This window comes from Triturus cristatus, chromosome 3_2 (genome assembly GCF_964204655.1).
Source record: "Triturus cristatus chromosome 3_2, aTriCri1.1, whole genome shotgun sequence".
Lineage (NCBI taxonomy): Eukaryota > Metazoa > Chordata > Amphibia > Caudata > Salamandridae > Triturus > Triturus cristatus.
Genome location: NC_140584.1, coordinates 582,916,975 through 583,205,332, shown reverse-complemented (window position 1 = coordinate 583,205,332; position 288,358 = coordinate 582,916,975). Strand labels below are relative to the sequence as shown.

At 46.9% G+C, this 288,358-nt stretch overlaps 1 protein-coding gene across 1 annotated transcript; it reads left to right on the top strand.

The window, feature by feature from the left end:
- Positions 1-104,671: 104,671 nt before the first annotated feature.
- LOC146857749 (antizyme inhibitor 2-like) lies at positions 104,672-255,560 on the top strand. Its single transcript, XM_085647072.1, has 10 exons — positions 104,672-104,829; positions 132,771-132,864; positions 134,767-134,940; positions 142,477-142,649; positions 205,243-205,377; positions 206,249-206,414; positions 234,213-234,360; positions 235,329-235,441; positions 236,177-236,391; positions 255,221-255,560. Exons 1-10 carry the CDS (start codon positions 104,672-104,674, stop codon positions 255,258-255,260), a joined length of 1,416 nt encoding a protein of 471 aa, XP_085503198.1. The 3' UTR covers positions 255,261-255,560.
- Positions 255,561-288,358: the final 32,798 nt, after the last annotated feature.

Here is a 288,358-nt window from a genome sequence, read left to right as displayed (position 1 = left end):
GACGTGAGGATTATTTCAGAGAGGCCAAAATGTTACAAACCAAATTGGGGATGAGAGGCTACCCGTATAGACTTGTCAAACGCTCCCTTAAAAGAGCCTGGTACTATGATCGGGAGGCACTTTTACAGAGTAAGGAGGATCAGGTATCCACACAGGAAACTATCACTTGTGTTACAACATTTGGAACTGAATCCAATTCTATCAAGAAGATAGTGACAAAAAATTGGCACTTGATCCAGAAAGCAGAACCACAGTTTATAACACCTCGGTTTGCATTTAAGAGGGCTAGGAATTTAAGGGACTCCCTTGTCAAGGCATACAAAGAACCAGTCCCCAGTACACTAACAAATTTATGGGGGCTGACACCCATAATTGGCCATTACCCATGTGGACATTGCGTAGCTTGCCCTACAACATTGGTGGTAAAGTCCTGCGTACTTAATGGAAAGGAATGGACATTGCGACAACATACAAATTGCCTCACTAAAAATGTAATTTATTGCATAGAATGCCCGTGTGGTCTGTATTATATAGGCAAAACAACGCAGGAAATCAAAAAACGAATAATCCAACACCAGTCGCGCATTAGATGCAAAATCACTACTGCACCCATGGTTGAACATTACTTGGAAAAAGAACACACCCCTACAGCTATGAAATGGTTTGTGTTGGAGACAGTTAAAAACACAAAACGAAGACAAAATGTGGAGCGTCTACTGACACTGAAGGAAAACAGGTGGATTTGGTCAGCCAAAACAGTAGAGATGGGATTGAACTCCTTTATTGAATGGCAAACTTTGGCGACATTATGAACTATATAGCCTCCTTGTGTTTGATTACGATGATCGTTTTATGTCCATATAGGGGTTGTGTTTATGGAATTCTATGAGCCCTTACTTGAGTTACATTATTGTTGATTTAATCAGTAAGATAGCAGATTTTCAGGCTATGTTTTACATAGAGACCTCTTTTGGACTGTTGAATATATTGCAATTTGATTGGTATGTAAATGAAGCCGATTTGTTGCGAATATGACCGACATTTTTTGCTATTGGTCACAGGACCTTATATAAGACTTTTTAGAATGAATTGTGGTGCATATTAAATATTTTCTCACATAGTTTTGTGTTTAAGACATGAGAATTTCTCTGTCTTTTTATGATGTTAAAATGGCCGACACATTTGCTATTTGTCATAGGTCTATATATAAGACTTCTCACAAGTAGTTTGAGTTAATATGAAAATCTACACCACTGAATTCAATATTACGTAGGGTGACTTTTCAATGTCTACTGTATTAATATGTCCCCTTTAGGCTTGTATGTTATGGCTTCTCCATTTTTTCGATACCGATTTAACATTTATTAATATTGATGCATGTATGCCAGATATGATTAGTTTTTAACATTGGATGTTACCTGGAGAGTGACGATATATTAGAGTCTAGATTGGGTTATTTTTTAGCAGATTATTGGCATTAAACGCCAACATCGCGGTTAAGACGGCTACATTTAAAGATGGCCGACTCATTTGCCATGAATACACGGTGCTAGACATCACGTTACCTTTTAAATAACTCCCGCCTCTGTCCGACGTTACTGCTCGGATTATTTGGCGAGTTGTGCAGGGTTAGTTGAGTCACTAAAGTAAGAAGTAAGTTCCACATCATATGGCGGTCCTATTCCCTTAGGTAAGATAAGGGGACGAGTCTTTTATTGACTGGGTTTGTGTTCTAGGTTTTGTTACAGATTGCAGATTCAAGAAGTGCAGACGATAGTTGCCGTTCTTTTGTAAGTAAGGTCTGGGAGCATAACCCTTTGAGGATTTTGCTCCGCCCGTGGACATAGTGATGTTTTTTAGGATTCTTGATGATTATTGCTGAAAATTATGTTTTGTTGGATTTTTGATCTAGTGCCTCTGCGGTAGAAGACCATTAAAAAGTGAAAATAAGAGATTGAAAGGTTTCGTACTAAGGAGGGAGTAAGTGTACATTCATTTATTTTTCCCCAGAGGAGATACGTTCACAGAGTGATGTTTCTTTGAGGCTCACTAGTTTTGGTGATGTGGTATCTATCGGGTAGTTTGAACTGACATGCTGCACGGACTTTGTTGGTGGCTATATAGTTATTGGGTATTGGGCACTGATACATTATATCGGGTGGTTAGAATAGGGATACACCTGTCTTCCTTCAGTGTATAGACAATACAAATGTTCAGAACTTAGATTGTGGTATGTGCGAAATGTGTGTTAGTTAATGTATATATTTTTCTATATATTAGATACATGGTGCAACTTTGGTCCTGAGGATGGTCTCGGTGATTAACCTTTCAGATAGGAGACCGAAACGTCGACGCTGTGACACTTCTTTGTTGCAAACAATTTTCATTTGATGTCTTCAGATATTATAATTGTTTAAACGAAGTGCTTTTGATATATGACCAATTGTGGATGGTGCATATTTGCGTAAAAGTGTCATTAACTACTGCTGATTTGTCTTGAAGCGAGACAGTAGTTTTATGTTGCCATTGTTAAAATGAAAACTGTATATTCCTTTATTGTATATAAAAAAAGATTTTCTTGTGTATCAAATTATTGAAATGTATCGAAACAATCAAAAATAATACAAAAGATGAATTGTGGTTGTCATGTAGATTTTTTCCTTTTCTAAGTTCTTTGAAATGAAGATCACTACGGTGGCTATTTGATTGATGAATATAAGTTGAATAATTCCTCAAGGTTTACTATTGTTGAGACATATTATACCCAATCCCTTGGGGTTAAGTGGATTGCCCTATTGTTGCATATGCTTACCCATACTTTAGGCAGTGCCTGTTGGCATGGCACACAAGGCAGTGTGCCATGCCAATATTGTGTTTTTATGCACCCAAGCTTGCAGGCTGCAGTAGCTGTTTGCATGGCCTGGGTGAGGGGTCTCTAGGGTGGCACAACTGGTGCTGTAGCCTTAGGGTACCCTACTCAGTCCCAGTGCAGTAGGTACCAAGGTTACCATTTACTAGGGACTTACATGGATAGCTGAAGTGGTGCCAAGCAAGGGGCAGTTTTATGGAAAGAACACAGGTGCTGGGGACCTGATTAGCAGGAACTCAACACACTTTCAGTCGAAGTTGCAACAGATGCCAGAGGGGTACTGCAACAGAACACCATTTTCTCACAAATACAAGGTACAAACTAACAACACATACACCACAAGAATACCAGCATTTCAAATTTCCTTTTTGAGAAGCAGAAAGCAAGACTGGTTGCTTGTGCAAACTTGGTAATCACAAACACAGGGCACTGCTGTGATTGTCACAGGCTCTACAGTCCACCAAATGCATTTCTTCTTGCATCCACAGCGTGCAAAGACCACGCAAATCAGTGTGCAGGACACAAAACGACCTGAGGCAATAGACTAAAACGCTACTGATGCAATAGAACAGCTGTCTCTTTGGTTACCGGCCGACTATGAGTAAGGCCGGCTCTAGGGCGGTGCGATTGGTGCCACCGCACCGGGCTTTGACTTGGGTTGGGGGCACCCTGTTTGAAAATATATTATGGCTTGAAGACCACCAGCTGCTGCATTCCTTGCCTCCAGCTATTTTCAGACATCAATAAAAATGTCAAGATAACTCCGGTGATTAATGTTCTTCCTGGAGAAGAGAGATGGATTTTTGTTTACTGGAAGTTTGACTCCTCTTAAGTTAGCTCAGAGGGTTAATATGCCTGGTGCTAAGAACGTGTGCCATGCAGATCACAAAGTGCATGTAATGTTAATAGGTCAATGGGTTACTGCTTTTGTCAGAGAGATCTTTTTTTACTTGCAGTTTATAAGTTAAAATCCTAATATAGAACAATGAGCTATTAACTGTCATGAAAGAGCTGCATGCAAACTGCAAGGTGCATATTATACCTACATGATTTTTTGCCCAGTCGTTCCTTAACCTAATCTTGCAAAAAGGGTTCATTTGGGTAGAATTTTTTTTTTTTTAAAGAGAACCCCTAACAATGAGTGTTATGTTTTAAATTCTGAATTTGTGTTTTTCCAGACCAAAGACTCTTAAACTATACTGCCTACCAGTATGAATGACATGTGACTCCTACATCTTGTAATCCTCTGTCTTATGTAACATTTCCTATACACTGATTTACACGTGTTATTGCCTCTGTTAAATGTGTGTATGATGTAAAGTGCTCTTATACCTCACACTGGTATGAGTGGCGCTATACAACTAAATGAATCTGAGAGACTGGTTAGGGAGACTTAAGGGGCACTGTTAACTGGTGGTAGTGAGGGAATCTGTGGCAACAGTGGTCATTGGGGGGCGCCAACAAACATTGTCGCACAGGGAGCCATCAGTTCCAAGGCCGGCCCTGACTATGAGTCATAGAAGCAAGTAAATACTCTTCCCTTCACCGCGCTCCAGTGAGTGTCTCTAGAGCGGTATAAAATCTTAGCCTCTGCCAAACAATCCACCAGGCAAGCTCTTCACCCACCTTCACCCATGGTCCACGTCTCTGGGCAAAGCTCCTGCAGCTGCCTGTGCATTGCAGGTCTGCTCAAGCGTAATATCGTGACAGCAATGCCCGCCTCACTCAAGCAAGCCGTGGCCAGCTCAGCGGCAAAGCAGACGACCCTTGACGAGCGGCATCTCTGCCATTCTGCCCAGACTCAAACTTAACCTTGTCAGTAAAAATGACAGCTCTCCAACTCCAATCAAACGTGCATCCACACAACCCTTTTCTGAACCCGACAATAAGGTAAAACCCTATAAGGGACATGTGGGGTCTGGAAGTTGTGGAGCTGGTCCGAGTCCTGTCCTTTCCGCATGAACTGGCTGAGAGAGTGGTCCTGGGCCAGCACTGGCCACGAGCGTCTGTTTACTTATCACCCAGAGTCTTGTTCTGTCTCTGCTGCTCATCAGTACTGGTGACCAATCGGATATCTGGAGCTCCAAAATAAGGAATGGGAAGAACACGCAACTGCGCCATTTTTACAGCTGAGTGTCAGAACTGGGGGCCCTGAACACATGCGCACTCTCGCTTTCGTATTGGAGCCTCACGCGATGGCCCAGCTCTCCGATTCGGTGTCAGCTGCTGATAGGTCCCCGTGATGAAACTGTAGAACCTTTCCTGATCCAGATTGCTTTGGTTGGACGTCACAGCTCTCTTCCTCGAAAGGAGGTCCCACCTTCTTCCATATTAAGCTTCTCATAGGGCTAGTGCTGAGGATAATGCGGGCAAATTTCCAATGGTTACCCTTAGAGTAAGTGAAGTGGGGTCAGTTCCCTCCCCAACCTTCTGCGTCACTACCGCTCATCTGACCATGGATCATGCAGCAGTGTAGGGTCCAAGAGACAGCCGCTCTCAAGAATCCTACAATAATGGGACAGGGCTTCAGCAGCATTACCCGTTCTGTCATCTTGGGTAATCCTCCTCAGGGAAGGAAATTGACAACCCCCACCCCCTAGCACTACAAGGCTGTCACACCAACGGAGGGGGCCAAAATGGCACCTGTGCAGCAGCTTTTAGCACGTGGAGACGCCAATTTCTGTAGCTACTGACCCCGACATTGACCGCCTTACTCAAACTGCCGCGTCTCCACAGGCACACAGGTTTTCCTCTCCTCCCAGCTCTTCCAAGTGCTGCTGACTTAGCCTCTGCTCACTTAGGGACAGTGGCAACTAGCAGGAGTTTCAGTCCTGGATCTCAGTTGTTCTTGTGGGCTCTGGAGTGCAGACCCTTTTTGTTTAGATGAGAAAACTGCATACATAGTACAGGGCAGTTTACCGGGCACTAATGCTTCCTTGGTACCAAGGTCAGAATAATCCAGATCTTTGCAGCATTCAAACTAAAGCGACTTCTTCCCTTCTAGAGGTGTATGCCCCTGGCATGAGCACCTGGTGCTGGGATCATGGAGCACTAAACTGCTCTCCTGGGCTGATTCTGATTAGTCCCGGTGGACTAGGCATTAATATCTGACAGAAGCCAGATTCTTAAAGAATGCAGCTCAGGCCAAGAAGAGGGGGCAGGGTCATTCCACAAACATGTGTAAGAGTCTCCCATACATGTCACATGCAGCATAGAAGCAAAAGATCCCAGCTAGGGAGCACTGCACACATTTCACATGTGAGAAACCAGTAGGGCATTCCATCTCAGGGATGCAAATAAAATGGCCTGTACCTGGACTACAGATATTGCTACCATCACAGTCAGTCTCTCACAGCCAGGGTAGAGGGGGCAATATAATGTGGGTGAATTAACTTACCCAGAACACAACATTGGTACAATTTTCCTTCAGTAAGCAATTATAAGGGACTCCACTGGCCAACCCGCACTCAGGATGAAACATATTGATTGTGCCATAGTGGTCAAGGTCCTGCTCACCAAAGCTCAGATCGCTTGTAAAGGCCGTGCCCAGGTAGAGGTTTTGGAAAAAATCTCAAGGTGGTCCTCTCCCAGTTTCTAAGTCCACGCAATCTTCCTCTTTGCCACATTTATCGGTGGAACAAAACTGTCTCAGGGCATCTTCTTGCTGCTGAATGCCTACTGCCGTCACATCCAGCACCCCCAGATCATCCACATAGAGCAGAGTTCAGCGAGAAATAAAAAGAAAAGCTGGGGTGGGTTCAAACCTCAGAGTGTAGATCCCATCACTCAGCAGGCGCAACAATCAGGTAGGATTCTAGTAAATTTATGTATTTGGTGTTTTCTAACCCAATGTCCTATGTCAGGGGAGACGCCAATTATTTAGGGTCAGCGCCCATTGTGAATCCTCTTCGGGTATACCAGATGTTAGAAGTCAGGCTTCATGTACAATAGTGAGACTACATCTCCCAGAAGGCCTAGCGGGAGATGTGGGTGGTGCACTCTCCCATACTGCTGTGGGACTGGTCAGGTGATCGGGAGGTTTTAAGCCTTCAGCTGCTGTGCCTCAGTGCTTGGCTTTCCTAATTTGGTATCCTGTCCTGCTCCCTGGTTGGATTGTTTCATCTCGGATTCCTGTTCCTGTTAGACTTTTGCGAGCTGCCAGAGCTACTATTCGACGTATTGGACTTCCTGTTATCTAGCTTCTCGCAGCGCAAAGGCGCGCTGCTACCCCCAACAGAGATACTTCCCCTGTGTTTAATTAGGCATCCACTGTGCTGTTTGCTTAGTGCATTATTCACGCTGAGACTCCCTACAAATCGTTCTCATAATTGTGGACGAGCTGCTTTCCTTTTTTGTAACCAAGTGCATACCTTTTTAGGTCTCGCCTGAGCCAGCGCCTTAGCGCTGCTCTGGCGAGAGCTTTAGAAAGCGGGATTTCGAAGTGCAAACTAGTGCTTTTCAGGCCTCCAACTACAGTGCATGTGCGCCGGGCGCGCGCACCATTTGTCAGCCTGCTGATCACTTTTGCGGCCGCTTTGATGTTCTCAGGGAGACGCGCGGCCACTGAGAACATCAAAGCGGCCGCGAAAGTGCTCACCATATGCCAGCCTTCCCTTTGTTGCTCTAGCACTCACCCCCCCCTTCCATGTTACCCGTGTGGCTCACTTTCTCTTTCATGGCCGCGCGGCGTTAATTTCACGGCCGCGCGGCCAATGCTTGCTTTTTTTTTTACCGGAGCGTCGCACTATAACTTGGTAATTAATACACTCCGTTCTCACCCTCCATCCCCCGATGCACGGATGCCCGCAAGGCGGGCACTGTCTTAATTAGAGAAATCTGGTCTCATTTACATACTTAATAATGGCAGACACGCGCAGCTCACCCAACTCATTTTTTTTTATTTACATGCTTAATAATGGCAGCTGCTCATATTGTTGAGCGCGACTCAACCAACTCTTTTTTTTTTTATTTACATATATTTTATTTTACTCCTGTCTGCATCCAACAATCTCCCTCCTCAGGGCTCTTAGTTACAGTGCAGCAGCCAACCACCGGCAGCGTCTCCTGCAGCCAATCACCTAGACTGGGGAGCCCCATATTCAGCTCTAGAGTTAGCCCTCTGCTGACATAAATTATGCGTGTCTCCAAGCCAGGATAACTTTTATCAGACCTGCTTCAAGTGTGTCCTTTTTATGACATGCCTTTTTATTAGGCATGTACCGAGTAGCTACATGTGAGGTTCTAGAATTCAGAAGGCCAGTGACTTAATGTTTACAACACATTTGTTAAGGTACTGTCTTCCATTGTTTGAGGTGTACAACATTTCCTCATTTTACACTTACAATAGTTAGTGTGACCCTGGAAAGCGTGTTAATGTCATGGTACCTTATTTGCACGAAGCATTTATATTATGGGCGCTGTGGTGCTCCTCATTCTGTTTCCCCCATTTTGACATAACCAGCTGTGTTTGTGCAGCAGCCATGTTGAGCAATAATGGGAGAAAGTGATAGCAGATACAACAAGCATTTGCAATGTAATAGGTCTCACATTTGCGAATGTTTGAGCTATTGGCTTTGTAAACGACAATGCCTTTTATTTATGTGTTGGTTTTTAAAACAGATGAATAAAAGGCATTGTCATTTACAATGCCAACAGCTTAAACACTAGCAAATGCGAGACCTATTGCATTGCAAATGCTTGTTTCTTTTGCCGTCACTGCCGCCTCTGATTCCTAACTTAGAACCGTTTCTTGCAACAACGCGAGTATGCGTTGATTCCTCACACGCAGCTGTCTGCGGGCGACGCCCCGCCCTTCGAATTGGCTCAGAATACAGGCGTGATTCATGCCTTTTTGTTTCCGCCCAGAGTACGGGCGCTGTTTATTTTCTAAGGAGGCTGTCATTAGAAGACGCGCGCTACCTTCTAATTTCGCTAGCGTGTTTCCCGAGCCCTGCTTTAAAGTTTACGAGCCTGTTTAATTTATCCTGAATAACTTCAAAAGCGATATAAGCACTGGACCGCTTCAGATTTTAAAAAGTCGGACACTGTGTGACCCCAATCCCTGGAGTGTCAGAAAGTTTCTTCCTGAATTATAATTGGATATAGAGCAGACGTATGCTCTATGGATTTTGTTCCTTATTTCAACACTGGATGACAAGAAAGTTACTCTTCGGCCTTTTGCTTATTTTCAAGAGACCATCTTGTTAGAGACCTACAAGCTCTTAAATCAAGAAGGTGTGGAGGAGTGCACAATTTATATTGCTTGTTTAAGCACTGAGTGTATAGTGTTTGTTCAGATATAATTTGTTGTCATCACTGATATTTGTTTTTGTTGTTACTTCCACTATAGAAATTCCATGTCTTATTGGACTTGACCTTCTCCCTCTTGGCTGTGTTGGGACTTCTCTGGTGGTCCTTCTTGGTCCCTTCATTTTTTGGGGATATTAGCTTCCTCTAGTGTGTTCTGCTTTAGCACTGGGAAGGCTGTATCTCTGGGAAAGGAGGGGGCACTCTCTTCGCTCCCAGGGAACGGGCACTTCTGCTGGAAGATCCTGTTTCAGGCCGACACCAGATTTTCAGGGCCAGTATCTTGAAAATAGCCATCACATCAGTATTTTCCTATGGTGGGTGATCAGACAGACCAGGGCCACTGATTTGATCCGAGGACTTTACATGTCCCTAACAGGAACTGGGAGCTACGGTTAGGGTCGAACCGTGACTTCAAATTACAATATTTCCATATCCACACAGGCTAAAAGGAAAAGTCAAACACTGCTTGAAAGAGGATGGCCAGCCACATCTTATGGGACACATTCCAAAGGCAGAGCTGAAAAAGAAATTCCTAACGCTTTGGTGTTGGCACTATAAGTCTAGTTGGCTGGTTGGGGATGATGCAGGTCCATCACAGAAATACAATAATTGTTATCTGACAGCTTTATATCAATTGAAGTGCCATCTGATGTTTAGGTACATATTGTGTTGTATGCTTAAGTAAAGTACTTTTCTTTTTAAGTAAATACACTGGCTGGACCTCGTATTCATTTATTGCTGTTAGATAATTTATATAATTCGAAGTCTCTCACCCCAGACCACCTCCCTGAGTTAGTCTTGGACTGCTCAACTTCACTATCTTGAGGGTCAAGTGCTAAAGGTGCATACTTGTTTCTCGGTTTTTGACTCAATAGTAGGGTAAAGCCCAAAGGTGCCAGTGGTAAAAAATCTTTGATTGTTACAATGTGGGCGCCGAAACCCCTGTTTGTCTTGGGACTCCCAAAAAGTTCCCACAGTGATAAATACAGGTCCCACAAGCCAACAACACCTAGGTCAGGGAAATCCTTTAGGCAGGGACCCCCAATGGAATTCGCTCCCTCCAACACTCTCCTCTTCCTCACAGGGCACACTGTTCTCGACCAGAATGCAGCACACATAGAAAAAGGAAAAAACAAGGAGAAATAAAGGTGTTTTTGCTCGTTGCACCACATTTACGCCTCCCCTGGGGAGGCGTTAGAATCTGACGCATTCCCGGATTTATGAAACCTTGTAAATCGGGAAATGCATCAGAATCCGTTGGTGTTTCCTGGGAACACCCACAGCAACACCCATACTACTCCCCTTTCACGCAGAGTAATGCGTGAAAGGGGGCCATATTTGCAAGGCCAGGAAAAGCCATGCAGGGTGACTTTGCGTGGCCTTGTAAATATGGACAAGCATACTGCGTCACCGAAGTGTGAAAATAAGCAGCTTGAAAATATGCCCCTGGTCTCCAGCTGTGTCACAAGGATATGTCCAACTATCACCCATGAGGAGATGTAACATGTTTTGAAACTACTACTGTAATAAAATAGTTATTTCTTGCACAAAATTTATTAACTGCATTCTATTGGTTGCCTCTGGAGTCACAGCCTCATGTAAAAATTATTTACCTCCCTCGTTCCAGCTAAGTACCTCTTGGGCAGGCTATGGGTTTAGTCTCTGTCAAACCCTCCAGCAGGCTTACCCTTCATCCCTTACCCAGATTGTCATGTGTTCTTTACAGGGCCTATTTTAGTTTTCCCTTTTTTAGCCTAACTGTGCATGACATTGGCCGCATTAGCTTTGAACACATTACTATATAAACACCTTGCTTCTTTGCCACATTATATTTTCACACAGAACCTGAAGTTGTTTTCTAGTTCTCTTCTTTCCTGGGATTTAGTCTAAACAGCAAACAAGGTCAAATAACAATGTCCCTACTATTTTGTTCGGGTCAGGCACTCACACCTAGACACAACACAGAAATGCAGCTGTTGTTTCTGAACATGTGAACCTTGTCATATAGGTACGCACAGCGATGTAACACACAGAGAGAAACAGATTTGACCTGAAAGAAGATCACAGCAGTATCTGAGATGTAGAACGTCCGTCTGTGTATGCTAAGGTACGCGACCCGCTGCTAATCCTAGAGATCTTCGCTGTTTAGTCAGTTTGCTTCTGTATATGGGGAGGGGTATTAGGCTATTCTGTATTATAACATGACAGGGCTTTTCATAACATGTTGGCAGTTGTTTTCGTATTGTGGTACGCATATTGCATTCTAGACAGCAATAGTTTAAATAAACATTTCAAACTTCCTTCGTGTCTCTTTCATATCTTATTGTGGACGAGTGTGTGAGTAAAAGGGAGTATCTGGTCATCACGATCCGTGTGCAGGTCGGGAGTTTTTTGGGGTGTCAATTCACTTGTTCCTCTGGTTATGAGTAGGAGGGCAAGTGAGACACTATTGCTAGTCAGACTCCGGCTCATGGTACTGACGTGGTATGGTGACTTATTCCCTTTGTACTAATGGTCTACGGTCCCTAGCATAATTCTGTTCCTGAGCAGAATCCCTGCAAAAAAAATCTCTGGACGAAACTCATGTAACTGCCTTTGTGCACAAGAATGACAGTCAAGTGTGCTGAGGAGAAGTGATAGAAAGTAGCTCTAGGGGTAACTCGAGGCGCGAGCTCACGCTCTCACAGCCAATAATCACTCAGATGAGCACTTGGGCCAACCAAAGTCCAGCTTTATTTAAAAGTTCAAATCGTCCTCCACTCACGTGGCAGTGCGTCTTCTTCGTCTCAGTGTTTGTGGACTGCCTCTAGCAGGAATAACAGGTTGCACTAGTCACAACTGGTGCAGCCTGAGAGCTCGTGTTGCCAGACGACAGCCACTAACAGTGGAAATAGGGTGGAGCGGAAAGTGATTAACTGTACTTAGACAAAAACTATTCCACCAATGGAAAGGGCGAAGAATAACCTGCCACCCACCATGTAATTCCAGCTTGACGGAGACGGGTCATGACCATGGGAACAGACAAGGTGTCACATCCACTGACAAAGGATAGCCTCAGGAGGACAGCCATCTTGCCATGCACGTCATCTGAATAGACACCTGCGATCCTTGTTAAACCCACCTATTGCACACACAAGGTTAGGCCTCAGTTATGGGGGGCAGTCCAACAACAATTTTGCAGGGGGAAGCCAGCTGGTAGGTTCTGTGCAATGGATGCAGGTAAAACAGCCTGTGCCCCTGAACCATAATCCCCTGCCACCACAGCCAGTCACCTCACAGGAGAACATCAGCGGTTTTGCACATTGTTGAGTCCGCCGAAGGATAAACACTTGGGGGCAGATTTACAAGCCCCTTGCGCCACTTTTGTGTCATTTTTCCCATGTTAAAAATGATGCAAAAGTAGCGCAAGGGCCTTGTAAATCTGCCCCTTGGAACGCTAGACAAATGAACATGGCGGGCCAGCCCATCATTACAAAGCCATGTAGAGCATGTCTGACCCAACATCAGCACATCAGAATGTACGGTCAGTCCAGGGTCGGATTGGGATAAAAAAGAAATCGGCCAGGAACCCCAAAAATAGTGGCCCACATTTGCGGATCGCAGCGGTTCGATAAACACTGCTTGATTAATATCAAGGGGCTCAGTTTTGCAAATATATGTGGTAAATGAAGCATTTGAAGCTCATACGGGGGGCTATAACATTGGTCAAGACTGGAAACAGTGAATCATTAACAGCTGAATACATACTTGCAGTCTCAGTGCCACCTATACAGTGAGACACCCTGTCTCAGCCAACTATGTCCCTGTCTGATTATATTAGAAATCTAGCCCAAAGACAAGAGTGAAGGGTTTAGGTCAGCCTGCACTGGTCAGTCCTCCGGGGACGGGAGTGGGATTGAAAGGTGAATTTGATTGTCTTCTGGATTTGGTGCCCTGGGGTCCTCCTGGCTTGGCAGAGTTACGGAAAACAAAGGGTTAGGTGGGCCTGAGTGGTTTTGGATGAGAGAGTGGTGGCCTGCCTTCTGTGGGGCCTCAGGAACTGGAGTGGGCCACTTAAGGTCTTGGTTGAGGTCAGGATTCCTTCCTCATAGGCAGGAGTTGACTGGACATATGGAGTTGAAGAAGTGGCCTGAAACACCGTTTGTTGAAGCAGGGCCCCCTGGTTATCTTTTTGCTTGTCCTTCTGCTGCAACCTTTTGTTCGCCCCTGCTGGTAGTGGACACTGTAGAAACCGGATGCTTTTATCGCTCTTGTCTGGCACACGTTTTTCATTATCCCTCAACTTCCCTGCAGAAACTCCACCTTGCTGGCTGGATGATAAAGAGTGGGGGCAGAGCTTGGAGGCATAAACCCCACACAGATCTCATGTTTGCAGTGCCATCTTAAAGGTTACTGGGTCCCCCGGCTGGACCAATTTTGGGGCACTTGTTCAAAAGAGTTGTGATTTTTTCATCCATTTTCAGTAATGTAAGCCCTCATCATGCCAAACAACACTAAATGATATGCTAACCCTTCAGAAATGGGGCACACAAAAACAGCCGAAAGCTGGAGCTGCCCAGCGTCTGCCAGCCACAGAGTACCAACAATAAAGCTTGAACGAGCATTAATAAAAACATTTCTTTTTTCAGTTGGGTCTAAATATTTTGTCATGCAAAAACAATATTTTAAGAAGAAATCAGTGTCTAATCAGTTCCTCCCATTCCATAAAAGACACATTAAGGGTGACACCTGGTCCTTGGATGCTTAGTCGACCACTGCATAATATTAAAACATATGCACATTGTGCTTCAAATTGTAGCTTTGATTGATAAATATCTATAATCTTCAATAAAGCGCATCACCACTGGCTCTCTTCTGCAGTAGTTAAAATCATAGCAGTACTCTGAGGATTTTCACTGTTATATTGGGTGAAATAAATACTGTTCTGCTTCATTTTCTTCCCATGCCTTGTCCCTCCTTTCTTTCTCCGGCTGGATAGTGAGCCCCTCCTCTGCTGAGTAAGCAACATCGAAAGGACAGAGAGGTAATGGGAATGACACAGTGAGATGTAGATGGAGAAGGGAGGTGGAGACAGAGATGATGTAGAGAGATGGGCGAGATAAAGACACCCTGTAGGAAGAGAATGATAAGGAGGCCAGAAAAAAAGATATGGAGAGGTAGAAAAGAAAAGGGATGTAGAGTGACAAATAAGATTTTGAAGTGAGGTAGATACATATAGAGGGAGCTAAGAATAATGAAATGTAAATAGAAGAGTGGGGTGCACAGAGGGGTGAAGTAGAGGATAGGGTAATGTAGGAAGAGGGTAGCTGTAGAGGTAAGCAGGCAAAAAGATGGGGTAGATATATACGGAAATGCAAGATAGAGAGGGGCATAGAGAGAGACAGAATAACAATTAAGGTAAGAAATATTGATTAGGTAAAGTGAGCCGTGAGACAGAAAAAGGTAGATTGAAAGGAGTGAACATTAGCACAAGAGATTTGTAAAGAAAAGAGATGAAGTAGAGACAGAGGTGAGGTGGAGAAAAAGAGCGGAAATTTAGAGAAAGTGTGAAGAAGAGCCAGAGAGGTGAAGTAGATGGATGTAAAAAGAAAGAGGCCGAGATGTGAAGCAGAGAAGGTGTTTTAAATGTGGTCCAGAGAGGAAGAGAGATGGAAGACAGAGAGAAAAGCAACTGTGGTTTAAGAAGAGGGCTAGAGATGGAGAAAGAATTTGTAATAAATGAGTAAGGTTGTGAGAGAAGTGACACTGAGGGAATAGAGCTAGAAAGAAGTGGAGAGGTAAGAGAATGGTCAAATGATAGAGGATATTGGGATGTTGTGTAGGGTGAGAGAGGTAGGACACATGGCAAAAGCACAACCGAGCGGAAAAATAAAGCATTTCTCCTCATTTTGCCAAGTTAAGACCAGGTTTTCCCTGGTCTTAATTTTGGCGCTGCCTCCGATTTACACTGTCCTTGTAAATGGGAAGCAGTGTCAAAATCAATGGGTGTTGTGGTGGAACGTCCCCGAAACACCCACTGCCCACCCCTTTCACGCTAAGCATATCGTGAAAGGGGGCCTTATTTACAAGGCAGCGTTAAGCCACATTAAGTGGCTTAACGTGGCTTAACGCTGCCTTGTAAATAAGGCAAATCCCCTATCGCCACTAAAAGTGACATTTGCCTGGTGATAGGGGCTTGTACATATGCACCAGAGTGGGGGATAGAAAGGTAGAGACAGGTGGGATTCAGAGAGGACAACTGGAATGGAGAGGTGTGGTGGACAGAAATATGGGAGAAAGGGCTAAATAGAGATTATAGATAGGTACATAAAGTCTAGATTCCAGTGGAGTGAGAAGGAAAGAAAATAATTGAGGTAGAAGAGCAATGGAAGAGAAAGATAGGTGAGGCTGAGAAAGAGAGATGGAGAGTAATAAAAGGGTGACGGGGTAGTCTGAGACAGTAGGAGATTTTTATTAGGATTTTAGTGACTGGTGAGGTGGGAAGATATGAGGCACAAACAGATACGTAGTAAAAGAGAAAGTAGCAAAATGTAAAGTACTAAGAGAAGGAAGAGGTAGAGAGAGGAGAGTTAAATAGAGAGAGTTGAGGTGAATCGTGAGAGGGAGGTAGACAAAAACAGTAGAGAGCTCGGTACAGAAGGATGGTGGCAGAAAGTGAGAAATGCTAGAGCAAGTGATTGGTGAGAAGAGAAAGAGAGGCAGAAATCTAGCAAGTGGTGAGAAATGGATAGGAACAGAGATGCTACTGGAGTCAGACATAGGGAGAGAGAGGTTGTTATAACAAGTCAAAGGTGTGAAAAAAAGAGAGCAAGAGATCATTTTATCAGTAGGGTCTTGGGAGGTGTGAGCCTTTGCAATTGTGCACAATGTAGATTCCTTACAACATCAGTTGCTGTTTTCTCGCTCTGGCAGGCTGCAGAGTGAAGGAAGGTGCCCAGCCATAGGGAGGAGAGTGAGGAAAGAGCCCAGCCATAGGGAGGTGAGGTGGGAAGCTTGAATGTCCCTTACTGCTGACATTTCTAGGAACCTTATTAGAAGTTCAGGAATTGTCTTGTTGAAGTATTACCGGTGTGTTTAGAGGTGCTATTGCTGCCCTATTACAAACCTTTAAAGTGGCACCTGCTTAAATGTGTCATTACCCAGTGAATGTGCAGAGCGTGTTATCAATGAGTATACTTAGCTTGGTTGAAATGAAATTAAATGAAATAGGGTATTTGTTAGGGCGCACAGCTACTCAGGCTAAAGTGCCCTGGCACCTAGCCAGCGGAAGGAAGAAGTGAGAAAGCCCCAGCCTAGTGATTAAACAGCCAAGTTTAAAAACATTTCCTGAAGGAGAGAAGGTCGGAATTAAGCCTCAATGGCGCCGGGAGGCTCTTCCACAATTTCGCGGCAAGGAAATCAAAGGATCTGCCCCCGGTATGGGCCAGATGTATTTTAGGCACACTGGCCACGTTGGTATTGGAGGAGCATAGCGGCCTCAAAGTAGTGTGATGATTAAACCGTTCCATTAAGTAGCCGGCTCCTACATTGTGGAATGCTTTAATGAAGATGGTCAGGACTTTAAAGTCTTTCCGGTCTTTGATGCGGAGCCTGTGTAATGATGTAAGAGTCGGAGTTATGTTAAATCTGAGTTTAGGTTTACAAATGTCTCTGGCTGTCGAGTTTTGAACCACTTGTAGTCGCTGGATCAAAGATGTGGTCAGACCGAGGTACAGGCTGTTGACGTAGTCCAGCTTTGAAGACACCATGGCCTGCACTACGATCTTCCTACTTTTGAGCGGAAGTAGTGGCAGGAAGATTTTTTAGCATTCGTAAGATGCCGAAACATGGCCTGTAAGATTTTGAATCTGGGGCCGCATGGAGAGAGTTCTGTCTATCATGATTCCTAAGTTTTTGGCTTTCTCCGTTTCTGCGGGTGGCGGTGGCAAATCCGCAGGCCACCCAGAGCGCCAATCAGAAGTTACCGGATTTCCAAAGAAAACCACTTCTGTTTTGTCTGGATTGCACTTTAGCTGTTTAATCTTAAACCAGTTGAACACCTTTGTGAGACAGGCCACGATCCTAACCCCATGAAGGTCGGAGCCTTAATCACAGGTAAAGATCATCTGAGTGTCATCAGCATAAGAAATAATTTTTGCGCCCTCATCCTCTACCATGGATGCAAGAGGGGATAGATAAATATTGAAGAGGATAGGACTGAGAACGGAGCCCTGGGGGACATCCACATCAGAGGCAGGCACCGGAGATGCTAATGGAGGGAGCCAGATATCCTGAGATCTGTTTTCCAAAAAAGAGGACACCCAAGTTAGGGCAGTCCCACATAGGCTGATGTCTTTGAGCCTAGTTAAAAGCTTTTATGTGGAACCACATCAAAGGCGGCTGACAGATCAAGCAGTATCAGAACGGCCTTTCCTCCCTGGTCCAGTATCCCCCTGATGAAGTCTGTCACTTCCAGCAGGACGGACTCCATGCTGAAATTTGCCCTAAATCCGGATTGGGATTCATGGAGAAGCCCCCTCTCTTCAATATGTTTATGCAAGGATTTATTTACATGCTTCTCCAATGCCTTTGAGAGAGCCGGAAGCAGAGAGATTGGCCTATAATTCGCTGGGTCCGTTGGGTTAGCGTTTGCCTTTTTTATCAGAGGAAGAATCTTTGCGTGCTTCCATAATTGTGGCATAATGCCTGTGGATAGGGAGGTATTAAAAAGCTGATGAACTGAAGAGTGAATAGTGGGAGCCAGTAAGGTCAAGATGTTAGCTGGACAAGGATCGGATGGAGAGCCCGACTTAATGCTATGGAGAAGGGCCATAGACTCGTCCGGCTGGAGCATGTAAGGATGGAGGATCCAAATTGGGGAATTTACTGTTGACATTATGAGCTATAGGACATAAGCAGCAGTGAGTGTAGAGGCCTTTTGAAGAGACCAGCAAAGGTGCCAGAGGTATGGTGGCTGTTGTTACTAGTAATGCATCTGTTGAGGTGAGCTGGTCAAGTGTTCTAATAAAGCAAAAATAAACTTCATCCTCCTAAGGTAGGAATATTGAGTCATTTTAAATTGGGTAAAAGTGACTCTTGTCTGGACAGTGCTTAGTAACATGGAAAGAGAAGGCGCTCAATGAAAGGACTGTGCCACCCTCTGCAAACATGCACTGCAGATTAGCAGGTGGGCATATCATGTCTACACAGCGCTTGCATCACAGAAAATGAATGCACAACACTCGCATACCCCCAATAAGCGCCGCCAGGGAGGCCTGGCCTCCCTCCTCTTTCTCTGATCTCTCACTCACCCTTTTTATGCACACACACACACACACAGAATTCTCTACCTCTCAAACCTTTGATCTCCCCACTTCTCATCCTACTCTTTCACTGTCTCTAATCTTTCAATCTCTCTTCCACTCACTTCTGTAACTTTCTCTCCCCCCTCCTGTACCACAGCTATCCGATCTCCCCACACAGCACTTTCGCTTTCTAATGTTCAGTCCCCCTGCCTTTCTTTGACACTCCTAGTCTTTCCATAGCTCTGTCTCGTCCCCATCTTATCCCCATCGATTCCATAGCTCAAACCCTCTACCTGTCTCTCTCTTCCCCTTCAATGTTTCCTCTCCTCTTTCTTTGCCCCATCACTCGTCAACTTCTCCCTCCTCCCGTCCTCCTCCAGGGAGTCCCAATGTTCATGGGCTTGCAGGGAAAAATAACTCTGCAGCCCCCATGAAAGTGCAAAGAACCACATAGGGCAGGGATCAGGGCAATATGAAGCCAGTTCCCTACGGGAAAGTGAGGATATGAAACGGCCCACCTCACCCAGGCTCCAATGAGGCTGCTCAGAACAGCCCCCTGCTCCACCCTGGGAGGGGATGTGGTCCCGTCGGCTAGACCGACTTTGGTGCTGGAAACCAGAGTTCGAGCCTCGGGGTCGCGTCCACATCCTGTTATTCTGGGCAATAGTGCCAATATCGGCAACATTCCCCATCCCTCCCACAGCAATATCTTAGAGAAATAATCAGACAAGACACATTCTTAGTGGAGAAAATTGCTGCAGGTTTATTTGCATAACAAATATGCCAACATGGTGGGTTATCTTATGGGCGATCCCAGGGATGGCAGCCCCTCGCCGCCTGCCCACCTGATGAGCCAAAATTCACCGTGGCCCTAGCCAACCGGTGTTTGTTAGATTTGGGGGAGGGGATAGGCCCTCCCACCGGTGGACCACCAGTCCACACCCTTACTCACACCCCCCCACCTAAGAGGGGCGGAGCGTTGAGGCAACCCCCGGTTGCTCAGGTCCACAACCGCCCATAGGACTAACGGGGCGCCGTCGCTCCTCCAGGGTCCAACGCGAGGACCTCCCTGGGGATATTTGGCTTTAGCACCCTTACTGTGCTGCTGCAGAGGGTACTCTTCTGTAGCGTACAGCCTCTGGATGGCCCTGTAACTCCACCACAGCACTGGGTGTGGCCACCGTCACCCCAGGGCCCCCCACCAAGGTAGGCATCTTTACCTATATCCTCCTGATTCACAGGCCTCTTCCCGGTACAGGGCCCTGTTCACTCTGGACAGGTGAACCCCTCATAATCAAAACGCCCTGTGTACTTGGCCTGCTAAAACCCCTGCCTGATGAAGCTAAACCACCTTTGTTCAGTGAATTTTACGCCTGGCACTGTTAACTTTCCTGCACAAGGATTCCTGTCCTTCCCTGGCTGGGTTCCTTGCCATACAAAACAAGGGGTTATCCCTGACCCCTATAACTCATACGCTCCCCAATTAGCTGCTCATCTTACGCATGGAGGGCTTCAAATCTTACCGCAGTGCCTTCCTTCCCAGGAAAGTCAACTCATGCCTCCCCTAGTGTATGACCAAAAAGATGGGAGGGGAGAACATCCCCCCCAGTAATTCCGAGGTGGAAAACCCATGCCTCTATTTATTGGATTCCGCCCGTCACGCCACACTCAGGACCCATGGACGGCCCTAGCCCAGACCGTGGATCCTGGCAAAATAAAGATATGCTCAGTTGCTAGCCCCTTTAATGAGCGATGCACACCATATTATACAACTACTCGAGCTTTCACCTAGTTGCACAAAACACCGCACCCCGTCACCACAGGTGCCTCACAGGGTACCTTCGGACAACTTAAAGTTCGCCTGTACATAATACACTTAACCTCTCAATCCGGCCACTCCCCAGGGTGGCCACTAGCAGCTGTACCTATAAAACCTTGGGATTCACCATCATCCCACCTGCATGGTGCGCTCTGCTGCCAAGCCCGCCCAGAACGCTGTGTCTGCTGCCCCTGCTAAAGGAATGACTGCAAAAGCACCCATCAGGACCCGCCTTGCCTGCCATAATAATAATGCCCTTGTCTACCGCAAGCAGGACTATGGACTCAAGGAGTCACATCAGGAGTCAAAAGCCACTACGCCGGAAGCGGACGTGCCCACCCAACCTACTGATGCTCAAACTGGTTGCTTAACGCTCACCTTGATCAAATAAATGCAAAGTGCCATTGGAGTCCCCTCACAGTTCTATCTAGCACATACCCAAGCTGAAGGTATCGAGGCCCCTTACCTGAGCACCTGTCACGTTATCCCAAGATTTACGCCTGGCTCTGAGCAACTGGTTCCGGACTGATTTGACATATACAGTGCCAGGTGTGACCGCCTCTCAATTAAAATTGACTGACACACAACAACAGGCCCTTCCTGTGAACAATTGCAACACTGGGTTGCTGATTTGATGCATGGTGTTACCCAAGAATGTCTCTAAATGTTATTTCCTCCTGTTTAGCAGTTGTGTAAATTCTTAACAAACAGCAATGAATGAATCGCTCATCAAAGTCAGAGGACATATCAAGCCGCTTAGGTCTACCTCGCTGAGAAGGATGGAACCATGCCCATTATCGGTATTAGTAAATGAAGACATTATTCATTCATGCCCCCAAAGAGAGAAACACTGCCCCCAAGTGGCCTACCCACTTTATGGCACCCTGGCAGTACAAATTGATTTAACGCCCAATCGTCAACCCCAAACTGATATACTGTTTTGCCCCACCCAGGGCACCCTGTCCGGTTACCGCCCAGGCAGATGCACCACAAGGCCAACTGAAGGAAGAGTAAAACAGCTCTGACCTAAAACTGTTCGCGGCGACACATACATAGAGACATCAATGTTGCGCGAAACTGGGTTCAGCCTACGCCCACGCTGCAAACAGCAAGGGGTGGATCCCCCTGGCCTTCTTGCCTGCATACCCATCCGCCCCCAACTATTGCCTCAGAGAAGTAAGGGCATTCCAACAGCCCCAGAGAATATTGCAAAGTTCCTTTAACTTTCCATCCGGACTGAATGTAAATATGTTCCCTCCATGGTAACTTGGCGCAGAGTACTGTAGCCACCCAACTGAATGGCACTTGAATTGTTGACTTCTGAAGGATGAGTTGCTGAGTGTACCTACGAGGTTCTGAACCTGCTACCAGGATCCCCCTCCAGGATCAGATATGCTCGACTTATATGTGCATATACCCTTCACTCGTGGGATGTGGCCTAAGTCGTACATAAACTGGGGAATGCAACGCAAACCAATAGTGAAGAAGGGTAACAGGCATATCTTCCCTATTCGCAACAATCAGCGTTAGAAAGCACACCGCAGAAAAGCAGGTCCCTTGCAATCAAGATGGTACCCCTGTCCCACCGTGCTGTATGCCTTGTGCACATTACTGACTGTTAGAGTTGGGCCCCAACTAATAAAGATTTCATAGAATTGACTGTGTATTCCACCGCTTCAGTTAAATATGCCCTGTCGCACAGCCATGTAGGGGGTATGAGAAACCATTCCCGACCTGCTTACGAGGTTATGTAGTGCACTACCCCATATCTACCCCTGATCGGTCTTAGTGACTGAAAACAATATTCATTCATGTTCAGCCAAAGCGAGAAACACTGCCCCCAGGTTGCCTTCACACTTATGTGCCTAGCAGTACAAAAAGTTTTGCAACCTTACTCCCACAAACTGATGGGCACCCAGTCCTGTTCCAGCCAAGGCGGACGCACCGCCACGCAAACTGAAGGCAGTGCAATACACAAGTTCACAGTGACCCCAACCCAAAAACGTCCAATGTTGCGCAAAATCAGAATCAGCATTCGCCAGGGCTACACCACACATGAGACACGCGCCAACCGGATCGGCAATCCCAACACAAAGACGTCACACATGTCACTGTTCGTTCTCCTCCCTTGATCTGTGCACCATGACCAAGGCAAGGCAATCCTGGAGCCCCCCCTCCTGCTGTCAAAAGCGATCCAAGAAAAACACCTGTGCCTGGCCACTGGATGGCACGGAATCAAGCTGCTTGCAAACCTGAGGGCAGCACCAGCCGAGGGGACGCGCAACACTCAGTGGTCAATTTGTAAAACTACAAGTGCCAGCGCTCTCATCAAGCGGACAAGGCAGCGTGCACCATCCATTGACCCCCACGAGCACCGCCAATGACAGCAACAACATAACTACTAACCATCGTACTCCTACAAGCGTGACAATTCATACCATACCAGACACCAAAGCCACGAAATTGGCTTGGGTGGCATGCACTAGTGGTCGTCAATATATATTAAACCAATAAACAGCTGTTGTTATGCTCATGTCCAAACCTGGCAGACAGGGCCACAACGCGGCAGACCGTCACAGGCACCGGGGCCAAGAATTAAGTACTGGCGCCAAGCACCGGAAAACCACCGGCCCACACCAGGCACTGGATGCACACCCCCTCTGTTCCCGTCACCAAGCGCCTCACAATCATTTCTCTTAAAAGTTTATGGACCCAAAACAGGCCTGACGTATCCCCACTGGAAACAGAGCACACTGTGTAACAAAGCCCCTCCGACACGAGTTCGGGGTACAGGCCTAGATTCAGAAAGGAAACGTGCTGAGAGGCAGTCTCCGCAAGGCAGTATGACATTCCAAACCAGAGATGCCCTCAAGACGTCTGACTTTTCGACTCAGTGCACAACAGTCCATTAGCAAGGAAGAGGCTAGGAAGAGGCTGGACATAACACACTACTCTGTAATCTTTTCCTTTTTCGAATTATCCCCATGGCCGCCTAAGACCACTGTGGTCACCATTAGACAAACATATCAAGGCAGTTCTGAGATTCGAACTAGAAGTTGTGTGTACTGGAGCCTCCCGACTGTGTACTGGAAGCAAACTGTGGCTAAAAGTTCAATAGAATGTTGATAATTCACTTGAAACAGATCACAACGCATGTGCATGGAACTTCTTGTAAAGCACGCTTTTTCTATAAGAATCCCAAAAACCTCAACACCAATTATCTGCTATCCATTTACATTCACCACAATAGGCAACCTGCGATGACAACGGCTTGTGTCCGAAGAAACTCTGTGTGTATCGTGACCTCGCATGACATCAACTGTATCTGCAAACCAGGGTTCTCACTTTTCAAAATGACAAATACCTCCCCATGGTCAGAAGGCTTGTGTGACGGCAAGAGCGACTAGCAGATCCCCCACAACAGGCACATTCACCCAAAAGGGCATCGAGGCGCCAAAGCCAAACGGCTCGTTGCAAAATACAATCCGGCTCCCGACAACATTACCAACGAAGGAGAGGAGAACCAACAGAACAAAACAAATTCAACCATACCATATCCCGCCGTATCCTCGCTTTAGCTGTAACTTCCAAGACTCGTCACTCGTATATCTATTCGTCTGTACCCTCCGGATGCAGCACTGACTCACGCTTCGCTCAGGGTACGCCCTGCACGTGAGCCGCTGCCAGGCACCAGCTCCAAGTCAGCTCTGCCAGAAGCCACACCGCATGAGGCAGAAGACCGGACCAGCCAAGTCATTGCATTCAGTCACTGACCATGAAATCTAGCAAGACGGGGGAAAGGTGCCTTTCTTCTGAATGGGTAAAGTAATCCGTCACTGCAGATACCGCATCGGCCTCGCACGGCCTAAGGCCCACATGGGGCAATGCACTAGGATGATGCCACGGAGCATGAAATAAAGCCATTTTGTTAAGCAGGGCATGTATACTGACCGAAACCTTACATGAAAAAAGCAAGGAACTAAACCCCGACACATCCCATTTTGGGGCCAGGCACAGTGAGAAAGCCCCACGCCCCCCAGAAAAACGGAGGCCCGGCACCAGTGGTGGGGCCCCTGCCCAAGCGGGCCACCGCCGTGCTGCTCATTTGCCCCGATCACTAAAGAACGGCCGGACAGGAGGTAGATATAAGAAGCTCCAAAGAGAGCTTTTAGAGCTGTAAGATTACCAATGCGAGCAGTAAGACAGTGCTAACTTAACGCACCCACTGGCGACCAAAACTAGCAGCCGACTGCAATAGAAACACATTCCAGAGACGATCACCTAATTTGTGAACAAATGGACAGATCATCCGCTTACAACCCATAATACAGTGGCACAGGAAGACTGAGCCCGGGAGAAGAGCCGAGAAGACGGTGATCAGCCTAGCTGATGGGCACACCCAATGAGCCGAGGATCTGACCTGATGTGCGATCCCACCAAGCGAGAGTGAACAGCGCGGCCTCAAAGCCTCCCCCCATGCGACCCTTGCCCACATGGGCCGAGGCCCCGTCTCAGGCCGCTAAAAGCGCACGGTAGACCCCCTGCCGCGATCATGCCTCCCCAGGAACAGCAGTGGAGGGAGCCTTGCAGCGCTCGCTAGTCCTTCCCCCCCAACCAAGGCCCCGCCTAAGCCCAGCCAAGCTCACCCAAGTCGTGCTCCCACCGTGACCCCACATGAGGCGAAGGAAGCATGTCTGAGGAAAGCTGCCCAGTCCTGGTTGATGACCCTGAATAGGGGGGGGAAGGACGCACTCGCCGCGATACAGGAAAACTAAGAATCTCCCGGGACCCGTCTGGACGGCGCGAAGGATTGCAAAACGGTGTCAAGGGCAGCTGCATGGTTCCTGCCATGACGAGGAGGGCCCACACATACTTGTGGCATCCTCCCTGCACCCCGTGACCGACTAATGAGGCAAGGAGCCCCCGTCCGCTGGCCCCGTGATCCCGCTCACTGGCCCCTTGCGACCGACAAAGAGACCTCCGGCGGCCACAACCCATGGCCCGCAACATCTGCCCCTCAAATCTGGACCCGTAACACCCGCTTTGCCGTGGCATGGCGTTTTGAATTGCAGTTATGCACTACGGCTCATGCACGCCCCCCGGGGCGAGCGGCACTCTGTGATGGGGGGAAACTGCCCTAATGATCAAGTCGACCAGTAAAACATAGTCTAAAGGGTACCAGTAGCTTCACCTAGACAGGCCACCCCCCGAAAAATGCCCAGGAGCCGTAGCCCTCGCAACACACCACCAGGCAACCCAAATCACCCTGAACAACCGAGGATGAAAGCCATTCTGTCCCGGAAGGGACACATAACGCGTGACCCTGGTAAAGGCCCCTCCGGGTCTCGCACCAACACTCGGCGCTACTCTCGCTCCCCCACTGCCCACCCCCCGAGCCACGCCAGGAGGCCGTCCCGGCTGCTCCCACAACGCAGCACCCAGCCAAGCCAGGGAGGATCGGGGACATCAGACTGCATCAGGGTCCCGTAACCCCGCCGAGCAAGACCCAGTTGAGACACTCACCGGCTCAAGAAAACCCGAAGCCAGACCAGGATAAACCAAACGGCGACAAGGGCAGCGATGAACCAAACGGCGTCCAGGCAGAATAAAAAAGAGGGCGACCAGTGGGCGGGAGAGGTATATGTACCTCTCCCTCCCACCCCCTCCTGCCCGGAAGTGACGTGGGCATGGGGGACCCACGAGGGTCCCAAACACTGGGAGGATGACTCGTCGTGTGCCATCCTGTGGCACTAAGGGGGGCCGCCCTCTTAGGAGGGCCCCCTGCGTGAGCCCGGGGCAGCCCTGCAATCACTTAATCTCCCAGTGTCTGAATGTGGAATGTTAATACGGTGCTCGTGTAAAGCGCTCCAATACCTTCGGATCGAGTTCGCGCTATATAAATATGCAAAACAAAATGCCCTTCATGTGGCGCTCAGTATGGGAAGGGTCAGATGTAGGGCACTGCCTGCCCGGCTCCTACAGAGAGTTGAGGGGTGATAATTGCTCTTCACACCTGTGCTCCAGCGGGGCTGCTCTTCCTCTGTACCCTTCCCTCACATGAAGCAATCTGCACTCATTGAGTGGCCGTAGCAGGCCCAGACTGGCCCCATATATTAAAAGGCTGTCCCAGCAAAGGGCTCGGGTAGGACAACACCAGCCCCCACAGTGAGAGAGGAGGAGACTGTCTGTCCAAGCTGCAGGGTTTCAGATAGGGTGCTTAGCCCCCCTAGAGCCACTACCACAGCAATGCCGGACAACTCAGTTTATCCCAAAATCGATCAAAATGGGCATCATTGTAGCAATAAAGAAAAGTGGGTCTCAGCCACAGGCCCACCGCCCCGTGCCTGAATGCCTGGTCTTCTCCCAGGCAATGGCCTGAACGTCCTGACAATGTCGGTACTGGCAGCCCCTCCTGGTATACGAGATTGGCGTGGTACTTTACGAATCAAGCACAAGCTCCTCCGGGGCAATCGCCCACACTACAGTGACACTCGCTGGCATAAGGTGTCACCTTAACGAGGCGGTACAGGCATGGCACTTCCTACAGGCGCTTAATGCATGGCTCAGTCCGCAGCAGCCCTCTTATGGCACACGGGGTGGGGGTGCTGGCAATCCTGCACACGAGCAACCACCTGATCGGTGCACAGTCATTTCCTCACACCTAGCTCAGATAGTCCTCTAGACAGGGCCCCCCAATGGACTTAGCTCCCGCCAACACCCCCCCCCCTTCCTGGCAGGGCACACTGGTCCCGACAAGCAGGCAGGCGTTTGTGCTCCAGGCTCCTGGGCAGGTGATCATGAATTCCCTGGGTGATGTCCCCTCACCCAGCAGGGAGACTAACATGCCTTGGCCCCCAGTCCTACTCACAGGCAGAAGACTTGCAGAGCTTCCCCTTCTCACACAGCCATCTGGATCCTTGGCAGATGGCACATTTGTGGTCTCAACCTCCCTGACTTATAGTCCATTTTCAGACACCAAATGTGATTTAGGGTCTGAGTCCTTGAATTTTTGTTTCTGTTAGGTTTCTGCTTCTTTTGAAGTTTACACTTTTCTTTCACTTCCTTCTTCTTGAAAGGCTGTCTGTCCCAGCAGGAAAGACTCCAAAGCTGATTATCCCACAACAACACAGGCCGTAGGAGAGACTGGATTTCACACCTGGATGTAAGCCAGTGATGTGTGCGTCAAATGGTTAATGACAGGCTCCCGGCCCAACTCTTTAGGATTCCCTTATCAGCCCCATCTCCTTCTTGAGATGGGTCCAGGCCCCTTCCTTGTGATCTATCACTATTATTAAAGAACAACCTTTTGAAGTGTTAAGAAGGAGCCTTTCTCCCTTCCTCCAGTGTGTCTCCCACCCAACTCACAGGAATGGAGCAATACACAAATCTGTCTAGGGGATTTCTCAGGAGTCTTTCTCCCTTCCTCCAGTGTGTCTCCCACCCCACTCACAGGAATAGAGCAATACACAAATCTGTCTAGGGGATTTCTCTACTCCTTATATCTTCAACAGGCCTGGGCATCCAAAAATGGAACCCATGGTCTTCCATGTAATGAACCATTGCACTTGTGCCTATACTAAATCTTGGTGAAGGCAGTAGCGTTCCACCACTATGAGGGTAGCGCGTTGGGCGCCCCTCCTGACCGCAATCCGTGAGGCAGGCCTATCTCATGGCCCACAAGCATGATCCGTGTTTGCCCATGACTACGAAAATCAGCATTAGTGATCCAGACAACAATACAATTGGGCACTCAAGGAAGGGGTACACATATTTTACCGTGTAGAGGACTTTTCCATTCCAACATTAACCTTTTTCTTTCTATGGGACAACCTCTATGGTAGAGATACATTTCTGCAGAGGCCAACCCGGAAAAGGTCCCTGAACAATACCTACACTTACCTCTTTTATCAGCTTGGCCTGCACCACTTCAGGTAACTGAACCTAAAACCAAAAGAACACCCATCCCACAACATTTTTGCCTCTTCTCTTTTGCCGCACCTCTGCAACAAAACCTGCAACCTCTCCATTTTAGTTGGTGTAGGCAATTTTTCTCCTGCAGAAGTGGGCCTCTCTGTTCCCCCTGGCACACCCCATCTGCGCTAAAGCTGCAACTGACCCTCCTCAACCTGTTGGTGAGGGCCAGTGGGTAGTCCACAGTGGGTAACTGGGTGCCTACCATTACAAAGTCAATATTAGAGTCCAAAATGGCAGTATTCATGCATGCAATATCAATTGTTAAAGTTCCAGCACACAACTAGGGCACCTGCTGCTCCTACCGCTCTAGTAGTGGTACCCACCTATTGGAGGGTGGGGAGCCCTTGAATGGGCCGATACATCAGTGGCAATCTGCTTGCCATGTCCGGCCTACTTCGGGCCATTGTATGGTGCCAAAGATCATTATCTAACTCCACTCATTCTTCTTCTTTATCTACTGACAACTGTGCCCAAAACTCTTTGTCGTAGCGCACCCTTGCCAGTCCTCCAAATGTTATTTTAGCCATTCTTATTACGTCCAGGTGCCTAAAGAGAACAATACAATGCTCTGGGTATTTTTCACAGCACATGCTGGCGTAAATTAAAAAGGCTGCCGTCCAGTTCTCTAGAGTCACTGGTACCCTTGTCCACCATTCCAGCTCGTATTCCTCCTCCTTCGACCCCTCCTTCGCTCGTGCCTCTCTGAGCAAGTTTGAAAACCTCAATTGACTCTTCTTTCCATATCCTTTCTTTTGTTACTACCATCAGGTGTGCTCCCAATAGTTTTGTAATGGTCATATATGGCAGCTTCTTATGTGTCACCGTTTTACTCTCCAACTTATCCTCTTCCAATTCTTTTCTATCCCTTCTTGCCACCTTCCTTACCTTTCTCCTCTGCCCCTTTTTCTTCTCCTCCATCTTACCTGCTAATCCCACATACATTTTTGTCTACCTTGACATCCCCCATGCCCATCCCTTGATCTGCCTTGAGCTTCCCTTTCCACAGATACACTGCTCCATGCTCCCATTCCACACGCCCACAGAGCGCATGGCCCTATGCCCCATCTCACCTTTCCCTTACCTGAGCGCAGGATCAGGGCCAGCTCCGAAGCCGTCTGCCCCGCCATGGTTTGATTTGCCACATACAACGCTCTCTTCCACTTTACGCCTTTTGCCTGCAAAACACAAATTCTCTCCTTGTTAATACCTCCCTACCTCGTTTTTTCCCCCCTAAGTTGTCAGCCCACTATTGACACTCTTGGTCCTTTGAATGCTCATGGATCTCACAGTCTATGATTTCGCCTTCCTTCAGCTCCTCCTCGCAGTCCAATTCCTTACTATCCCACGGCCCTGTTCCAACCCGAGAAGCGCATGTGTTCAGCCTCTCACCGTCTTCAACGCCACCATCACCCCAATGATTAAAGTCGTGGTTGTTCAGATCCACAGGCTTGCGCAAGGAGCAGCCTTGTCATTGGACATTCTGCCAGCCTGCAAAACCACGAAATTCACTGTCAAAGTGCCTCACTGAAAACAAACCATTCCTTAGGCTTAAATACATATCTGCCCTTTGCTAGGAGACCGCACACGCCCTGCAAAGCTCTTCTGGCCAGCGTGGACACACCTAAAGAGGACCCCGCTCTAACAGCCTAAAGCATTTGACCTCCTAAGCCCGCCCCTCTGTTCAGCAAGCCCCCGGCCGCACCGGTCATCCGAAGACCCTGTGTGTGTGTGGGGGGGGGGGGGCAAAGGCTCTTAATCTCCTGTCCCCTATGCACTACTGGAGATCAGACCTGGTTGCACTGCACTATAGACTATGCTTCCTTCTCCATTTTAGTGAGCCAGCCTCTGGATTAAAACAGATGGATGACCACTTTGGACCACTTTCGATCCATGCATGTAGACCTTTCCATAGGCGAGAGATCTGCCAACTCCTCTGTCCAGGAAGGAACGTCTATGAGCAGTTGCAGTTTTTGGTTTTCAAGATCTGTTCAGCCACATATCTGAATATGTACGTTTCTGGTTTTCCCTGAACTGCATCCAAAACGTTTTTAAAACAAAAGAAAACAAACATTGAAAATGCAATAGGTCTGTCCTTTGATCAAGTTAAAGCCATTTGATTTGCTAATGGTATTGTATAGCAAATCTAATGGCTTTAACTTAATGAAAGGCGAGACCTTTTGCATTTTCAATGCTTGTTATGTTATGTATGGCCCCTCAAAGTCATCGGACCTTGTTTTTAACTGATCCTCCAGGACAGAGGAATAATAGGGTGAGCCATACATGGCCTCCACCCTGAGCTAAATGTAAAAAACAAACCCGGCCTCTTGCTACCCTCCCTTACCCCACTTTGTGCCCCTCCTCCTCTCCCTAAGCTCTGCTCTGTGGAGTAATCAGGTCACTTTGTTTCTCACTGTTGCTACGTCACAGCAGTGAATAACCAGATTTCAAATACACTCTTCCTGATGCTGGCCCTGAGATCTGTGCTTAACTAGGACGTGAATATAACGCATATTTAAAAACATAAAAGGGCACCAACTTACCAGCGAGTATGCTGTTGTCTTTAAAGTTTATTTTCAAAGGACAGTGCACCAAATACACTCTTCGGTTTGTGAACTCTGTGAAAAGAGCGCGGGCTGTTGCGCTGTTTGTCATCCATACGTCATGTGACCGCCTGACACACCTGCAATATTAATCGAGTATTCACCAGCCCAGTGAATGTCCCGAGGGCACGGGAGACACAAAGCGCGCCTTCTGCAAACTCTGTTGATAGCTCAGGGGGTGAACGCACTGCTATAGGAACTCTTAGAGCCTAGTAGTGTCACATTCCAGTAGTGAAAAATCAGTGCAGCACTTAGCGCTTTGAAGAGGAAATCAACCTGCTAGTGCCTGGGTGGTGAATTGCATCAGCTATGATGGCCACTGCTTTGAAGCCATAGACCGCCACAGTAAGCGCTATATTAAAAGTAGGCAATAATACTCACTTTAACAACTTTAACAAAGCCATCAAACAACATATAATATTACAGCATTTTAATGTGTGGGTTTATTTAATATGAGACAGGGCCTTTCTGCAAATCCCTACAAGTCAAGCGCTTACAATATTCGAAGATCTAAGAAGTGAATGGTTCCCACTCCCGGTTCAGTGGGACATCGGTGAACTTTCTATAAAATGTTAAAATGTGAGACCAATAATAGCTCCTTACAGCGCTCCCGGGCTGTCCCAGCGCCACCCCACTATGTGGTATTTTTGTCTTTTTAGTACTAGCGCCGCAACTATCAGCCCCGGCAGAAGACACCTGGACTGGATGTACTGGTCACACTGACAGAGGCCAGCCTGATGCTGCTGTTAACTAAAGATATGTTCTTCCTTTCATCGACTTCATGAGGATGAAATGAGAACGCCGTCACGGGCACTGATCTTCAGGATGCACACAGAGCGGAAGCAAGTGCCTAAACCCACTGAGGTACATTACCAGCTGGGTGGGGGCTGATTTTGTGCCCCTGGTGGCCGTTTTTGTTACAGGGTCGTTTTTGCAGCACAGGGTCGGTTTTGGTTCCCAGTCCGGCCCTGCACCTCACCCATGAGATACAGAGGTACCCACGCGGCGTGGGCATGTTAGCAAGACTTCTCCCTCAATCTTTTTCAACCAGCTCTCTTTTCATTTTTACACTTACAACCCTTTTCAATTCACAGCCTCCCATGCACCAAATTCTTCAAATAATTCTTATTTTTAAATGTTTGTCGAGGCACACTTTTTAAAATGTGTCTTCAAAACAAAGAAGTAATTGCATTGAGACAAAGTTTAAGTGTCTTCTGGATACGGAAATGTTAGAATCGGGGGTCTCTGGTTGGCACAGGTAGAAACTTGTGACGAGCAGGGACCCTCTCCTCTAGTCAGGGTAAGGGGTTACACTCCCAACACAACCCCTGCTCACCCTCTAGGTAGCTTGGCACGAGCAGACAAGGCTTGTCTCAGGGCGTTACAGATTAAGCATTTGTGACCACATACTGTACTCAGTGACACCCCCACAAATGGACTCCACACTGGGATTATCAAAATTAAGTATTTTATATATAAAGACTTAGCACAAGACCAAATAACGACAAAAAGGCCCACAATACTATTGGCAATCAGCAGTTCTTGTTTCAAGCGTAATTTCAAAGTTCTGTGCGGTTCGTTCCTCTTTGTACGGTTTGTACGGGGATGAGAGATGCTTAAGGACGGGTCTCACAAATGCTGCAAACGCTCCGGTGCGAAGCTCTTTGGGGGCCTCAGTCGCGTTGTTCGAGGGGACGGTGCTTAGGTACGGTGCTCTTGATGTTCGTTGCGGCGTACAAGCCGTACCTTGAGAGCGGCGCCTTTTCCTTAAGCGCGGTGCGAAGCAGGCAGTACGATCCGATTGTGAGCGACGTACCCAGCCACTCTACGCGCTGCAGCCTGCCCACAACAGGGGTAGGGGGGCACGCTTGAGTAGTACGATGCGAAGAGGGGAAATCAAAGTGCGGCACGAAGTCCTTCCTTCACGGTGCAAGCTACTGCTCGTAGGAGGGGCCTTAGTCATGTTGTTCGGGCCGGACAGCTTCGCACAGGCTTTCCAGTGTACGCGCCGATCTACGAGAGGCACACTTCTCTTGGCTTCGGTGCTACGGGGAGAACGGCGGTTCTCAGAGGCGTTTCTCAAGGTGGTGAAGTCCACTGGTCCTGGGACTTCGTTCAGGGGGCAAGCTCAGTCACAAGCCCTTGGAGATCTTAAAAACACAAGTTGAAATAAAGTTTCTTAGCAATCTTTCTCCTCTCCTTCAGCAGCAAGGCAACCACTGCAGGCCAATCCCCCAGGTCAGGGACAGTACTCCTCCTACAGCTTTCCCGGTTCCTTCTCCTCAGGCAGAGGTTCGTCTTGTCAGCAGGATCTAATTTCTTGGGAGCAGGGTGCCAATATTTATAGTGCAATTCTTTTGTTCTTGCAGGCCAGGGGGCCCTTGCCTAGTTCGGTCCGGTTTCTGAGCACTTTGTTGACATGATGCAGGCTTCTGCTTTCAGTGTGCAGGGCAGAGACATCAGACGCTCCACAGGAGGAGGAGCCAGCATTGTGGTGGCAGAGCACAGCCCTATTCTGAGTCTAGGTGTACTCCTCCCACCCATGCTGGTGTAATCTTCCTATTCACCACCTGGCTGCCCAGACTGTCTCCTGGAATTCCCCAGCCCTGTCACTCACACAAACCAGAAAGCAGATACACATCAGTGCAGAGGCGGGCTGAAATGGTTAGGCAAGCAAATGCCAACTTTCTAAAAGTGGCATTTGCAAACACAGAACATTAAAATAAACTTTGCTAAAAGATGTATTTTATTTTTCTGAGTTCAGGCATACTAAACTCGAATTTCTACCATGTTCCCTGGGTCTGTTAGGATCATAGAATGTAACAATTCTGACAGCCCATTCTGGCCTATGAGAACAGGTAGCCTTGCAATAGTGAAAAACGAGAATGGCTGTAATTCACTATTAGGACATGCCACACACATCAGGGCGTGTCCTACCTTATGCTTACAACGCGCCCTGCCCTTGGGCCTACCATAGGGGTGACTCACATGAAGTAAAGGGAAGGTTTAGGGACTGGCAAGTGGGTGCACTTGCCCAGTCAGCATGACAGTCCCAGACTGCACGCAGGTTCTGCAATGGCAGACCTTAGACACATTTTACTAGGCCGCTTCTGTGGGTGGCACAACCAGTGCTGCAAGCCAACCAGCAGCATTTGTATTTACAAGCCCTGGGAACTCCTGGTGCACTTTACTGGGATCTGACAGTAAACCAAATAAGCCAATCATGGAATCCAACCAACATATACATTTTATTTAGGGAGCACTTGCACTGTGGCACTGGTTCGCAGTGGCACAGTGCTCTGAGCAGCCAACACCAGCAAAACACATGAGGCACAGCAACAAAAAAGTGGAAGGGAGACTCACGCCAAGGTGCCAGGTCTAACAGGAAAAAAAGGGAATTTCGCCTCCAGCTTCCTAGATCGTAAATTCACCCAGAAGCTCTCTGTAAAGCCACAGGGAAAACACTTAAAATAAGAAAGGCAATGTTTATAAAAAATAACAGAAGAGAGGAAACGGCACAATAAACAAGCATTGAAAATGCAATAGGTCTCGCCTTTGATTAAGTTAAAGCCATTTGCTTTGCTAATGGTATTGTATAGCAAAGCAAATGGCTTTAACTTAATAAAAGGCGAGACCTATTGCATTTTTAATGCTTGTTTTTTTAGGGGTTCGGGACATAAACAACGAGATGATGGAGGTTGTGAAAAGGTACCTGAATTACAACACTAGCAGCAGACAGAGACTAGTGGAGAATCAAAAGATGACAGATTCTGAAGGGAGACTGAGGTGGTGCTGAGTGATGCTGAGATGGTGGTGTACTGGGGCAGAGGTGATGCTGAGTGATACTGAGGTGGTGCTGAGTTATGCTATGGTGCTGAGTCAAGCTGAGATGGTGCTTGGTGGTGCTGAGCTGGTGCTCAGAAGGTGCTGAGTCATGATGAGGTTGTGCTGTGCTGATGCTGTAGTGGTGCTGCATTGGTGCTGAACTTCTGCTGAGGTGGTGATGCACTAATGCGGAGGTGGTGCTGTGCAGGTGCTATGCTGGTCCTACATTAGTGCTGCGCTGGTGCTGAGGTGGTGCTGCACTAGCGGTGATGCACCGATGAGGAGGTTGTACTGTGCAGGTGCTATGCTGGTCCTACATTAGTGCTGCGCTGGTGCTGAGGTGGTGCTGCACTGGTGCTGTGCTGATGTTGAGATGATGCTGTGATGGTGCGGTGCTAATGCTGAAGGCGGAGCTGAGCGATGGTGAGGTGGTGGTGCTGTGCTGGTGGTCAGGTGGTGCTGAGTAATATCAAGTTGGTGCTGAGCTGGTGCTGCACTAATGCTGAATTGGTGCTGCGCTGTTGGTGGTGCATTGATGAGGAGGTGGTACTGTGCTGATGCTGAGATGGTACTGTGCTGATGCCAAGGTGGTGCTGAGTGATGCTGCTGTGGTGCTGAGTTGATGCAGTGCTGATGCACTAATGTTGAAGTGGTGCTTTTCCGTCTTTCTCTTCCTCCCTCTTTCCTTCTGTTGCTCTCAGGAAAAGTCTGATGAGGAGAATAAAGTGCCAGTGCCCCCCCCTGGCTCAAATTAACCACTGGAAGCATGTAGTAGTGGTCAGTGCTTGAAGATGCACTGGTGGACAGTGTAAGAAGCCTCTACTAGTGACCAGCACTTAGAGCTACACTAGTGGACAGTGCAAGAAAATGGCATTAGTGAGCAGTGCGAAATGTAAACAGTGTGAGAATGGCACTAGCCGACGAATTACTTGGTACTGGGGGGGGGGGGGGCAGGCTTGAAGCATACATGATTAAATAAATAATCTGAGTCGTCAGATTATGAGAACCTAACCAAAGGGTGTGAGGAAAGCACTTGTTTCCTGAAAAACCCAGGCAAAAGAAAGAAAGGGCAATTCCTTTCTTTAGTCCCCTCACTCACCAGGGTTTCCCCACGGTGACATGCTTCATCATTGGGGTCCTCTCAGTCCTCTACGGGCTGAGGCGTGCTGCGACTTGCGGATTTACGTAGGAGCACTGAACAAGACTATGTGTGGTGCAAGTGTTGTGGTGTGGAGTGGTTTAAAGTGAGTTAAAATAATTAACTAGTGGGCCAATCTAATTTTATTGTTGCTCCTAGCTAATTAATTAAAAAAGTGGGTAATGTGCTAGAGATAACTACTATAATGGGTAAGTGTACCTAGCATCCGTTGTCGACTAGTTTCAAGCTTCCCAAGCTCTTCATCAGGACTACACTGGGACCAGCCCAGTGTGAATACCACTCCTAGAAGACCTAAATTGGTGCATGAAATAAGTGAAAAAAACGAAAAACGCTGTGCAAATTTAGCATGCGTTACTCAAAATACATACGTAATGTACGTCTCATGGAATTCTGTAGGATGGAAAACAGACATTAAGGGAGAAAAGGCAGATTATGCATTATTGTCTTAGGATAAAAAAGTGAAAAACACTATGCACCAGTGTCGCAATGCTCATTATTCACAAATTATAATTGTGCCACTGTATAGTACTCCCGACAGTACATCTTTCATGCTGGCGTCTAGCTATATTGTGAATAAAGGTGATAGTGAATGCACGAAGTGCACATTTAATAACACACACAAAGTCAAGAAAACATGCGTCTGACAACATAAATTACACACAAGACAGACAAAATTACGAAAATACATACATTTTAAAAGGCAAAACTGTGCCTCATGGTCGACTGAGGGGGGGTTGGACACTCGTACACCTAGGATAAAGGTATAAGCCATAAAGAAACAAAGTACTTCGAGCGCTGTCCTGTTAGGAATTCCAGCGCAGAATGAAGAGAGTAAGAATGAAGAACCATTTAGATTACGAAGGGGCAAAGGCAACCCCCTGCTGCGTGGTTACTCACTTGTACTCGTCAGGCCACCCGCCGGAAACACCTACTAGTGCACTGCCTCGCCGACCGCATACTGACTGGATGCGAGCCGGGTGCCTAGATATCTACCTGGTGGGGGGTGTGTGAAGAGGAAGAAAGGACTCGCCGGTTGCGGTCGTGTTCCATAGCCGCCATCTTGGAACTGGCAAAAATATCGTAAACATAAGGATTAGGAATAATTCAAAAAAGAAGTTAATTGTTAACAGGAATGCAAGGGATTAGCCATCCGCTGTGTGTTTCTAAGAAAACGGATGAGGAAACATTCGCTGGTTGTGGTTCCCCTCGAACGCCGCCATCTTAGAGCAGGCACCAGTTGTCAAAGTTACTAAGACATAAAAAATTAATTTTAGGCATTGTCATAAGGGTTAAGTTCATCTGCTCCGTTCAGTGCATAAAAAACGGAGAAGGCTAAAGAGCCTTAGGGTGTCAAATCTCGTAACTTAAATTGGTTCGGCCATCTTAGGTAGGGGAGAACGAGTAGACGAAACTGTCACTATTAAACCAGCCGACAAGGGGGGAGCCATAGTCCTCCAAGAGACATCGGATTACCAAACTGAATGTCTCAGACTGCTGGACGACAGAAGAAACTACCTAGCCATACCAACCAACCCAACTGAGCGGCTGAGGATTGAGATTGCGAACTTGGTTGAAGAATCCCTTATCAATGACTGGATTAGTAGAAAAGAGGCGGAATTTCTTGAAAACAAGCAACCAGTCATCCCCTACTTTTACACTATCCCTAAGATACACAAGTCTATGGTGAAACCACCTGGCAGGCCTATAGTTTCAGGAATTGGTTCTATTCTGGAACCCCTGTCAAAATTCGCCGACGCTTTTCTGAGACCACTAGTCCAAGCGACCGACACGTATCTACAAGACACTAAAGCTGTTCTGTGTCTAATTCAAAATCTAGATTTCAATCCTACAACCAGCATCTTAATCAGCCTCGATGTGGAAAGCTTGTACACCAGTTTACCACACAAGGATACACTGGACATCCTTGAGGAAGTACTCTTCGAAAATGATTGGGCTTACCACACACCCAGGCATGTGGTGTTGGAATGCTGTCGACTAGCTCTCACAGAAAATTTCTTTCAATTTAATGATTCTTTGTTCAAACAGACCCACGGTACGAGCATGGGAAGCACCTTTGCGCCGAGCCTGGCTGGGCTCTACGTTCACCATTTGGAACGACACAAGATCCTCCATAACAATAACCCACACATCAACAATATCAAGTTATGGAAGAGATACATCGACGATGTGTTCCTCATCTGGGAGGGTAACGAGACGGATTTTGAATCCTTTTTTTTCTGGCTTAACCAACAAGATCCATTTCTAAAGTTCACCTTCACCATGAGCAGATCAGATTTGGTCTTTCTTGACCTTAACATATCGGCGCGCGATGGCCGCCTGATCACGACCACACATTTTAAACCCACGGCAAGAAACTGCCTTTTGGTATATGAGAGTTTCCACCCGAGAAGTCTCAAAGATAATTTACCCTTCGGGCAATTCTTACGTCTAAGACGCAACTGCACCACGAGAGAGGACTACAAAAGGCAAGCTCAAGATCTATCCAAAAAATTGATGCAACGACATTACCCACCACATCTTGTTTCCAAAGCACAAAAACGAGCATCCAACAACAACCGTGATGCGCTTCTGGAACCTAAACCTGAAAAAACATCGGATAAGAATGTGAAACGACAAATCTGCATCACAACTTTCAACACCGCATCAGATCAGGTGACCAAGATCATTAAAAGACATTGGCGAATCCTCAACAGTGGGGGTCTTAATCTGCAACTACCAATGTTTAGCCATAAAAAAGCAAAAAACATCAAGAACTACTTGGTACACACCAGACCTAATTCAACAAGGACGGTTGGTCCAGTACGCCTACTACACCCACTCCCAGAGGGACATTACCCCTGTGCCAACTGCAGTGTATGTCACCTAACCACAGCAACCAAGACTGTCACCTGCAACAATGGCATGACGTGGAATCTGCGATCCTTTACGAATTGCAACACTACCGGGGTAGTATACCTCATTACATGCGTATGTAATCTTCACTACGTGGGAATGACCACAAGAAAAGTGAGCACGAGAATGGTCGAACACCGCAGTAACTTCAGATGCAAACATAATAACACCAAAATGACGACGCATTTCTTGGAAAAACAACATACACCAAATGACTTCAGCTGGGTCATTCTTGAACATGTCAGTAACTATCCCAACAGTGAGAAGAATCTGCACGAAAAAGAACAACGTTGGGTGTTTAAACTACGTTCAGACGACCACGGCCTTAATGATGATATACCATGGGGCCATTTCACTACAAACTGAGTTATCTGTCAGCAACCTCTTGCTATCCAACCACTTTGATTTTAGCACCCTAAATATATCAGCCTAAAAAATTATATTTGGCAATTCGAGCTCGCCATTGCGTTTTATTGGGTCTAATAACACGAGATATATAACTATCCTCTAGAATCTGAGGTATCTTACAAGTGGTCCTTACAATCACGATTACAACTGAGGTAACTATCTTTTCATTTCACCCATGAGAGGTGTTAATGGGTTTGTGTAGAACCTAGCATGGAGGTTTGTTCAAAACCTATCATGGAGGAACTAATGGGACAACTACTTTCCCATTCTATGGGCTTTGAACTCATTGACTTCCAAAGAATTAGTGTGGCATTGTTTGGTAACCCTTGTTTTACTCGTTCTCCCCTACCTAAGATGGCCGAACCAATTTAAGTTACGAGATTTGACACCCTAAGGCTCTTTAGCCTTCTCCGTTTTTTATGCACTGAACGGAGCAGATGAACTTAACCCTTATGACAATGCCTAAAATTAATTTTTTATGTCTTAGTAACTTTGACAACTAGTGCCTGCTCTAAGATGGCGGCGTTCGAGGGGAACCACAACCAGCGAATGTTTCCTCATCCGTTTTCTTAGAAACACACAGCGGATGGCTAATCCCTTGCATTCCTGTTAACAATTAACTTCTTTTTTGAATTATTCCTAATCCTTATGTTTACGATATTTTTGCCAGTTCCAAGATGGCGGCTATGGAACACGACCGCAACCGGCGAGTCCTTTCTTCCTCTTCACACACCCCCCACCAGGTAGATATCTAGGCACCCGGCTCGCATCCAGTCAGTATGCGGTCGGCGAGGCAGTGCACTAGTAGGTGTTTCCGGCGGGTGGCCTGACGAGTACAAGTGAGTAACCACGCAGCAGGGGGTTGCCTTTGCCCCTTCGTAATCTAAATGGTTCTTCATTCTTACTCTCTTCATTCTGCGCTGGAATTCCTAACAGGACAGCGCTCGAAGTACTTTGTTTCTTTATGGCTTATACCTTTATCCTAGGTGTACGAGTGTCCAACCCCCCCTCAGTCGACCATGAGGCACAGTTTTGCCTTTTAAAATGTATGTATTTTCGTAATTTTGTCTGTCTTGTGTGTAATTTATGTTGTCAGACGCATGTTTTCTTGACTTTGTGTGTGTTATTAAATGTGCACTTCGTGCATTCACTATCACCTTTATTCACAATATAGCTAGACGCCAGCATGAAAGATGTACTGTCGGGAGTACTATACAGTGGCACAATTATAATTTGTGAATAATGAGCATTGCGACACTGGTGCATAGTGTTTTTCAATTTTTTATCCTAAAACAATAATGCATAATCTGCCTTTTCTCCCTTAATGTCTGTTTTCCATCCTACAGAATTCCATGAGACGTACATTACGTATGTATTTTGAGTAACGCATGCTAAATTTGCACAGCGTTTTTCGTTTTTTTCACTTATTTCATGCACCAATTTAGGTCTTCTAGGAGTGGTATTCACACTGGGCTGGTCCCAGTGTAGTCCTGATGAAGAGCTTGGGAAGCTTGAAACTAGTCGACAACGGATGCTAGGTACACTTACCCATTATAGTAGTTATCTCTAGCACATTACCCACTTTTTTAATTAATTAGCTAGGAGCAACAATAAAATTAGATTGGCCCACTAGTTAATTATTTTAACTCACTTTAAACCACTCCACACCACAACACTTGCACCACACATAGTCTTGTTCAGTGCTCCTACGTAAATCCGCAAGTCGCAGCACGCCTCAGCCCGTAGAGGACTGAGAGGACCCCAATGATGAAGCATGTCACCGTGGGGAAACCCTGGTGAGTGAGGGGACTAAAGAAAGGAATTGCCCTTTCTTTCTTTTGCCTGGGTTTTTCAGGAAACAAGTGCTTTCCTCACACCCTTTGGTTAGGTTCTCATAATCTGACGACTCAGATTATTTATTTAATTATACATACAATGGGAGGGTGAACCTAACCGTTAAAAACCTCTCTTTCCCCCTTCTTTTTGATATACTTGAAGCATACATGCCCAGTGTTCTAAATAAAGCACTCGTAGGCGTATTAGGTATACCCCTAATCCTTCATAGCGCCTAGCTGCGATTCTGTTACTGTGGGCGCTACAGAAGGACACCAGATTACTCACAGGGATCCATCCAGGTATCACCTTGCTCCTCGAGAAGCCACAGATCACTGCTGAGCACTAGGGGCTTGGTTGTTAGGAGAGTGTAGAGAGCTCGGAAACGAATGGGGAGCTTCTCAGCTTCTGTTTATAGAGCACGGTGGAGAGCGGGTGAGCCATGGGCAGGCCTCGGAGATTAATTACAACTGCGAGCCCTGCTTACCCGGACCCCCAGCCCCTCTAGGCAGGCAGACACAAGAGCTACAAACACCTTGCAGGACGGCTTCTCCAGATGAGGCATCCTGGGGGTGGGGCTAAGAGGGCGCCCCCTGCTTTCTGTGCCCCTTCAGAGAACCCACAATGGGAAAAATCATTTGCAGTGAGAAGAATTTTTTTTTAACTGAACTACTTTTTTTACATTTCCAAAATAAAAAAAAGACCATTTGCAACGCCAATAGCTCCAATTTTCACTAATGCGAGACCTATTGCATTGCAAATGATTGTTAATGTTTGGGCAACGCGAGGTCACAGTGCGACTTGCCGTAGCAGCTGCATTGAAATTTCTGTTTTTCGTTGCTGGATTCAACCAAAGGCAGAAGCAGCTTTTGAAAGGTTTTCACTGTTTGTTCCCTGGAGTGTAGGATGGGATGGGAGCCTGCTTTGACGTGTGATCCCTCAAGAAGGTGCAGAAGAGGATCTTAAAGCAGGTGATTCTCGGAGAGCTCAGTCTATGGCACCTGCATTCAGGGACTCACATCAAGTATTTGTTTGTTGTTCTTTTAAATAGAGCAGAGCTCGAGCCCAGGCAGAGGACGCTCCGTGCAGCAATGGTGGCAAGCAGCGCTCCATTTCGTGTCCGCAACTTAAGACTCAAGCGAGTGGGAGGAGGTAGGTACGAACAAGAATCTGCAACAGGTAAATTAAGAGGCAGGAAGTGTAGGGTGGTTGGAGAAAGAGGTGTGGCTTAAGGGATAGAGGATACGCAGCGTTAACATTCGACAACTCTGGAATTCAGCTCCTAGGTCCCTTTTAATAATCCTGCAAGCTTAAAGTCCCACCAGAACCACTGCCTTTGTCAATGGTTATCAGCTCTTTACCATCATCACTGAAAACAATCATGTTTTGGTAAATTATGCACTTGGGAGATGCGTACTTCCGTCCCACGTTTTCGGAAATCCACCGTCGGAGGAAGTTCCTTCACCTTCCTGGCAGCGAAGACATGGAACTCCCTCCCCACCCACCTCCGGCTGACCCGGGACCATCTCTCCTTCAGGAAACAACTCAAGACCTGGCTGTTCGAGTAGCGCGCTTTATAAATTTCACTGATTTGATTTGATTTGATACTTGTGCACTTGTCAGTGTGACTCAACATCCCGGAGGGCTGTGAAAGGGGCAGTGGCTTTATAGTGTCACAATCACTCCATGTGCAACATATGCGCCTTTTTCTTTCTATATATCCCCCTTCCGCATACCCTTCTTTTCGCTTTCTCCTGAATGCTATTTATTTATTTTTATTTTCCTATTTCCTTCACTCTCTGAAATACGCTCCGCACCCACAAACTCCTCCCTCCCATACATTTGTACGAAAACCCCATTGCAGGTGGAATACATCACCGCTGCTCCCCGTAGAGGAGGTGCTGGCTAACCCCGCACCCCAGCACCTTTTGAGCCACTGGTAGCTCAGTACGGAGTCCTTCCTGTCATCTGCATTAGCCCCGAAGCTCTTAATAGTGGCAAATTAGTGACATTTGAGGCTACTGATTCCAAACTGTGCACCATGAACCAGTGCTGTAGACATGGACATTACCAGATATAACCCAGGGATTCTGCAAGCACTGCAGGAGATACAAGATGAAATAAAGCATGTTTATTATATTTACGAACAACACATATTAACCTACAATCAATCCTGTCGTCACTACTTGGCCTGTAGTGTCATCCCGTGCCCCCACCTTAGTTACCCAAGCCTACTTTGGTTTGTAATCCCAAAATAGGGCACTTTGAGATCTGTGAGTTCGGAATGTGCACTGCGCAATCCAAATTGTACCGCACAACCGTCATCCCGGCACATACAACCATCATCCTGGCCCCACACAACCATCTTCATTGCCCCACACAACCATCATCCCAGCCCCACCCAACCATCATCCCGACCCCACCCAACTATAATCCCGGCCCATACAACCATCATCCTGGCCCCACACAACCATCTTCATTGCCCCACACAACCATCATCCCGGCCCATACAACCATCATCCTGGCCCCACACAACCATCTTCATTGCCCCACACAACCATCATCCCGGCCCCACACAACCATCATCCCGGCCCCACACAACCATCATCCCGGCCCCGCACAACCATCATCCCGGCCCATTCAACTATCATCCTGGCCCCATACAACCATCTTCATTGCCCCACACAACCATCATCCCAGCCCACACCACCATCATCCTGGCCCCACCCAACCATCATCCCGACCCCACCCAACCATCATCCCGACCCCACCCAACCATCATCCCGGCCTCACCCAACCATCTTCCCGGCCCCACACATCCATCATCCCAGCCCCACACAACCAGCATCCCGGCCCCACACAACCAGCATCCCGGCCCCACACAACCTTAAATCCCTGAAAAGGTTTTACAGCCCACCGTAGCAGCGCTATATAGCAGTGGTATAACCTCTCACGCGCAGCAGGCAGCATGGGACACCTCTGTAAATCCCCCTACCAGAGGAACTGGGCACCCACGTGCATTACCCCTTACAACATGAGCACCAGGGCATTCATTGGGCCAGGCCCTGCCGGTGCTCAGTTCTAAAAAGCAGATGCCGAGTTGGGTCTCTTTCTACCGGGCTCGCTATTGCTTCCCTCACCCGCAGGGAGAAAAAAAAATAGTCTTAACTCTACAGCAGTGCCACCCTTCACTGCCTTTGATGCAACTTTAAAGAGACTCGGTATAGTATTTACACAGTCTCAATATTTCAGAATGGATGCATTTTCAATACTGTATACAACGAAGCCACAGTTGTTACTAATTTATCTTATGGAACTAACAACCATTGGCAAAGCTAATAGTCCTGGCTTGTTGTAGGTGTAATGTTCGTATTTATTTGATTTGCTTCTAATCCTTGATACCCCCGTGGCTGGTAAATAATACTGTTTTCCTCTTCGTAGCCCCTGGATGCCTCCAGCTATTCTCTTTGTACTTGCTCCGCCTCCGTTGGCCGCACGGACGGACTGCTGAAAGTCACAAAACAAGCATTTGCAATGCAATAGGTCTCGCATTTGCGGGAGTTTGCGCTATTGGCATTGTAAATGACATTGCCTTTTATTTATGTGTTTTGAAAACCTGCAAGCAGTGCGTAAACACGCACTTTGTACTTCTAGTCCTTGCTTACGAGAAGCAAGGCTGGCAGTAAAAGAGGTGCAGTTACTGTAAGCCTTGCTTCTCGTAAGCAAGGACTAGAAGTACAAAGTGCGTGTTTACGCACCGCTTGCAGGATTTCAAAACACATAAATAAAAGGCATTGTCATTTACAATGCCAATAGCTCAAACTCTCACAAATGCGAGACCTATTGCATTGCAAATGCTTCTTTTTAAAGGTTCATTTCACAGTTCGGATGCAAATGGCAAACCGCATGAGAACTTCTTGTTCTTTCGCTGCAGGCATTTTTGAGCTGCTCCTTTGTGGCAGCCAGAGGCCACAGCCTGCCAGACATGTGGTGTGAATTATCATCTCCTTTATTGACTAAGCTCTTTTTTTCATATTTAGTAAATTATGTAAAATACGTGCCTATCAGGCCGTCGGGCTTTTAATAAAATACCTGATTTCTAAAGGCAAGATAGAGAAGAACCCAGCAGTGCCGCTTCCTCCAAAATCGAAAGAGATTATTAAACTTTAAAAAATGCAACCTAAAAAGTGGTGCGACAGAAAGGCGAGCGATGCTGGGGAGGCACAGTGGAGCATTCCACAGCTCAACCATGTCTTTCAGAGGCTCCTTATCTTGGTGATATGTACCCATTTCCAGACAGTACAGTCTGTTTCTGTTTTTATTCATTTGTATCTTTTGAGAAATTAGAAGTATGGCCAACACATTCAAGGAGCAGCAGACCACTTTATAGAAAACATGTTAATTGAAGCAGCATCATTTCAATCCAAGGGAGATGTACTGAGTGGGGAAAGGGGTCTTCTTAAAAACGGATTACCGAAGCCAGGATGTGAGAAGGGACGTTTTATGCCTCCTTGTTCTGGGCGGGGGTGCCAGTCTATGCAGCTCCAGAGCAGTTGCCCAAGGGATCAGGTGCCAGCGTGTGCAGGTAGTTCTAAAGGCAGGGGCAGGGTACAGGTTCTGTGACCTGCCTCTGCTCCTGTGCATTAGGTGGTTAATCCCTGCTCACTACTACATACATGCCAATAGACCCCATTCAGGTGAGAGACTCCCGGCTGTTTAAGCCAAAAATGGATTCATTTTGGATTGTCTCCCGTCTGAAACTGCCTCTGCTTCAATTAAAGTCAATGGGGGAAAATACATTCTTTAGGGTGACCAACCGTCCATAAATTTCACGGACCGTCCTTAATTTGGACCCCACGTCCGTAGTCCGCGAGGATCACTTTTACGGACGCCTTTTGTCCGTAATTTTGGGCATTCCAGGGAACAGCACTGTTCCGCTGCATGAAGCCACAACTCCCTGATGGGGCCGCCTCGCACTCCTCCTCGCAGCACAAGAGCAGCCCCATCCTGCCCTTTGTCACTCTGTATGTAGCTGATTGCCACATACAGAAGGACAATGGCCCAGTCTGGGCTGTTAAAGCGTGTGTTGGGCTTCCCCAGCCTCTGTCTAGGGCAGGGCATTCTGTCAGATGGAAGAAATGTGCAAAAAGGCCAATGCTGCTAGATGAGAATCCAGTTCAAGAACAGAAGCAGGTGAAAGTAGTTAAAAAGAAGGGGCTAAAGTTCTTTCACAGTCCCTTTCACAGTCTCGTCATTTTAGAACTGATGCATTTTCAATATTATATTCAATGAAGCCATGATTGCTGCTTTTTTATTGTATGCAACTAACAACCATTGACAAAGCCAATAGTTCTGGCTTGTTGCAGGTGTAACGTTACTTGTTGTATCATATATCTGGATACAATGACAGAAGAGGCAAAATACCAGTCGTGCTGTACACTATACTAAGCACAGGTTTTTAGCTTAGGTGTTTTAAGCCACGCCCTTTATTACCTCGAACACCCCCTTTGGAGAGACCACCCCAGTTTTTTCATCCCACTTAAAGCCCTGGAACCAACAACATGTCACTGTCACCTCATGGCCTGGCACTGTGCATCATGCATGGCTCATGACTTCCGCTTTTTCAGATAGCCTATGTGCAGGGGCATAGAGAAACCTACCCCCACCCCTTGCTTTAGGAACTACAGCAAGGGTTAAATTCTCAATGGGCCTCTTCTGTCTGCAACTCTGCCGATAAAGGCTCAGCTCATAATTTATATGAAAAGGTGGGCGAGTGAGTAAGTAAAGGGCTGGCTAGATGGCTGGATAGATTGGTGAAAGGGTGAATAAATGGATAATGAGAAAGCTTAGATGGATGAGTGAGTGGAAGGATGGATGAGAGAAAAGTTAAATAGATATATGGGCAGAAGGGTAGATGGATGGGTAAAAGGATGGCTGGATGAGTAGATGGATGGATGAGTGAATGGGTGGATGGATGAGTGAAATGATGGATGGATTGATGAATGGATAAGTGAAAGGGTGAGTGCATGGACAGAAGAGTGAAAGGGTGGATGTAAGGATGGATGAATGAGTGAAAGGGAGGGAAGATGGAGAAAAGGATGGATAGATGAGTGAAGGAGTGAAAGGGTGGATGGATGAGAGAAAGGATGGCTGAGTGATAGGATCAATGGATGGATTCATGAGTGGATGTGTAGATGGATGGGTGGAAGGAAGGATGGCTAAGTGAAAGGGTCGATTGAGAGAGAAAGGGAGGATGGATGGATGACTGAAAGGGTGAATGGGTGGAAGGATGAGTAACTGGGTGGATAGAAGAGTAAATGAACGGATGGCTGGATGGTTGAAAGGCTAAAAAACTGGATGGATGAGTGAATGGATGGATGGGTAGAAGAGTGGATGGATGAGTGTACTGATGGATAGGGTGAAAGGATGGAATGGATAATGGATGGATGAGTGAAAGGGTGGATGGAGGGATGGATGAGTGAAATGATGGCTGGAAGGATACATGATACATAGGTTTGCAAATGGTTGAATATGTTTGGATATGGATGGGCTTAATTATAAACTATTGCGTGACCTCCTCTGATGTGTCTGTAAAACGTACCTTTTGTCCTGAAGTTTTGTCCTGAATTTTGACCTCCTGTCCTGAATTTTGACCCTTTCTCCTGAATTTGTACACTCACCCTCCTGAATTTGCACCCATGCCAGTTGGTCACCCTAACATTCTTCCAACTATTTTATTTTTTAAATCTCCCACTTTCCTCTTCTAAAATGTTTGCATGGCTAAGATGGCGGTCGGATGAGACGTATTTCTGTGTCTCTCCGACTCTGCCGACATAAGCCTGTACTCTAGCTGCCTCCCCACCGCATTGTACCAGTGGAGACTCCTGCGGACCCAATGCACAACTCAACGGGGAGTAGAAGGGAGCAGCTGAGCACCGTCGAATCCGTGAAACCGAGCCCCTCCGTGGATCGACCAGAGGTGGAGTGCCGGAGCTGGCGTACTGTGAGCTGCGGTGTCCAACCTGGCCTCAGGACGTGTGACAAATCAGAGGCGAGATCCGACCTGCGTCGGAGACCCGCGGTCAGCACCTGGAGTCCCGGGCGGCCGAGTGACTCCCTCCGCCTATTAAGAGCACCCTTGGTTCTCCCTCCTGCTGGAAGAGCGAGAGATCGGATTCACTGATCGGGCCGGGCCTGGAGAGATCGCTGCAGCCTGGCGGCCCACAAGGCGATATCTTGAAGCAAAAGCGTGTGCCTGCACTGAGGGGGCGTGCTGCGCTGACCCCGAGGTAGAAGCAGCGAACACCCGTCTGCCACCGCTACCAGAGAAAGAGGGGCCCATGCAACAGGTGGAGCTGGCGCATGGGGCTGGTGGCGGGGGAGGAGAGGCCCACGAATGACTAGCGTAGGCTGCAAGGTAGATGCAACTGGGGGTGGAGCGCACTAAAGAGCCCGTCCTGGCTCCTGGAAGCAGGCCCATTCACAGCACCAGTGGACGGCCACCAGCACCTTGGGGTGTGGATTGAGAGTGTGTGAATGCCCGGACATTGCATAAGGGACTCCACTGATTCGGCCCGTAGTAGGAGCTATCCCCGAATGAGTAGCCCGACGGAGGGGAACTGGGCGTCACCGCTGGCGTGGCCGGGCACTCTCCCAGTAAACGGGCGCAGTGCTCTGGTCCCAAGGATTTGCCTGGGGTGGGCCTGTACGTTACGCCTCTGGGCTGCAGCAAAATAGGAACTGCATACCGGCCACAGTTATAGCACACTTTGGAGGTCCTGGGGGGACCGTGCGGCTACGCAACCTGCCAGGTGTATTTCAGACCACCCACTGAGCCAAAGGAAGTACAGTAGCCGGCCCTGCAGCATAGCGCGCACTGACAGCAATGGAGGATCAGACTCTCGAGGGGGGCATACAAATACCTAGAGTCATTCCTACGCAGGGCCAGCCTTGGCCCAACCCGTAAACAGACCAGGCTGGACTCGACTGCATCCGCCGTGCCATAGCTGACACGTGAAGCCCTACATAGCCTTCCACGGCGCGCAACCGGCAATATAGCAAAAGCTCGAACTAACAAGGAAGCTAGATGCGTGCATGTCTCTTAGACAAGCGCACGGTGGGAGCGTGTGAGCGCGCGGTGTAGCGTGTGAGTGCGGAGAGGAGACGCCATGCGCATGCACATCGCCTGTCCGTGCACACACATGGTTTGTTTCCCTCCGCGCACCAAACCCACAACAATAGTCTCGCCAAGGCGAAGTAGCGCATGCTCTGCGTTCACTAGGCTAGACCTAAACATCAAAGAGGCGCTTTGTTAGCAACTGAAAGGAGCAGGAAAGTGGTAGGACAGGACAGTGGGTTGAGGGGGTCTGCGGGAAGGGGTTGCTGCATTTCTGAACCATAGAGGGAGGGGGGTACGACATACATTTAGGGCCAGACTTTAGGTATAAGGATCGAGCGCCTAGAGCTCAGACTATACCTTCGTGGCACCATGGATGCAGAATAAAAATAAACAGCATGGACAGCATAGCGCAAAGTCAAAATATATTAAATAGCAGTGATAAAATAACATAAAAACAGCGCCTAGAGCTCAGAAGAAATGAAAGCAAAGTAAAGAAATATAGAAACGTGGGAACAACACAGAGCGGGGTATACAACGAAGCCATAGTTGTTGCTAATTTATCTTATGAAACTAACAACCATTGGCAAAGTTAATTGTCCTGGTTTGTTGTAGGTGTAATGTTCGTATTTATTTGATTTACTTCTAATCCTTGATACCCCCGTGGCTGGTAAATAATACTGTTTTCCTCTTCGTAGCCCCTGAACGCCCCCAGCTATCTTCTTTGTACTTGCTCCTCCTCCGTTGGCCGCACGGATGGACTTCTGAAAGCGCTGAAAGTCACAAAAACATCAAAGAGGCGCTTTGTTAGCAACTGAAAGGAGCAGGAAAGTGATAGGACAGGACAGTGGGATGTGTGGGTTCACGGCGCGGGAAGGGGTGCTGCATTTTCGAACCATCGAGGGAGGGGGGTACGACATATGTCTAGGGCCAGACTTTAGGTATAAGGATCGAGCACCTAGAGCTCAGACTATACCCTTGTGGCATCACGGATGCAGAATAAAAATAAACAGCGCGGACACCATAGCGCCAAGTCAAAATATATTAAATAGCAGTGATAAAGTAACATAAAAACAGCGCCCAGAGCTCAGAAGAAATGAAAGCAAAGTAAAGAAATACAGAAACGTGGGAACAACACAGAGCAGGGTGAACGAGGCATGCTAGGGAGAGACTCACATGCTCAAGCTGTCGCCAGTGTCCAATGCGGACGGCGCTGACAATACAAGCAGCTGTGTCTCTGAGAGAGACAGAGGGAAGGGCAAACAAAAAGTGCTTACTGAGTAATTAAAGGCCACAGTATCATGCCATGGTAAGAGATTCAATCCCGCTAGGCGTGGCTAAAAGGAGACAGGGTGGCAACAATCGGCAAGTGACATGCCTTCAGTGCAATCATTGCACTGCCGTTGGCAAAATTTGTGACGCCAAACGACGTGCACAAATCAAAAGTTATCGATTCCAAAAAGCCTCTGCATGGCAGAGCAGCGCATGCGCTGCTTTCTCCAGGCCGAGACCTAAAAAGACACATGCTCATGCACTGCATAGTGAGAGACACTTCGATGAGCACCCCAGAGCATGGTGAGTAATTACTATGCTGGGACACCGGACAAACGGCTTTTGAAAAAGCTCCCCCTCCCCCAAGAAAAAAACACAATAACAGTATAAAATGGTGTAACACCGAAACAAACTCTAAACTCAAAAAGTAAAATTTCTAATTGTAATGTTAAAACAGATCACGGACCACCTTTTAAATATATATAAATAAACATTTTGATTCAAAATATAAAGCTTCCAGTGCGTATCTTGAAATGAAAAATGTGCTTCTTTGAAGGGAAAATGCGCATTTTCAAAACCCTGAATTGTATTTTGAAACAATGCGTACGCATTCTCCTATGGAAAAAAGCTCATTTTAAAGAGAAAAGGGCATTTTTACAGTAGAAAGATGTGCTTTTGTGCGATGCTTGCAGTGCAAGGATGAAAGGTGTGTTTTGGGCGATGCTTGCACTGCAAGGATGAAAGTTGTGTTTTTGGGCCATGCTTGCACTGCAAGGATAAAAAGTGTGTTTTTGGGCGATGCTTGCACTGCAAGGATGAAATGTGTGTTTTCAAAGGTGGAACTCGTCATTTCAAGGCAGAAGTGCCTCCTTTGTAAGGAGAAGTGCGCGTCTCTTCTGCACAATAAAGATCAATAAATAGTCAAAATGCGGATTTAATGTCCACTTCCCTGGTTTGTTTTCCTAAGCAGCGTCCGCCACTAAGGCGCACAAAGACACAAGGTGATCCCGTGGATCTGGTCTGGCGGCCTGCTGCCAGAGAGATCCTCTGGTCTGGACAGGGAGGAGCTCGCAAGAGAGTGCTTAGCTCCTTCTGTAGGGCAGGAAGGCTAGGAAAGGGAGGGGAGCTGGTCGCCCCTCCCTATCACCCCCATTTACCTCACAGAGCCAGGGCAGCTTTAAGATTAAACCCAAGGTGCGCCAGTGATGCTGGTGGATACAGGTGCAGTGGACCTTGGAGGGGAAAGGGGTAGAGTGGGCGCTTTGGGGTCCACACTGCCCGCTTCCCCCATAAGAGGGCATTTTATGGGTAAAGTTGTGGGGACACACTCTTCCTCACCTCATAATATTCCCACGGAATATAAAAACACACATTATAAAAATAACAACGATCTATTCCTACCCACTCAATGTGGTGTTTGAACCCAGTGGTCCTGGAAGTGCTGCTGACCGCGGCCCCCGCAGGGGGCCACTAGAGCGGTCGGCGCCCTAATGTCGCCGGGGTACCGGTCACCCCTCCCCGCCCCCTCCTCTTTCTCACCCGGAAGTGACGCGACGGGCGTCACTTCTGGGGCTCCTCTGGGCGTGGGGGGAGGCTATATTGCCCTCCCCCACCATGCCGGCGACCTCTTGGTGCCTCACAAGCCTCATGAGAGGTCGTGCGGGTCCGTTCTGCGGTTGGGTCACCGTCCTGGTCTGCGACGCGAAGGAGGTTAGTGGTAGTCACCCCGCCCAACCACAAGGCCATGGCCTGGGGGTTGATCACCGATTCCCCCGCCCCCACCCTCCCTGATGGCTATTTGTGGGGTGTGCCGTGGCGGCTCCCGGGGGGATAAACTCCATGGCCCGTTGGCCTGACCGCCGAACGATGGTCGAGTTTGTCCGGGCGATGTTGGCGCAAGAGTTTAATTTGGCTGGTGGTGAAGTCCAGCTTCATTCCCGGCTGCACCACCGGCAGGGACCAAGCTAGTGGGAAATAATGTATTCTGAGTATAAATGCCGTGATCGGACAGCGTGTTCTGTCGGGAACTGCTAGCTGCCGTGGGTCCGTGCAGTGCGCGCCCTGCTCCTCACGCCTCTGGTACTGCTGTGCAGCCGGCCAGCACAGGACTCCTGTTGGGCCTGGCAGTTTGTATGGGTCGGGGTTGCGGGAGGTACTGCGTAGGATGCCACCCCCCCACCCCCTGCAACCACGCAGGCTGTGAGTGTTTCGGACGCCCTGTGGGTGCTTGGGGTTATAGTTGCAGGGGCGCATCGGTGCCCTGCGGTTTCCCGCACCTGAGCCCATACCGGGTTTACCTGTTCCGCAGTGAGGGCGGGGGTGTAGTTCCCCGGCCACGCTTCAGTGGCCCGAGAGAATTGGTTTTCTGCCGACCCCCCAAGGGGGGGGGGGGGAGTGGGCCCGCCGGCTGATGTTTGGAGCATAGGTCGCCTCTGGTTGTTTGTCTCATGGGGCTCCGCTGTTAGGGGGCTCCTCGGCCCGATTTGCCACCACCTTACGACCTCCACCAGGAAGTACATCCTCTGGTGAGGTGGCCTCTGCCAGTAACTTAATATGGCGGCCCGCCCATGGAGTCTTCATGGGGCACATGGCTGGGGTTTGAGGTCCCCTCATATTGTCGGCGAACTCTGGGCTGAAATGGCGCAGTTGGCTACAGACCAAAGGAAATCGAACACCATCTCCCCTTATCACACTATTGCGGGGAGAGGGTGCAGCCTCTCGGCCAGAGCGGCCGACCTTGGCACAGAGGAACCGGGTCCGAGCCTCGGCGATCTCAGCATGCTCTGTTTCTGGGTACAACTCGCCCTCCCCATGCCCTGCGCTTTCCCGGGAGATGATACACAACCCCAAAGGACGTCTGTTAAAGGTAGACCGCATGCTTTCACACCCCACCTGCCCTCGATCGTACCATGCAGCATTGCTGACTGTTGTGGTGGCTCTGTGCTACACAGGGCACGGGGCACAGGGCTTGGTGTGAGGCCCTGGGTTCATCCCCCGGTATCCTGATGCAACTTCAGGCTTTTTGTGGGGCCTAAGGAGGGGACGGGACGACCCTCGTGCTCAACTCTTCCCCCACTTACTTTAGTGGGCGGAGCGCCCTGTTTATTAACCATTAACCCAGAGACTCCAGGTTTAGGGCCAATTCCGGTGGGGGAGGGGGGGGCTCACGACTTCCGCCCAACTTTGTGAAGCGGTGACCAGCTGCACTCACCAGGAGGTGTTCTTTCTGGCAGCCCCCCTCATCGGATTTTGCGGCATTGTGCTGTCTGTTGTGGTGGTGCACTCGTATGCAAGCGCAACTTTGGTGCAGGAAACCAGAGTTAGAGCCTCGAGGTCGCGTCCTGCGATTTTGGGAAAACCACTTAATCTCCCCGTGCCGGAATATGTAATGTAAATACTGTCCTCATGTACAGCCGCAGATTCTAGTGCAGGAAAGCTGGGTTAGAGCCTCGAGGTCGCGTCCTGTGATTCCGGGCAAATCACTTATCTCGCCGTGCCTGCATATGTAATATAAATACGGTACTCATATGCAGCCGTCGACTCGGGTGTAGGAAACCAGGTCGCGTCCTGTGATCATGGGCAAATCACTTAATCTCCCCGTGCCTGAATAGGTAATGTAAATACGGTGCTCAATGTGCAGCTGCTCACTTTGGTGCAGGAAACCAGGGTTCGAGCCTCGAGGTCGCGTCCTGTGATTCTGGGCAAATCACTTAATCTCCCCCCGTGCCCGAATAGGGAATGTAAAGGTGAGTCCACGCTAGATCAAAGATGCAACATTCCCGGCAGCAGTTGGGCGAGTGACCGGAGAAGAGAGGCATTTTGCCACGTGATTGCAACGGTGCCTGATCTTGAGCGCCACCTGCGGCCTGATTCAATACTTTATAAGAGGGAGTTTGTGATGCACATTTAAGGATGCCTTGTTGACTGAATATCTAATCTAGAAGATGTTGCTTCTAGTACATAGACAGTCACTAGTTCTAGGCTTGCCCATGTTGCAATGGTACGCCACCGGTTGGCACTGTGGCTATGTTGTACCATCACTAAGCCTGAAAGAAGTGGAAATATGGAGGAGATAGGAGGGAATTAATTTCCGTTGTCGTGTGCTGCACTGTTTGACCAATATTAGGCCATAGATGAGCATGTCTATTTAACAACAGTCCCACAGTATCGATGTCGGCACAGTTTACTGCACGTGTTTGAGCAGACGCCTTCACACATGCACTCAATTTGTTACAATTCGTTATAGGACCACTCAATGCAAATACAGTTAGGGGTACAGACCGAGGGGGAGTTCTTTCCAATTATGGGGTTGACTGTTGGAGCCATCGAGAGAATTCGAACTATACCGGCAGATTGCTCACAGGTCCCGCTTCCCGAACCTTTTTCTGAAATGTGCATGGGTAGGCTGTTATTGTTATTGTTTTCTTGACATCCAAACACCCATTGCTTAACCCCTTCGGTGCTCATGACGGAACGGTTCCGTCATGAGCGTCGGTTGAGCTGTGCTCATGACGGAACCGTTCCGTCATGAGCCCGCCCGCGCAAGAAACGGTCAGCACCGCGGCGGAATTTGCGCCGCATGGAAGGGGTTAAGGCCCCACGCTCCCAATTGCATTAGTCCTTGGGCAGGGCGGACCATAGTGGGGATAGTCCTAAGGTAGAACGGTCATGGGGCCATGTTAGGAAACGGCCAAACATGGAACGCTGCCCACAGTCCAAAAGAGGTTCGCTATAAGGCCACAACTCTGCCCCTCCAATGTGTGTATGTTGGCCCTTATCTGAGCACGGAGTTAAGATGGGATTGGCACGGGAAGGAGCAATTTACAGCTGTTTTGTCCTTTTGTGTGTGGCTCATGGGGGGTGTCCATGAATCCGGGGTGTGGCAAGTGGTGCAGTCTGTGGGGCTACTGCTAGACAGGCCTATCAGTAACGGTCACCATTGTTCAACTAGTCAGAGCTACGAATTGTATGGCCCATAGACTACCGTACACGGGCATGTTTGTGTAATTACTGATATCAATAGGTCTTCTTCATCTGCATGGTTTGGTTTTGCTCGCAAGAAAGTGCCAGCCATAGGCCTCTCACTGTCACTCACAGTTGCACAGATATGGTGAAAATCACACATAGCAAACTGAAACCTAGCCACCCAGTGGGTGGCTAGCTCTTGGAGGGCAATGCAACCGAGCTAGAGTGGTGGTTTATTATCTAATGCAAATAGAAGCATTGATTAAGCCGAAAGATGGGTGTAGCTTTGTGCCCCAATTGCTTTGAATACAGGGAGGCATTGACATAGCGGCAAAAGACTAAGTGGCCACTACATAGCGCCCACTAAGGCAGAAATCACAGCACAAAGTTTACCGGGGGGATTTGACCAAGTGGTTGCTGGTGTGCCACACGCGAGCGACTTCCAAACTGGCGCTGGGGACAGTCTGCCACGAGTGGGTGCTGTCTGTCTATTGTAGAGATGACCCAACAGGCATGGACCAATGCATTTTGCATTAAAACCACTGTTGCCAGCTGAACAAGCCATTCGTATAGTTTTGGAGGGCTTGGAATTGGCGCAAGTATCATGCCTGCACGAGTATCAGGGTTGGTTGTGTTACTATGATGTACTATGATGCACGGCAGGAGCAAGGTGTGGTGCGATAGGAAGTGGCAGCCTGCCATGAGCCTGGCATGTAGTCACACAATTGTCAGCTGTTCAGTAGAACTGCCTTGCCGTAAGGAAGCGCACGCGTATGCCAATTCCCAGTTTGGCGCAATTGGGGTACATTTGCCGTAAATAGCTCTCGGTCGGAGATTGCGTGTACTCTGCCTACAGTTGGCATTGCGGTACGTCTGCCTGGGTGGCAACCGGACAGGGTATTTGTCTTTGACTTTGAGGAGGGATTCATTCAATGCTTTTCTTCATAGAACTATCCTCACCAATGTTATTTCAGTGTTTTGGAGGGTACCCCTGTCTCCAACCCACCAATAGTTCATTGTTAATCAGATGACTTGCTGTCCACCGGTCCTTGTTCAAGACCGCCTCATGACGCCCGAGTTAAATCATGGACCATGTAGGTTTCAATTGTTTAATACCTGTTCTGTCTGGGCAATCTGTTATGATTGCCAGTCACGTTCCACAGGAGCATCAGGAACCTGGAGAAGAGTCCTCAATCTTCCCCTACAGCCTTCCGACTCTATCAGACTCTAGAGTAGCGGATGACACATCAGGGGAAAACAGGGAAACAAAACAAAGATAGCCGGGGAGAAAAGCAGGTTGTGATGATGGACCACGTCAGGAATAATGGCGGGAATACCCAGCTGCAAAACAAAAGAATGTATTATACTCTATCTTTATCATAGAACCCCAGTGTAGGTACAACACCCCTCTATGGCACCTACCACGGCTATTGGTCACAGCTAGTAGGATAGGAGGGTGGCGGATTTGTATCCCTCCCTATAGTCCCCTACGATAAAAGAATAAAGGTTAGGTAAGTATCTCAACCCTTTAGGCAAAACATTCGCTAAAATTACACTTGGCTCACCCCGTAGTTCTCCAGGAGGACTAGGTGTAATGCAGGATTGTAACCCTCATATTGTTTCACAAAACGAGAGGAGCGTGCTTGTTCTTCTAGAGGTTATGGGAATCTTCTGCCAAGGAATTCAGTCACACTAATTATATCCAAATAATAGGTAAACAACAATATATATATAATAAGTCAGCGCGATGCGCTGTTACCGTGATTCTGATGATAAAGCGCCGTCACATGAATGCTGCACAGTGGTCCACGCTAGTACCCCAAATCATAATAAAAGAACAGGGTAATTTTAAGGAAGACGAAAGAAACTTCTCCCGTTACTGTGTAAGGATTGGTAGCAGTACCCGGCCAAGAACCGGGAACGAATATGGCCGATTAAGCTGAGCAATCGATCAGGGCATACAAAAAGGAGCCTCAGCGCTCGGCCACAGTAAGGGGAATAAACTGGCCTCAAGGCGGATCACAAGTTCAGGGAATACCACCGGAGAAATCAAATCAGGGGAGAACGGGCTCAGGGGAACGTAAACCCTGGAACAAGGTACACAAGAAGAAAAAGATAGCTGCTTTTCCCAACGAATGGAACCGAGGCGAAGGTATGCCAAACAGGGAACACCGCAGCTTACAGCTCCCGACGACTACGGGACAGACGTCAGCGGAAACCGGAACTTCTGAAGCGGAAGTCAGGCAATAGCAACAAAGACGGAAAAGGGGCTCAGAGCAAGAACGCTAAGCAGCGTTCGAGGAAACCTAAGTGTCTTAAATACTAGAAACGTCTTGGGGGCAGGGCCGCAGGGCATGACACAATCAACCCGATCGGGTCGCAAGTGATCACTCAGTTGGTTATTGTTTTCCAGAACACCCGCCCCTGCATCTGAGCAGGTCCGTGTGAACAAGATGGGCCTCCAGATAGGTACACCTCCTCTTTAGTTGTGTGGGTTCCAAAGAAGGCAGGGACTGTACATCTCCCAGCAGGGGGCCTTAAACCATGGCGGGTTCTCCTTGGATGTCGCACGGCGGTGTCCGGCTTGCGTGGGCAAATAATTTGGCTATAGCCTCGTCATCATAAGAGGGCCCCCATTCCCACACTTGGTAGTGTAAGCGGAATCGACCGAACACTAGATTAACTGGGAATCCAAGTATCACTGCATGCAAAAAGGGGTCTCGCGGTGAGGGGCAGTGGGCACTGCGTGACTAACTTCTGTCTAGGATGCGGCCTGGAATTTTAGAAGGCACAACATTGCACAGTGTAGGCTGTTCGCACAACGCTCTGTGGGGCGTCAGGCAGAGAACAGTAACATGGTACTACCTACATGCCACGTTTTCAGTATAACGTCGGTTGCATGGCGACGCAGTGCCCGCTGCACAAGCCATGGGCAAGCTTGCTATTCAGCGAAAGGAGACACTTAAGGCTTATTCAATACAGAAAGGTGACAGTCCCACCATTTCAGAACGGAAGCATTTTCGAAATGCTACGCAGCGATGCCAGAATTGTGGCTCCGGTCATCTTCTACAACTAACAAGCCTTGTTGAGCCATTGGTACTGGGGGTTGTAGGTGTAGTGTGGTCTTGTAATATACGTTTGGAGGCCATGTAAGAAGTCACAAAACACCTGCCGGCAGCCCACTGAGCTTAGCACCAAACCAAGGGTTAGGCCTCTATGAGGAACATCTGCTGGCACCATATAGAAACAGGTCAGATGTACACTGGGGGGGCATTCCCCTGCAACCAAAGGCAGGTTTAGTTTCGGGTTGCTTCAGATAAGACCTATCCACCCGCGCTTTGGCCAGGGCGGCATGTGGGTGGTGTAGCTGTCATATAACAAGTGTGCGGTGTTAAAAAGTTTGGTAAACACTACGTTAGAGCCTCATGGCAACAGGGCATTATTGACCTTCAGCATTCGCAACATTCAGGATAGGGCCGGTATTTGCACTGCAGGTTCCCGCTGGTTCCCACAGACTTGCCTGCCCCCAGGGTTATCCTCCTATGGGTTAGAACCTGAGACCTGTAGGGGCATCTCCTGCTCCGGTGTCCCAAATATGTCGAGAGTCCACGCTGGGGTGGAGGTACCATGATGGTCCTGACTACTACCGGGTTTCCCCCAGGCGAGGGGATCAATCTAGGTGGGACCACGAAGTCTACAGTGCTTGGGAAGCATCCAGCAGTAGGACGGTTAGCGAGAGATAAGTATCAGCGGGTGGGTAACAGACACCAGCTCTCAAGCAACACCGTGCCCTGGGAGCATGCGCGCTGCACAAACTCAGAGCTCCAACCATAAGGGGGCCGAGTAGCAAAAAACAAGTAAATAGGTTTAATAGGCGGGCCCCTGGCCTTACAGCTGTGTGAAATCACTATCATTCAGAGGTAGGCCCAGGTGAGAATGGGGCTTTCCTTAATGTCCAGATGACCTTTGCGGTTTGTGGTATCTCCCAGCGGAGCCACTGGTTGTGTACTGCAGCTGCAGGAAACTGGGAACCTGGTATACAGACACTTTTACCTCGCTTGGGGGGATGCGGTCAGCCAACATATTGTGCTGCCGTCCCAGCAACTGGGGTATCTGCGGGTCAAACACAAGGGGACATTATGTCAATAGAACATTGGCACGCCCAGGTGGAACTTCAACGGAGCAGGTAATTTGTCACCGCTTGGGATGCCCTGGGTGGGCCCCCCCTCCCCCCTCCTTGGACACCCGCCTAGCGGGGGGCATTCCAGTACGGGTAAAGTAGGACTTAGCCAATCCGTAATGCTTAGGCCATGCCGCAGGCAATGCGCCGGCTGGAATCAGACAGATTAGATACGCCAGTATGCTCGGGGTTTTTTTTCACCACGGAAGGAGCTGAACGGGCACAATTCCCATAAGGAATAAGGGATACATGGTAGGGCATGAGGGTCCCTTGCCCAGGGCCACCCCCTTTCAGTCATAAACACTCCTGAACGCCACAGGATGTATCAAACAAAGTGACCGACAAAGGTTAAACAGAATCCCTCTCGCCAGAATAAGCAGAGCAGACAGGCAGGTGGGGGAGTGGTCAACTAGCGAGCGGGCTGCTGTCCCATAGTTGGGCACGCAGGAGAATGACAGCTAGGGGAGATCAGCACATAGACGGGGCCTTGCGAGCCTGGGGGTCGGCGGCCACCCCGCCCAGAGCTGGCTCGGGGCTGAGGCAAGTAAAGCGGGAAGAGGTGTGGCGCCGCGGCCAGGGCCACTGGCCCCAGAACATGGGGATCAAGGTCCGCGTCCCTGCACCTGCAGCAGATTTGCTTAGCACCAAGCGACTCTGGGCAATAGCTTGCTTAATCTTTCCGGCGGGCCCCAGCGCCCACAGACCCTTACGGGTGATTGTTTGCGCTTTACAAATGTGGATTATTCTCAGTGGAACTTTCACGCATGGGGGTGAAGTGCCCTTGGCACAACTCCCCAGGCCGGACAGGCCTCTTGTTTCAGCAGACACTATCTGACCCAGGATAGCTTCAAGGGCTTGGGATGTAGATGGGGCCACCTATAACCATAACCAGCAGGGACGGTTCTCTTTTGTCTGGACTGCAGGAAGCCCCCAGACAGGAGAGGTGGCAGGTGAGACTATAGCTGCTTGGGTGGGTGCTCCGGCGGCGACGGTACCGCCTCCGGAGCTGTGGCGGAGTTACAGGGCGATCTGGAAGCAGGCCGGTACCAAGGGTACCTCTGCGCGGCACCATAGGGGGTGCCAGAGCCAAATCCGAGGAGCCTCATGGGAGGGTCCCGGAAGCCGTGTCGGCGCCCCGCTAGGCCTTCGGGCGGTTGTGGGCCTGAACAACCGGGGGTTTGCTATGCTACGCTCTGCCCCGGGAAGGGGCGTGAGTAGAAGTTACCAACGGTCACGTGATCCTGGAAGAGAATCACTTGGACGGCAGCATAGGCGGGGTTCGCCCCAGTGCTGCCCGGCTCATCAGGCGGGCAAGCGGCCCAGTTGGTTGCCTGCCCTTGGATCGCCCGTAAGATAACCCACCTATTACATAACGGTGTATGTAATAAACCTGCAGCATTTTGTACCCAATCAAACAGTCTGAGTGTGTGTTATTATTGGGTAATGTATTTTGTATGAGAGGGGACTGAGGGGTGCCAATGGCGATACTATTTCACTGAAACGCTGACAATAAATCACAGCCTCCTGTCCCGGGGAGGGAGGAAGGGAACCACCGAGGGGGTTGGGGATGCAGAGCCCTGTGGTGAGTTACTGGAGAGCGCCTTGAGTGCTGCGCCCAGCTCAGCAGTGTCAATGCCGCCCTGCCACTTTATCCGGGGCTAATCTCAGCATTTCTATAAGGCACCCCATGTGCCACAGGGCAGGCCCGGCCCCCCCACACACACACAGTACTGGCCGGTGTTTAACCACACTGTGCCCTCACTCCAGTAATGTCATGGGCAGAGCACACAATAATATTATTCACACAAATGCACTCAGCCGGGGGTGGAGAGCAGCAGCCAGGGCTGGCTCTCCCTGAAACGTGTGTGTGTGGGGGGGTGGCAGCCCCCCACTCATCAAGGCTGGTGCCTCAGACTCTCACTACAGTAAGACCAGGAGAAGAGCTCACAATATCAATACCTGTGTACACACCGGGGCTCTCTGTCTGCCTGGGGTGAAAGGTCGCGGCAGCGTAGTAAATCTTCCTGAAAGAGAACTTCATGCAGACACCCCCCAACCCTCCCCCTCATGCACACAACACTCTGTGCCCTGCAGTCCCTAGAACTCTCAGTACGGCAACACCAGTGACAGGACAAACACTATTAATGCACCTACACACATCCGGGGCTTTATCCTGCCCGGGGGAATTGCCCCAGCCAGGGCCGACTCTCTCTGAAAGGGAGGGGCAGCTTGAAAGGCATAATGCCCCTGTAATGTCCTCCGGCGGGGTAGCGTTGCAGTCTACCCGCACCCAGAGGTGACGTGTGGGCGCTGGCGCGTGATGCCAGGCGCAGGTTATAAATAAAGAGGCGTGGCCCGGATCCGGTAGTTAGAACCACGCAGTTAACTACATAAGAGTGTCCGGCTCTGATTATGGCCACCGCGCTAATTACTCACTCGCGCGCGGCGCCCTTCACACTGGCGACGAGGCGGTAACGAGCCCTAATTACTGCCTTTGAACTGCTGGGCGCCGTGAGTGGCCTGAGCCATCAATCCAGGCCCTGCAGCCACGTGAAGAGCCTGCTGGACTGTGCAAGCCTGCTGCCTCCTGTGAAGGCCCTGCAGCCCCTGGGAGCACCTACGTTCAGGATATCACCAACTGCCCGTACACCCGGACTCTCGATATATCACTACATTCTCTACACATGTCGGCCTCAGGAGATACCGGCGCCTCAACTTCGGGATCTCGAGATTATTCCAGAACACCATCCGTGAAGTTCTCAGCGGACTCCCTGGAGTTTTGAACGTAAGTGACGACCTGTTGGTATATGCCTCGTCAATGGAAGATCATCACCGTCGACTTCACAATGTTCTCCAAAGGGTCAAAGAGTCCGGACTTACCCTGCACAAAGAAAAGTGCCAGTTCTTGAAGAACAAAATCAGTTTCTTTGGCTACACGTTCTCCGACAAAGGAGTGGCCCCAGACCCTGACAAAGTGCGAGATGTTCAGGAAGCCCCAGCACCCTCCAACATCTCAGAAGTACGGAGTTTCCTAGGGATGGTAAACTTCTGTGGGCGTTTCGTCACGGATTTATCCAACCTCACAAAGCCCCTCAGGGAGCTGACGAAGTCCACCACCACATGGCAGTGGGGCCCTGAACAGGAACAAGCTTTCAAAGACACCAAGGCAGCCCTTGCGGCAGACACCACGCTGTCTTACTGCGACCCGGCCCACCAATGTCGCCGTTAACGCCAGTCCCTACGGGCTAGGGGCAGTGCTCACGCAGCTAAAATGCAATGGTGAATGGGCCCTGTTGGAAACGGCCCTTTTTGCAGGGTTATCCCCAAACTTTTTGCTTCTTCCTCCTTTATTTTTTCTGACCTGTGGTTGTTGGCGATAGGACTCTGAGCACTTTACCACTGCTGATCAGTGCTAAAGTGCATATGCTCTCTGTATAAATTGTTATATTGATTGGTTATCCATGATTGGTATATTTGTTTCACCTGTTAGCCCCTAGTAAAGTGCACTAAGTGTGACAGGGCTGTTGATTCAAATGCTACTAGTGGGCTGCAGCACTGATTGTGCCACCCACAGGAGTAGCGCTAAAATGATGTCTTAGGCCTGCTTGCAGTGCCTATGTGCAGTCCAGGACTGCCATGTCGACCTGGCCAGTGCACCCACTGACCAGGCCTTATCCGTCCCTTTCTGTACATGTCAGGCATCCCTATGGGGGCCCTAGGTATCCCCCTGGGCTGGGTGCAGTGTATCTGAAAGATAGGGCATGTACTGAGGTGTGTAACATGCCCTGGGAGTGAATTACAGCCATTTTTATTTTTCACTGCTGAGAGGCTATCTTGCCCATAGGATAGAATGGGGAAGGCTGTTTACATGCCTATCTTCCCATAAGGGCAAGATAGAAAATCCAAGTTTGGTATCTTTGTGTTCAGAATTTAATTATACATCTTTTTAGTAAGATGGTTTTTAAATTCACTGTGTGAGAATAGCACTTTTTAGAAAGTAGCTATTCTCCTGTTTAACCTTCCTGTGTGCCTGTGTGCTGGTTGGCTGACTGGTGTCATGTGATGGGCTAGGTGGCTCCAGGAGCCTGGATGAGTCAGCAGCAGGGTGAATAGGGAGATCTGTTTTAGATGGGTGGGAGGAGTAGTCCCTGGGTTTGAATAGGGCTGCCCCTGCCAGCACAAAGCTGGCTCCACCCCCTGCTGGCCAGGCTGAGGACACTGCCTCTGCTGGCACAAAGAAGGCTCCACCTCCTGCTGAGCGTCTAACGACCCTGCCCCTCACTCTGAAAGGAACCAGGTGCTCCAGGGCAGAGCACACCCAGGAACCGGTTTGAGCAGGGGAATCCCCCCACTGAAACACAGAGAGACAAAGACTTGGAGGGGTATAAGAAGAGGACCCCAGACACCTAAACTTTAGATCACTGTGGAACTAAGAAGAAACCACTGCCAAGGAGAAAGCTGAAAAGGACTGAAGAGGAGAAGACTGCCTGCTTGCTGTTTTGCTTTGCTGCCAAGGAGAGGGGAAGGACTTTGCTGTGTCTCCTTCTTTTGATTCTGATCTCCAAGGGCCTGAGAAGAGCTGGCTCCCTGTTAAGAAGTCCCAGGAACAAAAGGACTTCACCACCAGCTCCCCTGGAACTCTGCTGAAGGAGTTCTAACCTGCCTTGGAGTGCTTGCCCAGTCCTGGGGCCTCAGGAGGTTGATTTGCTGTGTTTTGGGAGCTGGGAAGCAGAAGCGTGAAAAAGAGTAACTGGTACCCAACGCATCATCCGATTGCGTGTCGCAAGAACGAGAGTGCGAGGAGAATTTCATCGCGGCGTCATCGCAGCTCCCGGAGTCCCCGCATCGCCGAGTGCGTCGAGCATCGTCCCGGTGCGAGAAGATTCCTGACGCTGCGAGGGTCGTCGCAGAACCAGTTTGCGGGCCGCACCACTGCCGGTGCGTGAAAGTATCCAGTCGCTGCGTGCGTCGACGCAGAGTCCCGTTCCGTGGCGCATCGAGAGTTGCGGCGCCGGAAGTCAACGCTGCGCCGCGCATCGTGCCACATCGAAGAGTGTCGCATCGAACCTGTGCGTGAAGCTTCCCCCTAAGAAACCTATGCAACGAAAGCCAAAGTCATCGCATCCTCCCCCTACAGATCAGAGCCGGCGCATCCACCTCTGCTGCGTGAAGCAGGGCTGCTGCAAAGCCTCCCCAATATCTCAGGAGTATCGCATCGCTTTTGCCATCTTCCTTGTTATAGCTTTTGGGAACCTTATCGCAACTACAGGTACTGTTGGGCACGAGAGTGTCGCATTTTGTGCATTGTGCAGGACACTGACTTTTACATCCTGGAGTACTTTCTGCAAACTCTTGAACTATCTTTAAAGTAACCTTTTTGAATTATATGTTGGTTTGTCTGTAGTATTTGGTCTTGTGAAGTTTTTAGTAAAGATACATTATTTTTCTAAAACTGGTGTGGAGTAAATCTGTGGTGTTTTCACTGTGTTACTGTGAGTGTTGGTACAAATACTTTACACATTGCCTTTGATAGCCTAGACTGCTCAGGCCAAGCTACCTAGAGGGTGAGCAGGGGTTATCTTAACAGTGTATCCCCCTTTCCCTGACTAGAAGCAAGGGTCCCTACTTGGACAGTGGTACCTGCCCTGCCAACTAGAGACCCCCAGATCTAACAGGCCCCGATTGCATATGCAAGCCGCTACCTAACGGATACAGAACGAAACAGCGCTACTCTCAGATAGAGAGTGAAGCAATCGCTATCCACTGGGCCTGTCGGCATTTCCATGTCTACGTGTATGGCCATCCATTCACGGTTTCCACCGACCACAAGCCCCTCATCCCCCTGTTTCAAGGGTCAGCATCCAAGCCTCCCCCGAGGATTGAAAAATGGATCCTTCAACAGCAGGGGTATGATTACCGAGTGGAATACAAGCCAGGCTCATCGAACCCTGCGGACTACCTATCAAGACATCCGAGGGCCGCAACTAAAGCAGAGGAGGAGGATGCCGAGGACACTGAGGAATATGTCTGATTCATAGCAGTAAGGTCCCAACCACTTCCGATGAGCCTTGAAGCTATAATGGAGGCCACCCGGAATGATGAATGCCTGCAACTGGCCATTGTCGCAGTTCAGGCGAACAACTGGTGCCCCATTAAGTCCACAATGACCCGACGGACGCCCCAAGCGAAGACCATCCTAGAATCAATCATGCGGCTCAAGGACAAACTTTCTGTGACAGCAGTGGTTGCCTACTCAGAGGTCCGCAACTGGTGATCCCATCAAGCCTTGCTCAACAAGCCGTGGACCTCACGCACAGAGGGCACCATGGAATGGTAAAAACAAAGAGTCGGCTAAGAGCAAAGGTGTGGTTCCCGGGGATGGACACGATGGTCGAGCAGACAGTCAGAACGTGCTCATGGTGCGAGGTATCGGGCCAACCGGATCGTCCTTACCCCGTCATTACTGAAGACAACCCCCGACGACCGTGGAAGTGCATTAGTATTGACTTTGGGCATCTTCCGGATGGGCGCTACGCCCTCGTGGTTATCGACGATTACACAAAGTACCCAGAAATTGAAATCGTGGGAAGTCAAACAGCCACGGAGGTGATCACCAAAATGGAGAAAACCATTGCAACTCACGGCATCTTTGAGATGGTGAAGACGAATAATGGTCCACCTTTCCAGGGGCAAGAATTTGCCGATTATCTCAAATCTTGGGGCATTCAACATCGGAAAGTGACCCCGCGCTGGCCCCAAGCAAACGGGGAAGTAGAGAGATTCATGCGCACTCTCAACAAGGTGATTCGCATTGCGCATGCCGAAGGAGCGCCCCTGGAGAGAGCCATCTACAGTTTCCTGAGAGAATACAGATTGACACCTCATCTCACGACAGAGACAGCCCTGGGACTAGCAAGCATGGGTCCAGTGGTGCGAGACACCATCCCTCATCACCCAAACTGGACCCTGTCTCAGATTGACACCGCAAAGGTCCTAGCCAAAAGGACCAGTAGCAACGACCAAGCCAGCGTTGACCGACAAGCAAAAGCGTCGACCACTCACGTAAGGGACAGGATCTATGTCAAAGACAGGTACCCAGGGAGCAAATTCCGTCTTCCCTTTGAACAGCGCCCATGGACAGTGATCCGCCGAACTGGCACGATGGTAACAGCCCAGAGAGGGACCGAAGAACTCACACGCAATATATCCTTCTTCAAAAAGGTCCACGTTGGAACTCCTGACCGGTCGATATCGGACAGTATGGAAGCAAGGCCAAGTCAACAGTCAGTGGATGAAGAGCTGGATGGTGGCCAAGGGACGATCCCCATGGATGATCCGGACAGATCTGACCGAGGCACACCATCGCCGCTCGGAACTCCAGAGGACTGTCAGGCTCCCCGGCGAGATCCCCTGAGGGCTGGGTATTGCAGGAAGTGGCCCCATCCCTACCGTCCTCACGAGGAGAGCATTCCATATATGGCCTGAGGAGCAATCCAGCTCTCTCCTCCTGCCTGGCAGGGTTCATGGTGTGATGAAACAAGGACTCGCAGCGGACTGTGACTGGTAACGGATCTACATGTTGATGTTTTGTTTATTGTTTAATAAAGGTTGGAAGGAATGTAATGTCCTCCGGCGGGGTAGCATTGCAGTCTACCCGCGCCCGGGGGTGATGTGTGTGCGCTGGCGTGTGACGCCAGGCGGTGGTTATAAATAAAGAGGCGTGGCCCGGCTCTGGTAGTCGGAACCACACAGTTAACTACATAATAGTGTCAGACTCTGATTACGGCCGCCGCGCTAATTATTCACCCACGCGCGGCGCCCTTCACAGCCCCCACTCGACCTGCTCCCGCAAACTCTGCGAACTGGGAGGACAGAACGTAGCTTTCACCTGCAAGCGCAGATAGGTGGGAACAGGAAAACAAACTAGGAGATCGTCTTCTCCAAATGCTGAAGAATGTAAACCCCCCCCCGCACCTTACTTCGTTCTTTATCGACTAAGTGATGAAAGAGGCTTATCAAGATGGCGTCTTCTGTGCAAATGGCCCTTGTAAATGTAAATCCAGTACTTGTATTGCGCACAAATCACCCCCGAAGGGGTATCTCGGCGCTGGGGGCCATTGGGAAGATTAAGCGAGCTATTGCCCAGAGTCGCATGGTGCTGGGCAGACTCCTGCCGCTGGAGCCAGGGATCGGACCGTGATCCCCAGCGTCCAGCGTCAGTCGCCCTGGCCGCGGCGCCACACCTCTTCCCTTGTGCTTCTTTTGGCGCTTTGAACGCAAACATTCACTAGAAACATCTTAGAAATAATAAATGTTTTGCAGGCAGCAAGCTCTAAACACAGGACAGTTACTGCCTCTTTGTGTTTCCGAGCTCTGCTGTCACTGGATCATGTCTGTCCTGGGTCATAACGAGGAAGAACTAAATAAATAACAAAATTGAGCTCTGCTGTCAGGAAAAAAAACATGCATTAATACAGAGATATTTCGAGTTAGTGCACGCGCTCAACACTAGTGGCACGCTAGTTTCTATACACATTTTACGTTGTGCTGCTCTGTCCCCCATAAGTCGGTGCTTTTCTTGGCCTGGCAGAGTGTATCACCCGGACGCAGCCAGCCAGAATACAACTTCCTCCTTCACGCAATGTGTTCCTGGACTTTGCAGAAGAGGAGGCTGTATATTTCTCTTTGTATTGGTGCTCTGTACACGTTATGCCAGTTAACAAATATTTGCATAGCGCTGCGCAGTAAGTCCTCGCGGCGCTGTGGGGTTCGGTGCCTTGGCGCCCTGGTCTCGAGAATTCTGTCACAGGCTGGAGACAGATTTCGCTTCCCGTTTGCTCATCAGCGGTGTGGGGTCAAGAGTCCCCCCACTCTTTCATTCAATGCCTGGACAGGTCGTGATAAAACATGGTGTAGCATAATAAACCTGGCATGAGTCACTAGCAGCCAGGTGCTGGTGACCTGTGCTAATCCCCCGACTGAAACCTGTGTCCCTAAAAGCGTGCGCAGTATGACCGTCCGGCCAGCCGCTCTGCGGCATTTGTGACCTGTCGTTCCCTGACTTACATCCCTTTTTTAATGGCAAATACCTGAGTGAATTCCTCATGAGTAGAGCGCCGCGAGTGGTGAAGAGGAGCATGTGTGTCGCAGACTCTCGCCTCACCAGACCGCCCCCTTTCTCTAATGCTGCAGTGCGTTTCAAACAGAAACTGAAAAAAGCACGGTCCCAAAAGTGAAAGTGATCCGGGATCTCTTGTCTTTATGGGGCCATGTGTTTCTAACACATGGCTCCATAAAGATAAGAAACTGCTTTGCGACAGCAGCAAAGCAGGCCACCGAGTCCGGCTCGGAGGCCAAAGGGCGTCCACCAAAAACCCTCATTTCCAATGGCAGGCCACCCTTTAGCATAAACGGTGACGCCAGCCAATGGAAAAGAGGGGCCGGGCTTAAAGCCCCCTTCTGAAATCTCCTTCATCACAGGAGTCTCACAGAGCGTTGCTGTGCAACGCTACGCGAGACCTAAAAAGGAGCTACTGAAAAACAAGCAATGAAGGTATTAAATTAAAAAAGACAATTCTCCATAGGAGACAGGCATCAGATTGACAAACTGAGTCACAAATACGAAGCAGGTAGAGGAGAGGGACAAAGAAAGCCAACCGATGGTAAGCAATGGGGAGGCTCTAAGCCCCAGTAAGCTCTTGATGTGGGTAAAGACTGTTGCAGGTCATTGACAATGACAAACCAATTTAAATCATGGAAGAGGCATCGATCCCTGGTAGGTGATCGGTAAAAAAGCCTGGACTAACCTAGCAATCTGTTGCTGCCATCACTGTCAAACCATCTTGCTGAGTTGAGCTGCGTCATTGGGAAAGTACAGGGATGCATCGTATTTACAACAATGCGATGCATCCCTGTGCTTTCCTCTGCGCTGGCGCCCAATAGGCTGCAATAGCCCCAAAGAAGGCACCTTTGCACCATGGTGCAAGGGCGCTCGCATTGCAGGGATGATTATGTTTGTGCAGGAAGGGACACCTTCCTGCACAAAAACAATCATTGATGGTGCTTTCCTCCTTCTATGTGTGCTAATGCAGCACACACAGAAAAAAAAGAAACGAGGAGCAATAAAGGTATTTTTCGTAGCTGTGCCACTTTTATGCCTCCACTGGGGAAGCGTTAAAATCTAACACATTCCCAGGTTTATGAAACCTTGTAAATCTGGGAACGCATCAGAATCCATGGACGTTACATGGGAACACCCACTGTAACACCCATGGAACGCCCCTGATTCGTGAAAGGGAACATATTTACAAGGCCATGAAAAGCCACGCAGGGTCACTTTGCATGGCCTTGTAAATATGGAGAAGCACACTGCACCACTGGAGTGTCAAAAAAAGTGACACTCCGGTGGCTCAAGGGGCTTATAAATATGCCCCAGGGTCTCCAGCTGGGTCACAAGGTTATGTCCTACCAGCACCCATGAGGAGATGCAACATGTTTCAAAACTACTACTGTAATACAATAGAAGTTTTTGCACAAAAATCTAATCTATTAACTGCATTCTACTGGTTGCCTTTGGAGATACAGCCACAAGTAAAAATGCTTCCCCTCCCTCGTTCCAGCTAAGTACCTCTCGGGCCGGCTACGGTTAAGCCTCTGTCAAACACTCCACCAGGTTTAACCTTCATCCCTGACCCAGATCCCTGGACAAAACTCATGTAACTGCCTTTGCGCACATGAATGATGGTCAGGTGTGCTGAGGAGAAGCGATAAAGTTAGCCCTATGGGGAACTTGAGGTGGGAGCTCACGCTCTCAGAGCCTACAATTACTCAGACGAGCTCCTGGACCAACCAAAGTCCAGCTTTATTTTAAAGTTGAAATCTTCCTCCACTCACGTGGCAGTGCGTCTTCTTTGTCTCAGTGATGGTGGACTGCCTCTAGCAGGAATAACAGGTTACACTGGTCACACTGATTCAGCCTGAGAGCTCCTGTTGCCAGACGACAGCCACTAACAGTGGAAAAAGGGGGAGCCGAAAGTGATTAATTGGGCCAAAAAGGGGGAGCAGCACAGACCACAAAAACACGCTCAAATATGTGTGAAAAAGGCCGCTTTAATAAAGACACGTGCACCTCACAAACATTACCCTTGGCCTTTGCCTTACAAAACTAGACCTGCTATACATTTATTCACCTACCCCTAAGGTTTCCCCTTTTCCTTTCCTTGTAACTATTTAAAAACTCCTACTCAGGCATTTGAACTTTAAGCCTGTAACCTCTTAACTACTTCTCAAAACATCTACCTAATTAAGCATCTCCTATCTTAACTTCCCGTTATTGCCTGCTACCGGATTAACTTGTTCCCAACCATACATTTAACCTGTAAACATGTAAAAAACTAGCTACCAAACGCCACCGTCTATGACTTTTCTGACCCCCCCACCCCACTCTAGGACGCTTTAGGATACCCCCTAATATCCTATCTAGGACCTTCTTTATCTGTATCAGATATAGCTCTATCCGGAAGTGTGACAAATGTACACCATTAACCCTGAATAAATAAACCGCCGCATACTTTAGCTCAGGATGCTCTACTTTCCCCGACACCCTCTTTTTCACAAAAGATTCTCATATCCCCATTGATTTTCATCCTGGCCTTGTCAATTGCAACAGGTTTTTCAACCCCCCCCTCTAATGTTTCCTAAGAATGAACTCCGTCCAAATGATAAAAACATCCGGACCATTGCTGCTTAATCTCTAAAAGGTCCCCTTTCTTTTGTCTGAGTAATGCTAACCCTTTACAAACCACCAGGTCATTCTTCCCAAAACATCAGGGCAAATGTAACTTCTAATTAATTTGTTCAAAAAGGGAATGAGCTTGAGCCATCACACGCCACCCTTCCTGTGTCAGGAAACATTAAATAATGACGTATCCAAACCAAGGTTCAAACCTTTCCCCTTTTTGATTTCATGACGTTCAGCCCATTTAACAAAGGAATGATAACTATCCAAATGGGCAGCACCGCCGTAGCTGGTCCAGCCAATGCACGTGAAAAGACACATGGGTAAGTACTTGGCAAACTATGCATGACAATATCCTAACTCCCGTAACTTAATATGCTTTTGAAAACAATTAGAAGTCCACAGCCCCAAGCACATGATCCTGTCCTCCCCCCAACCCTGCTTTGCTGCATCTGTCTCTACCCCGATCCAAAAGGAGTGGGTACCATATTCACCCAGGGCTTCCCCCGAAAGCAACAATGCTCTCTGCATCACCCATAGCAGCTGCGCCGCAGTGACCACTCGGCCTGAAACCCTGCGAAACCCCACTCCAGAGCCTGGCGCATCTAACCCTCGCAATGTACACACTCATCTCACCGGGCATGCCGCTGTGTCACTTGTGGCTCTCATCACTACCCACTTACCTGTTCCCCTTTGGTCTGTCTTCGATTGTTTGAGCTTCACCTCAACCACCCCTTCCTGTATGCCCACTTCGCCCCATTGTAGACCTGGAACGCGTTTTCTTCCCACCAGCTCCAAAACCTGAAAGGTCCCAAAATACGTCCATGACATTAATGTAGAGAATAATGTTTTCTCCTCCCTATTCCTGCAAATCCTGCAAATCCTCTGTATTAACTTTAACAAACAGGACAACAATGTTTTAGACACTGGCCTTCTAACTTGTGGAATAGCCCCTTTTCTTTAGCCCATCCTTCTAGTATACACCGGCCTAGCTCACTTGCCGAATGGGCATACCCCCACCACAGCTTCGACATGAAAGCGATCCCTGCTAGCTTGCCTGTAATAGTGACTCTAGACAGGCCTCTGTTCATCATTGACAAAATAAACTGTACAACATCTTCTTGCCCACATATCCAACCCTCCTTTGAGCCCCCCCCCCCATGAACTCAAGCCAAGCCTGTCTATACACCCTCCTAGTGGAGACAGCCAACGACCCTACCACCAATTGAAGCATTCTTTGTCCTATGGACCACATCCCACCGGCATTGGTGTCTTGCAGTTGTCCGCCTCCATGGCCAGACCATGGAACCTCTCCCACTGTGAACGAGATAAAGCATCCACAATGTCATTGTCCACCCCTGGCACATGTCTGGCTTGAAACAAGATATCATGTTTCCAACAACTAAGGACGAACACTCTCATCAGCTTGAGTACTAGTGCATCCCTAGCAGATTGCCTATTAACCACTTGCACTACCGCCATGTTGTCCACCCTGAAAACGACCTTCCTGTCTGCCAAATCCTGTGCCCACTCTGTTGTCACTACCACTAGGGGGAATACATCATAAAAAGCCATGCTCCTGCCCCGATCTTCCAATGTTCTTCTGTGCATCATCTTCCCTGCTAGTACAGTCCCAAACCACTAGCTCCTGCCAAGTCAGAATATATGTGAACATTCCATTCTCACTCCTTGGGTGTCACCATTGGGAATGCTATTGAAATAAATTTTTCCACATGCGTAAGTCATACTTCGTCCCTGCGGACAAGCGCATGTGATGATGTGGCAGCGTGAGGCCTGCCAATGACCTGCTCAAGCTCCTACAAAAAGTAATTCCTGTGCACTCTACTCTGCATGCAAATTAAGATGTCCTAGCAGCACTGTACCTCCCTGACTGTCACTTTTTATCTGGCCAGCATGTTGTCTATCAGCATCAGCAACTTTTTGTCCATCGGTAGGCGTGTCACCTCGCCACCGAGTCCAACTCAATGCCCAGAAATGACAACACCGTACTTGGACCTTGTGTCTTCTCAGGTGCCAAGGGCACCCCAAGTACACCCATGAGCTCTTGGAACCATATCAGCTGTTGTTGACAGTCCGTCACACCGGGTTGGCCAACCAGGAAGAAGTTGTCAAGGTAGTGTGTCATAGTCTCCTTGCCTGTCTGCCACGAGAACACCCATTGCAAGAAGGAGCTGAAACGCTCAAACAAGGCACAGGGGATGGAACAGCCCATAGGCAATGCTTTATCCACACAGATTTGCCCTTAAACTGTATACCTAACAACTGGAAATCATCAGGGTGTACCGGCAGTAACCGGAAGGCAGACTTTATGTCACATTTTGCTATCTCAGCATCTTTGCCTGCCTTCTCCACCAATGCCCTGGCTACATCCACTGACGAATATGACACAGATGTCAAGTACTCCGATATAAAATCATTATTCGAAGACTCTTCTGGCCAAAAGAGGTGCTGTGTCAATCTAAAATGTCCCGGTTCCTTCTTGGGCACCACCCCAATTGGTGAGATTATCAAATTTCTGATAGGCAAATTTGTGAATGAGCCCTCCATACGCCCCTTCTCAACTTCCTTAAACAATTTTTCCAGCACTGCTGCCTTGTGTAAATTTACTGATCTCAAGTTCTCCACCCACCTGGAGGACCGTGGCCTTTCATACCCCAGCCTAAACCTATCCTTAAAACCGTGGCTCAGGAATGTGGCATCTTCCCGGCAGGGATAGTGTGCCAGCCAATGGTCTAAGCATTCTTGTTTAATGGGTGTGCGAGCCTTTTCCCATGGAACCTCGTGCTACTCTTCCCTCCCCTGCCCCCTGCCATCTGTTGTCTCTGTTGCCCATGAAACGAGCCATTGTGCTGGAACCTCTGGCTAGGCTGTTGCCCTTGCCCATTGTATCCTGCCCCAACAAATTGTACCAATGAGTGCCGCCCTGCACACTTGGAGCACTCATGTCTAAATCTGCAGTATTCTCTCGCACAGGATCCTTTATTTAAATCCCAGCAGGCTCCTTGCATGCCCATTAATTCTTTGCTCTATATCCCACCCCCCTCGGGTGGGGCGGCTCTGAAAGGGGCAGTAGACTAATGGAAGCCCGCTGGCTGTATACGTGGTTTTTCCAAACTTAACTGCCTCCATCGTCTGTTGGTAATGGTCTGCGTCGATCTCCCTCCATTTGGCCTCTGAGTCCCCTGCCAGTCTGGCCCTACCCTCATTGTAGTGAGATCAAGTGTAGCCCCCATAGGTCCCCTGAGCCCTCCTGATCACATCCATGTATTTAAAAAGAGAGACAGACCTCCTTAGGGATTTTTCACAATAAACGCTTGCAAATATCAGAAAATCTGCCGTCCAATTCTCAATTGTCATGGACACTGTAGGCCTCTTACACAACTCCAGCTCTTCCACTTTCAAACCCTCTGTATCCCTCAGCTCCCTGTTTAGCAGCTTCAGCATTTCAATTCTCTCCCTTTTCCAAATAATTTGTTTAGCTGTCAGTATGAGATGGACTCCCAGTTGCTTCGTCACCCCCCCTTGTATGGCAGCTTCTTGATTTTTATCTCATGGCTCTCGTTTGCCACTGCTCCTTGAGCCCTTTCGCTGTCTTTACCCCCCACTGGTGCCTCGTCCTTGCCTGTCACTGTCTCTCGTCCTTCGTCCTGTCACCCTTCCGCTAATCCCCCTTTTGTCGTCTCCCCCTCCAATTTCTGAGCTTCTGTGCCTACCCCTGTATCCTTTACATACAACCCCTTTTGCAGTACTTCCCCTTCTGCTTCACATCTGTGTGCATCAGTCCCCACTGAAACCCTGACCTTGGGGGCTATCAACGGGCTACACCCTTTCACGCCCTTACCTAGCATCAAGGTCAGCGTCGGCACTGGATCCAGCTGCCTAACCAGTGATGCAGGGGGTCGAACCATGCTGTCCCTGTCCGGGAGACCTTCTCCTTTTTTGTGAACCGGCAACAGATTAGGCACATCGTTACTATGCCCCCCTAATCCTTCCTGGGCTCCCTCTGCATCCTCAACTATTTCCTCTTCCTCAATGCTATTTTCATCACTATTCAATTGTATAGCCTCTATCTCTATGCCCTCATCACTTACCCTCCTGTTAACCCGTGCTTCAGCACTTTCCCGCCTACTGTGGATTAGCTCCTCTAGATCCACCGCCGGGTTTCCCTGGGCTGCAAATCGCCCTTCTGCCCATCATATGCTCTTGCCCTGTCTCTCTCATCACTTCCCCAGAGGCTGCATTGACCCAACTGGGTTATTGCACAGCCGCAGTCACCTCTGACCGTCGTTTGGCAGTGTCTTGACCGTTCGACAATGCACTCCGGCTGGCCGCCTTTGCCCGTGCCTTCTCTTCTCCTCTGTAGTGCGGAGTCGCATGGGAATCACCCAAGTCTGTTATATCCTGTGCCTACTGATCCTGCAAGGAAAAAGTAAGTTCCAGCAAGCTGGGGTTAGTGTCCCTGTCTCCTCTTGCTCCCCCTGGACCCAGACACCACTGCCAATAACCCCTCTCACCTTGCCCAGCCTATGGGTTATCCCAACCTGCCCCCATCTAAATCTGGCTGTCTCGCTTGTTTTTATTCCTCACCCCCGCTGAATGCCCTCCCTGTCGTGCTGGAGCCCCCCCAGTCCTGCCCCTGGCATGTTTATACCCTGGCCGGTGGTATGGTCTCTGCCACATGTCCCTCCTCGAGACCCCCATCCCGCTCCTCCCCCTCACTCTACTGTAGCATGGCCAACACTATGGTCGATGCTGGGCTCTCTTCCCGTCCCCCTTCTTGCCCTCCGTGCCACCCCTTTGCCCCCTGCCTCCCTAGGGCCTGCGGCTGTACCTACCTTATCCAGCCCTCTTCTTCCGATCAATGTGATCTGAGCTCCCAGGGGGTCCTATCCAGCCAACCTCCCAGCTCTAATGATGCTGGTGGTCCCCACTGTGGCACCGCCCAATCCCCTCTTTTGGCAGACCTCCCACCCATATCAACTCCCCCTTGCTTGCCCCATTCAAACCCCTGCTGTCCTCCTTGCTTTTATCCCCAAGTATGCCCTCCCCCTCCTTACCCCTTGGCTAAACAATCCACCATCCCCTTTCTCCCTTTTCAGCTTCTCCTTTTATAGATGGCTCACGGCTGGTCTCCCTGCCCCGGAACCCAGACCATCTCCCATGCCCCCCTCTTCTGTAGCCCCCCTCCCCCAACCACCGCCGGACCTAGCACACTTCTTATCCCCCCCCCATCCTAATGGGATTCAGTTGTCAGAGAGAAGCAGAAACAGGCTTTGCTCAGACAGCCTAACTCATTGTAATCCCCTCCCCCAGGCCCTGCACCTGACCCTGTTCCAACTTCATGGGTACTGGTACTAACCTTTTCCAAGAAAATGTGCTGGTACTGAAAGGGAGGAAACTGAGAAGTTGGCACTAGCGAGTACCGTCCCATATAAAGCACTCCTGGGATAGAAAAACGCAGGCAGTGGTTCGCCTTGACAAAGATGTTGTGACGAGCTCACACACACACTGTAGATACACGTGAGTACCAGGATAGGAAGACATGTACACTTGCATGTGAAATGTGAACAAGCAAGCGGGGTGGAGCTTGCCGAACCTAAGATGGCCGCCTAAATTGAGTGCTCCGTCGAGCCATTAATATATCCATTAAAAATTATGCATGTGAACGAACTCTGCTGTTGAAAGCTTACAGCCCCGTGCATTGGAACGTGTGCTGTACTGTTGGACTCCCATCTACGACAGCGGAGACGCCCTGTGGCCGAAGATATGCCGGGTGGACCCGGAGGTGGAAACTGCGTGACAAGGCCTAGCGGGACGGAGGCGGACAATTGGGAGGGCCGGAACGGTGCACCACTGCGTTGGCCCGGGCTATTGCAGATGCGATGACGCAATTAGAACTGCATGATGTTTGGCGACAGCAGAACCCGCATGGGCGCGGGTATACCCATTACTCTGCATTCCACGACTTGCACACTAGGTTAGATTACTGGCTAGCCTCACAGGATATTTATACACGAACACGCGACTGTAAGGTACTACCTCGCACCTACTCGGACTACTCCCCTTTACTTTTAGTGGTAGACACTGCACAGAAGCATATACCTCCTTTCACCTGGCGTTTCCCACCATATTCACTGTGAGATACGGCCTTTAAGTCGGAAATAGCCGAGGCTATAGACACCTTCTTCAATTATAATGTTGGCTCGGTGGACTCATTTGCAACTATCTGGGAAACATTTAAGGTTTATGTCCGGGGGATTGCAATGTCTAAACACTCAGGGGTGCTTCGGTCGCTCTGAAAGAAACTGTCTGATTTGGAGGATTCACTTAAAGCGCTAGAACACCAGCGGTTAGACAGAGCAAATTAAACTATCGCAACAACGTTTAAAACGCTATTAGAAAAATATCATGATACAGCGGATACTGAGCTTAAGAATTTAGGTAAATGTGAAACAGCACGTACGTATGGGGAAGGTGAGCGCCCGCGGGTGGTCCGGACCACTCTCATGAAAAAGCACTGAGAGGCTACAGTGGTGTCAGAGATCAGGGGCACTGAGGGGAAGGTCATAACAGAAGATACTGAGATAGCTGCGCAGCTTTAACAGTATTACTCAACATTATATGACTCACAAAATGCATGTGTGGAGACTAAAACGCTAGACTATCTGACTCATGTTAAGTTGCCATGGCTAACCAATGAACATCGTGAGTATTTAATGCGCCCGCTGGAGAAGGAGGAAATAGTCGCTGAATTAGCGGGGATGAAATCATGCAGTGCCCCCAGGGTAGATGGCCTTACGGTCAACTTTTATAAAGAATGTAAGGACTTGCTAGTTCCGCACCTGGCTACGCTGTTTTAGGAGATGGTTGTAGATGGCGTCATGCCACCTTCGATGAGAGAGGCGTTCATTGTGGCTATATTGAAGCTGGACAAGCCCCCATCTGACTGCTCCTCATACCGAACTCTGTCGCTTTTAAATGTTGACACCAAGCTTTACGCCAAGATACTGGAGACTCGACTGGCACCACTGATTCCGTTTCTAGTGGCTCCAGAGCAGGCAGGATTCTTACCCTGCAGGAACCTGACTTATAACCTGAGAACAGTATTTAGGGCAATACAGCTCACAAGACAGGATGTACAGGCAGTAGCGGTATTCCTGGACATGGAGAAGGACTTCAATTCGTTTAATTGGCTATTCATGAGGCACGTTTTGATAAGGATGGGGCTGGGAGAGATATTCTTACAAATGATGGGGGCATTGTATAACTCCCCATCTACCAGGATAAAAATTGGCAATTTAGTCACTGACCCAATACGTATTACCAGGGGCACGCAGCAAGTATACCGCTTATCTCCGATTTTATATGCGCTTGTGGGAGAGCCATTGACCTGTGCATTGCGGGAATATCATAGTCGAATGGGTATAAGATTCCCAGGGTACGATCTGACAGTCTCCACGTACGCTGACGATACGTTGCTTTATGTTAGAGATCCAGAAACTAATCTGTCTCCTATACTAAGGGAAATAGTGAAATACTGCATGATTTCGGGACACAGGGTGAATTGGTCGAAATCGATAATTTTCCCCCTTACTCCTGCTACTGCGCCCTTTTCACCGGATTACCTACTGCAGTGGACAACAGACCCGGTGAGATACCTGGGACTCAAGATTCATACTGATTCAGATGTAGTATTCCGTAAGAACTATGGAGTAGCTATCAGTAAGTTGGAGGATGAGATAGAGAGATGGATCCAACTGCCGCTGTCACTGTTGGGTCATTTTTCAATCATGAAAATGGTAGTACTCCCGCGTTTCCTATTCCTGTTCTCTAATATTCCCATGGTCCTCCCGAAATCTTTCTTTTTGCACACTTACGATGCTTCTGATAAAATTAGCTTGGGCGGGGAAACAAGCCAGGCTCAGGTGAGATGTCCTTACACTCCCTTACCATCTAGGGGGACTGGGAGCTCTGGACCGTGACCTGTATTATAGGGCAGCACAAAGTGCCCATGCCTACCAATGGATGCACGGCTCACCAGGTATCCCACATATTCAGATAGAGCAGGTGGCGACCTCGTTGTGCTCGCCACCAGCTATGTTGTTTACACCGCCAGACCGCAGGACAGGGTTTTTTTCAGACTCCATAAACGCGACTATGCATGCATGGCATCAACTGTGAAGCTCCAAGCTGGGGCAATATTATACTACCCGCTTGCTCCCTTGGAATGGTGCCAGTGGTTGCCTCCGTGCCATGATAAGGGTCTACCGAAGGCGCTCGGCTCTTTGGGCGTGGCGAAGATTGCTGACATGTTCCTTGAGGGTAGGGTGCAGACATGGGAAGAATGTGAGAAGCCCGACCTTGGGACAACCTTGTTACAAAGATTTCAATTTCATGGAACGCGACATGCACTTGTGGACATCTTAGGCAGTGAGTTGGACGAGCCACCGAACGTAGCACCCCACACAGGCACAATAAAGGCAGACACACCAACCCACATTGTGTCCAAAATCTATAAATCAGCACTAGGGTACAGAGAAAATTTTTACACCAAGGCGAAAATACAAAGCGGATCTCGTTAAATGGGAGGTATAGGATCATCTTTTTAAATCCTTAAATAGGGTGTACTACACTCCGGAAAGGTTATGTAGAAATGGTCTGCGGGACACGTCTAAGTGTGACCGCTGTGAAGAAAGAACGGCGGAATTTTTACACTTAGCGTGGTTGGGTCCGGGGATAAATACCTTTTGGGCCCTGGTGTTTAGAGAGTTAGGAGTCATTATGGATGTGCAACTTACGCCTGACCCCCTGCTCGCTTTGTTGGGATACTCAAAGCCACTCCCTAAAGCAGTTCGTAAATTGGTTGATGTGAGTACGCTCATTGCTAGGCGCAGAGTGGCGCTATGCTGGTTGAAAGGCCCAGTTCCCATGAATGCGGACCGGTCCAGGGACATGGTGTATTGCAGTGCGCAAACAGAGCTATATAGTGAGATACTCCTGCCGCGTAGTCGTCCTAAAATCTTTTGGGCGTTGTATAAGACATATTTGCTGACAAAGGATACTGAGACTGTAAGGGCAATAATGCGGAGGCCTAGGCGTACTGACACTGAAAAGACATTGAAGAAGATCTGTGGGGTTGCGCTCTCAAGATGTTGGGCACTGCTGAGCCATCAGATGGGGAGAACTTCTGAGAAGCCCGGCGTTACGGGGACCTGCTCTGTGCCTTAGATTGAGATACTGTTGCTGGATCTGGCGAACTTTGCTGACAAAGTATATGGTAAAATAACAACTGATAAGACTGACTGTGAGACGATCTGCTGTGATTGTTATTTCTTTGTACATTTCTGCCATTAAGATGTATGGTTTCATGTCTCGCTATTACTCAGAAAATGTTAATAAAGTAAAAAAAAAAATGTGAACAAGCAAAGTGGGAGGTAGAAATAATGGCACAAGAACACAAAGAGTCAGGAATGCAAACACTGCAATAAAGAAACTCGGACACTGGTGCGGGAAAACATGGACCCTGGAGTAGGAAGACACATCTGCCGTGGCAGAGTCAGAGACTGGGTGACAGTCATGAGACACATACACTGGGGCTTGGAGGCATGAACTCTGGGCCTGGGTGACAGGAAGGCATGTGAACTGAGATAGAGGGGCACAGAGGAGGCACTAGGACAGACACTGGCACCAGAGAGGGGAAACAGCATAGCAGCGAGCCATGGGCACTGGGACAGGAACACTTGAGCCTGGGTTGCGCTCTCCTCCACCTATCCCCATTGGGCGCAGAACACTGCTATGTTGAGACAGCTAACACCACCTTGTAACACTAGGCATTCTTCATAATAGCACGTGGCATAGAGGTCACCTGTAATGTTGCATTGGACTTTGGACTGTGAAGCTCACCCGCATGTTAAATGTGTTTTGAAGGTGTCTGTAAGGTAAAAACCGTGTAATACCCGGAGAGGACTAGCGGGGCTAGGTGGGCAGCTGACCAGAGGGAGGTCTGCCCCTTGGGCAGATTGAGAGGGTGGTGCAGTCCAGCGACTGCCATTTTGTACTGGACTTCGTTTATAGCCCAAACATAGCCCAACATATATTTAGGGGATCAAGTTGCGCTACCAGACACCATTTCAGGTTCAGGTAATCTGGTGACTGGTAGCAGGGAGATTAGCTTTTGTGAAATTTCCCCTCCCACCCGTCCCATTAGATAGGGCTTCCTGGGGTGCAATTTTGGGGTCTTCAGATAGGGGCTCCATTGCTGAGACAGGTGCGCAGGGGCATGATTGTGTACGTTGTCGCTTGGTACAGCTACTCCATGGGCATGAAAAGTTTACCAGAAGCTGGTAGAAGTTGATTGGTGTTGCCGGTTGGGAACCATGTGCAACGGGAGGGTAGGCAGGAAGTTCAAGGTTCAGTTTGGGACATTTAGTTACTTGCAGATTCATACAGTCATAGGATGTAGGGGAAGTAGAAAGTTGGAAATAATAAAATGCAATACAGTTAAATGAGTTAGCTGCAGGGTGGGAATGCTGGGGGGGCTGTAGGGATGGTGTAGGGACTGGTTCGCTAGATGTATAGGGAGGTTTTAGTTTTGTAAGTCAGTTTGCCAGGAAACTTTGTGATGTGCACCTGTCTCAATAAAGCAGTCGTTTTCACACACAAAGTGGTCAGTTTTCTGTACTGCACCCCTCCCTCCCAATCATACAGGGGAAGAAAGGCTGGAAGCTGAGATGTCAGTGGCTATAAATAGCCCTCCCGGTGCTTTCTGCTGGTCCTCGCATGCCACAAGCACTTGCTCTTGTCTGTCCCTCTGTGAATGCTTCATGCAAAGCCGGTCCGTGGTGTAACTGGACACAAAGCGGAGGGCAGCAACGACAGACCCTGCTGTTGCATGGAGGACTTTAGTGGATTGTGACAACCCGGAGCAGGTTGGTATTGGGATACAGGGCTTCATTGTGGGCAAGGGCGCAGCAGTGGTGTCACTGAGAGCGCAGGAATGAGAAACTGCTCCAATCCAGGGCTTTTCTTTCTGAAATCGTTGTTTTCAGGTGTGTTACTTAATCAACTGAACCGGCTTAAACAAACTAGGACTACAACTCCAAGAAGGCTTTAGGTTGTTAAATGAAACCCCAGTTCTAGAGCACTGCATTCTTGGTGACGTGGAGCCTCTAGTAACTCCAAGAGCTGTGAATGTATCACAAGTGTCCCTGGTGGTTTGGGCCCCAGTGCCTAGGCGCTGTGTATGTGAGAACTTTGGGGGCAGCCGGGATTTCAGAAGGCAGCGGTGAGTAGCTTGGCGTATAATGAAATGTAGGAAGTGCCACTTGGTGCTGAGGACGGGATACCAGGCTACTTAGGGCTCTTGTCCAGTGCTGGAGCCATGGACATTGGAAAATAGCTGCCACATTTTGTAGGTCTGTACATAACTAGTTAGTCTCTTGCCAAGTTTTCTTAGAATTATTTAACCAGGTATAAAACCAGGACTGCAAGTCCCAGAATTTCCAGTAAACAAAAATCAAACTGACCACATTAATCATCACTGAATATAGTAGTATCAACATTCTACATTTTGTTTGTACCATTTGTTCAGAGGCAATCTGCACATATGTTAAGTATTAAAGGTATCTTTTTGTACATGCTAGGGCAAAAAAGAATACTCCAATGATAACAGAAATGTCACCAAGAAAATCTGGATCCCATTAAATGTTTGCCATCTAGCTCTGCCCCCAAGCCACACCCTCTGGCCCACCCCCTAGACCACAGCCTAACTTGGTGAGTACCTGCACTTATGTTTTTTTCTCCATTTTAAGCAATGAACATAAAAGGAATGTGACCTAGAGGTCACCTGCAATGTTGTATTAAACTATGAACAGTGAAACTCACCCTCGTGTTGAATGTGTTTTAGGGGTGTCCGTAAGCTTACCAGGGGAAGCAAGGCTGGACTGGCCGTACCAAACATCGGGCATTTCCCCAGGAGGCTAGGAGGGTGAGGTACCGGTTTTGTTACTGGAGGCCGTTTTTGTAGCAGTGCAGCAGTTTTAAAAGCCCCTGCTGCAGAGTTCCTTGTATACACAGTAGTTTTCAGGCAACAATAAAAGTGTCAAGATAACTCTGATGATTAATGTACCTGCTGGAGAGAGATTGGAGTATTGTCTAGTGGCAGTTTTGACTCATCTGTAGTATCTTCCCAGCCTGAGTAATCTCCAATGACTGCACCACATACGGAGCTTAGTATTACATGTCTTTATTCTACTGCGTGTAACTTCAAAGTCAACATTCTAAATCAGGCTTCATTTTATTCCGTTCTCTCACTTTTTACGTCACAACTCTACGAAGTCCATCAGAAGCCAAAATACTTCCGTCATTGCTAACTTGAAAGACACTACATCTCCCATTCTGTTGAATGAAAAAAGCTAATTTCTTACAATATGCGAATGGAGGGAAAGAATTGATAATAGTTTAGGATTTGGGGCATCATATACACCCACTGAAGGGTAAATCACTGTAAGGAATACTCATACCAGCATGCTTTGCACTATGAAAAAAAAAACACCAGAGGGAAATAAAAGGTTGCATTTGTGAAAAGTTTGAGTGGCCTGCAGTAATTAGATGCTGTAAACCAGCCCGTGAACCAGGCCATTGGCTGGCCGAAATGCGTAGGGCGAGAGGAATTGTGGACGTAATTGCCGGTTTTGCCAACATATTATAAATCTGTTGTGGAGTGCGGCTTCGTGGAAGGGCAAATGATGGAAACATATATATTAAAAGACACTGACAAGCCGACAAACCTTTTTCACATCAAACAGCATTTGAAAAAGTCAACCTCGACGAAACGCGTCATGCGAAGTGAATTAAAGGCTTGCAGACCCAGAGTGATCCTTGTATGTTCCTTGAAGTAGGGGCAATTTGTCGGTTCATTTTACACGTGCATGCTACCTGCACGAAGGAGGCACCCGTCACGGAAGGAGTTCAGCAGCATAGGTGGCATTTGGTGATAATATATATATATATATATATATATATATATATAATAGCATCGATGTCCTTTCACTGAATATGTAAAGGAATACCAGCCACTCCACACAGGCTAGTTTTTTAGGTAATTTTAGGTTTATTCTGCAAGTAAAACAAAAAGGATGCGTTTCGACCTCAATCGGTCTTGATCGCATGACCTTGAAACCATCTCGTCATCTTTTATGCAAATGGCTGTCAGGCAAGACAGATAGACATAGAGGAAATAGATACAAGCAAAGTTACAGTCACTTTCTTCAGTATTCAAAATCAAACAAGCATTGGCATAGCCAATAGGTCTCGCTTTTGGGACCTATAAGTATTTAGTTATGCAGCACAATATCCTTGGTGCAACAACATCAACCGTTCCATGGCTAAACACTTATAAGGTCCCCAAGGCAAGACCTATTGGCTATGCCAATGCTTGTTACTTTTTCTTCTTGGGGGAAACCGGGCTTAAATGCCTGGTTTGTTTTAGTTTCTAAAACAAATAAAAGGCATTGTCATTTACAATGCCAACAGCTTAAACTCATGTAAATGCGAGACCTATTGCATTGCAAATGCTTGTTTAGTACTTGTGCCCTGAGTAAGTCTAAAAGCACAGTGCAGGCCGCAGCGCCACCTGAAGCCTAGTTGAGTAGAGAAGTGCATTGGCAGACCTGCTTAACAGGTGAGTCCTAACTCAAGGCCAAAGCACGACAGGAAGGAGTCAGAGACCTTGTGCAGACTCCATGTGGCTGCACCACCACAGCAAGGCTGCCAGCGATAGTGTGAGCAGAGGGCAGCTCACAGCTCAGTCAAACAGAGTGCCGGGCTTAACTCTGTAATGTATGTCGGCAAGCCAGTGGGCCCACTGAGAAAGAGCCCTAGAAATCAGGTGCAGCGGCACTGATGCCCAGGAACCTGCGGGGCAGAGGAAGAACTGATTAATGCTGTATATTATACCCCGTCCATGAGTTAGTAGGCTCAGTTTCTTAATTTGCTCTAGGGCCCTTATTTTTGCACACTATGGTAAAGTAATTTAAAGAGGCACAGTACTTGTTACAACATGGAACGTATGTCACATTAAACCAAACCCGCCCCACAGTAGCCTGTTAGGCATACTGCTTGCTTACGCCCTGCTCCAGCCTGTGGTTGTATCTTATTTGAGAAGAAATAATATTCGAAAGCCTATTTATATATTACAGTCAAGATCTCTGCGAACCTCCACAGCAGCGCAACAGCAACAGCAGCGGCGAACAGAGGTAAACAGACCCCGATAGCGATGGCAGGTAGAATTTTACTGTCCTACTCCGTGGCGCGATTCGAGCACAGCCGTGCCCTTGTTCACACACTAAGAGCCATTCCGTCATAACATTTTTAAACTGCTGGGTGTACACCTTCCCGTGTCACATGACCATAGACATAGAAGAAACCTTCCTCAATGTTGTAACATTATTCAAATGTAGAAATAGAAAATATTTGTTTTAACGTGCAAGCAGGCAAATGTAAACATTGTGTTATGAAGAGACTAAAAGTATGATAAAATGACATCTCATGAACGAATGATAAAATGCTTTGGGTTAAAAACGACACCTGTAATTTTATCACTAAAAGATACATTAATAAACATATATCTCTATTCTGTGCAAGATATACATATGCTAGAATTTCATAGACTAAAATATGTATAAAATATATACATAGACTAAAATATGTATAAAATATATATTTTTTAAAATATACATATTGAGATAAAACAGCGTGCACAAACTAATGATACTGTTGCTCTAATAAGTCATAACGCATATTGGTGTAACGCTACAAAATCCTTTCAAATTCCATTCTTAGTGACATAATCCGAGATGTTGCCCCACTGCCCAAATGCATATGCTTAGGACATTGCTATATCAGCCTAAATGCTGCCTTTGTGTATCTTACCTCTTAGTTTCAAAAAACGACTTTCCTATGTTATCAGACAAGTCGAGTGCCTTGCTTGAAAGTATATCTCCCTCTGCAGAATAAACTTGATGTACAAATGTTCAAAGTGCTTTGGCGCTTAACAAATTGCAGTCCATGTTCAATATATAAAGTGCTGTATGTGACAGAAAGTGCAATATATCTAGTGCTAGTGCTAACTACAACAAAAGGTACTGAGACCTAAAAAACACCCCCTAAAATTAACTTACCACTGAAGTGTCTAAAGTGAGATGTGGCTAAAATCCCCTATAAAACTCATAAAAAAGGTGAATAAAACATTGTTATCTCCATAAAAAGTGGTATAATGTAAAACGTATTCTATTAGTTAAAAACACCTGGAACAGTAGTTATAATCTAAAAAGGGAGCACCTGACCTGAAATTTATAGAAAATTATGCATGTCTTCCATTGTGTTTAGTCCATATGGGACCTTGCTGTCTTAACATACGTCCATATGGGACCAAGTTGTCTTAACAGTTTTTCCCTGTTGCCTCCTCTTCTAAGAGGTGAAATTGCATTAATCACAAAGTACGTGAGGCAACTCAGGTCATTGTCATGTGTGCTTTTAAAATGTCTCGCTACCAGGTAGGACGTATCGTTGTTAACTATAGCCCTGATATGCTGCAATATCCTGACGTGCACCTGCAGCTTGGTACTACCCACATAACGCAAACCGCAGGTGCACGTCAGGACATATACAGCATATTCTGTCCCACAATTGTAATTACCTTTAATGACAATGTCCTCATTTGAAAATGGAGTTGTGTACTTGGTAGTATTAATACCAAACTTACAAGCACGGCAGAAACAACATTTAAAAAACCTTGCCTTGGTTTGAGCCATGTGCCTGAAGTATCTAACTCTGGACTATTCTTTACCAATTGGCTCCGCATGGACTTAGCCTTTCTGTAAGTGATGGTCGGAAGATTGGGAAGACGGGGTCCCAACACCCCATCTGTTAATACAATAGGCCAATTCTTTCTTATGATGGATTTGAATCTCCTTTCTTGCCTACTATATGTTGTGATTAGTCTGGGGCTATTTTCCATCTCGACTTCCCTTCCCACTTTTTCTTTGCTTTTCAAAAGCATCTCTCTTGGTCTGCCCTGTGATTTGTTAAGGGCTTGTGTCAGCATCTTGTCATTGTAACCTCTTTCCTTCAACGTCTGCATGGTATTCTGAGTGCATTTTTCAAATTCATCAGTGGTGCTGCAAATACGTTTGATCCTGAGTGTTTCCCCATACGGAATACTATCTATCAGGTGTTTTGGGTGGCTGCTGCTGGCATGCAGAGTGCTGTTCCCTGCTGTGGACTTTCTAAACAATGTTGTCTCTAATTTGTTATTCTCCACCATGATTCTCACGTCTAGAAATTCTATTGTTGTACTGCTATTCTGGGAGGTAAAATTCAAATTCATAGAATTATTGTTTAGGGTAGCAATGAACTTTCTAGCATTATCCTCATCTCCCTTCCAAACAATGAAAAGGTCGTCAATATAACGTAACCAGTACATCACATGCTGATCGTAGAAACCTTGGTGGGTTTTCTTTAGGACCTGTTCCTCCCACCAGCCAACATGCAAGCATGCATAGCTGGGGGAGAAACAGGATCCCATGGCCACGCCCCTTAATTGCTTCAGGGTATCTTTCCCGAAGAGAAAGAAATTGTTGTACAGACACCATGAAACCAAATTTAAAAGCATTTTGTTATGTTCATAAAACTCATAAGATCTGGTGTCGAGAAAATGTTTCACTGCATTCCGTCCTACCATATCAATACTGGTATAAAGTGACTCTATATCCAAAGAAATTAGTAAAAAGCCCTCTTTGCAGGTGATATCTCTGATCTTGTTTAGAAAGTCTCCCGTGTCTCTCACGTAACTTGGTAATTTCCTTACAAAGTCTTGTAACAAAAAGTCAACATATTGAGAGATATGTTCGCTGACACTGTAAATAGCCGAGATAATAGGTCTCCCTGGTACTGGCCGGATATTTTTATGAACTTTAGGAATCAGGTACATAATCGGCATCACAGGCAAATCAATATTCATGAATTTATACTCATTTGGTGAGATTAGTCCTTCCCTTTTGTATTGCAGCAGTGTTGTTTTAGACCTTCTTTAGCTTTATTATATTCCTTGATGTTTGTTTTCATATAGCTATCTTTATTGTCCAGCTGTCTCTTGGCTTCTGTAATATACTAATTTCTCGGCCATATCACTATATTTCCACCCTTGTCTGATATGTTGACAATTATTTCATGATTTTCTCCCAGTTTCTTCATGAGTTGAGCATATTGTTGGTCCATGAATTTTTTCTTTGGTTTGTTTTTCTTCACTTGAGCATACATTTTTTTGATATCTTCAATTACCCGTTCATGAAAAATATCCACTGAATCTTTGGGCATCATAGGAAGAAAGGTACTCTCAGGTTTAAATTGACTGACACCTGTGCCGGTCGCCAGTAGGTAGTTATAGTTAGGACCTATTATCCATAGGAAATCCGCAACATTCTATTTAGAATAACTTTGGCGCCGGTTGACGAATCTTTGTGAAACTTTCAAACGGCAAAATGCACGCCGGCAAAATGCACAGTCCGGTTACCGCAGCCCTTGAAATACACATAATCACACGCCCCCTGCCCTGCCGCCAAGAAAGCACCACCCCATTAATCAAGGGGGCCACGGAGGTTGGAATCTTCCAGCCTCGCTATGTGGGGCACCGACATTGGATTTAAGAGGCGCCCGCCTGCTAAGGCTCTACTATGGGCTTATATACGGACCAACAGTACATTGCATGCACTTAAGAATGGAATTCAATTCCTGCCGGAACTACTGCTCTCACAACACAGTGCGCAGTCTCATATAGAGCCACCCATCAGGGGGCGCGTGATTATGTGTATTTCAAGGGCTGCGGTGACCGGACTGTGCATTTACTTTCACACTACCAGCCTTTGAGAAAGAAAGATTTTCTTTGAAACGCATCAGGCAGAAGTGGTGTTTTAGCTGTGAAAGGGGGTCAGCGAGCTGACGACCTCTATACCATTAAAGGGCTTGAAGCTCATGCTGGCGTTAGAGTGCTTCTTACCGGATGGGCACTTTGGGAGCAGAAAATATATATACATATATATATATGTCGCCAGTAGATAGTTATAGTTAGGACCGAGTTTCCATAGGAAATCTGAAAATTCTATTTTGAATAACTTTGGTGCCGGTTGACGAATCCTCGCAACATTTTCAAAACTAATGGGGCGCTCCGTTCAGCTCCTACCCTGAAAGTCTCGGGGTGATTTGTCAAGCGGGGGCCGTGAAAAAAAGGGGGGGCCCAAAACACGTTTTCCCCATGCATTTTTCCATAGGACCTTTAGTCGAAGGTACAGCCCGAACGGCTGAACAGAATTACTTGAAATTTGGCAGAGAGGTAGTCCTCAGGTCAGGGAAGTGCCTTTTGCAGGTCTGGTGTCAATCTGTTCAGTAGTTCCTGAGAAAATAGCATTTAAAAGCATATAAATATCTATAAGCGTGCACCGTGCGCGCACCGTGCGAGCACCCTAACGTGCGCGAGCGTAATTCTGGTTGGTGGTTACATGTTAGTCAACGTTCGAATCGGTCGAAATCAGGAAGTGTTGGCCGCCATTTTGTTTGTTTTCAGTGCGAGAGTGAAAAAGGAAGGTGGTGAACGTGAAAAGGGGGCAGGGTAGAGAGTTCCTGACCCCCTAGCCTTTGTCAGGGGGTCCCTGAAGGACCCCGAAGGCAGAATTTTTTTAAACCAAAAAAAAATAAAAAATTTAAGAAGTCGTTTATTGTAAAATAAATATATAAAAAAAATAATAATGCATAAATAAATTAGCATTTAAAAACCCGTACAAATTCACTGAAAAAACCATAGGTTTCACACACGTTATAGTTAGGAATTAGCATTTAAAAAACCTTGCAAATTCACTTAAAAAACCATAGTTTTCACACATGTTATAGTTAGGTGGATAATTTACTCGTAAAAAACCAATGAAATTCCCCCGATATAGTTAGTTCAGATGACTATAACTCGCGCGACCGCCACTCTATCACAAGGATGATGTCATCAGTGATGTCATGAGTGATGCCACTGACCATGTTTTGAGTGATGTAATATGTGACGTCATGAGCAGTGGATTGCGGGCGCACGAGTTATAGTTATCTGAACTAACTATAACGAGGGAATTTCATTGGTTTTTTACGAGTGAAATATCCACCTAACTATAACATGTGTGAAACCTATGGTTTTTTAAGTGAATTTGCAAGGTTTTGAGTTATAGTTGCCTGCACTAACTATGCCCACAGCGCGCGCACGGTGCGCGAAGCGCACCCCGCGCGCACCCTGCGCGCACGGTGAAAAACCTGAAAAAAATATATATTAATAAATACATAACTTAGCATTTAAAAAACCGTACAAATTCACTTAAAAAACCATAGGTTTCACACACGTTATAGTTAGGAATTAGCATTTAAAAAACCTTGCAAATTCACTTAAAAAACCATAGGTTTCACACATGTTATAGTTAGCTGGACATTTCCCTCGTAAAAAAACAATGAAATTCCCCCGTTATAGTTAGTGCAGGCAACTATAACTCACGCGACCGCAATCCTCTGCTGATGACGTCAGATATTACATCACTGATTACATATGTGTCTTTCTGAAAAATAAATATTTGTAATATATGTATAGCTAAAGATTAATGGAAGAAGACATGGGTAAATAGGTGTCTAAATACAGTGATGTAATATCTGACGTGAATGTGGACTTTGATAAATACGGCCGACCCGGCCGGAGGATGCACCGCCGCGGACTTTGGCGGTTCTGCTGCTGGTCTTTGATCGGCGCTGTGGAACTTTCTGGCGTAATTTGGAAAGGGGGAGTAACAGAAGGGTACACCCGTGATGTAACTTTATTTTCCGGATGTCTGCCATCAGCCCACTAGGGTAGTATTTTGCACAGACTACCAGTCCCATAATTCTTTGCTGATTTGCTACTCACCTGAGAGTTATCGAGTTGAATAAAAAGGGAAATAAGACTGGTATCTGTTTGCTGGCATTTCATTCTGGAGCAGATAAGCCTTTGAAAAAGGGAGGATTCCTGAAACGCGTCAGGCTCTGCTGATGCTGGTGGCACCTTGGTTCTCCCCTGAAATTTGAACGCGCTGATCGTGAGTGCTCCCCGCACCTTGGGTGAATGTGAAAAACCTGAAAAAAAAATATATTAATAAATACATAACTTAGCATTTAAAAAACCGTACAAATTCACTTAAAAAACCATAGGTTTCACACACGTTATAGTTAGGAATTAGCATTTAAAAAACCTTGCAAATTCACTTAAAAAACCATAGGTTTCACACATGTTATAGTTAGCTGGACATTTCCCTCGTAAAAAACCAATGAAATTCCCCCGTTATAGTTAGTGCAGGCAACTATAACTCACGCGACCGCAATCCTCTGCTGATGACGTCAGATATTACATCACTGATTACATATGTGTCTTTCTGAAAAATAAATATTTGTAATATATGTATAGCTAAAGATTAATGGAAGAAGACATGGGTAAATAGGTGTCTAAATACAGTGATGTAATATCTGACGTCATCAGCAGAGGATTGCGGTCGCGTGAGTTATAGTTGCCTGCACTAACTATAACGGGGGAATTTCATTGTTTTTTTACGAGGGAAATGTCCAGCTAACTATAACATGTGTGAAACCTATGGTTTTTTAAGTGAATATATATATATATATATATATATATATATATATATATATATATATATATATATATATATATATATATATATATATATATATATAAATATATATATATATATATATATATATATATATAATTCAACAAAAACATCCCCAGTTGAAGACGCACTCGAACAGCAGATGAATTCCACTGAGTCTTTAATAAAAAGGATACTGGAGCATTTTTATTCAGATGCATATCTTGCCTTATGCGTTTCAGAGCACAGCTCCTTGGTCACAGGCTTCATGATACTGCACTGAAATGGCGAAAAGGCACTCCCCTCTGCATGTCCATTTAGTTGGCCATCAGTGGGCCTTACAGGTGAGTTCAACTAAGTGTTGCATGCTGGGAACAGAAGTGCACTTTCAAAATTCCTTTACCTTTAGTGGGTTTCTGTGCTGTAGCAAAATGTTCATTTAATTTAAAAGCCCTCCAGTGGGCCTCCGAGATGAAAATGTCCTGTTTATTTATTTATTTATTCCTGCTGTTCCACTAAGGAAGACTCGGAGTAGTTCCATGTCCTCGTGGCCCCCTAACCTGGATGTAGATCCATCTAAAAACCGAACTGCTGAACGGACTTACACCAAATTTGGCAGAGAGGTAGATGTAGTGCCTTTTTACTATTTGGTGTGTATCTGTTCAGTAGTTTTAGAGAAATCTAGCCAAAAAGGACAGTGATATCTCTGGTCGCAGATATTTTGCGATGGTTTCGTGATTAATCGTGAATGCATGCGCCAACAGGAATGCTCTGATTGGCTGAACGCAACCTGTACAGAAAGTTGCGGCTGCCGTTTTATTGATCGGTAACAGTTCCCAGGGCTGAAAATTTCTGAAAAAGCTAATATAAGAGATCAGAGTGGAAGTACTCTGACCCCATGTTTGAGGAATGGGGGTGTTAGTGACACAAGTTATGTCCACAATTGATATTTTTAATTGCACGCGATATTCACAACGACAACGTGACCCCCAGCGCGGCCCCCGTGTACCATCACGGGGACATCACGACTACCGATGTCGTCACAAATATTGGTGGAAATATAAAAAAAAGATATATTTGTACACACTAGCTGGTGACTGTCCCACACCTATGTGCCTACTCACATATTCACTCAGACACTTATACACCTATACACATGCCCACTCACACACTTATATATCCAGTCACATACCCACTCAGATACTGATGTAGCCACTATCATACCCATGCACGTACTCATGCAAGCATTTACAGACTCACTTGGAGAGTGACGCACTCATGTACAGACCCACTCAGACACTCATACACCCAATTCCAGACCCAATGTCAGACTTTTGCTTCCACTGACACACCCACTGATAGTGAGACCCACTCAGACACTTAGGCACCAACTCATAGATCTAGTTACAGGCTCATGAACCCATTAGCACACGTATTCTTAGCCTTATACACACACTCACAGACCAATTCAGACGCTCATGTGCCCACTCAGACACTCACACACCCAGTCAGAGACTCACTCAGACATTCATGCATCGACTCACAGTCCCACTGTGAGACTTATAATTCCACTCACACACCCACTGAGACAATTGATTGACTCAGTCACAGATCAAGTCTGACAATCACGTACTGAGTCACAGAGCCACTAAGAGACTTATACTTCCACTCATACATTCACTAATAGAGACATGCGCTCAGAGACTTATGCAGCCAGTGACACACTTACTGAAAGACTCATGAGTCTACTCTGATATCCTCTCATAGACTTATATATGCAGTGATAGACCCACTCACTTATGCATGTGCTCACATAACCAGGTGAATCATTAATACAAAATGTTATAGAGATATTGATAAATGTTTTTACAGAGTTAATTAGATATTGATTTATCTAGTGTGATGGTTAGAATTAGTAAGATAGTTAAAATTGTTGAATGTGGTGGTGGCAATTGAATTCTCATTTGCATTTTCACGATGTACTCGTGGGGATCGCAATTACCGACATCATCGCGATCTCCGGCGTCACCACAAACACAGAAAATATATTTTAGACATGGTTTTATAGAAAATCTCTAGAAAAACATGATTTTAGAAAAAAGACTGTAAGAAACCCCTAGTGTGTAAAATACTGTAATATGTGTGGATATATGTGTTTTAGACTTTACGGGAAAAGCGTGATCGTCGTGGTTAACGACATCATCGCAACGTCCCAAATAACCGCGTAAACAGAAAATAGGTCTGAAAGATGGTTTTTAAAGAAACTTAGTACAAAAATATGAGTTTAATCAAGGTTTGAAAGAAGTATGTATATAGTAATATATGTAGTGCAATGTTCAGAATGGATATTTTAATATATTATTTTTGGATTTGTAGGTGGCCATTGAATGTCTGCTTTTGTTTTCTGTTTTCATGACGTCACTACGGGTATCGTGATGTCGTCATGAATATAAACAAATGTAAAGAAGAAAACCCAACGCTTACTGATCCACTGAAGAAAATACAAGCTTATAAAAATACACCTTTTAGAGCTATTTTAGATAGAGAATACAATTTAAAAACCTTAAAAATGTAATAATAAATCATAGGTTACATTAATTTTATAATTGGGAAATAGAATTTGAAAACCTTAGAAAATCACTGACAAAACCAAAGGTTACAGGGATGTTATATTTAGAAATAAGCATTTAAAAATCCTTAGAAATTCACTGAAAAAAGCAAAGGTTACAGGGATTTTATAGTTAGGAAATGGAAATAAAGAAGCGTTAGAAATTCACTGAAAAAAACAAAGGTGACAGAGACGTCATAGTTAGGCTCAAGTTTCACTCGTACAAAACCAAAGAAATTCAGCAGTTATTGTTAGCTGAGCTAACTATAACTCGCGCCCCAGCAATGCACTGCATATGACCTCACATATTACATCACTCATGGAATAGTCAGTGACATCACAAATCACATACCTGATGACACCATCCACAGAATCTATAACGCACCCACTCACACCCCATATAACCTTTCATCCACCCACTTCAACATACACATTAGCAGTCTCAAAACCATTGACAAACGCCAAAAGTGAGAATGGTCTCTAGTAGTAGACTTCCCAGGGCGTTGGGCAGTCACCATGTGTCCCTTGGTAGGCACCACTTGAAAAGGTTCTGCATCAAATGGAGCATCAGATTTTGTTTTGAACATTTGGCGTGCGAGTACTCGATCTCTCGTCTTTTGTTAGTATGCGCTTTCATCTTTTGTTTATGAAACAAGTCCTTCTCACAAGTTGAGTTATCATCTTTCTCTCTCTGATCAGTCCACTGAGGTATCTTGGTTGTCATTGCTCTCTCGAACATCAATGTTGCAGGACGTTCATCTGTGGTCGAGTGAGGTGTTTAGCATTAAGCTCTTAAGGTAGAATTTAACACAGTTTTTAAATTGAGCTTTTCAAAATTAGCACGTTGCGCTGTTTTCTTTAGCATACTCATAACGCGCTCAAAAAGTCTATTGGCCTGCGGCCACAGAGGTGTGCACTTCTGATGCTTTTATATTCAGTTCGCTCTAAGAAATCTTTGAACTCGTGACTGCTAAGGAGCGGGCCATTGTCAGATTTCAATATGGCTGCAAAACCCCATGTCGCAAAGATGACTCATATGTTCAGATCAAGGAATGCCAAGTGGCTTGCACTCGAGGTGCTTGTGAATTTCAGGTATTACTGAGCATGCACGAGAGACTAGTGTGCAAACCGCGAGCATGAGCAGCAACATCACAAAGGGGTAGTCTTTCCACCCTTACTATTCCCACAGGTGCTCATCATTACCTTGTTAACCATAGTATAAAAAGCCCACACGCCGACAGGCTCATTCTACCGGAGGACGACGGCGGGACAACAGGTACAAGGCAGGCACTGACCAGAAAGTCTGTGAGTATGACAAACCTGACAAGCCTCCAAACAACAAACTGGGTAAGCGCTTCTTTCCTCACAGGTCCCTAACCCCTACAGCCTATCTCTTTTTCTCCCATAGGGTCATCCCCTTACCGCTTCCCTCCAGGAAGCCTTGGCTAATAACCCAAAGCGTAAGAACAATTTTCTTGCGCCCTGCCACACTAAGTCAACTCCTTTCAGTGTGATTTCCGTGTTTTAGCCACACCACGCTCCTAATTAGTCGCGTATTTTCACTCTGATGGCACCACCAGTACCATCACACCTAGCCGACTAGTGTCCTCTCACCTTGCACTATAGATCCGGCCACCTAAGCATTGTTGACCATATGTCTAAATTGACTACTGACTCTCTCTGTAAATGTTTTGTCCTTGTTCTTAATGTTTGTTTGTACAGATATGCATGAGAAGGGAATCCCCCTCTCACATATAGAAAAACGCCTTAGTGAGTGTATCACATAGTCTGTACCACAACACTAAGTCTGTTTTATTTCACCACACCTTTTTTAAAAAAACGGTCCTGAGGAAAGCCAGAACACTCTAAGGCACTGGCTGAAACATGTCGACCATCTGAAGGACGCAGGGGGCAGTAACTCGCCACCCTCACGCGTCCTGTAGCCTTACTTTTAACCGCTGGTGACGGCCCAGTTATTAAAATTTAATTTACCCTCGGGTACTGGGACCACCACCAAGCCGTTTTAAATCACAACTCACCCAACCTCACTGCACTCTCAGCAATATACCAGCTCCGCTGTAATCAGGCGTCGTAGCACACCTGGGACATACTAGGTGTCACTGGGTGGGCCCGATGATGAAGCATGCCACCAACTAGGTTGGTGGGTGAGGGCTTCATGAATACACCAACAAGGTGCCCGTGACAGAACTAATTTGAGTACTGTAACACTTTGGTCAACTTAAGCTAGTCCTCTTTGTTTAATCACATATAAACCCTCAGGGACTCGGACTAGCTAACTAGTCCTCTCTCTCCCTCTTGTTACACGCGTCCTCATTAATATGCAGCTTTACTTTCATATTCTTAAACTTTTATAAACCATGCAACAATGAATGGGATTGACTTGCTATTTCATGGTGAGCATTCATGTTGAAACTTACGGAAATCAGTAACATAACAGCAGCTGTGCAGAGTAGACAGTACATTGCAGCACATTGATGGGTGCTTGCACCTTCATTTTCTAGTGTTTCATTGTTGCCACAAATGAATCTTGCCTTTTCAAGGGCGTCGATGCAGCCCATGCATACACCTTGGTTTTTAATGGCGTGAGTTGCAGTAATGGAGGAGAATTATATTTCTCCACAGGCATAATGCTTGTCAAAGATGAAAGGTATCGAACAACATTTTACTTTCAGTGTAATCTTCGGACAATGTTTGAATGACTTTGGTGCTTCAGCATATCGACTTTTCTTTGACATATTTTTCTTCACATGCGGCTAGTCCAACATGCCCATGCTTTCCTGAGGTAAACATCTACATGATACAATCATATTCTTCACTATCACTTGATAGAACTTGTAGAACTGTTTGAGGATGATATAGATGACAATCAACTTAATTCAGGGTTGATTTCTCTTAACTGATGTTGCTGCTTGGCATTGTTGATGCGCGTTTACATTGCTTCAGGAATGTTCCGTGGCCATTTTGCCTTTTTGCCGTAACGCACTTGCTTTTTCCTTAGCTTTGCAAAATTGTTACAAAATGGTTCATCTTTCCACATTCTTTACATATCTGTCAAATGTCAGGATATTTACCTTTGTGTGGAAACAAATATCCACATCTAAAACCCAATTTCTTTTTACGTGTAGAGCTCACCTTGTGTCCTTCAGTCTGGCTTACTTTTCACACTCATGACTGATTCATTCTGTCCACTTCTGGCCTCCATGTCAGCAGTTTGTCTATCAGCACACTCTTCAGCCCTGGCAGCCATTAACACTCGCTCCAGACTAATGGCCTGATTTAGATCTTGGGAGACGGGTTAATCCGTCACAACAGTGACGAATATCCCACCTGCCAAAATATAAATTCCATAGGATACATTGGGATTTATATTTCGGTGTATGGGATTTATATTTCGGTGGATAGGATATTCATCACCGTTGTGACAGAGTAGCTCATTTGCCAATATCTAAATGAGACCTGAAGACTTTCTCTCAGCATTCGCCATCTAAATGAATCGGAAAGCCTCCATCAATAACTCTAAGACATACAGCTACTTTCTCATTGAGTTAATTTAACTAACAGTGTTCGATGAGTGTGTCGAGTCTCTCCACAAATTCATTGATGGATTCACCAACCTTCTGTTGTTCTTGACTGATAATGTATCTTTTGTAATCTACATTGGGCATTGAATGGAACTTGAGATTCAAAGTTTCTTTCATCTGTCGGGATGTGAATTTCTTTGTCAGTTTGCGGCATCAATGAAATCTTCAGATGACTCTATCCACAAAATCCATCTATAGCCAATATTTTGCTTTTTGGTGGTATCGAAAGGTGGTTGTGGTTTCAAAACCGCAACAGCGTTGTAGACCAGTGCAGGACTTAATGACACTGCTGGTGGATTACTGTGACTTGATTTAGGAAACTCATCTGTAAGACCTTGCAACATGCTGGCCACTGGATCATCCTTAATGATAGCTGGAGACGTGACTTTCTTTGCTGCCATCTGAAAAATGTCACTGTTAGGCTGTTTAAGAAGCAGTTAAAACCCCTTCAGTCTACTTCATACTGGCTTCCGCGCTGGGACACATCAGAGTATCCGTGCGCGTTATAAATCTATAATAACATAACATAACTACTCCAAGAGTTGCTTTTGGCTCTTTATTCTTCAAAGACATGTGAGGCTGTTCTGAGCCCCACTCAGCAGCTTTGGTGGCAGGCCACTTCCAGTATGGATGTCTCGGTAAGCACAACCTTGGGCACCTCTCTTTGAGCCACTTCACTGAGTGCAGCGGTACAATGACTCTCTTTAATGATTTCTGCAAGTTATTTATTTCTTCATTTCTTACTGTCAAGTTGCACTTTCTAACTCCTGGTTTATCTTCACCTTGCAGGGCTTCTGCTCGTAGCGTAATTTTGTAATTTTTTTGATTATCAATGACTGCTCTTTCAAAACCTGGTTGTATCTCCCTTCAGCATTAACACTCCGTATAATATATAACTTTATATAACTTTATCTTGCATGGCAGCACAATATCTTTATGTATGGCCTGACCTGCAGGTTCTTGGCTAACAATGTGTAGATTCTCTGCAATGCTTTAGTTGTCTTCAACTGCTTTACAGCAGCTGGAGCTGTGCTTTGACTCCACATACATTAAGCGTTGATTCCGTACTTTGACGATGGCACACGTGGCATGCATGAGCAGTTTGCTTGGACCATGGCTAACTCTTTGGGAGAGCACTGTTGATCTTTGGGTTACTTATCCCCTATCTCATCACCATTTGTAGTGTCTTCCCAGGATGGGTACCCACCAATGACTATACCACACACAGAGTTTAGTATTACACGTCTTTATTCTTCTGCATGTAACTCCGAACTCAACACTCTAAATTAGGCTTCATTGCATTCTGCTTTTACATTTATGTCACAGCTCTACAGAGTTCATCAGCAGCCAAAAGGGTTCCATCATTGGTAACTCGCAAGATACTACATCATCTAAGGCAGCACAGAGGATTAATATGCCTGCTGCAAAGGATGTGTACCATTTAGATCACAGAACAGTATTATAGGTGCATAGCATAGTGGGTTACTGCTTTTGTCACAGAGACCCTTTTGTTGCTGTGCAGTTCATAAATTACAATCATAATCTACCACAGTGAGCTATGAAGTGTCATCAAAGAGCTGCATACAAACTGGATGGTACAGGTTAGAAAGTTATGTTTTTTCTGAGTCTTTCATTACCCTAATGTTGCTAAAAAGGGTTTATATGGGTAGGAATAAATTCTTATTAGTAAAGCCAACTGTTAAACCCTACGGTTTTGGGCTGGCTGAAACGCATTGAAGTCAGTCAGAATCCACTGTTTCAAATAGAATGCGTACCATACCCTCTGGTAGCTTGCCACCAAGCAGTGAGGCTTATCCTCAGGGCTCGAGTGTAAAGTACTGGCACAACAACAACCCTCGCAACACACTGCGTATGCCACAAAAAGACTCTACACCATATGTCAAGATAGCCACTCACCTGAAATCCAGGCGGTTCCACTTGGGCGAGGAGGTTCCCAAAGTCCTCTGAAAGTACGCAAAGAATTATGATTATATTATGCATCAAACTGTTACGATCTCCCAGGGTGAAGGGGGATATGGAGGAAGAAACAAAACAAGAGAAATAAAACAAGGGTCCCAGCTGCTTCAGGATAGGAACTGGAATCTTCTGGGAACTCGAACTGGCTGTTAGTGGGGTTCACGATTGTTCACTTACTGACTACTGAAGTGTCACCAAATATGTTATAGTACCTTTTGATCAGGTTTGTTGAATATAAGAAACATCATTAAACACCATGAGTCTCAACTATTGTGTGCCGTTGTACAAAATATATGCATGCAACTGAGAGACTAACAATTACCTGAACATCAAGGAATCAACATAGGTATACGTGAGTTTTGCTGCTATTAGCTGGGTAGAAATCTGTGAACAATGCTCAATTAACAAGAGATCTGTGAGTGAATAAATAATAATAATTAGAAGTTTTGTCCTTTCACTTGTAACTGTTACACTATTATAATAAGGTAAAAAACAATATACCATTCAATAATAGAATGACGTTAAACTACAAAAGGAAGTTATAAAATATTTCCAAAATGATTTATCTCTGTAGCGTCTCTTAGTCTATTTTCTTGATCTCAGAACGGTTCACTGAATGTCACAGAACTGTCTGAAAATGAAAGTTTTCAAATATTTCCAAGCGCTTTGTCTCTTTTCAAATATTTCCAAGCACTTTGTCTCAGTAACGTTTCTAAGTTCTAAAACAGTTCTCACACAGTAATAGTTTGTCAACAACTTGGTTCAACCAAATAATGCCTCATCAAAATACAATGGTTCAACTTTACCATAAACGTTGTCCTCTTTTTCTATTCTGCAGGTATCTGGCCAATGAGAGCGGCTGAGAAGAAGTAACACCTCTGGAAAGAGATGTGCCGAGTCAGAGAGATGTTGCAGAGAGCTGGAGGCCATAGGAAACTCTTCTGAAGTTGGAAACCAGAGCAGGACGCAAGACGGCCCGGGATCGCAGGCCCAGAGACTTCAGGTAAGTGGAATCTCTTCTGGAAACGAAGCTAAGCAATGTTCAGTTGTATGCTTGAGCTTTAAATAGGTCGAGGGCACATGTGCTGGAGACTCATTTGCTTAACCACGGCAGGTGCTTGATGGCTGCAATCCCTTGTGCAGGAGGTACCTAATTAGAATACACATAATGGAGGGATTGTGTGTATAACGAATAAATCTTCATTTAGATCCTCATGGCAGTCTTTGTGACTAACTGCTTTTCTAAGCTATGTGCACCCTCATTTAAATCCACATAGCAGTTCTTGTGAATGCATGCTTTTCAAAGTCATGTGCAGCAAGTCTTTTCAACTGACAATTCACAAACACAAGAATTCTTGATAATTATGCCTGTTTATAAATGTCGTCAGAGTTAAAACTTCCAATGTTTATGCAGCCAACTGTGCATGATTGCACAAACGAGAAGTGTGTGAACAAACAATCATTACGTGGCATGGAGCTCATGATGCTGTATGTATAAAAACACTTGAATTTGTATTACACACACTGAAATAAAAATGAGATACACATTGTATATACACTTTACAGTTATATGCAATTGTCGGACTTTCCCATTGCAGAAAGGTCAAACAATTACCAGTCTCTGACTAGGCCTCATGAACCAGCCCCGCAGTCCTTCCAACTCCATCAGCCAATAATGCACTTTGCCCCACTGGTGCCCTGGTGACTAGACAGTCATAACCACCTCACACGGAAAGAAACAGTTGCTTAGTTTTGTCCATCCGGATTAGACCTCAAGGCACCCGACGGCACCTGAACGAGGGCGGGATCGCTATCCCCTCCATAGACAAAAGGTTGTGATCCAGGAAGCTGGCGTGCTTCCCTGTCTGGATAAATGTTTTCCCTTCAAACTAAGGCATGATCTGCTGTAGACCCCCGACAGTCAGCTGTAGATGTTCACAAGGCACACAAAACCCCTCGGGTACTGTCTCGGTGTTTCCAAAAACAAAGCACCCTGTGGCGTGGGTCCAGGGAGAAGCAGTCAACGACCTCGGACAGAGGCCTTGATGTCAGGCACTGTCATCCACTGTCATCCTCCCGATCTGGAGGCCGGACACAGTCTCATCTCCCGACTCAGGTTCCCCCAACACCCCTCGGACACCACATGCTCTGGAGCACGAGTGAGCACAGGCCCCTGGTTGCAAGCATGGGTCCCTCGGACTCTGCAAGCTTCCCCCACACTCCTCAAACTACTCTCCTTGTTAACAACAACTATCACTTCCACCTGTCTCCGCAACACCCAGTGTGGTCCTTACCATATCGTGGAGACAGTGAGATCCTTTGTGTCCCTGGGATAACGTGGACAGGAGGACAACTCACCGGCCCTTAGAGAGTACTTCGAGACCCATGCCGCAACAGTTGGCACTTAGCTGCAGGCCAGCAACGTCCAGGCAAAATCCACCAAGTGATAGTCTCCTCCCCGGAGCACGACAAGCTCCTAGCCACCACAAATCTGCAGATAGTCGAGTTGCAGTCCCTCCTGCCCAAATGATTCCTTTTTTCAATGTCCCAGTATAGAACCAGCGTAGTATGGTTCCAAATCCAAAAGTGTCTACTTTCGGAGGCTGAAGCCCCAGTAGTTATACCCACCATGGCCTTTGAAGATACAATCACTTTAAAAGGCCACCTTTGACATGCACAAGCCCTGCCATTTTACCCCAGAAGGTTTGATAACAATATTTAGTGGGACCAGGACCCTGCTCCCTGGAATGCAGTTGCTAATTCCACCCCCATATAACCATCCCAGAAAGGCCTCTCAGAGTCAGAGGTCCACAATCTATGGCCCTCTATCAAAAATGCACAGATGTGGTTGTCCCCCTAGCACTCAGTTGTGAATTAGGAGACAGGCCGCCAGGCACACAGAGCCATAAGCATCAAAATGCCCACTTTCCCTAAATGACATTTTCAGCACCATAATGTCGGACCCCCTCCCACTACTGGAGAGGATTCGTCATTATGAACCCATCGATACCAAACACTATACTGTTAATATTCTGCCAGTAGGAAATAATGCTCGCTAGACCCTACACCCCCTCATGCTAATCCAATGTGAGAAGGAGGCCCCATTGTACCGAACACGCCATCCGGTGTCATTCACGACTCTTGCAGGTAACACATACACACACCTGCCCAACCTCTTCCCAACACCACACCCTGTCACCAGGGAGAACTCCAATACAGCAGGAGACATGCAGAACAAGGGCATGTAGCTTTTTAAATGCCAAGCCACTAACAGTAACTCATGCACACAGGCCCCATCAGGGCAAACCTGTGGCACAATCAATGATCTACCTCTGGATTTTTTTCGTCTACCAGGAGACAGTTTTGTTCATATCACTCCTTCACTATTTTCATTAATAATGAGATGGCATATAGCATTCTGCACCTCACTTCTACATCTCATGCTCATCTATTCCCTCCTGCAAAACACCTCTTCCCCTCTCCTTCGAAGGGTTGTGGCCCACACCAGGTACCTTGCGGTACAGGTGTGAGGAGGGAACCCAAAGATGAAGCATTTCACCCAAGGGTGAGTGAGGGTTCTCATCCGAAGAAAAGCATTCTTCTTTCTTGAAAGATCTTTTCTGGTCTTTCTACTCATACCAGGCATACTTCTGTGTGGTTTCTACCTCCGTGGATGGCATAATCAGTGCGTCCGGCCCATCGAGGCGCATTCGAGATACATGCCCATGGTATAGGTCTTACCCCATGACATGGGACTTACAGCTAACTCAAATCAGCCAATCCTATATACACCAATCCATAGTATGTACATGAAGAGCACGCAATTTGCCACTGCACGGCAGTACAAAACGCTTTCAAGTCCTAAGGCTAGCATCCAGATCAGTGGAAAACTGGGAAGGAGAAAAGCAAATGGTCAAGGGAAAAAAAGATAGAAATTGCCATTTCCAACACCAACCCTAACCACTGTGTTAAGTTCTGAAACCTGTGTTTGTTCTTCTCCAGACCACCCACTCTTAAAAAACGCCTACCAGTATGGGTGACATGAATCCTACACCTTGTAGTCCCCTTTGTCATATGTAACACTTTCTAAACACTAATTTACACATGTATGATTCACTGTTGGGAGGTGATAGTGAGGGAATCATTGAAGAGCCCCAACAAACATTTTTCCTATCCGGCTACACTGTAAGGTCGTCATTTATTATGTTTGAAAAGATAATACAATTGAATATATAATTAAATATGTGTTGTAGAATGCACATTTTAGCCCAAATTGCCTTGGGGGGAACCCCCCCCCCCACCAAACTCTTCTTGCAGTAGTCAGGCTCGCTCTCTGCACTCATTATGCACCATATGTGGGATGGTCTGACAACATTTACCAGGGGGGCTTTGGGTTCCCCAGCCAGCCCTGAAGGGAAGAGAAGCTGGAAATCCAGCTGTTGGTTGCTTTAAATAGCCCTCTGGGTGCCTTGCTGTTGGTCCTGGCATGCCACAAGCACTTACTCATGTCTGTCTCTCTGGGAATGCTTTATGCAAACCCGGTCAGTGGTGTGACTGGACCCAAACTGAAAGGGAACGACGACAGACCCTGCTTCCCCACGCAGAACTTCAGTGGAGGCGTGACAAATCAGAGAAAGGGCTCAGGTTAGTATCAGGATATAGGGCTGCAGCATGGGCAAGGGTGCAGCAGTGGTGTCAATGAGAGAGAGGGAAACAAGAACTGCTCAAATCCAGGGCTTTTCTTTTTCAAATCGTTGTTTTCAAGTGTGTTACTTAATCAACTGGATCGGATAAAGCAAACTAGGACTACAACTCTCAGAAGGCTTTAGTTAAATGAAAACCTAGCTCCAGAGCACTGCATCCTTGGTGACATGGTCGGTAGTAGGAGTACCTGCAGGGCGGTGACGTGGGGAGGGGAAGGGGCAGGGTGGGGGGTAGGAAACTATGGATTACGGAACTTTACAGGTAAGTTAACATATAAATTAATAAAACGAATTTCGTTGTGTGCACTGCATCGCATTTGGGGATGCAGTGCACGCAACGAAATTCGTTTTATTAATGTATATGTTTACTTACCTGTAAACCTCCGTAATCCATAGTTTACTACCCCCCACCCTGCCCCTCTCCCTCCCCACATCACCGCCCTGCAGGTACTCCTACTACCGACCGCGGCTGGTAGAGTGGAGCAGAGTATAGTGAAGTAGCGTAGCGTGCAGTGGCATAGAGTTGCATAGAGTTCAGTGGCAGAGAGTGCATTGTTACAGAGTAGACTGTCGTAGAGTACACTGGTGTATAGTAGACTGGCATAGAGTGCATTGGTGTGAAGTGATGGAGAGTAGAGTAACGTAGAGAGCAAATGTGTAGAGTACAGTGGTGCAGAGTAAAACAGTGATGTAGAGTGCAGTGACTTAGGGTACAGTGGTGAAGAGTAGATTGGCATAGAGTGCATTGGTTTTTAGTAAAGTCATGTTGAGTGGATTGGCGTAGAGTGCAGTGATGCAGAGTAGAGTGCAGTGGTGCAGAGTAAACTACAGTGGAGCGGCGCAGAGTTGATTGTTTCAGAGTAGAATAAAGTGACGTAGAGTGGAGTGGTGTACGGTAGAGTGGAGTGAAGCAGGGCATAGTGCAGTGGCGTAGAGTGCAGTGGTGCAGATAAGATTAAAGTAGATTGGCATTGTTATGAACCCCAATATAGGCCTAGGTAGCTACACAACCTTTTACCTACATTTGTCCTACCTTGCTATGCATAAACGTTCTAGCACTGACCTTTACCCAGTTATGTACTGAATAAATGTCAATCAGTGTCTTGTGATTAGCCTCATTTATTATGCACGAGGATTCTTAAAAAAGTCCCCTGCACATTACGTACATGACAGCATGCACATACCCTGTGTAAAAGTCGTGGTCATCTTCATCCTAGGGCGAAATAACTACTTTGCATAGTTGCAAGTATTGATTTAGGCTCATGTAAGGGACCCTGAGGCTATCCTTTTGGTATAAAAGAACCATACCGAACAATAGCTAGCTAAGAGGAGATGCTTCCATGCTGACACAAGACGCTTAGGTCACTGCATGCAGAAACTCCAGCACGCAGTGGTCTGACATCCCTTGCGGGATGTCCAACTCGAGACCAAGACAGGGACCTTCGTTCTCTCCCATCAGGTAATGGGGTTGCGTCTTTCCTAGGGATTCTTGGTTTTACATCCACTTACATTCTAGGTACATTTAGGTACACTTAAGGTAGGGTTTGCACCGTAAGAGTAGGCTTGATTACAGTAATGTCTATTTGCTTGCATAGATTCACTCTTTTAGCACCATGGTAGAATTCTACCTTTTATTTACTCCTGTTGGTGCTTGTAATCTTATATATCTGTTTATGTCTAATGATTGTCGCAGCAAACATGTTTTATACTAGAATGACGCTGGTGGTCCAATAAATGCTCATTGAAAACACCCCATTGTTTGTTCTGTGTATTTCTCTGAGACTACTACGATTTACTGAGCAAAACGTACTGCACTGTTTACACGATCCCTGAAGGATCAAGGGTTGTCATGTTCGATAGTTACCAAAAACTATTCGCTCCTTGGTAAGGTTAGGGGGCTTATGGTGGCACTGTGAGCTAGGTGGTTTAAAGGCTAACATATCCTTTGGGGTGACAGGAATCAGTCTGGACACCAATCCCTTAGTTGTTGTCTAAACATGCAGATCCTATGTATCATTAGGAACTACACGACAGCATAGATTGGAGTGGTGCAAAGTAGAGTGTATTGACGCAGAGTGCAGTGGCATAGAGTGCAGTGCTGTAGAGTAGAATGGTATAGAGTGTAGCGGAGTGACGAAGATTGAAGGGGTCTAGAGTGCAGTGGTGCATAGTAGAGTGGGGTACAACACATTGGCACAGACTAGAGTGATGCATTGTAGAGTAGGGAGGCTCAGAGTGGAATGGTGCAGAGTAGAGTACAGTGACGCAGTGTGGAGTGGCTTAGATTGGTGTGGCATAATGTGGAGTGGTGCAGAGTAGTGCAGTGGTGTAAAGTGGATTATGCATTGTGTGGTAGCACACTGCCTCCATTATAGACAACACATCTTCAATTGAAATGATCATTACATTTGCCCAGACTTACAATGTTACTGATAAAAGTATATAATGCACAAGCGATTATATATGGAAATGGCATCACCTGTGTATTGATGTATTTTGATCGTATTCAATTATTTGTTTCCACCACGCTTCAAAATTACAAAAAAATGTGTTTAATTTTTTCTTTCCTAACTCTGATATGTTCTGGAATATGAGCACAGTTCATTTTTGTTGTGTGTTAGAAAAAAGCCTTTAGTTTCCCTGCAAGATTGTTACATACATTCTCTCACTCTGAAGTCAGAGAAAGAAAAGTAAACACCAAGCTCTCTGGAAGACAGAGCCTGACATTTGAACTCTTTCTTTGTCTGCATAGATGGAGCAAAATAAGAACAAGGTTTAAAGGCCTGTTTACAGAAATCCAGCACTGGTAGAAGAATACAGTAAAGATTGGGCAAGGGAAGGGACAAACTCAAGCTGGACAGCTTAAAACAAATAAAGCGGGCAATAGAAAGCAAGCAAATGTGAGTTACAAACCTCAAACCCAATGGTAAGCAATGGGCGGAATGCATTCTCAGGGAAGCTTTCCGAATGTCTCCTAGATGTCGTTGGCAACTTTGACCTGAAAAATGGTCCACGTTTGCAAATTTAAGCAGTTTTGAACTTCTGAAGACAAGCTATATGGATGTTTTGCTTGGTGTGGGAGACTGCGTGCGCTACTTACCATTGGATTTGTGTTTTGTAACTCACATTTGCTTGCTTTCTATTCGCTGGCTTTATTAGTTTTAGCCCTTGAAGCAGGTCTTGGTGCTTCCCATGGAGCACATCCTTTTTACCGCCTCCCTGATCGGCACCTTCTATTCTTCCATGAGTGGGTGCTTTGCGGTAACTCTTTTTTTCTTTTTTATGAAGCACTTAATGAGACAGCATGTGTTTTGCATTTGTCTCTGTTGTATGCTTCTCTTCTCCCTGAGCTCTTTGCCCTCTCAAGCTGTGTGTGTTTCTGTGCACCAGTGTCCACATTACTGTTCCACCCATGTGCGTCCGCCCCCACCTACATCCATAGTGCTCTCTCAATTCACATGTGCTTCTCTACTGCCTCCGTGTAGTTTGTTGGGCGCAAACAATAAAGCCAGGATAACCTCAACCAAATAATATTTAGGGCTAAACGACATTTTCATTGACAAATGTAATGATCTTAGCCAGACAGCTGCTCGCTGTGACTGTCTGCCATCACACAGCGTACAACAATAATACAACTTGCTGCATGCAGTGATTGTCTTTAACTTCGCCATGTTACCTCTGGTCAGCTGTTTGTGTGCATCTTCCCTTAGAGGCCTGCCTCAGACAGTAACATGATCTATTTGGAATACAGTTGATAACATCACCACAGTACAGAGGCCCTGCCTCCTCAGACATCTCAGCTCAGCAAGTAGTAGAAGTATTAAATAAACAAGGCACATGGGATGGAAGCCCTGCTAGTATCACTGTGTGAAGGCAGATGCAGCCATCTCCGGGTGAGGAAGCTGACACTTCACTCACAACTTGCTCTGCTTCTTCGTAACACTTCACACCTCCCTTTTTCAGTTTCTAGGTGCTGTAGAAAACTCCACCCTACCCCTAACACCACCACCACCCTACAACCACCCTAACAAGCACCACCACTTTTACCACACTATCACCACCACTCTACCCTAACCACCACGACTCTACGCTAACCACCACAACCACCCTACCCTCACCACCCTCTTCATCTCCCTCACCCGACCATTACCAATACCCTACTGCCACCACCCCAACAACCACCACTTTAACTGGCCTGCTACCACCACCCCTAACCACCACCTTAACAAACACCACTGAACCACCAGCACTCTACCCTAACCTACACCGCCACCCTAACCAGCACCGGTACCCTAACCACTATCCTAACCACCACCACCACTATCATTACAACCACCACACCACCTCCAGCCAAGCCTACCAGCACCCTACTACCACCAATCTGTCACCCTCACTCCATCTCCCCTCTCTACCACCACCACCACTCCTTATCACCTCTCTACCACCACCACTCTAACTGCCACCACTAAAGCCTAACCACCACACCCTAGCCAACACCACCACCACACATACCACCACCCTAACACCACTAAAAGCACCATTCTAACCACCGCCACCGCCCTAAACACCACACCAACCATCACAACCACCCCAACCACTAATACCACCATTGTACCACCACCACCTTACTCCAATCCACCACCATAAGCGCAACCACCCTACCATAAGCACCACTACCCTACCACCAGTCCCCCATCCCTAACACCCTAACTGCCAAAGACAAATGCTAATCACCACCCCTCCCTAACCACTTCCACCCTAACCTCCACCATCACTCTAATTACAACCACCATAACCACCCCCTAACCACTACATGACCCTAAGCACCACCCACCTTCACATTTACCACCCTAACCAACACCAACGCCTGACCCTAACCACCACCACCACCTGACTCTAACCACAACCACTCTAACCACCACCCCAACCACCATCACTACCCAAACCGCTATCCTAACCATCACCATTAACCTGAACACCACCAGCCTAACTGCTACCACCCTAACCACTACCACCACCACCACCCTGACCACTACTATCATCACCTTACCCTAAACACTACCACTCTACCCTACTCACCACCACCCTTACCCTTCCACTACTACCAACCTATTTACCACCACCCTCACCATCCTATCCACCGCCACCCTAACCACCCTACCATAACCACACCCACCCTACCCATTGCTGCCTTAACCACCACCCACACCTTAAGACAACCACCACCCTAGCCACCACCACTACCATCCTGCCCTAACCACCACCCTACCCTAACCACCAACACTGCCCTGCATTAACCACCACCACCTCACCATCACCACTACTACCTTACTACCACCACCCTCACCATCCTGACCACCCCTACCCTAACCACCACCGCCCTTTCACTAAACATATATCTCAATACCTGTAGAAGCTCTACGTTTTTAAACAACCATTTTCAATTCATTACATGATGGTTGTTTTCATGGAATGTTGTGGCCTATCCTTGGGTTTGTTTACTCTCGAGTAACTTGTTCTCGCCTGCAGACTGACCCTGTCACATGGATTATTTCACCATCGGCCATATACAGTGTCCGCCCACCACTTTCTCTTTTGCCTTGGCTTTTTATCTTAGTTTACTGCTTGTGTTCCAAGCTCTACTCCGATCTCCAAGCGCCGCCTGTTGTCCCTGGTAACTTTGCTCCCACCCCACTCCCTTGTCTGTGTTGATCAACTCCCTCCTCCTCTCCCTTTTCTAAATGTGAGTTTACAAAACAAAAATGCTACTTTTATTAATAGAATAAACGGTTCTCTTGCCGCCCCAACTTCCCCCTAGCAAACATATGCAGAGCCTGCTGCCCGTGCTTCCTGTGCTCATTGGAAGGGTTAACCTTTTCTGCCTCCCTCCGCACTCTTGTCTTCCGATGCCTCCTCGGGGGCAGCGTGGCTTGTTAGGTCGAGCCTGGAAAGCGCATGCGCTGCTGCAAGGCATGCAGTAGGGGAGTATGTGTTTGAAGCCACGCCCACTTTCCAGCCATATTTTTAATTGGTTTGTGTCATTGTCCTTCGTAAACGATTAGGCTTGTTAATCCCTCCTTAGTACCGCCTTTTATGCATTTGTAACCTCCCATAACGACTGGACCTTTTACTGGTGCTGTTACATGGTCTGCTTTATAAGTCGGTGAGCACTATTTTCTTTAATGCGCTTCCCCTATTCCACCCACAACATTGCAGCACCCGTCCGCTTTTATTTTAATTATTCAAATTACAGCACGGTCCACTTTCAATTTAGTGGCCGGCTTATCTAATTATTTTATTACCAGCTCTGGCTGCTTTCACTTTAGCGGCCGCACCAAACACACTTTCACTTTAATGTTGCAAACATAAGGAGATGATGGACGGATCGCTGAAACTTTTCAGACACTCACCCCCAGTCACAGATCTGGGTTGAATCCATCATCATTCTTTAGCTCACTTTGCCACCTCAGTTCAGACCCAGCCATATGCAAATCAGTCTTGACCCTGTGCCTCAAGGGAACAGTCCAGACCGAACTGCCAAGCCAGGTCTTTCCTGAACCCAAAACAGGCATCCTGGGACCGGTTTCTGGGTAACACCCTTCATGAGCTAGACTAGCTTAAATCCAGTGCCAAAGTGAGCAAGGGACCCACGTCTGGGCATAACCAGCCAACTTAGGGCGAACAAAGCAAACACAAGGGATGATGGATGGAGCGCTGAAACGTTTCAGACACTCACCCCCAGTCACAGATCTGGGTTCAATCCATTGTCATTCTTTAGCTTACTTCGCCACCTCAGTTCAAACCCAGCTATATGCAAATCAGTCTTGACCCTGTGTCTCATGGGAACAGACCAGCTCCGGTTTCTGGGTAACATCCTTCATCAGCCAGGCTAGCTTGAATCCAGTGGTGTAGTGAGCACTGGACCCACGACAGTGGAAACATAGTGCATCCTGTGACCTGGAGTCCTGGCTAACCATTCACGAGACTGGGGTGCAGTCCACCGCTTTTGCAGTATTTTGCTCTGTTTGGATCGTCTGTTGAATTTTCAGTAAAATATCAAATTTTGCGGCAAACGAGCGTCATCTGCACCCACTTATATATTTGCCACATAATACATCATCCGTTGCATAATCTGATGGTTTTAACTAAAAAAATGTTTGTAGCTCAAACGTATCAAAACACGTGACTTGTGTTGCTGTGAAGTAGAAGGCCCTTTAGAAAGGTTGACTGGTCACCATTGTCACTGCTGCACTTGTATGTTAAACTGGTATTAAATACGCAAAAGCTTTGCAGAGACTGTTAGTATGTGTAAAATAGTCTGAATAATAAAGTATCTGAAAATGAACCACGCATTACGCTGCAGGCTTTCTTTGCTGCATAATTTAGTCAACATTGCAACATAATTTTGTACTCCATTGCTGCATAATTGCAGTGGCCCCAAAGCAGGCAGCATATGTTAAAGGTGCTTGCGCAAGAAGCAGAGAGACCGTGAATTTTGCGAGCTTAGAGGCATATATATGGGAATGGTGGCGTAGGGCAGCGCAGCAAGTCTTTTTGCTGTGCTGCCCTGCGTCACAGGGAAGGGCAGGAATGCACCATATTTATCCAATACGGTCCATTTCTGTCTTTTCCCCCTGCACTGGTGCTGTTTCTTAAGCCTAGCACCAATGCAGGCACCCTGTTGCATGCAGGATTGTATTTGTGCAGGAAGCGGCACCTCCCTGCACAAAAACAATCCTGAGCGGCTTTTTTTCCTCTTTCTATGTGGGCTGCACATATAGAAAGAGGAAAAAAACAGGGCGAAATAAAGACATTTCTCCTTGTTGTGCCCCCCTTGGGGAGGCATAAGATTTCGATACATTCCCAGGTTTACAAGTCCTTGTAAATCTAGGAATGCATCAAAAACCATGGGAGTTGCATGGGAACACCCACCACAACGTGTCCCTTGTGCAGAGGAAGGCCAAGCGGCGATTTGCGCTGTGTCGCATTACTCCATATTTATGAAACCATTAAAAGCCATGCAAAGTGGCTATGAGTGGCTTAATAAATATGACTTGGAGATGTGCGTCGTGCATTTACCACATTCCATGGTGCAAACATGATGCAAGGTCCTCGTAAATATGCCCCTTGGTTTGGTGTGCGTGCAAATCCTGCATTGTCCATCCCTGGCGAGTTTCACTACTACTGCTAGAACAAAGCCAATGGAGGCACCACTGAGTGAGGCAGACTGGCCTCAAGGGTCCTGTGACCTCAATGACAAAGTCTCTGTTTATCTAGGGTGTGCTGCTTTGTAGGCCTGTCTGCAAGAATGGAGGTGAACTTCAGTATGGATTGTGGTGGACAGGGCTTCAAGGTTAACCTACACTGTCCACAGGAAGGGTCCACCTGCTGGTGCTAAGAGACTAGGGCTTCTAAGGCCTAGCGAGGCCTTCTATGGTCTAGTAGGGGAATGTGCTACCTCAGGAGAGTGGTCTGGTCATGAAGCCTGATCCTGGTTCCCCAGTTTCAAATTTGGGCTCTGGCCAGTGGCGTCACTAGGGTCGGTGTCACCCGGTGCGGGTAACTCATGGTGTCACCCCCTCACGACTTACCGCATGGACCTCCTCCGCCCCGAGTCCGCCAGTGGACACAGTTGGCAAATAACGGGACCATACAGAATCCTTAGTAACGTTCGTAAATGTAGGTCCTAAATTTACAAAATGTGCCTGTTAACAACAGTGTGATAATGATTCATTAATCAGGTTGTACAGTGGGCCACCTGCTAGTCAACAGTTTATTGGAATTTATAATATCATAGGTATGGTACTTTTTACTGGTGTGGTGTTCCCACTATCCATCAACACGATATATCAGTGGTCGAAGTGGGGGAAAAAAAGTAGGGGAACTGTGGGCGGAGAATCAAAGGGCGGGAATAACCCAAGGATTGGATCAGTGGGCAGAGCCAGAGGCGTGGCCAGAATGCGCAAACATCCCAATTTTTTGTATTTGTTTGGTTTCACTGCCCAATTTTATCAACCAATGGATATACATGATTATTTAAGGTTATAATGAGCTATTGACAGTAAAATGTGTTCACAAAGTGGGATATGCTTCTAATCACAGAATGTCCCCAAATACGATAAAATGTGGAAGCACAAGCCATTTGTCTCCGAGCCATGGAGTTTCTGTCATCAGCACTTCTCCCTTTACCAAAACAGCAGTTCAAATATGAATTGCTAAAAATCCTAGTTTGCAAATGTTTTCTAAATAATAATGGCTCTGCCATATTTGCCTCATAATGCAAGATCTGCAGCATGATCTCACCATTTAAACTAATAAATTGTTTGTTGCTCAAACGTATCAAAAGTTAATAAAAAATTTGACTTGTGTTGCTGCGGAGTAGATGACAGTTAATAGCTCACTGTTCTATGTTAGGATTTTAACTTATAAACTGCAAGTAACAAAAGGATCTCTCTGACAAAAGCAGTAGCCCACTGGCCTATTTACATTATGTGCACTTTGTGATCTGCATGGTACATGTTCTTTGCAGCAGGTACATTAACCCTCTGAGCTACCTTTCCATGAGTCAAATCTTCCATTAGACAAAATTCCGATCTCTCTCTAGGAAGAACATTAATCACCAGAGTCATCATGACATTTTTATTGTTACCGAAAATTACTGGAGGCCAGGAAGGAGGCAGCAAGCGCTTTTAAAACCATAATATACTTGCAAAAATGATGCCTCCACCGAAAGTGAGCACCTGGTGCGGTCACACCGGTTGCACCGCCCTAGAGCTGGCCCTTCTCAAGGGTCCTGTGATCTCAGTAACAGGGTCACTGTTCTAGGGTGTACTGCTTCATAGGCCTGCCACAAAACTGGAGGTGAACTTCAGTATGAATAGTGGTGGACAAGCCTTGAAGGTCAACCTACACTTGTCATGCTAGGGTCCACCTGCTGGTGCTACGACACCGGGGCTTCTAATGTCTTGCGAAGCCTTCTAAGGTCTAGCATGAGATAGTGCTCTCTCAGGAGAGTGGTCTGGCGGACTGGTTATTAAGGCTGAACCTGGTTCCCCAGTTCCAAATTCAGCAGCTCTGGCCATAGTGCCACATCCTCTCCCCCACTGAACACCATACTGCCCCACTGAGAAAAACTCAGACTGCCTTGTTGCCAGCTATAAACACCTGGATGCGGCTCAATTTAAATTACGCACTGGGCAAGAGCAATATGTGGCCTACAAAAAAAAAGTGACAGCATCCTGGAAAAAGCAAACAATCAAAGGGAATGCAACATTTTGCAAACCATGTGAAATGTAAGCAGGAACAACATGGTTACCTTAACACTTTTACACTCAATGTTCAGAAATCAGTGAGTGCTTTTGCCTGAAAAGTTAAGGACATGACTACAGGGCCCTGAATGGACCCATTTCAATGACCATTGCTTATATCCTCACAAAACGTAAACAGTATGGTAAAAAAAGACAACATCCCTAGATACAGAGCAGCAGTACAAATTTTGTTTTTCAATCCTCACATTGCAGTACCTCCAGGATTGGTGCACTAGCTCCAAGCCCAGGGAAAACAAAGCCAAGACAACAAAAATACCGCTTCACTGGCAAACTCTGTAAAAGTGGCGCTAATGTGTTTGGGTGTGAATAAAAATCAATCTGGACAGTTTGCTACCACTCTGTCTTACTTTATTTAGTTATTTATTTTTCATATTTTTAAACTTTTATTCCTGATGCTGCATATTGGAATTAAATGTCAGAAAAATACGACATTGATTTCCAGCAAAAGTGATTTTCTTTTTTGGATCCATTTCACAGGGAAGCAAATAAAAGAAAGGAGAGGAGACAGTGTGCACTGCGCACAGGCACGTCCTCTTCCTAAAAGGTTAGGTTGCTCTGCGCACACGGGCCCCAGGGCCGGCTTTAGCGCTGGTGGCGCCCTGTGCGACAATGTTTGTTGGCGCCCCCCCAATGACCACCTCCACCACGGATTCTCTCACTAGCACCCTTTAACAGTGACCAAGTCACCATAACCACACTCTCTCAGATGCATTGAATTAGTTATATAGCGCCACTCATACCAGTGTAGGGTGTCCGAGCACTTTGCATCACACACACATTACACAGAGACAATCAATCATAGGTGTGTAAATCCGTGTATAGGAAATGATACATAAACCAAAGGACTGAAAGTGTAGGAGTCACATGTCATCCATACTGGTAGGCAGTATAGTGCTTGGTGTGGAGAAGCACAAACGCAGAGTCGAAAAAGAAACAGCATAGTTGGGAGTGTTCTTTAATATTAAGAATCTATTTCTAGCCAAATTAACCCTTTTTGCAACATTAATCAATGTTCTAATAATGTATATTTTGAGGTGTGTATGCAGTTCTAGGATGAAAGTTAATAGCTCACTGTTGAATATTAGGACTTTAAGTTATAAATTGCAACAAAAGGATGTCTCTTTTGAAAGCAGTAACCTGCTGATCTGCACTCTGTAATCTACTTGGCACACGTTCTTTGCAGCAGGCATATTAACCCTCTGCACTAACTTCACCTAAGTTAAAACCTCAACTTTACAAAACACTGATCTCTCTCCAGGAAGATAATTAATCACACCAGTTATCTTGACATTTATGTGAGGCCTGGTAATTGCTGGCGGAAAGAAACGCTGCAGCAGGTGCTTCAAAAGCGTAATAAACTTTCAAACACGGCGCCCCCAGGAAGCCAGCACCCGGTCGCACCGCCCTAAAGCCGGCCCCTGACGGGCCCTGTTGGTGTCACCCCACTTGAGGGTGTCACCCGGTGCGGTCCGCACCCCCCCGCACCCCCATAGTGACGCCGCTGGCTCTGGCCATAGTGCCACATCTCTCCCTCCCCCCAAACACCTTTCTGCCCTACTGAGATAAACCTGCACTGCCTTCAGCTACAACCCAAGTGTGCCCAGTTATAAACACCCGGATGTGACTCACTTTTTGAGAGTGAGAAGTGAGTCATTGTGCTGAACAGTCCTGCTGGTTTTGTTACTGAGGGCCGGTTGTGCAGCCCACAGTAACAAAACCAGTCTCTCACCCATCCAGCCTCCTGCCTCCCACCCGATGCCCATTACACCAGTCCTGCCTTGGTGCCTGGGCCTATTTGTTATCACAGTCCCACCCTGGATGGGGTACACAAGTGACTCTGGTGCTCGGGTGTCACAGAACTAGACACCTAGGACTGTGTTTTTATTTCATAGTCTTAAAAAAGGTAAACAGTATTTTTTTAAAAGACCACATCCCTGAACACAGACAGAGCAGCATTACACGTTTTATAAAAATAAAATAAGGAAAACAGCGGATAAGACATTAAATGTTTTCTACAGTTATTTTTAGGTTTTCTTTGAGACATGCTGTATTGAGGTATAGATTTGAAGCTGCATCCACTCTCCGCCCCTATTTTGTATTGGCTTTTTTGACTGTCCTTTGTAAATGTTGGGCTTTGATTTGTTAATAGGCTTATTAGTCCCTCCTTAGTACCTCCCTGTTTCCGGTTGTTACCTCCCATCAGGACTGCCCCTCTTACATGTGTCCCTGCACTCTACCTTTCATTAAGAGGTTGGATGCATTATTTACTTAACTCCCGTCTTGCTGAAGCAGGCACGTCAGAGAGCATAGAAATGGCACCCTTCTTGTTTGTATTTGCAGCAGCGGGCCATGCGCGCTTTCGCTTTAATAATACCTGCTGCATACTTTAAATACACTTGTGGGACGCCAGCTTCGAAGCCAGTGGTTGTTTTGCGCTCCCCCAACCGGCTTTGGCAATGGCAGCCGCATGTTTATTCTTGTATCATGCTTTCACTTTATTTAGTTTTAAAGCTAAGGATAGTTATTTGCATAGCTGCCAGTAGTAAAAAATTAATTGTTTTGAGGTGTTGCAGCATTGCACGTCTATGTATACGAATAATGATAATGCGCTTACTGTTATATATACTATATATACATACTTACATTTAAGGACTGGGCTAGTGGTGGGAGTTTGAAAGTCGAGTTAGGCCTCGCTTAAGTGAGGTGAGTTATTTATTCATTTGAATTACGTAAGGAAGAGCGTGCCCCTGATGTGATTTGGAAGACATTTATTTCCATGGAGGAGTTCCGAGTAGTCAAAAGAGTTAGAACTTTGAGGGAGCACATTGGAGGGCAAGACAGGGCTTCTTGCGGTGAGAGAATGATGGTTCGCTGAACTCATGGAACAAATGGGGGTGTTCAAAGCTACTACCCATTGGGCGAGGTAGAAGGGAATGACTTTGAATGGCTTCGTAGGCTAGGCTTGAAAGACTCTTGTAATTCACCCTATGTGTGGTTGATGGCTCACTACTTTGTGTGGGTTTCCTGGGGCAGGGGGAGTCAGACCTTGTGTGCTGTATGCCATGCCAGAGTGGTCACCACAGTAAACAAATACTTTATATTTCATAGAGTAGCTCTGTGAATTGTCAGAACGTGTTTAGAAACAACCTTTGTTAAGCTTTAAATTGTTAGTTTGTGGTCAGGTGGCTGACTGTGGTGAAAATTCTACTTGAACAATTATAAATGGTTATGAAAGAAGGTGGAAGGTGCACTCGTCAAGTGAGTCAATTCAACCAGGTCTTATTCCAAAAAAAAATTCCTTTATTCGGTTCAATCTTAAAACTGGCAGACAGCCAACGCGTTTTGGCCCCTAGGGGACTTCGTCAGGGCTCCAAAGTAACGAGATGATGATGTTGTCGTAAAGGAATTAAAAGTAAATCTTCTGACAGGCACAATAAGCCAGGATAATATGTGTATCCCAAATCATGGGAGAGACCAAAGTATCAAATCCTATAGTAATAAGCTGAAGCGCAAACATCCAAATGAGGAATTGAGGTTGGACAATCTCCATGTCCGTGCTCGCAGAGTTTCTAAAGGTGTCTCACATCATGTGACCCAAGCCTGTAATGCTTCCGCGAATTCAGTTCTGCTGTTTCCTGCGAACGTACAAACTGCTCTGTTGATTGAATGCGCCCACTGCTTAAACACGCTACGTAACCTTAACTAGATCTTGCATAGAGGTACAAAATCACCCCAACTCTCGGGGGCCGGTATCGAACCAATGAGCTGTTCAATAACTTCCTGATTATGTGAAGCGAGCCCTCCCCCTTACTTGAACAGTTATGAAGTGGTTGAAACTGGATCCATTTGCATCCTATTAGTTGTTTATCGTGTATTATTGTACATATGATAAATACAAAGGGCCTCATTTATGAAAAGTGACGCATCGCTGCGTGAAAACAGCGATGCGTCACTTTTCACTGCGCCCTCCCTGCGACACCAATGATGCGTCATATTTACAGTATGACGCATCATGCCGCAAGGAGTTACAGATACGTCAGTATTTCTGACGTATCGGTAGGCGCAAAAGTGACGCATTGCTGGAGTGTGTCACAAAAGTGACGCAACTCCAGCAATGGGTCCTTTCATGTGGGCAAGTCCCATGTTGATAGTGCCTGCATCAGTCTTACGCCTGCCATGAGGCAGGCGAAAGATATTGACGCATTAGCGTCCAAGAAATGGCGCAGTGAAATCTTATAGATTTCACTGCGTCACTTCTACGACCCTTTCTTGCGTCAAAATGCCCCCCTTGCATACATTATACCTGGCGCAGGTATAATATGGCACAGGGGTTTACAAAGTGACGCATCTACCTAGATGTGTCACTTTGTAAATATGATGCAACAAGGCGCATATTTCACGACACTGGTGCGTCACAAAAAGTGACGCACCAGTGGCGCAAAAGTGACGCAAGGGCTCATAAATAAGCCCCAAAATGTATAAAATAAAGAATGTATGTAATTAAGAAGGGAATTTGTTCTGGTTAGTCACAAATACTAGTTTAAATCAATATAGACTAATAGATCCCAATTCAAAGATATAGCTGCAGTGAACATCAAGTATGGGGTCCCACAGGGGGCATCATTAAGCCCGACTCTGTTCAATGTGTTTGTCTCTTCATTGGCCAAAATAGGACGAAAATGGGGTGTCGATATATGTTCCTATGCAGACGACACTCAATTGATGATCACACTGGACGAGGAGGACGACCCAAAAGATAGACTACTAAATTGCCTTACGGAACTAGCCAATTGGATGCATAGTCACTGTCTTAAACTAAATGCAGACAAATCCGAAATAATGTTGTTTGGCAGACATACACAGCTATGGGACAGCAGCTGGTGGCCCACAACATTAGGCACCCCCCCAAGCCCGACACTGACGGCCAAGAATCTAGGGGTGACACTAGATAACACTTTAAGTATAAAAACCCACGTATCAACAATCTGTGGTAAAGGCTTTGCACTACTGAAAATGCTCAGAAGAGTCTTTCCATGGATTCCCACTGAATGTAGAATGATCTTGGTCCAGTCTCTACTAATGAGTAGGCTGGACTATGGAAACTCCTTGTTTGTAGGAATGGCTGACTATCTCTTTTCCAAACTACAGGTCGTACAAAACGCTGCAGCCAAGGCAATCTGCAACAAAAGAAAATACGACTCAGCCAAGAGCTGTATGAGAGAACTGCACTGGCTGCCAATGAGACAAAGAGCTATCTTTAAGCTACTGTGCATAACGCATAGAACACTGCACAATATAGGCCCTTGTATTCTAAAAAACAAAATCAAATTCTATGTCCCATCTAGAAATCTACGCTCCCAAACTACAGCTAGAGCAAGAACTACACGTGTGAAAACAGCAAGGATGGGCGGACGAGCCTTCTCCCACCTGGCGGCGACCAGTTGGAACGAGCTGCCTGTGAATCTTAGATTAGCAGACAGCTTCCTGTCCTTCAGGAAGCAACTGAAAACATTTCTCTTCCCTAAACTTGACTAAAATTAACCATCTTGTACTTACCTTTCATTTCATCACTGTCACTATAGCGCCGTGTTATCCTACCCAGGATGATTGTTTGCGCTTTATAAGAACCTTTAACATTAACATTAACTTAGATGTTCTCCATTTTGTTTCCAGCCTATTCCAAAATCCAGCTGGAGAACGTTCATTCCTCTTGGGTTTTTGTTTTTGTCACCTTATAAACCTTTTTCTTGTAACTGGGTCCAGTGAAACTATTTTTAATTAATAGAAGTGCAGTGAAGCAGTTCAGTTCAATAACCGCTGATCACGTATCTGTGATTGTTTTTTCAGGGCAGATTTTGTACATTGCATGAGTAGGTTTATAAGGGTCGGTGCAGTGGGACAGAGATCATAATAATTTGTATGGGAACACCTCGTGTTCTCTGTACATTGTAAGTTCTTCCTGCGTTTGCTGTTTTTACTTGTATACTGTGATTTTCTTTGTATGTGCTTTTTTAACTGCGAATTTACTAAACAGTGCTCGGTATACACGTTTGTCAAAGTTTGTTCTTCACAAACATAAACAAGCATTTACAGTAGAATAGGTCTCGCATTTGCGAGACTTTGAGCTATTGGCATTGTAAATAACAAACCTTTTATCTATGTTGGTTTTGAAAACAGATAAATAAAAGGCATTGGCATTTACAATGCCAATAGGTTAAAGTTTTGCAAATGTGAGACCTATTGCGTTGCAAATGCTTATTTTTTAAAAGTGGTACAAAAAGGGGTGGTGATGGACGGAGCATCAGAACCAATCAAACACTCACACCCAGTCAACAGATCTGGGTTTGATCCATCACCGTTCTTGAGCCCACTCTGCCACCCCAGTTCAGACATGGCCATATGCAAATCAGTCTGACCCTGTGCCTCATGGGAACAGTCCAGCCCGAACTGCCAAGCCATGGCAAGCATGGAGACAAGCATCCTAGGACCGGTTTCTGGCATTTCAGCCGTCTTCAGCCAGGCTTGCTTGAATCCACTGGCAAAGTGAGCAAGGGACTCATGTCTGAGCATACCCTGCCAACTTATGGCGAACAAAGCGGTACAAAAAGGGGTGGTGATGGACGGAGCATCAGAACCAATCAAAAACTCACACCCAGTCAACAGATCTGGGTTTGATCCATCACCGTTCTTTAGCCCACTCTGCCACCCCAGTTCAGACATGGCCATATGCAAATCAGTCTGACCCTGTGCCTCATGGGAACAGTCCAGCCCGAACTGCCAAGCCATGCCTTCCCTGGACCGGAGACAAGCATCCTAGGACCGGTTTCTGGCATTTCAGACGTCTTCAGCCAGGCTTGCTTGAATGCAGTGGCAAAGTGAGCAAGGGACTCACGTCTGAGCATACCCTGCCAACTTATGGCGAACAAAGCGGTACAAAAAGGGGTGGTGATGGACGGAGCATCAGAACCAATCAAACACTCACACCCAGTCAACAGATCTGGGTTTGATCCATCACCGTTCTTTAGCCCACTCTGCCACCCCAGTTCAGACATGGCCATATGCAAATCAGTCTGACCCTGTGCCTCATGGGAACAGTCCAGCCCGAACTGCCAAGCCATGCCTTCCCTGGACCGGAGACAAGCATCCTAGGACCGGTTTCTGGCATTTCAGACGTCTTCAGCCAGGCTTGCTTGAATGCAGTGGCAAAGTGAGCAAGGGACTCACGTCTGAGCATACCCTGCCAACTTATGGCGAACAAAGCGGTACAAAAAGGGGTGGTGATGGACGGAGCATCAGAACCAATCAAACACTCACACCCAGTCAACAGATCTGGGTTTGATCCATCACCGTTCTTTAGCCCACTCTGCCACCCCAGTTCAGACATGGCCATATGCAAATCAGTCTGACCCTGTGCCTCATGGGAACAGTCCAGCCCGAACTGCCAAGCCATGCCTTCCCTGGACCGGAGACAAGCATCCTAGGACCGGTTTCTGGCATTTCAGACGTCTTCAGCCAGGCTTGCTTGAATGCAGTGGCAAAGTGAGCAAGGGACTCACGTCTGAGCATACCCTGCCAACTTATGGCGAACAAAGCGGTACAAAAAGGGGTGGTGATGGACGGAGCATCAGAACCAATCAAACACTCACACCCAGTCAACAGATCTGGGTTTGATCCATCACCGTTCTTTAGCCCACTCTGCCACCCCAGTTCAGACATGGCCATATGCAAATCAGTCTGACCCTGTGCCTCATGGGAACAGTCCAGCCCGAACTGCCAAGCCCCTTTTGTACCGCTTTGTTCGCCATAAGTTGGCAGGGCATGCTCAGACGTGAGTCCCTTGCTCACTTTGCCACTGGAATCAAACAAGCCTGGCTGAAGACGGCTAAAATGCCAGAAACCGGTCCTAGGAAGCTTGTTTCCGGTTCAGGGAAGGCATGGCTTGGCAGTTCGGGCTGGACTGTTCCCATGAGGCACAGGGTCAGACTGATTTGCATATGGCCATGTCTGAACTGGGGTGGCAGAGTGGGCTAAAGAACGGTGATGGATCAAACCCAGATCTGTTGACTGGGTGTGAGTGTTTGATTGGTTCTGATGCTCCGTCCATCACCACCCCCTTTTGTACCGCTATTTAGGTCTCGCTGAGCCCCAGCGCTTGCGCTGGCTTGGAGAGACATTTTATAGTTGGAATTTTCAAAGTGCTGCCGTGGCCTAAAGCTTCAGTGCACGTGAACGTGCACGGGCGCAGCGCCATGTGTCTTTCCTCGGCAGCACGCGATCGCAATCGCGATCACTTTCACTTTCGTGGCCGCGTGGCGAAAGCTTGTTGCGGTTGCAAAAACGGTCGTACTTCTGGCCACCGGTTTTGAATCTGGGCTTAGGCTCAACATCCTGTGATTCTGGTCAGATCACTCCCATCTCCTCGTGTTTAAAAAAGAAAATAATTGTGTGACCTAGTCCAGGCATGTTGTAAGTGCTCTAACATTTATCTATTTTAGTCACCGTGTTTGACAGCTCCGGATCACTCACTCGCTGCTATTAACATGTAATGTCATCGACGTTTCAAGGAGCATTGTACAATATTCACCTCCGAAAAAAAGTTGTGTGATGCCACTCGTGTGGGGTCATGAAGATCAAAGGGCATTTGATGTAACATTAACTGCCCTTTTGCTGAAATGTTGCCGCTGTGAGTTTCATGGGAAAAGAAGGAGTTTTACTGCGCGCGCACTCCCAGTGCAAACAGTTTCTCTCCACAGTAACATGGACGACGTTACCGAGTCTGCTAGTTATCTGCAATTCATGACAAAGTACCCAGTATCTACTTCAAAGCCTGCGAGGGTCATACCACTGGCAATCACACTCGAACAAACACGCATTCCAGTGCTCTGTTTTCATCGCTAGTTTATTTCTTCGTTTGCCATGAGCACATGCTGTGAGCTTTCAAGTGTCAGAAGGAGCAGCAAATTTGCTTTCATCTCCTAAACCTCATTTTGCATAAAACTTAACTGAAATGAAAGAAAAAGTGAAAACACGAAAGGATAAAACGACCCCTCACTTGAACATGAAATTGTGGAGGTGACAAGTGGCTGCCCTGCCAAGTAATGAAACCATTAAAAGCCCAAGTTATACTTTTAATCCTCAAGGATGAACATATTTGGTTCAACAAATTATCGTGTTTTTTCCATCAATTCATGATAAAGCTACACTTGGGAGCTGATTTAGAGTTTGACGGATACACCAACAAAATGATGGTGTGGTGGAAGAAACACCACCAACGTCTCACCCTACTTTATGGCGGGAGCCGCCGCCAATGAAACATCTGTGTCGGCACTTCCCTTCCCATCATGTTACACCCTGTCTCCAAACTCAGGTTTCTCTCCTGCCTCCTAGCCCTGACCACTTCCAACTCTTTCCCATGACTCCTCCCCTCTGCACCAGTGGCGGCCGGCGAGGGGGGTTGTGGGGTGTCACGGGGTGGTTGTCGCAGTAGAGGTCACGGGGGGGGGTGCAGTGGGGGTGTCACATGGGGGTGAATAAAAAAAATAAACTTTCCTTGCCACCGGGTCCCGTGTCCTGCATCTCTGCTCCTGCTCTACTCCCTCCGACTCCAGGAACAGGACTCAGGCAGCCAGGCTGCTTTCCCTAAGCCAATCACAACGCTGCAATGCAGAATTGTGAGTGGTTTGAGCGCTTGTGACATGGAGCTCAGCCAGGGGCTCGAAGGGTGGGCATGTTCTCCACACAGTCTGTAATGCAGCATGCGTGGAGAACGGGGAAAGTGCACATGACTTGTTTGGCGGCCCGAGAGAGCCGACCAAACAGTCATTGCGTACTTAGGAGTAGGCAAACCACTCCAACCCCACCCTGCTCCGAGAGCAGGGCAGCCCCGCCCACTCACCCGCCTGCAAAGCAGCACAAAGCATAAAATGATAATGATGTAAAGTTATTATCATTTTATGTTTCAACTATGCACTGCTTAAAAGCAGTGGGGCGACACTCCTCTGCCATAGCGGAGGAGCGATCACTGCTCTGCACCCTCTTCACTCCGTCCACTTCCTGTTGCTGTGCCACTCCACCACCATCTTAGGTTTCCAGAACTAATATGTATTTCACAGACCCACATTAGCAGTCTGCCTTATGTGGTGAGGGTGGTCAGCCACAGACCCGCACAGAGACACTTCCGCGCAGTTCCTTGACAGGAACTACGATAGTTTACACAGAGGCCTGTCAAATAGGATGTATCATTGAAATTTTGGTGAATTTGTAACCCTAAATTGGGTAATTGGTCTGCCATCATCTTCCGAGGTGCTCACTCATAAAACCGTGAACATGCTGCCGTTGGGAAAGCAGGCTTGCCTATCCTGTAAATTGAGCATGGGAGCAATTGGTTTGGCACCTTTCCTTATAATGCCCATCCCTATGTCGAGGTAGTGTCATGGATCAAAAGAAGCTGTGCACACAAATTTATGATAAAAGTTGTGTTCATTTATTGGAGCATCCAAACACCTCTGCAGCAGGATTACAACTGCCCAACACAACGTTTAGAATATGGAATGTAATACAAACATCAACAATCTTAGCCAAGGGAGAAAACCAGGTAAAAATACAATGATGTAAGAGATAAAAATGTAGGACCATTACAGAGCCCACATTCTACCACATTAACTTACCACAGGTTGCGATTCCACTTTTCTTCATCCTATGAAGATGCACCATTCACTGTGTGTTGGAAGCCGTAGTCCCAGTCCCGCACTACTGTCACTAAGTGCGCGATCCGGGGCTCCCCACTCAACGTTAGGCCAAGTAAGGACACCGTTTGAGATAGCCCTGCTCACCCCCTTAGTAGCTTGGCAAGAGCAGCCAGGCCTATCTCCAAGGCAATAGTGTTCAGTATGTGCAACCACGCCCACAGCAGCCCCCTGGTGACACCACAAATGAACTCCACACAAGTTTGATAAAAACAAGTATAAACTTTATACAAAAATATATACGTTCAGACCACATGATACATAAGCCAAAATAGAATAAAGGGTAATATTTCTTCTGGCTGACTGGTAGGTTCAAATCTCAACCACCGCTTTCAACATGCTAGGCTGGTTACAATGATAGAATCACACACGTTGCAATAGACAAACAATAGTGCACTGTGTAACAATTTAATCCTGTGCTGGGCAAAGGAGAAATAATACAATGCGTAACGATACACCCCGGTACCTGCAATGGGAAAAACAAGCATTTGCAATGCAATAGGTCTCGCATTACGCGAGTATCCGCTATTGACATTGCAAATAACAATGCCTTTTATTTTTGTTTTCGTTTTCGTTTCTAAAACAAATAAAAGGCATTGTCATTTACAATGCCAATAGCTTAAACTCGCGTAAATGCGAGACCTATTGCATTGCAAATGCTTGTTTTTAAAAGCGCCAAGGTCTGGGCACAGTCTGACAGGAATTCTGCACTGGAGCGCTCTTCCTTTCCTTGCGGCGTTGTTAGTCTGGGTGAGCCCCAAAAATAAAGGGCAGATGAGGTCAAGGGCGGGGCTGCCTATGCATCCAGATGCGACCATTGTATTGGTCACAGTGGGGGCAGGCAGGGGGCCTTGTCACGAAATGAGGTGAAAATCACACTGTAGCAGCAGGGGCACCAAAGGATGCCGTTTTCGCTGCTGATTGGTTGTTCCTACAGTGAAACACTACTACAGTGTTGTTGGGCAGGGTCCTGGCCTCAGACACAGAGGGGAAGGGGGAGGAGGTCGTGGCGACTTGAGGCCTTCCTCAATGTGCATCACACAGGGCTGGACGATCACGCAATACTTTTTACATTCGGACCATTCCTGCCGTCCTGGGACGCATTTTTAAAATAAAGAAGTAGGGGAACTGACTGGGTTAGATTTAAAAAGTAGGGGCACGCCGTGCCCTTCCGATCCCGCCCACTTCTACCACTGGAAAGGACCGTATTTACAAGGATGGGAAAAATGTCCTTGATGTGGTAACGGAGCCACCCGGCCCGTTCCAGCACGCTACTCACGCACCCACGCACCCGGAGGGCGGGCACGCCCGACGGTATAAATAAAAGGGCGCGAGACCGCTCGAGGTCTTGGGCCCACTCCAGTAACCCCTGCTGTTGTGTCCTTTTGTGTCCTGCCCCCATAGGCCTCACCACCCCTTGGTCTGCCACCCTCAAACACCACATTGGCGACGAGGGTGGGATCCTACCCGCGCCTCGCCTCTCCGGCGCTCATCACACTTGCCTGGGGGTGCCCGGCGCTCTCCGCAGAGGCGGAACAGGGAGGACCTCGCCGCGCGCGCGTCCTCGCGCTAGAAGACTCGAAGCCGGTCCTTGGCAGGTGAGCTCCGTCGGAGGGGGAAATCGACCCTCGTGAGCTGCCCGGGCGTCTGGGGGTTTTAGCTGGCTTGGATTCTGCCGGTGAAGGCCCCGACAGCCGGTTGCTGCAGGGGGCGTCCTCAGCAGTGCCTGAGGGGAAGAAACGGACAATAAAGAGTTCAAAAAAAAAAAAACACAGATCGGTGGGGAAGCAGGTCTCGCCTACGCGTATGGGCAGCACCATCAGCAGGTCTCGCCCACGCGCAGCTCCAGCAGGTCTCGCCTACGGGCAACGCTATCAGCAGCACAGGTCTCGCCCACGCGCAGCACCAGCAGAGGGAAAGTAGGTCTCGCCTGGATACCAGCCAAGCAGCCACGGTCGGGGAACGTGCACAGTGAGAGGTGCCGAACATGTCGGGCCCTGCCGCCAGCGGAAGTGGCACGGCGCAACCGCCTCAGCAGGCAGCCGCGCTGCCCGCGGCCGCCGCGCAGCCCGCGGCCGCCGCGCCTGGACACGGGGCGGTGGCCCCGCTGCCGCCGTTCAGCGAACTGTCAGACCCCTCCACGGCGGCGGTGCGGTGGCGCTCATGGATCGGACGGCTGGAGCACTACTTTGTCGGAGTGCGGGAGACGGACAACACGGTCAAGAGATCTCTCCTCATGTGCTACGGGGGCGAAGAACTGTATGACCTTTTCGAAACTCTACCGGACAGGGGGAACGACGACGACTATGCGGGCGCCATAAGGGCCCTGAACCGCCACTTTGATCCCCAAACGAACCCCGATTTCGAGTGGTTTAAGCTGCGCCAGGCGCGACAGGAAGAAAATGAAAGCATTGACGTCTTCTATGCACGCCTGCGGAAGCTCTCCCTGTCCTGTGAGCTGCCAGACCAAAGGGCGGAGATCCGGGCTCAGCTCATTCAAGGGTGCAGATCGGTCCCGCTGCGGCGTCTCATCCTGCGGGAGCCAGGCATCTCCCTCGACAACATCCTGGTCCTAGGCCGGTCTCACGAGCTGTCCAATGCTCGAGCGGATGCAATGGAGGCGGCCCTCAACCGGCCTGCGGCTGCCCAGAAACCGCCAGCGATCAAGGAAGAGAGAGTGGACACGCTGCAGAATCGACCGACCAATCAGCGAGGAGCCGCAAGGGCTCCGCAGGGCAGCACATGTGGCAACTGCGGCCTAGGTCACCCACCTGGCGGCCGGTGCGTCGCCATGGGACAAACATGTCTGAAGTGCGGCCGAGCGAACCACTTTGCGAAGGTCTGCAGGAGCAGCCGCAGGGGGCGCGGAGGCGCTTCCGGCCCACGTGGGGCTCCGGCGCGCGTACACCAACTGACGGTGGAAGAATCCGCCGCCCTGCGCGAAAACTCCACGCCACAGTTCGAGGGAGATGGGGAAGAAGAAGAGGAAGTGTTCTTCGTGTCGTTTGTAGGCCGGGAAGGCACGAAGAGAAGACCGCCGCCCATGTGTGACATCCTGGTGGCCGGGTCCCCGGTGAGTGCTCTCATCGACACGGGGGCGTCGGTGAACGTCATGGACAGCGGCCAGTATGAGAGGTTGTCGCCACGGCCACCCCTGAGACCCTCCAAAGCCCTCATCTACACGTACGACAGTGACCGGCCACTGTCCCTGCGAGGGGTGATTGACGTCGAAGTCGTCAGCGAAGGCCGGAAGTTGGCCACGACCTTCCACGTGGCGGAAGGTAAGAGGGGCACCCTGCTGAGCTGCCACACCGCCGAAGATCTGGCGCTGGTATTCTTCGCAAATCAGGTGCACGAGCTGCATGCAAGGGAGATACTGAAGGACTTTCCGATGCTGTTTCAAGGTCTAGGATGCCTACGCGGAAAGCAGTTCAGACTACACGTGGACCCGACGGTCCGGCCCATGGCGCTGCGTCACCGGAGAATACCATTCCTCCTGCGACCACAGGTAGAAGAGGAGTTGCAAAAATTGGAAGACTTGGGGGTGATTGAGAAGGTGTCGGGTCCGACCCCGTGGGTGTCCCCCCTGGTCGTGGCGCCCAAACCCAAGCAGCCCGGCGCCATCCGACTGTGCGTAGACATGCGCCTCCCAAACAAGGCAGTCAAGCGCGAAAGACACCTCACGCCCACCATGGACGATATTGTGGCCGACCTCAACGGCACGCAGTGGTTCACGAAATTGGACCTCAACGCGGGGTACCACCAGCTTGAACTCCACCCCGACAGCCGCAACATAACCACCTTCTCCACCCACGTTGGCCTGCGGAGGTATAAGCGGCTGAGCTTCGGGATCTCGTCAGCGGCCGAAGTTTTCCAAAACGCCATACGGGAGACTCTCTCGGGTCTCCAGGGAGTCATCAACCTAAGTGACGACATTCTGGTGTTCTCACGAACTCTGGAAGAACACCATCGGCATCTGCGTGACACGCTGCAGCGGCTAGCGGATAGTGGACTCACCCTGCACGAGGCCAAGTGCTCCTTCTACCAGGAGTCGGTCGAATTCTTCGGCTACATCTTCTCGAGGGAAGGCCTGAGAGTGGATCCGAAGAAAGCGGTAGCGATCCGCGCTGCCCCGAGGCCCACATCGGCCACCGAGGTCAGGAGCTTCCTGGGGATGGCAACCTACTGCGGGCGGTTCATTCCCAATCTGGCGTCCCTGTCGGAGCCGCTCCGGCTTCTCACGAAGAGTGGTCACCCGTGGACCTGGACGGCCAAGGAAGATATGGCGTTCCAAGCGGTCAAGGACGCGCTGATCGATGACAAGGTGATGGCGTACTTCAGGCCCCACCGGCGGACAGAGGTGGTGGTGGACGCGAGCCCCGTGGGGCTGGGCGCGGTCCTGATGCAGGAGACGGAGGCGAAAGAATGGGTCCCGACCGCGTATGCCAGCAGGGCTCTGACGGCTACGGAGATGAGGTACGCGCAGATCGAGCGGGAGGCGCTGGCCATCAAGTGGGCCTGCCAACATTTCCATCTCTACCTGTATGGGCACGACTTCCGGGTGGTCACCGACCACAAGCCCCTGGTTCCGCTCTTCGCTGGCACGGCGAGGCTAGGGCCCCCGAGGATCGAGAGATGGGCAGTCCAGTTACAAGCGTACCGATTTGAGGTCGTGTTCCGACCCGGGGCCAGCAACCCAGCGGACTTCCTGTCCCGCCACCCGGAGCCGGTGCGCCCTGATCAGGCGGATGAGGCGGAGACGGAGGAGTTCGTCCGACTAGTGTCGCAAGCTGCATGCCCGGTGGCACTCACGTTGGAAGACATCGGCAAAGCCACGGAACTGGACGACTGCCTCGTGAAGGTGAAGCGCACGCTGGCGACCCACCACTGGCGGAACTTCCTGGATGGAGTGCAGGCCCTCACCGAAGAGGAGAAAGTGTATCGACAGCAGGTGTGGAACGCGCGGAGTGAACTCAGCGAGGGGCCGCACGGCGTGGTCCTGCGAGGAGCAACCCTCGTCATCCCGATGAGTCTCCAAGGAGAGGTGGTCAGGTTGGCACACCAAGGGCATCAAGGCATCTCCAAGACCAAGGCAAGGCTGCGGAGCAAGGTGTGGTTCCCGCGGATGGACGCGCTGGTTGAGGAAGCCATCCGCAGCTGTCACTCGTGCAACATCACGGGGGGGGGAGCCGACGCCTCACCCAGTGATCACGGAGGAGCCCTGTCTGGAACCCTGGTCCAAGCTGAGTATAGACTTTGGTTCGTTCCCGGATGGGCGACACACCTTAGTGGTGGTGGACTCACACTCCAAGTTCCCGGTGGTGGAAGTAGTGTCATCAACGGCGTTCAGCCAGGTGCGAGCGGCGCTAGATCGCATATTTGCCATGATGGGCCTGCCGGAGGAAGTCCGATCGGACAACGGGCCCCCGTTCCAGGGGCGAGAATTCCAGGAATACCTTGCGGCTCGAGGAGTCAGACACAGGAGGATTACCCCGCAGTGGCCCCAGGCGAATGGGGAGGTGGAGCGTTTCATGCGCACGATGAACCGGGCGCTGAGAATTGGAGTCGAGCAAGGAGAAGATGCGGATCAGTGCCTCTCGCAGTTCCTAAGTGCCTACCGGCGGACCCCCCCACTGTACCACCAGGTGTGCGCCAGCGCACCTTCTGTTCAAGAAGGCCCCCAGGGACAATATCCCGGCGAGTCATGTGTGGCTGCCCACGCCGCTAGACCAAGAGGCGGCGCAAGGGAGAAGGCGGACCTCCAACGAGAAAGCCAGTCTGAAGAGGAGAGCCCGGGGGAGGAGTCTCCAGGTGGGAGATGGGGTCATCCTGAAGGACCGGTACCCGAATTGGAAGTATCGTACCCCGTTCGAACCGGAGGTGTGGGAAGTGACCGGAGTGCGGGGCACCATGGTGTCCGCCAGGAGAGGGACGCGGACAGTAACGCGAAATGCGTCTTGGTTCAAACGAATAACATCTGGCGTCCCCGAGACCGACCAGGAGGAGGAAGAGTTGGAAGCCCCGGAGGGGTGCGGCTCACCAGGAACGCCGGCGAGCCCATCGCAGAGCGCAACCCCACTGCCCGGGGCGGGCGATCGAGAAAGCGGGCCCTCCGCCGAGACAGAGGTGCCCAGTGTCTGTGGGGCAGGAGGTACAGGCCGAGGAGACGCTCCCAGGAGCCGGCCGTATGGACTTCGGCCAAACCCGGCCCCAAGTAAGAGACTGAGAGACTTTGCGTGGTGTGCACAAGAACTGAATGGTTTGGCGATAAATGATCTCTGTATCTGAAAGATTGGAGGGATGTGGTAACGGAGCCACCCGGCCCGTTCCAGCACGCTACTCACGCACCCACGCACCCGGAGGGCGGGCACGCCCGACGGTATAAATAAAAGGGCGCGAGACCGCTCGAGGTCTTGGGCCCACTCCAGTAACCCCTGCTGTTGTGTCCTTTTGTGTCCTGCCCCCATAGGCCTCACCACCCCTTGGTCTGCCACCCTCAAACACCACACTTTTAAATATGGACAGCAAAATGCACCGCAGGTGCGTCACTAAAAGTGACGTACTGGCGGCGCAAGGGGCATGTAAATAGGCCCCCTGGAATACATAAGTATAATAAATTGGGGTACTGTACTACACCTCTGAGTCTGACAGCAAGACCCTTGTGGTCACTAGAGCCTTGCGGGCCGTGGCGAGGTGTTCCCGGCCCCACTGGTTTACCAACAGTATTATTCCACAAAATTACTCCTCCGATTTCCCATTCGTCCACATTACCTGACACAGCGTGAACATTTGCTTCTAATCTGTTTCAGAGAGACCAAACCAGCTGATATGTTCACTCTGATGGAAGGAGAGACGTCTTCGTGGGACGTCCTGGAGCAGATGGTCCTAGAGCGCTCTCTGCCGGTGAGTAGACTACATAGCTGAAACCTTTCTCTCTGTCAAACAATGTACATAATAAATATAAGCAAATTCAAAAGGTAACCGTGAGAGTCTTGAACAAAAACAGGCAACAAACAACCCATGGAGAAGTGTCTCACGTCGACAGATCGTGACTCGAGAATTCCCGAGACACGTTCTTTTGGTAATATCTGAGTGGAGCAGTTTTCAATAGGTTTGCGAATCACGGTGCGTCACTCGTGTGTTCGTGATGCTGTGTCCTTTCCACTAGAGCCCCAACAACTGTTTTGTACTTTACTACTAATTCAGTGAACCAGCGCACCTTGGCACGTGTAAAACACAGCAGGTCAGGCAGGGCAGATAATCTGTGGACCCTGAAGGTTATAAACTGACCCAAGCAGACTCAACGTTTAAATTAAGATTAAGGAGAGTGAATTTTACAAAATAAACCCCTGAAGTTAACAAAAATTCTGGAGGAGAGTGGAAACATAAAAACATGTTAGAATTGTAAGAAGCCCGGTGTGGGGGGAGTGGGGGGGGGAGGGGGGGTTAAAAGAAGGCTCTGAAGTGACCTTTACGCGTGCACACAAAAAGAGTAAACTTTATAAGAAAAATAAAATAAATGCGGCAAGTGAAGTTTATGAAAGGCCTGGAGAGCTAACTACACGGGCATCAGTGAGTTGTGCAAAGTAACACGGCGAGACTACTTAAGAGTACAAGAGAGGACGGATGGGCGGGCTGAACACAAAGTATGTAAAGATTACAAGTAAAGGTTATAAGAGAATGGGATAAGAATGAAGTTTACATGATGACTTGGGAATTGTTAAAATAAGAAGAAGAAACGGAACTTTATAGGAGGGCACGATCAGTCTAAATTTCAAATGGATGCCACAAAAATGAGCATCGCTAGGGGATACCCAAACAAGCATTGGCATAGCCAATAGGTCTCGCCTTTGGGATCTTATAAGTGTTTAGCCATGCAACAGTTGCATAACTAAATACGTATAAAGTCCCAAAAGCCGCGAGACCTATTGGCTATGCAAAGCGGCCCTGTGGCCGCGAAAGTGAAAGTAAGCTCGGTCAAGCGCGGAGCGCGCGCCCGCGCACATGCACTGTAGCTGTAGGCTGGCCTGGTAGCACTTTTTGGAGCCCTCTCAATAAGTCTCGACAGACTGGGTCAGGCGAGACCTAACCAACGCATGCGCTGGGTCAGGCGAGACCTAAAAAGAGAACCTTAAGAGTGAGAGAACACTACATTTTCCAAGAAGGCCAAAAACCAGGAAACTTTAAAAGAGAACATTAGGAAAGGATCTTTATGGATGAGTTTGAGGAGAGGCTGCTTTACACGAGAAACTGAGGAGAGTTAACTTATAGAACAGTTTGAGGAGGGGGACATTACGAGAGGGAATATGGTGTAGGAATTTTACAAAAGGGCGCGGAGAATGGGAACTTTGCAGGAAGGTGTAAGGCAAGGGCCCTTTACAAGAGGGAAGAAGGACAGGCAAGAATTTAAGAAAGTAACATGGGTAGAGGGGTTTTGACAAGAGGGAAGAAAGAAAGTCACGTTACCAGAGATAATGGATGAACATTTACAAGAGGGAATGAGGTGATTCAGCAGTAAAACAGGGCAAGAGTAGACTGAAGATTCTCAGAAGGTTCAGGAAGATCAAGTTTATAGGAAGGTGCCAGGCAAGTGCCCTTCACATGAAGGAACGAGGACAATTACGCTTAGAGCAGAGTTTGAGAAGAGAAATGCGAAATATTAATATTAAGCAGCTATGTGATACATCTGGAGACCACTAAGCCGCAGGCACCGGCTCGTGGGACATCTCCAGATTTACCAATACATCAGTTTGCTTCTGCTCTGAAGAGCATCGCCTAACCATACAACCCTGCACTGTTTGTCAGGACGACCGAGAGGCCTTCATGGTGGCAGACTTGGGAGAGGTGGTGAAGAAGCACTGGCATTTCCAGAAGGTTCTTCCCAGAGTAAAACCCTTCTACTCCGTCAAGTGCAACGACAGCAAAGAGGTGATCCAAATCCTGGCAAAACTCGGCACCGGCTTCGACTGCGCCAGCAAGGTAAGTTAGCGTCAGTGTCTTTAATACATCTGTGCACATATCCCATATCCAGATGCCCAGTCTCTTGATTCTCTGACCTACCACCTCTTCTGCAGGGCCAGCACGAGTTCTATGGAGTAAATCACAGCTTGGCAAGTGGCTCTCTGTTGCCCAATCGTGCTGGCCTTTTAGAGGCAGCTCTTTGTTGAGAAATCCCCAAGTGTCCTGGAGGCCTGTCCTCCTGTTGAAGACAATGGGTTTCTACCCAGGCAAGGTGCTATAAACCAGACTTTTAGACCCAAAGGCAGGAAAAGAGTGATCTAGGAGACTTACAACCAACTGTACTCCTGGGTGTATAAAAACTGTGGTGTGACTGTAAGGTATGAGTGTCCTGTCTCTGGTGTTTATGAATGACAGGTCAACTCCTTTATTTATAGGGTGGAAGGGCCTTACCCACTCTTAGGTGGCATGCTTCATGAGACGGCCCCTCTTGACACTGATCAAAACGTGTTTATCCACATTTTTGGTAGAGAGTGGTACATGAGCATGAGTGAGGCGTTGCATGTTTTTTTCTTCATTTTGTCAAGTGAGCAGTGACATCACAACTGGGCATAGTGGCAAAACCATAGAGAGCAGTCAGGATTATACAAAACACATTTTTGTATCACTAATAAGAGTTTATATTCTTGAATCTTAGATGGTTGTTTAGTAACTTTTGTTCTGCTGTTTATGTTTTGCCCCTACAAGTTTCCTGGGATGCTGGAAATATAGCCTACCAAAGGATTAACCTGGATTGGTGTTTTAAAAAAAATGTTATGAGCATAGTGATTTACAGTGACTAATCAAGATTCACAATTCGTTGATAGGAACCATTCACAGAGGGCTTTCGGTCCTGAAGAAAGACCCAAGTCCTCATATAGGGCACTTGATTTAGGGATGAAACATGTCAACCTCCTAACAGGGTCAAATTATTCCCATGCAGGTCTTTTTAATCTTGCATACTAGTGATATAAATAAATGGAATGTCAGTCCTTACCACACGTTTCATTACAACAAAGTAACTGACAACGCAGTTTATAAAACACGTTAGCCTTTACAAAATATTGAATTACTTTGTTATAAAGTTGTATTGCATCCTCGATGGTATTCATTTAAAAACAAAAAAAAATATCTGTGTGTGTGTATGTGTAAGTGTTAAGCATAACATAATCAATCTACCCTGCAATGTAACATAACCTTATAGCCCAGTTGTTAAATCGCTGAACCCAAGTGCCAGGGTCCTATAACGAGGGAGAGGGCCTTTAACAACTGGTATAGCCTGAGGCAGAAGGACTATAAGGCTATTAAAACATTCCACCCACTGAATGTAGAAAGTTCTAAATTAAAAAGGGAGAAAGAGAAAGGCAAACATTGGAAGACCCACTTCATCATCTTCAATGGACCTCCCACATTTTAATGTCCTAAAATATATACAACTGTTTCCTTTTTAGTGGTGGGCAAACCTCCATCCCCTTCTTTTTATTGTATTGCAAAGATATATATTTATATTGTGTCTCACTCCAACCTCATCAAAAGACTGCACAACACAGGCATACAAGGCCCACACTCGAATGGATATGCTCCTTTCTCACAAGTAGAACTCAGAGGCAGACTCCCACCCCACACATCAGAGCCAAAAGACCTGCTCTGCGGAGTCCCTCTAGGATCATTCCTCAGCCCCAGCCCCAGCCTACTCAACATTTACAGGAGACCACTTGTGGACGTCTTCAGATCCTATTGCATCTCAATCCTCTCCTATGTCAATGATACTCATCTCATCCTCTCTATTTCAGACATATTTCCCACAACCAGATCGAACTTCCCCAAATACATGATCCGCATAGCAGAATGGATGAGAACAAACTGTCTGAAACTCAACACGGATAAGATGGAAGTCCTAATTTTCAGGAACAAAACCTCCTCCTGGGATTCCACCAGGTTACCATCAGAGATTGGACCTGCCCCTTCACCCACCCACAATGCAAGCAACATGGGGATCATCTTAATTTTAATCTATTCATAGTTGACCTCTCTAAGGTATTGGACACAGTTAATTGTCATCCACCAAAGATCGTCGGAGTCCAAGTCTGTATGTCGACGACCTTGCCCTCTTCAGCCTCACGAGGGTAGGGTTGAAATGGTTGCTTAATCAACTCTACACATATACAACCACTAATAATGTAGAGGTTAACTTGAAGAAGACACAAGTAGGTACAAGTCAGAAGAAAAAGGCATCAGGCGGTGGATGGACTTATAACAACCATCAGATTACAATAGAACAATCAGAAAAGTACCTGGTGTAGGAGGCTGGCTTAGTATATGGTGCACACTTATGAAAGTGGACAAGCTGCACTAATCCAGACAACCCTTATGGTGATTTTAGTGGTCTTAGAGAACCTTAGAAAGCTGTGGAGAGCAGCCTTCAGGCTTAGTCCAGAAAGAGTGTGAAGCAGCATGTTTTACCAATACTAATCATGTAGTGCAAGTTAAGTGAAAAAGAACTACACAGTGTAGTTATAAAAATATGTATTTATTATAAATACTCACTAACACATTGCAATATCTCCTCCCCAGAGATATAATCATAATACACACAGTACTTCAGTAATAGAACAGGTAAGTAGCACAAATACACAGAGGTCTCCAGGGGGAGGCCAAATCATATACTAATAAAGTGGAATGTGAATCACGACTGAAGTCGAGACTGGACCCAGAAGACTTAGAGGAGGTGGGGATCCAAGAAACCACCCAAGGTAAGTACCCAGGAACCCCACAGAGGCTGTGTGCAGAGTGGAAACACGACTGAGCGCTCAATACAAGTCAATGGGGAAGTTGCGGTTGCAGTTTTCAAGAAGAAGGACCCTTCCCAGAGGACCCTGAAGAAACCACATGGAAGATGGAAGGTTGGAGAGTCACCCCACCTACGGATACCCTGAGAACCAGGATACCTATACTAGGGAAACTGGGTGCATAGGTGCGAAGTGACGTCGGGAGCCGCGGTAGACTCCAATGGAGGACTTAAAAAAGATGCTGCTGGTGAAGAAGGTGAAAGAGTCCTGTGGAATCGAAGGGTGTATTCAGGAAGAGAGGTACGTGCAAGCAGAGGGGACAGAGTATATGCCACTCAGAAGTAACCAGGATGCACGGAAGACGAATGCCCACCGTTGTTGGAAGATGCAGGAGAGTTGATAGTGACCTTGGCGCTACAGCTGTACGGACCAGGCAACACTGTGGAATACCAGGAGCCATTAATGAGCTGTCCCACGTCAGATATCAAGAACCAGGGGGTCGGTGTCCGGCGGGAGCACCAACAAGCCTTGGCAGAGGCAACAAACGTGGCAGAGGAAAAAGGTGCAGTGTTGGGACCAGCAAGGTCCAAGGGACTCACCAAGTGCAGGCGAGTCAGAGCAGGCACGAGCAACAAGGGAGCCCACTGAAGCTACAGAAGACCCTCAAGAGGACCCACAGGCCGGAGATACAGGAGTCGCTTGATGACCTCGAGCAGCTCATCAAAAATGCAGGCCCACGGTGCAGAGGATGTGGTGAGGATGAATATCTTGGTAGCAAGAAATGCTGGAGGCTGGAGCTTCTTGGTGCCAGAAGATCTCTGGAGAAGAAAGTCAGCAAGCCTTAGCAACGGCAAGTCAACACAATGCACAGGGGTTCTGTTCCAGCGGTCCCGACGGGGGATACGCATTTCAAACTTGCTGAGAAGACAGTGCAGGCCTCGAGGGAGTTGCAGAACCACCACATGTGTTGCTGAATCTTTTGGAGTTCATGGGAGCTCAGGAGCAGCACACCGTCCAGCTTCATTGCAGTGCCTGCTGATGCAGGAGAGTGACTCCTTCACTCCAAGGGAAATTCCTTCGGGTGTCTTGGAGCCCAGAGGCCTGGAGAAGAACCTGGATGGAGTACAGGCACAGACAATGCAGAAGACTGGCTGGATGACGAGACCAGGAGCAGCAGGAGTCTTCCAGATGCAGTCTTGGTTCCCAAAGCGAAGTCCAATGAAGTCCAAAATGCCCAGGCAGTTGAAGATGAAGTGGTTTCGAATCTGAATCTTGTCACACGACGACTGTGCAGAGACACCCACAGGTAAGCCCTTAAGTACCCTAAGGAAAGGGTTGGGACATTTCAGGGGTCCCTCCCAGAGGAGTGGCTGGACAGTGGGGAGGACACTCTCATTTCCTTTGTCCAGTTTCACGCTAGAACTGGAGCCAATGGCTCCCTGAACTGGTTCCAACTGGAGTATGCATGGAGGGTACCAAATGTGCCCTTCAAAGTGGTCTAGTGGCGCTGGCAAGCACCCCCACTCCAGTCCAATACACTATGTCCTTTCTGGGAGGTGGTAACACCTCCCTTTGATAGGAAACCTGTTGTTCTACCTTCCCCTGGTTGAGCTTGGTTAAGCAGCAGGAGGGCAGAATTGTGTCTGTGGTCGGCATCAGCCTTAGCTTGCTGTCAGACTCTGGAAGACTGGTACCAGGAGCACGGGGGCTTCCCAGGGGGAGCCCCACAGTGCATGGAATCATACCCCAACACCGTTTACGCAGTCAGCTCCTCCTGCTTCCACATGCTACGAATCGTCAAAAAATCTTCAGCTGGATTCCCAAGAGCACCATGCGTACCCTCACTCACGCCCCTTTCGCCAGAAGACTTGACTACAGCAACGCACTCTTCATTTGAATTCTCAAGCATCTCCTTCACCGACTCCAGACCATTCAGAACGCCGCCGCCAGACTCATCCTGGAACTTCCCTGACACACCCACATCATGCCTCACCTCAGAGACCTTCACTGGCTCCCTGTATACACACACCGCCAATTCAAACACCTCAGACATGTATACAAAACACTGCACAATATTGGATCAGCATACCTCAAATCCTGCCCCCACTTCCACCAGCCCACCAGACATCTACACCCTGCTCCTCTCTCTCTCTCTCTCTCTCATAAACACACCCTACTTCCACATAAGCAGATCAGGAGGGCTTACCTTCTCATATCTCGCACCCCAGCATGGAACAGCCTACTTCACCTTAGGGCCACCTCCTCGCTTCTGGAAATTTGTAAGAAGCTGAAGACCTGGCTCTTCCACTAAATTCCTGCAGTCGACCTTCACACCTGCTGCAGCACCTGGATGCCCCTTGGGTGATTAGCCGTGCTATACAAATCCAGTTAACATGATATACTGCCAAAATAACTAAGAGGCATGAATACAGGCAAACATATTGTTGCATGATAACAGAAATAATAACAAATGAGGCATGATTATTGGTTCAATCACTGATGGAATGTAATTTCCATCACATCATTGCAGGGACCTGATTACTGACTAAACAGCCGATGAGTCGTTGGAGCAGAAGCCTTCCAGCATAGTACACGCTACAAACCCACTCCCTTCCCTTCCAAACAAGTCTAACCAACAAAGGAGCATGCTACCCATCTACAAGAGCACCTCATCAGCTATAAGGGTTGTGACGTTTTATATAAATATTTAAGTTTTATATAAATGCAACTAATCTACAATACAATACAAGGATCATCAGCAAAATAACTAAAGCTGAAAATTGGGAACAATCTGATGGGACGTTAGTATTGACATATGCCTAGGTTGCTTGTGTTCCGTTTCAGGGAGGTCCTGGCCTGGCAGTTCAGAATGGACTGTTCCCAGTGCAGCTCGGTCAAGATTGATTGCACATGGCTGAGTGCGAACTGAGGTGGCATGGTGTGCAAAATAATGATGGACTGGGATGCGCCCTGAGTAATTTCCAGTGGCTGAGATTAATTCAAGCATTCCACCCGTTATCTTTTTGTATTCTTTAGTGAGTCACCTTCGGTGGGACCGGTATGCCAGATGTGGGTTCTGTGAACAGTGTGTCATTGGAACCAAGCTAGAAATATGTCTGATGTGGCCCTAACTAGGGTGAAACTGGTCCTGGGTTGTTTGTGTTCCTGTTTAAGGAGGACCTAGCCTGTCAGTTCAAGCTGAACTATTCCCATTGTAGCAGTGTTAGGCTGGGTTCAAAATGAGCTGGCATGGTGTGCAAAATAATGATGGGTTGAGAAACGGTCTGAGTAATTACTAATATAATTTAGTGTGTTGCCCTAAGTGGGGCTGGTATGCCAGGACATGGGTCCAGTGCACACTCTCTCATTGAAGCCATGCTCTACCTGGCTGATGAGCCCTAACTAGGGCAAAACAGCTCTTGAGATGCTAGTGTTCCGGTTCAGGGACGACCTAGCCTGGCAGTTTCAGCTGGACATTTTTCACTGAAGCAGGGTCAAGACTGATTTGCATATGGCTGGGTACAAACTGAGATGGCATGGTGTGCAAAATAAGGGTGGCCCTGGATGCGACCCCAAGTAATTGCCAGTGGCTGAGATTTAATTCAATCATTCCCTCCATCACTTCTTTTGTATACTTTAGTGTTTTGCCCTATGTGGGATGGGTATGCCCAAGTGGGTCACTTGCACACTATCACTGTAAGCAAGGAATACCTGGCTGATGAGCCCTAACTAGGGCAAAACCGGTCCAGGGTTGCTTGCGTTTGGTTTGGGGAGGTCCTGACCTGGCAGTTCGTGCTGGACTGTTCCCATTGGAGTAGGGTCAAGACTGATGTGCATATAGCTAGGTCCAAACTGAAGTGACAGTGTGTGCAAAATAAGGATGGACTGGCATGCGACCTCAGGTAATTACCAGTGGTTGAGTTTAATTCAAGCATTCCAGGCATCACTTTTTTATATCATTTAGTGAGGCATGATTGTTGGCACAATCACTGATGGAATATAGGTGCCATCAAAATAATTGAGGGGATCTGATTATTAGCTAAATAGCTGATGAGTCATTGGAGTTGAAGACTTGCAACATAGAACACACTACAAACCCACACCCTTTCAAACAAGAACAACCTACAGTGGAGCAAGCTACCCGTCTTCCAGAGCATGTCAGCAGCTCTTTCGGGTGGGAAGTGTTATATAAATGTAACTCACACAATATAATACAATGATTACCAGCAAAATTATTGGTACTGATTACTGGGAACATTCTGTTGGAACATTAGTATTAATATAATAATTGATGAGGATGATTATTGAATAAAACCACATTACCTCTCTGTGGTAATATTAGAATGATCCCTAATGGAAATTTTGGGAGTGGGGCCCAGACCCTGGTAGTACAGGGCTTCTCAGGCAGCTGGAACATTGGGGGCCCTAAGAAATCAGCATTGTACCTTTGAGGCACAGTGTTGCTTATTGGGTTAATGTGTCTTCTGCAAAGATCTGTTTGTAGCCTGCAAATCACAGATTGGGAGTAAAGGCAGTTGACCCAGCCTTTCATCCTTCTTATGTCATTAAATTAGTTAGGCAATATTAACCAACAACTTCCATTGCCACTCAGAGGAAAGTTTGCTAATAGTGTGCACTATATAATTGTGTAAATTGTTAATATTTATTTAAACCCTACAGTTCCTGTACAGTGATCAGTGTTGTCTTCTGCAACGTGTCTCTTCTGCAGGGGGAGCTAGAGCTGGTCCTCGGCCATGGGGTCTCACCAGACAGGATCATTTATGCCAACCCCTGTAAGCAGCTCACGCACATAAAGTATGCTGCCAGTAGTGGGGTGAAGAGGATGACCTTTGACTGCGAAGAGGAGTTGGCCAAGGTGGCCCAGTGCCATCCGACTGCCAGGTAGGCCTGATAACCAGGAGTACCCAGCCCCGGTGACCCAGAGCCACCAAAACATAAGATAAGCTCAACAATCAGGTGGACGAGGCCAGGTTCAAACAGATCCACCCAGTGGCAATTAGTGTAGAACCAAATAAGCTATTGATGGTCACCCAATTACCTATTAGCTCTCATAGCTAAGCGGATTTGACCAATGATGCACAAGAACCATGTCCGCTTCCTCCTACCATCAGCACCTGGAAGGGAATTAATGTGACTCATGCTCCTCAACTGTTGCTTAGATGTGACAACCAAGAGGCCCCAAGCAAGGTGACCCAAGATCTCCCACACACCAAGTAGGTTGACATTTAGGAGGCCAGGGGTGGCCCAGGACTACTACTATTATTTAGCCATGAGGAAAGTTTGACAACCCAGATGAGATGGTCAGGCTGGGGCACAGTCACCCAACACTAGGTAGATCTGCCAACCAAGAGACCATGCTTAAGATAGTCCAGGACCTACTAACCATTAAGCATGCCCCACAACCAAGAGGGCCGAATGATCTATATAAATGACCTTATAAATGAACGCAAGGGCTAGACAATGACGTGCATAAAAACTCAAGCAGTGGGTAGGGTAAAAAGGTTTAGTGTTGCCCACTACAGGTTTGATTACTGCCCCAGTCTGTATCCAAGCACTTTTTTAAAAGAGGGTTGCATATGATCTGACAGGTTGAACTATCCATATTAGGAACATGAACAACAAAGTCAATTTATTTTCTTTCTGTACAGGTCATGCACACAGACACACTGCATAAATACATGCACGCATACAGGTACAGCACACCACAGTGCATACCCATACCAACATATTTACAGGCAACCACACAGATCAGCAAATATACAGGTGCCCATGCAGACAGACCATCACATATATGGCCACCAGTGCACATAGTCAACCTCACAAGCAGTCACCCATTTATAGAGGCTACAGCAATACAACTACCTGTGCAAACAAACCAACACAGGCGATTACGCTTTCCTCTTGAGATAGTAAAGGCACAAAATATGGATGACATTCATAAGTTTGTAATTGAGGTGACCTGGCAGATGTTGATCTCTGCCTGCTTTTACTAGTATCACCTACAGTCACTTCTCGGTGCCTTTGAATCATTATCCAGCTTACAAAACTACTGCACTTGTTAGGACGAGGAGCCAATCATCTGAGGCATCAATGGGCAGACCACCACACCAGGGGATCAATTAACCATACAAATCTCCATCCGTGATAGGACTCTTTTTAGGAGATTCCCATGATTGCAGAAGCAGGCCCTCATTATGTAGTATCCAGGCAAAAGCACGGAATCCTACCCCGGTCTCGATACAAAATGGACACGCCCTGGTGTTGTCAGCATACGCACACAAACAGGAACAAGTGACAATTTATATATTAAAAAAAGTTGCACCAGTCCATGAGGTTGACTTTCTGGGATTTAGCGGCATCTTCAGGGTTTTGAATTGGGGTGGTTTTTAGTTATCCTGTATGATTGCATTTATAGGATCATATGGACTTTAAAACGGGCTGGGAATGTCAGGCTGAGATTGGCAGCTGTACACACGTTAATGCTATGCAAGAAATGGACTAATTTTTAGGTCACTGCTTACCAGACAGCGCTGCTGTTTGGTATGCAAAGTACATCATGGGTACTTTCAGAAAGTTGACCTGGGAATACATTTGGCCCGTGGCTTGCTATTTGCTTTATGGTTTGTAACTCACGCTTTCTGGTTTTCGATTTGCTGGCTTTATTTGCTTTAGGCCGTGCAGCTTGAGTTTGTATCTCTCCATGCTATAGACACTTTTACAGTATTCTTCTATGAACTCGTTTTCTGTAATAAACAGGCCTTTAAATCTTGTGCCTATCTTGTAACATTTGCAAGGCATTCAGAGACTAAGGTTAAATGTCAAACTGTGTTTTCCTGAGAGCCTGGTGTTTATTTTGCTTTCGACTGACTTCAAAGTGAGAGCATTTATAGAAAAGAGGATTGCAGCGTACTTTCTCCATGGAGCCTGCTTCTGCCCTTTTTTAAATTTTATTTTACACATCTCAAAAGGTATTTCGTTCTTCATCTGCACAAAACATTGGCACGTTTTTTTCAAAATTTCTCTTCTTGGTGAGTCCATTGAAATTGTGAAACTGCCTTTGAAGGAACAAACGGGCAGATGTATCTACGCTTTTTGCAATTGCAAACCGTTTGCAAAATGCGTTTTGCAATCTATCAAACATTTGTAATTCCCAATTTGGGGAATCGCAAATATTTGCGGTTACCTGAATTGCGAATGCAGTTAGGGAATCTCAATTTGCGATTCCCTAAATGCAATTCTGATAGCTATCGCAAATTGCGAATAAGCATCAAGGAATCGTAAATTACCACTAACTTCTAGTTGGTGGTAATTAACAAATTCCTAGAAAAATGCACTTTCTTGCATGTTTCTAAGTGCCATGTAACGCACATACATGCCCTTAGGGCATGTATGTGGGCCACATGTGCACACATGCATATTTCAGGGGTGCCTTTTGGCCCCCTTGCACCCATGAAATTGCATTCGCAATTTGCAAGTACCTATTTGGTACTCGCAAATTGCGAATATCTTTCCATTCATTCCTATGGGCCTCTAGGCCCATAGGAATGAATGGGAAGACATTTGGTACTCGCAAATTGCGAATATCTTTCCATTCATTCCTATGGGCCTCTAGGCCCATAGGAATGAATGGGAAGACATTCTTTAATAGCGATTCGCAATTTGCAATTCGCTATTAAGGAATATGTAGGAATCGCAACATTTTTGCAAAAACCTACATACATTGAATTTTGCGAGTCTATAATAGCAAATCGGTAAAATTCGCTATTATAGACTCGCAAAATGTAATCTTGATACATCTGGCCCAAATTATGATACTGCATTTCAGTCTCAGTGTCAGTCTAACATATGGTGATCTTGGCCAATTAACATTGTTCATGATCCATTCACTGTCAAGCACATGATAAGATCTTTTCACAGGAAAGAGCCAGCCACATTGTAACACGATGTAACAATGCTTGGTTTTCACTTTGATGTGTAAAGCATATGCTTTATTCATGACATCTGTGGCAACTCGTTTTGGATAGTTGTGTAAGTTTAAAGGTACGTTTTATGAAAGTTTTTGTGTTTATGTTTAGCTACACAATAATTATGTATTCTGTCTGCAACTATAGCTTTTTGGAGCACATACATTACTGGCTATAAACGATTACCTCATTTGTCCTTGCGGGCTCGGAGTCCTTAATTGAATTGTGAAGCAGGTTCAGAGGGACAGGGGCCCATAGGTCTATGGAACCCACTGAACACAGATTATTGCTATATGTTGCCACTAAACAAGCATACAAAAGTGCAGTTACCTTGCAGGCACCAGGGCCATGATTTGAATGGTGCGACAGGTGCAGTGGCACAGGGGCCAAAAGATCTAGGAAACCCACTGAACTCTGAATATTGCTATATTTTGTACTAAACAAGCAGTCACAAGTGTATTTACCTTGCAGGCACCAGGGCCATGATTTAAATGGTGCATCGGGTGCAGTGGCACAGGGTACTAAAGGTCTAGGAAACCCGCTGAACATCGTTAATTGCTATATTTTACCACTAAACAAGCAGTCACAAGTGCAGTTACTTTGCATGCACCAGGGCTATGATTTGAATCGTGCAGCAGGCGCAGTGACACAGGGGCCAAAATGTTTAGGAAACCCACTGAGCACTAATTATTGCTGTATTTTACTACTTTACAAGCTATCACAAGTGCAGTTACCTTGCAGGCACCAGGGTCATGATTTGAATGGTGCATCAGGTCCAGTGGCACAGGGGCCAAAAGCTCTACAACTTACCACATGGCATTCCATACAAACCATTGGTAAAGCCAATAGGTCTCGCTTCTGCGAGATCTATTGGCTTTGTCATTGTTTTTTATAGCAGCATTACACAGCAGCGTTAGCTGCAGTGCAACATAACAGAAAATAAAAAAATGTAAATGCTGTAACGCGGACAACGCTCTTTTACATTATTTTCCGCCGTTTGCAACATAGCTAAAAAACATTAGCAAAGTCAGTAAATATCACATTGACAAGACCTATTGGCATTGCCAATACTTGTTGCAATTGTGACGTCGAAAGGAGTGAACTTAAGAGTATGGAATGAACTAACATTGAGCAATGCTTTGATCATATTTAATGTTGTTTCCAACCTAGTCATACAAGATTTTCCTGTCTAGACTCTGAATCCAGAAAGGTTAAATAACAGCTAAGGGCCCGATTTCGAGTCTGGCGGTTTTGGACTGCCAGACTCACGGTGGCACAGCGGTAGTGGTCCTGCGTCCGCCTCTTTATGAGGCAGCTTTTGGGACGGCTGCGCCAGGGAACCGCAGTTCCCTGGTGGTGGTGCAGCGCAGAGGGCCTATATAATATGCAAGGCTGTACCGCCACCATCCGCAAAGCACATTAGGAGTTTCCCTTCTGCAAGCCTTTTTATGGCGGGCTCACCACAATGAAAAGGCTGGCGGAGGGGAAACAGAGGGGACCTACAGGACCCGGTATGCAGACATAATATCGATGTCTAAATATCAATATACCATTATATCGATGTTTAAATATCGATATGACAGAATTTAGACCATCAAGAATATCGTCGACCAGAATATCGACATGCAGGTAAGAAATATCGTTTTAATTAATATCGATGTTAGTAATATCGTTAGTAAAAAATATCATTGTTAATAATATCGCAAAAAAAATGTGTTTTTTTTTTAGTATATGTGCTAAAAGTATAGCTTATTTTTGTAATATATGTTTGAATTTTTTACAAGTAATTAATTTTATGTTAATTAATTTTTGCATATTTTAATTCCGTAGCGGGTTGTGGGTTTATAGGGGAATAGGGTGGGAAGTAATTTAGGGGCCCATTAGGATGGCGGGCGGATCGCCACCGCCCATATGGCGGTGGCGATCCGCCCGCCATTCTCCACCACCCGCCTAACATTTCCCCCCGCCATATTACGATGGCGGGGACCCAGGCGGACGGAAAGACCGTCCGCCAGTTTTCCGCCGGTAGGCAATCCGCCCGATTGCCTACCGGGCAGAAACGGCCAACAATATGGTGGCGGTGCCTTACAGGCACCGCCATCCATATTAGGAAGATGGCGGTGAATTGCCTTTCCATGGCGGAGGCTCCGCCATGGAAAGGCATGTGGTATTTTTTTTGGTGGCCCATTGCGGGCCCCCAGGGGATTGGGGGGGTGAAGTTCTCAGCCCAGTTTTCCCAGATTTCGCAATACTTTGTTTTCTTAACCTGTTTGCCGAAGCGATCTAGCAGGGATACCCTTTTAATGGAATAAATCCATTCCTCTTCCGTAGGGAAACAGGGAAGGATCCATTTAATACATATTTACCTCCGCGCAAGCAGAACCAGTGTGAAAAAAAGGGCTTTATGATTTTTCGTTAAAATTCGATTAACGAAATTCTCTGGTATCACCCCAAGATTATAGAGGGTATAGTTAGCTCTATCACCTTACCCATGATATCTGATATGGTATTAGCCACTTTCTGGTAGAAAACTTGTAGTGAAGGACCCCTCCAAAACATGTGAACCTCGTTGGCGCTATCTTCTCCGCAATTCGGACATTTGTTAATCACACGACTTCCCATTTTGCATATTCCCTGTGGTGTCCAGTATGCTTTATATACTGTGAAGAGATGATTATTTTTTAAAGGTGCAGACTTCACACGTGACCATAAAAGAGAGATAGTTACTTGCCCTAATTTTTCGAGGTCTACATCTGGCAAGTCCTTCTTCCAAATCTCTGTGAAGGCAGCACTCGTAACTTCTCCGCTTTGGATAAAAAGCCATTACCACTCTGCAAATTCTTTCCGCTTTGTATGGCTTGAACAGATCTTTGACACCATGTCCGCCTCCCCTTCTAGCTCTTGTCCTAAAGATTTCACCCAACTTTACAGTTGTAAGTATTTAAATTAAGAGACCGAATGATCGCATATCGTAGAGAAATGATCCCATGAGAGTAGTTCAGAGTCTACAATCAGTTGCCCCCATGTACATATACCACATGCTCGCAGTTGAATAGCAAGGGTGTCTTCCAAGCAAGCCGGGGTGCCTGGGGAGTCCCAGATAGGTGCCGCATCACTATAATATGGGATATTTAAAAATCTTCACCAGAACCCAAAGCTTAATTGCTGCCCTCAAAATCTTCAGTCTCACCTTCTTGAAGAATCTCGGGTGGCCAAACTTTAGAAGGAAAAATCCTGCCTGATGAGCAAAGCTAATCATAAAAGCCTTGAAAAGTGGAGAAAACATAGAGCTTTCCATCAATAGTTGTCGAAAGTTCTTTAAGTGAAAGGCACAAAAATACAGATATAAATCTGGGGTGGCAATACCTCCATAAGCTTTCTTCCTTCTGAATTTCTTTAGCGATATTCTTGGGCTTTTATTTCCCAAAATAAACTAGAAAAGGCCCCCTGCACTTTCTTAAACCATATCTTCTAGAATTCTAACGGGATTGTATAATTTGGGGAGAATTGTCATTTTTAGTAGATTGGATTTACCCAAAAAGGAGAGTGGAAGGGCCCCATGATTGCAACTGTGATTTTACCGTCTTTGTAACTTTATTGAAGTTAACCTGAGCTATTTTATCAGTGTTGTGAACTATTTGGACACCTACGTATCTAATTTCCTTTTTTGTAAGGTCACTCTTATATTGAGTATTCCATTGCATTAGCTCTGTTTTTTGTTGGTTGATCAAATAACCGCACACCTTCCAGTAACTCTCCAGCTGTTCCCATATTTCTGGCAGTGCTTGCTCTAAATTTCCTGTTAATATCATAAGGTCGTCAGCATATAGGCCGATTTTCTTTTCCCATCCATTGCACCTAAAGGGAATGATATTCCTGCTGGCTCTAAGTTTGCATGCAAGCAGTTCAATGTAAATATTAAAAAGAAGGGGGGAAAGGGAACAGCCCTGTCTAGTGCACCTGCTTATTTTTATTGACCTAGTATGTTTATTATTGACAATAATTTTTGCAGATGGATTTTTATAAATGGCTTTAACTGTTGTTAAAAAGACTTCCCCTAGATTAAGACGCTGAAGCATTTGAAATAAAAATGACCAGCTGACTCGGTCGAATGCTTTTGCAGCGTCAAAAGTCATTACCGCAAATGGAATTTTGTAAGTTTGAGCCATGCCTATTGCCCCAATTAAGTCGTGCGTTAATTCAAAGAGCTGCCTCCCTTTCATAAAACCTTTCTGGTCTGTGTGTATTAGTGGCCCTATTACCTTATCCAGGCGTTTAGTTATTATCTGAGTGTACAATTTATGACAGCTGTTTAAAAGAGAGATAGGCCTGTAGGATTCACAGGATCTTGGGTTCTTATTAGGTTTCAGTGATATGGTTATAGTTACTTCATCCCATGACGAGGGGGGATCTTGACCATCTATGAAAGTTGAGTTAATCAACTGAAGTAGAAAAGGGGCAAGCTCTTCTTTAAAAATGACATAGAGCTCGTTTGGGATGGAGTCCGGGCCGGCGGCCTTTCCCTTTTTTTTAGAGTACTAATAGTCTGGACAACTTCCTCTAAAGTTATGGGCTGATTGAGATACATCTTTTCATGTCTCTGGAGGGATGGTAAATCTAAATCTGAAAGATAATCATCTATAGTAAATTGGTTTACTGTCAACTCTTCTGTACATAAACTTTGAAAATACTGAACAAAAGGTTCTTTGATCTCTAAGTTCTCCGAGATAATACTCCCAGTATTTGAGCATCTAAGATCTTTTATCCTATTCCTAGACTGTTCAGCTTTTATTTTCCATGCGAGTAGCTTGCCACACCCCTCCCTGTATTCATGATGTGACAACCTACTAGCTTCCCACTTTTTCTTTATTATGGCCTCTAGATTATCCACAAGTTTATGTTTCACTGCTGTTAAATTCTGCGAGATATTCAAATTACCAGGAGTTTTTTCTAGTTCTTCTTGGTGAATATGTACTCCAGCTTCTAAGTTTTTAACTTCATCCCTCATTCTCTTTGTTTGGGCAATATAAAAAGTTGTTAAAATATCTCTTAGGTCAGCCTTAAAAGAATCCCATATTGTGTGGAGTGATGCTGAATTAAGGTTAAATTCGAAAAACTCCTTTGTTGCTGTTTTTAATTTCTCAATGACTCTGTTTTCCAACAGTATTGATCGGTTTAAGGTCCACCTATGAGGTGACTTTATGTTAGCAGTGGTGATTCCCAATACCACCACCGGATAAATGTTCTGGAACATTTCTTGTTGTAAAAAGTAAATATCACCCCTGTTGTTCCTGTCTTGGGTCCCATCTCTCTCCAGATATCTAAAAGCCCTAAATCTAACATCAATTGTTTTAATGCCACTCTCATGTTTTGTGTCATCGCTGCTGCTCTACTAGAAGTTTAGTCCTGGCTAGGGTCTAAGACCAGATTAAAGTCTCCACCGATTATAATAGGATCATTCATGTTTATTAATTGAAGAAGTAGGGTATGTAATGGGGCCGGGTCATCTAAATTTGGTCCATAGTATCCTACAAAAGTCAGCCAGGTGCCGTTAATTTTGGCTCTGGCTATTGCCCACCTACCCAAATGATCAGCAAAGCAATCCCCTATTATAGCTTGGACAGTTTTTTTTAACACAAGAGCAACCCCTTTTATTGTACACGTTTGAGTAGTACTAATACAGTGTTCTATTCATCTTTGATTTTTTAATATTAATTCCCATACCTCCTTAAGTAGATGGGATTAATGAATAAGGAACACATCACTATCTGATAATCTTAGGGATTCTAGTATTTTCTTTCTTCTGGATGGTACCCTAAGACCGTTTACATTCCATGACATAATTTTCAGGTTCTTTATTTTTTCGGTCCTACCTACATCATTCATTAGAAAAGTAGATGGATAAAGAAAACAGGACCATTTTTTGTCAATATTTGATTAAATGGGACACTTATCCAAATCTATCTGAGATTTTTGAGGTAAGTGAATGCTGTATATAAATGAGGACTTTTTTTCCTTTTTTCCCACATGCTCCCCCACCCCATGAACAAAACGTGAATTTTGACTTTTCTTCTTATTTGTGACCCACCCCCCTTGCAACCCATCCTTACACCCTGGGAAACCCTCCCTTCAGACATGAGGTATGTCTAGACTACCTCTATATTCGGGCACTGACTCTAGCTAGGCAGGAGATTTTCATGTCTCATTTGGATATCCCTTTAATCTGGGCAATTAGGGAGTTAACTTCAGCCGGGTCTTTAAAGTTAAACATTTTATTATTCCACATCACCCTTAAAATAGATGGGAATCGTAAATTCGCTGTGGCACCCAGACCTCCTAATTCTTGAATGAATTTCCCTAATTTCCACTGTTTGTCTTGAGTTACGCAGGAGATAATGGATCTAATACGGAACAACCAGTCCCCTCTTTTATACACTCCTGCTTTTAGGCACCCATCATTTTTTCCTTTATCAGATATGTTTTAAAGTTAACTAAAATCCTTCTTGTTTTTTTTTACCTGGTCTCTTGGAATATGGATCACGATGTACTCTCTGTATATTGTCTTCCAGAGACTGTCTTTCAATACCTGGATGCAATTCTTTTAGAAGTTAGACATTTAAAAAAAAAACATAAATATTGCGTTGTAATTCCGTAGTGGGTTGGGAGTTTATAGGGGAATAGGGTGGGAAGTAAATTAATTTAAATTAATTATTTAATAATGTTATTAATTAATATTTTTTATTTAATAATTTATATTGTTAATTGTATTAATTAATTAGTTATTAATTGGTTATTAATAATTAATTGGTAAATATGTTAATTGTGTAATTTCTTGAGGAGTGGGTTGTGGTTTTATAGAGGAGTAGGATGGGAAGTAATTTAATTATAATTAATTATAAATATTTGTATTATTTAATATTGGTGTAATTAATATTTTATGGTGTTAATTGTGTTAAAAAATGTTATAAGTTATTCATTAGTTATTAATTATTGATAATTAATTGGTAAATATGTTCATTGTGTAATTTCTTGAGGAGTGGGTTGTGGTTTTATAGGGGAGTAGGGTGGGAAGTAATGTAATTATAATTAATTATTAATTATTTTATTATTTAATATATATGTAATTTAAATTTGATTTTGTTAATTGTGGTAAAAAATGTTATTAGTTATTAATTTGATATTAATTATTAATAATTAGTTGGTAAATATGTTAATTGTGTAATTTTTTTATGAGCAGGTTGTGGCTTGATAGGGGAGTAGGTTGGGAAGTAATTTAATTTTAATAACATTTGAATTATTTTTTTATATACAATATTTATTTAAAGTTATTTTATAGTGTTAATTGTGTAAATACATTTATTTTTATTGTTTTTAATTTGCTTGTTAATTGTTATTACTTAATTAATTAATTGTTAAATTATTATGTTAATTGTGTAATATTTTACAATATTGGTGGTGATGTTTATAGGGGAATATAGTGGAAGGTAAATTATTTTTGAAAAATGATTTATTTGTTAATGTTTATTATTTTGCAGGGGTGGGAATACTAAATGATTCCCCTCCGCTATCCAACACTTTCCCTACTGTTACACTTGGTGGAGTGGGAATAGTAAATTATTCCCACCCGCTAGCCAACACTTTCCCTACTGCTGCACTCGCTGGAGTGGGAATAGTAATTTTTACCCACCCGCTATTCAACACTTTCCCTACTGTTGCACTCACTGGAGTGGGAATAGTAATTTTTACCCACCCGCTATCCAACACTTTCCCTAGTGTTGCACTCGCTGGAGTGGGAATAGTAATTTTTACCCACCCGGTATGGAACAATTTACCTATTGTTGCACTCACTGTAGTGGTAATAGTAATTTTTACATACCCGCTATCCAACACTTTCCCTACTGTTGCACTCACTGGAGTGGGAATAGTAATTTTTATATACCCGCTATCCAACACTTTCCCTACTGTTGCACTCACTGGAGTGGGAATAGTAAATTTATCCCCCCGCAATCCAACACTTTCCCTACTGTTACACTTGTTGGAGTGGGAATAGTAATTTTTACCCACCGGCTATCCAACACTTTCCCTACTGTTGCACTCACTGGAGTAGGAATAGTAAATTATTCCCCTCCGCTATCCAACACTTTCCCTACTGTTACACTTGGTGGAGTGGAAATAGTAAATTATTCCCACCCGCTATCCAACACTTTCCCTACTGTTGCACTCACTACAGTGGGAATAGTAAATTATTCCCCTCCGCTATCCAACACTTTCCCTACTTTTACACTTGGTGGAGTGGGAATAGTAAATTATTCCCACCCGCTATCCAACACTTTTCCTACTGTTGCACTCGCTGGAGTGGGAATAGTAATTTTTACCCACCCGCTATCCAACACTTTCCCTACTGTTGCACTCACTGGAGTGGGAATAGTAAATTATTCCCCTCCGCTATCCAACACTTACTCTACTGTTGCACTTTATGTAGTGGGAATAGTAATTTTATTTCCTACGCTATGTCCCTACTTTTAGGGGCCGATTCTGATTCCGGCAGCAAAACGAACCGACCGACACGGACCTGGACCGGATACCGACCGACACGGACCAGCGCCGTACGACCCGTGCAGTACGATGTAACGCGTGTGAATTACAATAGACACGTACGGAATACAAGCCGTACGACCGAGCCGTAGGGAAAATAGTGAACCGGCCAGAAAACCGACGCGATTTTCACCAACCGACACAAACCCGGAATGAACCCGACCGATCCGTACCCGCGACATCCGATCCGCGCAGTACGATGCAATGTGTGGAAACCGAGACCGACTCGCACGGAGATCAAGCCGCACGACCGACACGCACAGAAAACCGGGCCCACAAGTAATAGAGATCTACGCGATCGACGCGTATGAAACACAGTAGATAGGCAGCGTGAAGGAGGTGGAGAAGCCCGCACGAGACAACATCAGCGTCCGTTTCCGTCAGATGAACGTCTCCTTCATGCCTACAAGAACCAAAGGAAAAAAGTCCAAAAAAGGACCAAACAAGCAATGACAAAGCCAATAATATCAAATATAAAAAACATGGGACAAAGACACACCCACAACTCCAAATATATAAAGGACTACCATGATCCCTTGCAAACAGGAGACACAGCCAGCAGCAAACACCATTACACAGCAACCACAGACACAACTCACCCATCACACAACTCACACACCATCAGCACCTCATCCAAAATCACACACACATACAGCCAGCAAAACCAACACCAACCCACCCTCACTTGCACCCTCACACACACATCCCCCACCACCACCACCCATCACCATGCCCCCAAAGAAGAATTCAAAGTTCACAGATAGTGAGTTAGAAGTGCTGGTAGACGAGATCATTAGAGTAGAGCCACATTTATTTGGTACATTGGTCCAAAAGACCCCCATGTCACAGAAAACAAAGATGTGGGCGAGGATTATGGATAAGGTGAACGCTCAAGCACCAGCAAGGCGCACAAAGGAAGATATCCAGAACAGTTGGTATGACGTGCGCAGGAGGGTCAAGAAACTCATCGAAAAAGATCACGCCCTGAGTCAGTGCACCGGCGGTGGCCCTCCTGCCAATCAGTCTACTTCAGGACCTGGGAGGAGAAGGTGCGGGACATCCTACCACCAGAGAGCGTCCATGGGCTAACAGACATACCAGAGCCTGGTGAGTACACAAACAACATACCCAAGATTGTGTGGCAAGGGGACAGTGAAACCATGCACCGCAAGCAAAGGAATTGTGGGGATGCAGGTGAAGTGAGTGTATCCAAAAGCATGATGGGGTTTGTAGTCACAGATAATGCCCCCCTCCAAATTGGCCCATCAAGACCTCTCTGAAACATGCCCACATCACAGGGAGTGGAAAATGACTGACAAGATGGCTGACACTGGGTCCTGCTGTGGGGAGCACAAGGCCCTGGTAGGGCATGTGCGCAAATCAGAAGCAGGACTCCACTGACTGACATCCTGAAAGACAACTTGCACGCCCTCCAATGGAAGCACGTTTCATGTTGGGATATCTGGCCGGGTGGGAAGGAGGACTGACAGCTCTGACCATACTTGCCGGCATGTGGAGACACCCCCCCCCCGCCCCCCTCAACACAAACTCCACACAACTCACCGGGTAGAATGCATTGACCCACACCTCTGTGAAATATCATCAAAAGATACCCCGTACTGAGTGCAGCTGTGTGAAGCACAGGGGCTCTCTTTGGACTTGTAGCCAAACAAACACCAGGATTTCACAGTCAGCCATCTTGCCATTGCTGTCACACCCCCTCACAGGGAAGCAGAGTCAAGAGGGAGGAAGTATGGGCATGCTGGGAAGGGGGGTGTAGCCAAGAGTATGATGGAAGTCGCAGTCACAGACAATCTACACCCACTCACATGGCCCAGCAAGCATACACTGAACCATGCTCGTCTCACAGGGAGTGGGAAGGGACTGACAAGATGTCTGACACTGAGCTCGGTTGTGGGGAGCACAAGGCCCTGCTGGGAACTGGGCAACAACAAACACCAGGACTTCACAGTCAGCCATCTTGCCATTGCTGTCACACCCCCTCACAGGGAAGTAGACTCAAGAGGGAGGAAGTATGGGCATGCTGGGAAGGGGGGTGTAGCCAAGAGCATGATGGGAGTTGCAGTCACAGACAATCCACACCCACCCACATGGCCCAACAAGTTCAAACTGAACCATACTCGCCTCACAGGGAGTGGGAATGGACTTACAGGATGTCTGACACTGGGCTCTGTAGTGGGGAGCACAAGGCCCTGCTGGGACATGGGCAACAACAATATCAAACTCTGTCCGTGACAAGCTGGAAAGAAGCAGTGTACAGGCAGGCATCTGTTCGTACAGTAGAAAATGTCATGTTTGTGAACCATTGATGCATGTAGAAACATAACTCACATTGTGTGTCTCTTCCAAACACAGGTGGTGATGGGGACCCAGCACCAAATGAAGAGGATTCCCAGGCCCAGACTCTGGTGGACACTGGGCTCTCTGGTTTGACTCTGTCTCTGTCCTCTTCGGATGACGACGACCAACCTGGCCCCTCCGGAGTGAGTCATCATGCAGCACCAGCAGCATCAACATCTGCACCGCCTGTACCCACGCCTCCAGCATCTGGAAACCGACAGGGCACCTCCGCCAACACGGACAGACCAAAGCCACTGAACACCCACAGCACAGGGACACAGGACCCCCGGAAGCTACAGCAAACACCACCAGCAACACCACCCAAGGGATCCCAGTGTCACCTGTGCGTCCCGCCTCTGGTCCTGCCCGTGTGGATAGGGGTGCTGGGAGGGGTGGGAGGAAGAGGGCGCGCCTTGCAGAGGGGTCTGGACTGCATGATGACCCCCAACTGGCACGCATCATAGATGCGTACCAGGATAGCACCGGCGGATTTGGCCAGGTAGTGGGGATCCTCAAGGACATGCAGCAGGAGCAGGCTGCCCACCATGCCCGCATGGAGGCCAAGCGGGATGCCCTTACTGCAATGCATCAGGACATACTCCAATGCCTCCGCCAGATCAACACAAACCTGTCCACACCTCCCTGTGTGGCCACATCTGTTGCAACACCATCTGCCAGCGCCATAGGGAGGGAGGAGGACTCTGGCGGAGAGTCCCCTGCACCGCAGAGGCCTGCACATGAGGATCTCCCCATCCGGAAGAAGACGGGTCGTCCGAAGAAGGACATGTGAGAGGCAGATGTTCCAGCACATCCACCAGGGCCTCTAAACCTGTCCTGGACAATGTTCTTTGTGCGCAACCCGTCCACCTTGTTCAATCGCACACAACTCGCCCACATGACATGGAGGGTTCATGTTGGGCCAATGTAGCAAATGACTGTGGACTTTACTCTGGACATTTCATCTACCAGCACTTCCAACTCTAATGTGAACTTTGGATTCCAAAACCAATGTACAGCACCCACCATCCTGTGCACTTTCCTCACCCATGTTCGAAAATAAACTCACCAGTACACCATACTTGCCTCTGTTGTGATTCCAAATTGTCATGTGTCATGGAGATGTTGATCTGCTACACAACACAGTGCATGCCAAATACTGCAACAATGTGACCAACGTTAGGTGAGTCATGGTGATGTGACACATGTGAGGGAGACACACCACTATGGCAACACAACACATACTCGCGATGGCCATGTTACTCATCACACACAATGATGTTGACCTGAAACACATAGGCATGCACAACCACAACACCTATCCACAGTCAGTGGTAACAAGTCCACAGGTGAGGTAAGCAAATGTCAGTCAGATGTGGGAAGACAGACAATGCACCTAACAAAGCATAGCACAGGCTCATTACACATCAGCAACATGTTTATTCAAGATCAAGATCAAGAAATACTTTATTCGGTTTAGAAAACAAAAACCATGAAAGCAACAACATCAGATTACAAATTTCGCAGGGAGGATATAAAAAGAAAAACATCGGGTCATATTATATTTCATCAAAGCCCAATTGTTTTCCGAAGTTTAAAAACATTTTTTAAAAAGCTTAAAACTACGGTGACAGTTAGAACAGTGTCCATTCGTTGTAATTCTAAAAAGGCTGGGCGACATTTATTTAATTTCTGTTCTTTAAGGAAAGGTATAATAAATTGCCTACGAGGTAAAGTATAAAAATTACAGAAAAATAAAATATGGATGTCAGATTGAGACGAAGAATCATCACACGGGCATGGAGACAGATTGAACGACCATAAGTTCATTACTGGGAAGGTTAGGAGTCTAAACACAAGATTTAGTCTAAAACGAGTCAGAAGAAATTTATCATAATTTGACAATGGCAAAGTTAAGTATGGCTGTACTTTGCTAAGAGTTAACAAACAGAGGTGCAAGGTTATTGACTTTTTCTTCGCTTCCTCTTGCCTTCTTATATCCTCGAGGTATTCCATACATAGCTTAGTCAAGAGCTTTCTGGATATACTCTCCGTTGAGAGTGGGTCTTCGTAGTATTGTTGACAGCCAATATTGTCCAAAAAGTTTTTAACATAGTTTAGCCAGTCAGACCTACCCACGTTATCCAGAGTTAAGACATCCTGAAGGACAGCCCGATTCATAACACACTCCCTTGTTGTCCATACCCTATGCCACAAAAGAATGGGTTGGATTCTAATGATGTCAGATATATAAGGTAGGCCAAGTTCAGTGTGACATATGTAGGTCGCAACACTTTGAGGAACTGCCAGGATGTACCTCAAGAACCTATTCTCAACTTTTTGAATGAGATCAATATTGGAATACCCCCAGAGGGCCGAGCCATACATAGCTACCGAGATGCATGTAGCTTTAAATATTGTTAAAATTTCTTTTATTGGTTTCTTGCCCAGTTTTTTAATAAAATTTTTCAAGGCCATTGTAGTTTTTTGGAACAAAAGAGTTCTGGCCTTTACCGCACTGGTCCATGCCCCAGTATCATGGAATAAAACTCCAAGATAAGAGAAGGTAGGGACAATTTCCAAAGGAACATTATTCAAAAACATTCTTTTTATCTGCTTTCCAGAGCCACTACCACAGTACATAGAGAAGGTTTTGCTACAATTAACCTTCAAATCTAAACTAGACATAAAAATCTCAAATGATTTAACCATGTTTTGTAGTGCCATGGGGGTACGGGCCATCAGAACCGCGTCATCCGCATACAGGAGCGCGGGGATAGACCTCCTCCCAACCTTGGGCATATCCCCGCACTCCTGCAATAGGTGGCGCTCCAAGCCATTTATGTAAAGCAAGAATAAAAAAGGGGCCAGGACGCAGCCCTGACGCACACCCCGGCCCACCTCAAACCTTCTAGTGCACTGACCCTCGTTACCATAACGGACCGAGGCAGTAGCCCCAGAATATAAATCTTTAAGAAAGCAGAGAATAGAATCTTCCATGCCCATCTCTTTCAAAATTGCCCATAACTTGGTGTGTGAAACACAATCGAACGCCGATGAGAGATCCACGAACGTAAGATACAAACGTTCGCCCTTTATCCTTATATACTTTGATTGGAGGATCATTAGATTTAAACATTGTTCGACTGTACCAATGCCTTTTTGAAAACCATATTGCAAGTCGCTCATCAAATCATTTTCCTCGGCCCAGTTTTGTAATCTTGCCAGAATAATTCTCCCTAGGATTTTAATGGATGAATCCAGAAGGGAGATAGGTCTGTAGCAAGCACAACTTTGTCTGTCTCCCTTCTTATAGATGGGTACAATGATTGAGGTAAGCCAAGACGGGTTTAAACCCCTTGCCAATGCTGCATTAAAAAGTTGAACCAGCATTGGTCCCCAGATCTCAGTATTTGCTTTGTATAGATCTACAGGGATCCCATCGGGCCCTGCCGCCTTACCACCCTTCATTGCTTTCAGGCCCGCGATAACTTCCTCCAAGGTTATTACGAGTCGTCAACCCCCACATCCATATTAGCCCTTGCTGGGGGATCTATACTGTGGCATACATCTTGGGACTTATAGAGAAATGAAAAATGCTCCACCCAATCCTCCTCAGCAATAGCAATCTCTATACGTGCTTTGGAGTTATCGTAAAGGAACGGAGTATTTACGGCCCTCCAGAATGCGGATGCATCCTTGAGTTGTGATGCTGCACATAAAGCTGCCAAGGCCTCCTTTTTAATAGTGTTTTTCCTATTTTTTAGGGCATCATTATATTTTATCCTACACCCTCTAATTTCAATAGGATTTCGAGGAATCCTATGAATTGCACGTTTTAGGTCAGTAAGAGACCGTGTACAGAAATTATCGAACCAACTTTTCTTACCCTTAGCCCTCTTCCTAGCCTGCACCCACAGGTTATCCTTTATGGTGGAAGCTATTATATTAAAATGCTCAATTATCCTCTCATAGTTGGACTTTTCGTCCAAACAAATAGAAAAACTGCTTTGGCAAGCGTTCAACAGCTTGCCTAAGAACATATCCGGGACCACCTTACCCCACTTTAAGTTGTACCCATTCTGTCTACCTAAAACTACATCAGGAGCGGTACACACAATGGGAACATCTTCAAGGCCATCAAAAAAGGGGTTATCAATCTCCATTATTTGGGGCAGATGGTCACTTAATGGTAAATCCAGGATGTTTGACTTAATGATCTTATGATTGCAATTATTTGAGACGATGATAAAATCAATAGTAGACTGTGCTCCTCTACCAATAAATGTGGGAACAAAGGTAGTAGGTTTTTGGGCAATTTCATTACCATAGCCCAAGTCATGCATAAACACTATGGGCCCGATTCACAGAACTAACTTAAGACAAAATCCTAAACTTACTACCATTTTGGTATTCACAGAAGGCACTTACTCATTTTGGTATTCACAGAAGGCACTTACTCATTTCGGTATTCACAGAAGTTAGGAGTCCTAACTTTAGGACTCTTAAATGCCTTCTGTGAATACCGAAAGCCTTAAAATTAGGATTTTTCTCAGTTTAGTAGTAGTATAGTTAGGACTCCTAACTTTAGGACTCCTAAATGCCTTCTGTGAATACCGAAAGTCTTAAAATTAGGATTTTTCTCAATTTAGTAGTCCTAAGTCTAAATTTAGGACTACTAAATTGAGAAAAATCCTAATTTTAAGACTTTCGGTATTCACAGAAGGCATTTAGGAGTCCTAAAGTTAGGACTCCTAACTTCTGTGAATACCGAAATGAGTAAGTGCCTTCTGTGAATACCAAAATGAGTAAGTGCCTTCTGTGAATACCAAAATGGTAGTAAGTTTAGGATTTTGTCTTAAGTTAGTTCTGTGAATCGGGCCACATATCATTTAATAAGTCCCCAAGAAGGGAGTGATTAAAATGAGATAAATTTATATCCTGCTCTATTGTTAAACCGCAGATGCCCTGTTTACCCCTAGGGCAGAGTTTACAATTAAAATCCCCTCCCCATAAGATCATAAATTCCCTGCCAATTTTATCTGTAACTTGTTGTATATCCTCCCTCAGCATAATTAGGATGCTAGGGATTTCTTTCCTTGGAATATTGTTATAAAAATTTATAAAAACAACACTAAACCCCTGCTTATTTCTTAGGGTGATTAGTTGATAAAAACTAGATTTAAACGTGAACTGAATCTTGTTGCATTTAAGCTGGTTGGAAACCAGGGTAAGTAAACCACCCTTGGCTCTTCCATGTTGGCTGCCCTCTGCCGAAGTAAAAAAGCTTTTAAAACCATTAAAGAATACTGGATCTGTAGACCAGGTTTCTTGGAAGGCCACCTATGACAGTTTCCCAAGAAGGATTTTTTATTTTCTCCTTTAGCCCTGCCACATTCCAGAAAAGGACTGTGCAAGTTTTCCTTATTTCATTTTCCCCAGGATCACATAAGGGCCCTTTATACGTTTCCTTTCCAGATTGCTTGTGGCTACAGCCTTCGTTATTTCCCCTGTCCTTGGCATCACGTGTACTTATTTCCTTACAACAATCTTTCCCAACATCAGCGATAGTCACACTGTGAACGGTATGAATTTGTGGGCTGTCCTCATTCAAGACCGAGGGTCTCTGTACTTTTGTGTTATCACTAACTGTGTCAACAGGCCCAACTGAACCTAGCAATAGTCTGTCACGAGTAGCCTTCTCGTGTCAATCCACGCATTCCAGGCCCGAAAAAACCTCAAACCGGTTATGGGTTGGTATATTGTTGGAAAATGGGACCATGCCTCTATTAACCCACAAGGAGTTATCACCATGATTCGGGCCTCGGATGCAGGGATAATGCTGCCTAGGATAAAAATTAGATGGATTGACTGGTTGCAACAGTGGAGTCCGGCTATAGTCATAACACTTGAAGGCAGTCCTATTAACTGAGTGCCTTTTTACCTCCTGATTCTTGCGATGTTGGGCTAGATCATAAGGATAGAAATAATTTAGGTAATGGGTAGAGATGGAATCATTGCTACTTTGATGAAACCAGTCCCCAATGTGCCTAATGGCTCTATGATCTTTAAAATTTACAATGATCACATCACCTGTTTTGTCTTTGGGGCGGGCCCCCACCCAGTAGCAGCGCCTAACGTGTAGAATTTCTCCGTTTATATGGGCAGGCAGGGGTCTATTATTGCTCAACCAGTAAATAACTTTATTCCTTAGGGCTTGATGGTCTTCCCTATTTTCAAATGAGAGCTCAGGGACGCCCGCCATAACAATCACGTAAGGAGCAGCTTCCGGCGGTATATCTACAATACTGTAAGAATGCTGATTTTTATTTAGGGGGTTTACGCCCTCGCTGTCCTTATTGGCCTTAATGGCCTTATATTGTAAAGGTACTGGGTTTCCTTCCAAAGGCAGGTTAACCGTCGTTAAATACCCTGCACTGCATTGGGGTTCCATCCTATTGACAGACTTTTTTGTCAGCAAGGGCGCATTTGCCTCCTTAAATTGGGAAGGACAAGATAAGGTTTGATTACTCTGGATAGGTTTAGGGGAGGTTACGGAGCATAAAGGGGCTGGTATCAATACTTTCGACACTTTTGCAGGTGTTTTGCAAGAGTTCTTGTTACCTAAATTATTCGCCAAGTCAGAGAGTGAAGATGATTTTTCTTTTACTTTATTCTCGATCCAGGTGCGTATTAATCATAATGATTTTTTCAAAGAGGGGCTGCATGGAAAGTTTAACCAGATGCTCGATCTTTTCCAGAAGGTCACCCTCGTTGATAGCATGACATATAGTCTCAGGGGGAATTGATGGATCCTTCGCAATCCTCAAATTTGGATGTAGATTCCTCTGGGAATTCTCTATTTGCCTCTCCAACAGTGGACCTCCCTCTCCCTGCTTACGATCAGCTTTGAATGGGGGCATATCTTTTGGGAATGAATAAGATGCTGGTGAGAACTCCGGGTAACATGATGACCTCCCTTCATCACTGCTAGTCGAGAAACTTGGGAAGAACTCGCAGATTTTATCAGGCGTGCTGAAGGGATGATCATGATCATTAATACAAGGACTAACCAGGAGTTCCCCCGCATCCTCCACAACCCCCAAATTAGGTGAAATAATGTGGTCCTCTGGGGAAGTAATAGGGTGAGTCATCAAAGGATTCATAGTCCCTGTGTCCCCCTTAGAGGGACCCTTTTTGTGGGTAGTAGTTGCTGCTCTTTGTTGGTTGTCGTTCCTCCTATGCCTCCGAAGTGCTTTTTTATATTTCCGTGCCGATTGAACGGGTAATGGGGCATACTCGGAATCAGCCTTAGCGGTAGCTAGTTGGGCTACATGACTCTCGTCATGCACCTGAACTAAAGTCAGTGCAGTATTCCCAACATTAGTAATAGTATTGCTAGGCACGTGTATGTCTACCAAGGTGAGGGACAGCTCTTCAGATGACATGATAGGGGCATCCTTTCCCAAAGAGGCCCTTCTGGTAGTATTAATCATGTTTACCTTTTTAATTAGATAATTGTCCAAAGTACCCACCCCTTGCTGAGTAGACGCACTTTTACCCTTGGCCATCAGGTACTAATATAACTAATCACTGGCTACAAATGGGGTGTATGCAAACTACACACACAATAATAAACCCAGCTAAGCGACAAAATTTACACCTGTAAAAAATAGAATGACCAATACTTGCACAACCAGAGTCTCGGGCCCAGTCCAGTCTCCTCAGGCCTCTGAGGACCCGCCCTTTGCCCGGGCTTAGCCCGGCGCTGCCCGCGCGCTGTCCCGCGACGCGGGAGGTATGCTTGATTTTATAGCGCCTCCATGCGCGTGATTAGCGTCAGCTGTTCCGCTCTCCGGAGCTGGGGATTCTGGGGACTATAGTTTCCTCCTCACAGCGGCCGCGTCGTCAGCAGAGCGGCGGCGGGAGGAAATGAGGCCAGCAGCAGCCACAGCGATCACCAGGAAGAGCAGGTAAGATTACTGTAAGTCCCCCAACTTCACCACCACATCAGGGCAACACCCGCTCCCCCGGAGGTATGCTTGACTTTATAGCGCCTCCGTGCGCGTGATTAGCGTCAGCTGTTCCGCTCTCCGGAGCTGGGGATTCTGGGGACTATAGTTTCCTCCTCACAGCGGCCGCGTCGTCAGCAGTGCAGCGGCGGGAGGAAATGAGGCCAGCAGTAGCCACAGCGATCACCAGGAAGGGCAGGTAAGATTACTGTAAGTCCCCCAACTTCACCACCACATCAGGGCAACACATGTTTATTCACAATTAGTTACAAGGCAATTGTACGTTACGGTGGACACACGGTCACAGAGTGTCTGAGAATTGTAGTCCAGGGGTGTGGGGCACATCACTTGATGTCAATTGACTACTCCCACACTGGTGTCGGATTCTGGGTGTTGGGGGTCAGTGTTGAACAAACAACAGGCAAATTACCCTGTGAAGGACAGACACAAGACACAGTCAAAAACACAGCAGAACAGGAGAGAAATGCAATACACATGCACAAAACATGTCACAAGAAACCTACACAAAAACAAGTTAGCAGTACTACCCTATTGTGGAGTACACACCACCTGAATGGACACATCACTGCACGCATCCAGTCAAGTGGCACACAGACACACTCAGACAGCAACAGAGCAGCCACAACACATTCCAGGCCAACCCCAAACATTGACATAACAACCCTGGAAACTCACATTCAGGTGAAGAAGTTGTTGATGAGCTGTGAGCGGACGTCACCCTCATCCTCATCATCACTGGCATCTTGGCCCAGGCCGGGATCCTCCACAGGTGCCGGAGGTTGGTCATCGTCATCGTCATCCTGGATGAGAGGCACCTTCTTCCGCACTGCCATGTTGTGTAGCATGCAGCATACAAGGATTATTTTGCACACCTTTGCAGGTTCATATGGGAGGGCCCCTCCGGTCTTGTCCAGGCAGCGAAAGCGGCTTTTCAGGAGGCCGAATGTCCGTTCAATCACCCTCCTGCTCCGACCATGTGCCTCATTGTAGCGCATCTCGGCTGGTGTCACAGGGTTCCTGAGGGGTGTCAGCAACCACGGCATGTTGGGGTATCCAGAGTCACATACACACACAAAAATGAACAAGTAGCTGAGTTTTGTAGGAGTGCAAAATACAACATTGACAAACACACACAATGATACACACCGACAAGCCAGGCATGCTAAGCTGGCATCTGTGACATCAGCATTGCAACGCGACTACTCATTATGTAGGCATCGTGCGCAGAACCAGGGAACAGTGCACACACATGTGTGATAAACTTGTCTGCAAGACATACCACCAGAGCATTGATCGAGTGGAAATGTTTCCTGTTCCGGTATGCCTGCTCATGTGCCTGTGGTGGTATCAGGGCTACATGTGTCCCATCAATAGATCTGATGACGTTCGGCATCCTACCCAGTGAATAAAAGGCATCCTTTATTTCAGGGAGTTCAGCTGGGCTAGGGAACTTGATGTACAGGTCAAGGAAATGTAACATCCCCTCCAAGACATCGTGTAGCACACGACTAAACATAGTTTGCGACATCCCACCTGCTGTAGCCACAGTGTACTGGAAGGTACCAGTAGCAAAGAAGTGCAGGGCTGCCATCACCTTCTCCTCTGGGGTCAGTGCTGTAGGGTATGTCCGGCCAGGTAGCAGATGTGGCGCCAACTGCTCCGCCAACTCCTCAAACAGTGGCGTGGTGAAGTGATACCGTCAGATGCAGTCGCGTTCCTGCATGGTTGCAAGGTCTGGGAACGGTCGATGGACAGCTGGTGCCCTGCAGAACAGAGATAAACAAAGGAAGATCGTCGGTTCATCCACCTATGTGGCCATGACCAGGCTCAATATCACATGATAGATCATGACATTACATAATGTACTGAGGTGTGTGCTGTTGGGCATGGACACATATGTCACCTACATGACCATCACCTCACATCTCAATTCCACATGAGTCCCATGTAGTGCAATGGGCAATCATCTGGCTGTGTCACCCGACCTATGTACTGCTGTGGCGTTACAAACACACACCAAAGTGACAAGTGAGGCCTGATGTCTCCCAGGCATCACAGATCTTTGCCATGCAGAAACCCAGGGTCCCTGTATTGCCACATCGACACTGGCATGGACATGGCGTATCACGTACACACCACAAGGCAAGCGTGAGTCCCACAGGTAGTGGCCACTGTTGTCCCTGCAGGCCCTACATGTACGTCTCCTAGACACACACACACCATCAAGGTTGATGCATATACCACATGGATGTGGAGACTGTTTCCCATTGGGCACATTTGATCAGACACATCTGAGACACAACATGCATACAGACTGTGGGTGCACATCAGAATTGTGGCTACAGGTCTCACTGTGACGTACATGCCATCACCCCCAGGACTCAGGATGTATGTCCTAAACATATCCAACATGAAACTGTGTCCGTGACTCATGCCCATTACTGTACATTTACATATCACAGTGGTAATGTGCATGATACACAAAGGATTCTACCCCCATGTACACGTGCACAGCCTGGGAGTGGCTGAACAAAAGTGCCACCCAACAAACCAAATGTGCCCCCCCCAACACCCTGGGAATGCAGCCTTACATGCCATGGGACACTGTGTGGCCAATGCTGTAGTGTGGTAGGTGTGCACAGGTGTCCCTGGCAAGTAATTCTGTATTGAATCCATCGAATAGTCACACCAATGAGGTCCGACGCTGGTGACAATGCATACGCATTGCACGGTTCATGACCGAGCCGTGCGTACGCTTTGCCATTGACTGCAATGAGGTCTGACGCGGGTGACAATGCGCACGCATTGCACGGTTCATGACCGAGCCGTGCGTACGCTTTGCCATTGACTGCAATGAGGTCCGACGCGGGTGACAATGCGTACGCATTGCACGGTTCATGACCGAGCCGTGCGTATGCTTTGCCATTGACTGCAATGAGGTCCGATGCGGGTGACAATGCATACGCATTGCACGGTTCATGACCGAGCCGTGCGTACGCTTTGCCATTGACTGCAATGAGGTCCGACGCGGGTGACTATCATGCCATTGAATCGTATGGAGACGGTTGAATGTGTATTTTCAAAATACACGTTGTACAGTCAGTTGACCGAGCCGGATGCACCCATTGGCTCTGGACTGTCATGGAGACGGATGCGGATTCAAAACTTGTACAAGTTGTGTGCTGGAAATTCAGTTGGATGCCTACAACAATGTTGCAATTACTAGTGTTTCATGAAGGTGAAGATTTGAACGATGCGGAAGGCGTGTACGAGTCGTACATTTCCATGGATTGGCCAGATTTATAGAATGCAACCGTGTTGGACCTATCACTTGGGACACATGGCACAGATTCTGCCTCTGCAGCACAGATATAAGGCTAGCTGGCCCCCAGGGAGCTCACTTGCCTGCACTACATGCTCCTGGACCACATCCCTGCTACCACTGCTGCTGTCTCTGCATCCTCTGGCTCCTGCTATGGCACGTACTCTGGAGATGGCCCCAGCCTTCACTGAGGAGGAGAACCAGGCCCTGCTGGACGGGCTCCTTCCACAGTACAGCAAGCTGTATGGGAAACCAGGGGAGCAGGTGAGTGTGCAGTCCACTGCCTTACTAATTGTGCATGTTGTCTAACTAGCAGTGTGTACACCAGTGGCAAGCATTCTCACTGACTACTTTCATCACCCAAAGTGTGTAGGTACATGTAATGAACAGGTGTTCTGCTGCTAAAGTGCATTAGTGCAAGAATAAACTTCCCAGGCATTGTTAACATGTCAGACATGCAGGTGATTTGTCCTTCCCCATGGTTGCACTACCTGTGTAACTCATTTCCCTTTGTGATGATGACATGTATATCCAAATGTGTGCAGCGCAAATATGGGGCAAGTGTGTTAATGTACTTTTAACTTTGTCATCCTCACAGGTTGATGCCCACCAGAAGCAGGAGATATGGCTGACCATTGCCCGGGCAGTTCGTTCGGTGGGGGTCTACAAGCGCCGGATCCGCAACTGCCAGAAGAGGTGGCAGGACCTTCGGGGATGGACCCGGAGGATAGCTAGAGTCCAGCTGAAGCTGTCACCTCCACGCAGGAGGGGCGGACACCGGACTCTGACCCCCCCACATGCTCCGGATCCTGGCGGTGGTCTTCCCGGACCTGGATAGGCAGCTGAAGGCCAGACAGCAGCAAGAAGGGGGTAAATCCATGCCTAATCTGTGTACCATGTCTGACATGCTAATTGCAGACTTTTGACCTGGTCACACTTCCACATTACGTAGGTCTTCCAGTCCAATACTCATGTCCCTCAATTGTGTGATGCACCCTCCTCATCTGTTCCACAGGTGTGGCCCCTACAGTCTGTTGCTTGTGTCACTAGGGCACTGTGTCCCTGCAGTCGGCTATGCTTCAGCTTCCGGACAGCATCTGTTCCCGTGGCTCTGTTGTGTGTTTCATGGGTGGTTCAATTGTTTACCCAATGCCTGGGATCTGACATGTGATCTGTATGTGCCCTTGATATGTGTTACAATTGCTGGTGTGACTCGCCACATGTGGCTGGGTTATTGCAAACAAATCCATGCAGCAGGGGACTCCAATTTGTGGGCCTCAGGAGTATGTATATCAAGTATGTCACACTTGCGTAGCCACCTGACTACTGTCCAGGGCCAAACACTGTTTCACGTAGACCTGGGCAGTCATGGCTCCTCAAGGGAATTTAGAAACACTCTGTAATCCCACTCCTGTGTATCAACTTACAGGTTGTGCTTAGTGACATGTGTCTTCAGGTGTCTGCCTCTCTGTCATTATGGTGTGGCTTCCTGTTACGTACAACTGGGGTGTCCATGATTTTGAGGGTCAGCAGGACATCTGAGATGTTACTGTGAGAGACAAGACCTGTGTGACATATAGGTGTGTGATCATCTGACAGCGCACAATGGTGTATGCAACTGTGTCCTTCAGGCAGCTGTGTTACATGCATGGCAGACTGTGATGTGTTAATGTACAGGGAGTTATGTTTGCAGAGACTCATATGTCGGATTTGCATGATGTGGGGTCTTCTGGGTCCTGGATATGTTGTTTGCAGGGGATGGGCAAGTGCACCTGTCATCTGCAGAGTTAGCTTTACCCCTGAGCTATGATTGTGACACAGTGCATACTCTTGTTGTCTGGATGCCCTGCCCCTATGACAGGAGACAGTGTTGACTTACTTTCAGGGCAAGCCAGTGCCATGGCATTTAACTTGCTATGAGTGATCCTGCATTGTGTTCAAGTGTGCACCATGCACCCCATTGTGGCATTGCCTATCAGGACATGAGAACATCATAGTGTGTGTTGCTGGCATGCATCACAAGCATGTGAAATGAGTCTCTGCCCATCCCTTCATCCGGACACCTGTACTGAGTCAGTAGCAAGAGATGTGCTGTGTGTATAGTGACATACTCCTACTTGTTCACTTGCATGTCCAACTAATGTGTGGGTGGTGCATGTCGGGCCATTGGGGTATTAGCATCCAACAATCAACAGACATATGTGTGCAAGTCAACGAGGGATATGTGTGCCATGGTTGATGTTGAGAATGACAATTGGCTTATTCTAAACAGTGTTGGCACTTTGAGCTGTGTTCAGCTGATGATGCCAGGGCTTGCCCTGTGATGTGATGTACTCACTGTGGTGTGTGCAGTCAGTGCAGGTGACTGATGTTGTTCTCTTACTTCCTATTCCTATCCAGATACATCCACGGCCACAGGAGGGGACAGCTCCACGGACCAGGAGGAGCCACAGAGCCTGACAGGGACAGAAGGAGAGGAGTCAGGGGGACCCAGTGGCATGGAGGGCGAGCGGAGCCACACAGAGGAGTCGTCAGCATCATCCACCCCAGCTGAGGGCCACAGCAGCTCTGAGGATGACTCCCTTGTGGAGGCGGGTGTCAGCAGCCACCAAACCCCAGCTAGTGAGGCTGTCCCCGCCACTGCCCCCACCACCACCACCCTCCCATCGGCTCCCATCCCAGAGGTCCCTGGAGGCTCACGTGTTCGTGAGCATGTCTCCTTTGTGCCAGGCAGGGCACCCCCTGCCCCTGTGTCCCCTGCTGCCCTGAGTGAGGAGTCTGTGGACTTACTTAGACAGATCCATGTAGGGCAGACGTCGATGCTGAAGGTCCTCCATGCACACACGTCTGTTGACGCAACTGGTGTCATTCATGGAGGGCATTTCCTCGGGCATGTCTGCCCTACAGAGGACCAATCAGCCCGTGGCCTCCTCCCTGACGGCAGCAGTGTCCCTCCTCAACAGTCCCGCACCCCTCTTACCCCTGCACCACCCACGATTCCTAGCAGCCTACGTGTTCCAAGCACACACACACCTGCACATTCTCACAAAGCCACAGACACGAGCAGCACACAAACACCCAAACCAAGGTCTAGACATGCACACAAGCAAGCACAGGGGACTGATACCACACTCACAGGGGATGGTTTGCAGACACACATACAGTCATCCACAACCACTCCGCAGTCTTCCGAAACCTCTCCCTCCCAGCCCCCTTCCCTTGCCTCACCTGCAACCCCATCTCCACAGAAGCTCTTCCTCTGTGACCTTGGCCTCTTCCCCATCGACCCAGCAGATCCAGATTACAAGGGGAAGAGGAAGTCCCCACACACTGAGGGGAGAGCCCCTCACACCCAGACACCCTCCCCCAGGCGCAGTCAGACTGAGACCCCCACCCGCAAGTCCCCCCGGAGCCGGAGGAGCAAGACCCCACCGCCGCCCCGCAGCTCCAAGGCGAAGTCTCCGTCCTCCATCCCCCAGGCCACCACTGCAGAGGTTCCCCCACCACACCCTGCCCCGGGTTCCCCCACCCACAGATACACCATCCCCAAAATGGTGAGCCCCTCCCCCTCTACCACTTTCTCCTCCACACCTGGTCAGACGGTTAGTGCCACTGATGTGGGGACTGTGTCCCCCCCCTCTGTCCTGCCGACCTCACCTGCACCCCATTCCGCTCACATGGATTTAGGCACTGCAGTGGAGTCCACGACCACACTGGTGTCGGATTCTGGGTGTTGGGGGTCAGTGTTGAACAAACAACAGGCAAATTACCCTGTGAAGGACAGACACAAGACACAGTCAAAGCACAGCAGAACAGGAGAGAAATGCAATACACATGCACAAAACATGTCACAAGAAACCTACACAAAAACAAGTTAGCAGTACTACCCTATTGTGGAGTACACACCACCTGAATGGACACATCACTGCACGCATCCAGTCAAGTGGCACACAGACACACTCAGACAGCAACAGAGCAGCCACAACACATTCCAGGCCAACCCCATACATTGACATAACAACCCTGAAAACTCACATTCAGGTGAAGAAGTTGTTGATGAGCTGTGAGTGGACGTCACCCTCATCCTCATCATCACTGGCATCTTGGCCCAGGCCGGGATCCTCCACAGGTGCCGGAGGTTGGTCATCGTCATTGTCATCCTGGATGAGAGGCACCTTCTTACGCATTGCCATGTTGTGTAGCATGCAGCATACAAGGATTATTTTGCACACCTTTGCAGGTTCATATGGGAGGGCCCCTCCGGTCTTGTCCAGGCAGCGAAAGCGGCTTTTCAGGAGGTCGAATGTCCGTTCAATCGCCCTCCTGCTCCGACCATGTGCCTCATTGTAGCGCATCTCGGCTGGTGTCACAGGGTTCCTGAGGGGTGTCAGCAACCACGGCATGTTGGGGTATCCGGAGTCACATACACACACAAAAATGAACAAGTAGCTGAGTTTTGTAGGAGTGCAAAATACAGCATTGACAAACACACACAATGATACACACCGACAAGCCAGGCATGCTAAGCTGGCATCTGTGACATCAGCATTGCAACGCGACTACTCATTATGTAGGCATCGTGCGCAGAACCAGGGAACAGTGCACACACATGTGTGATAAACTTGTCTGCAAGACATACCACCAGAGCATTGACCGAGTGGAAATGTTTCCTGTTCCGGTATGCCTGCTCATGTGCCTGTGGTGGTATCAGGGCTACATGTGTCCCATCAATAGATCTGATGACGTTCGGCATCCTACCCAGTGAATAAAAGGCATCCTTTATTTCAGGGAGTTCAGCTGGGCTAGGGAACTTGATGTACAGGTCAAGGAAATGTAACATCCCCTCCAAGACATCGTGTAGCACACGACTAAACATAGTTTGCGACATCCCACCTGCTGTAGCCACAGTGTACTGGAAGGTACCAGTAGCAAAGAAGTGCAGGGCTGCCATCACCTTCTCCTCTGGGGTCAGTGCTGTAGGGTATGTCCGGCCAGGTAGCAGATGTGGCACCAACTGCTCCGCCAACTCCTCAAACAGTGGCGTGGTGAAGTGATACCATCGGATGCAGTCGCGTTCCTGCATGGTTGCAAGGTCTGGGAACGGTCGATGGACAGCTGGTGCCTGCAGAACAGAGATTAACAAAGGAAGATTGTCGGTTCATCCACCTATGTGGCCATGACCAGGCTCAATATCACATGATAGATCATGACATTACACAATGTACTGAGGTGTGTGCTGTTGGGCATGGACACATACGTCACCTACATGACCATCACCTCACATCTCAATTCCACATGAGTCCCATGTAGTGCATTGGCCAATCATCTGGCTGTGTCACCCGACCTATGTACTGCTGTGACGTTACAAACACACACCACAGTGACAAGTGAGGCCTGATGTCTCCCAGGCATCACAGATCTTTGCCATGCAGAAACCCAGGGTCCCTGTATTGCCACATCCAAGCAAGCACAGGGGACTGATACCACACTCACAGGGGAAGGTTTGCAGACACACATACAGTCATCCACAACCACTCCGCAGTCCTCCGAAACCTCTCCCTCCCAGCCCCCTTCCCTTGCCTCACCTGCAACCCCATCTCCACAGAAGCTCTTCCTCTGTGACCTTGGCCTCTTCCCCACCGACCCAGCAGATCCAGATTACAAGGGGAAGAGGAAGTCCCCACACACAGAGGGGAGAGCCCCTCACACCCAGACACCCTCCCCCAGGCGCAGTCAGACTGAGGCCCCCACCCGCAAGTCCCCCCGGAGCCGGAGGAGCAAGACCCCACCGCCGCCCCGCAGCTCCAAGGCGAAGTCTCCGCCCTCCATCCCCCAGGCCACCACTTCAGAGGTTCCCCCACCACACCCTGCCCCGGGTTCCCCCACCCACAGATACACCATCCCCAAAATGCTGAGGCCCTCCCCCTCTACCACTTTCTCCTCCACACCTGGTCAGACGGTTAGTGCCACTGATGTGGGGACCGTGTCCCCCCCTCTGTCCTGCCGACCTCACCTGCACCCCATTCCGCTCACATGGATTTAGGCACTGCAGTGGAGTCCACGACCACTCCGTCTGACTTGGGCACTGCAGTGGGGACCCAATCCACTCCATCTGACCTGCCTACTGAAGTTGTGCCGGCACCCACCCCATCTGACTTGTGCCCCACGGTTGTGACTGCACCCACCACTGCAGTCAGCTCCACTGCAGTTGCAAGTGTCTCTCCTGCATCCACCACCCTTTCACTGCCTCCTTCTGCTGCACCCTGATCCTGTCCCTGCGGTGCCTGGCCTTCCCCCATGTATGCCCCTCCGAGGGTATGTCCCCTGTCCTTAGCAGTGCAGGCAAGCAACGTGTGACAGTTGTCACTCAAGTTCACTCCTTGGCATTTGATAATGGACTGGCCATTGGCCTTTTGTGTGAACTGACGTTTAACTTTTAATATGCTGAATAAAGCTTTTTTCTTTATCCCTGTGAACTTGATTTAGCTGTACATTAGGTTGATGATGTTTAACATGCCCTTGCTCCTGTAATGCTTGGTTTCCAATGTTGAATACTGAGGTGTTGATGTGAGGTACTCCATGTGGTCCATGAGATATGTATCCAATTCTGGTCGGTATCCATGTCATCCTTTGCAGCTAACTGGGTGTGTCATGATCAACAATTTGTGGACATCTCTGTGAACATTTCATTTGCATGGTCACATATGTGGCTTGCACCCATGCACATATGGGTGTCGATTCCGATCCTGTAAAACCCGGGTACGAATGGTCGTACGGAGCGTTTTTTCCGTCCGACTCGTACCCGGGAAAAACACCTTACAAACTCGCAAGTACAATTGGCACAGAAATACCATTTCCGTACGAGTCGTAAAAAACACCGACTGGCAAAAAAATACATACAAATCTGATTCTGGACGGCGCATACGCGATGTCCAGACGGAGTCAGGCAGCGTTCTACAGACCAGCAAGTACGATTCGTGCCGACATCACTCCGCACGCAGCATGTTTTACGGGAGCCAAAAACTGCCGGGAAATTGAGGACGACGCGAACAAGGAGCCCCGGTACGTGACGGACAGCGATGGACCCCAACCTACGCATCATCCCGGCCCTCATAGCCTACCACCTCGTGTACAGAAACCCACGCAGATGCCGCAGAAGGTCAGAACAACCCCCAGGGGCAAAGGGGGGGTGTGTGTGTGTGCAAGGGGCAGGAAACACACCCCACACCCCACAAATTACTAAAACATCCTGCATATTAATTACCTCCATGGTCTGGTCACTTCGGGGGGCGTGTCCAACAATCCGACGTCCCGACACAACGGAAGTGGACGTGGACGCGGACCCGTCACCACCACAATGGTGGTACGGGACGTCCCCTCGCCCCTCAGAGCGTGGGTACGGGCCATGCCACGCCTACCCCTACGTCACACCAACAATGGCGGTACGGCCCGTACCCACGTCCCAAAGGCATGGATACGAGCCGCACCCCCAAAGTTGGAGTGCCGTAGGGGTACGGGCTGTACCCAGGCCATCAGCGCGTGGGTACGGCACATACCACGCCTACCCCTACGTCACACCAACAATGGCGGTACGGCCTGTACCCACGTCCCAAAGGCACGTGTACGGGCCGCACCCCCAAAGTTGGGGTGACGTAGGGGTACGGGCCGTACCCAGGCCATCAGCGCGTGGGTACGGCTCGTACCACGACAGTGGACAGATACATAGGGGTGTGTGCCTATCACTCCCAGCAGTGCCCAGACATATGAGGGGTGGGTGCCTATCACTCCCAGCAGTGGACAGACATATGAGGGGTGTGTGCCTATCACTCCCAGCAGTGCCCAGACATATGAGGGGTGGGTGCCTATCACGACCAGCAGTGCCCAGACATATGAGGGGTGGGCGCCTATCACTCCCAGCAGTGGACAGAGACATGGGGGTGGGTGCCTATCACTCCCAGCAGTGCCCAGATATATGAGGGGTGGGTGCCTATCACTCCCAGCAATGCCCAGACATATGAGGGGTGGGTGCCTATCACTCCCAGCAGTGGACAGAGACATGGGGGTGGGTGCCTATCACTCCCAGCAGTGCCCAGACATATGAGGGGTGGGTGCCTATCACTCCCAGCAGTGCCCAGACATATGAGGGGTGGGTGCCTATCACTCCCAGCAGTGGACAGAGACATGGGGGTGGGTGCCTACCACTCCCAGCAGTGCCCAGACATATGAGGGGTGGGTGCCTATCACTCCCAGCAGTGCCCAGACATATGAGGGGTGGGTGCCTATCACTCCCAGCAGTGGACAGAGACATGGGGGTGGGTGCCTATCACTCCCAGCAGTGCCCAGACATATGAGGGGTGGGTGCCTATCACTCCCAGCAGTGGACAGACACATGGGGGTGGTGCAGAGGACCCCCAGCAGTGGACAGAGACATGGGGGTGTGTACATCACCCTCCGATGAGCAAAACTCCATGGGTGCATGAAGGCATCCACAATGTGCGACAATGTTAAGAGTGCCATGACAACACATCACTGACAGCAGTGTCCCACTCCCATGAGGATGGATGTCCCTCCCCCACTGCATGACACACCACATGTGGGTGTGATGACAAATTACACATGCATACCCACCCCTGGCGGAGGCAGCACAATACACACACTGAGATCATGCAACAAGATTGTATCCTCATGTCAAACACCACTAAACTAAGGAAGCCTAAGGGAACACACAATGTCACCCACATTCCAGGAATGATAGGAATGTACAAGTGCCGGGGCAGCCAACAAGTTGTAGCCTCCCATGGAAGGAAAAGGGTGGAGTACACACAGATACAATGCCCACAATTGTCAGTCAGGTGCCCAAATACCCTGCAGAACACGTAACACATGTGTGTGAGGCAGGGAGTACACACATGCATAGTGCGTAAAAGGGAAAATGTCCACATGAAGCCATGTCAATATACTCCATACACAAGTACAGTGTCCAGCAAGGATGCCACAAACGATGCAGGTGGAGACATTGCAGAGCATGCATGGGCAAAGTCGAAGGGATGTGTCACACACCGAGGAAATGTTGACACAGCTCAGCACAACAATTGGGAAACCCCCTGCAGGGAAGATGTAAGGTGCCACAGAGGAAGGAACACACCTTGGGACAATGTCACCATGCAGTAAGAGCTAACATGACCTACGAATATATGCAGACACCTTGTGACGGCATGCAGATACCAGGGTCCACCCCATGAGCAGCACACTACAACATTTCCCAGACACCCAACACATTATCACCACCCCAACTCAGGGAGCAGCAGCACCAACAGCAATACCAGAAAAGCAATAGTGTGCAAACGAAAAACAAAAAACCACATTCAGCATTTCGAAGAAAATTAGCTACAGTCCACTATTCACCAAGCCCATAGGCCACGCCAGATGCGAAGTCCTGGGGGGGGACATGTTGGGACGCGTCTCCCCTAGCTTGCCCGCACAGCACACTGTACCATATCATCCACAGAAGGGGGGGCATCATGTGGGGGGGAAGAATCAGGCACCGCAGGGACAGGAGGGGCAGGAGTAGGTGTCGTGGGTGCAGGGATGCACGACTCCACCACAGGGGGTGGGGCAGCGCCAAAGGAGGAGGTCAGTATGGCGCTGCACAAGGCCGCAAGCTCTTCCAGTGTCTCCCCTGCACCCGAAGGAACCACAGGCCCCAAGGAGGGGGGGGGGGTCGGAGGGATGGGTCGCAGTGCAACTGGGGGAGGGTGTTGATAGGGGGGGGGGACTCAACTACCCTGCGGGGTGTTGTCACACTGGGGCTGAGGGACAGACTGGCCATGAAGGACTCTCTGTCCGACTGTTGGGTAGGAGAGCCAAGGGGAGTGGTTTTGGAGGTAGTGGGTCGTGAGGACTGCGGACTCCTACTGTGACAGCGTCGCTGCTGTTTGCCCCCCGACCCAGTGGCTGTGCCTTCTACCCCCTGTGTGTGCGTGACAGGAGGTGTGCGCTTGGCCTCCCCTGGTGGTGTGCTGCCTGTGTCTGGTGGGGTGCGTGCATGGGGACGTCTGGGTGTGTGTGGGACAGGCATGGGAGTGGGAAGTGCGGATGGTGCTGGGGTAGGGGGGGACGGAGCGCTGCAGGAGACCCACTGCTGCCGTCAGTGACGAGTCCATGGACCTCATTAACATCCGTTGGTCAGACATCGCTGATGACATGCCCTCCATGTACGACACCATCCGTGTCAGCAGTCTGGTGTGGCCATGGAGGACACGCAGCAGCGATGTCTGACCAACCTGCAACTGGCGCTGAATGTCCACAGACTTTGCATTGACAGCAGCAGGGGAGACAGGGGCAGGGGGTGTGGTGCCTGGCACGAAGGAGACATGTTTGGTGTACCACAAACTCCCCTCAGAACCCAGAACCCCTTATCCGACTAGCTTAGTGTCCCATTCGTTAGCTGAGGTTGACCTCGGCGGTCCCAATGTATAGACAACCCAGAACAAGCGACTGACAATATTCTCAGGAATGGTGTGAATCAGACATACCTGTTCGTCATTATTCTCAGATCAGTCCACAACAGAATAGACAAAGACACGGTAAAGTTCATTCAATGAACCTCGCGTCCTAAGATGCAGTACTGTGGCTAACATAAGCAGACACATGGTTAAGTTCAGAAGCATCAGCATTGTTGCAATATCATAGACAATGAAAGGAGCAATCATAAGAAAATGACAGTGGAAACAGCAACCTTCCTGTCGCCAGTAAACCAATAGTAGTATCATTCGACTAATAGAAGGTCTCTAGGCTTGAATGGGGGACCCCCCACCGTACAGATCAGCTCAGTGGAATCACATCACAGGATCATCTAGTCTCATCTCCTGCGAAAGTTCACCATCACAATGAAACTTAAACGTGCTGCACTGCAATATGGCAAGCACTCGTCTATCAGTTATCTGCAGCTGCGTGCATGTAATGGCTAAATAGTGGGACGATCAACCTGCACACAACAACATGCACCGTCTAGTCACCCAGACTGTTTGTGTACACAATGTACAGTACAAGCTCGCTGCTCACTGTGAAGGATATCAAACAACAGACAGTTCTCATGTGAAGCAAACTCGAGTAGGCATTTTTCAATTTATAACACGCAACTACAGTGTCGCGTGCAAAAGCTGCAAAATTGGCAAGATGGCTTACTAACAACTAACGCGGTGGTGCCAACTTAGCATTGTACATATGGAGATAGGAATTATCACTGCACCCCCCCTTGATCGTACCACTAACCACTAGGGGCGCAAATTCGAGAACGCAGAGTTCAAGTTTGATAGAACAGAACCAAGGGCATGAACTGGAAGTCCATAGAAGGGAAGCGAAAAAGTCAGAAAAGAAATTTCAATAATGAACGATGTTGCAGGGAAATTAACCATGTAAAAGGGCAAATAATATAACATCGATGGATGCACCATGAAATGAGCAGGGCTAAAGTCAATCCATCAAGGTATAAGCACAATAACTTGCAACAGCTTCCAAGAGGAAATCATTTGAACGTTCCGCAAAATTATCTGCCATACAGTTCAGCAGGGGGAGAGAACACACGTGTTCCTCAACAATCGGGGCATCCAGCACCATTTGTGGACAACAGGTGGGGACATCAAGATAACTTCTGGATAAGAATTCAGTTGCAGCCGTTCCGATGTCCCAATTCCCTAGGACTCCATGTGCTGCAGCACAGGCCATAATCCTGACGCCAGAACAGTCCAGCTCATGAGCCACTAAGGGGCTCATCAGTCGATCATAATCCGGGTCAGGAGACACCGAGTTAGACAGACACAAATCCAGAGCCCATTCGAATGGACAATCTAGGCAATGAAAGACAGGTTGCATGCAGGTAAGGAAGGGAAACCGGAAGGACAATCCATAGGCAATGCTTAAGGTCGCCAGCGGCAAAGTGTCGTAGAATTCAATGATCTGTTTCCGAAGATAGAGCAGCCGGTGCATGCTGTCTTGTAAGGCAAGTTGTGCAGCCATAGCGTAGTACGCAGATCAATAATAGCACCCCAGCTACGAGGGCGAGAAGCAAAGGGAGACCTCCGAAGACGCTAGAAAAAAGTCGAATGATGAAATGCGGGGTTCACACCAAACAGAGTTTGGAAGGAGGTCACGAGGCCGGAGCCCACAATTTAGAAAAAAACAGCCAGCCCACTTGTTGACGAGGCATGAAAGATAGTCTGAATCAGAGTCCCAAAATATAGTGAGAGATCAGTGTTCAAAAGCGCTTGCACCTCTGTGCGCGTGTTAGCTACGTGAAGGACAAATGTTTCTCGGGATGAAGTCAACACGACTTGTTTTCGAAACAATAGAGCCCTTATTCTGCTCATCTTGTTGAACTCTGCTTTCAAGGTTGGAATGGAAGGCCAGATGGATACATCAAGCCGGCCATGCGGGGGTGGGAAAAGGACGTTATTACAGAAAACCACTCGTAGTGATACAGTCACGATGTGAGGAATTTCCACCAGCATCCCACAGCAAGCTTCATCATTGAATAGCACATAACTACCGTTAGCAAGCAACTGTCAAGAATTCCTGTCATAACTCAAGGAAAACACGCCCTTATGTAAACAGGAGAGCTGTTACATAACTCAAGGAAAACACGCCCTATAAAGGGAGGAACCGGGAGGTACAACGCTGTCGGATATTGTGTTTACACCGACGTACCTGCTTAGTGAAGAGCAGTGTTCCGGAGTGGTGCTCCAGTAAGGCAAGAACGGAGGTAGGTCGAGTCGTTACTCCCTGGGCCGTGTCTTGCCCCATCGTCACCTGTGAAGGACCCGGAAGCTCTACCGGATAACCATTGAGCTTCGCTTTTTGACTCGGCTGAGTCAAAGCGCAGTGGCGCTTTTGCTGGTTGGAGTCGTAACTCCCAGCCCGACCAGAGATACAGGGACTGCCAGCTGTAACGCACACCAGGAGGTGTTTGCCGCGTTACAGACTCGGAAGTCCACAGGATCGATCGAGCGGCTGCTCTCGGTTCAGTCTTCTTTGCTTGTGATTGGGGTATCGGTGACGCATCACCAGGAGGTGACTCCGCGTCCCGGTGCAGTCTGAGGAAGAGGTTGAGCGGCTGCTCCCTTCAGGTAGAGACCCCGGCTGGGTGTTTCCCTGACTCCTCAATTCTCCCCAACACTCTTCGTGCCCCTCACAGCCTACCGATTGGCATTGTCGGCCGTTTCATTTCTGCCCTCTGTTGGCATACGCCGGGATCGGCGTATATGCAGAGGACGGTTAGGACCATCCGTGCTGTGGGCTGGTAACGTACTTAGCCTGGAGGATTCCAGTGACTATAACCTTTGTTTATTCCTTGTATTATTTTTGCCTTCATTAAAATAACTAAACCTTCACAAGTGGTTGCGTTCTCATTATCGTGTCTGTTAAACGATCCTGAGACGTTCAGGGCGTTACAGCAGCGTACAAGACGGGGTCATGACTGGCACACGAATCCCTTTCAGAATACAAGCTAAATTATGAGCGTGTATATTACATGCACCATGCAATTGAATGTGCCAACACACCACAGAATGATCCGGAGTGGAAGTGCACCCTTCACCTTTTAAATACACCTCCTTGCCGTCTCTCACGCACCTGTTGTCGCCTAGCACGGACACAAGGGACCCGAGCAAGTGGGAGGGCGGTGATGGGAATGGAGGGTGCGGCGAGAGATGGAGTGCTGCTTTCAGCTCTGGGAGCAGTCTCCGTCCCCTCTGGGAGCTCTGCCTCGGACCCGTCAGCGTCATAGTCGGTGTTGGGACTGGACAGGTCCTCCGCCTGACTCCCCTCGGCCTCCGTGCCACTTGCTGCGCCAGACTCCCCAGCACTGGTGGCCCCGGTGCTGGATCCCTCCCCCACGTCCGTGCAGTGTCTTCCTCGGTTTCCCCCGACGATGCTGTGGGCAAGGTGAAGAGACAGGAAATGATCAGACACCTGTATACATATGACACATGAGTCCAAACTACATAGGACACAGCGCATAGCATGAACAGCAACACGAGTAACATCTACAATACTACAAACATATGTAGGCCCTGCCCCACACAGTTGGTTTACCCACCATGCCACTGGGACACAATGGGGAGCATGACACAACAGCAAATTACTTGATATCAATTTATACAGAGGAGCTACTCTCTGGGGACAGTCGAGCACTGCATCACTGGCATTGGCACAGTCACCTACACCCGCAACTGTCCCCTGATGCCAGGGACACAGATAATGACACCTGACATGTAACTACCGGCGTTGCACGATGTGACTATGTCATGTGTGTGTCATGTGTTCCCATGAGCTTGCTGTAGTTGTTCCGTGACATGCATCTGCAGTTGCTGCATCCAACATGTGTCTGCGTGTCGATGGGCATGGCACACTATTACGCACACCAGGCCACATGTGGAATCCGACATAACGGGTGTATGTATGCATCGCACATGGACTTGCGAGACACGGACATATCTGCGTAGTCTCAATGTATGTGTGATCAGTCTTGACTTGTACCCCTTCATGGCAAGGTGTGTGGACTGTCCTATTTCAAGGCCATGTGACCTGTGCCTCTAGTGTTCCGCAACCTGTCTGTATGATAAAACATCCTTCTTCTGCACATATGTGGATGTCTGTCACTCCTGTAATGCGCCTGCCTGTTCACTTACACCGGCCCACAGCTAGTTTCATGGCATGTCATGTTGACCTTGAGCACCCACGTGTGTAGCTGACTCTTGGTCCGGGTGTCACCTGGCTGGCATACGTGTCCTGGATGCATTGCACAGAACAGACTCTGTATGTAGCATATGTGTTTTAGCTGTTGAACATGTGCTCAGTTCATTGACATTGGTGTAGTGCTGTACTCAATCTTCGTTATTCCTTCCAAATATCTGCAGGGCACCGCCTCTCCCCCGACCAATGGCAGACTTGGCTGCCATGAGGGAACGTGACTGTATACGCCGGTACCGCTTCTCCCAACCGTTGATTGACAACTTGACCACAAGGCTGGCACCACACCTCCAACCGCTACACAGGTATCCTACTGCACTGACACCCAAGATGAAGGTGATGGCAGCCCTACATTTCTTTGCCACGGGTACGTTTCAATTGACCATAGCTGATGTAGGTGGCATGTCCCAGACCATGTTCAGCCGTGTCCTGCATGATGTGTTAGAGGCCATGTTGGTACACCTGGATGAATTTATACATTTTCCAACTTGTGAGCAGTTGACAGGTGTCAAGGGTGAGTTCTATGCCCTGGGAGGGATGCCCCATGTAATTGGGGCCATTGATGGGACACATGTGGCTTTGGTACCACCACAGGCACAGGAGGTAGCCTTCCGTAACCGCAAACACTACCACTCCATCAATGCCCTTGTGGTATGTCTTGCTAACATGCTGATATCCCATGTCTGTGCTCGTTTTCCAGGATCAGCACACGATGCCTACATCATGAGGCATAGCAGGGTGCCTGAAATTATGCTGCAGCTGCGCAACGAACGTGCATGTCTTGTTGGTGGGTATACTCTGTTAGTCCTGTATTTAGCGGTATCTTAATATCTTACTGCTTCTCCTGACCCACTTCTGTCCATGATGTTTCCATGTAGGGGACGCTGGCTATCCCAACATGCCATGGCTGATGACGCCTCTCCGCAACCCCAGAACAGCCGCAGAACACCGGTACAACGACACCCATGGGCAGACGAGGCGCGTGATTGAGAGGACGTTTGGACTCCTGAAGAGCAGATTCCGGTGCCTCCACAAGACCGGCGGCGCACTCCCATATGCCCCGGTGAAGGTCTGCAAAATCTTCCTTGTGTGCTGCATGCTGCACAACATGGCAGTGGAGAAGGCCGTGCCACTCATCCTGGATCCGGATGAGCAAGATCATCCACCCGTGGAGGATGAAGGGCTTGGGCACGGGGCAAGTGAGGATGAGGATGAGGACATCCGGAGTCAGCTCATCCGCAACTTCTTCTCATGATGGTGAGTCCCTGTGTCTGAGTGTGCACGCTTAGAGCCTTGTGTGGCATGTGTTGCAATGTGTGTGTCGAGCTGACTGTGTGCTAAGTGACTTGGAGGTGTGTTCTGATGTGTCATTCAAGTGATGATGTCATTCCACAAATTTTTTCGGGAACACAAAATTCATTCTTAGCATGGTGACAACATCATTCCTGTAGAGTACATGTACATGTCTGCGGATTACTAGCTCTTCGCTGACTTGTTGTGTGTCTGTCCTCCCCAGGTTCCTGCGGCTGTCGTCTGCTCATGTCATCATTGCCCTTCTGCTATTCCTCATGAGTATTGCAACGTGTGCTGGATCAGAGTTACATGCACAGACATGGTGAAAAGTCATTTTGGGTAAGGAGTGCTGCAAGGCGTTTTGTGGGTGGTACGTGTTTGTGATATGTGGGGACTGCTTCTGTGCATGTTGTGTTACCATGCATACATGTCAACTCACCATGGGCCACATGACGTGTTGCATGGCTCCCATGAATTGATAGTCACCCTTCCTGACAGTCATCTGTCATGGATTGTGGATTCTGATGAAGGCATCAATGTGTGTATAACGTCCCTCAGGAACATACGGGATGCTAATGGTGGACATGGTGTGGGACATCCCCATGACAGCCTCAATGGTGAATTGCAGCCTCTCGGTGTGCAGCAAGGGGTGTGAGGCTCAACCCTTTCACTTGTGTGCCAGCTCAGTAGGATTTACCACATCTGTGTGTTGAAGGGGGTGTCCAGTGTAGGTCACACTTGTTCAGCCAAATGACCTGTGAGTCTGTTCCGATGGATGCATTTCCATTAGTGTGAGGCTGAGTAATAAAGGTGTTCGTCACACTCCAAGGTGCCTCATCTCTGTCAATGCAGGTCTCTTGCCACTTGGCATGCGGCATCTCTGGCATACTTGCTGTAGATAATGCATAGGAGTCCATGTGTAGTTTAGCGACATGCATGCAGTTGCTCATGGATTAGGCGCCCTATTGGGCATGAAGTACATGGTCGTGTATGTTTTTTAGCAAGGTCGACCACACAATGGGCCATCAACAGCTGCTGAGGGTGTGTCTCCTATGCGCAGGTCGCCCTTCAGTTTCCTGATCCGGTGTAATGGCTCTTTGGTGATTGTGCATGCATTGTCTCTGGGTGTGCCATGTGACACTGGACACTCCTTACTTTACACACGCGCCTGTTGCAGTTGTCCTTCTGACATCCTAGTCTTTGTGTGCTAAATGGGGCATTTTGCAGGGAGATGACGCCTGCTGCTGCGGGCCCTGCACAAGCACCCAGTGGCCACACACACAAGATGGTGTGCATCATGTTTGGCTCGCTCACATATGCCATGCTAGTCCACAGCATCTGGACCTCATGCTGCAACGCCCTCTGCATTATACACATGATCCACAGATAGATCCACTCCAAGTTACGACAGACCATCCCCCAGGTCCATGACAACATCCGTCTCATATACTGCCCTGCCCTCTATGGAGCAAGTACATCCAAACTCCAAGGAAACTGGTCCACTTCCAGGGGGCATCTGCACACCTCAGCTTCAACACCCTGCGCCCCAGCCACCTCACCGTCCACCATAGATAGCTGCAATGGATCACTGTCTGCTGCAGGATGACCTCCACACTCCCTACCCACACTCAGGAGGCAGTCCACAAACCTGACCCCAGACCAACCTTATACGTCTGTCATCCTAGAACCCGTTGGTCCATCTCCGTGCATCCAACCTTGCCCTGGCCACCGTTCTTCACATCCACCGTACTCCAGCATACAGGACATTGTTCTCCCACCTGGCCACACATACCTGGGACTCCCTCCCCGGGTACCTCCACATGGACCATGACCTCTACGCCTTGATGATGATCTCCCAAATACGTCTGTCCGCACAGTTTAGCAAGCACCCCCTCAGCAGCCAGAGGCCATCACAGATGAGTGTTGTGCTCCATGCCTACATTGAATGATACCTTGTGACCCATGTGTGTCCTGTACCAGGCTCTGATGCCAGGGTATGGATGGCTGGAGTTGGTTCAACACTCAGGCATAGTTAGACATTTCCACACACATCGTTGAATAATGCCAAATGACAGCAACATCTCATGTGCAGAACAATAAGATTTTATTTTTGGTGGGGTGAGTCTTTTGGTAGATGTGCTAAGGTGCTCTACCGGGGGAATAGAATCCAAAGTTCACAGGGGGAGATGGCATCCTTGTCAGTTGGAGTCATCAGAGTCCAGACCACAGTGTTGGTCATCATTGGTCAGACTGTGACCAGCAAGTCCATGTGGCAGAGAATGTCATTGGATGAGGTGCTGCTGTTGCGCCGGAGGGCCAGGTGCCAGGCCAGGTGACCTGGGAGATGGGGATGGTCCGCTGACTCTCACGGTCTTTTCCGTGGACGACCCACCTTCCTCCGGGGACCCTCAGATGCAGGCCTTGACGATGCTGGGGACGCTCCGTCAGATGAATCCTCCTCCTCCTCCCTCCCTGTGTCTGGTGCTGGTCTACGCCTGGTGGTACAGGGAGGGTTTGCCAGGCTTTGGGCGATCTGACGGAGTGATTGGCTCACGTCCCTGTGCACCGCCAGGAGCTCAGCCAGTCTTGCCTCCATCCGTCCTTGGTGTTGTTGATAACTGGCATGATGCTCGACCTGCAGGTCCTTAATCTCGTCGAGGGTCCCCTGCATCCCGGAAAGTCTGGACACGACCTGGTCGATGCCTCTGGTGTCACGCCGGTATGAGGTCCTGAGCTGTCTGGTCAGGTTCGCGCCTCCGCCTGCCTCCACTCCCACCACCCCTGCCCACACGAGACTGGCCTGCCGTTGTGGGCACATCGGGTCTACGGGACCCCTGTGGGATGGCAATTTGCAGGGTTGTCTGCCTCCTCCTGGGTGCCCGCAGAACCTTGTCCCTCCTGGTCAGACTGGCTCTGTTGTTCAGTGCGAGCAGGGCTCCTGGGTGTCTCCTGGGATGTGGCAGGAATGGGGGTGGTGGTTGGCACAGATGTACCTGACGCAGGTGCTGCAGGGGCTTGGGCACCAGAGGGGCCAGGTTGGTCGGGGTCATCCACGGAGTGGTGAGAGTCGTCGCTGCCGGTGGGATCGTCTTCACGCGGTGCCTAGGACTGTGATTCTTCCCCCCAGTGTTGGGGGGAGATCGACGACGTTGCCCTGTGTGTGAGAGAGAGACAATGGTAATGCTGTTTCATGCCACATCCATGTTTCATACATATTCAAGTTGACACAGTTCCTCCAGGTAGTTGGATGTCCCTAGCATTCCTCTCAGTGTCCACTTGGGGATGGGTATGTTGCGGGGGACAGATTGGGATGTTCTCCTGAGTGTGTGACTTGTAGATAGTTGGCCCTGGTGCTTACTTGGCTCTGGATTGGTCTTGTTGTGTCACATGTCCATTGTGGGAGTGTGTGAATCCGTTGCCTGCCCCGGGGGTGTGTGCTTGTGTTAGGGGGGGGGGTGTGACCGGGCGTGCTGTTGTGTGTAGTGTGAGTTGTCATTGGGTCTCCCAGGTGATGTGTGTGTCCCCTCATGGTGCATGCTGGCATGACACTGTGTGTGAGTTCCTGTGCTGGGTATGTGAGCTAGTGGAGTTGTTGTTTGAGTGTACAGTGGTCCCAGGAGGGCCTTGTGCTGCATACAGCAGCGCCCAGTGTCAGCTACCTTGTCAGTACTTTGCCTGTCCCTGTGCATTGTGCATGGGTATGTACCTATGCCATATGGGCTGAGGGCATTGGTGTCTGCTTCTGAGTTTCACAATGTGTTGTGTCAGGCCCACCTTCCCAGCATTACGGACATCCAGTCTTGTGTTTGTGGTTGTTGTAGCCTTGGACATGGCCTTGCCTTGATTTGTGAAGGGTGCATGGCGACGTTAGTGGCATGGGCGTGGTTTTTGAGTGTGGTTGTGTGAGGTGAGTGCTTGGGGGTAGGTGCGTGCATTTGTTGTAGTTGGGGTGTGGATGCCATTCCCCCCATGTTACGTGAGTTGGTTGTGTACTCACCAGGCTCTGCGACTCCTTCGACTCCATGTACTCCCACCGGCGGTAGCATGGCCATCACCTTCTCCTCCCAGGGATGGTAGTGTACGGGTCTGCGGGGCGGCCCACCTCCAGTGATGTTAGTCTGGGCATATTCTTCATTCATTTTCCTCTTGACCACCCTGCGCAGATCGTACCACCTGGCTTGGCATTCATGCCTGGTCCTTCGGATGGGCGCAACAGCATTCACCTTATCGACAATCCTCTGCCACATGGCAGATTTTTCAGCTATGCTGGTCTGTCTGACCAATGTTCCAAACAGCTGTGGCTCGACTCTGATGACTTCGTTGACAAGGAGGTCCAGCTCAGCCGTTGTGAACTTTGGATTCTTGTCTGTGGGCATGGTGTGGGGTGTGGGTGTGGGTGTGGATGGTTGTGGGTGTGTGGGTGTGAATGTGCGTGTGTGTGTGTGAATGTGAAGAGGGGGATGTTTGTGGAGGAGGTTGTGTGAAGGTGTGTGAGTGAAGGTGTAGCGAAGGTGTGAGTAATGTGGGGTTGTTTGTGTGTGGGCTCTGTCAGCAGTAGGTCTGTTGCAAAGGCTCATGGTTTGTGTGTGTGGGCCCTTTTTATTGGTCAATTTTTGGGTGTGGCTGTGTTTGAATTTTGGTGGGTGCGTTATAAGAGGTGATTGTGTTTGGGGCCTCTGTTGGCCTGTTTGGATGTGGCAGGTCAGTCATTGAGATGTATTTTGTCTTTGTCGTGTAGACGTGTTTTGTGTTGTTGTGCGAGTCGCTTTGACCCTCCTTGTGCTGTTTTACAGTGTCCTGGTTCTGTATGAGTCTTTTTCGCGTAGGTACGATCAGTACATACGCGATGCTGGGTGAGGGTGCTGGGGTACGGTGTTGGTGTGCGGCGCGTACATGCGGTGGGGGTACGTTGCGTACATGCGGTGGGGGGGCTGGGGGTACAGTGCGTACATGCGGTGCTGGGGTAGGGTGCGTACATGCGTTGGGGGGCTGGGGGTACTGTGCGCACATGCGGTGCTGGGGTACGGTGCGTACATGCGTTGGGGGGCTGGGGGTACAGTGCGTACATGCGGTGGGGGTTCGGTGTGTACATGCGGTGGGGGGGCTGGGGGTACAGTGTGTACATGCGGTGGGGGGGCTGGGGGTACAGTGCATACATGCGGTGGGGGTACGGTGCGTACACGTGCGGCCCTGGGGGACGGCGCATACATGTGGTGGTACGGCGCGTACATGAGGGGGTGCTGCGCGTACATGGGGGTACGGCACGTACAGTTGCGGGGCTGGGGTGCAGTGCAGACAGGGTGGTGTACGGTGCTGACATATTTGGGGGTGGGGGCGCTGTACGGCTCGTACACGGGCATGAGTTTACCCGACGATATTCGGACGTGGACACTTTCCGACGCACTCTCGTAGACTTTTCCCGACGCTATTCCTGGTTATTTGTCACGGACGAATCGTACTTGGCAGTTTGTACGGTACTTGTACGACTCGTACGTAAAAAATTACGGATACGGGTCGTACGCAAATTATTTTTACCGGATCGGAATCGACACCATGATGTGCTTCCCATTGTCCAATTTGTCTATTTCCCTGACTTTGTGCGCATCACCACTGGACCTACAGGTGTGGGCATCATTGGTATAGGAGCAACTGGGTCCTCTGTGCAACTTGCTGTACATATGTGTTGTGTATGTGCAGATGAATTAGGGGAGACTCCCGTACCCAGGCTGTTGTGACCAGGGCCTTCATTGTGTGGTAACTGATGGCTGACTGACAAAGTGTTCTGCTGACATGACTGAGACGTGCTGTGACTATGTTTGGCACAGCTGGTCTTCCACTGGAGTTGGGTCCCCTCAAGTAAGTGTGTTGTTCCGTGACATAGCCTGGGCCCATGGTGTGTGTTGTGTGAGCATGTGTGTGTGTGTCCACATCCCTTTTCATACACAGGCAGTGTTCCCTTGATATGTTCCTGTTGTTTATGCTTGCTGAGTGGTACTGTTTTTCATCCCACAACTTTGACATGGGCTACCAGATGTGTGGGTGCATGACACACTACTGTTAATTGGTGTTTCATCATTGGGATTTTTCAGTTCTGAGTTGTGATGATGTTGTCAGACGTAGATGGGACACAGGGGTCCCCAAGGCACTTGTTAGTTCACAATATCATGTAGTTGTCCCAAGGTGATCCCTTTCAGTGATTGAGACATGTGTGTGTGTGTGTGTGTGTGTGTGACTGCTCCCACTTGTCCGGTTCAGGGCTGTAATGTTTGCAGGTGTCAGCATGTGTGCCTTGTGGTTCTCCTTGGCTTCTGCATTGTCCTGAGACTGTGGGAGGTATTCTGAAGGTTACGTGAGCTTTGCCATCATGGCCAGGTATCCCATACTGTTCAGTATGTCTGTCATTCACCAGGGTTGTCAACTGTCCTTGTGTGATGAGTCTGTGCACCTTAGTTCCTCCCAACATTCCTGTGTTTGTCATGGGTGCATGTGCAGTGTCACCTGTCCATGTGGGCTTCACAGATGCACATTGTTGCAGTTCATGGTGTGTGGTGTTGAGGGTGGACTGATGTAAATGTTTGCATGGATGGGCCCCTAGTTCACGTTTGTCCATGGATAAGGGGCCATGCTGAGTGATTTGTGTTTGTGTAGATGTGATGTACGTTTGTGGCACAGGACACATGTTTGGTTTTCACAGTTTGTAAGACATCTACCTTTGTCATCACAGTGGCGGTATAATGCATGCTTGTGTCACCCCAATGTCTGGTCCCTGGGGGTAGTGCGTCAGTCTCTTGCTGTGTTGAGTTTGTATTCATTACATCTTGTGTCACATGTGTCTTTTGTGTTCCCTATCATCTCACAATGCCTGATTGCCCACTAAGTGGGTACCAATGATGGGTTATTTTGTATGGCACTGTGTCCACATCTGTGTCACTGTGGTTCAGCCCCCCTCATGTGTTGTGTAGTTGCCTAGGAAGACTGAGACACACACACATGGTGTGTCAGATGTGCAGTGTGAGGTTGTCTGTTTGTGTTTGTGCATCTGCATCAGTGCATTGGTATTGCTGTTGTGGGCCACTGTCTGGTTGCTGTTTCTGTGATTTGCCCTGCTGTCCCTGTGAGTCATATCACATCATTTTGCACATTCATCCTGGTTGTTAGGTGTCATTGCTGGCATGGAATGTGAGTTTGTGACCTGACACCTACAGTCGGCACAGGTTGTTTTGATTAGTGTGTCTATTTTCGAGATGTGTGTATGCTTTGTGATGCTCACTTCTGCTCTTGTGTCATTGTACACTGTATGCATTGTCAGCCCCCATGTGTGGTGCTTGTCTGCACATGGCCGAGAGTATGTTTTGTTTTCACAGCACTGTTAGCCTCACCACATCTCTGTGGGTATGGGACACAACCACTACTTTGCCCCAAAAATGTTTGTTGTGTTGGGCCCGGGAATCATACATGCTGTTTGGCATTTGCAGCTTTGACCATGGTGACACTTATCTTTTGGTCACTGTGATGAGGGGGGGTTTAGACCCCATCACCACACTGCTCAACATTTGCTGCAGTTTGGAACCCCACACTTAACTTTTGTTCTACACAGTGAGGGGGTGTTATTTTTACATTGACACAGTGCTATAGTGATGCTTGCCTTGTGTAGGCCACACTCATTGTTTGGTCACACATGTGCTGGTTGTTACATTGTATGTTCAAAGTCATAATCACTGTTGTGGGCATTTGTCACATACTACACACTGTTGTCATGATGTTAGGGGGGATGTATTTTGCTGACATACCTAATGTTGGAGTATGATGGATGTGTGGCGCATCAACCATCCTATGAGTGGGGGTGGCAGTGGTGCTGGGCAACAGGTCCCCTATGAGTGGGGGTGGCAGGGGTGATGGGCAACAGGTCCCCTATGAGTGGGGGTGGCAGGGGTGATGGGCAACAGGTCTCCAAGAGTGGGGGTGGCAGGGGTGATGGGCAACAGGTCCCCTATGAGTGGGGGTGGCAGTAGTGCTGGGCAACATGAGCCCTATGGGTGGGGGTTGCAGGGGTGATGGGCAACAGGTCCCCTATGAGTGGGGGTGGCAGTAGTGCTGGGCAACATGAGCCCTATGGGTGGGGGTGGCAGGGGTAATGGGCAACAGGTCCCCTATGAGTGGGGGTGCCAGGGGTGATGTGCTACATTAGCCCTATGAGTGGGGGTGGCAGGGGTGATGGGCAACATAAGCCCTATGAGTGGGGGTGGCAGGGGTGATGGGCAACATTAGCCCTATGAGTGGGGGTGGCAGTAGTGCTGAGAAACAGGTCCCCTATGGGTGGGGGTGGCAGTAATGCTGGGCAACATGAGCCCTATGGGTGGGGGTGGCAGGGGTGATGGGCAACATAAGCCCTATGTGTGGGGGTGGCAGTAGTGATGGTCAACATGAGCCCTATGGGTGGGGGTGGCAGTATTGCTGGGCAACAGGTCCCCTATGAGTGGGGGTGGCAGGGGTGATAGGCAACAGGTCCCCTATGGGTGGGGGTGGCAAGGGTGATGGGCAACAGGTCCCCTATGGGTGGGGGAGGCAGGGGTGATGGGCAACATATGCCCTATGAGTGGGGGTGGCAGGGGTGATGGGCAACAAGTCCCCTATGTGTGTGGGTGGTAGTAGTGCTGGGCAACAGGTCCCCTATGAGTGGGGGTGGCAGTAGTGCTGGGCAACATGAGCCCTATGGGTGGGGGTTGCAGGGGTGATGGGCAACAGGTCCCCTATGAGTGGGGGTGGCAGTAGTGCTGGGCAACATGAGCCCTATGGGTGGGGGTGGCAGGGGTAATGGGCAACAGGTCCCCTATGAGTGGGGGTGCCAGGGGTGATGTGCTACATTAGCCCTATGAGTGGGGGTGGCAGGGGTGATGGGCAACATAAGCCCTATGAGTGGGGGTGGCAGGGGTGATGGGCAACATTAGCCCTATGAGTGGGGGTGGCAGTAGTGCTGAGAAACAGGTCCCCTATGGGTGGGGGTGGCAGTAATGCTGGGCAACATGAGCCCTATGGGTGGGGGTGGCAGGGGTGATGGGCAACATAAGCCCTATGTGTGGGGGTGGCAGTAGTGATGGTCAACATGAGCCCTATGGGTGGGGGTGGCAGTATTGCTGGGCAACAGGTCCCCTATGAGTGGGGGTGGCAGGGGTGATAGGCAACAGGTCCCCTATGGGTGGGGGTGGCAAGGGTGATGGGCAACAGGTCCCCTATGGGTGGGGGAGGCAGGGGTGATGGGCAACATATGCCCTATGAGTGGGGGTGGCAGGGGTGATGGGCAACAAGTCCCCTATGTGTGTGGGTGGTAGTAGTGCTGGGCAACAGGTCCCCTATGGGTGGGGGTGGCAGTAGTGCTGGGCAACATATGCCCTATGAGTGGGGGTAGCAGTAGCGCTGGGCAACAGGTACCCTATGGGTGGGACTGGCGGGGGTGATGGGCAACATAAACCCTATGAGTGGGGGTGGTAGTGGTGATGGCCATGCAACCCCTATGGTGGCCTGTTGTTAGTGGCTAGGATGTGGATCCCCTGTGTGTGTGTGCCATTTTGCGGGTACTTGTCGTTTGTTTGTGTGGTAGGTGTCTGACTTACCGTCTGCGCCGTCGGCGTCGGTTCCTGATCCGGTCATAGATGTAGAGTACTGGTATGACCTGCGCGATGGGATTCATGATGTGTTCGTCTCGAACATGCTGCTTGTTGCTCCGTCTCGTACCCGTTGCAAGCTGGTCCGTCTCGTAGCCGTGGATTGAGTTGTGGCGCGAATCGTAGCTGATATGCTTGTTTTCCGGATGCTGTGACGTGCCGTACATGGCGACCCGTCCGATGCGTAGGAAGTACGCATCGTACTTGTCAGGGCGTAAACTGCTGTGGATACTGCTTCTGGGCGACGGTTCGGCGTTCGGAGTTACGGCTCGGATGGAGAATGGAGCTTGAATCACAGCCTACGTGTCGGTCGTGTTTTTGGCAGTTATGCGCATCGTACTTCATCTACAGGACGGACCGGCTACGGGTACGTGTCGGTCGCACGGTAAGGCTATGGACAGCTTTTGGAGAGCTGTCCGACCCGGATCCGAATCGACCCCTTATAGTTAATGTAGTGTAAAAAACCTTTTTTTAAATAAATATTAATTTTAATGTTCGAGGCATATGAGCTGTAGATCACACACTTAGGATAAGATCGCCATCTGTTGTTGGGCTCGGATAATTGCAGGTTGTTGTTGTCTTCGGAAGAAGCCTTTTGGTCATGAGATAGGTGACTCCTCCTCTGAACAACAGTGCGCATGGGCATCCACTCCATCCTCAGATTGTTTTTTTCCACCATTGGGTTCGGATGAACTTTTCCACTCCGGCTGAAAACTTCTGAAAATCCAGCTTTCGAAACGGAAAACCTTTCAACTCGACGTCGAAATCCAATCGGACCGGTTCCGGATACGGCTCATGGAAAGGACACCTTTTAAAAAATGCTCCCAATGTGGAGCAAAGTTCCCCCACAGTGACCACCACGAGGTCTGCAACCTGTGCCTCTCGCCGGAACATAACGAATCCAGCTGTCCAGCCTGCGCCGCATTCCGCTCCAAGAAAACCATCCGGGACCGAAGAGCTCGACGCCATATCATGGCCAGACCAGCTCCAGAACCAGAGGACATCTTTGCCCAGGATGTCCCGGAAGACGATTCCGAAGACCTCCAAATCGTATCCGAAGCGGACGATTCTGATGACCTCATCACTCCGGGGCATCATGTGAGTACCAGTGCCCCTACCCCAACTCCCCCAAAAAAGGCATTGGTCAAGACTCCGCCAGCTGGCCCCAGTCGCGACCGAAAATCGTCTTCAGAAGCCCCGCCCTCGGGCTCAGCTCCGAAGAAATATAAGCATACAGGTGGCTCGGGCTCGAGCAAACCACATGTTATTGTACCCACAATACCTTCGGCACCGAAGACTCAACACCTCTCAGCACCGAAGCAGGCTCCGAAACCATCCAGGCCGAAATCTCCACCGGCACCGAAACGTTCTTCGGCACCGAAATCCCCGCCGGCACCGAAAAGTTCTTCGGCACCGAAATCATCATCGGCACTGAAACCATCATCGGTACCGAAAAGTCTGTATAAAGTCCAAAAAGACTCTACCGATCATCCAAAACATAGATCGGAACCGAAAAAGTCGGCACCAAAGCCACTTTCGGACAATGAAGAACTTTTTCGCCCTGATCCCACGCAAAAAAGGATTTATATCAATCCGAAAACACCCATAAAGAAGAAGGACTTCGCCACCTCACCCATTCGTCCATCCTCTCCTATATCACCTCTCATCCCACCCCCCCTGCCCCCATCTCCTTCTCCTCTACCATCTCCTTCACATACACCACCTCCACAGGATGATGATGATGACTTAGGGGGAGGGGGTGATCCGGATGACCTTAATGATCCTAATGATCCTTTCACACTCCCGGATACGGCACCCTTAGATGACTGGGCTTACCCTTTACCTGATATTCCTGATCCCACTACATACCCCTCCAAACCCTCCCCTCCAGATGACCACCTAGGGTTTGGGCAGCTGATAAACAGGGCGGCGCTTTTCCATGGCGTCACCATGCACTCAGATACACCCGAAGAAGACTTTCTTCTAGACACATTCGAACAGTCTCAAAAATCAGTTCAGATCTTGCCCATGATTAAGGGAGTCATAAAACACGCCACAGAGGTTTTTAAAGACCCTGTTAGAGCTAGGGTTCTTAACCCCCGAATTGAAAAAAAATATAGACCTGCCCCACAAGATCCCGCGTACATTAAAGCACAGCTCCCTCTAGACTCTTTAGTAGTTTCAAACGCAAGAAAGCGGGCTAACTCCCAAACAACAGGAGACACACCGCCCCCAGACAAAGAGTCCAAGTTATTAGAGGCCTCGGGCAAAAGAGTTGCAGCACAAGCTGCCAACCATTGGCGTATTGCCAATACACAAGCCCTATTAGCCCGATATGATAGGGCTCATTATGATCAGTTAGAAGATCTTTTACAACACCTACCAGATCAGTACAAATCCCAGGCCAATGACCTCATCCAAGAGGGAAAACTCATATCTAACGCAACAATCGAATGTGCACTAGACACCGCGGACACTGCTTCTAGGGCGGTCAATACAAGCATACTACTTAGACGCCATGCATGGCTACGTATTTCAGGCTTTAAGCCGGAAGTACAAACAACAATACTTGGTCAACCATTCAACCAAGGGCAACTATTTGGGCCCGCAGTAGATACTGCACTTGAGAAGATGAAAAAAGATAACGAGACTGCTAAATCAATGGGAGCATTACAGTCTCCACAACCGCGAGGCTCCTTTCGACGCTCCTTCTATAGGGGAGCCTCCAAAAATGTTGGAACAGACACCTCTTCCACTTTCAAAACCTCCGCACAAACATCCCCTAACAGAGGATATTTTAGAGGAGGATATAGGGGAAACAACACCAAGGGCCGAGGTCGGGGCAATACCAACACCCGCACCTCTCCAGCCACTAAGCAGTGACTTGCCTTCACTCCCCCCAGACCATTCAACTCCGGTCGGGGGAAGACTCCAACAGTTACTACCTGTCTGGAATTCTATTACAACAGACAAGTGGGTAAGACAAATTATCCAGTTTGGTTACTGCCTCGAACTCACAAACACCCCCCCCCACACATACCACCCAAACACCGTCCAATGTCACCACACCATCTTACACTCCTCAAACAGGAAATTCGGTCCTTGCTTCAAAAACACGCAATAGAACCAGTTCCACTCCAACATCAGGGTACAGGAGTATATTCTCTATACTTCCTAATTCCCAAAAAGGACGAGACCTTAAGACCCATACTCGACCTCAGACTACTAAATCAGTACATACACCCAGATCACTTCCATATGATCACTCTCCAACAAGCCCTCCCACTACTTCAACAAGACGACTTCCTTGCCACATTGGACCTCAAGGACGCATACTTTCACATCCCCATGCATCCTGCTCACAGGAAGTACCTATGATTTGTGGTAGACGGACAGCACTATCAGTTTACGGTCCTCCCATTCTGAGTAACAACTGCACCCAGGGTATTCACCAAATGCTTAGCAGTAGTGGCAGCGCACCTCAGGAGACAACAAATCCATGTCTTCCCGTATCTCGACGATTGGCTCATAAAAGCCATTACTTTCGACAAATGCGTTCTCCACACTCACCGCACTATTCAAACCTTACACAACTTGGGATTTACCATCAACTATCCCAAATCTCAACTGCAGCCCTCCCACATACATCAATATCTGGGAGCCACCATAAATACTTCCAAGGCCATAGCTTATCCCAGCACAGCCAGGATAGCCAACATACAAAACCTCATTTTAAAATTTCAAACTCAACACTCTCTTCCAGCAAGAGTGTTTATGCAACTGTTAGGCATGATGGGGTCCTGCATCTCCATCGTGCCCCACGCACGACTTCAAATGCATCCCTTGCAAGAATGTCTAGCACAACAGTGGAACCAGGCTCACGGACAACTTACCGATCTGGTGTTGGTGGACAGTCGCTCACTTCGCTCACTGAAATGGTGGAACACCATCAACCTGTCCAAAGGGCAACCGTTCTTAGAGCCTCTTCCACAAGTAGTGCTGACAACCGACGCATCTCTCACAGGGTGGGGAGCCCATCTCCTTCAACACACCACTCAGGGCAGATGAACCACTCAACAAAAGCTGCTCCATATCAATCACCTAGAACTCCTAGCAGTGTTCCTATCACTGAAATCCTTTCAGGTATATCTAAAGAACAAAACTGTCCTCATCCGCACAGACAACATGACGACGATGTATTACATACAAAAACAGGGGGGGACACATTCTCTCCAACTGTCCCAACTCGCACAGAACATCTGGAGATGGGCAATTCCCCAAAACATCTACCTGCTAGCGGAACACCTTCCAGGGGTTCACAACCAGGTTGCCGATCTCCTAAGTCGACAGACACAGCAAATCCACAAATGGGAATTACACCCCAAAGTCCCACTCCCATTCTTCCAAAAATGGGGCCAACCAGACATAGACCTGTTCGCCACACACGAAAACGCAAAATGCCCAACCTTCGCCGCCAGGTTTCCACACCCACAGTCGAAGGGCAATGTAATATGGATGAACTGGTCAAACAGATTTGCGTACGCTTTTCCGCCTCTCCCACTCATGCCATTTGTGGTACGCAAGCTCAAACAACAGTCTCTAAAACTGATTCTAGTAGCTCCCACTTGTGCACGCCAACCCTGGTTCACGACACTTCTGGAACTATCGCTAGTTCCACATCAAAAACTGCGCCTTTCCCCGGCCTTATTAACCCAGAACCATGGAGAAATCAGACACCCAGATCCCCAGCAACTGAACTTGGCGATCTGGCTCCTGAAGTCTTAGAGTTCGGTTACCTCAACCTCCCACCAGACTGTATAATTATCATAAAAGAAGCTAGAAGACCTACTACTAGGGCATGTTATGCTGCAAAATGGAAAAGATTTGCCATTTATTGCACTAACAATAATATACGTCCACTGGATGCTTCCATCCAAAACATTATTTGCTATTTACTACACTTGCAAAGATGTAATTTAGCGTATTCCTCCATACGTCTACACCTGGCAGCGTTAGCAGCCTACTTACAAAATCGACAACACTTGTCGCTATTTAGGGTACCAGCCATCAAAGCCTTCATGGAAGGTCTCAAAAGAATTATTCCTCCCAGATTACCACCTTCTCCAGTGTGGAATCTAAATATTGTTCTAACAAGGCTCATGGGCCCTCCATTTGAACCTATGCATCAATGCGAACTACAATTCCTTACATGGAAAGTGGCTTTCCTTATCGCAATCACATCCCTGCGAAGGGTAAGTGAGATACAGGCCTCAACTCTTGAAGAACCATTCCTACAACTACATCGTAACAAGGTGGTTCTTTGGACAAACCCAAAATTCCTACCAAAAGTCATTTCCCCTTTCCATCTTAACCAATCAGTCGAGCTGCCAGTCTTCTTCCCTAATCCAGACTCAGTAGCTGAGAGAGCCCTTCATACCTTAGATGTTAAAAGAGCCTTTCTTTATTACATCGACAGAACCAAACCTTTTCGCAAAACCAAACAACTGTTTGTGGATTTCTCTCCACCACATAAAGGCAACCCCATTTCAAAATCAGGTATAGCCAGGTGGATAGTTAAATGTATCCAAATATGTTACCAAAAAGCTAAGTGTACTCTTACAGTTCCCCCTAGAGCGTACTCCACACGTAAAATAGGGGCTTCCATGGCATTCTTAGGGAACATTCCCTTAGAAGATATTTGCAAAGCAGCCACATGGTCTACCACACACACCTTCACTAAACATTACTGTGTTGATGTGCAATCCAAACAACAAGCTTTCGTAGGCCAAGCTGTCCTAAAAACTCTATTGCAAACTGCTGCAACGGATACAGGTGACCACCGCTAGGGGAGACACTGCTATATAGTCTATCCTAAGTGTGTGATCTGCAGCTCATATGCCTCGAACGGAATATGCTACTTACCAGTATGCATCTGTTCTTGGCATGTAGAGCTGCAGAGCCACACACGCCCACCCACCTCCCCGGGATCTGTATCTGTTCCAGCATTGTCTTAATTAGACATTACACATGGACATCCTTTCTCTTTATTCTTATACATTCCATCATTTCCCATCATGGCGAAAAACATTCTGAGGATGGAGTGGATGCCCATGCGCACTGTTGTCCAGAGGAAGAGTCACCTATCTCGTGACCAAAAGGCTTCTTCCGAAGACAACAACAACCTGCAATCATCCGAGCCCAACACCAGATGGCGATCTTATCCTAAGTGTGTGGCTCTGCAGCTCTACATGCCAAGAACAGATGCATACTGGTAAGTAGCATATTCCATTTTAATGTATTATGTATATATATTTTATTTTTATATTTATATTACAGGTTTATGTGTATATATATATATATATATATATATATATATATATATATATATATATATATATATATATATATATATATATATATATATTCACTGAAAAAAACCATAGGTTTCACACATGTTATAGTTAGCTGGACATTTTACTGATAAAAAACCAATGAAATTCCTCCGTTATAGTTACTGTAGGCAACTATAACTCACGCGACCGCAATCCTCTGCTGATGCTAATACTGTATTTAGACACTTATTTGCCCATGTCTTCTTCCATTAAATTTTAGCTATACATATATTACAAATATTTTTTTTTCATAAAGACACATATGTCATCAGCAGAGGATTACGGTCGCGTGAGTTATAGTTGCCTACAGTAACTATAACGGGGGAATTTCATTGGTTTTTTATCAGTAAAATGTCCAGCTAAGTATAACATGTGTGAAACCTATGGTTTTTTCAGTGAATTTGCAAGGTTTTTTAAATGCTAATTCCTAACTATAACGTGTGTGAAACCTATGGTTTTTTCAGTGAATTTGTACGGTTTTTTAAATGCTAAGTTACTTTACGCCATTTGTGGCGTGCGCGTCCACTTAACGCAGTTTGTTCCGTGCGTGCACGGTGCGCTTCGCGCACCGTGCGCGCACAGTGAGCACGCGGTGCGCTTCGCGCACCGCGTGTCCACGTTACGCTAGATGGGCCCTGAACGCACGATGCGCTTCGCGCACCGTGCGCACATGGAGGAAATATATGATGAGCATCGTTGTGACAGGTAAAATATTTGTTTTGTAATTGAATAAATAAGCCATGCACAACGGGGTGGGGAGAATGTGGATATTTTTTTTTTTTTTTATATTGGCTACCGTACGCGTACGGTAAGCGTAATCGGCGAAATTTTCAAAAAAATTAAAATTGCTTTTTTTCACTTGGGGGATCGTTGGGGACTCCCTCGACATGGCTAGGTGCTTGGGAGCTGTCTAAACAGCCCCTTTACATGTTTTTTCACTTTGTTTTTCAACCCCCTGTCAGAGTGCGAGAGAGAAAATGGCGGCCGCCGCTTCCTGGTTTAGACCGATTCGAATGTTTACTAGGATCTAACGGCCAATCAGAATCGCGCTCGCGCACGTCACCGTACGCGTACGGTAAGCGCACCGTAAGCGCACCGTAAGCTGGCTCAGATATATATATTGATTTAAAGGCTATTTTCTCAGAATCTACTGAACAGATTTACACCAAACCTACAAAAGGCACTTCCTTGACCTGGGGACTACCTCTCTGCCAAATTTCATTAAATTCTGTTCAGCCGTTCGGGCTGTAGCCCTGTCTAAAGGTCCTATGGAAAAATGCATGGGAAAAACGCGTTTTGGGACCCCCCTTTTATCTCAGCCCCCGCTTGACGAATCCCCCCGAGACTTTCAGGGTAGGAGCGGAGCGTAGCGCCCCACCTATTTTGAAAAATTCGCGAGGATTCGTTGACCGGCGCCAAAGTTATTCAAAATAGAATGTTGCGGATTTCCTGGAAACGTGGTCCTAACTATAACTACCTACTGGCGACCGCCAGTAGGTAATATATATATATTACAGTGAACAAGGGATGACCCCGAAACGCGTTTGGCAAAGACAGAGGAAATGTGCTAAGAAGAGCAAGTCGAACATGCTGCTGTCTATCCAATAAAGAGGCGAAATGTAACGTTGTGTGTGGCACCTTCATCCTTCGGGCAACCTTTCTTTTGCATATAGCAGCGGCCTGCCCTGGCCGCGGAAGGTGCCCCACTACAGAGCCAGTAGGTCCCGCACTGGTGATCTCAGAGTGCGAAGGGAACAACGTGCCGGTTTGGGGTGACATGAGCAAGCAGCAGTCCGGCTTGATTCGAAAAAGCAACCTGAAAGAAACTCTTTAAAATCGACAATAAAGGAGAAGCGCAGTGGCATCCACTAAGGATTTTAATCATCTTGAACTCAAAAGACCATAATGCAGTAAGCGGAAACGCCCAATGGGGCGGGACTTATTCCATTTAAATCGCGAGTGCGATGTAATCAGCGCAGCTGTTCTTTTCCCGGAGCCAGTGAACAAGGGATGACCCCGAAACGCGTTTGGCAAAGACAGAGGAAATGTGCTAAGAAGAGCAAGTCGAGCATGCTGCTGTCTATCCAATAAAGAGGCGAAATGTAACGTTGTGTGTGGCACCTTCATCCTTCGGGCAACCTTTCTTTTGCATATATATATATATATATATATATATATATATATATATATATATGTATTTATAACTTTTCTTATGTTTCTAACATTTTATAATTTAAAAAATCTTTATTAGTATTATTAAGCTAATATATATAAAAAAATATGTATGTTTAATTTCATTTTATATTACATTTATCATTTATCAGTTTTTAACATCTTAAAATAATTTGAACTGTTTTTAATTATATTTATTATTTAATGATTGTTATATTATTTTTAAGACATTTGAATAAAAACAATATTTTAAACAGCCATATTTTAAACAACGATATTTTTGTACTTTACCATTGTAGAGATAGGATGTCGATATTCTGTCCATCGATATTGTAGACTCGATATTCTTGTACCTCGATATTCTGTCCGTCGATTTCTGTCAGTGATCCACAGGACCCACATCCCCCCGCTGCCATAGGGATGCAGTCGGGGGGACTACATGTGCCCTCCTATCTGCTTTCACCCCCAGTTCCAGCACGGCATGAACTTCATACTCCATGACGTGCTGGGACATTTGTGCCTTTCCCATGGCAGTGCCCTTTTTCAGGGCACCGCCATGGGAACAGCAAAAGGACCATCCGCCTGCACGAGTTCTACTCGTAATCAGGCGGGCGGTGTTTACGTGGCTTTGGCGCTGGCGGAGAGCCGGCGCAGTAGCGCCAAAGTTGTAATTAACCCTTAAGAAACGTATTTACAAAAACTAAAAATAAAAGTTATGTTACGGCGGAAGACCGCGTTAATCAGCTTTCTGAGCTGGTGTGATCTATTTGTCTAGCAATATGTTTGACTTTTTTAATGGGGCGAGGAATAAATATGTTGAGTTTTAGGACTGAATTAGTAGTCTTTATGTGAACTATAAATAATTGTAATTCCATTATGCTAGCTAACGACACTAGGGTATAAAGGTGTTTCTAGCAACATATGTTGAATAAAGGTGTAAGTAGATTATTATGAAAAAAAGTCTATATAATGAAAATATCAATTAAAAAACTGTTCAGAGTAGAGGTTTTCATAGGGCCACTTTGGGTCTGTAGAAATGTCTTTATAAGGTCATACGGAGAATGTAGTGGTCACAGGGGTTAGAAGGAAAGCCGAATGTAGGATCAGGTAATAAGTGCATGGAGTGGCTTTAAAGAACCCTAAGCAGTTGTATTTGATGTCTCCATAGTGTCAGAAAAGGACTATATAGACATCTTTATAGAGCCATACAGGTACTGAAGGTTATGCCTTTATGGGGATGGTAAGGGATTGTATGGCATGTCTTTATGTGGTCAAACAGAGACTACATGGAATTCCTGCCTTTATTTGGTCAGACTACAGACTGTAGGGAGGAAGGTCTTCATAGTTTCAGACAGAAACTGTTGACAATTTCTTTGTAGGGTCAATAAGGGGCTATAGAGAATGCCTTTTTAGATTAGATATTGTCAGCTTGGGAGTTAATAACATTGTCCATAAGAGGCTATGCGGGTTGCCTTTATGAACCCAACCAGGGACAGTAGATATGTTTTGTAAGGTTGGTCGGGACACTAGAGAGTGTCCATGTAGTGGACAGTAGAGGATTCATTTTTATGGTCAGGCTGATACTGTGGGGGTGTCTTTATAGGATCATAAAGGGACTGTAGTGAATGTCTTTATAGGGTAAGACTGGGCTGATAAGGTTGTATTTACAGGATCAGACACAGACTGTAAGGAATTTCTTCCAATGGTCTATTTGGGATTGTAGGGATGTCTCTTAAAGGGTAGAGGCAAAGACAGTGAAGGGGACTACAAAGTGAGACATGGACTCCAGGGCTCCCATTATTGGGTCACTATAGGGAATGTCTCTATAGTGCCATAGAGGGGCTGTGAATATTTATTTATGGAGTTGGACAGGGCTCCGTGGGGATGCCTTTAAAGGGCCAATAATTCAGTGCAATGGATGCCTTTATAATGCTAAATAAGAGTCTTCAGAGATGTTTCTATGGGATCGGGCATGGATTGTTTAGGGTACCTTTATAGGGGCAATGAAAGTCTATGTGCAGGGTTGGATTTATTCGTGGAGGTAAGTGCAAGAGCATTAGTTATGAAGACGTAAGACAACCTCCTCCACCTCACAGCCCCTTCATCTATATATGGACATCCCTTGTGTTTATGAAAACCACCTCTGGGTATGGAAGTCGAGAAGCAGAAACATAAAATAGTAAAACTAACATTTTATGTTGCTGCTTTTCGCACTGAGAGAAAGCAGAAGTGCCTGGTTGGGGGCGGGTGGGTAGGCGGGTCTGCTCGAAGGCACTGGAGGAGTGTCCTGCCCAATGATGTGGGCCCTGACTATTTGGTCGGCAATGTGGGTCCGACCAAACCAGTCATGCACACTCTCCCTGTTCTCTATGTAGGCTGCAGAAAATGGCCTCCTTGTAGGCGCCCGGCTGGGCCCTGTCCCAACCAATCACAAGGCTTCCATTGCAGCGTTGTGATTGGCTTAGGGGAGGGGAGGGAGGCTGCCTGTGGCTGCTTCCTGTTCAGGAGAGTATCAGGAAAACGCGGGACCCGGCCAGGAGCTGAGGCGGCGTGGGACCCGGGAAAGTATGTTTTTTTATTTTTATTAAACCCGTCCCCCCTTCCTCCCCGCGATCCTGCGTGACCCCCACTACCCGCGAGTCATGCCAGCCGAGACTGCCCTCTCTTCTGTGCATGTAAGTAATCTGTGTATGGGATATCCTCTGTATGAAAGTGTATGAAAGAGACCTTTGTGCATGGGTGTGTATTTAAGTCATCTGTGTGTGGAAGTCCTCTGTGTTTACAACAGTCTCGTTGAAGTTCAGATTCTTCTTGGAGTATACAAGTCCTTTCTCTAGAAAGAAGCCCTGATCTCTGCATGGGAGCTCCTCCTACCCCCGCTGTTTTGTATGATGATGTTTTGAGAACTTTGTGACCCCTGATGTTTTATTTGTAGGATGCTTCTCCGCATCAAAACCGATGACTCCCAATCATGGGGCCACCTCAGCTCCAAATTCGGAGCCCCTCTGGAGACTTGCAGACACCTTCTGAAAGAGGCCAAGCAGCTGGGGATAGCAGTCGTTGGAGTCAGGTGAGGCCTCTTAACCTGCATAGGTGCGCTTTGCTAAGCTGAAGTCAGGGTCGCTCTGTGCATCATGTTGAGGTTTAGGTGACATGGTAAATTAGAGTCAAGGGATACCCTGCTTTCCTTCATCACTGCCTCTGGGTGCAGTGCGGTGTGAGTGGAGCAGAGTTACATGACTGAGGATGAGTGTTGTGAGTGGGAACGAGTGCTGTGAGGAAAGTTTAGTGCTGCAGGCATGTCTGGGTGCTAGGGTAACTGAGTGCTGTGAGTGAAGTTGGCGGCTGAGGGTATGACTGTTGTGAGTAAGGTTTAGTGCTGTAGGTATGACTGAGTGCTGTCTGTGTGGCTAAGTGCTGTGAGTGTGGCTGAGTGCTGTGAGTGTGGCTGAGTGCTGTGAGTGTGGCTGAGTGCTGTGAGTGAGGCTGAGTGCTGTGAGTGAGGCTGAGTGCTGTGAACAGGGCCAGATGCTGTGAATCAGACGGGGCAATAATTTGAGTGAGGGCTTCTGTGAGATAAGGTGTTGTGGGTGGGATAGGGTGCTCTGATTGGGACAAGATGCGGTGAGTGGGAGAGAGTGCTCTAAATAGGACAGAGTGCTGTGAGTTGGACAGGTTGCTCAAATTTCAGCAGGATCCCTTTGTGTAAAACAGGATGCATATGCAATCGACCTATCGACCCTATCTGGGGTACTATTTTAGTAGACCTCTAAGTCTATCCATGAAGCGCTTGCCACCATGCCTGCTTAAAACTCTAACCAATGGCCGCTTGCTCCATGCCTGCTACCCTGATTATCTAACTAGTGTTATATCCCGGCACACCCTGTGCTTCACGTCAGCAAGGCAACTTCTGCTAGGCCCTGAACTCTCCATCTACCCAGTTTCCATGTAGGATCCAGCTCAAAGAACCTGCCCAGCTTCACCCAAGCCATAGAGGATGCACACGTGGTTTTCCAGACAGGGATCGAACTGGGGCACCAGATGCAGGTGCTGGATATTGGCGGAGGCTTTCCTGGGAGGGAGGATGACCAGCCTAGCTTCGAGGAGGTGAGTTCATCACTTGAAGGCATCTACTTGTATGGCTATGGGGCATGCTTTACCATAGGAAGAGCATGTACTGATCACATAGAGAGGCATTTAACTACATTAATATGGGGATTAATGGTAAGTTTGCTAAAGGAGATTCAGCTGCTGCGTATGTGTCCATGAGGCTGCACGTAGAGCGCTGGTTTATGGAGAGAGTGTGTGTACACTTAGGGAACAACCCTTGCCTGTCAGGAGTACACAAAGGGATTCTCAATTAGGTGTAGTTTGATTTACTGCTGCGGATTTCTCTGCTACTGTACTTTGGATTTAATCCTGCCCAGCTCAGCTTCCTGCATCCCAACTGACCTGAACGTAGTTTGCAGTCTCGCCAGTCCCTCCTCTTACTGGCGAGAGCTTGTTCCACTTGTCTAATGAGGTATGCAGTTTCAGCTGCTGCCTGGAAGCAGCAGTGGGGCGGGAGGGGGGGGGGAGTGGTGGGGGGTAATCACTATTAAAAAAAAAATCACTAACCTTCTGGCCAGCTACTCCCTCTCCCTCGTCCTCTTCCAGGCTTTTAGTGAGAAACAGGAAGCAATAAGCACCAGGGCGCTCACGCTCCCTGCAGCCAATCACAACACTGCAGTGCAGTGTTGTGATTGGTCTGAGCGCCGTGACACGGCGCTCAGCCAGGGGCTCTAGGGGTGGGCATGTTCTCCATGCAGGCTGTAATACTGGGTAGATCACATGGGTGGCTGGGCTGTGAAGTTGCTGTGGATATTGGTGATTTGTTTGTGGAAGAATTCGTAGAGGTTGTTGCAGAGTTCTTGTGTAGGGGTGATGGTAAAACGTTGCTTGCTGTTGTTGGAGCTTGATTTGATTCTCAGGGTCAGGGCCTTTTCCTTGATTTTTTTTACTTGATGGTGATAGAGTCTAAGTGCAGCCTTGTAGTTGTTTCTTGCTGTGGTTTCATGGGTGCTTCTCCACCTCCTTGTGAGTTGTTTGCAAACTCTCTTGGATTCTATGAGGTCAGCATTGTACCAGGTAGATTGTATGTTGGATCTTTTAGGCTTGGTGTCTTTCAGGGGCGCCAGGGTATTGGTGCCGATGGTGATGAACTTGTTAACGTTGTATGTGTCGTTGATAAGGTCATTAGTGCAGTCTGGATAGTTTAGTCTATCTCTGTAATTTTCTTCTAGCAGCTGCTTGTGGTGTTGCCTGAGTCCATAAGGGTGATTGGTGCCTCTGTTATGTATAAGAGGATGATGGAGTGGTCCATCCATGTGAGTGGAGTGATGTGGCTGACTTTAATCTTGTCACTGAAGGAGAAGATCTTGTCCAGGGTGTGTCCGGCAATGTAGGTAAGGGTTTGTACGAGCAGGGTAAATTTGATGTTCTATACACTTTCAAGCAAGTCTGTGGAGTTGGAGTCCATGGGGTCATCAAGATGAAAGTTGAGATCGCCTAGGAGTATGAAGTCTTTGGTGCCTAGGCGAGGGGTTTGCTGAGGTCAGTGAGGAGGTTGCTGAAGTGAGTGTGAAGTCCTGGTGGCTGGTAGGCGAGGGTGCCTTTGATAGTGGTTTTACTGTCCGACTGAAACTTGAAGTACATGTGTTCCATATAAGTGGCTTCTTGGTCAGTGTGAGAGGTACACTGGATGGTGTCTCTGTGAATGATGGGGAGTCCTCCTGGTTTATGGGGTCAGCCCTGGTGCAGGACTTTGTATCCAGTAGGGATGGCTGCAGCGTTGTCCGGAGCTAATGTGTGGTTGAGCCAGATTTCAGTGAGGTCCGGTGAGTTGGAGTCGATGAGGTCGCAAATCTCAGTGGAATGCTTGCTGAGTGAGTGTTTTGTTGTGCAGGGTGGGTGTGTGGTGCTGTGTGAGTGCGGGTCTTGAGATTTGACTTGGTGAGGGATGAGGTGTGTGGTAAGGCAGTGGGTGCAGGTGTGTGGAGGCAGATGAAGTGACAATAAGAGTAGGCAAAGGGGCCCATCAGAGACTGAGGTGTTGCTGAACAGCAGCATTCGTGGTGGCGTCCAGGGTTGGGCAGGTCGAGTTCATTGGTAGTGTAACTGTAGGAGCCATTTGGACTAGGGTTCCTGGCGTTGGGCGCAGTCCAGGCACAGACTGGTAGAGACAGGCCTGCTTTTGGCACACTAGCTGCACGCCCGCTTCAAGCGTCCATGCTGAGGCCTCCGTTAAGTAGGGCCTAGGAGAGCGGGAGGAGCACTGGATGTTGAGGGGGATTAGCAAGCGCAGGAAAGTCTGGCAGAGAGAGCGTAAATGTCCGGGGAGGAGAGTGGGGAAAGTCCAATGGGGGAGAACGGGAAAGTTCGGCGGGAGCAGCAAGGTGGGGAAACGCGATTGGCAGAGCAGATCATGTGGGCAAAAACTGACAGAAGAGACCAAGATGCAAAACGGAGCAGGAAGAGGAGCAAAACATGCAAAATGTGACAGTTAACAGGAACAGCGAATGCAAAAAGGAGCAGATAAATAGAGACCGGGGGCAGAAAGAACAGAAGGCACAAACAAGAAAGAGTAGTTACTGAGTCAGGGGTAGACAGCAGCTAACACAAAAACTGTAGGAGACAGACACCAACACAAGTTAGAAGGGCAAAGAGAGGTCAAGGTCACACTGAAGAAGAAGAGAGACGTCTGGGCACCTGATGTTGTTGTACTTTATATTAGAACACAATAAGGTCAACAAGATACAATTTGTAGGCATTGCCCCCATCCCCAAACATTGATGGGTGGAGAATAGATGATAGAAGGAGCAAAAATGTGACAACTTTTGGATAAAGAAACAGTGTGGTAGAAGAAAGCCTAAACAATGAAAATCATTTTCAAGTATTTCTTCAAGATCATCGTTAAATGGAGTTATTAATCCCCTTAATTGACTAGAATCAATATAGCAATAACTGCACATACAGCAAACATTACGTCCCATTAATTATATTTCAGCATAAGCTTGCTCTCCTGAAGCCTTGCATCCATCTTCTTTACCCACTTACATTGGTAACATATAGGTAACTAAATCCAGTTGAATAATGTTTACATTATTGTTTCCTCCTCTATTTCATTTGTTTTGTCCTGTATTGTATACCAGTGAATTTCTCCTTAAAGTTCTTAACTCCGATTGCTGTCAGACTCACCATGCACATACATTTGGGTAATATACATTAATTTACTTTAAACTGTAGGTTCGATTATCCACTTTGGATTCATTTTTAACAGCCCTGATATCTTTTGTGCGTAATATGGTGGTTCACTTATTTAATAATAATAGGTAGTATATAAAGTGCACAAATATGCTAGACACAACCATCATGATGGGTGTCTGTTTGTAAATTAAGTCCATACAATCCATTTTTCAATGTGTAGACGGCACCCCTCGCTCACATCATAGGAGCCCATGGCATCAACATTGTCTGCTGACACTCAGCTCATTCTCTCCCTCACCAATGCAAACAACACCACCAGGACTAACTTCACCTCCAGCATGACCAATATGGCCAACTGGATGAGAGAGAAACGTCCTCAAACTCAACACGGACAAAACGAAGATCCTGTTATCGGAAACAAGAGGTCCCCATGGGTCTCCTCCTGGTGGCCTTCCAAACTAGATACCACACCCACCCACACAGACCACGCCAGAAACCTCAGCATCATCCCAGGCGACAAACTCACAATGAATAAAGCATGGCAATCCTGTGACCGCATCCTGCTGCCTCATTCTCAGAATGCTTCTCAAGATTATCAAATGTTTTCCCACACACACAAGATGCAGTGGTGGCTGCTATGGAACAAAAGTGGTGAGGCAGCAAGGGGAACGGAAATAAAAGAAAAGATGACTTACCTGCTGGCCGCTGCCTCTCATCTGTCCTCTTCTGTTCCAGCAGCACACAGGCTCCCAGACTTCCCTAAGCCAATCACGGCGCTGCTGTCATGCTGGTAATGGTATTAGCAGCCTGACAGCAGCATTGTGATCGTTCTTAGTGGCCTGGTTTGCTGCTCAGACAGTGCCTGGGGCTGTACTCCATCCGGCTGTGCAATACACCCGGGTGGAGAAATGCTAAGTGCGCATATTGGTTTGGCCGTCGAAAGACGACCGGCTAAACCGACATGCACACTTATCGTGCCCACTACTCCTCCTCCCTATTTCATCATGACAGCTCAGCCTTACCCTAGACTGACTCAGTACTGAAAAATAAAAATTATAATAGCTTTGTGTTATTGTGGTATCCATCAAAAGCACGTCACAGGATACATTTGGTTGGTTTGAAGACTTAAGTTTATTTCACAGAGAAGATCTCACCTATTGGAAAACGTAGAACCACCCCCACACATTTTGGGACATTTTATCATTACTAAGTCCCCAACCATAACCTCTGTCTTCTTCACTGCCTTTCTTTTGTCAAAGCATTGTTTTCTGCTTATCACCTTTGACTGTCCTCTAGTTTGTAAGTCACCCTCACCACACGTTTTCCATTTTAAGATTTTGTACTTGCTCGTCCATGGAGGTTCAACAGAAGTGTTAGGAAGACTCCCACAAAAAAGCTGAAAAGGAGTTTTTCCAGTAGTGCTTTGGGCTGTAACCCTGTACATTTCAATTTTTGTAAGTACTTCTTTTCTCCTGTTCAATGGGTTGAACTTGGCCATGCCTTCTTTTCTTTGAGTACTTTCTTAAACCTTTCAACCATGTCATTGGTCTCTGGGTGATAAAGCGCACATTTTCTGTGCTGGATGCCTCTTTTGTTTAAGGATTCTTCCATTTCCTTAGAAACAAGTTGAACCCCATTGGCTGTTAGAATAGTTTCTGGAACCCACTCTCCAGACATGAGTTAATCTAGAAACATAATGGCATGCTTGGTATCTATTGTAGTTGCGAAGCAGACCTCGGATCTACGTGAGCAAGTTTCTACGACTACAGCCACATAAACCTGTTGTCGATCCCCATGAATGGGCCCTAAAATATCCAGTGCAATATCTTGTCAAAGCTGTGTGGGACGCTCTCTGACAACCATGAGTTGCACTCTTGGACTTCTCACTCCTGGTACAAGAAAAGCAACTACGTATGACCCTCTCCACCCATTTGTCCATGCCCGGCTACCAATAAGAAGCTTGTAATCCTTCCTTAGTCTTGATGATACCTTGATGAGTCTCAGTAGCTGCATCTATCAATTCCCCTCTGAGACTATACAGAGGTACTAATCTTGTGCCTCGAAAATGCAGATCCTTATTGACGCCAAGTTCATCTCTCACTCCCCAAAACGATTTAGAAATTTCTGACCTTTTTTTCTATTGTGCCAACCTTTCTGAATGAGTAACAACACTTCTGCTAATGCTAGATTAGCAGTCATTTATTCTCACCATCTCTTCTCAGAAATAACTTCACTTTCCAACAAACACACCCACTCAGACTCATCCTCCAACATATAATTATCTATCATTGTAGGGTCCTCTTTAGGAACAAGTAGTGAGTGAGTATCTGCTCCTCCATTCTCCAACCCTGGAATGTATTTTGTAGCGAAACTGTATTCCTGTAGGGCAATGACCCATTTAGTAATTCTGACCGAAACTAAGTTCAATCCCTTTTTTATTAAATATTTCAACCAGGGGTTTATGAACAGTTTAAATTTCAAAATCAACACCCCCTAATTAAATTTTTGTTTCTTCTTAACTGCCCAATAAACAGCAAGGGCTTCCCATTCCACCACAGAGTATCTGGACTCCGCATCCCTCAAACACTGTGATACAAACATGATGGTGTTCACGCCATCAGCACCTTGCTGTTATAGCACAGCACCCAGACCTCTTACACTTGCATCAGTGGTTATAATGGTTTTATGGATTGAAGTTCTTCAGATTGGGTGCAGCACCAAGCCTTTCTTTGATCATGAGAAACTCGTTCTCACAATTACCATCCCATACAAAATCTACACCTTCCCCTAGGAGACTTCTCATGTTTATACTAAGGTCCACAAAATTCCGGACAAATTTGCTGTAGTATTCCACCATCCCCAATAATGTCATCAACTCCTCCTTGGATGAAGGGGAACTCATGCGTTGAATGGTGAAAACCAGATCGTCTTTCAGTTCGATACCCACTCCAGTGATCTTATGACCAAGATAATTAATGGTATAAGTGCGAAATTTGCACTTCTCCACTTTGATTGTGAGGTTACATTCACGCAACTTCCCCAAAACGTCCCTCAGGCGAATATTGTGTTCCACTTCATCGCTTCCAGAGACTAAGATATCATCCTGGTAGATGCATACCCCATCCATGTCCTTCAACATCCTCCCCATGACATGCTGGAAGACTGATGCTGGGGACACTAATCCAAAGGGAAGTCTAATGGACCTATATGTGGCAAAGGTGTAATGAAAGTTGGGGAATCCCGAGACAATTCCTCCAACTTGACTCGATGATAAGCTGAGGTGAGATCGATGCTACTAAAAATTCTAGCCCCTCCTAGTGATAATAATAGCTCAGTAATGTTAGGTAGAGGGTACCTATCCACAATAACATTCTTATTAAGTTGTCTTAAGTATATGCACAAGTGTAAACTACCATTGGGTTCCCTGGCTGCTACAACTGGAGCCAGCCATTATGTGCCCTCCACTTATTCTATAATGCCATATTTTTAAACTTCAATATCTCACTCCACATTTCTTCACTGAGAGCGATTGGTACATTTGTAACCTTGCAGCAAATGGGATGAGCATCCTGCCTAAGTCTTATCTTGTGCTTGTAATTTCTCAGGCACCCAAGTTCTTCCCTGAATACTTTAGGGAAATCACTTGTTAACACATCCAAAACTGTATTCTCAGTGTGTGTCTCCATAGGGTACATCTTAACCCTCTCCTTTAGGAGAATGGGTGGATCGCTGTTAGGATCCAGCATAATCCTCAAATCACCCGGATGCATCCAACTGATGATGCTGTCACCCTTCTTTGAAACATATATTTTCACAGAAACCAATCCTTCCTTATATTTAATCAACCCTACAAAATACACATGAAACTTTATAGGTTCCCCATCATATGCACAGGACCTTATGTCTGGTTTGATTAAGGTGACCTTGTCTTGCAGCTTTGCATTGAAGAAATTATTAGAAATTATGGTGATTTTAGCACCCGGTACAAACAAAACACGAGTGGCTTCACCCTCCACTAAAATGGTATCAAGTGGGCAAGACTTATTTTGGTTAACATCAGACACCAGTACTACAATTTGCCCACACGCAAAAGCATCCATGTCAGTGCTATCACTATCCTGGTCACCTTCTACATCAACTCTCTTGACTTTGGGATTACTTTTACTCTTGCATACCAACTCAAAATGTCCCCTTTTTTGCACTTCGTACATGTAGATTTTAAAGCTGGACATTTTTTATCATTGGCCAAATGACCAATCTTGTCATATCTATAACATCTATGCTCTATCACTTTATCTTTGGCCGTTTGCTTTTCTTCTTGACCTTTCACCTGTAATTTCTTAAACTTCTTTTACAACCTGCACCTTAAGATCTTTCTCACTGTCCTTTTTGATTATTGGTACACATGGCATGAAGTGCTCAATCGTCTTAACCACAGTTCCTCTCTCATTTTCTTCATGTTACACCCAAAAATTAATTGTTCACGTATGCATTCTTCAATCAACCTGTAAATTTGCACGAAGATGCAAGTTTTCTTAAGTCTGTTACATAACTTTCAACAGACTCCTCTTCCCTTTGTGTCCTTTTGGCAAAATGGTATCTTTCTAAGATAGTACTGATTTTTGGTAGGAAGAGTTTGTCCATTTTTTAACGACATATTTCATATTCATTCAGATCTTGAGCTTCTATAGCTGGGAGATCTGGAAGATGATAAAAATGTCTTGGCCCTCAGAAACCAGGCAGTGAGGAAGTAAAGAGGTCTTCCTCTCTGCACAATGAGGTCACGCATGCTTTGGCATACTTATCAAATACTTTTTTCCATTTTTGTCATTTCATGGGAGGTGAGCCTGGACTGGACGTATAGAAAGGTGGTGCTGTAATATTCTGTATATTTGACACAGGAACAATTGCGACAAGCAAACAAAGAAATGTACTGCAGTGAATAGGAGGGCTGAAATCCTGGAATTGTCACTGTGGAGGATACACAAGTAGTAACAGTGTGCATCACAGCAATATTACGCAGAATGCACCAGATGTATTGGTGTGAGTCACCGTATTCACCAATGCAACGACACACCAGGTACAACAGTGTGCATGTCACTGTAAAATCATATAGAATACACTAGAAACATCAGAGTACTCCAGGCACCAAAGTGTGCGTATCACTGAAATGTTATGTGGACGTGTGCACGTCACTGTATACAACATTGCGAAATACGTCTGGAACAGTAGTGTGCATGTCACTGAAAAATATACCAGGGACACAACTGTGTGCGACACTTTCCTCAATAACGTAGGAACAAACTTACCGGAACATGAACAGTGTGTATCACTGAAGATATAATAATTGGGACACACTGGGAGATTTCAAAACTTTTACAAACCACTGAACTTCCTGCCTGTTCAACTAGAAGCTTTGCCCAGCCTACATAACTGCTACAGCACCTGGATACCCTCACCGGCGATAAGCTGTGCCATACAAATGGACATAACATGACATAGGTCATACCAAGAAGCACTTCTTGCCATTATAATGCAATATTCCAATGAAGCCGTACTTATGTTATTCTGCTTGTTGTTCTAAAATACAGTTGCCATTGCCAGTACTACCTCTCACCCATCATTCTCAAGCATCCCACCCTATATAGGTCTTTAACTACAATGTCCAGGCCAGGTGGGGGTTACCTTTGTATATGTTTATTGCAAAGCTAAATAGTCAGTCCAGCACCAAAATCTTCGTGTACTCCTCCATTACTACCAGGCTTTGATGCACTTAGCATGCAGTACTACTGCACCCTATTAGTAGTGTGTCTACCTTATGTGTACCCAGGTTGGGGCTGTTGGGCAACCAGTGCCTATTGTAGATGCTAAGGCTATAGTAATATGGATTGCGGAACCCTGTTGATAGGTGGTGTCACCCCATGCCTGTGCTGAAAGTTACCAGTTATTTCGTTGTGGGACCCCCATGTTTATGGTAGATGATGAGGGCTGGAACAATCTCAATGGAGGCCTCTGTTGGTTGCAGGTGAGGACTTTATGCCGATGGCACATGCTTATTACTGCAAGTCTCTTTTTGTTGGCTGGTGCGTACCCTATTCCTAAGGCAGATGTTGAGGGCTAAAAGTACCCTTTCTGGGTGGTCATATGGTAGGCACTACTAGTCTGTGTACATAATAATGCCTGCTGGAATATCTTGATCAGCTTCACTGCTTCCATCTGTGTATTCTCCACAATCTTCTTATCCATGGTAGTATCTAAACAATGTAGTGACTTGTGGACTTGCATACATTTCTCTTAGTTTCTTAGTGGAAGGTTTGAGTGATAGGGAACCAATGCAATAACATGTGATGCCTTGTTGAAGGCAAGTGTGGGTTGGATGTGCATCATGTAATAATACGTTAGGCTGAATATGTGCCACTTGTTATGTGCCTCCTTGCGTACTTTGTACTTCTTTTTGTGAGTTCTTGGGTGAGGAGAGAAATTAAAAAAGGCAAGTGCATGCTCACATCTATTTGAGCATGTGTGGGATTTTGGTAGATATATCTGTGTATGTGTATAAAATGTCACTTTCTAGTCCTTTCGTACGTGCAGTAGGAGGTAGCAGATAATGGTCATGCTGATTCTATTCATTTTTGATTGAATCGATACATGCATTCTTGTGCTGATTGCTCTTGTTTTACTCTTGGCCTTTTAACTCCATTTAGCTCATGCATTTTTACTATTTTTATGTCTGTCTTCGACTTCACACTAACTTCTGTAATGGTTGGCTCTATACTGCATTGCATTGTTAATGTCTGCATGTAGGAAAGTAGGATCTGCTTTTATGGTTACACCCACTTTTTGCCTGGTGCTAAGCTGTTACTTACTAGTCTGACTGGGATCCTGCTAATCGGCACCTCAGCCTATCTGCTTTCTCCCTTAAATTGGTATGTTCAGTACTTAGGTACATCCCAGATTGGATACTGGGGTACCCTGATCATTCCCTAGTATATGGTACTAAGGTACTCAGGGCATAAGTACCACAGAGGTGCACCATGGGCTGAAGCATGCATTATGCCACCCATGGGAGACCATTCAAAATGGAACTACAGGCCCGCCATTGCAGCCTGTGTAAGCTGGTGCTAGCACCACCTACTGCAGATATAGGTTTCCTATATCAGGGGTCACTGCACTTAAAACCTATAAGTCACCCCCAATGCAGGCCTTTGCAATACTGAAGGCAGGGTGCTTGGTTCTAAGTGTAAGGGTGCCCCTGCATGAGCAGGACAACCCTGCAGCCTACGGAGTCCATTCTCCCGGGTTGTAAGTGAAGCAGCCATATACTATATAGAGGGGCACCGCATAACTACTCGATGGACATCTCGAAACTGGCTGTAAGGAATCCTATCATGTTTGTTATCAAATATGTTGGAATCATACCCCCACACTGTAAATGGTGTGGGAGGTATGATTCCAAGCACTGGAAGAGCCCTCAATTAGGCTCTCAGTGTTCCCGGTACCAGCCTTCTAGACCCGGACAGCACAAAATGGTTGCTGTCGGCCAGAGATAAGATTCTGCCCTCCTGCTGCTAAGCCAAGCTCGAGCAGGGGAAGGCAGAACAATAGGCATCCTGTAACAGAGAGGTGTGACCACCTCCCAGACAGGATTTAGTGTATTGGGGCAGGGTGGGTGCGCTTCACAGCACCACTCAGTCTGCATGAGGGGCACATTTGGTGTCCCCATGCATAGTCCAGTTCAAACCAGCTCTGGGAGCCATTGGTTCCCGCTTTGGCATGAAACTGGACAAAGGACATGGGAGTAACCTCCCCACTGTCCAAACCCTCCCCTGGGAGGGTCCACTGAATCGTTCCAACCGTTTTCTTAGGGTACTTAAGGGCTTACCTGTGGGTGGGACCCTAAATTTGTCGTGGGACAAAATTCAGATCAGACACCACTTCTTCTTCTACCGTCTGGGCACTCTGGACTTTGCTGGACTTCGTTTGGGCTCCACTTTGTCTTCCTTCCAATCTGCTGCATCATCTGTGCTTGTGCACCAGACAGGAATCTTCCAAGGCCTGTGGGCATCAAAGACACCTGAATGAATCTCCTTTGAAGTGAAGGAGTCACTTCCCTGCATTCATAGGCACCGCAACCAAGTCAACTGGTCTGTTGAGCCTGAGCTTCTCCAGACTCCGTAACGTTCTGCAACACAGGTGGTGGTTCTCCACAGCTCTTGAGGCCTGTCCTGCCCTCTGACCAAGTTTGAGGCCGGCATCCCTCATGGGGGCTGCAATAACCGAACCCCTGTGCACTGTGTCAACTTACAGTTGCAAAGGCTTGTTGGCTTCCTTCCAAGAAGATCTTCGGGCTCCAAGTAGCCCCAACCTCGTGCATCTCCAGTGACCAGACTCTGTGGCCACACCACATCGTTTTGCATCGTGGCCTGCATCTTTGGTGAGCTGCTCGAGGTCCTCTCACAAATCCAATGCCTCCAGTCTCTGGGTCCATTTAAGGGTCACTTTTGTTTCTTTTGGTCTCCCCTGGTTACTTGGGGCCTGCCCTGAATCCCCTGCTTGTGATGAGTCCCCTGGACCTTGGTTGTCCCGACATTGCACCTTCTTCGACTTCTCAGTTGGTTGCACTTGCCAAAGCTTGTTGGTGCTCCCACCGGACACCGATCCCTCAGCACCCGACATCCGATGTGCGATAGCTTGTGCATGGTTCCTGGTCCTCCTCAGTGTTGCCTGGTCCTCACAGCTGCAGAGTCAAGGTCATCATCATCTCTCCTGCAACACCCGACATCGGAGGGCATTCGTCTTCCAAGTCTCCTGGTCACTCCTGAGTAACATAAACTCTGTCCCCCCCTGCTTGCTGGTACCTCTCATCTAGAATCCACCTTCTGATTCCACCGGACACTTTCTCCTTCTTCAGCAGCGGCACTTTCCTGAAGTCCTACATTGGGTTCAACTGCGGTTTCCGACACCACTTCACACCTCTGCACCTGGCTTCCATGGTGTAGGTAACGTGGGTACTAGGGTATCCATGGGTGGGGTGGCTCTCCAACATTCTGTCTTCCAAAGGTTTTCTTCAGGGTCCAATAAGAAGGGTCCTTAATCTTTAAAATTTCTGCCGCTACTTACACATAGACTTGTAATGAGCATGCAGTTGTGTTCCCACACTGGACACGCGCTCCGTGGGGTTCCTAGTCACTCACTGTGGGTGGTTCCTTGGGTCCCCAGCACTTCTACGTTTTCTCAACATTGTTTTGACCCGAGTCATGGTTCTTATACCACTTTCTTAGTATATGGATTGGTCCCCCCCTGTGGCCACTGTGTATTCTGTGCTATTTACTGTGTTTCTTTGCAAAGTATTGTGCGTATTGTGATTATCTCCGGGTAGGAGAGAGTATTATTTAATAAATACATATTTTTATAAATAACTTGTGTGGTTCTTTTTCACTTAATCTATACTATAAGATTGCATTCTGGTAAAACAAGCTGCTTTACACTACTTCTGGACTAAGCCTGAAGGCTGCTCTCCACAGCTACCACTTAGAGAGCTTTCAAGGTTCTCTAAAACCTCTTAAATCACCATAAGGGTTGTCTGGACTGGTGCAGGGTGCCGACTTACATTAGTGGACATCATATACCAGGCCAGCTTCTCACACTGCACTATCCAACACCCCCAGCAAATGCGTCTCTTCTCTCTGCAAGATAATAAATGGGAGAGCCAAGGTATTCCAAATGAGGTTTTACCTACTTCTGTCAGTAATAACCAATATTTGTAACATATGGAACTCTTCTGGTGCATATTGAATCTGTGATTTCTATTGAATCTCAATAATGTCATTGCCTTCCTGATAGTGTGTGTATTAACCAACAGGGCCAGCCTTTTAACCACCCAGATCCAGGGGCATAACAGTAGATAAACTGCAAGTGGTTCCTAGTGGAAAAATTCTTAATGGTTGCACAACAATTATAGTCAATAACTGACAACCTGTCAGTGATTTCTCATGAAAAACAGCCATAAGCATACCAGTGGAAAGAGTATAGAGGCTTTTAATCAGATAGAAAGGCGCTTAGGGCTCGTAATGCTCACACTGTATGATAAAGAGTTGCAAAGAAGTATGTATAGTAAAGCTAAGTGGACATCAACCATCAAATTACTGACAGAGGCACAGTCAAAAACATTTAGACAGAAGCACCACAGTCAATGTTTTATGTAATAATCCTATGACCAATAGAATTGACAGCATTTTGACCTAATGCAACTTTAAGGCCATCATGACATGAGAGGTTGGAGCATGAGAAAGACCTAGGAATTAAGAATGAATGAAAAGGTAAGGCAGAACTCAGTGACGTTATGTAAAAATGCAGCAGGTGTTGCCCGAGCCTCCTGCACTGTGCAGTGACCATTCAAGAGTGGATGGTATTCAATTGTCCTGGGAGCCCTGGACTGAACTGTGAGTGCTGGACTGAACAGCAAGTGTTCAAGTTCATGATGTGCTTCAAGCCATACTAGAGGGTTGGACTGAGCTGGACATGCTGGACGCTGGGGTTGTAATGGGTGCTACTGGCTAAACTAAACTGTTAAGCTGTGTTGAATGGTTGTAGTCCTAAATATTTACTACAAAAATATTGACTTACAATAATATTGAGGTAAAAATATCTAATACCACAGTATTGAAATTCAATACTTTCTACTGAAATGTGCAAAATATCTCCTACCAAAATACTGACATACTAACATATGGAAAGTTAAAAAATATTTACACCCAGAATACCAAGTACAGTAATAGAGAAATTAGAAATGAACATAAGAATGATTCAAAATAACAACAATAATATAGTGTAATTAATATATATGTGTGTGTGTGTGTATGTATGTGTATATATATATATATATATGTAATGTTTAATTAATCTTCAATTTGCTTTAAAAATATCCAAAATTCTCAAACAAATGATTACATTTGCATATATTTTAAAAACGTTAAATAGCTTATTACATATTTTTTAAAACAACTAACAAGGCATACATTTTAATAAACTACATTGATGCTATTCAGAAGTTTATGCATGTAACAGAAACAACATTAAACATATTTATAAAGTACATTTTAAAAACAAAAATAACATTTTGTAAACAGGAAAATATTTAAACATTTGCAATAAATATTTTTGTGAACAAAAACACATATGGATATCAAAAAGCACACTCCATATTCATTCAACCAATATAAATAATTCATATAATAATTTATTAAATATCAAACTTTTTTTAAATGATTGTTAAATAAGAAAACCGTAATACATAATTTAAAAGGACAAAGCTCAACACAGTAAATCCCAAAATAAATTTTTCAAACAATTTCTAAACAATATATGAATAATGCTAAAAACATTTTTGAAAATTCTACATTTTGTTGTGAAGGTGACATTTACTGTTCTCCATTTAGAAACACTGAAGATACCGAATGTATTGGAGAGTCAAATCTATTATACTAATTTCAATTTCACAAACATTGGAGCAAGTGCATATATTTAAAGGCGGAACATTTACATTTACTATTCTAACTACAGTCCTACAAACATTGGGCAAAGTCCCTGTATTCGAACTCCATTCATACTGACATTTGGGAAACAGACTATGCTAGAGAAGGGCAAATTTACAATTCTTACTCCAATCCCGCACACGTTTGATTTGATTTGATTTTAATTTATAAACCCCAACAAATGCTCATAGACTTCAAGGCACTATAGTCACAGTAGTTCACCCAATCCAGCTGTGAAACACACAGGTCAAGGGTCAAAGAAAAAAGTACTGCCTAAGCCGTGTACAGCCAGGACTTCAGTGCCTTTCTGAAAAGCAGATGCCCCTTGATTGAAGTCACGGACTGGGGGAGCGAGTTCCAGAGTCTAGCAGCAGCACCTGAGAAATCTCTGCCCCCCCACTCCCCATATAGTCTTGCAATATCTGGGAAGGGTGACTAGATTGCGGTGGGTTGATAGCAAAGCTCTACCAGCCGTGTACCAATAAAAAATCTACCTTAACCCAGTTGGGCTTAACTGAGAAAGAGCCTTATGCAGCATGCAGGTAGCTTTAAATTGAATACGCTTTCTGATGGGGTGCCAGTGAAGCTCACGCATTCCCACAGAAGCAGACAGACACTTAGGAATGCCAAGAATAGCCCTAGCAAGAGCGTTCTGTGCTACCTGCAATTTTGCTTGAATAGTTTTGGTAGAGTCCAAATAAGAGCATTACAATAGTCGACTCTGAACATAACCAATGCCAAAGCAACCTTCTTCAGCGGCGAGATGGGAATGAAGGGAAATTAAATGAAATGAAGGTTGAAGAAATATTTTCTTCAACCATCTTATAAGCCAGAAGCACGTTGTCACCTTGCGATTGGCCTTTCCATTAAGAGAAAGCTTGGTATCAAGGATCACTCCGAGATTTTTTGCTTAATCAGATGGGTCAGGCAAGGTGCCAAGGGAATTTGGCTACCAGGCATTAATCCACATCGAGGTAAAGCCAGTGGCGGCTGGTGGAATTTGAAACTGGTGAGGCGTAAGCAGAATGAATCAATGTATGCGTGCGCACTTAACGAGCGAGCCAACGACAATAAGAAGGGTTCGGGGGGTTCTCTCCCCGTTAAAATTTTTTTTTTAATTGCCATCTTTTTGGTACGATTTTCAGCACTATTTCTGTGATAAATGGACTAAAAATTCAGTTCTTCTAGGCATTCATAAAAGAAAACTCATACATTATTGCAGAGAATTTCTAGGTTGCCAAGCAAGTCTGACATCTGAAGGGGACTATGGTACTAAGACTGCTTTGGCTCTACCCTTTCCAATAGAAAACACTAGTTAGCGATGTGAACACGTTCAATGGACACACCTGGGGTATAGGGAGAGTTCCTCTCCTGAGAAAGAAATGTAAAAAAGATTGGCAAATGGTGCATTTTAAAGCAAATGAATGCAGCGATAAAGCAAGGCTTATTAAGCAGTGGGAACGTATAGTCTTGAAATATTAAACACATTAAAAACTGCCCCGTACCTTCTCGCATTAATTTGTTCAACAGTTACTGTAATATGTAAATTGTTCTGCATGACAACAACTATGGCCCTTTAAAATGTATGCTTGCCCAGTGTCTTGCACTGCATGCAGCATTAACTTTGGAAAAATATGCTCTAACCAGACTTCGGGAAGCACCCACAGCTGCTGGCTGTAACAAGTCATATAGAAATATGTGCAGACAGGTCTTTAAGTGAGATGAAAAAAGTGGGTGCTCCCTATAAAGGAACATGCCAAATACATGTCTGTGATTCCCATAGTGTGCCATCAGACTGGTATTTTGGTTTCTCTCTGAGATGTAATTTTATCCAGATAAATGGCACAGCAATTGACATACGCCTAAAGCCTGTCAGTATGATTGGCTTTGTCATTGGGTGTTAGCTGGTTTAAGATAAATGAGTAACAACAATGATTTTTTATAAATAATTAACATTAAAAATGTTTAAATTCTGAAATTCTGAAATAGTCAGTCTGTGAATTAAATAGCATTGAGGCCTGTGGAAGGAGTTTGGCCTTCAATTATTTGTGCTTTATGTTAGATATGTATCCTCTTTTTCTCTGCATGTCTTGTCCATCTGCACATCTTCAACCCCCTCTCTTTCCTCTTCAGCATCCTCTTTTCACTCTTCCCCGAATGCCCTTCCTCACATCTGTGTCACTTCACCGCCCCCAACATGCACTGCACTCCCTCAAATATAAGCACTTTAATTTCTCTTACTTTTGCCTTGCAAATATTTTGACATCAGTGTACCCCCTTCACACACATTTCCACAGTATTTCAGTTGCAAATGGAATACACAAATATTGTTCTGTGTGCTCAGCAGAGGCCACCCCACTGACAGGCACTTTGTTTGGCTTTAGCCTTAGCGCCTGCGTGCTCAATCAAAGCCCCTCATAAACACCTGGCATGGCTCAAGCCTGAAAGTAAGTATGCACAGAAAAAAATACAGATAAACAACAACATTATAAAATAGCTAACTCGTAGGGAATGCAAGATCAAGTAAACATGTAATTTAAAAGCATGCACGCACTTAGGTCACACTTTACCCTCTGTATAATTTCTATTGTCAATCTGTTTTGGGTTGCAAGTTACTTTCCACGCAGCTGTTACCGGAGCCATCATAAACAGCACGAGTGCTCTTTAAACCAGTGGCCTCTTCTCCAACCGTGTCTGCTCTGAATATTGCACACAATTAAGCCCAGCTGCATTACGGTTCAACAACTGTTTGTATTAAAAAATGTGACACAATGCAATGAAACACAAAAACTAATTTAAACATGGGGAAGTAAACTCCCGCTGTATTGTGTCCAACCATAGGCCTAAAACTACTTCAGAATAAGGAACGGGTGTAAATCGGTGCCGTGGTATGTTTGAATTTCCTGTTTATGGCTATATCGTTCCCTTTGCTAACTGACTGCACAGAACAGATTTGGGTTAAAAGGACAAAATAAGAATCACTTAAAATGTTCTCGTGAATTAGCTCAACAAACTCACTCTAAGGAGCTATGGAAATACAATTTTAAAAAGCGGATGGAGACACGTATATGCTCCGTGAGACGTGAGTCACAAGAAAACACGCAACAAATTACCTCAGCACAGAAAGACACAGGCACAACAACCTGGACAATGTTTAATAGAATTAAAGTTATCTATTGTGCGCCGGGGTTTACACTACTTCAGTCCTTTCACGGCATTCTTTAAATGTCCCACCCGAGCTTTGAACATCACTACATTTGTGAAGATTTAATTAAAAGGTTTCTGAAGTTGCTCTGTATAGTGGTTATGTGTCCTCCTATAAAACTGTGAGGCCGGAGTTCTAATACCTGCTTCCTCGCATGAACATGTTGTGTGATCTTGAGCAGAACTCAATTCCTTGTGACTCCGTTATTTTGAAAAAGCCAGAATATTTAAAAATTGGCATAAGTGAGACGTACAGAGCTGATTTCAGTACAAAAAGCATAGAAACAACTTAACATTCCCTGTACTAAATAGTTATTGTCACCTTCCTTTCACATTTTCGTTAGTTACTTACAAGAGGTAAACGTTTATATACCAGGTTCGAAATGTACTAGACTGCTTTGTAGTTTCTAGCAACTCATATTTTCAAGTCACGAGAAACTAGAACCAGTGGAATAAGGATTTGCCCAAGATCACGCACATCTTATCTTCCGAGAGAGCTGGGCTGTGTGTACAAGTCATGCTAGTTCTTGGTCGGTTTTGCCGTGCTTTTCCCGAAAAGTCAACACGTGCCGTGGACATATTTAATATTTAGCAAACATTCCATGTGAACTCTACTCTAGGTTATCTAAATAAGAAACGTCATTTCTGCCACTGCAGTGTAAAATCCATAGTACAACATTACAGACTTAAGCACCAAATGTTAAAATGGCTTCTGATTTTTTTAAGCTCTGCCCAGCAGCCAGTAAATCAAAGTATAACTTCACATATAAGCTATCCATCATGCATAAACACCGCCAAAGATACTTGTTAATGCTCGGCGCAGAAAACTACACTTTCCCATGGTGCAAAACGCATCTGTGCAGTATTCTTTCCCCCAGTGGGTGGGCGCTGCATCACCAGGATGGCATAAAAGCTTGCTGACACTTTACCTCAGTACAATCTCGCTCACATCTATTCTGCCCTCTGCCAATTTTAAGATAAACTTGTTTCATCACTGAATTGTGAAGGGTATAGATGAAAAATAAAAAAAATCTAAATTAACAAGCATTAAGAACAGTCATAAGAGTTAGCCGCAGGAGCAAGATGTAAGGGAACAACTCGAAACCTGGCACAGATATGGCTCCTTTGTGGTGGCATGGAAGCATATACTTTGCCACATGCCTACATGCTCAAGAAACGCTCCAGGCTAGTCCAGAGAGAGGTGGTCACGGATCTGCACTTTACTTGTAACCTCGCATATTCCCTTGTGGTATCTGGCAGACAGGGCTCAGGGCTGCCCCTCTGGCCTGTAGAGACATATTTGAACTGCGTGAATAGTAGAACTAAATCTGCTCCTTTGACCATGACAGACCTTGTGGGAGCTGGCTTGCACTCCGACTCTTAACATCCATGCTGCATGTAACTGACCTACGACAGGTGACCTCGGAACTGCGACTCACTCTAACGCTTCTCTGACGCTTACCTGTGGCAGGTGCTTTGTGTCAGCTGTAATGTGGGCGGTCGTTTTTAAAAACCCAGCTGTCTTCGTCATCTCTTTGTGTGCGTTCTGACAAAAGTTTTTGGCTTCCACGCCCTGTATGCAGTTAATTTTAGTGAAGGCCCTGAATGCTCCGAGTAATTATGTGAACATTCTTGAATGTTCTGTAATTACAGATTCATCGCGGGGGGGGGGGGGGGGGGGTTCGTGGGAGATAGCAAAAAATAAAATAACGAAAACTTACCTGACCGGGTCGTGCGTTGGCGAGGCGCTTTCAACACTACAGGAACAGCAGCCGTGTCACTGGAGACTGGGGCGGCAACCCCTCTCAGCCAATCCTGGCGCTGCCAGCAGCGCCAGGATTCGCTTAGAGCAGGGTGACTCACCGCCCGCCTGCCCATTAGGAGACCGAGGTTTGAGCCTTTGCTCATTCCTCGCTCTCCTAATGGGCATGTGCCAGCCACAGCAGACACTAGTGCGCATGACTGGGCATGGTGGAAAATTCGACGACCTTGCCCAGTCATGCGCACTTGTGCATTGTGCTGCTGCATGCCCCTGGTGACGGTCTGACAATCATGTCAGTCAACATGACGCCGGACCGCCCACCGTGGGCGGTCCCATGTCATGCTGACTGACATGATTGTCAGACAGTTCTCCCTCGGCGTCTCTGAACTTAAGTAAACTGAGTTAGTTTACTTAAGTACAGAAACGCCGAGTGAGCTGCGGGTGGGGGGGGCAACGCCCCAACGGACGCACCGCCACTGGGTAAAGCAGCACCTCAGTTTTCTCACCATTGCGTTTAAGGACGTTTCTTCCCATCCTTTCTGCTACTGCAGACATACAGTGTGAGAAATTGGCTGCTGTGGCTGCAGTGTCCTCAACACAATGATTTGGATGTCATCACATGCAGGCCATAGGAACAAATAATGGTGACAAGTAGAGAGACATGCAAATTAAATAACGTGGGACTCAAAGATGAGTTCTGTGGTACACCACAAGGCAGGGAGAAGTCATCAAAAAGATTTAGGGCCAGATGCATCAAGGCAAAAACCGGTCGCAAACGGGCAGATTCTCAGAATCTGCCCCTTTGCGACCGGTATTTTTGCATTTGGGATGCTTCATCCCAATTTAAAAAATCGCAATTTAAGAAATCGCAGAATTGCGATTACTTAAATTGCGATTGCATTTAAGGAATTGCAATTTGCGATTCCTTAAATGCAATACCATAAAGTAAAAAGAATTACTATTTTGCAATTAAGAATTGCAATTTACCATCAAATAAAAAGTGATAGTAAATTGCAATTTTTTTTAAAAAAGCACCAAAGTGCATTTTTTAAAGTCCCATGTTACACACACATATGACCTTAGGGCATGTGTGTGCGTAACATGGGTGCACATTTCAGGGGTGCAACAGGGTGTCCTTTTGACACCGTTGCACCCTTGAAATTGCATGCGCAATTTGCGAGTACCAGCTGGGTACTCGCAAATTGCGCATGCAATTTCCCATTCATTCCTATGGGTCTACAGGCCCATAAGAATGAATAGGAAGTCATGCCTTAATTGCGACTCGCAATTTGCGAGTCGCAATTAAGGAATGTTTGGGAACCGGTATTTTTAAGCAATTCCTACATGCATAGGCTTTTGCTATTCCTTAATTGCGATTCCTTAATTATCGCAATTAAGGAATCGCAAAAGCCTACATTGATGCATGTGCCCCATAGATTCAGCATAATCTCTTGATAGTGATCTCTCAAGAATGAGGACAACAGTGCCAATGCCCTATCTATGATGCCAATCTCTTGTAGGCATTCAATTAGTAGAGAAGGGGAGATGGTATCAAAGGACGCTGTAAGATCCAATAGGATCAAGGCCACGCCTTGCCCTTCATCCACTAGTTGCCTAATACAATCTGTGGCCCACACTAATGCAGATTCCGAGGGGTTTGCCGAATCCGACACGGAGCTACATCAGATTGGTCGCACACTGCTACACCTACCAGTCGTGTTCCCCCAATGAAAATGGTCCCTGAAGGTCAGCGTCGGCGGATACACCTATGCTCAAGAGTGCGTGCAAGTATGCGTGGCGTGTGCCATCCCTGGACACGTGTTTCGAGGTAGTTGCCTCTCGTCAGCAGGGAGTAGGAAAATGAGAGTGGGGTTGCTGTGTAAGCTGCTAAAAACATAATCAGGTCTAGTACCTCTCTTAGCGCGCAGGTGCGTAACCATGAGTCCGTCGACTCCACCGGCTCAAGGGAGCCTGAATATAAAGTTACATCAGATTGGTCGCACACTGCTACACCTACCAGTCGTGTTCCCCCAATGAAAATGGTCCCTGAAGGTCAGCGTCGGCGGATACACCTATGCTCAAGAGTGCGTGCAAGTATGCGTGGCGTGTTTGGCGGCCCTCTTTTCCACCCCTAACTATTTTCTCTACTGAGGAGGGAAGTTATCCCGAAACCCGAGCCATGTCTCGGGTGATATTCTAAAACCCGGGACATGTATCGGGTCTAGAGATCATCAATTCAACAAGTACTTTCTTGCACCCACTGGGGTGAACCACTCAAGAACTCCATGTCGGAGATCATCAGTTCCACAAGTACTTACTTGCACCCAATGGGGTGAACCACTCCAGAGCTCCATGTACCAGCTTCCCCAGGGGCGACCCGGAGGAGGGGCTAGCGGAGTGCGGTCCATTGCGATTGGTCTACAAATATGGCTCCCTAGAGCTTTGAGCTGACGAGCTCCTGGACGACGCACCTGCGTGCCTGTGCGGGCAACGAGGCCTTTGACGGTTGTTTGGCGGCCCTCTTTTCCACCCCTAACTATTTTCTCTACTGAGGAGGGAAGTTATCCCGAAACCCGAGCCATGTCTCGGGTGATATTCTAAAACCCGGGACATGTATCGGGTCTAGAGATCATCAATTCAACAAGTACTTTCTTGCACCCACTGGGGTGAACCACTCAAGAACTCCATGTCGGAGATCATCAGTTCCACAAGTACTTACTTGCACCCAATGGGGTGAACCACTCCAGAGCTCCATGTACCAGCTTCCCCAGGGGCGACCCGGAGGAGGGGCTAGCGGAGTGCGGTCCATTGCGATTGGTCTACAAATATGGCTCCCTCGAGCTTTGAGCTGACGAGCTCCTGGACGACGCACCTGCGTGCCTGTGCGGGCAACGAGGCCTTTGACGGTTGTTTGGCGGCCCTCTTTTCCACCCCTAACTATTTTCTCTACTGAGGAGGGAAGTTATCCCGAAACCCGAGCCATGTCTCGGGTGATATTCTAAAACCCGGGACATGTATCGGGTCTAGAGATCATCAATTCAACAAGTACTTTCTTGCACCCACTGGGGTGAACCACTCAAGAACTCCATGTCGGAGATCATCAGTTCCACAAGTACTTACTTGCACCCAATGGGGTGAACCATTCCAGAGCTCCATGTACCAGCTTCCCCAGGGGCGACCCGGAGGAGGGGCTAGCGGAGTGCGGTCCATTGCGATTGGTCTACAAATATGGCTCCCTCGAGCTTTGAGCTGACGAGCTCCTGGACGACGCACCTGCGTGCCTGTGCGGGCAACGAGGCCTTTGACGGTTGTTTGGCGGCCCTCTTTTCCACCCCTAACTATTTTCTCTACTGAGGAGGGAAGTTATCCCGAAACCCGAGCCATGTCTCGGGTGATATTCTAAAACCCGGGACATGTATCGGGTCTAGAGATCATCAATTCAACAAGTACTTTCTTGCACCCACTGGGGTGAACCACTCAAGAACTCCATGTCGGAGATCATCAGTTCCACAAGTACTTACTTGCACCCAATGGGGTGAACCACTCCAGAGCTCCATGTACCAGCTTCCCCAGGGGCGACCCGGAGGAGGGGCTAGCGGAGTGCGGTCCATTGCGATTGGTCTACAAATATGGCTCCCTCGAGCTTTGAGCTGACGAGCTCCTGGACGACGCACCTGCGTGCCTGTGCGGGCAACGAGGCCTTTGACGGTTGTTTGGCGGCCCTCTTTTCCACCCCTAACTATTTTCTCTACTGAGGAGGGAAGTTATCCCGAAACCCGAGCCATGTCTCGGGTGATATTCTAAAACCCGGGACATGTATCGGGTCTAGAGATCATCAATTCAACAAGTACTTTCTTGCACCCACTGGGGTGAACCACTCAAGAACTCCATGTCGGAGATCATCAGTTCCACAAGTACTTACTTGCACCCAATGGGGTGAACCACTCCAGAGCTCCATGTACCAGCTTCCCCAGGGGCGACCCGGAGGAGGGGCTAGCGGAGTGCGGTCCATTGCGATTGGTCTACAAATATGGCTCCCTCGAGCTTTGAGCTGACGAGCTCCTGGACGACGCACCTGCGTGCCTGTGCGGGCAACGAGGCCTTTGACGGTTGTTTGGCGGCCCTCTTTTCCACCCCTAACTATTTTCTCTACTGAGGAGGGAAGTTATCCCGAAACCCGAGCCATGTCTCGGGTGATATTCTAAAACCCGGGACATGTATCGGGTCTAGAGATCATCAATTCAACAAGTACTTTCTTGCACCCACTGGGGTGAACCACTCAAGAACTCCATGTCGGAGATCATCAGTTCCACAAGTACTTACTTGCACCCAATGGGGTGAACCACTCCAGAGCTCCATGTACCAGCTTCCCCAGGGGCGACCCGGAGGAGGGGCTAGCGGAGTGCGGTCCATTGCGATTGGTCTACAAATATGGCTCCCTCGAGCTTTGAGCTGACGAGCTCCTGGACGACGCACCTGCGTGCCTGTGCGGGCAACGAGGCCTTTGACGGTTGTTTGGCGGCCCTCTTTTCCACCCCTAACTATTTTCTCTACTGAGGAGGGAAGTTATCCCGAAACCCGAGCCATGTCTCGGGTGATATTCTAAAACCCGGGACATGTATCAGGTCTAGAGATCATCAATTCAACAAGTACTTTCTTGCACCCACTGGGGTGAACCACTCAAGAACTCCATGTCGGAGATCATCAGTTCCACAAGTACTTACTTGCACCCAATGGGGTGAACCACTCCAGAGCTCCATGTACCAGCTTCCCCAGGGGCGACCCGGAGGAGGGGCTAGCGGAGTGCGGTCCATTGCGATTGGTCTACAAATATGGCTCCCTCGAGCTTTGAGCTGACGAGCTCCTGGACGACGCACCTGCGTGCCTGTGCGGGCAACGAGGCCTTTGACGGTTGTTTGGCGGCCCTCTTTTCCACCCCTAACTATTTTCTCTACTGAGGAGGGAAGTTATCCCGAAACCCGAGCCATGTCTCGGGTGATATTCTAAAACCCGGGACATGTATCGGGTCTAGAGATCATCAATTCAACAAGTACTTTCTTGCACCCACTGGGGTGAACCACTCAAGAACTCCATGTCGGAGATCATCAGTTCCACAAGTACTTACTTGCACCCAATGGGGTGAACCACTCCAGAGCTCCATGTACCAGCTTCCCCAGGGGCGACCCGGAGGAGGGGCTAGCGGAGTGCGGTCCATTGCGATTGGTCTACAAATATGGCTCCCTCGAGCTTTGAGCTGACGAGCTCCTGGACGACGCACCTGCGTGCCTGTGCGGGCAACGAGGCCTTTGACGGTTGTTTGGCGGCCCTCTTTTCCACCCCTAACTATTTTCTCTACTGAGGAGGGAAGTTATCCCGAAACCCGAGCCATGTCTCGGGTGATATTCTAAAACCCGGGACATGTATCGGGTCTAGAGATCATCAATTCAACAAGTACTTTCTTGCACCCACTGGGGTGAACCACTCAAGAACTCCATGTCGGAGATCATCAGTTCCACAAGTACTTACTTGCACCCAATGGGGTGAACCACTCCAGAGCTCCATGTACCAGCTTCCCCAGGGGTGACCCGGAGGAGGGGCTAGCGGAGTGCGGTCCATTGCGATTGGTCTACAAATATGGCTCCCTCGAGCTTTGAGCTGACGAGCTCCTGGACGACGCACCTGCGTGCCTGTGCGGGCAACGAGGCCTTTGACGGTTGTTTGGCGGCCCTCTTTTCCACCCCTAACTATTTTCTCTACTGAGGAGGGAAGTTATCCCGAAACCCGAGCCATGTCTCGGGTGATATTCTAAAACCCGGGACATGTATCGGGTCTAGAGATCATCAATTCAACAAGTACTTTCTTGCACCCACTGGGGTGAACCACTCAAGAACTCCATGTCGGAGATCATCAGTTCCACAAGTACTTACTTGCACCCAATGGGGTGAACCACTCCAGAGCTCCATGTACCAGCTTCCCCAGGGGCGACCCGGAGGAGGGGCTAGCGGAGTGCGGTCCATTGCGATTGGTCTACAAATATGGCTCCCTCGAGCTTTGAGCTGACGAGCTCCTGGACGACGCACCTGCGTGCCTGTGCGGGCAACGAGGCCTTTGACGGTTGTTTGGCGGCCCTCTTTTCCACCCCTAACTATTTTCTCTACTGAGGAGGGAAGTTATCCCGAAACCCGAGCCATGTCTCGGGTGATATTCTAAAACCCGGGACATGTATCGGGTCTAGAGATCATCAATTCAACAAGTACTTTCTTGCACCCACTGGGGTGAACCACTCAAGAACTCCATGTCGGAGATCATCAGTTCCACAAGTACTTACTTGCACCCAATGGGGTGAACCACTCCAGAGCTCCATGTACCAGCTTCCCCAGGGGCGACCCGGAGGAGGGGCTAGCGGAGTGCGGTCCATTGCGATTGGTCTACAAATATGGCTCCCTCGAGCTTTGAGCTGACGAGCTCCTGGACGACGCACCTGCGTGCCTGTGCGGGCAACGAGGCCTTTGACGGTTGTTTGGCGGCCCTCTTTTCCACCCCTAACTATTTTCTCTACTGAGGAGGGAAGTTATCCCGAAACCCGAGCCATGTCTCGGGTGATATTCTAAAACCCGGGACATGTATCGGGTCTAGAGATCATCAATTCAACAAGTACTTTCTTGCACCCACTGGGGTGAACCACTCAAGAACTCCATGTCGGAGATCATCAGTTCCACAAGTACTTACTTGCACCCAATGGGGTGAACCACTCCAGAGCTCCATGTACCAGCTTCCCCAGGGGCGACCCGGAGGAGGGGCTAGCGGAGTGCGGTCCATTGCGATTGAATCCGACACGGAGCCCCTGTTTTCGACCGAAACGTACCCAGTTCCAAACGACCAATTATGATGCCTAGAAACCATTCGGGCAGTCCGAATCGGTTTCAAAAGGCATTCAGACAGGTCGAGTCTTTCGTAGTGGATCGTCCAACAGCTCTATGGACTCTGAATCGGTTTCCCTGGAAAGAATCGGCTGCTGGAATCTGTCTATAGGGGCCCTTCAACCAGGGCCTTCTGAATCAGTACCGTGGGGGTACCAAAGGGATCCCCCCTTTCCAACCATGCACAATGTGCAATTTTCCCCAACCACCCCTTTCTTCAATGGGTCCTGTGTTCTCGTTCAGAACACAGGCTCCCATTGAAGTATCCGGATGCATCCAAATCTCTCGGTCGGACTCCCCCAACATTCCGGAACCGATTCAGAAAGAATGCTTTCCAGACAGGATCGTAATTGGCCCCTTAGTGTTAGAAAGAAGCTGTTCCACTATTTTGGGAGTAAGTGGTGGAAAGACAGTGAGCAAATTAGTTTCTGCTCTGCAGAAAGCCGGGTGTTGCATGATTCCATGTGATACTAACTGCTAGAAGTATGCAACCTATTTGAAGGTTCAAGCTCGTCATGGATTTTAATGATTTTAGACTGAAAGTGGTCAGCCAACCGATTACAGAAGTCTTGCGATCCTGCCTGTTACACCACCCACATTAGGGTAAATGCATACATTTGAGGGTATCAAATTTATTATTCTACCTCCAGTCTCACTAACTTAATATTCTAAGTCCTGTGCTAACCCTGCCACCAAATTAATTAAAAATGAATACTATGAGCAAAGAAGTGGATATATAATTATTAAGTAACATAATGAATTCAAAATAAAAAAAACAGAATAATATATATTTTTTATACAACACTACCGGCCCGATACTCTAATAAATCCGTCAACCAGGAGAAAAAATAAATCTAAAAATATATTTTTATCATACATTTGACAGTATTATTCACAATATATATTCAACAAAATAGCTAACTAAATAGCATACCAATGTTTTTTTAACTAGCGTGATAATTTAGTAATTAACATTTCAAACTTTGATACTGTTGTTAAAAACAATGTACTTACACTTAATATTCCCTCCCTCGATATCTTTCTAGCCTCTATATTTCGACCTTGATATTATGCTTAAAGATTCTGGAGTCGATTTTCAGGATCTCTACCTCATTGGACAGAGGTGGGGGGATTGTACTGTTCAGGCAGCCTGAGGCTGAGACTGAGCTGGGAGGGTTGATATGATGTGGAGGAAAACAAGGGATTCAATCCAGATGACGCATTCACTTCTCTCCACTAGATAGGGGCAGTGGTCACTGCAGGACTCTGCATGCACTTCCCAGAAGGATGTGGGGTTGAGATCATAGCAGAGCCCGGGAGATTCTATGTCACCTCGGCCTTCACTGCTGCTGTCAGCGTCATCGCCAAGAAGAACATTGTGGAAAATTGTGAGTTTGACATCATGCCTTTGACATGTTGGATGACCTACAAAGAGTGAAAATAAAATTGGACATCGGTTTATTGTACACCTACCAATTATTAATTGATTTACTTTTAATTAATTAATGAACTCTGTACTGTTGTCATCCCACATCACTACAAAATTCAGAGACTGTCTAATCGCGCCTTTGGTTGAAGATAAATTGCAACAAATGTTATGTGTGGGAGCTCTCCCGCTCCATCTCTCAAGTGCTCCTGTCCACGCCTAACCGCACACACCCTGCTGATCAATAGTGTTAATATCAGTAATTATGTGGCAAATAAAATAGATGAGAGAGCTGATCCACCCAGATCATCAATCGGCCAAATTAATCGGAGTGGCATTCGGTTACACTGAGTAAAGCACCAATGCAGGCCTGCACCGCTTCTCCCCAACAGCTCATCCCTTCATAGGATCTAATGCACACCTGGACTCTACACAACACCACAAGCACAGCTCACACACAATCAGCATCTAACTCACTGATCAGAGAGCCACAAAATCTCACCGACAGCTCATATGTTTACAGCACCTCATGCACTTCTGAGACCTGAGCAGCATCTCGATTACCGCTGAGACGTACGCAACATCTCACTCACCACTTAGACCAGTGTAACATCTCATGCACAGTTCAGACCTTCAGAGCATCCCACTCAGATCTCAGACCCGCATGGCTCTCAATTCCATTTGTTCTATCCAGCTGTGTACAACCCTCATGCTCTGCTGAAACCCGCACACACCAGACACAGAGCTCAGTTACGCATATCCTGTACAACTTGGGCATGCATTGCATATCCTGCACAGATCACACCTGTCGTCTCAGACCTGCATTGCATCATATAACATCCCTTGAGTAACACTTCATACAGAACCCTACCGTGAAGAAATGGGTGGGCTTTTCTTGACTTTGTTGCAATGTCTTTATCTCTCCAGCAGGTGGCAATAATTCCACCAGGAAGCGGATCATGTACTACCTCAATGATGGCATCTATGGTTCCTTCATGTTCCTCCTGTTCGAGGAGAACTGTCTTAAGCCCCTCGTAATGCACGTAGGTTTACAGCCGGGTGTAGAACGTTAGTGTGTGTGTGTGTGTGCAGGGCGAGGCAGGTAGTAAGGCACCTGGGGGTATAGCTAAGGTGATCAGACAGCATGTTTAAGACCTTTAAGATTGGTGTTGCTGCTCAAGAGGAAGAAATCTAGGACATCAGACTAAAGTCCCAGTTCCCAAGTGAGAATACAGGTGCAGTGGTCTCTGCTTCCCAGTCCATTATCTCAGCCCAGTAGAAGGTATATACTGTTACCTTCATAGTGCGAGTTCTCCCCTGAGGCTGACATTTCAACTTCCTGCAGAGCTCCCAACATAGGTTCATTGTTTGCTGGCTCCTCAAATAGGCTGCAACTGCTCCTTCTGGCCTGAGCTTCTGAGCAGCTTAGACTGAAGCTGACTGCTAGTGCACCGCCTGCCAGTCCCCTGACCGAGAGATCAAGAGCCCAGACGGCCATTGTTTAAAAACAGGAATGTCCATGGCCTCCATAAGATCAGAAGCCTTGAACAGCAGTTGCATTTCCAAATAAAGGAAGAAAGCCCAGCTTATCATGGCGACACGCTTATCCTCTAAGCAGTTCAGGGTAACTTGTAGATGGTCCCCATCCAATGGCATTGGCCTGAGGATCCACTAAGTACAATGATCCTTTGGAGTTCTGGTTTCACTAAGTAATTTTGTTGTTTAACCCTTTCTCGATGGCTTGAATGATCTGTTTTGCTTTGTATTCCTCTGCTTAGAAAGCCTGCCTGGCACAGCCGCTGTATCCCAGCACCCTCTGGGGACAGACGTTGGATGGCAACGATAAGATTATAGACGATGTGGCACTGCCCGAGCTGCAGATTGGCGACTGGTTGGTCTTTCGAAACATGGGTGCCTATACTGTGTCCACAACCACCTTGTTCAATGCCTTCACAGCCATGCCTATCTACTACCTGCTCCACAGAGATGCCTGGTAATATTCTCACCCAAAGTCTATGAGTGAATAAAGTTATGACAAAAAGTTCCATCTACGCTGAACAAAACACCCGCACTTTACAGAGAATGAACACTGGGTATCGTGGGACATGGGATCCATGAATCTTGGGGGTTTCTTGATGGCAGAGCACGTTGCTGGTTGGCATTGGCTATCGATTTGCTCCAATTTTCTAAATTAAGGGATGTGCTTGCTCTCTCTTGGTGCTCTGGTCAGTAATTCCTAACCATTCAGGGAGCCTAAAATACTTCTGGTGACTACTGAGGCTATGAAGGATTTGTTGTTCTCCTGTACCTAAGCTTCGACATGGCTCTTAGCCCCAAAAATGTAACTATGCTTGATCTCAGCTAAGTCCATTTTGCATGTTTATTGGGCATCTAATCAAATCATACAGGCCCTCCACTGAAACTCTCACAACAGACAATTTAGTTTCTAGAGAGACAAGGAAGAAGGTGGTGACAAAGTTCCTGCGTGCAGCCCAGGCCCACGAGTCATGTAAAGGCCAACAATTAGCAATACTCACAGCCTTTAATAATTACAAAGGTTCATGCCATATTGTTCACAAACAGTGATTGTCTCTATAAGTAAAATGTGACTCCTTTTTATACTAACATACACAGTTAGACTGTACTCTTACTTAAACTATCAATCTTAAACATGTGCACTTTTGTGACTGCTATTAAGGACCAGTGTTAGCAAAGCCAAAACATATGGTTTGCATTGTGAGTACTGAATAAAACACACATACGCCAGCCGGCTGCACTGAAAAAAACGAAGAAAGAAAAGACTGTTTCAGAATACATCTATGAATTAAAGTATTTCATATGTAATAGTTTAGTGTACATTGTGAGATGTAAAATAGTCCCTCATCTATTGCAATATAACCACTCCCACAGAAGGCAGAATAATACACTAAACCATCACTAGAATGAGGTGTTAGAAAAATACTGCTGTGGGCCTCTAAGTCCAGTCTATGTCTGCTTCAAAGAATTGGTAACAAAAGGTCTTACAGACAGACAACTGTGCTATCAAGCCAGACCCAAATAGGTAACCACCCATCTTCCACCCAGGCGTATCATCGCCACTGATGTAATTAGAATTCCACATCCCATCTGCAAAATACTTAAATCCTGTCACTCTCGCTGTAAACAATGACTTCACTTTTAAAGTGGTATATAAATTGTGACTGGACCATAAAACAGCACCCACCACTGCCGCTCATAGACTTTGTCAGATCTGGTCCTGACACTATGAATAAAAAACAACACCCATCTTGCAGTGCTACATAGCCTGTGAATTCAGGAATGGAAAAGGTGTGCTGCCTTGTGTTTTTTCCTTTTTAGACTTTTTAGTCTCCAGTCTGATGGCATCCTGGATGAAGGTCTGCAGATGAGAGATGGTGAGCAGGTCTGCAAGAAAAACTGGGTTTGTGCTCATGATGGCTTTATTAATGATGCAGCCGAATTTGAAGATTGTGTGGGCGGCAAAGGGAGCCAATGGCATTACATCAGCATGGGGTAATGGGATCATATTTTTTCAGGTTCTGGGTTGGACGTGCTGCACTAAGTGTGGAGTCTGGGAGGCCGTGGATCAGAGTGTTACTGCCATCGAGATGCGAGAGTAATATAAGTTGAACAGCAGATCTGAAGTCACTTTCTGGAACAAAGTTTCACTTTGTTTATGAGAGAGAGCTGGTACCAGGCTCAGCAGTGTTTTTTTAGGTCTCGCCTAGCGTTGCAGCACATGTGCTGCTTGCTCGACGAGACCTAAAGTGAGAGAGGAGAAGGGGACTTGAAGCCCCGCCCATCATTTTCATTGGGTCACGTCAGTGTTTATGCTAAACGCTGGCTTCCCATTGAAAAGGATGCTTTTGGGCCACTGCCCTTTCTCCCTTTCGTCCGTCTCATCCGAACTGGCTCATCTGCCTCAAGGCTGTCGTGAAGCAATTCCTTATCTCAACATTAGCCGCTGGTTTATTTTTGCATCGCGCTTTCACCTAAAGTGAAAGTGAAAGCGCGATGAAAATATAAACCAGCAGCTGCCTTCCCGCAATAGTGAGCGCTTGTTTAGTATGAAACACATTTTCGCATCCAAAATAAAAGTGAGGGCGTATTTTGCGCTAAAAGGGAATGCTACATGCTGCTTTGCACTTCACGTAATTTTTTCAGAATTCCATGTAATTGCATAGAAGCAAACTACACAAATGTCGGACACTCCTAGCAATTCTGCAGAGATAACAAGATGGACTGAACACGATGGAGAAAAGATTGTGACAGAGTGTGACGCTCTGTCAGGCTTTTGTAATGGTCCCCAATAGATTGAAAATGAGCTGCTTTCAATGTGCTTCTTGGAACATGTTGGGATTTCCATTGCCAAGGCCCTTCGGTAGAGGTACACCGAGCGGTTTGAGTTACTGGCAGAGCCGCTGGCTCCTCCGCTGATTCGTTCCGTCTATTTTAAGTGAGCGTGCAGCGTGAAGATCACATACGACTTTTCAGCAACAAACTTGTGAGAGTACACGATATCACAGAGCTGGAATAATTGGACTACCACCAATTTAAATAACAGTAACACTTGTTATCTATAGCAATGAAAACACCACAGAATCCTAGTACACCTTACAGAGCTACATAAAAATACATTATTTGGAAGGTTAGAATCATTGCCAGCTCTGATGCCCTTACAGTCAAGAACATACTGTGCATTCTTGCTTGTTTCCATTTGCACCGCGATTTGAACGGCGACAAACGTCACATGCGGAGTATAAAGCAAATTTACCCGTGCTCTCACCTTTTTTTATTATTTTAAGAGGATCTGGTGCTAGAACTGTTTCGCTGTGTTCTGATGAGCTTCTATGTTGTTAACAGCAAGGCAATGTACAGCTATGTATGGCTCACTTGAAAGTCGCGCTGTCGCAAACAGATGACGTATTTGTTACATGACTCAAATGTTTTGACTGAGTCATCAGTGTGTCGTTTGCAAGTGAAAAGCTGTGCTGTGAATGGTCCAAGAGGAAGACGAAACTGGGCGGGGTCAGTTAAAAGCGAAATCAATGAAGTGCACTCGGTAGACGACTGGAGCCCTTGCTTGGAATGCTGTAAGAACGAAGAGTGGAGTTTAGACAATGCACTACATTGGGACTTGTGGTGATCAAAAGGCCTATGGCTAGGCCGTGGGCACTAGCAGTGAAGTACACTGACACCGCTGCTCGCTCACTGTCCTGTTGTGACCTCGAGTGGTCCAAGACCTCTTTATTTAACTCCTCGCCATGGGTGGCCTTGCAGTCGGTAGTGCGTGCATAGCTGGAGGCTGGGTGGCACTCTACGTCCCTTTCCACTTTAGTTAGTGAACTGGTCGTTTCAGTGGGCTTTCAGGTCCCAGTCCTCACGTCAGCAAATCGTTGTCCCTTAGTATTTTGCTGCGGGTTGCATATCCCCGTTTGTGACTGTCTTTGGCATAGAATGTTCCCAAATGGCAGCTTTTAGGCGGTAGATATTTAAGGCAGTGCGATGTACGTTTACCCGATCATTCATTTTTGTTTGCACTTTTATATAGAGCGAACAAAGGAATCGACCCTGAGTCCACTGTTCATGTCCTCGGAGTTTGCAGCAAAAAACAATCATTTGGAATGCAATAGGTCTTGCATTTGCGAGAGTTTAAGCTATTATCATTGTAAATGACAATGTCTTTTATTTATGTTTTAAAAATCAAAACAAAGGCATTGTCATTTACAAGCCAATAGCTCAAAACCAGCAAATGCGAGACCTATTACATTGCAAATGCTTGTCCTTGAGTGTGAGGTTGGTGTCCAGGGGGAATCTGTGAGGAATCAGCAGAGTGTCCGTGGTTTTAAAAGGACTACAAGAACACCAGTGAGGTGTATCCCTTTAAGGCTGTGGAGTAACAGCCTATGGTGGGTGGGGCACAGTGACAAGCTAGCCAGTTTCGGCCAAGGTGTGGACCTCTGGTTCATGAGCAGCAGCGGCAGCATACCTACGGAGCTGCCTGGCAACCTCATGTTTATTGACTGTTGCCAGTTTGTCCACCGTTCCCATCCTCCACTTTTGTTATATTCGCTCTTTACGGTTCTTGGTTCCTTGATCTCCTTGCCAATTCACCTTGGCCTTGCTATAGCTGTCCCCCTTTGTGGCTCTTTGACCATTTACCTGTTTACTCTGACCTTGCTCTTCAGATTCTGTTTTGTCGCTCGTGTTTCCCTGTGAATTTACCTTTACGACTCTCTGACCCTCGTGCCTGTTATGCTGATCTTGCTCTCTGGGATCTATTTTGGCTTTGTTATCTGATTGATTTCTTTCCCTCCTCACATGCATCCCCGAGTTTGAGGCTTATTAGTTTCACTTCCTACTGGCTTAGGTTCACTGAGACCCACCTCTCTGGGTATCTATATCTTCGTTTAGAATATAATGTATTTTTCATTAACACTAAATTGCTGCATGTACCTTTATTGATTAGTGGGTCGCTCATCCGCCTGCCTCAGAGTTTCCATAAATGCTCGCACTGTGACCAGAAAGGAGAACTGGGGGGCATATCATGAAGGACCGGCGATAATTATCGCTAAGCACACTTAGCGCTAGGATAATTATCCCCGGGTAACGTGGAATGTCATCGCTGAGATAGCGTGCTATTAGCAACGCTTATCTCAAAAGCGATAAAATTCCAAGCGCTAACTGCCAAATGTGAGATTATCGCTGGAAATCCAGCGATAATCTCACAGAGTTTGGCGACAGATTGCTGATAGGGCAAGGCATACTACTTAGCCATGATATCCACCTAACATAGGATATCATGGATAAGTCAGTCTTGAAGCAGGCGTAAGGAAAGTAGCGATAACAGAGGTTATCGCTGCTTTGCTTGTCGCTCTGCAGGTTAGCTTGCCCATTGATAATTGGAGAAATGTCGCTTAGCGACATTTCTCCAGTTATGTTAGGGCAGGAACGCTCACTTTGCATCTCATTAGAGATGCAAAGATGGGCGTTGGGGGAAAGGGCGATAATGCAAGGATTCACGCGATAGCGTGACCGTGCTGATTAGGCGATAAAATTATCGCCGCTTTTCGGCCGAAAACAGCCATAAAAGCAGCGATAATTTTTTATCGCCGCCTTGATGATATGCCCCAGGGTGTTTTACTTAACGCTTCTCTTTTTTTCTCCTCTCTCTCTCATTCTCTCATTACCTCATTCCTCTACCCCTCTGGTGTTTGACCCTGTCTGGCACATCCTCCTACAGACACGGACACACTCTGGAGACTGAGGTGGACTGTTGTCAGAATTTGTGGGATAACATTTGCAAACCTTGATAGCAGTTTGCGAGGCCCACCCTACACTGATAGGAGTTCTGATTGTAATCCTCTGGAGGCTTTGGCTCAAGCCATTCTGGAAATCCAAGAGGCTCTCCAGATGACTCGCAGTGAGCGGGCTTATTTACTAAACCTTTTAAATAACGTTTCCTGACATTCATAAGAGACAAGTAATGCTTCCCAAAGGCATGATACCAGTGAACCGGGTACGCTATTCACTAATGCCATAGCCCATGGTAATATGTCACACATTCTTGGTAGGACTGCCTCTACCAGAAACGTTTAGTAGAAATCCATAGGATTTCCATGGTTTCTAGCACAAATCAGCCTACATTCTCAAACTCGACCCATGCGTTACGCGTCAGATTCAGCTAAAGCAACTTTCATTTTGTCCTGTCTAATGAAACACGCTCTTATTTGGTCCACACCTTTGATATTAAACTAGACCACTTGATTGCAACAATACAATGTGTTCAGTGCACGAGTTAAAGCTGTCTTCGGATGAAGACAGACCATGCAATGGGGCATGCTGGATTATTATCATTACAACAGGGATCCAAAGATATAATCTCTTATATTAGCTGCTTCAGCCAGATTAAAGCGGAAGTGGAGTGTACGGATAAAGCTTCCACTGTATATTTTATTGCAGACTTCGAGACGATCTAGAGGATGCATACACTGGCACTGGTCACTAATCGTCCCAAATCCACTAACGCAATTATTGATTTGGTGCTTCAAATCAACCATCAACAAAAGGAAAGCAGATCAGAAAAAGTATGTGTCTGTCTCTAGTGAAGTGAAAGAGAATAGAAAAAGTCTGGGGCCTACATGTACTGTGGACATATATGCCATTTTATAAGGTAATGCCCTCAGTTGCAGAGAAACGCACTATGCCAAGCTGCAAACAAAGACCGGGCAAAATTAAATTCTAGTGTCTGCAGAAAGTCTAGACCATTTCTTGTTGAAATTACTTTGGCAACTCCAACAGAGATATTAGAATGCTCGATTCTGTTGGATTCAGGAGCAGAGAGTTGCTTCATGGACATTAAGATAGCCCATCATATTACTACTTGAAGAGAAAAAAACCTGAACCCATATAAGGGATTCAGGGTGCTCCACTTAATTCAGGAGAAGTGTGGCAAAAAATAGAAGATGTAGTCACGGCTACACATCTAGGGACTGAGAGGCTATTTGTTTTGGTCTTATAGATACTCCTAATTTTCACATTGTGATAGGATGGAGCACATTGGCTATGACAGTACAATCCAAAGCTTTACTGAGTACTGTAAAAACAGATCTTCTTCTAATGGCATTACTATTCCTACACGTCCATTATTGGGTGGCACACTCTTGATTTCTCCAGAAAAGTACTTAAACATTCCTGAAGCTTACACTGGATTTACAGTTGTGTTCAGTGAAATTGTGCAGACACTCCATCACCTCTTAGAGAATATGACTGCACAAACTTAATACCAAATGCAAAGATACCACATTGTCGAATCTACCCTTCAGCGAAGAAAGAGAATGAATATCTGCAAGAATATATTGATATGAACTTGGAGAAAGGTTTTATGCTTCATTCTATGTCCCCTGCTGTAGCACTCCTCTTTCTTGTACCCGAGGTGAAGGGAGATATTGTACAATGTGTTCACTACAGAGAATCAAACACTTTCCCAGTGAAGCATAGCTCTCATTCCCTATACCATAACCTTTAATTTCGGTATTGTTAGACTAAGTCTATTCTGTAATAGTCTTCACTAAATTAGATCTCAGAGGTACATGTACTCTTTCCTAAATGAAAATGGAAGTTGAGTGGAAAACTGCTTTCTGTAATATATTTGGACATTTTGAGTTTCTAGTTATGCATTTTGGTTTATGAAACCAAAATGAAGGAAAATTGACAACATATGAGAGAGGTTTTGCATAGACTACTTGAACATTCTCTATACACTGAACCAATAAAGTGTATTTTCGAAGCTAGATTAGTATCTTTTTAGAACTAATCTTGTCAGATCAGGGTCTTAGCATGGACCCTCAAAAGGAATCAGCTTATGGCTGACTGGCTGATTCCATGTACTGCAAAGGAGACACTAAGATGTTAGCACTTTGCCAATTTATGCAGACACTTTTGGCAGCTTTTTCTACAATAGTGGTATCCACAGAATATTTAATAACGAAAAGTTCCACCTTGCTCTGGTGATCAGAAGAACAAAATGCTTTCAACCAGTTAAAAGAGGCTTTGACTATTGCCCATGTCTTGAATCTTATGAATCACACGCTGTCTTTCATTGTCAAGAAGGATGTTAAATCCTTCGATTTAGGTGAAATTGAGTCATAGAGAGAGCCCATCACCGAAGCTGTTCATCCAGTTGCTTATTTCTCTTTAACCTTAGCATTTACCAAACAAAAATACACAATTTATGATAAGAAGCTGCTGGTAATCAAAGCAGGCTTTCCCAATTGGCGCCATAATTTGGAGGGAGGTATCCAATAATTATTTGGACACTCCATGCAAACTTAGGATTTCTAAACTCAGAGAAGTATTCTAACATGCCCGTTGGGTATTATTTTTCTCTCGTTTTCAATATCAAATAACCTATTGACTGGACGATAGACATTGCAAAGCTGATGCATTATATAGACAGACAGAACCAGGAGAACACAGCACCAGGAAGAGGGAGGCCTTAGGTGGTGGGTTACTGTCAGGAATCAGCTGTGTGCCCGGGGTTTTGGAGGGACTACAAGAGCACCAATGTGGCATATCCCTTTAAGGCTGTGGCATACTAGTCTATGGCGGCTGGGGCATCAAGAAGAGCTAGCCAGCCTGGGCCAAGGACTGGACCTCTGTGTCGCGACAGGCAGCTGTAGTATTTAAACTTCAGAGAGACACTGGGAAGCTGTGTGGCAACTTTATGTTGTAATGGCGCTTTGCTGGTGCTAGTTCTTCCGCCCGTCCTGTTTGTGTTTTTCCGGTTCCTTTTCCTTGCTCAACATATCCAGAGTGTCTCTCTCCCAGCCATTCCCCAACCCCTCCAGTGTTTGACCTGTCTGGTGAATCCTCGTTGGTACAGACATGGACATACTCTGGGGAGTGGGGTGGACTGTTGTCAGAACTCATTAGATAACTCTTGCAAAACCTGACAGAATCCAAGAGTCTTGGTGAAAGTTGGTGTTCGAAGCCATCAAGGTTCTTGTTATTGAGCCTGGTTAGTGCTATCTCGCATATTGTTATTGACAAATAATGAGGATTTTGTCCTGGTTGAATAGCCTCCATCTGAAACGGACATGCATACTGTGTGTGCCATTGAAAACAGGAACCATCGCCGATATTTATCAGATGGGCATGCTGTGACTGTCCCTGTTAAAAAAAGAAATAAACTCCATCTCAGACACAGGCATGACCTTAGACTGCTACCAATTCATGACACATCAGTGGCCATCAGTACAACAGTCCAGATTTCCTGATACTGACGCTAATGGGAGTTACTGCGGGAGCGGAAATCACAATGGATATGTGCCCCAGGAATACTGGGCACAGCAAGTCCACCAAGTGATGTCTAGAGGACCTTGTCCTGTGTACAGAAAGATAATTCCCACGTGGGAATCAGTGCAGACTGATTCCAGTCGGTTATTCCCCTTTCCATATGGCGCTACACTGGATCATCTTGTGATGCCATGATATTGATTCCAATGTGTATTGCTAACACCACAAGTGGTACTACTGCCGGCAAAGTCTGGGGCAATAGTAATGAGAGCCTTGGATAAACGAGCAGCGCCTCTCCCAACCCATACCAGGAGCTCCTCATCCCCACCCTCCAGCCACGAGCGATAGCTCTGCTGTCTCTGTGGTTTACCGGTGCAGCTTTCCAAATGTCATCTCAGATCTCGTAATAGCAGGGATGTCTGAATTTTCATTTTAACTTCAGGGTTTTTTCTACCCGTTTTCTTACTTTTAAGAAATGAGTAAATACCAGATAAACTGAACCTATAACTAACAGGCACTTTTCATCATAAACTGACACATATCTTGTGGCTGACTCTGCAAACATAAGGTACCCCAAATCAAATTGAGATGCATCCCTCGCTTGCCTCAGTTACTAAAATTCAACTTCCTTTTTAGACTGACTGACGTTTTACGGTTGCCACTGTAACTAAAGACCCATCTTCTTAAATTAAATTGTATGTTTAGTTGTGATGTGGATAACAAAAGACAGCTTCCATCTTCAACTCGCAGACATCGTGTTGCTGTCAATGCTTGTCAAAGCTTGTCACTTAGACTGATGTACACCCTGCAACTGCTGTGTACTGAAAGCAATCTCAGTCTTAAATAATGTGTGGCGTGTTTACTGCTGCAAAGACCTGTCTCTTTGGACAGGCATCCATCATGCGTCCGATTCTGTGACAAGCGCCTCCGTTTGGATGTAGGCACATCATGAGTAAAAGTATCCTATCTTACACTGACCTTCTTCATATATTGTACTTCATAGTTTACTAGCACTACCAGCGATGACCTCTCCTTCAGATGCGCAGAAGCGCAATATTCATTCTTCCTCTAGTTTCGGGTGTGTATTTTAGTCCAGGTTGAGGCTCCCCTTTGACTACTGTCCCCCATTTCCCGCCCTTCCTTCTCCACAAGATTGGTTTGTGCCTTTAGGTCTTCTGTTCACAAATGGTTTCATTAGTCTGGCGGACCGTGAAGCCTTTGAGGACCACCTTCTTCTGCATCTCAGTCTCCTTGGTGATGGTGGTCACAGTTAATAATATGAGCAGATAGTTTGATCGAATGACGGAACGGTGGACAAATGACTGAGTAGGAAAGATCTGGATAGAACTGGGTGGGGTGTATTGGGTCAGTGAGGCTAACTATGGAGTCCGCTAAGGTCTGTATAGGCCGGACTAGGTCTGTGTCCATCTAATGCAGTCCAGACCCTACACTTCCAAGTAACTATGTCGCATGAGCCTCCTGACTACTCTTTTTCTGGCACTTTAGATACTCAGCAGATGTTATAGACTCCTTACTTTCTTTGCTCCTTTCTTCCTGTGTTCCACCTTAATCCATACTCCTATATTCCTCGTCTCTCCCTCTTGTGCCGCCCGTGACTTCAATACTACATTGGATGCATCTACAAGGTTTGCAGATGTATTTCCTTCCATTTTGCTTTCTGCGGACCTTCGAGTGGGTTTTTATGGGAAGTTGGTGCTCTTTGATATCAGTGCACAGCCTTTATTCTAAAGGGACCTCTGCACATCCAGTCTTCTGCTAGTAGGTTAGATTTAACTCATCATTCATCACCTTTATTGCATGTTTTACTCCAAGGATGTGGTAAATAGTGCCTCTCTAAGTAAAAGCCACCCCACCTTCAGCTGATCTACATCCTATTGATGCCGCTGAAAAAAGAAAAGCATTATTTTTACAAAAAAGATCTCATTTCATCTTGTGTCCACCATTGTAACTAGAAAGCAACCTCTGATGCCTGCAGATCTAAGCAAAAATGAAAGCCATCTTATAACAAGATATACCGTATCCAGCCGCTGAATACAAAAAACTCAAGGTCTTACATGGGTGCTTCTCCTGTAACTGCTGCTGTACATAAGGAGCCTCAAATGGATGCAGCCCTTCTATCAATATTGTAAAGAAAACCATTCTAAATTACATGGACACAATTTTGTGACTGCTGCTGTAAACAAAACCTTCCCATCTGCTATTGTATGCACTTTCCCATTTAATAGCCATGCATGTCATGTGACTGCTACAATTAATATCCACCCTAGACTCATGGTCATCCTTTATTAGGTCTCGCCTAGCGTTGGAGCGCGCATGCACTCCTCACTCTGCGAGGTGTCTTGTAATCGATAAGATTTCTGAATGGGAGTTGAACCCTCGCCCATCATTTTGATTGGGTGGCGTCATCATTTATGCTAAACGCTGGCATTTGATTGAAAATGAGCCTTCTTTGTTACTGCCCTGTCTCCTTCTGCGATGGCCCATCCGGACTCGATCTTTACTTACGGCGTGACACGGTCTCCTTCATTAGTCATGTCGGCACCATTTTTTTCCAGTCGCCTTTGGCAAGGTCGTCCCTGTGTTTATTTTTGCATCGCGCTTTCACTTAAAGTGAAAGCGCAATGCAAATTTAAACAAGTGGCTGCCTTTGCACAATGGTGAAAGCTTGTTCCTGAGGGTGGCACAGGGTAGGAACATGCCGCTTTGCTGGTTATGTTGATTTTACCCGCAGGCAATCTGGGAATGAGGTGCTTTGCCCGCGCCTATATTAACATGTGTTAATTCACTGTGAGAGGACAACGTGCAGATTTCTTCAAATCGTGTTTTCCTTTATTTATGTGGCAGGAAGCCCAATAGCTACAGATTAACCTTGTGGCTGCTACAGCACAAATAAACAACACACACCCTTCCTCCAAAAACTGCACACTGCCCCCGCCACACCCCAACTCCCCAAACACAGTGCACAGAAATAAATAGGTTCTAAACAGTTCTTGCTGAGAACGCTGTTGCATTTTCAGCCTTCACGTATCTTTTGAATATATTAGATATTTATAAAATAAAAGTCGTCAAGTAAATGCTGTTTTCAGAATGCATTTCTAGTTCCCTGCTGATGCCAGAGATAGACAGCCTCGAGCCCTATTCATCATTGTCTTGGAAAAGGGACTGTGTTTTTCTCGGTCTTCGAGACCTGTAACACGCACCCAGCATGGTCGCCTTTGAGCCATAAAATTACACAGGACATACAAGAAGAAGCCAATGCAAAAATCAGAAAATGCATTTCAGTACGCGCACCAGAGATCAAAGCCAACAAACGTGTCTACGCATCTGTTAAAATATGATTGTATGAAATAATAAACACAAGAGAGCATCACCGAGCACGGACCATAAATGGCTGATATTTTCCTTGGGCATATACAGCAATGTTGTTACCTGCATGCCTTCATAGTTCAAGTACAGTTAAATCAATGCACACAATTGGAAAATAAAATCAAGTATGCAGCACAGATTTGTAATCCACCAGAAAAACACGATTGCAAACAAGTTTGCATCTCACAAAGGGGTCTGGGACAAGGAGATACAGATTAATAAAATAAATGCCCACCATCCTAACAGTTGCTGCACAAAGTACTTGTGTCCATGATGATATTTGGTAATCAGTGCAGCTCTATTATAAATAATAATAATTTGCGACCAAGTCTTCAAAAAATGTTTTTCCTTCCTCGGCCTGCCTCCCTCCCTCTCACTCACACACCCAAAGCAAGCAGGCGGCCAAGGGAGGGGGATGGAAGGGGGAGCAGAGCAAGCCTTTATGTATACACAGATATCAACGCAGCCAGCCGCCTACTAGCTCGCTGAAAACAAGACATTCCTTGAGGTGTATGTCCAGACTCCCTAGAGTTAAGAACTTCAGGGAAATGTTTAAAAAATCCTAAACATGTGACGGTCACTTCAGTTTTTTCCCTGAAGTAACACATGTGCGCACACGCACGCCCCAGCACTGCTGTCTCTGGCCTGAAAGTGGGAAAGATGACGTGGGCAGAGCATGGCTGAGGCCGGATTTATCTCTGTTTAGCAGGCTCGGAAGAGCAGTAAAAGATGAGGAGGAAGGTGTAGAAAGAGAAATTAAAACAATCTCCATCTGTCTTATCTACAAAATGGGGAACCATGCAGTTTTTCTGCTGGGTGTGGTCAAATGCGTTACACCAGCTTGCAATGTCACTGCTTTGCAGTTAGTGCAGGTAACAGTTCAGTGACAGCTAACATATTATTTTTAAAAAAACAAGCATTTGCAATGCGATAGGTCTCGCTTTTACACAACCGTAAGCTATTGGTATTGTAAATGACAATGCCTTTTAGTTTGTTTTAAAAACCAAAACATAAATATATGGCATTGTCATTTACAATGCCAATAGCTCAAACTCGGGTAAATGCAGGACCTATTGCATTGCAAATGCGTGTTTTACTTTAGAACCTACTAGCCCAGGCGGACGTCTCAGTTATTTCCCATTTGAGGGATAGAAGTGGCACCCTTAATTTTGTAGAGATTTTCATCTGCACATATTTTGTGTGTGTTTGTGTGGTTGCATTTCCGAATGGTGCAGTATTTTTCGATATTCACCACAGGACACGCGCAGTTGTGCTGCAAATTGGGTTTAGCTCATAGTTTAATACGCCAATGAAAGAACGCTTATGTGAAGAATATGGTAACCACCTAGCAATATTGGGGCTACAGGAGTATATGAATAACAAAAATATTAATTTATATACAACAGACTTTACATTATGAAGGTGTACGCAACATGAGCTTCTTATTATCCTTTGTAATAAAGGGTCATATTATTAGCGTGTCATCAGTTGTGCCCATTTAACCGTGCGACCTTACCTGCAATTTTGTGTCCTTTCAATGGTGAGTTCTCACTTCGAGTATTGCTTATTCCCAATGGTCAGGGCTCACTTTTAGCATTGCTTCTTCTCAATGGTCAAATGCAAAAAGAACAATTGGTGGACAGAATGCAGAACAATGTCATACAGTCACCCCAGTACAGAGATCTGGGCCTAAATCCATCGTTTTTTTGCTCACCATGCTATTCCAGTTTGGACCCAGCCATATGCAAATCAGTCTGGACCCTGCGTCCAATGGGAACAGCCCAGCCTGAACTGCCAGGACAGGTCCTCCTGGACTGGAAACAAGCATCCAAGGACCGGTTTCGGGCTTTCAGCCCTCATCAGCCAGGGTAGCTTGACACCAGTGTCATGGAGAGCACGGGACTCCCGTCTGAGCATATCCGTCCCACTTGGGGTGACAAATGCAAAAAGAACAATTGATGGACAGAATGCAGAACAATGTCATACATTCACCCCAGCACAGAGATCTGGGCCTAAATCCATCGTTTTTTTGCTCACCATGCCATTGCAGTTTGGACCCAGCCATATGCAAATCAGTCTTGACCCTGCGCCCAATGGGAACAGTCCAGCCGAACTGCCAGGACAGGTCCTCCCTGGACTGGAAACAAGCATCCTAGGACCGGTTTCGGGCTTTCAGCCCTCATCAGCCAGGATAGCTTGACTCCAGTGGCATGGAGAGCACGGGACTCACATCTGAGCATACCCGTCCCACTCGGGGTGACAAATGCAAAAAGAACAATTGATGGACAGGATGCAGAACAATGTCATACATTCACCACAGTACAGAGATCTGGGACTAAATCCATCGTTTTTTTGCTCACCATGCCATTCCAGTTTGGGCCCAGCCTTATGTAGGATAGCTTGACTCCAGTGGCATGGTCTAAACTGGGGTGGCATGGTGAGCAAAAGAATGATGGATTTAACCCAGATCTCTTGACTGGGGGTGAATGTTTTGATTTGTTCTACATTCCATCCATCAATTGTGTGTCTTTTGCTTTCTCGCCCTAAGTGCGCCAGGCATGCCCAGACGTGGGTCATGGGCTCACTGTGCCACTGGAATCAAGCTATCCTGGCTGAAGAGGGATGAAACCCCGAAATCAGTCCTAGGATGCTTGTTTCCGGTCCAGGGAGGACCTGGCTTGGCAGTTCGGGCTGGACTGTTCCCATGAGGCACAGTGTCAAGACTGATTTGCATATGGCCAGGTCTAAACTGGGGTGGCATGGTGAGCAAAAGATGATGGATTTAACCCAGATCTCTTGACTGGGGGTGAATGATTTGATTTGCTCTGCATTCCATCCATCAATTGTGTGTCTTTCGTCTTCTCAATGGTCAGCATTCCTTTGTAGCCCTGCTACTCGGTAATGAACCTTGCTTTGAAATAATGTTTCCACTCCACAGTTTCCTAGCCTAGAGTATTGCTTTTTCTTAATGGGAGCTCTCACTTCGAGTATTGCTTCTTCTCACTTCTGAGTATTGTTTTTGCTTATTAGTGTATCTGCACATAGAACATTTCTTCTTTTTTATTCTCAAGTATTTTTGTCTTCTACATATTTCTTCATTCCTTAGTGAGTCCTCGCGTAGACTACTGCTTCTATTCCCTTTTGTGCCATCCCCTAGGCTACTGTTTCCACTAGAGGTTCCAAATCAAGATCCTGATCAAATGGACTTTGATGGTACACCTGCCAAGCCAAGTAGGACTCAAGAAGGACGCACCACATCAGACTAGAATTCAAAAGTATAAGGAGCAACACAAATTAAAAGGATCACACGTGTGTGGGCTGAAAGGTTCACCCACCTGCCCGGTCCCAAATGATGAAGTGTACCCACACACTGTAGTGGAGTGTGCATTTACTAATGTAACTCCACGTGCGTCTTGATACTTGGGTAGGTTATACAACCGACTGAAGCACAAGTAACTGCGCTTTTATGTTTTTTATCCACTCACTTGAAAGTACCAAAACACACTAGGAGAACTGGTCCCTGCAGCGTGCTGGTCCTCGCAGAGGTGGGGTTTTCAGGGTTTACCAACACTGCGAGGACCTGTCCAGTCCTGACATGTTTGTAATAGAGAAAACAAAAAAAAGAAACACACAGGCCACATCCTTGTCCAGTGCTGAGGCCCTAGCCTCTGCAGTCGTAAATGAGCAGCACTTGAACATGCGCATACCCAAGCCTTGCTGGTAGACTTAACTAGACAATGCACTATAAGCATAGGGGAAAACTCCAATATAGAAATAAAAGTAAACCCAAACAATACATGAACTAATCCATTGATGTATTATTGAAAATTGACTTACCAGGTTTAATATTGCATTTTAGCTGTTAAGCAAAAGGGGAGAGCATCTGTTGAACAATAACAAAAGAGGAGGTAGAGATTGCAAGATTAGGGGCTTGTATCACCCAGCCATGCCAACTTCTACGTTATGCTCATTGTTGAATGCAAACAAGAAAGGAGTGAAATGGGTAATATGAGTTTCCAGCTTTGACATATATTCCCTGCCTTAAATAATGGCCTAGAAATCGTGCCCTTCAAAAGAGATTGTGGAAATTATGCGTATTTTAGCAATTTAAAAGGTCATCTTTATTAGGTCTGAGAGCAGAAACCTTTAACACTCTGAGGACAAGACTTTTTATTAAAATACCATGTTAAGAGTTCTCTGATTATGCCAGCTACAGCCTAGCTGCATTCTCCTCTCCAGTGAGTGCGTCACGTGCTGGCATGTGCTGTGTGATTCCCCCAATAAAGAAAGCACTGGTAGCCATGCAGGCTTTTCAAGAGAAAGGGATAAACAAACATAGTGCAGACAGCAGCTGCAGACCCTCTCTGTGCCCGGCCTGGGTACCCTATTTCCAGCCGCTGAGAACCTTACAAAATGCATACTTACTTCAAAGTGTGGAAGAAAGCACTTGTCACATATATATCCACGGAGAGCTACTTAGACATTGCCGACAGACTACAATCAAGTTTGCATTCTTCGTCTTCTTCAGCTCTGTTTAGGAGATTGTGTTACAAATGGGGTGCCTGCCTGAAATGCGCTGAATAAACACCAGTCCAGTGAAGTACAACTGGCAGTGTCGACAATTGCCGTCACTGAAATTCTTTTTTTAAAACCTCTCCTGAGACATGGTTGGCAAGGGACCTACTGCATTCCTTCTGTTGCACACATTTCTCTTTAATAGCATTGTTCTATGCAGCGAGCTATGTCACAGACCAGACCCTCACATAAACGAAATTCAAAGCGTCAAAGCACAGGTTTACGCTCAATACACAAAACCAGTGGCGGCTGCTGACATTTTCTAAGCGGTGAGGCGTAAAATTTGGCCATGACTTTTTTTTAGCGAGCAATGTGAACAAGTTCAATGGACAAAACCTGGGGTCCAGAAAGAGTCCCTCTCTCGAGAAAGAAAGAAAAAAAAAGATTGGCAAATGGTGCATTTTAAAGCAAATGAATGTAGCAATAAAGCAAGGCTTCAGAAGTGGGAATGTATAGTTTGAAATATTAAAACTGCCCCATATCTTCCTGCATTAATATGCTCAACAGTTACTGTAATGTGTAAATTGAACAGCATGAGAACTTTAGCCTTTTAAAATGTATGCTTGCCCAGTCATGCACTGCATGCAGCATTTACTTAGGAAAAATATGCTCTAGCCAGACTTCGAGAAGCACGCAGATTGGAACCAGTCAGATAGAAATAAGCGCAGACAGGTCTTTAAGTGAGAAAAAAAAGTGGGGGCTTTCAATAAAAGAACATGTCAAATAAATTACTGTGATTCCCTTAGTTGGCCACCTGACTGGTATTTTGGTTTCTCTCTGAGATGTAATTTTATCCAGATAAATGAAATAATTGACATACACCTAAAGCCTGACAGTATGATTGACTTTGTCACTGGGTGTTAGCTGTTTAAGATAAATGAGTAACAACAATGATTTCCTATAAATAATTAACATTGGAAATGTTTCAATTCCGAAATAGTGAGTCTGTGAATTAAATTGCATTGAGTACGGTGGAAGGAGTTTTGGCCTTCAATTATGTGTGCTTTATGTTTGATATGTATCCTCTTTTTCTCTGCATATCTTGTCCATGTGCACGTCTTCAACCCCCTCTTTCCTCTTCAGCATCCTCTTTTCACTCTTCCCCGAATGTACTCCTCGCATCTGTCACTTCACCGCCTCAACATACACTGCACTTCTTCAAATTTAAGCACTTTAATTTCTCTTACTTTTGCCTTGCAAATATTGTGACATCTGTGTACCCCCTTCACACACATATCCACAGAATTTCATTTCCACAGAATTTCAGTTGCAAATGGAGCACACAAAGACTGGTCTGTGTGCTCTGCAGAGAGGCCAACCCACTGACAGGCACTTTGTTTGGCTTCAGCCTTAGCGCCTGCGCTCTCAATCAAAGCCCATCATAAACACCTGACATGGCTCAAGCCTCCAAGTATGCATAGAAAATATTACAAATAAACAACAACATTATAAAATAGCTAACTCTTGGGAAATGCAAGATTGAGTAAAGAATGTGAAATAAGAAAGAAACAAAGTCTCTGAAATGCATTCCCTTGACGTTTTTAACATTCATTGTTTTAAAGTCAATCCATGTTTTTGGCATCGGTGTTAACTTAGGGGCATGAAGACAGGGTCAGTTTTAATGTCATACATTAAAGAACTGGCCTATGTAACACGTGTTCCACAGTAAGCACATATCTCTCGCTTTGGGCTTGATTTGGATATTTGGATCCATTTTGCAGTGGAACAAATGCCGCAGCTCCACTTCTAAAGGAGCGAGGGCTGTACAGGGAGGGAATGGGGTGTCACAGTGGGGGAGGTTAGTATGTTGAGGGGTCTCTGCACAATGTACATAACACAACATTAACTTGCAAACACTTACCATTACGGAGAACAAGGCACCGGATCAGACGTGCTTGCATTGACTCTCCCGTATAAATGTTCTGTATTAATACAAATTCAAGCCTATTGGCTTGGCCAGTGCTTGTCAATAGCAGCCTTAGCCACAATCCTCTACCATGCTGATATTTTTCTTACTTAATCCAGTGTCTTTTCCTTTCCTTCAGGACTGCCCTTAGTGCTCCAGAGACGCCATTTATGAATTAACCCCCTCCATGTGACCTTGTACTTCTGCATCCGGTGGCGCTTGTACCTGCATTGTTTACAGAGATCATGGATGGTAAAACCATTGAATTCGGAACCCATGTTGATGACAGAAGGGTGAGCTGCGGGTTCTTGCCTATTGGATTCAAAGACTGTAGAAGAGAAGTGGCCTGGCTGGAAGCAATTTCACACACACATGTACCCTTTATACGTTCTGTATTGCATCAATTGGTTGCCAGAAGCTACACTTTGCTTTGATTGGTTACCTGGAGAACAAATTAAAAAGCACAATCTGACTTAAAAGATATTGTGTTGACCTCTTTCTATAAAAGTTATAGGAAAATAACTGCAAATCATTGCCTATAAAATTTCTTCACATCCCAAAAGAATATTCAACAAGCATTTGCAATGCAATAGGTCTCGCATTATTAAAGTTTGAGCTATTGCCATTGCTAAATAATGCAACACCAATAGCTCAAACTTTAATAATGCGAGACCTATTGCATTGCAAATGCTTGTTTAATAGTTGTTTGGGATGAAAATAGCACATTTTAATTACAGCACTTTAATCTACCTCAGTAAGTGCTATGTAAACTTTGCACTGTTTTATTATCATACGTGCTGGCCATTCTTATATGCCCACGGTCACACATCATAGTGTGGAAGTTGATCTGAAGCACTATACGGTACATAGTACAACTGGAAATTAAAGGGGGGGGGTCCTTTAACAGACATGAAAACACTGGGACTGTGGGCGTGAGAGTAGAGGAGCTCAGGGCACAGGTTACGAAATGTCCATTCAAAGGTCACACGGAGTGATGAAAGGATGAGCCAGATTTCAAACTGATCCCGCCTTGGACAGCACAGACATCAGTCGAGTGCTGCGTCTGCTCTTCCTCGATGCTGTAGGCCTTCGAGGCACTGTTCTGCTTTGGTTTTCCCTCCAGATAGAACCCGCTCCACAGAGCCCTTCTGACCCAAACCAGAACGTTACCCCCTCCCTAGGGCCTTTTTACACCTAAATAACCACATATATATGTACCACCTAAGGACAGGGAATTCCTATTATATATATATATATCAAGACCTCACAGCCTCGCAATCTCAGCAATCACAGTCTCGCGGCCTCAGGCAGACCCAGAATCTCCTACCAGACGGCAGCAACACACATAGTCTCGCGGCCTCAGGCAGACCCAGAATCTCCTACCAGACGGCAGCAACACACATAGTCTCGCGGCCTCAGGCAGACCCAGAATCTCCTACCAGACGGCAGCAACACACATAGTCTCGCGGCCTCAGGCAGACCCAGAATCTCCTACCAGACGGCAGCAACACACATAGTCTCGCGGCCTCAGGCAGACCCAGAATCTCCTACCAGACGGCAGCAACACACATAGTCTCGCGGCCTCAGGCAGACCCAGAATCTCCTACCAGACGGCAGCAACACCCATAGTCTCGCGGCCTCAGGCAGACCCAGAATCTCCTACCAGACGGCAGCAACACACATAGTCTCGCGGCCTCAGGCAGACCCAGAATCTCCTACCAGACGGCAGCAACACACATAGTCTCGCGGCCTCAGGCAGACCCAGAATCTCCTACCAGACGGCAGCAACACACATAGTCTCGCGGCCTCAGGCAGACCCAGAATCTCCTACCAGACGGCAGCAACACCCATAGTCTCGCGGCCTCAGGCAGACCCAGAATCTCCTACCAGACGGCAGCAACACACATAGTCTCGCGGCCTCAGGCAGACCCAGAATCTCCTACCAGACGGCAGCAACACACATAGTCTCGCGGCCTCAGGCAGACCCAGAATCTCCTACCAGACGGCAGCAACACACATAGTCTCGCGGCCCCAGGCAGACCCAGAATCTCCTACCAGACGGCAGCAACACCCATAGTCTCGCGGCCTCAGGCAGACCCAGAATCTCCTACCAGACGGCAGCAACACACATAGTCTCGCGGCCCCAGGCAGACCCAGAATCTCCTACCAGACGGCAGCAACACCCATAGTCTCGCGGCCTCAGACAGACCCAGAATCTCCTACCAGACGGCAGCCTTAGCACGAGCTCATCCTATTATTACCGTAGTACATGACAGGGGAATCGGGATTACTATATATCAGATCACACAAAGACTATTAGTTGAGCACAACCTGTTCTTTAGTTCGAGGGGCTCCTTTCCCCTCATCCAGTTACCACTTACCTGACCAGGATTAACCTCTGTTCATGTCGAGTTAACTCTGACTAAAAGAATAGGCTATCCTCCTATACAAAGATACACAACACATGCTAACTCACGACAAGCTAAATACTTTATTTAAATGCCACATGCACATTCACAGAATACATCATATATATAACCTGCAAGGAAAGTAAAAGGTTAAGTTACACACTTCAATAGAAAGGGGTCGACATCACCTTGGTCATATGTAGCCTGTACTCAAAGGTCATCTAGGTTCCCTTCCCGTCTGCGCCTCGGCTTCGCCTGGAAGTCACACCTCTGCAGTCACAGATCTACTCCCTTCTCTTTTCTCCGAGTCACTGGGATCTCTTCCTCATCGGCTACTCTCTCCTCTTTAGATTCTTAGGTTTTCTTCTCCTTCAAATTCATCATCTGTCTCCCCTGAAACAAGTAGTAGCTTTTCTGCTAACGGCCAGGTGCCGCCTACGGACTAGAAGCAAGTGCCAGTGTCTGCCTCAGACTTTCACTAATATAGATGTGCATTCTCTCATGGAAATTTCCAGCTCGAAACCTGCCGCCCACCAAATTCCTGTACCTCCCCGTGCCAAGGACACGTTCCCAGCCGGCCGGCCTGATGTAGTGTCTTCGGCATGAAGGAGAATACAATCCTTCGATAAGGGCCGGCCTGAACCGGTTCTCTCCAAGCAAATAACACCTCCTAACTAAAACACTGCCTATGACCTAGAAACTTCCCAAGCTGCCAGAGCAGGAGGAAAGATGGAGTCTCTCCCGTTTAAGGCCTACCAGGCCTGAATGCAGCACAGCTCCATTAGATACCCTCACTACAGAACAGATTACCCCTAATGCTAACGAATCTATCCCCTAGGATATGTATGCAAACCCTGATCTATGGGGAAGAACACAGGATCATGTTGAAGTGCCTAATAAATAGGCTCTATACACTACTCTAACCCTTAGACTTGAATGGAAAGAGACTGAAGTCACATTAGGCCCCCCTTAACACGAAAAGGCCGGGGAAATCGAGCACTACATTCCACCCTTGACTTCAGTCTATTATACATTCATTAAACAGGACTAACATCGGTGGAAGAATAATATCTCTCCCGTTTAAGGCCTACCAGGCCTGAATTCAGCTCCATGAAATACCCTTACTACAGAACAGATTACCCCTAATGCTAACGAATCTATCCCCTAGGATATGTATGCAAACCCTGATCTATGGGGAAGAACACAGGATCATGTCGAAGTACCTGATAACTAGGCTCTATACACTACTCTAACCCCTAGACTTGAATGGAAAGAGACTGAAGTCACATCAATAGCAGTACAACACAATAAGGCCGGAAAGATCGAGCAGTACATTCCACCCTTGACTTCAGTCTATTATACAAAACACAGGATCATGTCGAAGTGCCTAATAACTAGGCTCTATACACTACTCTAACCCCTAGACTTGAATGGAAAGAGACTGAAGTCACATCAATAGCAGTACAACACAATAAGGCCGGAAAGATCGAGCAGTACATTCCACCCTTGACTTCAGTCTATTATACAAAACACAGGATCATGTCGAAGTGCCTAATAACTAGGCTCTATACACTACTCTAACCCCTAGACTTGAATGGAAAGAGACTGAAGTCACATCAATAGCAGTACAACACAATAAGGCCGGAAAGATCGAGCAGTACAGGCACCCGCCTGTAAGTTCAACTAAGGGCGAATACTCTATATGAAAGTTTTTCGGATTCACGACCACGACCCTATGGCTGCGGGCGCTGCCACATACATTGCTAATGCTAGTCTCATGAAACCGTCTCCTGGCTCGCAGCGCCTCGAACCCAGCTTTAAGGCGGCCAAAGGGGGCTCATTTGTGCTTCCAGGGGTCACATGAACACGACAGTGTGCCCGGTGGCAGCGGGCCTGTTGTTTTAAGACGAATACGGACATAATTCAAAGAAATGCACCAAGAGCAGCAAAACACTGGGTCACATGAAAAACACCAGGTCAAACCAACGCGAACTGTAATGGCAAGGGAGGCGAAAACAACACTATCACAACGAAAGACAAAAAGATCGGTGTGTAGCTGTGTATGTGAAGTAGTGTGTATAGTGTGTGTGTGGTTGATGCGGATGCACGGAGGGTTTGTGTGGTTGGTGTGTGTGTGTGTGCACGTGGTGTGTATGTGCGTATTGTTTATTTCAGGTCAAGTTTTATTCGTTATTTTTTCTCTCTTACTTAACTCTTTCTTATCCTCAAAAACATATTTTATTTACAGTAGGGTGGACTAACGAAAGAACCTTGTATTTGAAAAAATCATGTTATCAGAAAGAATAACGCGTGTTGTGTGAGAGATGTGCATTCAGACTGAGCTCAACATAGACAAAGGCCCAGTGAGCGGGTAACGGGATATGCGAGCTGCAGGTTTTCTGTGTTAAACGTTTCTTTAAATTGTTAGTTTGAGTTTAGAAATAACAGACGAGATGCATGCACGTAGAAGAGGTGTTTACTGGGCGTCGAACCACCCTGTCTGGAAAAACAGCAGCTCAATATCTGTTACCCTGCTGTGGGACCCCGACAGTTGGACAATTCATGTAACGTCCATTCCTTGTGCACCCGAGCCCGCGTGCACCAGGACACCTATAACCACCATACGGTTAAGTGAGTACCCTCGGCCCTTAAATAAGGTGCTTTTAAATTAGCAGTCATTTTCATGTAGAGCAGCTTAATCGTTAGATATTAGTCCAAACGAGAGTATCCATCACGGAACGATGAAATGCTGAGTCCGCCTAGCGCATAACCTTGACGGAGCATTCCAGCCAGTTTGTCATGCAGCCGGTGTATAACCCACCTAGCTGTCTCCATAACTAATACGCTCGCAGTGGGGTTTATCCTCAGTCCAAAAGCCAGTGCAGCATATCTGACATCCAAAAGCGAGTACACCCTGCTTACAGTGTATTAAAGTGCGTCAAGGCGCTGTATAAAACACTTGGACACACACAGAGTCCCCTTCCCACCTGTAATGCATAGCACCAGGTGGCCTCTGGTGGGTTGGGGGCGGTGCGGTGCTAGAGCTGATCGAGGGCCCCCTTACCCGGTCAGCTGTCCCCCAGCACGCCACTCCCCCGGACCGGCCCTGTTCTGATGTCACAAGGAACAAGGGCACCCAGCAGAGTCCTTTCATACCTCAGAGGGAGGGAGGTGGAGCGATCCGACTTCACAGAGAGCGATCCTACTTCACGTAACCCCGTAACACCGCGGAGAGAGGAATGTAATCTCACAGAGAGCTATCGTACCTCAGACAAGGAGGGGGGGAGCGATGCACCATCATAAAGAAATATGGTATTGGTGTCTATTACGCGCATTGCTGACATGTGTTTTCAATTATCGCGCCCATACACGGGCGCGATAATTGAAACCACATGGCTTTTGTGGCGCGCACGCACCACTCGTTCTCTTTGAGGTAGAATAGGGATCTATGAGGTAAGACTGCTCTCTCTGAGGCTGGGTATGCCGCTCTCTACCTCTTTCGTATGTAAACAATTAACATATGTAATAGCTTTCTGTGAGGTTTCGACTGAATAAATATGATAGGGTTCTGCGAGGTACCATATCTCGCGGCCTCAGGCAGACCCAGAATCTCCTACCAGACGGCAGCAACACACATAGTCTCGCGGCCTCAGGCAGAGAGTTGGCAGTTCTCTGAATGCCATTACTCTCAAAGACCGCTGGATGTGGGTTTAGTCCCTGGACGTAGAATCACTGTCTGGGTTGATCGTTGTAGTTCCACCTCATCCACACCCTCCAAGCTTTCGGAAAATGCTCCCGAGCCAAAAAAGTATTGAGATGGGTCGAATTAATTTGAATCCCTAAGGTGTTTTCTTTGATCCTCTTAAAAACGTCTATATTCCTGGCTGGTGGTTACTGGCTCGTACCAAGAATACTTGCTTCAAAAAGCAGCATTAAGCTGTACCTCAGATGCCTGTTTCAGATTAGGGCTTGGTCTCCTTGTATGTCGGCTGTGCATCAGTGCTTGTTTTGGACAATAATAAGTGCCAGGGCCCTGACCAGGAGGCCACTGCAGCTTGACCACCCGTTGCCCTGTCATGGCTGCCAATAAACCAGCTGCAGCCCGTGCAGCTACGAGCCTAGGGACCGGGTTGGGGGGGGGGGGGGGGGGGACGATTTCGGCAGACGACAATGAGGGAAAATTAATAATTTATTTATTTTTTCCTCGTGGTCGTGTGTCGAATTCCTCCCCAATCTGGTCGCACCACTCTTACCAGCACAGGCTGCAGCTGACCAAAACAACTACTAACCATCTTTCTCACCTGCAAGTGCGACATTTCAGATTATTCTAGGCACCCAAAGCTAAAAGAAAGGCTGGGAAGGCGGATAATAGTATTTGTAATGTATATTGTATTCATAAACAAACCTTGTTCTGCTCATCTCTAAACTAGATGAGCAGCGCCACCATGTGGTAGAGTGTCATAAGTGTATTGATGACAATTAAGCGCTGGTGCCGAGCACCGAAAACCAATTAAGTGCAGGTGCACTGGCTCAAATTAAGCACTGCTGTGCATGCACCTTTCTTTCTGTTTATGTATTGATTACCAGTTGTGGCACAGTGGTATCCTGGGCATCAGCAGGGACAAGTGAGCACTCTCGTTTCTCCTGAAACGATTGCCACTCAGGATACCCAATAACATTCATAATGTTTAAATGATCCTTGAGTAGTGGCTGCAAGTTCTTCCATTCCTGAGAATTCCCAAAATTTGAATAGTCATTCTCTCCTATTAGATTTTCTCTCTTTTCCCAAACGTGCAGCATTTGCATGTTTTGCCGCACACTTCACTACTGACATAATCTTTCCTTTTTCAAATGTAGCGGGAAAATCAATGGGTTTGCCGTACCATGACTATGTAAGCTGGAAGTCTAGGGGCATAAGCGTCTAATGCATCTAAACTGCTTGTCCACTATATTTGCTATTAAGGACACCACCAGAAAAGATGGCTAGGACACAAACCAGCCCTGGCAAGTAAGTCAGACCGACCGGGGGGGTGGGGGGGGCTGGAAGGTGGAGGGAGGTGGCTGCTTTTTTTTTAACAAGGGGCCGATATTGCAATATTGCTGAAAAACTAAAACCGGCCCCACCCTTCCGGCCCACCAGGCAAACGCCCGGTGCCTGCTACAGCCTGTCCAGCCTTGGGCCACATCGCTTTCTTCATCGCTTTGCAGACGCGCCTCCTGGCGCACTACTGGTTAGGAGATCAACTCCTCTTGGAAACTTAGGGAACTTTGGGGCTAAGAAGCCTTCCTGTTACCTCCACTAAGTCCCTTACAGCAGGATTTCTGAGACCTGGTCAAAGGCCCCACCTCCTTTCTCCACCACTCTGAAAACACGACTACTAGTTAAAAAAACATAGAAATTCATGTAAAAAAACATAGGTTACAAGGATGTTATAGTTAGGAAATAGAATTTGAAAAACCATAGAAATTCACTTAAAAAACCAAAGGTTACAGAGGCGTTATAGTTAGGCTCAGATTTCCCTCATACATAATCAGTGAAATTCAGCAGTTATAGTTATCTGAGCTAACTATAACTTACGCCCCCGCAATGACATGGTCAGTCACATCACTGATGACATTTCAAATGACATCTCTGAAGACATCATTGATGACATAATCTAGTAAGTGTAAGTGTTTTTAAGAGTTTATGGGTGTTTAACATATATACTAACCTACCACAAAAGTTAAACTAGTATACTAGGTGCACTACTACTGAGTGATACTATGTTTAACATAGATTATGTGAGTGGCTGTATGACTATTGTATCCTTGTGTGTATGGGTGTGTAAGGGGCTGTATGGGTGTATAAGTGGGTGTGTAAGAAGCTGTGTGGGGGAGTGAGAAGCTGAGAGAATGCCGGTATTGGTGAGTGAGTAGGTGTGTCAGTGGCTGTATGTGAGTGAGTGGTGGTATGAGTGGCTCTATGAGTGGGTAAGTGGGTGTGTAGTAACTGTATGGGTGAGTGAGTGGGTGTCTGAATGACTGTATGAGTGACTTGGTGTGTAAGTGGCTGTATGGGTGAGTGAGTTGCTGTTTGAGTGGGTGTTTGGTAAAGTAAGTTGGTGTGTGAGTGCTTGTATTTGAGAGTGTCTGTGAATGGTTGTATGGGTGAGTGAGTGGATGTGTGAGTGCTTGTATAGATGTGTGAATGAGTATGTAAGTGGTTGTGTAGGTGTGTTAGTGAGTGTGTGATTGCTTGTATGTGTGAGTGAGTGGCTGTGTTGAGAGGTTGTATAGGTGAGTGAGTGTCTAGGTAAATAAGTGGGTGTGTGAGTAGCTGCATGGGTGAGTGTATGGCTATGTGAGTGGCTTACAGGTGATTGACGGGTTGCATGAGTGGCTGTATGGGTGAGTGAATGGTTGTGTGAGTGGCAGTACGAATGAGTGGGTGGGTGTGTGAGTGCCTCTATGGAGGACTGAGTGGGTGTGTGAGTACTGGTATGGGTCTGTGAATGGTATGTGTGTGGTTGTGTGGGACTGGGAGTGGGTGTACAAGATATTGTATGGGGGTGTGAGTGGCTGTGTCTATTTCCTAACAAAAACATCCCTGTAACCTTTGGTTCATAAGTGAATATATACAAACATGTATATGTATATATATATATATATATATATATATATATATATATATATATATATATATATATATATATATATATATATATATACATACATAAACACACATACATATTACCTACTGGCAGTCGCCAGTAGGTAGTTATAGTTAGGACCTATTTTCCATAGGAAATCCGCAACATTCTATTCCCAATAACTTTGGCGCCGGTTGACGAATCTTCGCGAAATTTTGAAACTTTTGGCCAGCTCCGGTCCGCTCCTGTCCTGAAAGTCTCGGGGTGATTAGTCAGGTGGGGGCCGAAAAAAAGGGGGGTCCCAAAACATGTTTTCCCCATGCAATTTTAGTCGCAGCTACAGCCCAAACTGCAGAACGGAATTACGCCAAATTTAGCAAAAAGGTAGCCCTTGGTTCAGAGTCATGCCTTTTGGTTAAATGGTGTAAATCCGTTCACTAGTTCCTGAGAAAATCAAAAGTAAAATCACATATATATCTATGGGCGCGGTGGATCAGCTCACCCTCCCGATGACAAGCTGTATGCTAATTGGCTGCCAGCACTCCAAACCAGGAAGTGTTGGCAGCCATCTTGCGCCTCGGTAGAATCGAGGCACAAGAAAGCAGAAAAAAACCCGTGAAAAATGCAAAAAGGGGGCAGGGTAGAAACACCCTGACCCCCTAGGCCTGCTTTTTTTAAAAATCAGCAAAATGCAAGCAGGGTGCGTGGATTCTGCCGATAAAAAAAAAAGCGAAGCGCGGGCTCCTGCGCTTCCTTGGTAATTAGCCCTCGGGGGCCAATTACCTATTCAGTAATTCCAATATCTACATACACATCCACTCATTCACCAACAGTCCTATATAGTCACTCATACATGTACTCACTCTTCATATGTACTCATACACCTATACATCCTGTTACACACCACCACTCATTCATAAAGTTACTAACACACATAGTCACTCATGCTAATAAAGAATCAAACATCCATTTTCTTGCATATACAGTTATACACACACCACTACACTTACTTCTACAGAAACGTACACATACTTACTCTCTTAAACAATCATTTATAGAAACACATAATTATTTATACAGGAACTCTTCCAAACTCTCACTCTCACATATACTCACTTATACACACCAATACTCACATATACTAGTTTAAAACATATGTAGTTACTCATAAAGACACCATTGAGACAGTCATTCACTCACTAACACACCCATACACACACTCATCCACCCATACAGTCCTGCACACATGCTGTCTTCAACACATACAAACAGTGAGTCACTCATTCATGCATCTATGTGCTAAGTAATCCCCCACCGAACCATACAGACACTCAGACACTCATACTGATACTCAAAAAACCAACTAATAACCAATATAGACACTCATGTTGCTACTCACCAACCCATGCAGCCACTTATACAAAAAGTGAGAGACTGATACAGATATTTACATATTTAAACATTACTCGCTAACCCATGTATTCACTAAGATACACTTAATCGGTCAGTTAAACAAACAATTTTACACACAAAAAACATCCATTTAGACACTTATTTACCCATTTAATCTTCCATCGACCTTGAGATATACATATATAAAAAATATTTAATTTTCAGAAAGACACACATTCACGGTATGATGTCATCAGTGATGTCATCAGTGATGTCATTTCAGAAGTCATCAGTGATGTCATGAGTGATGTCACTGACCATGTCATGAGTGATGTAATATGTGACATAATCAGCAGTGCATCGCAGGCGCACGAGTTATAGTTAGCTGAACTAACTATAACGGTGGAATTTCAATGGTTTTGTACGAGTGAAATGTCCAGCTAACTATAACACCCCTGAAACCTATGTTTTTTTCTGTGAATATATATATATAACACATACATATATACATATATACATACATATAGATACATACATACATATACATACATTATCTACTGGCGGTCGCCAGTAGATAGTTATAGTTAGGACCGAGTTTCCATAGGAAATCTCAAAATTCTATTTTGAATAACTTTGGCGCCGGTTGATGAATCCTCGTGAAATTTTCAAAACTAATGGGGCGCTCCGCTCCGCTCCTTCCCTGAAAGTCTCGGGGGGATTCGTCAAGCGGGGGCCGAGAAAAAGGGGGGGTCCCAAAACCCCCATGGATTTTTCCATAGGGACTTTAGTCGCAGCTACAGCCCGAACGGCTGAACAGAATTACGTGAAATTTGGCAGAGAGGTAGCCATAAGGTCAAAGAAGTGCCTTTTGCAGGTCTGGTGTAAATCTGTTCAGTATTTCCTGAGAAAATAGCATTTAAAAGCATATATATATCTATACGCGCGCACCATGCGCCTGGGTGCGCGCACCCTGCCGTGCGCGAGTGCAATTCTGATTGGTTGTTAGATCTTAGTAAACATTCGAATCGGTCGAAACCAGGAAGTGTCGGCCGCCATTTTGTCTCTCGCACTCTGAGGGGGTGAAAAACAAAGGTTGAGAACGTGAAAAGGGGGCAGGCTGGACAGTTCCTGACCCCCTAGCATTTGTCAGGGGGTCCCAGAAGGACTCCCAAGGGCCAAAAAAAGTTTTAATATTTTTTGCGAAAAATCGCGGAGTGCGCGCAACGTGCGCGCACGGTGGAAACGGAAAAAATTCTGCGAACTGCGTAAAGTGGGGGCGCGGTGCGTGAAGCGCACCGCGTGCCCACCACGTAAACATTCGAATCGGTCGAAACCAGGAAGTGTCGGCCGCCATTTTGTCTCTCGCACTCTGAGGGGGTGAAAAACAAAGGTTGAGAACGTGAAAAGGGGGCAGGCTGGACAGTTCCTGACCCCCTAGCATTTGTCAGGGGGTCCCAGAAGGACTCCCAAGGGCCAAAAAAAGTTTTAATATTTTTTGCGAAAAATCGCGGAGTGCGCGCAACGTGCGCGCACGGTGGAAACGGAAAAAATTCTGCGAACTGCGTAAAGTGGGGGCACGGCGCACGAAGCGCACCATGCGCGCACGGTAAAATTACAAAAATATATATATATATATATTAATAACTTAGCATTTAAAAAAACGTACAAATTCACTGAAAAAACCACAGGTTTCACACACGTTATAGTTAGGAATTAGCATTTTAAAAACCTTGCAAATTCACTTAAAAAAACATAGGTTTCACACATGTTATAGTTAGCTGGACATTTCACTCGTGAAAAACCAATGAAATTCCCCCGTTATAGTTAGTGCAGGCAACTATAACTCACGCGACCGCAATCCTCTGCTGATGACATATGTGTCTTTCTGAAAAATAAATATTTGTAATATATGTATAGCTAAAGATTAATGGAAGAAGACATGGGTGAATAAGTGACTAAATACAGTGATGTAATATCATCAGCAGAGGATTGCGGTCGCGTGAGTTATAGTTGCCTGCACTAACTATAACAGGGGAATTTCATTGGTTTTTCACGAGTGAAATGTCCAGCTAACTATAACATGTGTGAAACCTATGGTTTTTTAAGTGAATATATATATACATACATACATATATATATGAAAAGTTCACCGTCCCGTTCTCCATAGTCTCCAAGAAGATATACAGGTACAGACCACAGCGTGCTACCAAAGTTAGATGTTCAGTGCAAACTTTATTCCGTGCAACCTGACATGACGCGTTTCGGTCGCTTTCCCACGACCTTGATCACATGACACGCTATAATCAAGTGTTCCTTAAAATTCTCTCACAGAGTACCCTCCTCCCAAAACAGCCAATGACATTACGTAATGAAACTAAACAACATACTACAATGGACAGGAACACCCAAATTCATGATCATGAAGCTAAAATGTTAAAATCTAGAAGACCAGATTTATAATGTATACAATATACACATATTTTCCAATAATTCAAAAAGAACATTTATAGAAGGTTCCTGCTCATAAAATCATCATGTAAAATTGTGACTGACTGTGCGGGAGGCTGAACATAAATAAACCACAGTGCTGGTGCTAAAAAAGTGTAAGATTAAATATAAAAAAAAGAAAAAACTTGTATATTTACTTTTTTACTTATGGGAGATGGAAAAAAGAACCCCTAATCTCCCGGCCGTTCTTATAATTGGCCAATAGGTACAAACTTGAATATACATACATACATATATATACATACATACATATATATACATACATATACATACATACATATATATACATACATATACATACATACATATATATATATACATACATACATACATACATACATATATATATATACATACATACATACATACATATATATACATACATACATACATATTATCTACTGGCGGTCGCCAGTAGATAGTTATAGTTAGGACCATGTTTCCATAGGAAATCCGCAACATTCTATTTGGAATAACTTTGGCGCCGGTTGACGAATCCTCGTGAAATTTTCAAAATAGGTGGGGCGCTCCGCTCCGCTCCTACCCTGAAAGTCTCGGGGGGATTCGTCAAGCGGGGGCTGAGAAAAAAGGGGGGTCCCAAAACGCGTTTTCCCCATGCATTTTGCCATAGGACCTTTAGTCCGAGCTACAGCCCGAACGGCTGAACAGAATTACTTGAAATTTGGCAGAGAGGTAGTCCTCAGGTCAGAGATGTGCCTTTTGCAGGTCTGGTGTAAATCTGTTCAGTAGGTCCTGAGAAAATAGCATTTAAATCAATATATATATCTGTAAGCGCGCTCCGTGCGCTTACGGTAAGCTTACCGTACGCGTACGGTGCCGTGCGCGAGCTCAATTCTGATTGGTGGTTACATGACTGTAAACATTCGAATCGGTCGAAATCAGAAAGTGTTGGCCGCCATTTTCTGTCTCTCGCACTGAAAAACAAAGGTGGATAACGTGAAAAGGGGGCAACAAAGAGAGTTGCAGACCCCCTAGCGTTTGTCAGGGGGTCCACGAAGGACCAAAAAGTACGAAAAATACATTTAATAATTTTTAAAAAAAATCGCGGAGTGCGCGTATGGTAAGCTTACCGTAAGTGCACGGCAAAAAAAAATAAAAAAAATAAAAAACGAAATAACAATCACATTTATTAAATAAATTGAAGGACCCGCAAGGGAGAAAAAAAAATTGTTACTGTGTAAAAAAAGGTGAGGCGCGCACGGTATGAACTGCGCAACGTGGGCACTCGGTGTGCGAAGCGCACCGAGTGCCCACAGCGCGCGCACGGTGCGCGTGAAGCGCACCGTGCGCGCAGGGTGTGCGCACGGTGAAAAATCTGAAAAAAAAAAAAAAAAAAATACATAACTTAGCATTTAAAAAACCGTACAAATTCACTGAAAAAACCATAGGTTTCACACACGTTATAGTTAGGAATTAGCATTTAAAAAAACCTTGCAAATTCACTTAAAAAACCATAGGTTTCACACATGTTATAGTTAGCTGTACATTTCACTCGTAAAAAACCAATGAAATTCCACGTTATAGTTAGATCAGGTAACTATAACTTGCGCGACCGCAATTCACAATGTGTCATTTCAGATGTCATCATTGATGTGATGAGTGATGTCACTGACCATGTCATGAGTGATGTAATATGTGACGTCATCAGCAGTTTATTGTGGGCGCGCAAGTTATAGTTACCTGATCTAACTATAACGTGGAATTTCATTGGTTTTTTAACCAAGTAGATAGTTATAGTTAGGACCGAGTTCCCATAGGAAATCTGAAAATTCTATTTTGAAAAACTTTGGCGCCGGTTGACTAATCTTCGTGAAATTTTCAAAACTAATGGGGCGCTCCGCTCAGCTCCTACCCTGAAAGTCTCGGGGTGATTCGTCAAGCGGGGGCTGAGGAAAAAGGGGGGTCCCAAAACGCGTTTTCCCCATGCATTTTCCCATAGGACCTTTAGTCGAAGGTACAGCCCGATTGGCTGAACAGAATTACTTCAAATTTGGCAAAGAGGTAGTCCTCAGGTCAGGCATGTGCCTTTTGCATATATGGTGTCAATCTGTTCAGTAGTTCCTGAGAAAATTGCAGTTAAAAGTACATAAATAGGAAGGAGGAGCCTAGCGCGCAACCAAGATGGCCGCGTAGGTGCGAGGCTCCCGAGGACCTCCGTGACCTCCTACATAAATCCTGAAAATATCCTGTCCTAGATGAGGGGACTGTGTTGGTGAGCCCGAGCTGAGGTGTCACCCGTTTTCCGCTTCCAAATTGGACCTCGGACACCGGCGGGAGCACCGATTGAGGTTTGCGGCCTTCTCCACGCCGGCCCCCCGGATTGGAGTTGCGGGGCGATCCGGAGACAAAGTGATCAACAGCGGCGGGCAGGGCTGGGCGACTCGCGTACCCCGCACTTTCACTTTCGCTTTTGCACCCTCCTTGCTGTGTAGGCGAGGTTGGGTTGCGGGGCGGTGTGCGGTGGTGTGGCCTCGTTGGGGTGCCCTGCTGGCCCGCCGGCTGTGATCCGTCCTGCGGACCTGTGGTTGCCCCCCCCCCGGAGCCCGTGAACTGGTTTGTCGGCCTTTTCCGAGGTGATTGGCACGATTTGGGGACTGAAACCATGTCCACAAAGCAAGATGGCGACCGGGCAAAGGTGAAATCGACCCGCCGTGGCGCAGCCCATCAGTCCAACAGCATGGACCGCTACACCCTCCAGAGGGGATCTCCCGAGGTGCCGCGTAGGTCCCCTGAGGGCCCGACTGATGCTCCTGCGCTGCCCGCGGATCTGACCCTGCGAGATGTCATGGGCGCTATCGCCGAGATGAAGGCCTCGGTGGACCAGCGCTTTGACACACTGGCGCAAAAGATTGACTCGGTCCACGTGGATGTTGGCCTGGTGAGGGCTGATTTATCCAAGACCAATGACCGGGTCGATTCTTTGGCCCACACCACCTCGGGCCTTACAGCGGACGTGGCGGCCCTCCAAAAGGAGGTGCGCCGGCTTGGCCAGGCGAGCGCCCTGATGGATCGTCGACTGGAGGATTCCGAGGGTCGGGCCCGGAGGAACAATGTCCGTATTGTCGGGGTGCCGGAGGGACGTGAGGAGGCGGCGGCGGACCTGTTTGTGGAGGACCTGATTCTCACCCATCTCCAGCCCCGGGGGCTGAGTAAATTCTTTGCGGTGGAACGTGCCCACAGGGTTCCCGGAGGAAGACCTAAGGCCGGAGCCCCTCCGAGGCCTCTCATTGCCCGTATTTTCAACTTTCGGGACAGAGACGCTATCCTTCAGACTTCTAGGCAACAAGGACCGGTCAGACTTGACAATATGGACGTAAACTTCTATCCTGATTTCACCCCAGCGGTCCAGAAGCAGAGACTGAGCTTTCTCGGAGTCAAACGTCGTCTACGGGACTTGAACCTCAAGTATGCGATGCTTTTTCCAGCTAAGTTGCGGGTGGAGGTGGATGGCCGCACGCACTTTTTTGATCGTCCTGAGGCGGCCGGGGACTGGTTGGACTCCTTGCCCGGGAATCGGGGCCGGGGGGGTGGGGGGGCGCGGTTGGAGGGGAGGGCTCGCCGGATCAGGACTGAGGGACTAATAGTAGGCCTCGCTCTGGACAACATTGTCGTCATTTTTGACTGTTCGTTAAGTCTCCCCCCTGTGGAGGTGGTACGGGGTCTCTTGGGGGCTTCCCTCCTCCTCTGGGGGACTAGTTAGTTTAATCATTCATGGGGCGACAGGCACACTGCACTTTGGGGGGGCTGTTTGGGCTCATGCAGGGGTGCAGGGAGGGGGGAGTTCTGTTGGGATGGGTGGGTTGGGGTGGGGTGTTGTTCGTTTTTACCGCAAGGCAAACCCTTTATTGTATTGGTGTTTTTAAGGTGCTCTCGGGGGGACGAATGATGGCTTCTGTATGTGATGGGGGGTAGGGACCTGACTTTATTGTCCTGGAACGTTAACGGACTGGGGGATAGGATTAAGCGAGGTGTGGTCCTGCAGTATTTGAAACGACTTTCGCCAGATGTGGTCTTTCTGCAGGAGACACACCTTATTGGTAATTCCTTTTGTGCCATGAATCGGCGTGGCTATCGCTTGGTGGCCCACTCGGGCTTCACGTCGGGCTCACGGGGGGTGGGCATCATGGTGAAGAACTCGCTCCCGTTGGAAATAGACGAGGTGCGCCATGATGAGAGGGGACGCTACACTGTCTTAGTGGGAAGAATGGAGGGTAAAGTAGTTGTCTTTGTATCAGTGTACGTCCCACCGGGGTTACAGTCTACGACTTTTGCAGACCTAGGGCACCTCCTCCTTGACCTTCCGGAAGGGCTTCTGGTGGTTGGGGGGGACTTCAATGCGGTGGTTTCTGGGACCGTGGATCGTCACCCCCCTAGGGACCTCCCCCGGGCGCAGGCGTGGCTGTCCGGCTTCTTAGATACACTGGGATTGGTGGACTGCTGGCGCTTAAAACATCCCACGCAGCTGCAGTACACTTTCCACTCGGGTGCCCATGGTAGCCTCTCACGGCTTGATTATGTCCTTGTCCCTGCGGCCTATGTTGGGAGGGTAGGAGAGGTGCGCCATTTGGCGCGGGGTATTTCAGATCACTCCCCGCTCCTGTTGCACGTTGATGTCTTCCCGAGGGGGGAGGGCAGGGTAGCTCCAATCAATGCCTGGTACCTGCGCGACCCCACTATTCGCGCTGATTTGATTAAATCCTTGCAGCGGTATTTCGATGAGAATGTGGGGTCCGTCCCTTCGGCTATCTCCCTGTGGGAAGCCTTCAAAACAGTTCTTAGAGGGGAGGCCCTCTCCTTTATTTCCCATGCCCGGAGGCGCGAGCAGGAGGAGGTGACCCGGGTGGAGGCCGAAATCGCTGAATTGGAGGGTGATCTAGAGGGTGGGGTGACGGATGCTGCACTACATGTCCTACAACTTAAGCAGGCGGCCTACAGGGCCCTCGTCACGGAGGCGGCCAGGGGCCTCTATAGAGAGCAACAGGGGCGACTGTATGATGTGGGTGATAAGGCTGGTAAACTGCTTGCATGGTTGGATAAAAAGGAGAGAGCGAGTCGTGTGGTCCCGCTGATTGAGAGGATGGATGGTGTGCGTGTCACCGAGCCAGAAGACATTGTCTCTTGTTTCGCGGATTATTTCCGCGAGGTGTATTCCCCGGTTTCTCCCTGCTCGGAGGAGGATTCTTATGTCCTGCTTAGGGATATCGCGCTGCCTTCCCTTTCGGTGGAAGACAGGGTGTCGTTAGATGCCGCTCCTACCTCCGACGAAATTGCCCTCGCCATACGCTCGGTCGCATCCGGCAAGGCCATGGGCCCGAACGGCATCCCTATCGAGTTGTATAAGCTGCGACCGGATGTACTGGCACCCCACCTCCGTGCGATGTTCCTGGCGGCCCACTCGCTGGGCTCCCTCCCGCCGGACCAACGTCTGGCTACAATCGTGGTGATCCACAAGGAAGGGAGACCTCGAGACCGGGTTACATCCTACCGGCCTATCTCGCTCTTGAATGCGGAGCCCAAAATCCTCGCCAAGGTGCTAGCCAACCGGCTGGTCGGCGTGGTGGGCGATTTGGTCCACCAAGACCAGTCCGGCTTTATTCCCCATCGCAACACGGCCCTTAATCTGCGGCGCTTGCACGGGGTGCTCGCGCGTGTCCCGTTTGTGCGGGAGCCGGCCATATTGGCGTCCTTAGACGCCACCATGGCGTTTGACAGGCTCGAGTGGCCATACATCTGGGCTATGCTGGCGAAGTTTGGATTTGGCCCGGGGTTCATCAGCTGGGTCAAATTGTTGTATTCGGGCCCATTGGCGCAGGTGGTGGTGAATGGAAGAGTATCGGTCCCATTCGAGCTGGGACGGGGCACGCGACAGGGCTGTCCCTTGTCGCCGCTCCTGTTCACGCTGGCCTTGGAACCCCTGGCGGAGTGGCTGCGGTGGCACCCTTCCATCCGTGGTCTCCGTTGGACCCCCGAGTATGAGGACCGCATGTCCCTATACGCTGACGATATCCTTTTGTACCTAGCCTCCCCGCGTAAATCACTGATTGTCCTGGTTGATGTTTTGCGCTCATTCGGCCGCAACTCAGGCCTTGTCATCAACTGGGCTAAATCATGTGTGTATGTGCTTTCCGGGGAGGCTCCCGTCCTCCCGCGGGGCTGTCCGATCCAGATTGCCTCACAGGGGTTTCGGTACCTGGGGGTTTACATTACTCTGGACCCGGAGGCCCGCTACGAGCGGAATTTGCTTCCCCCCCTCCAGCGCTTGAAGGAGGACGTCGCGCGCTGGCGGCGCCTGCCGCTTTCGCCGCTCGGCCGGGCGGCATTGTTTAAGATGATGTCGTTGCCACGCTTCCTGTACGCTCTCCAGAATACTATGGATTTAGTCCCGGCGCGCTACTTCCGTGAGGTGGAGAGTCTACAGCGCCGCCTGTTCTGGGACGGGAGGCCGCGTATTGCCCTGGCGAAGTTGACGCTCCCATGGTACGACGGGGGGATTGCCCTCCCGGATATTAAACGGTATTACTGGGCCTCCCAGCTAGCTGCAATTAATCATGGCCTTTACGGGCCCGCCTTAAACCCGGCATTTGAAATGGACAAGATGCTCCTGCCTGGTGGCGACTATAATCGAGCGCTCTACTCTGGCGCGCCCGGACCCCGCCTGACGGGACCTACGCGTGTCATGGTACGAGTATGGCACGCGGCTAACGCAGCTGTGGGGTGGAAGGACCGTTTGACCCGGGCATCACCGTTGTACGCGTCTGAGAGATTGGGCTCCCTGTGGACCTCGAAGGGCTTCGAGAAGTGGGACACGATCGGCATCAGTAAAGTGGGGGACCTCTGGACGAGGGGGGGATTTAAAACATTCGAGACGCTGCAGACGGAGTTTCAGCTGCAGGGCAGTGAATACTTTCGGTACTTGCAGGTCCGTCACGCGCTGGGCTCAGTCTTCCCAGACGTCGCCTCCATCCCGGAGTCTTCCCCCCTGGAGGATAGAGTGCTGGATGGCCACGTTCCGGACAGCACGATCTCCCTTATTGACAAAAAATTGATTAATGACCGCTCGGGCTTGCTGACTGGCCTCCGCGAGGCTTGGGTTGCCGACGGGCTGGAGTTGGACGACGAAGACTGGATTTCCGCGGTGGCCTCTCCGAAGGAGGTGGCCATACCGGCTCGCCTTCGCTTCGTCCAGCTTAAGATACTCCATCGGGTTTACATGACGGGGCCAAGGCTTCTGCGTATGGGCTATGCTGAGGATGGGTTGTGTAAGCGTGGGTGTGGTGCTTTGGCGAGTTTTTTGCATATTTTGTGGGAATGCCCGAAGGTGGAGCGATTCTGGCGTGGTGTGCATGAGGTCCTGCGAGTGGTTACGCATGTCGCGCTGCTGCCTGAAGCGAGGAGATGCCTGCTGAATGTGTGGGAACCAACTGACTACTCGGTTCCGCAGACGCGATGGGTGACTCTGGGATATATGATAGCTAAGCGTGACATTGCTCAACTGTGGGGATCCCAGAGGCCCCCGGCGGTGTCGGCCTGGAAAGAACACATGGATTGGTGCATGTTCCGAGAAAAGGTGGTGTATGTGGCGAGGGGTAAGCCTGGGGCATGGGTGAAAGTATGGGGCCCCTGGAACGCCTACCGCGGGGGTATCTGCGCGCCACCACTGCTGCCTGCGGCCTCACCAGCCCCGTCCCCTTAGTTGACTCCTTTCCCTAGCCCCGAGCACGGAGTTCCCCCAGTCCTCGATCTGTTCCCCTTCCCCTCTTTAGACTCCTGTGGATGGCTGGGGTCCCCCATTCGGGGAGCACGTGCTGTTACTTTCGATTGCGGGTTGCCTTGCGGGTGTGGTTTTTGTGTTGTTTGTATAAAATGAAACCGTATTGTGGGGTCAGAGTGATGTGGCCCACGACGCTGATACCTCCTGATTTTGCTTCTCTGCAACGCCAAGTGTTTTTGTACGTATGTCATATGCTCCTGTCATTCTAGCAGCCGGCCGGCAGGTTGTAGGCCCATACTTGTATATTCTTGAGATTGCAATAAACGGTTTCAAAAAAAAAAAAAGTACATAAATATCTATATGCGCGCACCGTGCGCGCACCAAATGTGGGTGAGCGTAATTCTGATTGGTGGTTAGATGTCAGTCAACATTCGAATCGGTCAAAATCAGGAAGTGTCGGACGCCATTTTGTGTGTGGTAGTGAAAAAGAAAGGTGGAGAACGTGAAAAGGGGGCAGGGTAGAGAGTTCCTGACCCCCTAGCCTTTGTCAGGGGGCCCCTGAAGGAACCCGAAGGGTGAAAAAAACATTTTATTTTTTTTCAAAAAATCACGGGGTGCGAGCACGGTGCGCGCACGGTGAAAAACCCGTAAAAAAAAAAAAACATTTTAAACTGTTTATAAGTTTATAGAAGATATTAACTATGCTGTTCAACTTTATCCAAATTAAAAAAAGAAAGAAAGAGGTGAGCCATTCCATATTACAGGATACAGTCAATCTATAACTATATACATAGGTAGTTTATTGTAAAATAAATATATAAAAAATATAATAATACATACATAAATTAGCATTTAAAAAACCTTACAAATTCACTAAAAAAAACATAGGTTTCACACACGTTATAGTTAGAAATTAGCATTTAAAAAACCTTGCAAATTCACTTAAAAAACCATAGGTTTCACACACGTTATAGTTAGGAATTAGCATTTAAAGAACCTTGCAAATTCACTGAAAAAACCATAGGTTTCACACATGTTGTAGTTAGCTGGACATTTCACTCGTAAAAAACCATTGAAATTCCCCCGTTATAGTTAGTTTAGCTAACTTTAACTCGCGCGACCGCAATCCACTGCTGATGACGTCACATATTACATCACTCATGACATGGTCAGTGACATCACTCATGACATCACTGATGATATCTCAAATGACATCACTGATGACATCACTGATGACATCATCCAGTGAATATGTGTCTTTCTGAAAAATAAATATTTTTTATATATGTATATCTAAAGGTTAATGGAAGAATAAATGGGTAAATAAGTGTCTAAATGGATGGTTTTTTTTGTAAAATTAATTGTATAACTGACTTATTAACAGTATCTTAGTGAATACAGTGATGTAATATGTGACGTCATCAGCAGTGGATTGCGGTCGCGCGAGTTATAGTTAGCTGATCTAACTATAACGGGGGAATTTCAATGGTTTTTTATGAGTGAAATGTCCAGCTAACTATAACGTGCGTGAAACCCATGGTTTTTTAAGTGAATATATATATACATATATATATATACATATATATATATATATATATATATATATATATATATATATATATACTAACTTCTGTACACTCTTAGAGCATAGAGTGAAAACCTTACCTGAGGAGGGGCTGGAAGCCAGTAAACAATACCCCATAGTTGTAAAGGGGAGCGGGTTGGGTGAGTGTTGTCTGTGTGTTGGTGTGTGTGTACGTGCTCGTCTGACAGTGTAATAGGGTCTAATAGTTCATCTAGTGTTCTAGTGACACCATAAACTACAAGGCCTATGGACTGAATAGTTTGTAATTGCCACCAGAACCTCTAGATGGCAATAGAGGTCCATATTATTAATATTATGCACAAGGTGTATTTTGTATTACATGTTAATTTGGGGGCACTTAGCATGAATAGGCTGTTTTCTTAAAGTGCAGGTCAAGATAGGCCTGATTGGAAACAGAATGTTTAGATTTTAACCTTTCATGAATTTTCATGAATAAAGTATTGATAAAACAATGAGCAATGGTGAAGGTGATTGGATTTATGTGGTTTTGTGGCTGCATTTACAAATAATTACGGACTTATCACATTTGCCACTTGGGCAAGAGGCTGGCATGACATTTTTCTGAAACAACACTTACTTGGTGCGTGGGGTGTTCTCAGAGACATCACCTTTCAATTTAACCTCCAATATAAAACGAATAGCATCTCAGAAACACCTGCAAGACTTGTGGATGACTTTGCTTCATCTACTTCTGCATCTCAGAAGTGAAATTTGCTGTCTGTAGACTTTATACCTCCAAATCTGTGCCTGTAATATGCCAGACTTCAAGGACAACATGACACAGAGTAGATTTTCCACAAATATTACATTTTCTAAAGTTCCTTGTGTGTGCTATACATAACGTTTCTGTGAATGAATGCTATGGCAAGGTAATGTTTTGCACGTAAGAACAGAAACATTATACAAGAGATTATGATGCAGAATATATAAAATGCACAATGTAATCCCTCTCTACATTTTCTTATCTGGCACCATAAATTTAAAAGGTCAGATTTTAGCTACTCTGTAGTGTTTTTGCAAGAATGATAGGCAGCATTCTTTAATTTAATTTATATGTTGTGACAGATTAGATATTTGTCTTGGCGAACAAAAGGTTTTGCACATTTCTTTCAAAGCTAATTTGATTTTTACCTGAAGAAGTTTGATTGTTTCCCTGAAATCTAACAAATGAATGGCTTTGTTAGCCTAATTAAGGTATCCTAGAACGAATTTATATTACCTACTGGCAGTAGCCAGTAGGTAGTAATAGTTAGGACCAACTTTTCCTATAGATGAAGAGCTTTTTGTTTTGCTAATAACTTTGGCGCTGTTTGACAACTCTTGATGAAATGCCCAATTATAGTGTACAAGTTACTTAAGCTGCTGTCTGGATAATTTTTGTGGTGATTCGTAAAGAAAAAAGGGGGGGGGTGTCCCAAACCACTTTTTCCCCATGCAATGTCCGTGGGGATTTTGTAAATTTTAGACACAGCAACAGCCTGAACCGCTGAAGGGAATTACACCACATTTGGCAGAAAGCTAGATCTTGGTCTGTAGATTGTGCTTTTTGTGATTTGGGGGTAAATCTGTTCAGTAGTTTTGCAATTTTTAAGGAAAGAAAAATATAGATATCTAGGGACACAAATTTTTCGCAAATCCACCTGCGGTGGATCTGCAGATCCAGGCAAAAAGGAAAGTCCTGATTGGCTTGCCTCAACCTGAGAGAAAAGTTGCACTTGCCATTTTGTTTCTCGGTCGGCCTGGGAGAATAATGTGAAAAATCACATAAGGGGTCAGGATGGAGGTATCCTGGACCCACAGGACATATGGAGGGATCTCTGAAGGACCCCTCATGGGCAAAAAATGGGCAACTATTTTTTGGGGTTGATCTGTGGATCCACCGCAGGGTTCACAGCGGCCCCAGTGTGACTTTGCGAAGGATCTGCGGATCCACCGCAGGGCTCACAGAGGCACCAGTGTGATTTTGCGAAGCATCTGCAGATTCAGGTAAAATAAAAATTAAAATTAAAAAAAAAACACACAGCCCTCGCCAAACACTGTCAAAGGCCTTGCATAGCGTTGGGTTGGGTGCATGCGGCCAGTCCCCATTGTGCATGGTGGTGGTTGTATTAATGTATGGCAGGTATATATTACTTTAGATTCAAAAGAAACAGAAATTCAATGAAAAAAACAAAGGTTACAGGGTCATTACAGTTAGGTTGACGTTTTACACACTCAAAACCATAGAAATTCATAATTTATAGTTATACATATAGTTAGTTATACATGAAGTAACTATAACTCATGCCATTAAGTAACTTTAGGTTATGAGTTACCTTCCTTAACATAAGTCTAACTATAACTGCTGAATTGCTATGGTTTTATGTGTGTAAAACATGAAGCTAACTATGAAGTTCCTCTAACCGATGTTTTTTTCAGTGAAAAGAAAAAACTATATATATATACTTGCCCGGACATTGTTATTCACATGACCTGTTATTCACATGACCCATTTTTTAGTTCACGCATTTTTCGTGTTATTAGTGAGGGGCATCGTTACCATGGCAACTACTCTTCACTTTGTATGCTACCTTTACAATTTATTTAATTCAGCAGTGTAGCGCCAGGTTCTCATTGCAGCATTTATTATAAATGATAACTGTGTTTTTCGAATTCAATCTGTATTTGCAATGTTTACGCTTATATCAATGCGATTTACTGATTTTACCATTCCAAGATGGCCGCTACCCATGTTTGTACGTAGTCCCTTCTTCATTGTGTTGACTTCGTATTTTTCAATGCTTTATCAAGGACTGTTTTGCAACACATTGCCACACGTGATCAAGGCTTGTCGCCGAAACGCGTAGTGTGTATTAAACTCTTGGATTATTTACCTCGGGATTGACCTGTTCATTACTGAGAGCGCACTAATTATTCTTCTTTTGGTGTGGATATTATCTTTGCTGGCGTGCTCCGCTGGCGTGTGCGCCACCTCTCAAGGATCCCAGCAGATCCGGAAGGAGCTTCTCTGTTCGTGGATTTTACGTGAGGACTGCAACCCTGGACCGGCTGTGTGGCTGCTACTGGAGAGAGAGTCAGTGACTCGGTGGATGGGAATAGGCATTTGCTGTATCACCTATACGAAGGTAAGCCTGCTTGCTGGGTTTGTTCGTCCCTAGTGGGGGGTTATTTTCTCGCATCGGAGGGTGCGGGCAGTATTTCATCCCTCGGGGCAGCGACAATCAGCACGGGTGGGCTGCTTCCTACTATGGTGTATCCGCACTAATTCCACACTCTGGTTTATGAAGTGTTACACGGACATCAACGTATTCATACGTAGTTTGATCCGACATTGGGAACGGGACTGTGAAGTACATTGACCATCACAATAGTTGGCTACGTTTACTTGTCCTACAACCAATATCACTTCGAGCAGACAGCAGGAGGAACTCCCCATTACATGGGGGTGGTAATACAGGGTACAATCAGCGAGGAATAGTCCAAGTGGCAATATAACATGGAAGAAGAGGCAGAACGACGAGCAGCAGCTGTGACCCTATTCAGCAGGAAAACAGGGGTGTATAACAAAGGGGACAACACCGCGAGAGGGGACGCTTCAATACAACCAGTGGAAGATGCGATTAAGAAACTAGAGAAACTTAAAAGAAATGAAGTGTCCAAATGGTGGGAGGCGATTTCTCTACAGAATTATGTAGATCAGAACATGGCGCCAAGAGGACTAAGAATTTTTATCACTCCAACATACGAAGCCCCCAACCCTAAAATGCTGGAGGAATGGTCGGAACACTCAGCTGCAAGCTCTAAATGCATGATGGGCATATTGATCAAGTATGCTTGGCAGGACAGGGAAGAGCTCCTGAAACAGATTAAAACCCTCAGTGCAGACTTACAACAGATGGTGGACAATGATGCCTTAAAGAAAATCCTAGACTCCATGAAGGAACGTCTCACAAAGTACGAGGAAGAGATTAAGGCAAGAAAACAAAGGAAGATGAACAGAGATTACTCAGATTATGAGAAGGGAAGGATCCTTACGTTCAGTAAGAAATATGACCATCTATATACCACGCAGGAAACTCTCAGACAAACCATTCCCACTACAAGTAACACCCTGGTAACTGATACCCCCACTGTAAGTGATGTTGAATCGGATGTATCTGAAGGCAACACATCGGGCGAGGACTGCAACATCAGACAGGTCAATTTTTTAGAGGAGTTTCGGGTCCTGCAGAGGGACCGACAAACAACACGGGACAATCAACAACCGAGAACCCGGGGACGAGGAAGAGGACGAGGCAGGGGAAGCGCCGCAACAGAAAAAAGAGATTACAACAACGCTGGGAACACAGACAAAGGAAGGGGAGCCATGGGAAACAGAAAAACACGCTCCAACAAAAATTACTAATGGATTTGAACATGGATATGAACATGGTAAATTTAACTGTAGTAAATCTATCCAAAAGGCCCTTATCCGATATAGAAAAGAGAACCCTATGTTTGGGTCTTTCCTTTTGTCCGTCCTCCCCCTTTAACTACACTGAAACACGGATTGATTTGTTTAAGTATGTGAGGAAACTGAAACTCAAAAAGTGGTTTAAACTGAAAGGACAAGAACATGTACCCGGTGGGGATACTGCCAATAATGATGTCATGGGTAATCTTATGATCAATGATATTGATAATCTTCTGGTTTTGGCTGATTTAGCGCAGGACAATACATCCAATGATAGTGAGATCCACACCACTCAAATCTTGAGGGATATGGATCTCACCCAAGGGGCAGCAGCGTGCACTAATTTCAGAATTAAATCTACTTTTGTGCCCCCTCTTCCCCACGACAACATTGACACTTTCCAGGACTGTATTGCTAAATCTTTAGTAGATCTTAGATTTAGCAAAAAATACTCGGGCAGCCGCACCAACAATTTATCCTACACTCAAAGAGAGGCACTCAAAACTCTAGCTAGTGACACCACTCTAGTCATACGCCCGGCAGATAAGGGGGGCAATGTGGTTATCCTAGACAGAGATTACTACATCAGTGAAGCTCTAAGACAACTCCAAGACACTAATTTTTATATAACTATAGCTTGGGAGATCTATAACTTGAGCATCACAGAGATCTGGGACAAACTCATTGATTGGAAGGACAAGGGCCTCTTAGTTTGGGAAGAATTCTGCTATCTTAAAAGGGACCACCCAAAACTTCCCATATTGTACTTACTACCGAAACTCCACAAAGATAAAGTCAGACCTCCTGGTCGCCCCATAGTCTCTTCCATAGGGAGTGTAAGTGAACACATCTCTAAGTATGTGGACCATTTCTTAAGGGAATTTGTCATATCCCTTCCTAGCTACTTGAGGGATACTAAGGATTTTCTTGGTAAAATTGAGGAATTGACCTGGGAGCCCACCTACCTCTTTATTGTGCTGGATGTCCAGTCCCTGTACACAATAATCAATCACCAACAGGGGATGGAAGCCTGTGAGTATTTTTTGATGCAGAGACCGATCAGATACAGGGAACATAGCCGTATGATAATGGAAATGATCGATTTCTGTCTCAAAAACAATATTTTTTCCTTCAATGGCGCCCTCTACAGGCAGGTGAACGGTACTGCCATGGGTTCCTGCTTTGCTCCCAGTTTCGCCAATCTATTCATGGGCTACTGGGAGCAAGAAATAACAGCGAGCAGGACCCTGGAAACCGATCTCCAAAAAGTTGTCATGTGGCGTCGCTACATTGATGACTTGTTCATCGTCTGGAATGGTACCAGAGGTGAAGCTGAGGAATTTATCATGAAACTGAATACCAACAGCTACAACATTGTTCTGTCTGGGAGTATCAATGACATCAAAACTGACTTTCTAGATGTAGGACTGGAAGTAATACAGAACAAGATATGCACCACTCTTTTTCGGAAAGCGACAGCGGGCAAAAGCATCCTGCATGCCCTCAGCAGCCACCCTGATACTCTCAAATGGAGTATACCTTACGGGGAGCTGCTGAGGGCAAAGAGAAATTGCAACAATCCCGATGCCTACTTAGCTGAGAGGGATAACATTGTCAGCCGTTTTCTAGCCAGAGGCTATCCTAACTGGGTTCTCAAGAAAGCGAAAGAACGTGCAGAAGGGATCAATAGGGCGGATACCCTCAAAGACAGAGTAGAGAAAACTACTGAAGATACTGCTGACGCGGTCCGTGTGATTCTCACATACAATTCTGATGCGCATAGAATCCAACGCATCTTCGCCAAACATTGGGATATTCTGAAGTCAGATAGGGTAGTTGGCAATCTGGTTCCTGACAGGCCCAGCATAACATACAGGAGGGATAGGAACATAAGGGACATAGTAGTCAGAAATGATATCACTGATCGCACCACCAATACTGGCCATGGCCTCATGGGATTTTTCCCATGTGGCCACTGTAAAGCCTGCAGAAACAGCACATTCAAAGACAATCTGACATATGGTGGGGTGTCCAAGAGGATCAAACAATTTCTCACATGTAGCACCTGTTTCGTGATTTATGCCATTGAGTGTACGTGCGGACTCTGGTATATAGGTAGTACCACATGTCCTGCCAAAAAGAGAGGGATGGAACATCTGAGGGCTATTACCAACAATGACCCCAAATATCCCGTTGCATTTCACTTTTTCACAAAACATGGTTCCAATATCAACGACATGAGCTATTTTATTTTGGAGCATATACCTAGGAATCCCAGAGGTGGGGATAGAACTCTTAACCTCAGACAACGGGAATCTAGGTATATCATTGATTTTCAAACAAAGAGCCCAGATGGATTGAACATGGACGAAGAAATGTCAATCCACCTTAAACAATGAATAACCATGTAATTGTTTTTGCAGTAGGCTAGTATTGGTATATCCTTAACCTCATTGGCTTAGCTGCTGTGTCACTCTTCCAGCATACAATGTTCTCATGCTCACCTATTTACAGCAATTTTTTAGCTGTTTTTGCCTCTCTGCATTTTTAAACAGTCTCTCATTCCATGTGTATATTATGCTTTATAACTTTTTAATGTGTTACTTTTATGAGCTATGTTATTCGTTGCACTGACATGTTCATTCTTTTTGTATTATTTACAGGAGAGAAGGAAGGAGCCCTTCACATTGACTCACCGGCACGGGCATCCTACCCTTTTCCTCCATGAGTTCACCCTTCACTAGCTCATCACTTCAATCCTCTTCACTGACGGTTCCTTGGTAGAGCATATGAGCACGTTCTTGGTCGAAGATAAGTCCTATTGACCTAAGTCATCACCTGCACTTTTCATGTGTTTGAGCAGCACTATTTTAGTATTATGCTGACCGTTCTCGCTATTCAGCTCGAGACACTAGTATAACTAGGAGGTTGCCTGGGCACTTGCCCGGTCATTGTTATTCACATGACCTGTTATTCACATGACCCATTTTTTAGTTCACGCATTTTTCGTGTTATTAGTGAGGGGCATCGTTACCATGGCAACTACTCTTCACTTTGTATGCTACCTTTACAATTTATTTAATTCAGCAGTGTAGCGCCAGGTTCTCATTGCAGCATTTATTATAAATGATAACTGTGTTTTTCGAATTCAATCTGTATTTGCAATGTTTACGCTTATATCAATGCGATTTACTGATTTTACCATTCCAAGATGGCCGCTACCCATGTTTGTACGTAGTCCCTTCTTCATTGTGTTGACTTCGTATTTTTCAATGCTTTATCAAGGACTGTTTTGCAACACATTGCCACACGTGATCAAGGCTTGTCGCCGAAATGCGTAGTGTGTATTAAACTCTTGGATTATTTACCTCGGGATTGACCTGTTCATTACTGAGAGCGCACTAATTATTCTTCTTTTGGTGTGGATATTATCTTTGCTGGCGTGCTCCGCTGGCGTGTGCGCCACCTCTCAAGGGTCCCAGCAGATCCGGAAGGAGCTTCTCTGTTCGTGGATATATATATATATATATATATATATATATATATATATATATATATATATATATATATATATGAAAAATTTATAACAATACTGAGAAGAATAACTGTCTGACAACAGAATTTCTTATGATGACTTCTGTATTCATACACCACGTGGTTATTTCTTAAACAGCAAACACGTTTATTGCGCACTTTACACTTCTTCAGGGCTTACATGTTTTCTCTCATTTGCTCTATTCCAATATGTATTTCAAGAATGGTCTTCCAAAGTTTGTTTCGCTTTATTTATAGAAACCACTCTCTGTATGGTTACTTGCTATGCTGCCTTTAGATAAAACGGTTATCTCCTCTTAATTCAATTCATTTCAATGCTTCTTTCGTTTATATCTGGAACGAATTTTATGTATTTCTGAACGACGGTGCTTTTTAGGGAAAGCTTTCTTTCATGTAATTCAATTAAAATATCCTCTCAAATCAGGTTGTATTCGAGCTTTAAAAGAACCCCATGATACGGGAATCGTGTCTCTTCATGAGTGCCATGTGTTCTCAGCTGGGGAGAAACAAAGATGGTTCCAGATATAAACAAAAGAAGCATTGAACTGAATTAAACCCAACCATCACGTCCCCTTTTAGATCTGTGTAAGGTACTTATGGATAAAATAAAACAAAATATAGCAGATTTTGTCCTGGCCACTAAATGCCCTGATATTTCTATTAATATTTCCAAATACTAAAGCTATTTCCTCTTCTTCTTTAGATATAATCTCCCTCCAGATTCCATGCTAAATGAGAATGAAGATGTTTTGAGGAGTCTTCTGTCTGCAGATAATTCAGTAGATTCTGCACAGCATGGTTTTTGGGATACTACAACCCCTTGATTGCCCCCACTAATTTTATACCTGGTAGAATTATCCTTTTTTTAAAGGACATGTGCAGACTTTCATGGTGAATGATGATACGATTCCTTCACTAAAAAAGCCAAATTTGGGAACCGTTATTCTGTCCAAATTTGGAACTATAAACAATTTTCTGGAGCTGCCCATAATTCAGGAAAACTTGTGGTGAACCAAAATATCTGGATTTGCACAGTTTTCTATCACCTATGCAATCTGGGTTCAGACTGAGCCATGGCACCTACAGTGCATTACTTGGGTTTTGGGATGATGCTCTAAGACATATTGAAGCCGGGATGGGATGCCTTTTGGTTATGCTGGACCTTTTGCATAGCCATTCTGCTTTCAGGTGGTTACAATAATTTATTTCACAACAGTCACACCATGTCCACACCAGTTTCTCTCCACAGTGGAGTCACACATGTATCAACCTTGCGACCTTTGTTAGTCAATATACAGTTGGCCTCCCTATTCCACCTGTTCACAAACACCTATGTGTGAGCCCACTCCTACGCTGATGCCACCCAAGCGTGCATCCATTCCTTATGGCTCTTCTCTCATTACACAATCTTCTCCATGATGTTTGTAGCATCCACCCAACCCCGGGAGCATGCAAATGAATAAGCCACACATGGAGCTCTGGATTGTACATCTTCATCCCTCAATATACAATCACAAACTGTGCTCTTATTATGTCATAACCGTTAATAACCACACCTTAACACCTTCGAGCAAGTTACGTTCTTCCTCTATTGAGCCTACCCAGAACCGCTAGGGCCTTGGCACACAGTCTCATTACACTACAATGTAGAAACCTGGATAAACGAGAACCGGTTCAAGCTTAATGCCTCCAAAACTGCACTCATCCTGTTTGGTAGTAAAGGGTGTGGGGCCTAATGATCACCTTAACTCCTGTGTTTGCTAAAACAAGTACTAATTCTTGATGCTAAAGTAAAAAATCTGGGATTTACATTTGAAATGGGGATGAAGTTGAAGGCCAGGGAGGTGAACGTGGTGGGAAGGTGCTTTCAACAAATGAATAAATCCAAACTGTTTCTCTATTGTGCACTAAACAAAAACATGTTAGTGAGTAGGCCACCAGAAATCAAGAAGAACTCCGTATCTTAAGCAGTTTAAGCTTGAGGTGGTGGCGAGTCATCCAATAAGAACCTAGGCAATTAATTCAATGTCAGTCAGGGAGGATATTTTCAAATACAGCTGAGTACTATCATTCTTTAGCGAACTATTAAAATGTGTAAATTGAATGAGTGACAAGAGTTCAATGTTAACATACTTTTTAGCCTACATGAAATGACCAGAATGCACCAATAATAAAATGCGAAGTGTCCTGTTGCAGCTATTTTCTGGGCTTACCTCCTTACAAATTAAGTGCCCCCCAAATACTGCAGTTAAGCTTTTGCAGTTTTAAGACAAGGGCTCAGAAATTACTAAAGGAGGATATTGTCTTTAAATTTGAGTGCTGGTTGTATAGATGCTTTTACAGTCTTGCACCCAAATATTTTCCAGGTCATATCACATTCTATACCCCGGGAAAAGACCTTCAAAACACCAACAAACTGATAAAATATGTATTAGACTCAAACTTAAAACTAGGAGAAAAGGGGCAGTCTTTATGGCAGGATCTATGCTATGGAATTCTTTTTCCCATGAGATCAGAGCTGCATCCTCCTTGACCAGCTTTCGACCAGAGCTAAAAACGTTACTGTAGTAAGACTGGTGCCAAGAGATCTGGTTAAGGTAGCGCGCTAAATAAAGGCAATGATGATAATGGTAAAAAAGAATAATTTATCAATTTTCTTTGGAAATCAAAAGGAACACTATTTTAAGTGGGTAAAGTTTGAGATGACGGCGAATCACCGAGACAGAACGTTATTGTGACGTGACCCTTGGTAATGAATCCAAAGTCATTTGGCACATTTTCATGTACAGCCCGAGTACCTGCATTCTTCAGTTTACTACGACCGCTCTTGTAGGGTGACCATTTTAGTTAAAGTCACTATGGACACTGTCTCCTGTCCTGATTAATTCACTTTCAAATCATTGTTTTTAGGTGTGTTGGTCTAATTAGATAAATGGAAGCAAAACAAAACTATAACATCCAGAATGCAGTAGTCGAGCAAATGAAAGTTCCGAA

What these genes read in the sequence shown, in the direction of transcription:
- LOC146857749 (XM_085647072.1), top strand. Translation starts at nt 104,672, where the DNA reads ATGCCACAAGCACTTACTCATGTCTGTCTCTCTGGGAATGCTTTATGC. An exon ending in TCCTAGAGCGCTCTCTGCCG is followed by an intron (nt 132,865 to 134,766) that starts GTGAGTAGACTA and finishes ACTGTTTGTCAG; the next exon opens with GACGACCGAGAGGCCTTCAT. An exon ending in CAGTGCCATCCGACTGCCAG is followed by an intron (nt 142,650 to 205,242) that starts GTAGGCCTGATA and finishes TTTTATTTGTAG; the next exon opens with GATGCTTCTCCGCATCAAAA.